Source organism: Amblyomma mixtum, chromosome 3, assembly GCF_055824585.1.
Source record: "Amblyomma mixtum isolate Tamu chromosome 3, ASM5582458v1, whole genome shotgun sequence".
Classification (NCBI taxonomy): Eukaryota; Metazoa; Arthropoda; class Arachnida; order Ixodida; family Ixodidae; genus Amblyomma; species Amblyomma mixtum.
In genome coordinates, this window is record NC_143014.1 from 258,241,076 (window position 1) to 258,529,433 (window position 288,358).

Genomic DNA, 288,358 nt, shown 5'->3' on the forward strand with positions numbered 1-288,358 from the left:
GCGCTCGCGATCATCCATGAACTGCCACCTGCCAGGGTGGCAGGTTTGGTGTTGTTGTTGCGACTGAAAGAAGGATGAAAAAGAAATTTCACGGGCCTGCCGACTGGCTCCTGCTGAGCCACCACCGCTGCCACGTGCAGATAGAGGAGAGTTGAAAGATATTAGAGGAAAGAGTGAAAGAACAGACGCGCGTCGCCCTTTCGTGGGTGGGGACTTTAGTGTAGATATAAAGACAAACAGGAATTTCTTACCACTTATGCGGCAGAACAACCAATTCGTCTCGCTCGTAACGCCTCCCACGGCTGTGACAACCTCGCGAAATACTTGCATACGCCTCGTCTTTCAGAACCATGACATTGGTGCAGCAAGTCGAGCATATATCCATCTATTTCTGCAACCCCAAAGCTTCCTTCATGAAAATCAAGAGCTGTTAGTGGAGTGTTTCTTGAAGAAGGAATATGTGTGAAAAATAAGATGTCTGTAACTGCATATGCATGTGTTGCTCGAATTCTTTGCCTCAATCTATCGAAAAGCTGAAACAGCTGATGAACTGCGCTTAAATTTCGCTTTAGGAAGTAACGTAATCGTCGGCAATTTTTTCCTCGTACAATTGAGCATTGCAACTTAATTCCTGGCATAGCGCGGTCTCTTACATTAAACTCATCTTTAACAGCTATCAGTGCCACATGATGTTTTCATTGTGTTGTGTTCATTGTGCACTGTTTCAATTTATTAGTTACTGCCTACCACATTGTTCGCGCTACGTATTCAACCATGTTAGATGTAATGTCTTCGTGTGTGTGTGTGTGTGTGTGTGTGTGTGTGTGTGTGTGTGTGTGCGTGCGTGTGCGTGTGCGTGTGCGTGTGCGTGTGTGTGTGTGTGTGTGTGTGTGTGTGTGTGTGTGTGTGTGTGTGTGTGTGTGTGTGTGTGTGTGTGTGTGTGTGTGTGTGTGTGAAGCGTATGCAAGTGTTGTTTGCCTTGTTTTTCCTTTGTTTTCTTACGTTGTTCTGGCTGGAACTGAAGTATAGCTAGTTTTTTTTGTGTATTGATTTCTTTATTTTTGGCCGCGTGCTTTGCCGATGGGTAGGAGGGCATTTAAGGAGAGGGGGATGTGGGAATCCTGGCTTTCCGCCGTCGCCTTTGCGCGGCTGTGCCGGCCGCCCGCGTTGTTTCTCCTCTTTCCCTTGCTCCCGCCTCAGGCGGTGGAGAGGCGGCTGGGTGACTAATCACTGTCATTTAGCCACAGCTCCGCCCCGGCTCCCCAAGGGCCTTTGCCATTGGCGCCTTTTGGCGGGAATCCGGGACCCGTTTTGGCGGCCGCGCATCCCGCGACCGTCCGAGCGGGGCCCAGAGAGAGAGATCCCTCCGAGACAGCGTAAGGTGCGTACGTTACTGTTTGTCCATGCCGGCCTTTGCCGTTCGGACCAGTGCTTACTCGAGCTCGCCCGCACGTGTCCTCTGACCTGCAGCGGCTCGAGCCTGTCCAGCGGGGTCCAGCGACCTCTGACAGGCGTACCTTGCGTTGAATGCCCACTCTCTCTCGCAACCGGCCCAACGGTCGACACGAGAGAGAGATCACAGCACTGCCGCGGGGACATTCTCCTGCAGCGGCGTGCTAGCGGTGCGCATTACTCGAGTCGCTTCGTGCGCGCAGCGGAGCCTTGCTCCTCGCGCGCCCCCGGGACGGGGTGACTATTGAGTGTGTGTGTATCAGCTGGAGGACGATGTGAATAAACGTCTCCTTTGTGAACTTGGAGGCTTATTTCTTTGCGGCGAATCGCTCTCCTCCCAGCGGAGGTTGAGTGCGCTGCATCGGTGTCCCAGTGTGTGTGTGGTGACGGCTGATCGGGGCCCTTGGCTCGCGCGAAGCTCGAACCCGCGGTGGGTGGTGGCCTGTGTCCACTTAGAAACCCACAGTGTGTGTGTGTGTGTGTGTGTGTGTGTGTGTGTGTGTGTGTGTGTGTGTGTGTGTGTGTGTGTGTGTGTGTGTGTGTGTGTGTGTGTGTGTGTGTGTGTGTGTGTGTGTGTGTGTGTGTGTGTGTGTGTGTGTGTGTGTGTGTGTGTGTGTGTGTTGTACATTGCCATTTTTACAAATTGTTACCCCACTCCTGCAATAGCCCCAATAGGGGCGGCAGTATGTAAAAATAAATAAATAAACACAAGCAAACCTATTGGGACGGGTGCCGGAAGCATCAAAAGACACGCGTGCTCAAGCACAGATTCCGAAGCCAGACAACAGTGGGCAACTATAGAAGTCGACACCATACTTTTCCTCATGAGCTCGCATGATTCATTTTACTGTCTCCTCGAACGTACGTGACTAAACTAATAAGGGTCACCCCTTTAGCTTATTAGCAATTACGCGACTAGGAACCTGTATAAAGCCAAAAAAAAGGCTGGGGTTTAGCTTTGGTTAAACCTAGTAGGTTGCGTAAGCATCCATAGCGTCCCATTCGGGATCATCACCGGTTGTAGGCGATTCGGTTTCGATAGAGGCGCGGTGCGCCCGTCTAGCAGCGTCTTGGGCGCGCCGCTTAGCAAGGCGCTGTTCGCGTTCTTCATCTGTCTCCGAAGCCCGTTGTCGTTTCCTGGCTTCGTCAAGCCGACGTAGCCTCCCTTTCTGTTTATCAGGCGGCATAACGACGGAGGCGGCTGTTGTTGTGTTGTGACTGAGAGAAGGATGAAAAGAAAATTGCACGGGCCTGCCTACTGGCTCGAGCCTCGAGCCAAGCCACCACCGCTGCCACGTGCAGATAGAGGAGGGTTAAAAGATCAGAGGAAAGAGAAAAGGGAAAGAAAAGACGCGCGTCGCAGCGAGCCAACGCATTTTATGGAACACCTTACCTCTGAATAAAAAACTCGCGTTCAGTATTTAATTTTAAACAGACCTTAAAACAATTCTTGATAGCGGACAGTTGACCACTAGTTTCTTTTTGTTTCTTTCTTTTTTCTTTTTATTCTCTTCTTTCTTTGTAGTTTGTGTTCCTTAGTTGTGTTCTTTGTCTACAAATGTGTGTATTGTGTCTTAATTCGGTATCATCTTTCATTATTAAAATGCTGCGCTTAGTTTACTTAACTCAAAGTTATTATGAACAGGCCCCCTTTCAGTCATTCGACTATGGGACCTCCTTCTGCATATCATTGTACATTGTTCAAATGATTGACTAATAAAAATTCTGATTCTGATTCTGAGTTTGCTTCGAGTCATCTGCTTTTGTTCCTCTGTCAGTGCTACTGCTAGCCAGATGCGCAAGCGGTGTTCTTGGCTTCCTACATCTTCGGCTGGCCGTTTCAGAGAGCGCTCCGGAGCGTTAGGAGATGCGATCGCACATTCGGCTGATAAAAATCGGGCGTTGTGACTTCGTTCGGCTTGCTTTTACCGGGCGTGCCTGGAGTTTGAGATGCTCCGACTTCCTGCTCAGACCGGTTGGGTTTTTGTGGGTCACGTGGACAGTTCCCACCAATCTCAGCGCGGCGCGGTTGCAAGGTTAACTAACTCTGATGCAGGCCAGGGACTGGGCAGGTGGTGGTGTGGTTTAAGGGTGTTTCGACGTCCTTGCACCCGATTTCTGCTCGTGCTTCATGCCGACGAACTTCATCAGTACGTTCCAGAGTCTATGGATAGCACAGAGACCATCACGGTAATGTCGAGAGAGAGAGAGAGAAACTTTATTAAGGCAAGTGTGTTTAGACCCCTTGGGTCCCTGGATCACCGCACGGTCCCACTCTACGCCGAAACATTCATTTGGCGTTTCATTCATGACGTCGGCACCAATGTCGACTGTACTGACGGCGATTGCAAGTATGGGAAGTGCTTAGAATGAGGCGCCTTCAGCGACTGTTTCTGCTTTGTCGTTGCGCCTGCATTCGTGACGATACATCTTTGCGGCTCTCTTTTTGTACCTGTGGAAATGGGTTGGAGGCGTTCAGTGGTTCGTGTAGAAAAAACCTGCGTGTGCCCGGCGAAAGTGCAATATTTTTGTGGCTCATAGCGACAGTGCCAGCTGGCGAACTTGTGGTTGATCGCTATGCTGACCAAGCTCGAAAGTCTGTTGCGGTTCGGATCAAGCAATTGCGTCAGTGAGTGCTCGGAGGAAGGAATATGAATGTGCTTTGACGGGAAGGTACGATGTGGAATAAAAATTCAGGGGGAGCACTTAAGTCACCTGACGTGCAGCAAGGCGGAAAGCCTTTGTGCCTTCCAGCTGAGCTCTCTGGAACGCTTCTGATCCTTCATTTTGTGCATTTGTTTGGTGTTATACTCGTTATAACCGATTTCGAGTTACTACGTACTACACCTTCGTTACATCCGGTGTATTCGTTACAACCGATTTCTAGTTACGACATGCTACACATTGGTTGGCAACGTATACAGCGCAAGAAGACAAACCGATTGACACCACTTCGAATGTCCTACGCCAATTAGTTTAGCCGTAATGCATTTTTGAAGTTTCAAGAAGTCACGGTTTGGCGAACGAAAGGTCGTCGGTGCGAATCCTTATGACACGCTACGCTTTGAGTAGACTAACAATCTTATGCTCCGTACCGCGCTAAATCGTTTTATACCACTCCGAACAATCTCTGTATCAGTGGTACCACCCAATGGTCCCACCTGAACTCCTCAAACACTGGAGTATACGGGGTGTCCAGGCGAACTTTAGTCAAGGGTAAAAAAATAGGAGATTTGAGGTAGGTCAGGGAAGCCTCTTACATACTGCTAACAACCGGCTTGCGCATCATAGGCAATTTTTGTTTCGCAATTAATATATTAGCAATTAAGATAATCTTTCTAAATCCGTAAATATTGACTTTAGACGGTAGATACGAAAAGCCAAGTTGGAGAGCACCTTCGGAAACCCCGATTCCATTTATTTGCGATAAGGAAAGCCCCACGTTATCTTTTTTGAAAGCTCCAAAGAAACCCCACGAAATATAAAAAAATCACGTGACTAGCGCATTTGCGCGCCACGATTGTGCTGCTTTCAACCGTGGCTAGAGTGAACGAAATCAGCTGATGATATGGATATTTCGACGGTGGTTGCGACGTCCGCGCGAGCCAGGCTGCAAGCATCACGGTGTAAGTTGCAGCGAACGCACCGGCCATTGTGAGCGCGATGAAAAGCCCAAAGGTGACAAAACACAAATGGGACGAGTTTTATTCCACTGTGAGGACTGCCATATTATAACTTCTACAGCGCCCCTGCCAGTGCACGTGTGCGCGCCAGCCCCGCGCGCACCTCGGACGGCATGTACCGTCGACGGCATGTACCGCGCCAGCGCCTCACATCTGGCGCAGTCGAGAGCAGTACTCGCATATTCCGAGAGAGGCCGCTGGCTTGCTAGCTGTCGGTTGAGTGCCACCGGGCTCGCCGGACGCTCATGCCTATTCTCAAATAAACAGTTTTACTTTTGCACCTGTGCCTTCGTCTGCCCGGACACCCATCGGCCTCACATTTGGCGCAGTCGATCTCGGACCATGCTGGGAACATCGACAGCTGCCCGCCTGGTGAAGTAATCCGCCGAACCGTTTGTCCAGCTCGCTTCTCCGATGGTGCTGTACTTGTTCCCGCCATTTTGTCGCTCTCCCGCCAAATGATGCCATTCGCCCGCTTCACCTGAATCAGCGCGACTTTTCGCCTGTTTGCCTTGCTACGCCGACCTGTGTGATGCCTACCTGCTTGATGACGCACCTCGCCCGCCCTGCTTGATCTTCTTGTCCTGCTCGCCTTGCGTTTCTACGCCTGCCTGTGTGTTCGTGTTTCTTCACGTGCGCTACCCCGTCGACCGCCATGCCCCTCATAAACTGGAGCGAAGCTACTCCGGAGGACCTCGCCGGCTTTACAGCGGATTATCTCCGCGAAGAGCTCACTCGCCGAAACCTTGATGCTACCGGGTCGAAGGAAGAAATAATAAACCGCCTGCTCGCACATATTGCCAAAAACCGCCCAACGACGCCACCTGCCCATTCCCCAGACTCCGTAGCATTCACCCAGCGCCCTGACCATGCACTGCCTTCGCCGAGTCTCGATACCACAGAGCTTCTTGCGGGCTTAGTGCAACAGCTCCTCCATGTGTCTCAACGCCCCGTAGCCCCAGTCCAGGTTACAACTCTGCCAGACCTATCCGCATCGCTTCCGGCTTTCAGCGCTGACGGCAGCATCTCAGCGGGCCACTGGATCGAAGAGCTCGAGCGAACTCGAGATCTGGCTTCGTGGGAGCCTTCGACCCTTCTCGCTGTCGCCCTTGGGAAACTGCGCGGAGCCGCGGCTGACTGGAAAGCCGTCATCGGCCGTCAGTGCCCAACATGGATAAGCTTCAGGCAAGCCTTTCTCGATCAGTTCAGCGACAAGCTCACCTTGTTGCCGTGGCAACAATCAGTTACCTGTCGCGTGCAAGCCCGTGGAGAGAGTCTCGTGAACTACTCGCTGGCTAAATTTAAGCTCATTTCAGGGTGCCCAGTCGACATCAGCAACCCTAAACGCATAGAGTACGCCCTTCAGGGAATTGCAGACGCGAATCTGGCCACCACCATTGCAGCCCAACGCCCAACAACAGTCGCCGCGTACATAGCTATTGTCACACAACTGGACCGAACAATAAGTCATTCATCAATTCGACTTAAGCGAGCACAGAGTTCGAGTGCCAAGTTCTCAGTGCCCAGAGTGCAAGCCCCACTACGGAACCCAGATCGTACAAATCCCCAGATAACTGCAACCAGAACAGATCGACCACAACGCATTTCAGCCCTTCCACGAGACCCAACTGTGCAGGTAGCACAGCAATGGAAGAGATCAGCCTCATCATACATGAAGCACACATAGGCAAACACCTAAACAAAGAACAATCAGCCGTCGTCCGAGATGTTCTTCAGCAACATATAAAGCTTTTTGCCTCCGATGACAATGATTTGGGCCTCTACGAGGGAGCTGAACACGCCATCAATCTTGCCCCTGGAGCCGTGCCATATAGCCGACAACCATACCGTTATGCTGCTGATGATAGAGCATTCATTGAGAAGCAAACCGACGAGCTTTTAAAAAGAGGCATTATTGTGCCATCCACAAGCCATTGGGCCTTTCCTGCAGTTGTTGTTTCAAGCGGTACCAAAAAGCGGTTCTCTGTAAACTACATCCCTCTCAATAAGCAAACTCTCAGTATTGCCCAGACCCTGCCCCGTGCCGAAGACATTATGGAGAAATATCGCTGGCTGCTCCCTCTTCGGAAGTGTAGACCTGAAATTCGCGTACTGGCAAAATCGAGTACGAGAGGAAGATGAGCCTAAGACGTCATTCATAACCCATCATGGCACCTTTCAGTGGACTAGGATGCCATTTGGTCTTAAGAAGGCCCCTGCAACTTTTCAGAAAGCCATGCAAAACATCTTTCGACAGCTGAGGCCGCGACATCCAAAGTGTGGTGTCCGAGTATACCTCGATGATGTCCTTCTCTTTGGCACCAACTTCGCCGAGTTCGTGCACATGCTACAGGAGGTCCTTATGCTACTGCAGAAAAGTGGCTTCAAAGTCACACTCGCCAAATGCCACTTTGCAGTACCATCGTTGACATTCTTGGGTTACGTTCTCTCCCAAGAAGGCAAACAGCCAAACCATGCGAAAGTGGAAGCGATTTTGAACATGCCCAGGCCAACGAATGCGAAGTCTGTCCTATCGTGGCTGCAGACGGCGAATTTTTACAGACGGTTCATACCTAACTTTGCCAAAATTTCATCACCCCTGCAGGCAATCGTCAGAAAAGGAATTTTCACTTGGACTGCAGCTTGCGATTCAGCATTCCAATCGCTTCGTCAAGCACTAACAACAGCCCCCATACTTGCTCACTTCGACCCCGCCACGCCAACTATACCGTGACAACGGATGCCTCCGCTTTGGCACTCGGAGCTGTGCTGTCTCAACGCCAAGGTGCTAACGAAGTTGTCATAGAATACGCCAGCAGAGCTTTGTCAGCGCCAGAAAAGAACTTACACAGTAATGTTTGGGAGTGTTTGGCTGTTCACTGGGCGATTTGTTTGAAGTTCCGCCCCTACCTTCTCAACAGGAAGTTTTGCCTTCTGACGGATAACTGGACCGTGGCCTGCCTTACTAACGACATTAGGCCGTCACGTCGATTTACTAATATGCTCATGGACCTTGTGGAGTTTGACTTTACTGTCCAACACAAGCCGGGAAAACAGAATGTGGTTGCGGACATGCTTTCACGCCTTGCCTGTGCCACCATAGAGCCCATGACAACATTGCGTCAACTCCAGCGGGAAGATCAAGAATGCTCTTCCATACGCCACAAGCTGGTAAATGACGGCGACGGGAGCGCAGACTTCCTCATCGTGGATGATATTCTGTATCGCAATACACATTCAAACTTGAACACAATTGTTGTGCCCGCCAAGCTGCGCCAGTCTGTTCTTGAACTGACTCATGATAATGGCGGCCACATGGATGCAAAGCGTACACATAGGAAAGTGCAAGACCGCTATTGGTGGCCACGAATGACCAGCACTGTGACTGAGTACGTTCAAGGCTGTCAGATTTGCCAGGCTCACAATCGTCCTGTCACAAGAAATGTAGGAAAATGGGTTTTATGCCCGCAGCAAAAGTGCCATTTGCTGCTATTGCATTGGACAACATCACAATGCCTCCTAACGACAGCAACCATGAGTACATCCTCAACATAACAGACTTTGCCACTCACTTCATTGTACCCGCTGCAGTGGTCATAACAAGCACCAAAGAAGTAATTCACCATCTGTACTCGGTGTTCTACCGTTATGGTGTCCCCAATGACTGTCAGATCACTGCCGCGCTCTCGACTCCCATGAATTTAAACGTTTTCTGAGACTACATGGCATTGAACAACACTTTTCTGTCCGTACCGTGCGTCCAGCAACGGTCTCGTAGAGCGAAGTAACGCAACTCTCGTCTCCGTGCTCAAGAAGACATGCAGTACTGAACCATTCAGTTGGGAAAGAAAGCTTAATGCGGCAGCCTTTGCCGTCAACACTGCCATAAACGTGAGTTTGGGATTTTCACCCTTTGAACTTCTACATGGGAATGTTCCCAAACTGCCAGCAGAAAAAATCCGCCGCCAAATGGCATCCTTTGAGACAAGGCTGCTAGACCTCATCGAACATCGCTCAGAGGCACATGCCAATTCAATTCAAGCTCAACAAGAACGGAAAAACCGTTACGACCAAATACATCGCGATGCCAACTTCCAAGTCGGTCAGTGCGTGTGGCTTCAGCGCCAAGAGCCCATTACAGATGGCGCATCCAAGCTTGCCTCCAAGTTCAAGGGTCTTTACAGAATAGTCGACCAAAACACGCCTGTCACCTTCGTAGTTCGTCGCGCCACTGCCCATTCTGCCAGTACTTCGTCAAGGGACGAAAGAATTATTCATCTGAGCAAGATCAAACGATTCCGGCCATCGTATATCGACCAAGTCCTGCTAGACCCACAGCCAACGCCACTTCCATCATCAGCGGAAAGTGCTGTGCACAGTGAAAATGGTGACATATCTGAACTCCCTCCCGAAGCATCTGAAGTTATCGCGGACTGTGTTTATGAGAACACCGCTCAGGCAGAGCAGCTATAGAGGCTAGAAGGTTCTATAGAGCAGCTTGCCCGTGTTGCCAGTCGCTCCCGGCGTCATATTCGGCCGCCGAGGTGGCTGGAAGAATATGAGAAGTAATATAAGAAAGTGGAAAGTTTTTAAAGGGGGGTGGGATGTGAGGACTGCCATATTATAACTTCTCTAACGCCCCTGCCAGTGCACGTGTGCGCGCCAGCCCCGCGCGCACCTCGGACTCTCTACGCTACGCGTCGACGGCGAGTACCGCGCCAGCGCCTCACATCTGGCGCAGTCGAGAGCAGTACTCGCATATTCCGAGAGAGGCCGCTGGCTTGCTAGCAGTCGGTTGAGTGCCACCGGGCTCGCCGGACGCTCATGCCTATTCTCAAATAAACAGTTTTACTTTTGCACCTGTGCCTTCGTCTGCCCGGACACCCATCCGCCTCACACAACCCTGAGAGCGTAAAACAAGATAAGAAAAATACTTGCATCGGTCGGCGGGGATACTACCATATGCGGGGTGCCGTGCTGTTGTTGGATTGGCAGTTCGCGTGACTTCGCATGACGTCGACTTGTGACATCACATCTTTGACAAGTTCGCGCGGACGGACACGCTGACGAGTAATGAGCCTACAAAAAAAATTATGGCTGAGGCTTAGCTAAGGTTAAGCCTAGTCAGATGCCAAGCATATTGGTGGCTAGGCTTGGTAATACATGGCTTTCCTTGGTTGCATACTTGGTCATTTTAATACAACCACTAGAAGCCTTCGTCGTGGGGGACGACAACGGCATGGCTACAGCGGAACGCCGACTAACCCCGAGACGCGCGTTGGGTGAGCGCCTGGATTGCCACGGAAGCCGCGTCTGCCTGCCCGGTGGAGCGAGCGTCTCACCTACACCGAGTGTGAACGCGCGTTCGAAATGCGCGGGAATGCCGCTCGAGGACATTCCGGCGTCTGTGCGATGGCATCGTCACGACGACGTCACGGTGTCACGTGGCGTGACGGCTAGGGGTCCCACGGCGACGGCGCGAGGTGGAGGCCGCCTCTCTCATCCGATGTCACGTGGTGTGACGTCACGGTGTCACGTGATGTGACGTCACGTGGTGTGACGTCTAGGGGTCCCACGCCGTCGGCGTGAGTGGTAGCTCTAGCAATATGCTTCGCATAAAAAAAAGCTCTAGCCTTAAAATGCGTCGAACGTGGCTTGCGGTTGGCGGCAACATCTTGAATAAACAGCGCGAACGAAGACGAGCACAAAAGACAAGGAAACGGACGACACAACGCTTTCCTTGTCTTTTGTGCTCGTCTTCGTTCGCGCTGTTTATTCAAGATGCTTAACCTACTAGCCCGCCAGAACGTGTTGGTGGCAACAGAAAAGCTCCATCTGGTTCTCGTCACGTGACATCTTGCGTAGAGCCCACATATTCGGCCTGACGTCGTCTCCTCCGACTCGCATTCAGGGCTCGCGCCACCTGCGCGCTCCGAATCGGAGGATCAGAGCGACGTGTCGAGAACAAATTACATTAAAGATTTCTGGGTATGACTGGATGCCCTCAAACAATATAATTACGTGTCAGACTTGCCTGCTTCTAGAGGTGGGTGGAGAACGTAACGAACGCATCTCATATCCCGGAGCAGAATTGATGTCACGTGCACTTACCAGTTTTGAAACTTCCAATAGGGTCCGGTCCATGGGTAGGTCATGTATCGAAAAACGGTGGTCTGAGGTGGCCAAAATTCGATGTTTACAGGGTGCCGCGACGCCCGAGGTCAATAACTTAATAAACCATGATCAAGCTCTGAACTTCGAGTTTGTTGATAAATGTTCAACCGCCTGGCAGCAGAATCACAGACACAGATGCATTAACAAAATTTCATGAATGTACCTGTCTGAAAGATAAATTGTGTAAAATCTGGAAAAATAAGAAACGCCTTTCAGAAGGTAATCATCACAAGATAAAAGCCTTTATTGGCCGCTTCCTGATAACGTCACCATCACTAAGCGCCCGAAAACTGGCTTCTGGGAAGAGTCACTTTTAACGCGATAGCGTTAAAGGCGCCATGTCGCAGAAAAGCCGTTGTCATCGTCGGCGTCGGCGGCGTTGGCCGTGAGCGAAAAATCCCAGAAGCATTAATAAATTGAACCGAGCAGTCGAGTTGGGGAATCGAACTAGGGCCTCCGGAGTGCACGACGAGCACGCTAACTACTAAACCACGCCAGCTTGATGGATTTGGAATGAACAAAGGCGCGTCTAGTGAATACGGTGTTGTCTTAGAAGGAAGCTTTATAAACATGTAATGCGATGTATACTAGTAATTATGAGCCTGGAAATGAAGCAGTCGCAGTTAAGCGAGTAGCAAAGTTCGTTTCCGCTACCTTTCCTCTTCGATTGGCGCGCACGCAGCGCCATCAGGCGGCACCCACTAAAACCACTCCCACCTCCTCCTCCTCGCAATGTACACCACTGCCCCAACAGATAGCCCACGACGGAGCGCCTACAATGGAGTAATCTCCCCAAGTGAGGCGGCAACAAAGGACAGCAAAATAGAGAATAGCTTAGAACTGCCTAGTCTTAACTGGAAAAAGGCGGAAGCACATATTCCTAAAACCACATCCGCAGGGATAGACAAAATTCCAATTAAGCTGATTAATGAACTTGGCCCAAGAAGCAAGGAAGCCCTGATAAAAGCATTAGAGACAGTCATAACAAATAAGCAAATTCCGCACAGCTGGAGACAGAGTAAAATGAATTTGATTTACAAAGGGAAAGGAGATAAGATGAACATAAAATCCTTCCGTCCTATTACGATAGCATGTGTTATGCACAGGCTGGCAATGCAGGAGGGTGAAATTAAAAATTCAGTCATGGGTAGAAGGTAATCGGATACTCGGGGAACTTCAGAATGGGTTCAGAAGGGGTAGGCGCTTAGAAGATAGCCTGTTCGTGCTTACCCAATGCATAGAAATAACTAAGGCGGAAAACAGACCTCTGTATTTAGCCTTTCTGGACACAAGCGGTGCATACGATAACGTGAACAGGGAACTCCTGTGGAGCATATTCAAAGATTTAGGTATCGGTCATGAGGTAATTGATTTTGTACAGGAAATCTACCGAGAAAGTTGAAATTATATGGGAAGGGAAGAAAGTACCACAAATGTGGGGGTGCACAAAGGATTAAGGCAAGGTTTTGTACTCCATCACCGCTGCTGTTCATGCTTTATGTGATAAATATGGAAAGAAGGCTAGAAGAAAGTAATCTGCGTTATAATCTGTCGTACAGATTAGGTGGAAATGTAGCTGAGCAGCGACTCCCGGGTTTAATGTACGCGGACGATATTGTACTGTTAGCTAGTGGTTTGGTTTGGTTTATGGGGTTTAACGTCCCAAAGCGACTGAGGCTATGAGAGACGCCGTAGTGAAGGGCTCCGGAAATTTCGACCACCTGGGGTTCTTTAACGTGCACTGACATCGCACAGTACACGGGCCTCTAGAATTTCTCCTCCAAAGAAATTCTAGCCGCCGCGGCCGGGATCGAACCCGCGTCTTTCGGGTCAGCAGCCGAGCACCATAGCCACTGAGCCACCGCGGCGGCCTCTGTTAGCTAGTAGCCAGGAAGAATTACAAACTTTGGTTAATTGTTGTGGAGACGAAGGAGACTCTCTAGGATTCAGTTTTAGCGCAACTAAGTCAGGTGTGATGATTTTCAACGATACAACTGATCAGGTGCTTACAATACAAGGCCACGAAATACCCAAAGTGGCCGAATACAAATACCTCGGCATATGGCTAAACGAAGGGCAGATATACCGGGTGATTTTTTAAAAGGTCCAAAATTAAAAAAAAAGGTCAATTGCTTTAGATTTATTTTAGCACTGGGGCTATGCTGGTGGCTACGGCGGGCGCCAGGCAAGAGGAAAACTGCTTTAGCTGATTAACTGATTAACTGAATATGTTACTAAACTTTTTCCAATTTTTATTTTAAGGCTTATGTTGGATTCGCAGAATTGGAGATCGTGCTCCAAACAGTCCAACCGAGAAAAAACAATTGTAATTAAAAATATTTCATGCACGTTACGAGGCGCGAAAAAGTCATCCTGGTAGGTATCTTCACACCGTAACTCAGCGGCGGTGAGCGCCTCTGCCGTAGTTCGCTCCGCCCTGCGCTTTGCGTCACACGGCTGATATCACTTGAAGCCCGGACGGGCGGCCTGCGCTATCGCTGCTTGTTCTGCTTCGCTCCGCGGCCTCACGGACTGCCGCGTCGGAACAAAAACGCATTGACACAAAGCGCAGGGCGGAGCGAACTACGTCACAGGTGCTCACAGACGCTGTGCTGCAGTGTGAAGCTGCCTACCAGGGTGACTCTTTCTCGCTTCGTAACGCGCAAAAAATTTTTTCATGAAATTTTTTTTCTTGGCTGGACTGTTTGGACGACGATCTCCAATTCTGCTAATACAACATATCCTCTAAAATAAAAATTATAAAAGTAGGTAACGTATTCAGTTAATCAGCGAACTAATTAAATTAGTTTGCCTCTTACCTGGCGTCTGCCGTAGCCCTCAGTATAGCCCCAGGGTTAAAATAAATCTAAAGGAATTTATCGTTCTTCAAAAATTTTGGCCCTTTTAAAAAAAACACCCGGTACACGGAAAAGCATGAACAGTCTCTTAGGGCAAATGGACGAAGAGATGCCGGGATAATGAAACATAGGGCATTATGGGGGTACAACAAATAGGAAGTACTAAAAGGTATTTGGAAAGGAATAATAGTACCGGTGCTTACTTTCGGCAATGCGATTCTGTGCTTAAGGGCAGAAGTTCAGTAGAGATTAGACGTAAATCAGAGAGCTGTGGAAGATTAGCACTAGGTGCTAACGGCAAAACCACAAACGAGGCAGTACAAGGAGATATGGGCTGGGCATCGTTCGAAGCACGGGAAGCTAAGAGTAAAATACTATATGAAGAACGCCTGAGGAAATTGGACGATAACAGGTGGGGAGCTAAGGTATTTAAATAATTATACAGAAATAGCGTTGACTCACAGTAGCCGAAAAGAACTAGGAAACTAACCAGTAAGTATGCCGGACACGAGGACGGAGAAAGAAAGAACATTAAGCAACAGGTTAAAAACGCGGAAGTTAAAAATTGGATTAATTCAATGGAAAAGAAACATAGCGTAGAACTATATCGATACTGGAAAAGGCAGATCAGGAAAGAATTTTTCTATGATAACTCAAGAGGCAGTGCCCTACTTTTTGAAGCTGTGTCAGGGTGTCGTAGAACGCGCAGGTACAAAAAGAAATTTAACGAAGAAGATGACACATGTGCAGTGTGTGGTCGATCTGTGGAAACAATTGAACACCTCATACTCAAATGTGATGGTATCCATCCCGATGTCGATGCAGGCACAGTCACTCTTCCTGAGGCCCTAGGGTTTAAAGATAACAATGGCCATGTAAATAAATCTGCAGTGGAAGTTAGCAAAAAGCGATTGGACGATTGGTGGCTGAAAAGGAGAGATGTGGCATAAGGTTAGAATTGTAGGAAACCGTAGGTAAAGATGATGGCGAATCTTAATGAGAATTGCCAACACTGTAAACAAAAAATAGGAAAGAAAGAAAAGTTGAGCATGGTGGCAATTGCCACCAACCCGTTTCAAAGGGGGCGCTCCTATCCATCCATCCATCCATCCATCCGTCCGTCCGTCCGTCCGTCCGTCCATCCATCCATCCATCTTCTTTTATCTGTTTGTTTTTGTAGAGGCAGACGCCCGTTCCAGATGCACTGGCCACACTTGTTCTTTTTTTTTTTGTCGCCACCTGTTTGTATCAGTTCCTCTGTTGTCACGTCACAGTTATTTTCAATGTTCTTGTCATGTGTAAATGAATTTATTTATTCCAGCATGGTCACTACACTATTAAGCTCATGCGACCGGAACCACCTTCCCGCAGAAGTTGCCGGCACTGAATATTATGAACAGTTCCGCGTAGCACTAGGTAACATTGTATATTCAGGCGCTGTTTAACAATCATGTAATCAACTGTATTTTTCTCTCAATTTTTGTATATTTACCATTCCCCCTTTGTAATACCACGGGTCTTGAGGGTTGTAATACCACGGGTCTTGAGGGGTAACGTAAATAAATAAACAAATACAGAGTAATATGCAAGCCTCGCACACAACATTCACTAATATTTCTTTCTGTAATAACGTTTTGTAGGCAGCCTAAAGACTCATATTGCACTGGCGTGAAGGTCCATTTTTCACATTCACAAAGTTCCATACTGTAGAGCGCAGGATAGCGCTTGTCCTCCATCGTTCTTCTGCTGTGTTTGTCATTGTAGGCGCTATTGTTTGTTTTCTGAAGTACAATGCACAATCTATCCCAAACTGAAGTTCTTCTAAATCTTCTTTGATATTAGCAGTTCCAAATTCAAACCTTCTGCAGGATTTGAAGGACCTATGCTTACATAAGCGCACAGCCGATTTTAGGCCCAAGGACTCATTTTATGCATCTGTAAATGTAATCAGCTAATCTATCTTTACTATTGTAACTTGCATTCTCTATTTTACCTTATGTGCTGTTCTTATACTTCGTGCCATAGTGCTCATTGTCGTAATTTTTGTATGTATTATAGTGTAAACTGATACTGTATGTCTGCTGTCAAAGTGTTTTCTTTACTGTGATGCGCGATTGTAATGTGTATCTCTTATGTTGTTTGGTGTACTTTCCCTGTTCTTTTAAAGTTGCAACTTGTTTTCTTACGTTCAAAACTGTCATCTAATGGTCCCCTAGGCCTTGTCAAGCTTTGTGCACAGCTTTTAGCCCAGGGTGACTAGCCAGATTTTTCTGGTAAATAAAGTGCATTGAATGATTTATTAATTCGTTGATATGCAACTTACAAATTATTGTAAATGAGGGGAACATGTGAACGGGGCGGAAAGCGCGTGGTCTGCCAGGAAACACTGAGGTGTCCTCGAGAAGGGCCTTCAGTAAGGACGACATCCGTTTTGTGCCTCTTCACTAAGCAGCGACGACACGGCGTGCGCAGTCCTCGTGGTTCTGCCCGAGCTGTCGAAGCAATCCTTGGACGCTACCACGACATTCGATGTTTTTATTTAAAAAACACGAGGGAACAAAGTCGTGCTGTTGCAGATGCGATAGCCTCGTGGTTCCATTCACGGCGAACCCGGCTCTTCCGTCAAGCCCGGCTCTTTGGACGTATTCAGGAAACGGCTGAAAAGAACAAAAGTAAGGAGCGAACAAAGGTGCACTGTATACAGGTTAGAACACAAAGAAACAAAGCTAGGCGCTGCACTCGGTTCACCCATTCAACGAGGCGTAGCGTGAGCTTTAAAGCCGATTTCGACAAAGCGTGAGAAGTCGCTAAAGAAGCAAAGGTACACTGCACTGGGTGAATGATGTAGCTAGACCAAGCGCAAGTCATAACTTCTCTAAAGCCGCACTGCACTCGTTTAACCCTGCAACGAGGCCTAGCGCGGGTTCTGATGTCTGGCGCCGATTTCGACAAAAGAGAGGGAACACGGCCGCGAGATTGGATGCCCGCAATCTGCCAGGAAGCAAAGTGGCCCTGAAAAGGGCCGTTTGGAGGAGCTCTTCAACGTCAACCTACAGCGGCGTGGCGGCGCGCTGAGCACTACGCCCGAAATTCCAATTAAGCTGATTAATCAACTTGGCCCAAGAAGCAAGAAAGCGCTGATAAAAGCATTGGAGACAGCCATAACAAATCAGCAAATTCCGCACAGCTCGAGACAGAGTAAAATGAATTTGATTTATAAAGGGAAAGGAGATAAGCTGAACATAAAATCCTTCCGTCCGATTACGATAACATCTGTTATGTACAGGCTAGCAATGCAGGTGGTGAAATTAAAAATGCAGTCATGGGTAGAAGGTAATCGGATACTCGGAGAACTTCAGAATGGGTTCAGAAGGGGTAGGCGCTTAGATGATAGCCTGTTCGTGCTTACCCAATGCATAGAAATAGCTAAGGCGGAAAACCGACCTCTGTTTTTAGCCTTTCTGGACATGAGCGGTGCATACGATAACGTGAACAGGGAACTCCTGTGGAGCATATTGAAAGATTTAGGTATCGGTCATGAGGTAATTGATTTTCTACAGGAAATCTACCGAGATAATGAAGTTGAAATTACATGGGAAGGGAAAAAAGTACCACAACTGTGGGGGTGCACAAATGAATAAGGCAAGGTTGCCCTCTATCACCGCTGCTGTTCATGCTCTGCGTGATAAATATGGAAAGAAGGCTAGAAGAAAGTAATCTAGGCTATAATCTGTCGTACAGATTAGGCAGAAATGTAGTTAAGCAGCGACTCCCGGGTTTAATGTATGCGGACGATATTTTACTGTTAGCAGATAGCCAGGAAGATTTACAAACTTTGGTTAATTGCTGTGGAGACGAAGGAGACGCTCTAGGATTCAGTTTTAGTGCAACTAAATCAGGTGTGATGATTTTTAACGATACAACTGATCAGGTGCTCACAATACAATGCAACGAAATACCCAAAATGGCCGAATATAAATACCTCAGGATATGGCTAAACGAAGGGCAGATTACACGGAAAAGCATGAACAGGCTCTTAGGGCAAAAGGACGAAGAGACGCCGGGATAATGAAACATAGGGCATTATGGGGGTACAACAAATATGAAGTACTAAGAGGTATTTGGAAAGGAATAATGGTGCCGGGACTTACTTTCGGCAATGCGGTTATGTGCTTAAGGGCAGAAGCTCAGTCGAGATTAGACATAAATCAGAGAGCTGTTGGAAGATTAGCACTAGGTGCCCACGGAAAACCACCAACGAGGCAGTACAAGGGGATATGGGCTCGGCATCGTTCGAAGCACGGGAAGCTAAGAGCAAAATACTATATGAAGAATGCCTGAGGAAATTGGACGATAACAGGTGGGGAGCTAAGGTATTTAAATAATTATACAGAAAGAGCATTGACTCACAGTAGCCGAAAAGAACTAGGAAACTAACCAGTAAGTATGTCGGACACGAGGACGGAGAAAGAAACATTAAACAACAGATTAAAAACGCGGAAGTTAAAAATTGGATTAATTCAATGGAAAAGAAACATAGCGTAGAACTATATCGATACTGGAAAAGGCAGATCAGGAAAGAATTTTTCTATGATAGCTCAAGAGGCAGTGCCCTACTTTTTGAAGCTAGGTCACGGTGTCTTAGAACGTGCAGCTACAAAAAGAAATTTAACGAAGATGACACATGTGCAGCGTGTGGTAGATGTGTGGAAACAATTGAACACCTCATAATCAAATGTGATGGTATCCATCCGGATGTCGATGCAGGCACAGTCACTCTTCCTGAGGCCCTAGGGTTTAAAGATGACAATGGTCATGTAAATAAATCTGCAGTGGAAGTTAACAACAAGCGATTGGAGGATTGGTGAATGAGAAGAAGAGATGTGGCAAAGTGTAGGAAACCGTAGGTAAAGAAGATGGCGAATCTTAATGAGAATTGACAACACAGTTGAACAAAAATTAAGAAAAGCTGAGCATGGTGGCAATTGCCACCACCCCGTTTCAAAGGGGGCGCTCCTATTCATCCATCCATCCATCCATCCATACAGCACTTCCCGCTCGTCTCGTTCGGGCGCAGTGGGCCGTGCGCGGACGAAGGAATCACGCGGTGAGCGGCGAACAATGCAGCACACATCCAAGGCGCGTACACCACGATGCTTGCGGCTTGCTGCCCGTTCGTTCGGCGGGGAAGCTACGCTGGCGTTCGTGGCATCTGGTTTGTCGAGAACGATGCGCCGACGAACTACGACTGCAACTTGAGTCCCGCGCGCTTCGGCAAGGCACCTGGCAGAGCTTCTACGTGGTTTCACCGTGCACAGCGCGAGAGCAACAGACGAGAAGGACGAATGCTGCAGCACGTGCCTTTTTCGGTGTGCTCAGCGCGAGAGAAATTGTGGACAAGAGCAACGAAGGGCTGGCGCTATTAGAAGTCAACTGGACAAACCATTACGAATAAAAGCCCATTCAAGCATAATTTAGTACAATACGAGACAGTACTTGATGCACTCCATTCTAAAAACACTACCTTACCTATTGTAAGCGCTGATGTGAACAAGGGGTGCGATTACGATTCGCTCTCAATTTTCGTCTCATCATCATCAAAACGTTTATTTCCACCGAAATGAGACTCCTTTTTGGACCCCCCGGCACGCAGGCCTAAGGGAGCCCTACTTAGGAGCCTCGCAAACTAAGGTCTGGTGAAGACACATTGTCTCTTCACGGCCTCAGCCGCCAGGCGGATGGCTTGTTGCTGCTTAGCGGGGTCCTCGCTCCGCAGCAAGGTCTCCCAGGCTTCTCTATCTTCTATATTTTGCTCGGCGCCCGGGCTTCCAGCACATTCCCATATGACATGGTCGAGAGTGCCCCTCTCCCCGCACGTTATACAATATTGGTCTTTCTCCTCTTTGGAGATTGTTATGTATACCCAGAAGGGGCTTATATGATTCCCCCCTTGCAATCTTCTCCACGCAATTGCCTCCTCTTTTGCGAGGGAACAGTCGGGCGGCGGATAGACCCTCCTGCTCAGCTTATAATGTTCCGTGATCTCGTGGTATGAAATTAGGCTATCTTTCATGTCTATGCGGGAGGGCTGCTCTGCGGCCGCCCGGTGATAGAGAGCTCGGGCAAGCTCGTGTGCAGCCTCATTTCCTGCAATAGACTCATGCGCTGGGATCCATATTATCTCTATGTTACGTTCTATCAGCCTCGCCTCGAGGACGTGTTTGGCCTCTTCCGAGATCCTTCCTTTCGCGAAGTTTCTTACTGCAGTTTTGCTGTCACTTAAAGTCGTCGTGGCCTTGGTACCGACGCAAGCGAGCGCTATCGCCAACTCTTCCGCCGTATTGGCATCTCTCGTGCGGCTCGAAGCCGCTACCGTTGGTACTCCTGCCCCGTCGACCACAGCGGATACAGCCGCCCCGTGCTGTCCGCACGCCGCGTCTACGTACGCCACCTGGTCTGCCGGTCGCTCCTTCATCTTCCTCTCGTAGGCCTTAGCCCTATGTTCTCGCCTTTCCTTGTTATACACGGGGTGCATGTTCCGCGGCATAGGTGGGACGCATATCTTGGCCCTGATCCCTGCCGGGATGTTTACCAATTCAATGGAAAAGAAACATAGCGTAGAACTATATCGATACTGGAAAAGGCAGATCAGGAAAGAATTTTTCTATGATAACTCAAGAGGCAGTGCCCTACTTTTTGAAGCTAGGGCACGGTGTCTTAGAACGTGCAGCTACAAAAAGAAATTTAACGAAGATGACACATGTGCAGCGTGTGGTAGATGTGTGGAAACAATTGAACACCTCATAATCAAATGTGATGGTATCCATCCGGATGTCGATGCAGGCACAGTCACTCTTCCTGAGGCCCTAGGGTTTACAGATGACAATGGTCATGTAAATAAATCTGCAGTGGAAGTTAACAACAAGCGATTGGAGGATTGGTGAATGAGAAGAAGAGATGTGGCAAAGTGTAGGAAACCGTATAGGTAAAGAAGATGGCGAATCTTAATGAGAATTGACAATACAGTTGAACAAAAATTAAGAAAAGCTGAGCATGGTGGCAAATGCCACCACCCCGTTTCAAAGGGGGCGCTCCTATTCATCCATCCATCCATCCATCCATACAGCACTTCCCGCTCGTCTCGTTCAGGCGCAGTGGGCCGTGCGCGGACGAATATCTTGTGCGTGCTACTTTCTGGCCGGATTCCTACCCATTCGAGTATTGTCCTGCCCGTTTCAGACTGGCCGAGCCGTTCTAATTGGGATATTCTCACCCCCTCTGTCAGCTCAACCCATCTGTTGTGTAACCCCATTTTTTCAAGCCGCTCCGTCGACGTAGATATCGGAAGTCCCAGAGCTCGCTTGGCGCATTTCCTCAATATTCTGTCTACCTTCTCTATTTCTGCCTTGTTCATGTTTAGGTACGGCGTCGCGTAGCAGATCCGACTTATTACGTACGCCTGCGACATTCTCAGGAGATTCCTTTCTTTTAGTCCTCGCCCTTTTATCGCTACCCTTTTGAATATGCCTACCACTTGGTCTGCATATGTGGCTAATTTCTTTATGGTATTGGTGTTGTTGCCTTTCTTGTTGATAAACATGCCTAGGATCCTCATTTCCTCGACCCTGGGCACCTCCAGGCCTCCCACCACCACTTTAATTTCTACGTCTCTCTTGTTCCTGCTGTCGCTATTGTACGCGAAGAGCTCCGACTTCTGCGGTGAGCACGCCAGGCCTCTTTCGGCCGCGTACTTCACCACTACGTCTGCTGCCCTTTGAAGACTCCACTCAATTTCCGCGTCGCTTCCGTTATTCATCCACATGTTTATGTCGTCCGCGTACATGCTGAATTTTAGATCAGGGATCTTGTTCAGCATGGCCGGGAGACCTCTCATCGCTATGTTGAATAAGAAGGGGGACAGTACGGCGCCTTGCGGGGTACCTTTGCTGCCCAGCCTTATGGCGGGGGACTCTGCGTCGTGGAATTTAATCACCGCCTTCCTCCCTTGGAGAAAGTCCTTGATGTACTCGTATGTTCTCTTACCCACGTTTACCTCCTCCAGACCTCTGAGCACCGCCTCGTGTCGGACGTTGTCGAAGGCCTTCGTGAGGTCAAGACCTAGGATCACCTTGGCATCTAATCCTTTCTTGTCTACAATGTCATGTTTGAGTCTGAGCATTACATCCTGCGTGCTGAGCTTAGGTCTAAAGCCCACCATCTCGTGCGGCCATAGGTTTCCATCTTCCATGTATCTCGTTAACCTCGTTTGCACTACGTGCTCCATGAGTTTCCCCACGGAAGACGTTAGCGAGATCGGTCTTAGGTTTTCCAATTTTGGTTCTTTTCCCGGCTTGGGGATGAGAACAACATCTGCCTGCTTCCATTCCTCTGGCAATTTACCTTCCGTCCATACTTTGTTCATGTACCGCGCAATTGCATCTATCGAGTCGTTGTCTAGATTCCTGAGCATGACATTGGATATTTTATCCGGGCCAGGGGCAGAGCGATTTTTTAGCTCAGCGATAGCTGCTCTGATCTCCGCTACGGTAATGTCCGCGTCTAGATCTTCATTTTCCGCTCCTCCATATTCTGCCTGTCGTACTTCTGTCGCGTCCCCTATGTAAATGTCCCTGAGCCTGTCCATCAGCTGTTTGTCCGTCCCCTGGAAAGCGTGTCTCGCTTTCACTTGGTTAGCGCTCGCTGCCTGTTTAGATTTTCTCAATCTTTGAGACTGTGACGTCAAAATGACGACACCGCGAGACGCTGACCGCGGAATCAGCTAATGAGCAGCGCGATTGCGGTGGCTAGTAGCAGGGCTCCGCCCCAGCAGCATTTATTTGCACGATAAGGGACCGTATGCTGACGTTTTGTTGTAAACACGCCGTTAATAAAATGAACAATGTTTTATTTTGCTAACAAACTGTTTCAAGCTCAACAACATGAAGCAAAACAAGAAGCGTCCTCAGTTTTGCAATTAAGTTTGCTCTTCAGTCACTTTTGCTGCCGCGAGGGTACGCTGACGCTGGAAAAGCATCGGCTAGGTGACGCGAACTGCCGCCCGATTCAAAGAATTCAGCCTTATCCATCCACCCAGATATTCCGCCATCGTAAAGCTGATTCGATGCCTGTCTTTTTTTTTTACACATTCTGTAGAATCAAGATACTGTGCGGACGTCTTAAGTGCGCGGAAAAATCTGTTCGAAGGCAATGATTGTTACGGGTCTGCCGAGATCAATTTGCAAGGAGCGCTCGGCTCGAAAACCGACGAAGGCAAGTTCGCACTGGCGAGTCGCAAACGTCGCGCGACCGATTTCGTTCAATTAGTTACGGTTTCCGAAGCACTTGTAAAGCGGGGGAGCGTAACAAATCCATTTAAACCTGTCGCGCGACCTCCGCGACTAGCTAACGTGAACCCGCCTAGCCTGTGCTCTCGGTCGGCACCTGCTATCGATGGCAAATGTGCTCTAAGGGCGATGCGTGGTTCTATTTATTTTTGTTCAGAAAATACAAGGCGACCATGATTAATCACCCTGCAGCAACTGCCGACATACGGGGACAGACCGGTGCAGCTGCTGGGAGCAGCGCGTTCACACTTGCCCAAAAATCCGGCGAGCGAAGCGGATTCGGCCGCTTTTGACGCCGAGCGAGGCGGAAAGCGGCGCGACAAGGCCGATCGGTCCAGACCGATTTCCGCCGCGCGGCGACAAACATCGCCCCACCCTTCGAAGCCGGACCCATCGCTTCGGACTGAATTCATGTTGTTGCTGCCTTTTTCGGCACGTTCACTGGCCATAAATGGGGCACCGGTCTTTCGCTTCGTCACGCCTCGCCTCTGAGAAAACGCATAAGTGATAAATATGCTTTATTTTTTTATTCAGAGTGACTATTTTGCCGCTTTTAGGCTTAAGAGAGTCGGTTTGTTGACAGTAATGGTTCCCGTCCTGACAACCAGGTGGTTCCACGTACATAGGCTAAGTTTATTTTTTTTTTTGCGTCTGTGCTAGCATACGCTGAACTAAAATTGGCAATGCGCGTGCGTTTAACGTACGTAAGCATGTATACGCTTATGGCACGTAGACAGCGCAAATTTATGCTCATTTCCCACTGTATATGGGTATGCCGCCAGCAGCGACGTGGGCCCGTATTCTGCACCGCTCTTAATATCGCTCTCAAGTTTGAGAGTGTAACGTCAAAATGACGACACCGCGAGATGCGCACCATGGAATCAACCAATCAGCGGTGGCCAGTGAAGTCCCTAGGTAAGATTATCTAGGGGCTTTAGCGGCTAGCCCAGTCAAAAAACCATTGGAAACAATTGGATTTCCAACTGGTTCCAACTGGACTAGCCGAGTTTCCAACTGGTTCCAGTTGGAATGGTGTTCCAATTGGATGGTCCAATTGGACTATCCAATTGGACCATGGTCCAATTGGGCTATCCAATTGGACCATTTGGGTTTCCAATTGGTGGGCCCAATTAGTCTTACCCATTACATCCAATTGGACCGCCCAAATGCACCCAATTTTTCCAATTAATGTTTGCATTTTTGACAAACAAGGTAGAACCAATATGGCTCCTATAATAAGAGCTATCAGCAGTTTAACCTACTTAATTGTACTCATCATCTGCACCACCACTGCAACTGAAATTAAATTAAATAACTGCGCTCAGTGGGCAAGCGCCACTGGCCCCAGCATGAGAGCCTCACAAATGGGGGTATATAAGTTGGAGCAGAAGTATGTTGTCTGAATGAACATATTGAGCTAATATATGCTACTAGTGCCTGAATGTTGCTTGCGTGCGATGTATTTGTGCCTGTTGACTTTGATTTCCATAAAAACATGTTAATCTCAATTCCGTAGAACAATGTTGATTGGCACTAGGTACGACATCTCCCTGCAGTCCTCATAAATGAGTTTTCCTTTTGCATATTGTAATATGTTCAGTTGTAGAAATATTTGTCCAAGATTCTAGAGCATATTACTCACAAACATTTAGCTACCTCTCTCAATGAACATAACATATTTTGTGAATATTTTCTGGATGAAATAACTGCCTGGCCTAATGGGTCCAATTGGCTAGTCCAGTTGGGTCAAATTGGTCGGGTGTCCAAAAACACCACTGGAACCAATTGGTTCCAATTGAGAAATCCAATTGGAACCAATGGGAATGTCCACTTGGTTCCATTTGGAATGTCCAATTGGTTCCAATTTTTTTTTTACTGGGAGTAGCAGAGATCCGCCCCGGAGGCATTTATTTGCAGGGCAAGGGACCGTAGGCTAACGTCATGCTGTAAAGACGCAGTGAATAAAATGAACAAAGTTTTATTTTGCTAACAAGCTGTGTTTCTAACTCAACAACACTAAGCAAAACAAGGATCGTTCTTAGATTTGCAATTAAGTTTGCTCATCAGTCAATTTTCCTGCCGCAAGGGTGCGCTAATGACGGAAAAACGTAGGCTAGGTGGCGCAAACTGCCGCCCGAATTAAAGGATTTAGCCTTATTCATCCACCCATCCTCCATGCATCCGCCCACATATGCATCCGTCGTGAACATGGCAGCCAGAAAGAAAAACAACTGATTCTACGTTTCTGCAGCTTTTTTTACATGTCTCCTACAATCAAGGTACTGACCGGATGTCTTAAGTGCGCGGAAAAATCTGTTTCAAGGCGGTGATTACCGCGAGTTTGCCAAAATCGACTTGCAAGGAGCGCTCGTCTGGAAAATCGATGAAGACAACTTTAGCCCCTGTTGTCAGTCGGCACCTACTATCGATGACAAATATGCTCTAAGGGTGACCTGTGGTTCTGTTTATTTTTGTTTAGAAAATACCGGACGACCATGAATCATAACACTGTAACAACTGCCGATAGGCGGGAGCAGGCAGGTGCAGCTGCTGGGAGCGTGCAATCTCAGTGCGGGAAATGAGAGCAGTCAAGCCCGGTTACTGTGGCAACAATCACTCATCTGCGTCGTAACAAAGTGATGCTGCTCACATTAGGCTCAGCACTTGATGTTCCGTTCGGTTGATGTTCAGTTGCTGTGGTATTTTTTTTTTTGTGCCTGTGCAAGATGCAGAAACTGTGATGTTTATGCTCCATTTAATTTGTTTAGAGAGAGAGGCAGCCTTGATTCTGTAAATTTGTTATTGTCACCGAGGGTGAAACGAGCTTGTTCCACCAAGGTCATTTGCTGATCTGCTAATTGGTCAGGGGTCAACCAGGGAATGAGTAGAGTGGCTGTATGGCTTGTGTAAAGGCTAATTGTAACAGGGTGGAAAGTTGAGCCATTTGAGCGTTGGCTGGTAAACAGCAACCTGAATTTTCCACAATGACTGTGTAGAGGCAACGTTCAAGTTCGCATATGATCCAGGGCAGTGATGTAGTGCGGAGGTGATACAGGTAGGACAGTGCAGTAGTGTGCAATATGTTATTGCATTTTCCAGAGCAGGTGGAGTGATCGCGTTGGCATCGCTGGGTTTCGTGAGGGCAGTGTATGAAGGGCTTTACATACTTCTCATAGCTTCTAACATGCACTTTCAGCTCAGAAGAACACTTTGTGTTTTTTTAAATCTTGGTCCCTCGTAGCTGAAGCACGTTGTATATAGGCCCCTCCAATAGAGAAAGGAACAACCAGTTTGTACAAAAGATGAAGCATTAAAGTCGAAAAAGGATATTAAATACCAAGAGGAAAAGTAGCCTGAAAGCAGTTCAAGGTGCACTTGTTGCACACATCCGACAGCATAAGGAGCTTGTCGGGCCATTTGGCAGTGTCACAGTCATCAAGGGCAAGGCTTCATAGCATTGTCCTATCGCAAACCAAGCTAGGTGTCAGTTATGGGGGCAATCATTGAGTGCTGAAACTTTCCTATAATGGAGTTGCTTGTATATTCTTCGAGCTGTAGAGCATTGCATTCCCAGTAATGGTATTGCATGTTTTGTTATCGTAAAACAACCTCTACTCACACACCATCTCCTCAGTGATGTATCTGTGGTGTTGACACACCTTTGTCTATCAGTAAGGATTTTCTAGTCATTCCGCGTTCACTGTGGCCACTGCACCTTACAATATTTATTATGAATTTTTTACAGCATTCTCCTTGCTTAGCTTTTACCAAAGAGCAATACCACTAGTCACCTACCATCAAGCTAAAAGCTTATCTTTGGTACGCATTTTATACATGCCAAAATGTTTTCAAGTCCTGGAAATTCATTATGTACCGTCTTTGTCAAAAGTAACCAGGCTGCGTGGTTTGCTTCTAGCTTTTACAGTGGAGCCCTTGTGGCTTTCCTAAATATCAAAACGTGTTGGAAGGTAAGAACACCCCGAGACCTTAACTTTAACGACCATTTCAGCTTCAGGGAAGCTGTAAAGGCTCCACTGTACGAGCTAGATGCAAATCATGCAGCCTGGTTACTTTCGTCAAAGGCTGTACACTGTACCATGCAGTACTTATTGAACAGGCAGTCTCTGTATGAATGAAAACAGGCACTTTGAACTCACAATTTTTTTCTTAATTGCACTTGAAAATGCTTTATGATCATTGTACATCAACATAAAGCATGCTTGTATATACACTGCTTCTTCTGCAATAAGAACGGTCATGTGAAATGCTGTGGCTAAAACAATAAACGCACTTAATGTATGTTGCACTAAAAAAACATTGGTGGTGCTTTCTGATTCCAACAACCATCACAAACATTTAGTGCCTTAACTCAGCACTACACTCTTGGTTTTATGCATGTTCGTCACACGGGTAATGGCCATAGGCACTGTACCAAGGCGGAAAGTGATAGCAGGGAAGGGGCAGGTGGGTCGATGCAAGCATTGGCAAAAGAGAGTGCACACTGATGCGTTTAACACACAGGGCGAGCTGTTTCAAAACCTATTCCACTTTCAGAGAGAGACTGCAATACACTGCTGAGGGACTGGGAAGTATACTGCCACACACTGTCAATAAAGTGGCAGCTGGTGAGGCACTTGTTTAAACACAGTTATAAAGGCTTGTATTTGGCAATCCATTCAGACCACGAGGCTGGCTGTGGGCAAGGGCACAACCACATCCCACAGTTGCTCACACACTTGCAGATGTGTGTTGTGCACCGACACGAGGCAATGACAGTGCCAGTAGAAAGAGTGGATGTGATATGACTCTCCATGCCAGCGTGGTGAGTCATTGCCTGATGCTAGAGTTGGTTGTGCACCGACACGAGGCAATGACAGTGCCAATAGAAAGAGTGGATGTGATATGACTCTCCATGCCAGCGTGGTGAGTCATTGCCTAACGCTAGAGTTGCCACTGCAACTGTCCCTGCAACATCTCAAGGTATGCCTGCCTCTGAAGACGGGTCGTCCAAGAGGCCGAAAATACAGTAGTGCATTGATCTCTCCCTGGAGGTAGGCGAGGAGAGATCCTGTCTCTACTAGGTAGCCAGCATGTGGAGGTAGCCCGTTGTTTCTAAGTCAGTGGCAGTCTTGCCTGCACCCTCTGCTGACATCGATGCATCCAAAGACAGGTTGTGAAGTGTGGCACGTGCAGTGATGATGCACACTGTCCACTCCCACTGGCGGTGGTGCGTCCGGTGCCTTTGAAAGCACTGGGAGTAGCTATTCGGCCCATCGATGCAGTGCTCAACCACAAATAGCACGAAAAAATGGGGTATGTTGTACAGGTCTTCAGCTGGGTCGGGTCTGTGATGCCACACCACTGGTGCAAGCAGCCATGGCTGGCTCCAATGAGTAGACACTGTCTCCTGCATAACAAAAAATTATGCAGTTAAGCATGTCCTTTCTCAGTGATCTCAACAGCCTTACAGGACGCTCTACTATACAATGGAAGACTCATGCCAAGTAGCCCAGAGCCAGGCTCTGCAGAACATGATATTCATGAGCATACAGACAACACAGGATGGCGATATATGAGTGAGCACTGCTATAAGGTGAGTATTCTACCATTCTACTGATATAAATGATGCATTATGACTGCCTACACAACACAAATGCTGTCAGGTGCATTTTGCCTTAGTTTCTTACACAGAAAATAAAATGTATTTCAACAACGTTATATGAGTGCTGTGTTTCTGCTGCAATTGGATGAAAATACACTGTACCATACTGTAAAGTGTCTGCATTGGTGTAACTAGCCAGGCTCATTCCTGTAGCTTTAGCAGATCAGGGCAAATGCAGTGTGCTAAAGCTCAGTATATGTGAGTGAGGTAGCCCGATGGTCGACAGGGCCTTTTTACTGCTTACCCAGAAAAAACTTCACCATCGTACAGCAGGTCTTCGTCTGCCTCGGGGTGGCGCCAGACGACCGCGTCGTGGAAGGATCCGGATCAACGCGTGTCCGCGGCCAGAATACGCATGTTCGCGCCACAGATCTGAGAAAAAACACGCACAGCACGAACTTACTCTTGTTGCCGAGGCCCGCACTTGTAGCCGAACTCATGCGGTCATGAACATTGGCCGAGGTCTACTCAGTAATATGCGCAGCGTAGAACCCCTTGAGACTTGCTCGCAGCGCTGGCCCGCGGCTTCTTGGTGGCGATGAGTGTGTCATCGACACACCCGACGAAGCCGGGAATACTGCCGCTACAAAATTTTAAGCGAAGGAAGCCCTCCTTCGCCACCGCCTTCTCTTCGGGTCTTGCCGGAAAGCGAACACACCCCCTTCTGCAACCCAACGTTGACAATGGTCTCCGCCACCCACCGCAAACACCTGCTCACAGTCGGCTGAGCTACGCCGACGTTTGCTTCATTTCCTACAGTGCCTTGAAACCCACTGGTGGCGAAGAAGCGCAGCGCGCACAGCACCTGCCGATGCACCGACAGCCCACTCACCCGCACACACCCAGTTCAAAGGCGAGGTCGTCGCACAGCCATTGTGCACATTGTGCAGTCTCCTTGAAGCGTCGAAACAACTCGTCTCGCACGTCAAAACCGCTTTCAGGCACCCTCCTACACCGTTGCTCGTGCGGAACAGCCGCCATTTTCGATCATAAAGATTGAGAGCGGTTTATGAGCTGCCTTTTTCGCTCTCAAGTTTCAGCCCGCATAATTAGGTGCGCAACGTCACCACTTCAGCCGTGTTCATTACGTCACCATTGTCGCAAAAACCGCCTGCCAAGGCCGACCAATGGGAGCGTTGCATATGGCGGCATTGTGAGCGTTTTAGTAACTTTTTAGTATTGAGAGCGGTGCAGAATATGGCCCGTGGTGTGGAAAAGCGAGAAACAGCAGCGGCGCGGCGGTTCCGCCTCGCCCGGGCGTCAACAGATGAGAACAGATCCTAGTTTTTGTGGCGAGCGAATATGCTTCCCTCGCCGGATTTTCGGACAAGTGTGAACCCACCTTCAGTGCGGGAAATGAGCGCCGGCACGCCCGGTCACTGTGGCAACAATCGCTCTCTGCCTCGTAACCAGTGATGCCGCCCGCTTCGGGCTAAGCACCTGATGTTCGTGTTGTTGCCGTTCCGTTTGGATGATGCTCGGATGACGCCGCCGGGGATACTGTGGTGGTGAAAGTTTAAGCAAAGGAAGCCCTCCTCCACCGCCGCCTTGTCTTGGGGGTCTCGCTGGAAAGCGCGCACCTTCTGTGACGTAACTTTGACAGTGGTCTCCGCAACCCGCCGCCAACACTTGCTCACAGTCGGTTGGGCTACCGACATTTACTTCATTTCCTACCGGCAGCGAAGCGCAGCGCACACAGCATTTGCCGCTACACTGACCGTGCACACTTCCAAGTTCAACGCCGAGTTCGTCGCACAGCCATTGTGCAGTCTCTTTCCTATGTGAAAATGTCGAAACAACTCGTCCCGCATGTCAAAACCGTCTTCATGCATCCTCCTCCACCGTTGCTCGCGCGGCCACCGGTGATGTAAACAGCAGCCATTTTGTGTCTCAAACGGTTTGAGACCACTCGTTCTGGTCGTAAAAAATCGTTTCAATCGGTTCACATAATTAGGTAAGCAACGTCAGCACTTCTGACACATTTATGACGTCAGGCGGTGACGCAAAAAATCAATAAGGCCGCTGGTCATGGCCGAACATTAGGAATGGGGCAAATGAAACACCTTTTGAGACACTTTCCAATTGAGACAATTTTGAGCGACTCGTAATCGCGCCCCTGAACGCCATCGGCACTTCAGCAGATATTAGCCGTGTCCTCGCTGCGGTCTGATAGAAAATAATTCATTCGGTAAAGAGGTCACTGCAAAGTCAAACGCCTGGCGTAAGTTTCCACCTATTATTCCTTAAATTTACACCCCAAAATGATGCAACTTGGGCTTAAAGTGCGGGAACATGCAACAGAATAAAGCGCACCGTTGGCGACACCAGCGCAGTGGGGGCCCACTTCTCGATATTCACATTCGCTTATCAGTGCCATATTGCCTCTCTGATTTGCTGTCAGAAGTGTCAATCACCGTCAATGGGTGTGTCGATCAGGGTCAGTTACAGGAGCACTTTTCGCGTTGACGTCGATTTGACGTGGCACTGAAAATGTATTTTTCGCAGCACTATTCTTGGTGCCCGGCTGGTACATATATGTGATTGTGAAGGGAAAAGAAGCTACAAGTGGTCTGTTCGAGAGCACTTGTGCTCGACTTGCAAATTTGGAGAAAATAGCTGCACACCGGAAATGGCAACTTCCTAAAGTCTGATTAGTTGGAACAATGTCACGTAAAGCACATGATACGCACATATTTTGGAGTGATGTCAGATTGATGTTTCATCACGTTTACATTGTGCTCCATTGCAAAAAAATGGCTGAAATTCGCCGCCATCATTTCACCCCGCGAAAGGTACCCGATTCATGCAAATGAGTTAGTGAAATGCTGATTTAAACGCTGTTAGATAGCCGCATTTTAACGGGTATTTATTTCAAGACAAAACTAAGCTTACAAAAGTCTTGGTTTGATTGCATAATGCAATGATATGGTGTTATAAGGGCACATCTGAAATAAGCAACCCTTGAGAGCGTTAATAGTGAAGGCTTAAGTGTACAGCCGCATTGGGGCGCTAACTGCTCTCGCAGTGAGAAATCATCGGTCTGTGCGGTTAGTGTAGCGCGAAAATGGCTCGAATGGCGGTGCTGGTGCTGCGATTTGCTGCTCGTTGCATTTATTCGTTGTTTGTTAAACCCTAGAAGTGGGAAAGGTGAGCGACTTTCGAGGTCACCGTGATGCTTTCGAGTTGTCTCTGATTAGACAGCTCGTCTGTGCATTCACCTGACGAGGCACATGGTGGGGTGGCTATGCAAGGATGCATTGCAGTGAGAAGCAGTGCCGAACTGTCGAGCTTTGAGGGGCGATCGCCAGCTGTGAAACCTAGCTGAATGAATGAGCTTTGCGCGCGTGATGAGTGGATGACACAACAGGTGTTCGCGCTGCCTGGCAACAAACTCCAGGAATGTGTAAAGCTTCTCGACGAGACCTCCTTGTGTGTGTAGCGTCATTCTCATTCCTTCTGCATGCATGCTGGAAATGACTTTAAAACAAGCGCAAGAGTATACATAGTTTTCACGTGACGTCACATCCTATGTCGCACGTCACACATCCGAGAGACCGCCGCCGCCGCCGCCATCTTAGGGTGTACGCTTAACCATCGCGGCCTTTCGCAGCGATTGAACCTGCGTACGCGCTACACGGTGCGTTTTGCTGGTGAAATGGCAAAAATCAGTGCCCAGGAGTTTTGCCCATCGTTCTTTGAGCAGCTCGTGGGCCCCACACGGGCTCGCTACGAGTCAAAGATAGCTATGTGCGATGGCATTGATCCGTACCAGCTGCACGTCGGAACAGATGCAACCGCTGATGCCGAGCTGCTGCCACCGACAACGAACTACCTTTTGTCGACAAGCTACGTGTCGATGCAGCAGATGAAAGCCTACAAATCGCTTGACGCACACAACTACTTTACGAGTGGTTGGGTGAAGAGTCTGTTGGCCAAACAACTGCCTTCAAAACGTATCGTCTTGTTGAGCGAGGTGAGTGCGCAACAAAACTTCCATTTCTTCGTACGCGTTTTTATAACCTAAAGCACGGTCGTCTCCTCTGTCCTGCATGCGGTAGAGCACGCGCTAAAGCTACAATCTTTGGTTGTGCGGTTGCAAAACGTGTAGATGAATCTGCAGGGTGCAGGCGCTGTCCGCTTTTCAAGACACCGGCGTTTATCAACCTGTGCACGCTGCATTTTTCAATCTGGTCGATTCAGTAGTGCCCTGTGGTTCTTCATAGTGTACCGAAACCGATCCGCCTTCCGCAGGCTTACGCGAAAGTTTGAACGCGTAACTTCGACAGACATTATCGCCGCTGAGCGCTGGCCGGTGGGTACACGACCGTGCTGCTCGGCGTGTTTACATCGTTTGACGTTAGCTAATGACCTGCAGCCACAAAAAAGAAAGAAAAAATGTTCTAAGACCCAACGGCCGTCAGCCAGCAACGTTAATGTCAAACCACGCTCTCGAGCGTTCGTGTTAAGTCTGCGGGCGGCGGCACAGAAGCAGTTTTACATTTCGACTAGATCAAAACGAGGTCGCTGCATCTGAGATCGCGTGGCCGCGGTCCTTGGGCGTTTGATGGTGTCTCGTGTCCTGCATTTACGCTGCATTGAGCTGTGTGCTCGCAAAAGCAGTGTTTAGGCAGAGCCTGCTTTGGCTGGTGTCAACTTGGGATAGAAGCATAAATTGTAAATTTGAGCAGAAGTGAAAGCTTCCACATCCAACACAGTACAGCACAACTTTGTTTTCTAACTGGCATTTTTTATTTTCAGCTCAATCATTCCCAGCGGCTGCGAGATGCACCTCTCAAGGCATGGATTCTGGCCAACAGTGACGGAAGCATCATCACGGCACACTGCACCTGCATGGCAGGAGCAGGTGAAGCCTGCTCACACGTTGGTGCCGCGTTGTTTGCGGTGGAGACAGCAGTACGCCTCAGAGATTCCCAAACGTGCACAGAAAAAAACAATCTGTGGCTTCCTGCACACAAGCCAGGAGCGGCATTTAAGAGGCTGCGGGACATAGATTTTACGTCATCCCAAGCAAGAAAAAAAAGGATGGATCACGCAGAAAATGTTGACCCTAATGTCCAGGGTGCAACGACATGCTCTGGTCAGTCATCACTGCCCGTGCCACCTGCTCCAACCGTGCAAGAGTGCAATGCCTTGTATGCCAAAATGGCTGCTTCAGGGATAAAGTCGGTGATTTTTGCACTGCATCCGCAGTACAATGGAATGTTCCGGCCTCCCCAGACTAGAGAGCCAAAGCCTCTTCGTGGCCTCTTCTGTGAAGAAGCGCGAGCAGAAGACCTACATCACCTCACTCAGCGCGCAAATAAATTCATGACAGCTTTTGTCATAACGCAGGAAATGGTAAACTTTGTTGAAGAGAGCACGAGAGACCAAGCAAACTGTGCAAAATGGTACACGCATCGTGCGGGCCGCATCACAGCATCTGTGATGAAAAGTGTGTGCGCTACCAGCATCAATAACCCTGCAATGTCGGTGCTGAAGCAGGTGTGTTATCCTGAGCAGCAAAAATTCTCCAACGCAGCCACAGAATGGGGGAAGCAACATGAAAAGGATGCTGTAGGCAGTTATGCAGAAGAAATGGTAAAGAAGCATACCAACTTCACACATGCAAAAGCAGGACTATTTCTGAGTGCGAAGTACCCACACATTGCCGCAAGTCCAGACGCTATAGCCAACTGCAGTTGCTGTGGCAAGGGCACCGTTGAAGTCAAGTGCCCCTACACTTTAGCCCAAAAAGGATTATTTGGAGCAGAGCAGCACCCGCAGTTCTGCCCAGAAAGCATTGATGGGCGTGTAACATTGAAGAGGACCCATGCTTATTTTTTCCAAGTGCAAACACAAATGGCAGTGTGCAACGTGGATTACTGTGACTTTGTCGTGTGGACGCCAACATCAATGCATATCGAGAGGGTTCAGAGAGATGAATCTTTTATTGAGAAGTTCGTGGCAACTGCGGCAGACTTTTTTGTGCGTGTTGTTTTGCCTGAGCTATTTGCTGGATACTTCACGAAAAAACCCACCACAAGGCACAGCAACAAAGATTTGTTCTGCTACTGCCGAGGCCCCGACACTGGCAAAATGCTTGCTTGCGACGGCAACGACTGCAAGTATGGATGGTTTCACTTCTCTTGCCTTGGGATTAATAGAGCCCCTAAGCAGAAGAAGTGGTTCTGTGAAGACTGCAGCCAGTCATCTATCGGTGCGACGCAGTGACTGGGGCAGACTTACTGAGCTCCAAGAGGACAGCCATGCAAAATATATACATTATTGAAGTGCATAGTCAAGGTTTGGTTTAGTGGGGCTTATCGTTCCAAAAGAACTCAGGCAATGAGGGATGCCATAATGGAGGGCTCCAGAAATTTCAACCACATCTGGTTCTTAAACGTGCACTGACATCGCAGAAAACTCAATCTCTGGCATTTCACCTCAATCAGAAGGCGACCATTGGGCCAAGGTTGAACCTGTGTCCTTCGATTCAGCAGTTGAGCGCCCTAACCACTGAGCCATCGCGGCAACTAAATACCAATAGTTGAGTAGCTCAAGTACTCAACAGCCCCCTTTATGGATCACTGCCTTGTCGTGGCGAAGGGGCTTGCGCAACTCAATGAAGCCATGAGCTATGCTGCGCAGGGCCACCCAAGACAGACAGGTCATGGCAGAGAGTTCTGACAAAATGTGGTCCACTAGAGAATGTAGTGACCCACTCCAGTATTTTTTGCCAAGGAAACAGTACTGACTTTCACAGAAGGCTAAAGGAGTGTACCTGCGGAAATAAACCTTAACTGCTAACTGGAAGGTCTAATCCTGAAGTTAAAGCTCAGTTACTGTGGCCACTTAATGAGAAGACAAGAGCTGCTGGAAAGACCCTGTTGCAGGGAGAGATCGAAGGCAGAAGAAGGGGCCAGTAAAGGATGGGATGGTTAGATGACATCACCAAGGCAAGAAAATGAAATTGTGTGAACTACAGCAGTGAGTGGAAGACCACTAACTCCTAAAAGGCCTGACGTGATGTCGTGCATAAGGCCACGAAGAGCTTAATGCAACCTGACTGTACAGGTCAACAGTGGCAACAGATAGAATAAAATACAATCATGCCCCAACTCTGGTGTGCGTGTGGGGAGCTTTCTCAGCTCTGAAAATTTTCTGACCGACAGCCACAGCAGCATTTTTGCCCTTGAAAAAGATTACCTTCACTACATATTTTCTATTGCGAGAACAGAACCAAGTCGCACACATACAGAATTAGCATGTACATCCTTGGTAATTTCAAAAACTTGCGGTTACATGATACACACTGGCACGAAAAAAAGTTGAGAATCCTCAGTTACATATTGTTGGAAGTGGGGCCACAAGCCCACGGCTGGAACCAGTGTTAAAGATGGGGCTTCTATCCCACCGCTGGAACCAGAGTTGAAGACGGAGGGGTCCTGGAGATGACTAACTCGTTTAGCCCCGCAGGTACCGGCTCCGAATGACGATGTCGGACTGCGTTATCGAGGAAACTGTACAGAAGGGTTTATTCTACATATTTACAGAAGAGAATCGAATGCAATGCAATGCAATGCAATGCTAATCACACAACAACATCCGTTAAATACGGTTCGCTTTCCCCAAATCCCTGACTAGGGAACTTAGGTCGAATAACGCTGTCCAATCGGATGGGCCATTGATGACGCTGGCGGTACCACCCCCGGCACGGGGCGGTGCTGAAGCTCTCTCGCTCTCTCACAGCTTGGGGGATGAGAAGGGGAAGACAGTCATCAAACACAGATGCGTCACCTTGACCACTGCCGCAAGTGTTCTGTGCGTTGCCTCCGTGGGAAAGCAGAATCCCGCAGTCTCCTCGCAGGTGGTTTAACCTTCTCGAACTCCCCCACCGGATGGCCGAAGCACGAGACCCCTTCGACATAGCGTCTTTCAATTAGCAGCCTCGCTCAGCGTGACCTTGCGTAGCATCATCCCGTTCGGTGAGCCGGAGGCCGACTCGGCCAACGTATACCGCTGCTCCCGCCGTGCTGCTGTGCATCTCTGCTTTCACCGTTGCCGCTGCTGTCGCAAGCTGTCGCCGCATCTTTGCCTAACGACGACACTCGTCTGACAGTAATTCCTCCCAGGCCCGTGGGAGACAGCCTCCTTCGATCGGTTCGGAGGTTCGGTGATTTGGAGTGCAACAGCCCCGGCCGTCGTCGTCTATGCTTCTGCCGCCGGCGCCAGGCCTTGTCATATCCCTTGCTTTGCGATGAGTCACACCCGGCTTCCAGGACCACGTTGTCCACTCTTAACAATATGAGGAAATGCAACATGGGGCAGTGACATAGAAATGATCGCATACAGTGTATTTCAGACACCAAAAAAATAGATGACGCATCCTGGCATCTGAAGAAAATGTACATTAAAACAAAATTACAGTAAAAATTCTTCAGTGTTCGAAAACTTGGCACTATCAACCCCAGAAGCAAACAGTCAATTCAACCATTGTTACAGAAGCAAGCTCAGCAGATTCAGAAAAGCAGGCAACAAACCAATAAACTGCATTAAAAGCAAAAGTTCACTGATTAAATGAAATTGCAGCCCACAGCTGCAAAAAGCTAAAGTCACTGAAATAAATTTGCACAAAGTAAAAATAGCTGCTATTAAGTACTAGAAACGCTCTGCCAATGCACGACAGTGCCATATGTTCTGTGTGTACAGGAACATAACTGAAGGGCTTCATAGACTTGCACAAATGTTTGTGTAAGGTCACGAGGAGAGTGCAGCTGCTCTTATCCATAACTCTCACTCGCCACTTCTGCACAAGGGAGATATGCCCTCTTAAATAGTTCACAGAGGCCTCAAGAAAGAACTATCCTTGTAATGCAAAAAAAGCGGCTGATAGTCTGCCACAGCACATACTACATTCTGTTCCTGTTCAAAGCATGATTGACACACACATCAGGATTTGCAAAAAAAAAAACATTGCAGGTGACAACCCTTGCTTTCATGATTCTATTGAAACCAGTGATAAAAAGTTGTTGTAAATTATGCCAGCTGATGAAAAGAAACCCATCTCCAACATTAAGAGCAGTGTTTAGTTTGAAACAAGGAAATGACCAAGTGCAGTACACAGAGTCTAATTTTTGTTAAGTGCGTAATTGTGTACACTGCATCTGAAAGGGATAACAGCTTGGTCACAGTACAAGGGCCCATAAAAATTCAGGGGGACACTTGTTGACCTAACGTGCGGTGAGGCGAAAGCCTTAAGCGCGGTCTTGCTGCTTGTGTCACTGATGTGTGGTTAAGATGTTAAGCTTCGCCTCTAAGAGTGGAACGCGACAGCGCCTTGCAACGCTGCCAGGGTGTCCACAGAACGCCATCGCCCGTTCGGCTCTACGCCTTGCTCCTCGGTAACTTGGTTTAATGTATCTGTCTCGCATATCTCGGTGGACACCTGAACCTCGCCGTGAGGGAAGGGAGGAAGATTGGAGTGACCGAAGACACCGTATTCACTAGACGCGCCTTTGTTCATTCCCAACCATCGAGGTAGCATGGCAGAGTGGTTAGCGTGCTCGTCTCGCACTCCGGAGAGCTTGGTTCGATTCCCCAACTCGCCCCATTTCCTACTCGTTTTTATTTATTTCTCTGCTCTGACTAGAAAAGTAAATTAGGTGAATTAATTAACTAAACTCAGCCCCACCTACTTGGAGCATCACTATACCATCCCTTTAATTGGTTGCATGGTTGCAGTCAAAGTACCACTGGCCCCGTTTGAAATTTGTGCACTGTGACGTCACGACCATTTCGACCAATTGAAAAGCGCGACATTCCTCTCGACAACTGCTGCTTACAACGATGAGGCATTAAAGGCTTCCGCCTTAAAATAAGAGTTTATGATTAACGTAGCAATGCACAGATAATGATTGCGTCATAATAAATAAGAGGCTTCCACGAAGAGCGGGTGATGCCCCAATTATCATCCCTTTTGAAGAATCACCGCGCAGCTTAGGTTATGACATCGGCCGCCATGGTAGCTCAGTGGTTGCGGCACTCCGCTGCTGACCCAAAATATGCATGGTCAGTTCCAGCCTTGGCGGTCGCATTTCAGTGGAGTCAGAATTCTAGAGGCCCGCATACACTGCGATGTCAGTGCATGTTAAAGAACCTGTTACTTGAAGATGAATCACCAACAAGCCCAAGCTGCTGTTCTGGAGAAATATGGGAGGGCTTAGTGCTGCAGTAAGCATAGTCTGGCTGATGACCATGGCCCCAACTCCACTCACTGAAACCTATCCAAAAAGCAGCCATTTTTGCCTTCATGAGACAAAAAAAACCTCTTTACATTGTACATTTCTGTACACAGGATAAAGCAGCATGTTCCAAAGTTTTGCTACTGCACTGACCTGTTATGCCCGATCAAAACCTGGACTTTTCAATTAGAGGGGACCACAGACGGACACAAGTTTGTGAGAGCACAGCAGACTGCTACTATCTTGTCTAGTGGTGTGAACTTATCTGCATGCCTGGCTGTCACGAAGTTAATTGGCTGAATATCCTTCAAGATTACAAATTTGTTGCGAACTAATCATATCACACGCTCGACATGAATGCGGACATTCGCCAGCCTTCGAGTGTTTTCGACTTCCATGGCTGAGAGCTGCTTCTTGCCCTTTGTGAAAGCAGGTATGTGCAGTTTTGCACAGTACAAACCTAATATGTCTGCAATGTCAAATCCTCTGTCTCCAAGAACAACATCTCCTTGAGTTAAATTGTCGAGAATGCCGCAGTTTTCGGTTATGTGTTTGTCAGAGACCCTTCCACCCCAGCCTTCAGAAATGAAAGTAATTGCACCTTGTGGAGCAATCCCTACCAGGTATTTCGCAGTGTTGCTGCCCTTGTACTGTGACCAAGTCTCACTCCTAGGCTCAAGTGCAGATGGCCGTTCAATCTTCACTTCAAAGCAGTCAATAATGATGGCTACTTTGCTCCCAAAAGAATCATAAAATGTCTGTGGCATCGTACTCTGCAGCAGCTGCCGTGACGGCCATGCAATTTGCAACCTCAACCGCCAGAATTCCCCATGCAGCCATTTTTCAAATATGCGGCTCACAGTCGAGCATGAAACTCCAAATCTGTATGCAAGATCCTGCAAGGGAAAGCTGCATTTCAACTTCATCATAAAAATAACAAATTCAATAAATTTTTCAAAGCCATTCTGTTGAGTGTGCTTAACAGAAACTTCAACCAATTCAAAAACTGCCCAAAGAGTAACAAAATTTGGCAATCCTGTATAAAATGCAACTTTTCGTGCATCTTGACGCAGTGATGCCTCGGAGATGGCTGCGCTCTTGTTCTTCAAGATTTGAAGCTCTGATGTCAGACGCTGGTTGTCGGCCTCCAGAGCCTCTAGCTGGTGTTTCGTCAGCTCTGTTTGAACAGCAGTTTCTGGAATGATATGAAAATAAAGAGAAATGTGATCGCCTAAGTTAAGCAAATTTCGGCCCAAGTAAAAAATCAGTCATATCTGCAGGGAGAGAGTAACAAGCCTACCTCTGGTTAGCTTCAAGTCTAATGCACAGCCTGGAACGACAGCTTGGTCGTGTGCGCGGTCGGCCGCTACGGCGTGATGTGGCGCAGGTTGGGCTGCACCATCGTGCTGCATGGCGTCGTCCGGCACGGCTCGTCGTCCAACGGGAGGGCGGCGGCGACTGCTGCGGGTGCGACCACTCTCATCGCTGCGCGTTGGTCGTGTTCGCAGTCGGCCGCTACGACGCGATGCGGCTCAGGATGCGTTGCACCATCGTGCTGCATAGTGTCGTCAGCTTGAAGCTTGTCGTCCAGCTGGAGGACGGCGGCGGCCACTGCTGCGGGTGCGACCACACTCATCGCTGCGCGTTGCTTGGCGCGCTCGTACCGGGCGCTCGCCTCCGCTACGCGCAGCTTGCTGCTGTAACCAAGCTCTAAGCTCGGCGCCCAGTCGGGATTAGTCTCGTCCATGAGACTTGATGGTTTGCCTGAAAGCAACCATACATTCATGATTTGATCGCAATCAATGTCGCGGCATTCCAAAATGAGCTAATGCGGCACCGCCGGCGCAATCAAGTGCGGCAGCACTAAACTAGAGGGAAAAGTTCGCTTGGAAGCAATGATTTCAAAGAGTTACTAGTTCTACTTAATTTCCGCACACGCTCTCGTATTTTCTTACCTGTAATAAAGTGACGACCGCATACACGAACGTTGGCGAGGTTTATCAAATCCTTGCGGTTCAAACGCGCCAGCCAGGCGTTCCGGCGCTTTTCGGACAGCGTCTGTGTGCGCTGGCACTGCCATGAAATAATTTTCGGCAACAGGAACATCCCTGGGGGTGGCTCTGCACTACCTGGCCTTCGTAAGGTCTTGCTTCTGCTGCCGCAGCCAACTACAGCACAATTCGGCATGCTGACGGTCTACAAATTCGCAGCGACGAGGGAATCACACGGCTGCCTGCGTCGGCGTACACCCCAATATGGCGTCCACGTATCCCAGAAGGCCCTGTGAATGGCATCCGGTGACGTCCGTGCAAACTATGTATATGCAGGATGCATGCTGCGAATCTGAAATTTGTATTCGGCATTTCGCATTGCTTTTTTCATACTGTGTTTCAGTTTTTGCACACAGCGCCAAGTTGAGAAAACAAAACCTATCGTGCTGGTACGTTCGTCGATTTCTTTGTTTTTGGTGTTGATGAATGTGAAAGGCAGTATCGGTGAAATCAGCTGGAAGGCGTCGTTTCCGTAAGTGTGAAAAAAAATTGCGTGAAACCCTAAAAGAATACTATAACCTGGATTAAGCATTATTAATGAAGCACACAAAAGTGATTTCGCTATTCAAGCTGAAATTCTCATAAGAGTGTTACATCACCAGTTACACAGCAGTCACGTTGAAATGACCGTAGGAGGGTGAAAAAAATTATTTCTCTAAGGGCACACGGAAAACAAATATATATATGAGTCTTGTAGATTTTATTTACAGGTGCGTTGTTCCTGCCAATGAAGGTTCCAGCTCACAAAAAGTCTGTGCGGGATCCATCCATTACTAATTTATGTGCAATCTCTCTCCATGTGCTGCCTGCATGGAAATCGTCAAACTGGTGAGCACATGCTACTGTGTTGTGGCGGGCATGAAGGGATAGCATGTTTGCCTGCAGTAAGATTGCATGCAGCTAATGATATCCGACTGCATTTACATATATAATTTATAGAGCAAGGAAGAACAGTGTAAATAGAATCACATATTAAAATATAATGTAAATTAATCATGTCTGTACTTTTCAGGTGACAGCGGAGGTAGGTGTGGGTGACAGGCAGTGTTGTTCTGTGGCTTTGGATTTCTCTTAGTGACCACAATGTCAAGGTAGCCTCATTTCGATTGGTGCAAAATGCAAAAGCATGCATATACTAAAAACCTTAAGGTAGTCATTAACAGTTAAACTTGTGCCCTTCCTTGTAGTGCATTCTATAGTGGTTTTCCTGAGTATAAAAAGACTAATAATTATTTGTGCCCATCAGTTTGGGAAATCTGCCATCAAGTACCTATAGCTATATGGCAACAGTTCGTTTTGATACTATTGATTTTGCAGTGAGCATATTGTAAGGGAAGACTTCACGGAGACGTTTATTCTAGCCCTTTCGCCAGAGACGTCTTCCAAGCGAACAGCCTCAAGCGATGACGATGGGAATCTTCAGGTGAAAGAGAATGAAGTCGCAGCCAGAGAGGCGACGACGAAGAATGCGAAGAAATTGCTTACACTAACTTCCCCCGCGGGACGAAGCGGCCAGCCTGGCCGCGATTATTCGGGTGCAGAGCGCCGAAGGAAAGGCTTGAGACGGGAAACGTGTACAATTTCAGTCCCGCGGTAACGGCGGTCCGGAGGAGGATCAACAGGAGTGACGCGGTAGTTGACTGGAGAAGTTTGGTCGAGCACGAAGTAGGGACCAATGAAACGAGGCTGGAACTTGTCGCAAAGACCAGGCGTCCGCAGAGGGGTAGAAAGCAGGACCTCGTCTCCAGGGTTGAACGAGACAACGCGGTGCGTGGTATCGTAGTTACTCTTGCGATCTTCCTGGCAGGCTTCCGTGTTCAGGCGAGCAAGGTGGCGGCACCGGGCCAAGCGGGCGAGGAACTGGTCAGGGACAGACGGTGAAGAGTTCGCAGGCGTCGAGAAGAAAGAGGCGTCGAGAATGGTAGTGGGAGAACGGCCGTAAACGAGGAAAAACGGGGAGTAACCAGTGGTTCGTTGTAAGGCGGAATTGTAGGCAAAAGTGACAAAGGGAAGGACTGCGTCCCAATTCCGGTGGTCAGGTTCGACGTACATAGCAATCATGTCGGACAGGGTGCGATGGAACCGCTCAGTAAGACCATTGGTTTGGGGGTGGTAGCTGGACGTCATCTTGTGAACTGTAGAAGAAGATTGCAGAACTTCGGCAAGAAGGGTCGAAAGGAACGTCCGGCCGCGGTCACTGAGAAGCACCCGAGGGGCGCCGTGGCGCAGTACGATGGATTGTAGAAAGAATGTAGCAACTTCGGGCGCCGATCCATCAGGCAAGGCAGCGGTTTCGGCGTAGCGTGTCAGATGGTCGACGGCAGTGACTATCCAGCGATTACCTCGTGTAGATAGAGGAAGCGGGCCGTACAAATCAATGCCGACGACGGCGAACGGCGTGGCGGGGTATGGTAGAGGCTGCAGATGTCCAGCAGGAGGTGAAGTTGGCTGTTTTCGGCGCTGGCACAGCGGGCAAGATGCGACGTATTTAGCGACACTTGACGAAAGGCCAGGCCAAAAGAAACGGCTCTTGACGCGGTCGTAAGTTTTGTGAAAACCTAAATGACCGGCCGTCGCGTCATCGTGGAGGGCCTCCAAAACACGGGAGCGAAGGGTACGTGGTACCACTGGAACCCAGCGGGTGCCATCAGGGCAGTAAACGTAGCGGCAGAGCACATCGTTGTCGAGTTTGAACTGCCGAAGCTGCCGACGAAGCCGAGCGGTAGAAGGGTAGGAAGTTCCCGACAGACGGTCGATTATGGAGCGGCAATAAGCATCGTTGCGTTGATCCGACACAAGGGCGGTTAAGTCGTCAGATGCGAAGCAGGGGAGGGCGGCGACGTGCAGAAGAGCCGGCGACGATGAGGAGTCGCTGTGACAGTTGGAAGGTGGGGCAGAAGAGCGACACGAAGACTTCGGGACTTCTTCGGATGTCAACAAGCCCCTAGTGCTGGCCTGTGACGCATCCCCGTACGGACTGGGTGCTGTGTTGTCATGTGTGCAAAGATGGCAGCGAGAGACCGGTTGCATATGCGTCGAGAACTATGAGTGCGGCAGAACGGAATTATGCCCAGACAGACCGAGAAGCGCTCGTAATCAGCTTTGGCATAAAGAAGTATCATCAGTTTCTATATGGGAGACATTTCAAAATTGTGACGGACCACAAACCTCTCTTAGGACTGTTGCACCATGCCAAGCCCATTCCCCAGGTGCTATCACCACGGATGCTGCGTTGGACTCTCATGTCATCGGCTTATGGCTATGAAATTGAGTATCGACCAGCGGAGAAGCTTTCCAATGCTGATGCATTCATTCGTTTACCACTGAGAGCCAGTAGGGCAGAGGAAGAGGAGCAGCGTGTTTGGGAAGTAGGAATGCTGGAAATGGCGCCGGAAGTAGCATGGAACTCTAGGAAGGTGGCAAGATTCACGTCAAGGGATGAGCTGTTGGCTAGAGTCTGCAATTGGGTGCAGCATGGGTGGCCAGAGGGCAAGCTGCCAGAAGAGTTTGCAGCGTTTGTGAGCCGCAAGCATGAACTGTCGGTGTACCAAGGTTGTTTGCTGTGGGGCAGTCGTGTGGTCATTCCAGAGTCAGCTCGACCGTATGTCATGGACATTCTTCACACAGCTCATCCAGGAATTGTCAAGATGATGGGCTTGCCAGAGGAGCCGTGTGGTGGCCAGGAATTGACAGAGATGTTGAGCAGAAGGTGAAAGACTGTGCACGTTGTCAGGAATCCAGGTCTGCACCAGCAGCTGCAAAGATTCACCCTTGGGAATTCACCAAGCGTCCTTGGACAAGACTACACATCGATTTTGCTGGGCCCTTCCAAGGCAAAGTCTTCCTCATTGTGGTGGACTCTCACTCAAAGTGATTGGAAGTGTGCCGGATGAATTCCATGTCTCAGCTGCAGTTTGTGCCAAGCTTCGTTTCCTTTTTGCTACCCATGGCATTCCAGAAACTGTTGTTTCTGATAGTGGAACTGCCTTTTGTTCGGAGGAGTTCAGAGACTTCATGTGCCGAAATGAAATCCGACATGCGACCGTTGCCCCATATCACCCTTCTTCGAATGGTCAAGCAGAACGCATGGTGCGCGAAACCAAGGAAGTACTCAAGCGGATGGTTGGAGGCGATATCGACACACGTCTGGCTAGGTTTTTAATAACCCAGCATATCCTGCCTCATGCTACAACAGGCAAGAGCCCGGCCGAATTGCTAATGGGCAGGAAACTTTCAACTGTGTTAGAGCGTCTGCATCCTGCCCTGCAGTCCGGTGTGCAGCAGAAATAAGAGCAGGTGATGCAGCGCCGTAGCCAGGCAGTGCGACTGTTTGATATGGGGGATCGAGTGCTTGTGCGCAACTATCTCTATGGGCCCAAGTGGTTGCCGGGCATTGTGGATGCTGTCACAGGACCAGTGTCGTACTTGGTCGTCACCAAGGACAGTCGTCGATGGAGACGTCATGTTGACCAACTCAGAAGTCGTTCTGCCAGCTACGCATTGGACAGTTCCGCTTCTGGTATGTGTGAAGAGGGGGAACCGCTGGTTGCTTCCCCGGCAGGGTGTTCCGGGCTTGGCATTCCTTCAAGCCCAGAGGACCCTGGAAGACGGGACGAAGGAGAAAGACTGGAGGAGGCTGCAGCGCCCAGTACCGAATCTGCTTCCTGTGGTGAGGACCGTGAAGCAAGTGCTTCCCTTCAAGTCCAGCGACCACAGCGCCAACGCAGCCGCCTTGCGTATCTGAAGGACTTCGTGACGTAGGGGGGAGGAGTGTTATAGCGGGACAATCTTTAGGGCCAAGCAACCCTGAGTAACCATGTGTCACGTGTTGGTGGCTTTCCCGCCAGTCTGTACCCTGCCACCAGCAATAAAGGATGTAACAGGGGGCTTAAATTTTATGCACAACATTTGCAATGAGTCAAATTTATTAACATTTTGCAACCTGTTCTATCATTATATTGGTGATGAATAATTTCTGTTCATTAATTTAACACTTTCCTCTTGGAAACTCTGAGTCAGACTTGCTTACCAATTTTTCAAGCTGCCTTAATCATGCTCAAAACACCAATTTACCCTCCATGTGCACACACCACTAGGCATTTTAAGTGTTCTATTTTTTTCATGCAGTGAAGGAGTGTAAAACATACATAGAGCGGAGAAATCTCCAACCTGTCACTTATGATGAAGCACCAGAGTGAATTTTAAATGCACATATCAAACTTGCCCAAACAAACCGGAACCTCGTTTCAAAGGGATGGAATCACAGGAGCGATGGGAGGCTGCTCTGTGCAGCTCACAGGCAGAGCTACAGCTTCGCATCATGGCCTGGGCCTTGAAGGTCACCGCAGCCAAACAGTGCCTGGTCATCTATAGTGGCCCGAGGGCCTTTCGCCGTCCCGTTCAACACCCTTTCACCCACCCTCACCTGATCCACTCAAGTGGGACTAATAAAGCCAAGGGCTGTAATAAGGAGTAACCAAGGGCTGTAATAGCCTTCTTGCCAATGCAATTCACCACGGTAATCTTGAATTGCTTCTTTGAACAAATAATCTCCGAGCTGTACACGAGCTTTGTTCTCCATACAGGTAGTTGTTATTGGAATGTGGTAATCTAGTGTTGCAGAGCAACTTCGATTGGTCCTCAATGTCCTTTCAGACATTTGCCTATATTTCAGCACATACCATCTGGTATGGTGCCCTTCACTGAACTGTAGATGCCATGTTTTGAGTGTACATAGAGGGTTGTCTATTTTAGTACACGCATTTCATTGAGGATTACTCTCAGGCAGTGCACAATAGTGGCATCACAGAGTCTTTATTGCATCAGTGTATAGAGTAAATGTTGCCTAACGGTGTTGTGATCCACCGCTCAAAGAGAACCAACAGTGGCCCTGATATGTATGTGGTCAGGAGTGTGCACAGAGGGAAGGTCGTGCACCTGCACATCAGGCTAGAAACATGACTGAGGCCTCTCGTTGATTGCTCATGGAGTGCACAGGGCTTGCCAAAACCAATCCACATCATCCAGTGTTATGCTGCGTTAATGAACCTTTTCCCAGAATACCACTGCTTGTCTGTGATGCTGCCTCCCTCAAATACTGTGGGCCATGTTAGCCTTGCATTTCTTGCCCCCTTTGTGTGTTATCTTGCTGCTGTACATGCTTGTGTTTTTCTTGTTGTGTTGCTGTTCTCCCTTTTTAACTTCCCCGCTGTTTTTATTCTCCTTCAGCTCTTTTACCTCACCCTGGACATGTTCAGGGTTAAGGGGGGATGAGGGGATCGAAGGCAACTTTTCTATTTTTCGACTTAGACTAATGAAATTTGGCAGACAGGCTTGAAACAGCATCAAACAATCAGATATAAAGTTTCACAAGGACATCTTCAGTAGCAGGGACTCTGGAACCGGGGGGGGGGGGGGAAGAGGGGGCGCCCCCCCCCCAACTTTTTTCCAGGGGGGCCAGCGCCCCCTTTCCAGACAGCTGATGGGTTCACCTGATCGGCGGTCCTCACCGCTTCGGTCTAAGCACATAGACGTACCAAATGTAGACTTATGCCGGTTGTTACATGGCATGGGGCTCGCCTGCGACATCCCACCGCTGTCGCACGCTAGCCCCAAGAGTAGCGTTGACCTGGTGGCCCGGTTTCCTGCGGAGAGCATCGGCAGGTTCCGGCAAAGGACGGTGGTATTGTCTAACAAGAACAAGGTTTAATACTGCATTTCGTACGAACGGCAGGAGAAGCTGGCCCCAGAGAAAAACCTGACATGCCCACACAGCAGGCGTCTCAACGGCGACCTAGCGGCGGAAGCATCCTTCAGAGGGAAAGGAGGAAGGTTCCGAAGACGCACACATGTCGAACCAGCGGTCATATTCATGGCAAGCGTCGCTGACTCAGACCCGGCGGCGCCATGATCCGGATCATCCGGCCCGGGGCAAACACTCTCTCCCCGAGCGCCGTGCTCTCACAAGCATTTCCACACACGCACGCGCACGATGACACGTAACAAGTGGATCTGTCTGGACACAATTCCCGAGACGGCTTTGGGTGGCAGTCGGCCAAGCGAATAGTCCGTTGCTCGCAATGATACTCCTGCGTCCACTGCAGCCATGTTGATCTCGCACGCCGGTGGCGAAACGTAACGTGGTCTACTAGCACGTCTCTCATCGCTTGAGTGTATTTTTTAACTGCAAATTTACAATGTCGTTGCCTCAGAAGATATCTGGGTCTCAAAAGATGATCAACAACTTCTTCGTGGCTAGGACAAAACATTTAGGCCATGGAAGCGAGGTTGCACAAGATATATTGCGTCGCATTTTTTGTCACCACTTTGATTATTGATGTGTTTCTAACGCCCCTTCGTATTTGTATTTTGGCACCTCTCATTAAAGTCAACCAGATGAGCGTGTGATAGGAGCAGCAAATATTGACGGTACGTTTTTGCAATGTTTTATTTCCATCGTGCTCTTCATGTGCCTTTCATGAACTTTTTTGCGTGTCATGCATGTGTTGCACATCTTGCTACATTCCTTTTTTTGAAAGAATACCGTATATAATTGTGTAAGGGCTGCCCCCGTGTAAGGGCTGCACCCTCAACTTGGCCACCGGCAATTCGAAAAAAAAAGTGAGCCAAAAACTGTTTCATGCACACATAATTTTGGCCGCGTAAAAATTGCTACGACCTCGAACACGTCATCCCGCAAGCCGTGCTCAGCCTGGAACCCCGCACATGTGGTCCGTCATCAACGCTGGCTCGCTTGGCATTCGCACCAGACAGGATTGACAAAACGTTATGCTGTGCAAAAGCCAGGATGGGGTGCAGGCGTGTTAGGTTTGCCTCACCGTGCAAGAAAACGCGAGTGGCGCGTTTTTGGGCGTTGAAGCGCCACTCCAAGCCATCACAAGCGCCGCACCTTAGGTGGATCTTAACTTAGGATCACGTGACATTTGCCAGTAAAGTAATACAGTGATCAAGCAACCGCTAGCAACCTGTCTTACTGCGGGCGGTAATCGCGCAGGCACAATCCACACTATTAATGCATTCAGTATTCGAAGGATTCATTGCTCTTGCGCTAATTCGTCATAAAATCAGCATCGCCGCATAAAAAAATGACGCGTAATCGGGGCTGCGCTGTACCAGGAATTTTTAGCAGAAAAACGCCGGTTCCATGTAAGGGCTGCACCCCATGAGAACCGTGGAAAAAAAGTGTGGCCCTTACACGAGTATAAACGGTAATCAAAAAAGCATTCATACAGTGTTATCGGCTAATAATCTCTTTCATCTCACTTATTAGAGATCCCAGCAACCGTCGCACAAGGTGGAGAGCCCCTCTTGGCAACAGACTGTGCTCCGATAGAAATCGCAAGCCATGACGACACGCCCCTGGTTGTTCGATCACTGCCACCAAAGAGCTACACATTTCCAATGAACCCGACCGGAAGGCCCTGTAAATATACATGGTTTAAGAAATTCATGTGGCTGTCGTACGACTACAAACGCGACGTCGTGTTTTGCAATTGTGTCAGATTGCTTTCAAGGAAAGAGGAGAAAACGTTACAGCAGTGAAAATGTGTTTCATTCACGAGTTCAGTAACTGGAAAAAGGCTATTGAAAAATTTCAGTGCGATGAGAAGAGCCAGTTTCACTGTTTCCACAAGCCGCCAATTGTCGAAAGAAAACCCAGTCAAAAAAAACCATTGGAACCAATTGGATTTCCAATGGGTTTCAATTGGTTCCAATTGGACGAGTTCAGTTTCCAATTGGAATGGTGTTCCAATTGGATGGTCTAAATGGACTATCCAATTGGACCATTTGGGTTTCCAATTGGTGAGCCCAATTGATCTTACCGATTGCATCCAATTGGTCCGCTGAACTGCACCCAATTTATCCAATTAATGTTTGCATGTTTGACGAAAAAGGTAGAACTAATATGGTACTTGCAATAAGAGCTATCAGCAGCTTAGCCTAATAAATTGTACTCATCACCTACACCACCACTGGAGCTGAAATTAAATTAAATAACTGCGCTCAGTGGGCAAGCACCACCGGCCCCAGCATGAGAGCCTAATAAATTGAGTATATAAGTTGGAGCAGAAGTGTGTTCTCTGGATGTACATATTGAGCTAATGTATGCTACTAGTGCCTGAATGTGCAGTGTTGCTTGTGTGTGATGTATGTGTGTCTGTTGGCTTTGATTCCCATAAAAGCATGTTAATTTCAATTCCGTAGAAAAATGTTGATTGGCACTACCCAGTCAAAAAAAACCATTGGGACCAATTGGTTTTCAGACACCATTGGAACCAATTGGCTCAAAAGCCAACTGGAACCAATTGGTCTTTCCAATTGGTTCCAATGGTGCCCAAAAATCAACTGGTTCCAATTGGACCGGAGCGGAGCGGAGCGGAATTCCAGCCATGACTAACAATGAGGGACACCACCCCTTTTGAGCACCCGCGAGCAGATTGGCACGTGCACATAGAGGAAGTGCCAGCGGTGCGAGCAGCAAGCCCACCATAGCAGACTTCCATATTTATGCAACTCACCTACTCCTATCTAGACACTACACGCGCATTCGTGCAGCGCCATGCGCAGCAAATGTCGCTGTACTATTGCGGAGCAGCTCTTCCGGAAACCGCGCCATTTACAAGAGCTAGTTTTGAATCATAATACCCTGTAGCCGAGACTGACAACTGATTGCATTTCTAGCGATTTCGGTATCCGTGGTTTGCACACCGCTGAGGAAAAGTACTGGTATTTTATGCAGTGCAAACAATGGCAAGAGATGCTGGCATTGTTTTTGCTGCATTGTGCGCATGCATATCACCAGCTACGCTCCCATATACCTTTCAAGAATGTTATCCGTGCATTCTTTTTTTCTTGCAGTGTGTGATTTACATATAATTTTGGGGGCATGCTTTGCATTCACTACAATGCTAGTGAAATCGCACTGTCCACACATGCACTTCGCCAGTGGTAGAGGCAGAAGCAGAAGGCTTCATTCACTTCCATTGATGTGCATTTTCAAAAGACAAACGCATGTTCCTTATAAAAACAGGACCATTTTATTGCAACATCTGCTAAGCACGTTCAGATGCCTTGCACAACTCCCCCACACATCATGGTGGCTGCCTGCAAGCAAACAAGTCCATACCAATGTCATATGTGAGTCTATTTCCAGGAAGTGACAGGAAATGTCAGTGCTCAAAAGTGGGTATTAGCTTGTTCTTTACTGCTCAATCATTGCAGTTACTTTCCATTGACCTAGTGTTTCAGTAACACACAAAGACATATGCTTACCTCCCGTCATACAAAAATGTGACGGCAGTAATGGAAAAGGAAAGAAAATATGTGCCTAAACATAGCAAGTGGACTGAAAAGTCCTTACATCTAAGTAATTTGCTGCCACTGTAACAATGAGAGCAGATATGTTAGGATAAAAGCCTGCTGAGCACGACAGAAACATATTCTGCTTATGCCATACAGGGTGATACAAAGCTGCTGGAACAATGATACACTGCTTGTTTTGATGTCACCAGCAGTTCACGAAGAAAAAGCTTACCAGCAGAAGGCTGTATCCATTACACACAAGCAGAAAAATGTGAGCTGTGAGGTTGAATATCCCTTGAAAGTGTATATTGATACTGTGCTTCCAAGGAAAGTGAACGCCACAAGCGGGCTAGTAGCAAAAGAAAAGACGCAGCTATAGAACAGAAGAAAGGAAAGTAATGGGCAGGCATAAGAATCAACAGGAAAATGGCGCAAAAGACGTGGACAAAAGAGACAAACACGACAGGACCAGCGCCAACTTACAACTGAATTTTATTTCGCACCAAACCCGCCTTTATGTAGGCCAACACGCCCTAACATCCGTGTAATCACGCACAGGCAGTAGAAAAGATAACTGTAAGATATCTAGCACATGAAGCGCAAAAGCAACCACGTAACATACTATCATGGCTAAAAAAAACCCAACAAAAGTATAGCAAACAACACTAAAACGGTCATGACCAAGCAACTCTTCAACACCAAAAACGATACACACTCATGAGTGATACCAGATCACCAACAAGAAACGTGGAAAAAAGGTGAAGAATGAAGCGTTAAGACCAAAGCAGTGTCAAAGGTAAAAAAAAGGTTGAAATGGATGAAGAGTGCAAACCTTAAAAATTGGAAAACAAAAACCAGCAGCCACATGAATGATAACCGATGACCAACCAGAAAAAAAGATGGACGCGAAGCTGAGACCAAAGTCGGCGTCAAAGGTATAAAAACGAGAAAAAAAATTGGAAACGAACAACCAGCAGCCATATGAATGATAACCGATGACCAACAAGAAACATGAAAAAGGATGAATGCGGAGCTCAGACCCAGGTCAGCGTCAAAGGTGTAAAAAATTACGCTTAGCAACGTAAATTACGTAAATTACGCTTAGCAACGAGGAGTACACTTTTCTAGAAAGTTTTCTGTAGGCTCTTCGTTTTGTTTTGTTGTGCACGCTCTTTCTTTTGGCATTGGTTGCAATTTTTGACGATTTTTTGACGATGTGCGGTTTTACGCGGTTTTTGTTCTCGTTTTTTACACCTTTGACGCTGACCTGGGTCTGAGCTCCGCATTCATCCTTTTTCATGTTTCTTGTTGGTCATCGGTTATCATTCATATGGCTGCTGGTTGTTCGTTTCCAATTTTTTTTCTCGTTTTTATACCTTTGACGCCGACTTTGGTCTCAGCTTCGCGTCCATCTTTTTTTCTGGTTGGTCATCGGTTATCATTCATGTGGCTGCTGGTTTTTGTTTTCCAATTTTTAAGGTTTGCACTCTTCATCCATTTCAACCTTTTTTTTACCTTTGACACTGCTTTGGTCTTAACGCTTCATTCTTCACCTTTTTTCCACGTTTCTTGTTGGTGATCTGGTATCACTCATGAGTGTGTATCGTTTTTGGTGTTGAAGAGTTGCTTGGTCATGACCGTTTTAGTGTTGTTTGCTATACTTTTGTTGGGTTTTTTTTTTTAGCCATGATAGTATGTTACGTGGTTGCTTATGCGCTTCATGTGCTAGATATCTTACAGTTATCTTTTCTACTGCCTGTGCGTGATTACACGGATGTTAGGGCGTGTTGGCCTACATAAAGGCGGGTTTGGTGCGAAATAAAATTCAGTTGTAAGTTGGCGCTGGTCCTGTCGTGTTTGTCTCTTTTGTCCACGTCTTTTGCGCCATTTTCCTGTTGAATCATGAACCAACTAGCCCAAACTAGAGTTCTTCTTGAGGCATAAGAAGTACAACTTGTCCAACTAAGCTATACTTGGGAAAAAGAAACAACTCAACAGTGCCGTTGCAACGCAAATATAAAAGCCCCACATTTTTGAAAATATAAAGCGGAAAAAAATGAAAACACACTGTTTCTTGTTTCATATAGCAGCGATCTCAACGGTTATATTTGAAAATCAATTAGAAACATATTTAGAGTGCATTCATCCACAAATGTGCTTCAGCGCCTTTTCAGCTAAGGAAAACACCCAACTCAAGGAGGGCTGTGTAGCTTTCAAGCATTTGTATGAAACAAGTGATAAGTTTATAGCAAAAATACCCTCTATAATGATTTTACCTAACATATACTCACCTACGAGGCCATAACAGGAGGGCGTAAAGAAAAACTATATTGTTGCAAAAGAGCAAACGACTAGGCGAGGTCTGATGGTCTGCAGCGGCAAGTCTTCAGGGAGTGCAGACATGTTGCATGCCATTTTGAAAATACAGTACCAGCATTTTTTTTCCAGCGCTAGATGTGGTGCGTATAAAAATTAGGCTCCCCGTGAAATTAGGCTCCCCGTGCTGCCAAATGCCACTCGCATAGAAAGGTGTCCATCCCCCCACAACGTAAACTGCCGCTTCCACGCACTGCGAGCTCCTAACGAGCTCAGGAGGAATGCAAAACGCAAACGCGAAATGTTTTGCGCAATACAGAATCAGCAGGTGATTTTATCGCCCTGTATAAGCTGTAGTATATTTTTTAGAAATGCCAACAGTTTATAGACTTACTTCAGAGCGGAGTGAAGAAAAAAATTCCACCTGCCACATCTGGGATCCAACCCGCGACGTGCGCATGCTCAGGACGAGAGTCGTCATATAGGTACATAAAATATCCCTCAATGCCCTCTGTGGCTTTTAAAACTCATCGCCTATTTCTAAACACAAGCCCCTCAACTCTCCAATTTAGAGCCACTTCTACAGGACCCCAGCTAAGGAACAAAGAATTATGCAGCAGATTTCTGCTCTCGCCTTACGAAATGTCACAGTGCCGTGACACTCGTAATCTTGCACACGCGTTCATGAAAAACCGCACTCGATAACACACACTACGAGGTAGCTCACGCACGCGACACAGGTACAGTTGGGACTCCAATGCACATACTAATAACAAAATTGCGGTCCGAATGACTCACCTGCGTTTGGCCCTGACATCAGCCATGCGCGTACGAAGCTTTGTCATCGTCGACCTTTTGCGCTGAAGGTATCGCCGCCGATTCCCCATTTGACACTTTTACACACAAAAAAACTGGCAAGATAACGTGATAAAAAACGGCGCTGCACATAAATACAAAAGCACAGTAAAAAAAAACACCAACAAGCAAAACAGCACGATACGCCGATGACAGCCTGCTGAGCAGCCGAAGAAACGACCGCCTTGCTTCAAAATGTTTGACAGCGCCACTGTCGTTGACCGGCGGAACTCCATTGTTGAGTCAAAACGCCCGCGAGATTGAAATGCAGCAGCCCCGTCGACCAACAAAGCGGGCGAGTGCGAGCTAACATGAGTCGTTTATCATACCCAAATTTACATCACTGGTAGTATTAAGACCAGCGACTTCAGTTCCTGTCAAAAAAGCATGGAATATAGCAGCGATCTTTCGCGCTGGATGTATTTTGCGGAGGTTACGGAGCACAAAAAATGGCGCAATTGAATGGCGCAGTACTACCGTTCTGTTTGTCATAGCGAAATGCCGACTTGAGAGGATTTGGAATATTTCATAAATATTTCGTGTGCCGAATTTGTTCCCTATACGACGTTTACTTGCTTCTACAACTCAGATAAAAAAAGCGCAGTTTCTAGGTTACGACCAACTTCGAACAATGAAAACTAAAAAATTATGACATGTAGCTCAATGAAATTTTCAAGAATTAACAACATGGGTACTATCTATAATCCTGCTAAATATGTTTGTGATTTATGAATTGGACTAGGAGTTATTAATGCGTCATTCTTTTAAATTTCACACTTATTTTTGGCACCAGTTCTAAATAACTACCCAATATAACTCAATAACTTGCCTGTGAGGTTCTCGAGTCACACTTCATCTAAAAGCTGCAGAAGCAGTTTTCTTTTCGGAGCAGTAGTTTTCGTAAACAGCAAAGCAAACGCAGGCAAATCGAGCAAAAATATCGTTTTATGCCCCTCGCTCTTTTGCTCACTGCTATTATACTAACGTGAATAGCTTTTAGCGACACATACCATCGCAAAGATACAATTATCTTTACAATGCGCTCAATATCATTTTTCTAGCGCAAACGGATGAGCCACACCGCTCACACAAACATGACGAAAAATGGCTGCTGACCGCCGCTAGCGTGGTACCGCCGCCTTAAAGGACAACTGCAGCACTTTTTTGAGAATTTCGCAATATTCTAGGATTCAAATCTATATAGGCTGTAGGTAAAGCTTGGCAGGTGGTTTTGCACTAACACTTAAAATAGTGACGTAATCGACGATTGAATTTTTTGCTTCTCCTCAATGCACCGGAGGAGTGCAGAGAAATTTAATGTGACGTCACGGAAGGTATGATTTCAAATTACCGCTGTCGTCAGCCACACCCTGCCCCGATTCGTTAGACGCTGCCAAACAACTCTCGGCAGGGTTCGCCTTCGGTGGCGTTGGTTTTTTTCCTTCAAAGCAGGCGTCTGTGCGTTGGAAATGCACAGGTACCTTCGATGACGTCATCATGCGCCCCCCACTTGGCGTTGTGCGCTGCGGAGAAGCTTGAAGGGCGTCCGGATTTTAATCGGCGATTACTCCACTATTTCAAGTGCTAGCCAAAAAAGAGTTCGCATGCTTTACTTGCAAGTTTCACACAATCGACCCTCTTCAGCTCGTTGATTTCTAAAACCTATGCAGTTTCCCTTTAATTGGAGGAATATGGGAGCGGCCTTTGCCTTGCAGTGGGTCTAGTCCGGCTGATAATAATGAAGCTAAAATGATGAAAAAAACATTCCGGAGTCCCTGGGTCCAGCCAGGCAACGTGGGCTTGAATAATTTCCATCCAAGCCTTTTTGGACGGTAGTTTCTTAACATCCTGGCTTACCATGGGCACAGCAGATCATGATTTATTCCTTATAGATGTCATTTTGTAGATGGGGAACGGCGGCAAAGATGTCACCATGTTAAACAACGTAGCGGATATAATCGAGTGTCGGGTTGTGCCCCGTTTTATGGGGACCAGTGGTAAGGGTTTATTATCTGGGTCAATGAGTCTTATTAACCAATTGGAAAGGAAGTTTTGTGTTAGTTGAATAGTCAGATTCCAGGATCAGTTTCTCGAATGTTGGCTAGGATTCTGCTGTGGGAGACATTGCCGAAAGCCAGTTTATGGACACACCCACAATAATGAGTAGTTGCACAGTGCTGGGGTTTGCGTATACGTTTTTGTACAATCGTGCCGCAACGTCTTGGTAGCACACGTGCTTGCTGAAGCTATCAAGTTTAGGGAGTAGATGACAGAAGTGTTATAGGTGTCACTCCAGGCGAGTGAGCACTGTAGCACCATTCTCTCCGTGTGGGCCGGAGGTTTGCCGGTGAATTCATCGGTCTGCCTTGTTTTAGTACAAGAATGACATTGGCTTTTTTTGCAAATACGGGGTAGATGCCCAGTCTTTCAAACATGATTTACGTAGTCCAGTGTAGCTTGAGCAACTCTGAGTCAAGAAAGTAAGTAAGCATGCTTTAGGTGATAGGAGTGTGCGTTTTGTGATGCTGTATTCTAGCACAGACCACTATATATGAACAGCCATTTTGATTAACATATCAATTCTTTCTTTCTCAAAATTAGCAAAAGGACAAAATGACAGCCAATAACAATTGCACTAACAAACTGCTTACGGGATAAACGGCGCACTCGCTGGCATAGCGCGTCCTAATCGAACGCTGCCGCACTAACGTGTCGAGCGACTGAACTATCTCCATGGGTCACCCTTTGAAAGTCGTTTTGGTTTGTAGAGGATGGTGTCGAGAGCATACCGCCAGCTGATTACATGGACTAGTGGTACACATTGCAGAGAAACTGTCAGCGATAACTCTACGTCACCAATAACAGAGCCATGTGTGCTATGCACTAAGCCTTCCTTGTGACCTCTCGCAGTACACATAAGGCCATTCTACAGCCACCTTTAACTGCTTTTCGTGAGTGAACAATCCCTCTGAGAACAACGGCACATAAGTGCTTGCAGAGTGCTGCTACCCAGCAAAAGGAATGAAGAGACCACTTATATGTTGCTTTGATTTAATAAAGTACAACACTCCTGATAATCATATGTAATCCACTAATACTGAAAAAAAAAACATCAATATATAAAATCGAAACTGCCACCCGCTTTCTTCGGGGCGCATGAGGACACATCGAATTGTTCAGGATGGCCACAAACTTCAGGACCAGCAGACTGCAAAAGAGAAAAAAAAGAGTGAATGATCGTGGTGAATCAACCGGAGGGACCCTGACTACAGTCACTAAGGAACAGTGTTCAACACAGCATATTTCTGCCATTGATCTCCAAGGTTCATTTCAGTCCATACAAAGTGAGACACTGAGGTATAGTTCCGGTCAGACTGAGGCATCCTCGGAATTGACGGCTGCTCCTTGTATGCACTCCATCGTAATACCACAACGCAAGAGGTTTGGCCACTCACAGCTTTGGATACTGCATATTCTATCCTCATGGAACGAAAGTATACTTCAGTATGAGAGCACGTTAACTCCTTTGAGTTTTGCCGTTACTTTCTACAGTACACAGTACTCCATGTGGCCATTAAACAATGAGTGTGATAAGCAAGCGATGCTTTCAGCCATATTGAGAGTATTAAAAAACAGTCAAATATCCAAAAGGAGAGGCGACGAAGATAAATGCTCCGCTCCTTTTATAAATTCCATGAGCGTGGCCTCGTCGCTTTCGACACAATGCATAAACAAAGGCTCTAGCGTGAGCTCTATGCACTTGAGAAGGGCACTGAGGAACAATCCATCCAACCTTTGGCCTCAGTAAAAACCAACCTGTTGGCTTTTTATGGTTGTGTTCATATTGTTCCGGCAGTTAAATACATATTTAGTGGACAGAAAATCCGATTTAAAAATTTGCTTGCCACCAGACCCAAATTTGTGACGTCAAGACCGAAAAGGACTCCGAGGTCACTATGTTCAGAGTGAATACAAGTGTTGACGCAGGGATAAGCGCGAAAATAATAGGCTTCGTGTGACCGATTTTGCTTGCGAAATCTGCCGAGAACAAATATATACCAGTGTTCGATATTTGCAACTTCTCTAATTAATAAATGCTCCTTGTTTCAGCTAATGTAGCCTCTTTTCATAAGTGCAGGTTAATTTATCTATGCACTTAAACATCGCTTTGTCATCAGTGTCTCTTTAGCGCTATTCGAGTACATCCCAAGACTGATTGACATATACAACAGGCGCTGATTTCAACACAGAAATTATCTCTTTTGCAAAGCATGAGGTTTTCACCGTTCAATTGAATGCGCCATTGCTCCAGGGGTGACATTCCAGATAAATCGTTTGTCGCTTATTACAAGAGCGTTGTACGTATAAGTTCCTAATAGGTCATGAGGGACATGCTACAATGAACGACACAATTATTCTTGGTATGATGTGGTAGCCATCAAATAGTGAAGGATGCTAGGGACAAAGCAGGACTGGAAACAACGAGAAGCCGGCTTGGCCACCAGTTTTCGACTTGAGCCACGTGGTGAGGCCTACTCTCGGGCTCCCCGCAAAAACTCAGAAATAAAACTGCATTGTTTTTGACAGTCGCATGACCTTTGAACTTCTTTCTATGCAATATTCACTTTGTTATAGATTTCAATTTGAATATAATCAAACATCAAACTGCGTGATAGAGAGCACACAGGACAGAAGAGACAGGATGAACACAGACTTTCAACTAGATATTGAAGCAATGCCTGATACTTTCCTTCACAAAACTACACCTGCGCGTCAAGCACTCACCCGTGCACTCCAACACAATCACCTTATCAAGCAAAGGAAACTAAGTTCCTTTTTGTACAGGTGAATGGAAGTCTCACCAACACATTTATTGGGGCTATGTTTGTGCATGTGTAAAGCTTTGTGGACTTCATGCACCTTGTTGCATTTGACGCCGTTGATTACCTTAGTTTTCTTGAAAAGCGGCGTACAATTTTTGTAAAATGATAGGCATTCCTCAACAAAATATGCTGACAGCAGTGCGAGCCCAGGGAGCTACTGTTCTCCTGTAAACACTCGTTGATGCAGCATCCCGTCTGTTCCCCATAAACCAAACCGCAGCTTAGCAGGATTTCATAAACAGCTGATACCTTGCAGGGCACATAGCTTGCTTTGTGGTTCATGCCACAGGAAGTATCCTTTCGAATATCTTTGTTGGGTACTTGGCACAGACGGGACAGCTTGCTGGGCAGGGAAAAGGAAACGCCCACACTGAATTTTCCTTCACTCTCCTCAGATAATGCGCGACCTTGTGCACATAAGGAAGAACTTCAAACTTTGGCCGTTAGCTGTTATCTGTGGTGTGAACGTGTGTGCTTGGGTGTAGGCTGTTTGGCAGACACTCTCCAAGAGCGTTGAGGAGGGCAGGGTGAAACCAGTGGAACGTAGGAGAGACACTTGAGTGGGAAAAATAGGGTGCACCATATGGGAACACTACTTAATGAGAGCTGACCTCAGGCAGTGTGGAGCGTGCTGCGAGATTAGGAGTTATTTATTGTTTGAAAATGAAAACAAAAGTTGCACAGTGCGCACCACTGTCCTTGTCCAGGTCGCCTTTGCTGCGACACAATGAGGAATGTTTGGAAGTGGGGGAAGATCAAAAGCAATTAGACAAGGAAGAAGAATGGGAAGAAAGAGAAAGAGGGGAAGAGATATACGCAAAGGGCAATAGTGCGTAATCATAAACACAGAGCTGGGTGAGACGTGGGAACCCATGAGCGGTGAGCGTTAGAAGTGGGCAGCGGTGTTTGCGTCATTGAGAAAATGCACCAGAGCTTCTAGTACACCGCAAGAGGTGTGCCGATAGAATTAAGTTTTCCCCTTCCCACCTCCATCCCCTTCTCCTGGTCCCGAAGAGCGATGCCACTAACTGTCCAACATACGGCGGGACCAGTATCCTCTCCCCAGAATATTTCATAGTAACCACCACCACCTAAGGAAAAGTAGGTCCACCGCAGTTGCGGGAGTCCGAGCTCTGCGTAGAAACGACAGTGAGAAACATGCGCAGTAGAGCGGGAGGGGTACGAACACTGCAAGTGTAGGAGGTAAGACAGAAGAGCGAAGAGGGCCATGAATTCTGTGTCTACTCCTTGAAGCAGCTCTAGCAGCAACGCAGCTGTTTTACAGGTGAGCGAGGGGCTACTTTGGCTGCACTTTTTCGCTGACGACGTCAACTATTGCCACCTAGATGCAAGGCCTGGACGATAATATGGTGATGTTATCACTGTGCACGGAAGTAGTCCAGCCGCTTCTACACTCGACGACAGCTTTCTGTGGCTACGCACTTGAAGCTACGAAGGGCGAGGCTTCCACAAGTGGCATTTATCACACGCTCACGACAGAGAGAGAGAGAGAGGCGCTTAAGCTGGCAATGCGTGCTCGTAGCTTCACCTGAGTAGGCACAGAAAGCTGTCCCCAAGTGTAGGAATCGACTGCTTGACAGGCTAGTGGCATAGTGGTAACCTGTGCAATGCACTGTTGTTTCGTGCACGTAAAGTACGCTGTTTTATTTAGCTTTTTTACGCCACCAAATGTCGTCAGCTGACACTATGCTTGTTTTCGTCGACGAAGGAGTGTGTGTCCATCTTTAGGGGTCACCTGTTTGACGATTTCGGTGCGCACAGCAAGCGACGAAGCAATCGGACATTAGGCCTATTTGCCATCTGGTGAGGCCCGTGATATGTTGTGTGCAAAGTAATGGTTTTGAAAGCAAAGATACTGACTGGCGCTCCCTAGACGCTGGCGGCGATCGCTCCTCGACAAGTTTGCACCTTCTGGCGCGCGCTCTGTAGTCGTTGGCACCGTACACTCCTTGGCATGTCCGAACACATGTTACACGCCCCGAACTAGTTGACAGGGTGTGTTTTAAATCCCGAAAAGCCTATTTTCGAAAAATTATTAAAGTGTTCGCTGAAACACGGGGTTTGTTCTCTGGTGCGTGACCTGCCCCTCTGGTGAGGACACAGGCACTCGACCTTCTAAGAAAGTAATATCCTTGCGATAGAAGAACTTGAAGAACAAAATTAATGGCGGTTTAGCATTGCAAAGCAGGAAATATTGCACGAAAGCAGGTTTTTACAGGTGGACACCATGCCATGTGTTGCTGCTGCGAATGCCCAGGCGCTGCCCATCTCGGAGCAGACTGAGTCGCCCCGGGCTTGTCACGCTCGTTTTAAAATCCCAACCACGTTACGCATCTCCTCTAAATAAATTGAGCACCTTTTTCATTGTCATTGCCAATTTGCCCAGAAAACGCCACCAGGCTATTGCTCAAAAGCCACATTTCTGCAACAATGTTCTCAATGCCAATGCATTTCGCTCCAGTGCCACGCTTCAGGCAACACATGCAGCGCACATCTCTCTGCCACTATTCGCCGCGAGATCGACCTATAGTTGGCAGCACTGTTGCTGCACCAGTGTGGATCGGCAACCGGCGGCGCCCGCTGAAATGTACCCGAGGCGGTTCACTTTCAAGTTTATGGAAGGGTTTTCTGCCGAAGAAAATGTACCCTCTGCAATGGATTAATGACATACCTCTTAAAATGTTTCAGTTGCACACAAAAAAGCGTAAAGACCTCAAACGGTACGTAAAAGAAGTGCAGACTGCAGGAAAAAAAAGTGGACTGCCATGCAACCAGTATCTCCGGTTTTGTGATTTTCTCACATTATGGCGTGCGTTTTTCTTGCACCCCATTCACAGGCCTGATATATTTACTGTGTCACACTTCCCTAAGTTTTGTTTTTTCTTCACCTTTTCACCAATGTGCGCGCCACAGCCTGTGCCACAGAAGTGATATAGTTGTAGAGGTGTTAGGCCGGTAAATTTAGTGTGACTGACTGCGAGCAGGTGTATTCTGTGAGACCAGTGCTGCATGTACTTAGAAAAGTGCCATTCGAAACGTACTTTTTCCAGCAAAGTGCTATGCATGTGCTTTCCCTCCACTATTTTTCTAAGGTGACGCCACTGAGCCTATTTTCCACGAGAGGCACTTCACTGGGCAGAGACATGACAAACTTGGGGACGATACATTAGTTGCTGTGCTAGCATTTTCTGAGCTACCGATGGGCATTAGCTACTCCGAGCATATGACAAGCCTCGGGCTTTTGTTGGGAAAAGCGCAATGCTTCGTTAAAGGAAACATATTTGACTGGATGTTTAGACTGGAGGACAGATCTTTTTCAATCCTGTGTATGTGCATGTATAGATATATAAATATATATATACAGGATTGGGAAACCATTTACATACACCTACCAACCGGCCTGTACATGTTAGGTAATTTTTTGTTTTGCAATGAATTAATTAGCAATTAAGATCATTTTCCCAAACACGTAAATATTGACTTTAGACAGCAAATGGGAATAGCAAAGTTGGAGAGCGCCTTCAGAAACCCCCATTTCATTTATTTGCAATAAAGAAAGCCCCACGTGTATCTTTTTTCCTAGCTCCAAAGAAAGCCCGCGAAATACAAAAAAATCACGTGACTAGTGCATTCGCGCGCCACGACTGTGCTGCTCTCAACCGTGGCTTGAGTGAACGATATCAGCTGCTGGCAAGGCGCGACGACCTCATTGCTCCAGCAGGCAGTTATGTCAACGGTGGTTACGGCGCCTGAGCAGCCAGTCTGCAAGTGTGACGGCGCAAGTTGCAGAGAACGCGGCAGACATTGTGAGCTATGAAATGGCCAAAGGTGACAAACACAGATGCGACTAGCTTTATTCGCCACTGAGAGGCAAAAGAAGATACGCAAGTTCGCTGCAACTTGCATTGAGGTAGCATTGAGGTCGTCGCGCCTTGCCAGCAGCTGATTTCGTTCACTCAAACCACGTTTGAGAGCAGCACAATCGTGGCGCGTGAATGCGCTAGTCACATGATTTTTTTTGTATTTCGCGAGCTTTCTTCAGAGCTCGAAAAAAAGATACACGTGAGGCTTTCTTTATTGCAAATCAATGGAATGGGGATTTCTGAAGGTGCTCTCCAAATTTGCTTTTCACATTTGCTGTCTAAAGTCAATATTTATGCGTGTAAAAAAATTATATTAATTGCTAATTGATTAATTGCAAAACAAAAAATTGCCTACGAGGCGCAAGTCGGTTGGTAGATGTATGTAAGTGGTTTCCCTGGCCTACCTCAAATACTTCATTTTTTAACCCTTGGCTAAATTTAGCGTGCACACCCTGTGTGTGTGTGTGTGTGCGTGTGTGTGTGTGTGTGTGTGTGTGTGTGTGTGTGATGTGTTACCGGGTCAGTTAATGAATAAGTTTGTATTACAATGTCTTAATAATGTGGTAGGACAAACAGGGCGAAGACGAAGGTTGCGGGCTTTTGTAACTCATTCATAGCAGAAAATCTCAGCCTGTGTTTAGTAATTTGTTGTCCTCTCTGCGCATTATTTGAACATCGCCGGACTCTGACCGTTAGTCAATCCCCCATAGTAGATGCAAGCCATTAACCTCTTTAGGCAAGCGACAAACTTCAACGCCTGCTCTAATCAGTTTCTGATTCAGCAGAGATCTGGTTTGGGCTTGTCGGTGCTTCTGTAACCGATACTTGCGTAATTTCAAAGACCAACGGGCGGCATAAGGAAATTTTTTTCATTCACTGAAACTGCTGCAGCTATTTTCACGCTGGCCATCGGTGTTGCCACCATAGCGTTGGCTTGCCTGAGCAAACCATGTGGTAACCCACACTTTTTGATGGCTACCCTAAAAAACAACCACTTCACCATTCACGCTTCTGCCAGAGTGAAGACCGAGTTCATCTCCAGGTGCAAAACCACCTTTGTTGACAACCAAGTCTACACTGTGTTCCCATACTATGTCGCCGTGTGTCCTGACTTAATCACATTACCGTATTTACTCGCATAATAGGCGCACTTTTTTGCCAGAAAATCCGGCTCAAAGTTCGGGGTGCGCCTATTACGCGGGGTAAAATTTCCGGAAATTTTTCGACTCGCAAAATTGAACACACAGCGTAAACGCACTCACGTACGGGCCGCACCCCGTTTTCGCGAAGAAAATGTTAAAAAAAAAAGATCCGTGTAAGGGCCGCACCGAAACTTTCCGCGACACACGTGGGAATAGCCTTCTGAATGCACGCGCCGAGGCCTCCGCGATCGGCTCCGGCTGCGCGCAACGGGCGCTTGATCGCGGAGGCCACACACGTGCACAGGAGCTTTCAGACCCCGCCCACGGAGGGCGCCCAAGGCCAAGCTCATCATCATCATCATTGTTTTCCTCCGCCGCGAGCTTTCGCTATCTATATCGCCATCAGCATCTCCAGCTCGTTTTTTTTTTTTGTTGTTGTTGCTGTCAAGTGCCGGGATTTGCGGTAGTGCCGGAATTTGCGGTAGTGCGATAGTTATCGTGGTTTATGGCTTTGCCGCGGAGCGTTGCTGTTTTAGCTCAACGGGCAAGCACCTTAACAGCTACATGGCTGGGAGTTTGCTCTCGAACACGGCAAGCATGCGGCAGGTCGGAAAATACGACGTGGCCGAGAAGTGCGGCAGTTGCGACTGCGGCGTCCCTAAATTTTCGTACGCGACTCCAAGCGCCGAGGTTTTCGTGGGCCTAAGTCGGGAACGTTTCCGGTGGAGATGAAGCTTTCCAAACAGACGTTTAAAGTGAGCATCCCTGAAAACTGCGTGCGGCTGTTCTACGCGATGTCGTTGTACGTGCTGTGGGTCCGCAGCAGCTGCGACGGCAGCAGCACTAGTAGGGACTAGTAGTCAGTTCAGCAAAAACTTTGTTAAAATAAAGATTGGGAAGCGGGGGGTGGCGAGGCGTCGGCTTGCAATCGTGTAAATACAGTATTGATCACAGTGCAGAGTTCGGGGTGCGCCTATTATGCGCGGAAATAAAAAAATCTGATTTTTCGCGCCCTAACTAGGGGTGCGCGTATTATGCGAGTGCGCCTATTACGCGAGTAAATACGGTATGTCCATCCATGCCCATGTCCACTCAGCTGAGAACACCTGGCTGGCCCTTACAGCGGAGGGCTTTTAGCATCGGTGACGAGATATGGTTGAGTCCGAGAGAATGCTACATCCATGTGGCCATCCTCATGGTTGGTGACATTGTCACAACTTCCCTAAAAAGCATCGGTTCAGGTTGCAGCACACGACTGCTATCCAACATTACACTGCTTGTTTGTGCCTGATTTCAGGTGGACAGGATTTCACATGCAGATGGCTTCTCCTTCCATTCAGGCAACACTTGACAGAAAAGAAACTAAACAAAAGGAGTCACAGAGATTGAAATTGATTGCCTTAACTACAATTCAAAACATTTGAAAAAGTACAATCACCAGCTCCTGCACTGGAAGCAGCTAGTATCCCTACCTTCAACATCGAACAGACGAATATTAAAAACAAAAACATGATTTACGCTGAAAACCTTATTACGGTTAAGAAGATAAATTAAAAATGCAGGTCAACAAATATGGCCAGATATGAAACCAGCTATAATGTGAAGTAAATGAATAATGTACAGCGTTCACAATACAATGGCTTGTTACCCTTGAAACAAGCCAAGGATGACTGAATGACTAGTCCCCGGTGACACATCAGTGATATGAATACAAGCGCCACTAGAACTGTACATCAAAACCTCCAAGCCTAGGCCAGAACAATGATCCAGGCACATCAGGCTGCTGGCTAACCTGCTCTAAGTTTATAGGGAGCTTAAGCTCCGGCCTATCTTCGTTTTTTCTTATCCAAATAAAAGAAGGGGGAGGAAAAATGTTTTTACAGAATAACGGCATATATATTATTAAGTATGCTGCATTTCAAAAAGCAACTAGCAACCACTGCAAGCAGAACCATGATATAAACCTTCATATCTTAATAAATACTGTCAGAAAAACAAGGTGTAAATATGCTACGATTTCAATTTCCCAATACAGCACAGTAGCAACAAAAGATATCACAATTATCTAAGAAGTCAGTGACAGCTTCTTTGCAAGAAACACTGATGCCTTAGATCACTGCACAAAGGTGTTACATCATTATTCTGCATACGTGTTATTTAAATACTGGCACTACACAGAACTAAATTTAGGGTTCAAATATTATGCACCTTCAGTGCGTCAGCAGGCGTAGCTTAAAGAATTTTGATGTGCTTCATTACGGAGCTACAATGTTATAAAAGAGCTTTTGCAACTTTGGGCAGTTTCATTAACATATGGAGGCCTGAATCAAAACTTCACTTCCACCTGTCAGCCCAGTTGCACAAATTGACTTACGCTCAGTGGTTGACCCGACGCTTGCTCTTGAAGAAGGAGCGCAGTGGCCGCAGAATATGGCACACGACAGGCACACTCCACGCCTTGCCCAACAGCTGCTTTCTTTTTCCCAAGGGGATGTTCCCCACATCTGTATAATGCCTTGGGAAGCCAAACACCCTGCACCACAATGAGCAGGAAATGAACTTAGACAACAATACAGATTAAAGGAACACTGAAGACAAACAGAAGTTGGCCTATATCGATAAGACACCGCATTCTAATCACAAAAGACCACTCTCACCAAAAACAGAGCTTTTATCAGCCAGAAAAGACAAAAATTAAGTACAAATGTCTCCCTCCCCGGACAATTTCACAACCAAAACGAGTGCATCGACATCAATTTTTTTGGGCGCCGATCTCGGAGGCTATACTACACCGCCATTCTCTTCAAAACAGTGGCAAACATGTCCTTTTCGGTAAGGACATCATGAGCTTGAATCGACTGGCAGGAAAATTTTTAAATACAACTTTATCGGCGATAAACGTCTTTTCCTCCCAGACCAACTTCGACATAGCCAAAAAAGAGCCAGAGAGTCAAATTTTACTGTGAACAATAACTGTATGCAGTTTTCCTCATTGCCTTTTGAATGCTGCACCAGTTCCAGCTGCCTTTTGTCCGTTTCACATTCACGATGCTTGCCTACCAGCCCCGTGTGAATGCACAAGCGCATGAATCATTCTAGCTCACACTGATAGCTGTCTAAGAAAGTCATTCAATGGAACTCTTGCAGCACACACGCGATGACCACCCATCCCTTAGTGCAGTTCGATAAAAGTGAAAAGCACTAACGCTCGTGTGCTGAGAATTTGGTGCGCATTAAAGAACCCCACGGTCGAAATTAATCTGTAGCCCTCTACTAGGCTGTGCCCCAATGCCTAAAGTGAAGCTCTGCCATGTAAAAATTTATTACTTCAATTACTCCACTCTTAGCAAGGGCAAGGGATTCCTGCACGCTATCGGAAACAACAAAAAACAATGTCTGCGTTCTTTCAGACAGTCACTACAGCAATTCGATGCATGCAAAGGCCAATCCACACGATGGATGAAATCACTAATTCTGACTGCGGACAGGGCACGTCCCCCGACCCCACTGGCTCCCCCTCGTCCGTGGGCAGAAACGGCTCGCATGCTCATGGCAGATGGCGAAAGCAGAGGACAGCGCGGACGGACTGGAAAACCAGTTCTGGTAAGCCTCTTCCTCCCATGCCATCACCCTCTCGTTGCCTACCACTGTTCTCACACTTCCCTCCCAAAAGCAAGGTAAGTGTTATACCCCACAACTCCACCAGCAAAAAGGAAATGGGCAAGCGATGGAACCATGCCAGCCACACTGATTTAATCACACAAAAGCACCTCCATCCTAGTAAAAGAGAAAAAAATTGGAGGGCAAACTTAAGCCCAGCCTTAAGGGCATGACGCGATAGCGTAATGAATTAACTCCTCTATATGCCTCTATATGGGCCTGAAGGCACGGGGGAATTGCACCGCGTTTCATTACGGCGTTGGTAAATGCCCAATCACACGATGAACGAAATCGGTTTTTTCCGACCGCGGACACAGCACTGCGTGTCCCGACGTCACTGTCTCCGCCTCGTCCATGGACGGCGCAGGCTTCTCAAGCCAAATACAGGCGCGCGGGTTGCACACTGCCGCTTCAGCTGCAGTCTGCTGCGCTTTCAGAAGCACAACTCATGAGTGTGTGCCCTCATCCCCGAGTGAGCTCCACCTCAATACTGGTATTTTCGCTTATTTTCTCTTTTACTAGGTTGGGAATGCTTTTGTGCGATTAAATGGGTGTGGCAAGCACGGTTCTGTTGCCTACCCATTTCCGATTTGTTGGTGCGGTTGCAGGGTGCGCTATAGCCAGCTTCGCAATGGTAACCGCCGGTACGCCTCATTTTATTTAGTTGCTGCCCTGTGGCGCTACCCAGATGGCAGGACTGCTTGCATCATGCTTGCATGGGCGCGTGGCGCTAGCATTTTGGTGATAGCTCTGTCGTACTCCTACACCACGCGTCTGTCAGATTCTTGCTTCATCGCTTCATCCATGGTGCGGCGCTTCTTCCAACGACGACCGGCTGGAGTGGCAGCTTCGCTCCACCAATCACTTGAGGATGGAGGCTGGCATACCTGAGGTGCTACTTGAGGTGTTTGCGCTGCTTACTGCTCTTCCTTGCCGGATGAATAGAACGTTGTAAGTTGTTACATTTGTTCCTTTCGTGGCACCATGGTTAGCGAAAATTGTTTTGTGCGGGCAAATGCTCTGGTCAGCGACACTGACGAGGTGTCCTTGCAGCAACAGTAAAACGGCACCAGGTAGTTACGTCCAGTGCGGCTGCTGCTTTCATTTTTGTGTGAAGTCTGGAAGATTTTAAGCTCCTTTATGTGCAGCTGAGGAATATTGCTGCAGACTGCAGAAAAGAAGGGAACGTTTCCATGCATTTATTTACATATATTTGCACCTATTTACAGGAATAGCATATACAATACTTTGCATGTATCTGCTACAATATACATTAGAACTTTTTGTATTTATAACCATGTACATTTATAAAATTTGTGACTATTTTCTTGTATTTACACGAATTTACAGCCATAAGAAATTTTCACTGTAGCACAACCACCTTTGATACGCGCGAGGAGGAGGAGGAACCACCTTGTGCGTGAGCGGAACACAACAGCGAACGAAAAAAACACACCTAACACCCGCCTAGAGATGCCACTTTGTACACCCTCATGTGTTTGATAGCCCTCTCCTGCAGCACCGGGTGATAATGCCGGTGGACTGATGGTGCTCTGCTGCTGACCCAAAAGACACGGGTTCGATCCCGGCCGTGGCGGATGAATTTCGATGGAGACGAAATTCTAGAGGCCCGTGTGCTGTGCAATGTGAGTGCATGTTAAAGAGTCAAGAGCCCTTCACTACAGCATCTCTCATAGCCTGAGTCGCTTTGGGGCATTAAACCCCATAAACCAAACCAACCAAACCAAATAAGACGATGCCGTGGTGTTGAACAAACACTGCCTTGTGGTTTGGCCTTTACAGTGACTGCACCTGAACACGTGCTGAAGCGAACTTTATTTCAGTTTTATCTGCCCCCTTCTCTAACTTATAACTTATTAATGCATAAGTTATTAATGCACAAGCATTTCTAGGCTATGTCGGCGGCACTGTGTCACCAAACTTGTTTGCAGCAGTTGTGATTTTCTCAGAAGAGGTAGCATCAAATGAATGGTCGTTATTGACAAAGGATGGTGATAGGATGATGCACAAAACAAATTGTCACTAAGATGATTAGGTAATTAATTACAGCCAGTAATCAGTCAAAATCAGTCGAAATAGCACGAACGGCAAGCAACCGCAGGAAATTGTACAAAATGAGCTAAAAAATAAAATTTTGATAGATTGAAACGTGTTCGGTGAATGCAATCCAAAGTAATCAATTAAAACTTCATTGATTTGGAGTAATTAATTAATTAGAAGCAAAAGCAATGGAGGGTTGAATGGTTTGGATGGGTATGTAGTAAGTGGATGGAAAATAAACTAAGGCGTCGAATTTGAGCAACAAAATTGGCAATCATTGACCTATAAGGCTGAAAAAACTTGATAACTAATTAATTAATTAATAACCAATTGACTGACAATTAATCGTTTGATCAATAATAATTGATCTATAACTAATCAATTCATCTATAGTTAATCAATAAAGAGAGGCAAATAGAGGTGAAGAGTACCGAGAAGATGTCAATGCTTTCGCATTCTCCCAATGCAGGTCACCGCAGTGATCTCTAATTTTTTCAACTACCTTTACCCTCTGGTTTCATGTTTCCGCCAAGCAGTTTCAGTGCGTCTCCCGGAATGTTTCAGCGTTGCAGCTGAAGCAACATGATTCGAACAAGCCGCCACAGCCTTTCATTGCAGTGCCGACGCCACTGCACCGCACTCTCTATGGCTCCTTTTAAAACCAGCGCCTGCAGTGGTTGCACACAAAGCCAAGAACGGCGCACACTATGACGTGTCCATACCCGACAGGCAGCCTGATGGTCATGAGAGGTGCAGAGCGCCACCTCATGGAGATAATGTTTCAAAAATTATTTTGTACACTTTTCGTCGTCAGGCGCCCCCCCTCAGATGGCACTTTCCCCCACCAGAGTAGAGCAGGCACGAAGGCTAGCCGATGGGGGAGGGTAGGAAAGGAGGATGGGAGAGGGCCTTGGACGGTCAGATCGGCCATACTCGGCAGGCATAGTATAAATAGAGGAGGTGCTGGCCTGGCCCTCTGCCCTGCAACCTTTTAAGCGGCAGCACACTTGGCTAAATAAGCAGTTCGTTTGTAAGCAGAACGTTTGAGAGCACTGAAATCGCGGTGCGCAAGAGGACATGTACAACCTTTTTCCATAAAGTTTCGAGACTGATTTATTTTCTTCTCTGGAAATGATTCCCCAAAACAAATGTTGATGCATATGTGTAGCGCCATCTTTTCGGACTAACCTGAGATATTTTTGTTAATTGCTGTGGCAGCCGTTAGATGGCACTACATGCAGAAAAATATGTTGTCGCTAGTCGTCTGTGGATTCTACTGTGAGTGAATGTGGAGAGATGGATGTCCACCTCACCTCAAACAGTGTGTAAACATAAAATTCTGTGTGAAGCTTGGCAAGGCAGCCACATAGACGTACGAGCTCCTTCCGTGATGCTTACGGCAAGGAGACATTACTGCAGGCACGAGTTTTCGAGTGGCACAACAGGTTCGTGTGGGGAGAACGTCGATAGAAGACGACGTAAGGCAGGGGTCCTTCAACCTTACGGAATTAAAACGTGGCTTGGATCAGGCAAATCATACAGCAAGACCGCACCATTACAGTCCGCATGCTATCGATGCTCTTGACATTAGTAAGACAACATGCCACCAAATTTTGCATGAGAACTTTGGGAAACGAAAGCTGAATTCCAGACTTGTGCTGTACTCCCACACACAGGACCAGACGGACACGCGGGCACCAATGAGCGCTGATTTCCTCTCAGAGGCAGAGAAGGATGCTGCATTCATCGACAACATCATTACTGAAGATGAAACATGGTGTTTTCAATATGATCTTCAAACAAGAGGCAGAGCACCGAATGGCGGTCCACAAGCTCTCCAGCGTCGAGAAAGGTGCGGCGACAGAAGACCAATACAAAGACAATGCTGATAGTTTTATTGATGCCAGAGGTGCCATACACCACGAGTTCATCCCACAAGGGCAGACGGTGAATCAGGAGTTTTATATCCGTGTGCTCCAACACATGTGTGATGCACTGCGACGCCATCACCCTGACTTATGGGCATCTGGACAATGGAGCCTTCACCTCGATAACGCAAGGCTGCACGCTGCTCTCAGCATGACAAAATTTCTCGCCGAGCACAGCATTACTGTATTTCATCTGCCATACTCACCTGACCTCTCCCCATGTGATTTTTTTCCTGTTTCCTCGCATGAAGAGAGCCCTAAAAGGTCGCTGGATGGAGAGCGTGGAGGCCATTCAAGATGTCATGACAAAGGAGCTGAAAGCCCTGCCAAAAGGAGCATTTTCCAACTGTTTCCAAGACCTCAAGAAGCGTTGGAAGCTGCGTATAGACTGCAAAGGAGACTGTTTTGAAGGGGTGCTGCACAAATGACTTCAATGCTGAACAGACTTTTTTTAGTAGACTCAGTCTCGGAACTTTATGGACTGTAGCGAACCATGACAACCGCACCTGATACCGCCTGGGCAGATCAATAACGATGCGCCGACGAAGACGAAGCACCGATGAAAGACGAAGAGCCACTGCGCTGAATGAGATTGGTTCGGGTGAACTGGCCATCATCTGCGCTGCCCGCCGTTTTGCTCGCCCATTTTGTGTCGCTCGCCGTGAACTCCGTCCCCGTGCAACTTGTGCAGAAACCCCCTTTCAGGACAAAGGTTGTAACATGGCATATTTTTGCATTTAGCGTCCATTTGCAGGGAGCGAAAAAGGCTAATACGTAACAGATGGAAAGTTAGAAACTGTTGAATCAGACATTTTGCAACTTTCTCATTAGAATTTTACATCTCTTTGTTGCTTGCAAAGTGGGTAATTAATTTCGACTAATTATAGTTAAGCACATTACAAAAATAGTCTTGACTTGCTCCACACAATAGCGAGCAATATGCATTGGTCGCACTGTCTTAGAATGCCGCAGAATATTTCTAAACCCTGGCTAAAGTTAGCTGGGACACCCTATATATGTTTGCTGACCTGCGCAGATGCCACCTTACAAGGGATTTTGGAAATGAGCACACAGGAAGTTAGCAGATGAAGTGTGAAAGAAAATTTATCTCTCTATCGTAGACAGCAAGGGAAGTATCACTGACACAATCTTCGCCCGTTTTTCTGGTGAAATAAGCCGCCAATGTTTCGGGAAGTATCACTGACACAATCTTCGCCCGTTTTTCTGGTGAAATAAGCCGCCAATGTTTCGCAAGCAGTTTTCTGCTGACTTCTGCATTGGACTCTTATGCAACGAAAGCACGGTGGTTTACATGGTGCGTGCGTTCATTATTAGCAAGATACACTGCGTGCTCTCCAAGTCGGTCATTCACACATTGTTCCGTCAGGCAGATGTACAGAATCGTCCACAATATATGTGAACACGGCTCAGCATGGCCGCGCATCGAATTGAAGCGGCGCAGGCACACAGAAGCCTGGGGACGGTGCTTTGTGCCGTCTGCTTGAGTGCAGGAGCTCACTGTGCTTGCTTTGCTGTGAACCGCACCTAACTGACTGCATGGTTACGGCATCCAAGCGCACCGCAACGGCACTGCGGGAAGGGCACTTCACTATTTGTAGCGTGTACAAGTGAGCGGCCGCTCATCTCAGCACTACAATCTGAGCTAACTAAACATTAGTTTCAGGGCTGGATTGGCTTGGTTTACCATAACATCCGAAATCGACTCAGGTTATGAGGGACACCGCAGTAGGGGGGCTCCGCGCAACTTTAACCACCCAGGGTTCTTTCAGTGCACTGTCATCGCACAATAGACGGGCCTCAGGTATTTCACCTCCACTGAAATATGACCGCCGCAACCAGATCGAATCCGTGTCTTTCGGGTCAGCAGCTGAGCGTCATAACCACTCAGCCACCGCAGTTGCTAGACGTGTTGTATGGGGTTGCACCTTTGCCTTCGCTTCTTGTTTCCGATAAAAGGTTGTTTTGCTTCGCCATGATGGTGTGTTTAACGCAATAGTGTTAACAGCCGCGTATTGCAAGAAATCCGTAGTCAGTGTTGTCAACGAAAAATTGGCAGTGGTTTGACCAATGGCCATCCAGAGTAGAATTGTGGCGGTGGCACCTCTGAGTCACCCGCGTAGCGGGAGCAGATTCCTACTAAATACCTAGTCCTCCATCTTGTTTAATGATAAAAGAAAGGTTTATGGGAGTTTAACGTCCCAAAGCGACTCAGGCTATGAGCAGCGTCGTAGTACAGGGCTCTGGAAATTTCGACCACCTGGGGTTCTTTAACATGCACTAACATCACACAGTACATGGGCCTCTGGAATTTCACCTCCATTGAAATTTGACCGCCGCGGCCGAGATCGAACCCGTATCTTTGGCGTCAGCATCCGAGTGCCATAACCACTGAGTCACTGCGGCAGCCTGATAAAAGAATGAGCCACATGCATAAGAAAAACTACACGACTGAATAAATGCATTCCGATTTCTTTTCAAAATGATTACAAATTTTCTTTGATTTCCATAACTTCTGTAATGAAACTGGAAATTGCACCAAGTGATCTGCCAGCTCCTTCGCGATGAACTGATCATGTGACGACTGCGACAAAGAAAAGTGTGCTCGACGCCATCTCTGTGCACATGACATCAGCAGCTGCGTTAATAAAGCAGCTGCTTTAATAAATAAAATAAATATTTGCTCTGATAGCCCCGTCACTAGCAGAATGTGGCCAAATCACTAGAATGGCCAGCCGCAGTGGGAGACCAGAGTCCGACCACGGCTATGCAACCTCGTTTCAATGGAAGGGAAAAGCAAGGCTCCCCTTCCCCGTGCTGAGCAATGTCAGTGCATGTTAAAGAACCCAAGGTGGTCTAAATTACTTGCAGCCCTCTACTGCTCTACTATACTCAGAGCCTGCATCACCTTATGACATTAAAACCTATAAACCAAGCCAAACCAACCCTGAGACAATACATGCTTATTTAACTTCGTACGCGCAACTAACGACGTGCTGCAGTGAGTGAAGTGCACTTTCCCGCAGTGCCGTTGCGGTGCACACAGGCGCTGTAAGCATGCAGTGAGTTAGGTGTGCTTCCCAGCAAAGCAAGCACGGTGCACTCCTGCACTGAAGCAGACGACACGAAGCACCGTCTCCAGGCCTCTGTGTTCCTGCAGCTCCGCTTCGATATGCGGCCAGGACGAATGTACTGGCGCTCCGCCATGGCTCCGCAGAGCGCGGCCACACTGTGCCGTGTTCGCATGTATTGTGGAAGACCCTGTATGAGTTACCACAAGACGTGTTACAAAGGGCTTTATAAAGAAAGAAAAATAAAAGTGCCCAGCCCGCACCGCTAGGTTACCGCCAGGACAGGAGGATCTCGTACAGGCTTACCACAACTGGTACTCCCGTCCGTCCATGCCATCGTGCGCTCTAGCCATGTGCATGCAAGCCGCTGCTGCCCGCATACGAGGTGAAACCAGTGACTATGAGTGACATGGTGCTCTGTCAGCGATTTCGTCGCACATGAATTGACCTTAACTAAGTTGGCACCGAGTGTCAACAGGTGTCCACCTTTCACTTCTCCGCAGCGATTTTTTCCTCATTGTTTAGGTTACTGCGATGCATAACAAAACGTGCCTTCACAACTTAGCGGGAGCACATAGGGTGTTGTAATACTCTTTTCAAGTTTGTCGGCTAGAAAAGTGGGGACAGCGACGTCTAGTTCCCGAACAACCTGGTATCGAAAGGTCAGCTTGCACATGCGTGTCCTCTCTTGCATGCAGCCTGCCTAATCACTCGCTTCCGCTCGATGCACTCTTTGATCGTAGTGAGTTGCGCGAGATGGCACCACTGTACAGACGCCACAGTGTTTTGCGCTGCCCCAGACACTTCCCGCACGGGCTATCTTGCTCCATGCTCTGCTCCCGTGGTAGCTGAGGGCTGCTGCGTCATTATCGCTGGTGGTATGAAGTTTTTGGACTCATGAACGATGTGACGGCTTGCCTGTTGCGTTAGGAATAACCGCCGCATGACGGTTTATGTAGGATGTTGACACAGTTTATTGGCTACACTTACAACTTTAGTTATACATGCAACATGCTTTCCAGCACTGCTTCTTTGTAAGCAGTAGATAAGTAGCTGTCATCTACTTTCGCAGAATTTCTTAGTCAACTCACCGCTTTTCTTCTCCGTAGGGGGGCGGGGGGCAAGTAGTGCTCAACGCCATGCTGTCCATTCGTGACCCCCTTGTCCTCCACCCAAGGCCGAGATTTAGCAAACTTTTTCAATGAGCTCACCCACGATGTGTCACTAATAGCATGCTAGAAGGTTATGGACACTTATTCCAGCATGTATCAGACATCTTTAGTAGGGAAAATGACCCCAGTAATGGCGGCCAATTTTTTTACACTCCCTTTCTGTCTGCGTGATGGATATCCAAAAATTTCATACCACTGGCGATAATGATGCAACAGTCCTCAGTTACCGCGGCAGCAGAGCACGGAGCAAGATCATCTGCACGGGAAGCATCTGGAGCAGCGCAAACGCCGTGGCCTCTGTACAGTGGCACCATCTCACACCACTCGCTACGATCAAAAAGTGTATTAGTGGAAGCGAGTGATTAGGCAAGCTGCGCAAAAGAAGACATGCATGCGCAAGCTGACCTCTCGACACCAGGTTGCCCGGCAATATATGGCCCTGATGCGCATTTTCAAACCGGAGCTGTGGTCCATTTTATTCTGTCCTCGACTGTAATAGTGAACAAATAGGTTGTGCCTTACATGCAAGACACGTGTACTCGAGAGGGACAAAAGTGGTTTTCCCAGACCACACTCGTCCTAGCATTTCATTGCAACAAGACATGTACTAGAAAATATGGAAAGAATTTTTACAAGGATAACCTTTCGGTTTTACACACCGGAAGAGCAGGGAAAAAATGCACCACTTCCCTTGAAGACCACAAGTGAAAAATCGCAGCTTTTTGCGATTTTAAAATGGATCATTTGCTCCACTCCATGTAGCAACACTTGGTACGGTGCAAGGATTTAGTGAAGAGATACTGAGATCTCAATGTCATTAGGGTACCTCCACTGAAACGTCAGCAAGAGTACAAAGTACTTTGTCAAAGCTGTACCCTTTCTGCAGCATTCTGCTATTCAAAAGTCCGGTCGCAAAACCAGCTTAGAGACAGCCAGTAGTGGTTTGATATTGTTACGAAGAAGAAGAGGGCAGTGGCGCGAAACGGAGCGCTCGCGCTAGGCCCACAGCCATTAAATCATATTATCATCTGTCATCATGTCGTGCTTTTCCTAGGCTTGCCATCTCGTAACATTTGGTGTGAGGTGCGGGGTACATCGTCATCCTGGTCCCTGGAGCATCGCCACCTTCTGCTCGCCTTCATTGTTGGCCAAGGGAACCTGGACTCCGCCGCCGGCTCAACCCGAGCCCGACCAGACCAGAACCGACCAGCCGCTTTCCCCCGCCCCGTCCCCAGCCCCGACCACAAGACACGACGACCAGGACCAGACGCAGCATGACCCAACGACGACCCGAATCAAGACGGCACCCCCGCCCAAGCTGTCCGGCGAGTCCTTAATCCCTGACCTTCGGCTGTGGCGACCGACCGCTGGACCTGATGCTCAAGGGACAACCATTCATCAGATCATCTCGCTCGTCTTGGTGGCAAGCCTTTCATCTTCTTCTATCCTTTGTGATCATGGCCATCACCACCTCACCATTGAAAATTTAAGCAATCGATCGGGACGATCGCTCGGAGGACCCGAGTCATGTTACGAAGAAGAAGAGGGCAGTGGCGCGGGACGGAGCGCTCGCGCTAGGCCCACAGCCATTAAATCATATTATCATCTGTCATCATGTCATGCTTTTCCTAGGCTTGCCACCTCGTAACAATATCATAAGCCATTTTTACTGCCCAAACCACAGCCACTTAGGGTGGCGATGTGAATGCTTTTTTACTGCAACAAGCTGCCTTATGGCATAAATAACGGCATTAACCGTACACAAAATTCCCAGAGTAATTCAAGTAGTGTCCTATATAATGAGGTCCACAGGTCCAACCTTCCAGATACAAGCGTCAGCCAAGGGACCATCCGTAATAATTAGAGCAGATACTTCTGCCAGAAGGCACGGAAGAAGGAGGGTGAGGAAGAACGAACTGGAATCATTGAAAGTGGCATGGACACATGCCGGCCACGTCCAGGTTACCACATGGCTGAGTGCGACATTCAGACTTAAAGGTGCACTGAAGAGGAATCTGAACTTGTCTTTTTGCCGCGGGAACTCGATCTACACGTTCCGAGCTTTCTTAGAAACTTCCAATTTATTGCCCTGTGTGGCCGATTTCCCCAATTAAATCGAATTAACGTCCGGCTCCCGCCTTTTTTTTTAATTCTCCCTCGTACGGTGGGCGGAGTCGACCAACGCGTGGAGCGCCTTTCACCCAGTCCCGTGGCGGCTTGCCGCTCTGCCATCGGCGGAGTAATACGTAGTAGTCCGTAGTAGCAAATATACCGCGCGTATGTTTATTTCTTCAGGCTTATTTTGCGGCTATATTATCTGCGAATGAAACTATTTATTCATGGAAACCTAAAAACAAAATAAAGCGAAAGCATAGCCTCCACGGGACTGGGTGAAAGGCGCTCCACGCGCTGGTCGACTCCGCCCACCGTACGAGGGAGAATTAAAAAAAAAGGCGGGAGCCGGATGGTAATTCGATTTAATTGGGGAAATCGGCCACACAGGGCAATAAGTCACTGTTTCTAAGAATGCTCGGAACGTGTAGATCGAGTTCCCGCGGCAAAAAGACAAGTTCAGAATCCTCTTCAGTGCATCTTTAATCTTCGGTGCAAGAGAGAAGCTTCCAGAAAGGCGGGGACGCTTCGGAAAGGGGAGGTCTCATTCTATTCTCTTCAGATCTATCCCTCAAGAACATCAGCAATGCGAACACAAAAAGAATGTTGAATCCCTTCATGCATGTTGACGGGCACATCGACTTATCTATCGAGGTTCAACTGAAAACGAAGGTGAGACTCCTGCGCAACAGTGGACACGTGTGAGCTGCTTCACCCTTTTGCTGCCTTTTTTTTGCGTCAACGGGGATTATTACAAAAAAAAAAAAAAAAACTTGCAGGCTCCTTTTTGAGGAGTTGATACTGTAATACTTTTTTTTTCCAGATGCTTAAGACCCATCAGCCACACGAAAAAATAGGCACTTCGACTTTCCACTAAGAATTCTCAGAGGTGAGCGAAACCTGACCTCTAAAACAACTTACTCCGCCCTGGGGTCGCACTGCAGCACTCTGCCTTTCTTCGAATACCAAATAGAGATGTAGGCAGTGGTTTCAAGCTGTGCTCTGCCATGCGTCAGTCTTGAGGGACCTGTGCAGTGAGCACAGTGTGTTTATTGTGAACAGCTGCTGTTCAGAGGAGAGACATACTTCTACCCAGGGCGTCGAACCGGAATTTTTTTGGATTCGGTTCAGGTTCGGGTTCACACCTTTCGGGTTCAGTTCCGGGTTCAGCAGCAGAGCGGTATTCCATTCCAGTTCAAACCGGTTCGGACAGTGCTGAACCAGTTCAAACGGGTTCAGGACAAATAAAAATTTAGAACGTAGATGGGTTTTAATCAACCTTGCTATGCTGGTTACTTTTTTCTGCCCATCGATATACAGAATAAAATTGCAAATTTTTTTAAAATGTGAGATGTTCCCACTTTACCAACTTTATTTATTGTCTGCGGCAAAAAGATGAATTTAAGGCAAGAGCCGCAAAACGAAATGAACTCGAAATTAATGTATGTCGGCTGTGTACACTATAATCTGTCTGATTGGGTATAAGGCGAAAAGCCGCTGGATTTTGTATCTACAAAACCCTCCAGCTTGAGCAGTTTCGGAGAACCCGTTGCGCGAGTGATTGATAATCCTGAAGCTCGAGTTAGACGGGAATTACTCGTACGCAGTGCACTTACATGGGCGCCGACATGACCGTCGCACACAGCCTCTACGTTCCCGCGCACTACTGAGGAACGAAGCTGTCATCTATCGGCACCTGTATATAGACAGGCAGACACCTCTCCGTCACCCCGAAACCGACTTGCCAGTCGCCCCCCTCGTCCTTTCCTGCATGGTAAGAGAATATGCGAGAACCCTTCAATCGCCTATCCCCCACCGAACGAGAGCCTCTTGGGAGCACTGGTTCTGCTTATCCAGAGCTTACCAAGCATTTTTATTTAAATCACCTCTTCGATATCACCTTTGTGACTGTCGTTATATATCGCGAGCCCCTACAGCTCAGTACCTTCAAAAACACAGCTAATCGTGCCTTCTCGCTAGTACAGTGAAAAACTTACGACTTTAGACTATTATGATGACGTCGACGGGTGCTAGCGCGCGCGTCGGAAGTGGGGTCCAGTTTTCAACAATCAGAGGACCGCGGGGCTCTGGGGGACTCTTTTCTTTACGACTGAAAGCTCTTTCAGGCTCCCCCAAATTTTCTCGGAATCCTTGCAGCTCCCCAACCATCTTTTGTTCACGGCTTGACATATTTTTAGTCGGCTCGCGAGGGGAAGTGAGCAAGCACCAGGAGCATGGAGATGCATGCCCCTTTTCGATGCTCGTTGTGACGTGTGCTGATCATGCAGGCGCTCTGCGCACACACCGAAAAGCGCCGACGAAGTTGGGCCTTTACTGCGCTTGCGCCGCGCTCTTACCACGGCGGTGCGTGCAGCTGCACTCGCTTGTCAGGGTGATCATGAGCTTTCGCTCGCTTGTCAGATGCTTAATAGATGAAGAGGTGGATTGCAAGTGTATGCACTCAGTACGGCACCAGCAAAGGTTACGAGTAGCTATGTCGACGGATCCTGAAGTCGTGGCATAATACAACGCCAACCAATAATGTGAGAAAGAAGAAAGGAGGGCCTAGCATGCGGATGAGACACCCGAAGAACGGCTGGCTAAAAGACGTCAAGAAGTGGAGAAGCAACGACGAGTCACGAACGAAGCCTGCTCAAGAACAGCCGATAGAAACCAAGTCAGAGAGACAGAATAACCACGTCATTCGTCTCAGGTCTCAGCAAATTTGTAACTGCAATGAAGCAGTTTCACAGAAATTCACGAACAACCCGTTCGGCAGCGTGTGAGAACGTTTTGGGTACACACTCAGTTTAACCAGGCTAAAGCATCAGCAATTTTTTTTAATGTGCGACAGCGCACGAGCGTTCTTGCATTTTGCCTCCATCGAAATGCGGCCCTCAAGGCCAGGATCGAATCCGCAGCCTTGGATCCGAAGCCGAGCTCAACAGCCACTGAGGCATTTTTTTTTCTTTATTGCGCCACTCACGCATCGTGAGGGGTTTTATTTAGCACTTGCTGTCGGAGACAACGAATGGTTAAAAAGTAAATGTTGCACTATCCACTGCGGTGGCTAAGTGTTTAGGGCGCTCTGCTACTTATTCGGTGTACCCGGGTTCGAACCTGACAGCGTTTCGATGGAGGCAAAACGCAAAAGGCACGTGTGTGCTGTGCAATGTCAGTGCATGTTAAAGACCTCTAGTAGGTCCAAATTATTCCGGAGCCCTCTCCTATGAAAACCCATTCTTTCTTTCTTCTTTGACTCCCACCTTCATCCCTTCCCTTACGGCACGGTTGAGGAGTCCATCAAGAAGTGAGACTGTTACTGCGTCATTTCCTTTCCTCAAAAACCACCACAACGTTGTTGAGTACTTGTGCTAATGTTTCCTATATTTATGGTAAATGGCACAAAGAAACAGAAGGTATTCTTAATTGGTGTTTACAGTACTATCCACAACTAATTTCATTGCACGTTTCCTTCTTTCAAATGACACCCTAGGTAATAGAATACCTGAATCACCATGTGGTAATCGCCTACGGCCGCTGAATAATTTAGAAAAGAATTTATTCTCTGATCCTGTTTCGGTTTCATCAACCGAACGATGCTGTAACGTGCAATTGAACTTTAGGTCCCATGAGGAGCATTAAAACTGTGATAAAAACACTGATACGTTGTTTTCACAAACTACTGTACATAAACCAGCCAGCTTCATAGGCTAGAATTACAACTAATAACATATTAGCCATCATATTGCCGTTTGTTTTCGTGCCTCGTGTAATCTGATTTCAACTACACGTCACAGCCACCGCTCTGTTGATAAAACCAAAAGAGTGTCAAGAAGAAATTCAAATAAAATTTATTTCTTGGTCGTAGGGAAATACCACAGGATGCTCCATATACACCAACGCTGAAAGCATCACTTGAAAGAAGAAAACACGCAAGCAAAAATTTGGTGTCTAAAGTTCTTCATCGCTTTAGATCAGTGCCAACAATCTCATTAAAACCATACGCAAACACGTAAAGGGGGAAGAGTAATAACTCAAGATTTCACATATACCTGAGGTGCAATGCTTTAGAATTGGTGCTAGTACATTACAGAAGCGTCAGTTAGGCTTCTTCCCAGACACCAAACTTCATTCAATTTTCTTATTGCATATACTGGGCGCCATTTTCACACTTTCTAGCGCAGACAACTTGGGATGGGCAAACATACGCGCTAGACTATCTCATTTTGTCTGAAAAAAAAAAGTGTGCTGGGTGTGCAAAAAAAAATGGGGCTGCACTGAGTCCTGAACCAGTTCGAAACGGTTTCTTCGAATCGTTCCGGTTCGGTTTGGTTCCGAGCGAAAATTCGGGTTCGGTTCTGGGTTCAGGTTTGGTTCCAGTTCAACACCCTGCTTCTACCTTTTTGAATGAAGGCATCCATACGCCTCTTCGACGTGGCACATGGCGCCAGGACATGAACTGGTAAAAATCCAGACCCATTAACATGGCAGAAAGTAGAACGGATACGGCCTGTTTGAATGGCATTTTAAACAACTGAGGATCTTCCGTGTAGGGCGACACTTTTGGTATTTAATAAGAAAAGCCGCTATCGTGCAGCGCCATCAGCCACGGTACTACGAGGCAAAAACATCTTTCAGGTGATTGGTAAAAAAAATTCTGCATGTGTGTCCTGCTTCAACCCTTTTCATCACGGTATACTGTATAATGCAGAATATAGGTCGAGGCGGAATATAGGTCGACCCCTAACCTTGAAGCAAAAAAGTCAACATAAAAATTATGAGGCACAAAACTTCTGTTTTAATTACTGGTGCCACCAGACTCGTTGCCTCCTCATTCGTCCGAGCTGTCTGAGCTCTCGTCCGAAGACGACTGCTTTGCGGTGGCTACGTCCCACAGCATGTCGTCCTCGGTACCGTCCAAAGAGTTGCTAATGCAACATTTCTTGAATGCCCGCATACCTTGTCTTTGAGCTCAGGGTGCACCGCGCGGCGCCCGCGAAAGGTCGCCTTCCGCGCGTTTCAGGCAAACAGCTTGATTTTCTGCGCCCGCCAGTACCGGACGCTCTTCTCCGAGACGCCAAAGTGTCGCTGGGTGGACATGTTCCCATACTCTTCGGCGAATTCGATAACTTTTTTTTAAATGCTGTGGTGAACTGATGTCGAGTACCGGTACTCATTTTGCGGGCTGTCACGAAATTAATACGTTACAACACCAAGAACGATTACCGCCGTCAACGTTTGGCCGCGTCGGTCGACAAAGAGGAAGGAAAGAATCGTCAACATGGAAGCGATAACGGTGCGGATGCCAAAATGTCCGCGGCTCACACATGTTGCCAGATGACTATTCAGTTTGTGCCAAAGACCGGTATAGAAGTTGAGGGGTGACCTTTTGGTAATATTTTTCAAAAAAACCTCGACCTATATTCCGCACTATAAGGTACTAATAGCCCACCTTAGCATGTCTTAACTCTCTCTGGTGAAGTTTATAGTAAGTCATACATCGTGAAAATGTCACAGTAACTTTTTTCTTAATTACAAGCTGTCGTTCAAATAGTAATGTATTGCAGCTCTGATGTTCACATGGCAGCATCAAGGCAAGAGCAAGTGACACATTTAGGACACTGAGTGCTCACTCTTCCAGCTCCGTGGTCCATAGCACGTCCGCTTGGCCGTTCATCATGACGGGCAAGATGCCATTTCTAGTTGGCCGCAAGGAGTTTGGATTTGTCGTCACTGTACGTATTTTCTTGACCTTGAAAAAAAAAATAATAAACATGCGCATTAGAGCATTTCCTAACACATCAATTTTTGTTTTCTCTCAGTACGAGCCAAGAGGTTAGCCCAACGTGCCGGTTAAAATTTCTTGGTAAACTAATGCGGCGCAACTGTCATGCACCCTTTAGGTGGTCATACAGGCAGGGAAAAAAGTATCTAGGACGTGCGAGCCACAAAAGAAGCCGGTAATTTTATTTTTAGCTGCCGGATCGAGCCCACCTTGTGGAAGTTGAAGTCAAAGCCACACTCTTCAATCTGTGGTAGCGAAATTGTTTTACCACTGACGAACATGGCGCCTATGGGTCTAAATCTCTTCCCAAACGTCCCAGAAACTTTTGTCCCCGATGGTACAAACAGTAGCAAGCAGCTGCGTGAGAGCTGCACCCATGCCAGAAAGCAGAGCCCATAGCTCTTCAGTCAATTAAGCAGCAGCCAGATTATCTGTAAAAAGACAGTCTTGCAGAACTTTTCTTTCAACGCAATTTTGTAACACAAAACTTGTGTGCATCAGTGCAATTGAGTAACTTTTTTTTCTGTGTGCCAACTATCACAAGACAATACCAATGTCTTTCATTGACAGGTGCATCCTGCAAAAAATACTTGGTACACATTTGATAAATCATCACATCATTTGTGACCGCTTCTCACATAATCCTGATACCAAAGGGACCCAGTGTGATTTTAGTTGGCACGCAATGCCCCAAGACAAATGCCACACACTCGGGTACATAGCAATAGAGAAACGATTTTTCTCAGCAGTCTGAATACTTCCGACTGATGGGGGCATTTTTATTTCATTATATTAGACGATTCCAGTCTATATTTCCAAAGTCATTTTTACAACTCTGTAACGCAAGCATACAGACAATTATGTGAGCTACACTAGTTATATATATATATATATATAACATCTGAAGATAAAAAAGTCACCTTGGCAGCATGTTCTGCCAATATGCCAACGGTATTCATTAAGTTTCGCCTTCTGGGTAGTAACCTTTTATTAAAAGAAGAAATTGAAAGATGTTGTTATAGAAAAAAAGTCTGGGATGTTCTCGCGCAGAAGCATGCACTTTTCCAGATGCTCATCCAGCTGCAACATGGTTCCACAACTCTGCATGGCGGCAATTTCACACAAAAAGCTACTAGGAGGCTTTCCAGGAAAGATAACTCCATTCTGCTTACACTGTGGTTTATTTTTGAGATTAATGCAAACAGTCCACCTACCCACGCAGCATTTAGCAGCACTTATTTATCATTAGTAGCTTATCAACATTCTGCAGAGGTAAGCGCTTTTTTTCCACTGCGTGTTGCCGAGATAAGCAATATACCGACAACCAGGTGTGGTGCTATTTTGTATCAAGTTGGGTTTCTGCTGGACTACAATTCAGTTAATCATTTTGGGACCCATTTCTTATTTGAGTTGTGCTAGTGCTGCAAACCTATATCCCCCTTAATTTTTGAACTGCCACCACAGAGTGTCCCCTGGGATAGCACACTGCTGGAAGCTTTTATTACATCTTTGCTTTAACCCAGCGATCATTTACCACCTCCGGTGCCTGCCATCACATTTTGTTCGCAGCGCGGGGGCACAGTTCTCTTCCCTAAAGCCCTTCAAACTTTGTAAAGTAGCGACATTTCCCCTCCTTCCTCTCTCCCGCATCAAAAATGGCGTCCAACGCATGCCTGGGGAGGTGCGGATGGCTTTCGGGTGCAGAAGTAAAGTCGGCGTCGCTTTGCATCGAAAATGGTGTCCATAAGAATCATGCGAACGCATGCACCCGAAGTGGTGCAGTACGCAATCAGAGGTGCTAAGACTGCAAACGCCCGCTCGTCGCTTACTGAGCTGCCTCAGTAAGCGATGGGCGAGCCAATAAGTTGAAAAGGCCTTGTTGCGGCCATCCTAGACAACAATGATGGGATATAGAGTAGTTGCGCTAAGCTGAATGTCGATTCTTCCGTCCTGATCTCCACTGGTGGAAACCACTCATTTCATGTCACCGGTCTGCGTCTATGCAGTGGCCTTTTGAAGACTCCCAGCTAAAGGAAGCAAACTCGGCTTCACGGGAAAACAACACCCACCATCGTCGACACATGTCCATGCAGCATCTACACATGATTGTACGCAACGTCACGAGGGCCATGGTAGAGCCCAAGGCATAGTTTTCACAATGCAGGTCGAAGCAGGTGGAGATAAGTGGAATTGAGAAAAATTATGGTTGTTTTACGTAATCAGGCCAAATGCGAATTTGGTGCTCTAGCAGGTCGGTTTTCCCTTCGGTTCCGGTGTTCAGATCCAGTGTTCATGCATGGCAGTTCAGTAAGCGATGACGGGTTAATGTCCACATGTATGGAATTGGTCATTTTCTCCATTCATAGATCCCTGGGAGTCTTCCTGCCACTCCTGGTGCAGTGGTACAGCAGTCAAGTGACGCGCCACTGCGTTTCTATGGCAGGTGCTGCCAACGGTGGGATTTGAGTTGGGTTGTGACCCTAGTTTTCCTTTCCCGAGCAGCTTGATTAAATGAGCTGTAGCCCGACACAGTGGGCAGGTTACTAGGTGTGTATGCATGGGCGTCCGGAAGGGGGGGCAAGGGGGGGCGGTTGCCCCCCCTTGGAATTACGGATATTATTTATGCCCTAGTAGAAAACAACTACAAACCTACCGCCTCCCCCATCCCCAGACATCGGCTGCACCCCCCTGGAAAAAGTTCTGTGGACGCCCTTGTGTGTATGTACACATATATGTACGCACGTATGCATTGCGAGAACATGGCACGCTTGACTGCTTAAAGTATACAGCGAAGTATTCACTCCATTAACGGAAACATTTGTGACTCGAACTTTCGATCGCAGGACCGATCTTTTTCAAGAGTGATTTGCCTTTGCTGGTGTTTCCCCTTTTATAGGGTTGGACACAGAACAGATGAGTGAGAAAGGAATAGAGAGTAAAGAAATAAGTAGAAGTAAAAATACAAGTAAAAATAAAGCAACAAAAATAGATATGAAAAGCGGGAGCCGCACGAAAAAAATGGAGTGTCGAACACGTAAGCAGTAAGGAAATACGTCCAGACGCGACCGCTGCTTTGTCGAGTACTGCATGATTGCTTAAATACAGGCATGTTGGGCAGAGATGGGTGACAGCATGCGTGGCCGTGTAGCTACCTTCGTGGAAGAATGTGGGGCCTTGTCGCTTCTGCTGGCTGGGAGGGCAGGGGGAAAGATTCTTGACACAACAGGAAGCAAGGGGCAAAAAAATGACTACAAAAGAATAAAGCAATATTGCACCCGCCATTGGTTTAGCTGCCGAACCTGGATTATGAACAAAAGAAAAGTGTATAGACGAGTTACCCCAAAGAAGATTGGCAATGTACCCCAAAAAAGGTTGGCAATGTAAAAGGAAATTTTTTTTGTTCATAATCCAGCTTTGGTGGCTAAATCAGTGGCGGGTGCAATATTGCCGAATTGAAAGAAAAAAACACTACTGTACGCTTTTTTTTTGCTCTTGCTACGTGTGACGTTAATGCTATGGGCCAACGAATTTTGGCTATTTCAACGATTACGTGCAATGGAGAAATTGCTTTGCCTGCAAACTTTGCGAAAACGCATGTGCTCTGGAGCTATATAGGCAACATTTGTTGGGCCACAGCACCGAAGGCAACTGCATTTTCGAAAAAAAATTGATATAGATATTGCTTACGGTGGGCTACACGACTCCAAATAAAGAGACTAACAGTAACAGTTAAAAAGGCAACTACTCAATATTAGTTATCCATCCAGCGTACTAGTTAGCACGTCTTAGTTGTATTCTGATGCGCTATACTGCTGACAATGCTACGTCGAAAAAAAGCACTCTTTGCAAAAAGCTTACTTTAAAAATTTGCAGAACATCTTAGGTGAAACATCCCATATAGTTATTCAAAACCAAGAGCGTCGTTAGCATCTGGCTCCAGATTCTCTCGCTCGCCGTAGTTTTATTCTTCTGACTGCATTACTAGCAAACAGTCTACTCGGCCTTACTGAGAGTGCGAAAACTCCTTAAAGAAAAGAAGGGAGTCATATATGGTGCAAGCGCTTGCTCCTTCAAAAGGAATTGCTGGAACTACTTCATGCTTCAGTGCAGTGAAGTACCAATAAGGTACTTCCGTACAACATGAACCTATGACTGACACCAACGATCAATGAAGTGCCGTCATGTAACTATACGTGTCACCGGAATACTAGTGTGCAGTGATTCGAGGAATGCTTTCGCATTGGCTCACACTTGTTCCAAATGTAAAGCACAGGCACCGAGTAACAAGACAACCTACCCGCACTGCTGAACATTGCGCCAAAACGGGTTTGTCACCTTGTAGTGCAACCACAGGCGGTACAGCAAAGCCTAGTACGAGGTCATTCATGAAAATGCGATGTTCAGACCACGCAATGGCACTGACTTTGAACTGTTTATTTCTCTGCATAGTATGTATACAAAGCACCAGCAAAAAAAAAGGGAGGAGGAGGGGAATAGAAAAAAGAAACACAATGATGAAACATTTATTTCTTGGTTGACTGCTTTTCGCAACAAAGTGGGGCGGTCGACTTACAGTCGAAACCAAAGCACGCCACCATCAATAAGGGCAAGACAAACGAGATATCAGGGATGCTACAGTGTGGTTGCATTTTTGCTGTGGGGCTCTGTCGCATCCCTCTTGGTGCTTGCCTTGAGCAGCTGCTCTGTTAATGCGCAGAACCGATACCCTGTCCCTGCGCGTGGCAGCCGATGGCAATTGTCGATCAGTGGCGAACAGGCACACCCTGCCCTCCTTGCGCGTGACGCGATAACGCTATCATGTTGTACTCTTAGACGACGCTTAACTGTTCCCCATGCTTTTTGTTTTACTTTTAACTGCGCACTCGGCGCTCGAGGGAGTGTCAACAGTTGGTGAAAGGGGCGGCTGTTATAATCGCGGCGGCACCACCACTTGGAACAGCAATGGTGTCGGGGAATGTCGGTAGCTGATGCGAAGTGCGGGATTTCACTGGACGACGATGTTAGAATGATAAGCTGTGGGACCGCAGCAGTGATCATGGTGACGGCACTATTGAGGATGATGGCGCGAGTATGTACGAGTAGACCAGTGACTAATACATTTTAGTTTTGAAATGTGCCTACGGGCACGCCCGAGTGGCAACCGATAGCATCTGAGGATGAGGATAAGCAGCAGAGGCCGGATAATGCTTTCGCATTCTGCTATTAAAGGGGGATATTAAAGGACGTCAAAGTTTTTTTTTTGCTGATATGAGATATGGGGGGGGGGGAGACTTACAATCGTGTAAATACGGTATATGCGCTTTAACCAAACATTTAGATATCCACCTGTGTGGCCATTATTGTATGTACGAGATTGGGACAATTTGTTTTTAACTGTTCTAAATGTCCCAGTATAGTCTTGTCCTGGAAAAGTACTGGCTTCCGCTCGAGAACGGTAGGTGGTAAACGATAGCCGTAACATGAAACAAACTGTTTCTTCTGGCCAGTTCTACCTTCTTTTAGGAATTGCGCAACAATTTGTTCATATAAAATCCGAGTTTTTGCAGGTGCGCACTGCAACACTTTTCGCCAGTTCAGTGTTGTGACAAAATTGCAACTTACTTAGCCGGAGTACCTGGACCCGGGCTCAATCCCAGCTGCTGCGGCCGTATTTTGATGGAGGCGAAATGCAAAAGACACCCATGTGCAGTACGATGTTGGTGCACATTAAAGGGGCCGCGAAACACATTTTCAGTGCATTGTTTTGCCTATGGGTTGCACAGAATGAGTTATAGTGATGCTATCAGCATTGGTCATACCACATATATTCCGGTCTTTAATATTTTTATTAGCTCGCAAAAACAAATTCATGGCCCTGATGGTGTCACCACACAGTGCTGGTTTTCAGCAGTGGATGTGACATCGGGAGGGCGCTTGATGATTGGACAAACAGTAAATATACTGCAAACTGTGTTAACAAATTAATATACGTTTTGCCATATTTTTGGGTTTCCTATTAGATCAACAATACCAACGCGTTTGCCTTACGTAAAAGCACTTCGAAGGAAGCAAAACAAAAAAACACCACCAAAGGCTCTGGCTATTGTGCTGCATCAAAGGACTTTGAACCTCTCTGCACACACCTATGAAATAGGAAACAACACTTAAAGGGGCTGCGAAACACTGTTTGGGGGGATACTGGCTATACTTCAGGTGGATTCTTTATGTCACACAGATGCTGACTTAAGAAGAATTACAGGAATCGATGCACAGGAACGGGAGTTATTCATTGAAGAAATTTCAAAATACAAGCAAACAAAACGCTGCCCTCAACTCGATTTTGGCGGGGCTTCCCACTCCTATTTCGCTCTCCCAATGACGGCACCTGGCGCAACCAATCAAAACAGCCAGCCAGAGCACGTCGAGGAAGTTTGCACTCCATGGTTGCCTGCTCTCTGTAACTCGTTCTTGCCGAGACTGGCAGCGCCGTTTCCATGCCAGAGCCCCTGGCAGTGTATTTTGATTTTACTTGCTTTGCAGGGCTTTTATCTAAGACGAACAAGTTCTCTTTGTTGATCTAATATAAAACACCGACAGGTGACAAAATGTGTCTATTTATTCACTCAATTTACAGTATATTTACTGTTTGTCCAATCATCAAGCTCGCGCCAGGTGATGTCATATCCGCTGCTGAAGCCCGCCACTGTGTGGGGACACCATCAGAGCCATGAATTTGTTTTTGGGAGGACATTTAAATGTTAAAAAACGGAATATACGCGGTATTATCGACGCTAATAGAACCATTATAACACACTGTATGCGATCAACAGGCAAAACAGTCAACTAAGATTGTGTTTCTGGGCCCCTTTAAGGCTACTCTCTATATATCTGAGAACGGCTTGGCGGAATTGACCTGATCGAATCAATGCATTTTACAAGCGTTCGTTACGGTCCCAAGGAAGAAAAAAATGCATTCGTTTCACATTTACCAGTGCTCATCGGCAGCTTGAGGATGATCACCGGGTGCAGCCGCCAGATGGCGCCACCTTCCCGTCATCAGAGTGCAGTGGCAGGGCATGGTAGCGGCAGTGGCTATGCTAAAATGCATCTCACGCTCGAGTTTGGTTAAGTCAGGGAAGGCCATTGATCAATGTTCCCTTCTGCACCATCAACGTGACGATGACACTCGCTGGGCCAGCTGGGAGTCCACAAGGTTGTTGTAACCATAGAAACGACTCTTGCCAGAATGAGTTACAGCGAACAGGTAACCATGATGTGCAAAATCTCGTGACGCGCTCAGATAGGCTGTTTTGATTGGTCCCCTCCCAATGTTGTCATTGGGAGAGTGAAATGGGAAGCCCTACCAAAATTGAGTTGAGGGCAGAATTTTGTTTGCTGGTATTTTGAAATTTCTTCATTGAATAACTCTCGTTCATATGCATAGATTCCTGTAATTCTTTCTGAATCAGCATCTGTGTGAAATAAAGAATCCACCTAAAGTATAGCCGGCCTCTCTTCAAGCAATGTTTCGCAGCCCCTTTAAAGAACCCGAAGCGGTCAACATTAATCCGGAGCCCTCCACTACGGCGCACCTCATATGCCACTTTGGGCCACTGAATCCCATAATTTACAGTTTATCTAATATATGACATATTTAAGTCCATGTGAAATGTTGTGAGGATAACGAACGAGAGTTACCTTCCTGTGGTAATTTTGCTGCCTTGATGCTATGCTACACTTGAGAAGTTTTCACGCAATGACGCAGCTTGCAAGAATGCCTTGGTAGCTCTATAAAGAAAACACTACCCTAGCTATAAAAAAATAATGAAGCTTCTTTCAAGCAGCCTGTGTGTCCTAATAAAGGGTCCAAGTGTCTTTCACGAATACTCTTTTTACCAACCTTAACACTAATAAAAGCGTCAATGCTGATTACACTCGTGGCAATGTGAACGTTCAGCACCAGCTGTTTCTCCTTTGTGTTGTTGCGTTTAATGTTTTAGAAGACTTTGTGAGTGTTCTGGGCAGTTGGGATATGAAGGTGTGTCCCGCTGGTGCTACACACACATGGCCTAGCCAGTGCATAAAAGATGTTAAGCTGATTTTTACGTAGGAGACGAATGGATGAGATGGAAAGTTGGGGGTGGGGTGATGGAATGGTCTGTTTGTTTTCTCGAAGGTTATCGAAGTGTATGTTGATGTCCCATTTGCTCATGTCTAGAAGATAAGCTGGCCCTCGTGTTCCAAGCCTGCTACAAAGGTTAGCAGCGAACACACAAGATGTGCAGTAAAGTGCATCCCTAAGCGATGGTTATAATGGGTGCACCACTACTATAGGCAGAGGAAGAATGAATGAGCTATTTATTTAGAAAGGGAGGCTCGAGGCTCTTTGTTAGAAAATTGGGTTGTTAAGAGAAGGAAAACCAGGGACGTACTGATACATGGGGGGACGACTTGGGTGGCCAAGCCATGCTCTACATTGCTTTGCAGAGACCAATTCTTTAACGTCCCAAAGTCACGAGGAACGCCGTAGTGAGGGGCCCCAAAAATTTCGACTCCCTGGGGTTCTTTAACATGCACTGACATCGCACAGTGCACAGGCCTCTAGAATTATGCCTCCATCAAAATTCATCCCTCACGGCCGGGATCAAACCCGTGTCTTTCGGGTCAGCAGCCGAGCACCATTAACCACTGAGCCACCGCGGTCACTTAGCATATTTCCCAATATCTTCCCAGATGGCATTCGATCCAGCTCTGGTCAATGCACGGAAGTCCTCGCCATCGGTACGAAAACGATGCTTGGTGATGAGGTTGATGCATTTCTTGCGGAACCCTGAGCAATGCCAAACTAGGTGGTACAGATCAGCATGGCACATACAGCTGCAGTTAGGGCACTTCATGACGCCTACATTGCCCCATGATGCTTAGTGGCCCTCGTTAAGATGTTAAGTGGCCAAGGGCACAGGCTGCTTTGGATGCGGTGTTTATTAATGGGTAGGCGCAATGATCCTTGCTCTGCTTGCACCTCTTCCAGTCTGCGTGCCCTGGCTGCTCGCTTATGAACTGGGTCCCTCCCCAAGTAGCACAGAATGGGGGGCCCTCATGGATCCCACATAGGCAAGTGAGGCAGGGGCAACTCTTATAGTATCCACGTCGGCCCCCAATGGGGATTAACTGGGCCAGCCCAAACTGGGCTTGCACCTCCTGATTCTACATGGGCCCTATTTCGGTGTAGCTAGGGTTGCCTCAGGCCACATTCCTACATCCAGCTCACATCGGTGGTCCCTTGTAGGGTATGTGAGGACAGATGCAACGTCACTATGGCTTTATGCAGAAAAACCACTGTCATCCCAAATGGGGCTTCCCACAGGCCGTGGCTGGGATGGAAAATGGACGTCCAAATGCTGCCCACATCGGCCCCTTGTAGGGTGCTTGAGGGCAGATGCAACGTCAATGTTGGCCCTATGCTGAAGAAACCTCTGCTAGCCCAAATGGGGCTGCCAACATGAATTTCTGTAGATCCCACATAGGCCATGATGGGGCTGTAAAAACGGTGCACCCACATGCTCCCCACACAGGTCCTTTGTAGGGTACTTGAGGGCAGGAGTAAATGTGGGCTCTGTGCAGGAAAAACCTCATTAAGCCTAATTGGGGCTTCACACTAAACCGTCAAGGGTTCACATCAGCCTCCATCAGACTTTGTCAGGGTCTTCTGGGCAGATGCAATACAAATGCGGTGTCTATACGAGAAAAACACGGCAAGCCCAAACGGGGCTGCTGATGTATTGCCGCAGGCAGTCCTACATCGCCTAAAGCGGCTGAACCAACCTGCATAACTCTATTGTATTATGGAAGCGTTTTTGAATTCACTAATTTGTATTACATGCACTCATAACTTACTCTTATAGATAGCATGTAATTAAGTGTATCTTAACTCCATTACTAAAAATTACATTTTCGGCTCTCACACTCAACTAAATTGAGCAAAATAATGAAACCATGAGCAGGAATAACTGTGCCCACATATCAGGATGCACTGGACTGCCCGAGACTCTCCAAACGTCATAATTTGGAACATACATAGGCTATCCGCACAACCCACACAATAAGCTGGGCTGCCTGCACAAAGTTCAACATATGGGTTCCGTGTGGGCAACGCACATTGCCCTATACCTCCGTGCTTACAAATAAAGATATGGTGGGTTGCTTTGGTCAGACGGACATCAAAAAAAAAATGCTGCACGATATTATGATCTGGGGGCACAATGGGGGCATTTGGGGCGGGGTATAACCCAAAATATACCAAAAGTGTCCATATCGGGCCCCTGTGGGGACCATGTGCGTACTCATATAGCGCTTGCCCCTTTAAACCCACATCGATCCCACTTCGATTTTGGCGAGGCTGAGATAAAAACCTACGTTCGTTCTAAGTGGCTGCCCACATCTCAACAAAGTAAGACCGACAGGGAGAGAGAAAGAGAGAAACAATTTTGCCACTTGAGGGCTGGGGGTCAGGGCAGGTGGGCCAAGTGTGGCTCCCCGGTGCGTGCGACGTCTTGGGGCCACGAGACTAGTGCAGTTGAGTCTTCTTGTCTGATCTTGCGAAAAGTCAGTTCCAACCCTCCATGGAGGGAGCTGGCAGTAATTTTTGTGGGGGTGGATTACCCTCGCATCCCCAGAGAATGTGTGCCTGAGTGGCGAACACTCCGTGGTCACAATTAGGACAGACTGGGTTGTATACTCTGCAACTGATGAGATGTCTCACAATACCGAACGCAATTGCCGTAGTCCTTTTTGACATACCATGAGTAAGTTTCACGTCGATAGGCTACCAACAGAGCGCCAAACACAGATCCTGCTTCGTGTGGCATTTGCTTTACGCGTGGACAGGTCCAAAATCAGGCCCGCTACGGGGTGTCGGCAGATGTATTGTTGTCGGCCTGCTCTGTGCGCAGTAGCGCGCACCAATTTACCTGGGTTTTCGTGCACCATTTCTTTGCTACCATGCTTTTTAACCATGTTAAATTTGGTTGCGCTGCTGGTCAACAGTGGTAACCGCAGCACTATTATCCATGATTTTATTGACAATATATCCTTTCCGTTACTTTCAGTCTAAAAGAGATATTTCTCAAAACACACTATACACTATATATATATATATATATATACGTTACAGTATTTCGCACATTACAGATTATGTGGTCGACGCACCAGAGGTCGAGTTTTTCTCAAACGCACAGCTGACATGTTCAGTACATCATTTAATGCATCATTCACACAATATATGTGCGATCGTTCCGTGAATACTGTTCACGCAAAGCAGAAGGATCATTCTGTGCACTGTGAGTGCACGTAATTTAATGCATGTATGATGTACCTTACAATCATAGGTAATTGCCAAAAATATAGTGTTTATGTAAACGCGCGAAATTAAACCACTATCACGCAATGACCTTGTCCATGCTAATATATACGACACCAATAGAATCCAGTTAACACAAAGTTGCACAATCGGTTCCCACGATGTGCCGACCAAATGATGACTGCTACATAAACAGCACCCAGGCAACACCAAACGTCCTGAGAACGTCCTCAATGGTCACAACGTCCTCATCCTGAACAGGACATTTTTAGTACTTTTTGAGTGCATCATGGCCAAAAGTCCTCATGAGGATGTTTGTATTTTGCTCGATGACTCAAGGACGAAAACTCCTCAAATGTCCTACAAACATCCTATTGTGGCATTGAACTGTGATAAGACAAGCTTTATCCCTCGCACCCGGCTTTTATTAATTAAAAACTGCAAGTTTATTAGAAGATACTTGTGTACAATACAATATAATCAAAGAAACCATTGTGATATCTCGTCAAGGCGCAATGTGCCTTGACGAGATATCTTAAGATATTTTGGCTTTTAAACCTGCTCTTATGTACTGCATGCTTCTGATGGCGTTGGACTGTTTAGATTTTGGAGGCATTCGTCCAGGTGGCTTTTGCACTGAGCTGGCAGAGTTCAACTCCTGAAAGAGTTGTAGTGGTTGCTGTATGAAAATATCGCACGAAGAACAGCTTGCATGTATCAACAAATACCTTAAAGGGCGCCTGCTCAGGGTCAGCACATTTTTTAAAAACAAGCCCACTGCATAGATGCGGCATCGAAGATAACCTCTGCAAAATACTAGAGCCATGCGCGCCCCGAAAAGCTGTAAAAATTCAAATCAAAGCCCACTCGTTCTTCCCTTCCACAAGCAAACATCCTCGCCATCTACTCTGGCTCGTTTGACGTCGTACGGGACACTTTCGCTAAACGCATTCCATTGGTGCGTCGTTCTGACTGACCAACTAAGGCTGGGCGACCAAGGCTGGGCGTAGCTGGGCCGTCGCGTCGTCTGCCTAAAGCTTTGCTCAGCGCCTTCCGTTTTGGCACATGCCTAAAAACCATCACGAAAGAAAAAAAAACAGAGGAGAGAGCGTCCGGCGACAGCCTTGAATCCTAATCATAAAAAGTAAAAAATAGTTGGCGAAAAAGGCACAAAAGAGACATTGCCGCGCCACTCTGGTCTCAAAAGCAGGCACCCATTACCCAGTCTTTCACCAAATAAATTCACCATGATGCAAGCAGTTCTTGAGCTTTTTTGGGGTCATTCGATAATTCAAACATTTTTTCTGGTCCCTTGAAGTTCGAATTATTGAGCTTTCCCTGTACTACTACGATGATGCAAAACCGAGAAAACAGGCCTTCAACAGCTGTCGCTGTAAAAAAAAAAGAGGCTGTGGTAACACTCGTAGCGGCCTTCCTTTAAGAGCACAGAGCCATTCAAAGTTCAACCTCACCTCTTACTGCGGCAGCTCAAAAAAAAAAAAGCAGTTCATTTGATGACTTTATGTCATTTACTAGATACTTTTACGAAAACTGTTCCCATATTTTGTTCTACTTAAGCCATAGATACCAAATGGGTCTTGATTATGAACCAGAGTGCAGCCTATACGGCTTTATTACTCGATATTGTTTTGCATAGTTTCCACTTGCCGAGCCATTACCACAGTCTACTTATCTTTACTAAGCAATGCATAAAGTCCCCTGAATGGTAATGCATACTATGCATCATTGTGGTGAAATTCTGCCATAGCCGAAAGTGCCAGAGATGTGCACAAATCTGCATACACTGGACAGCGCTGTCTGAATAACAATCCGGTGTGAGTACACAGCTGACATGATTGCCATGCACCAGAGCTGCAATTGGAAAAGTCTGAACAAGAGAATCAGTGGAAGCAAATCAGCATGTGACAGCTGCAGTTGCTGAGAGGTTATCTCCTGCAACTAATTACCCTCTTAGCCGGCTACTCAGTTAATACAAGAGAGAGGGATGCCAGATGATGCAAAGAGGGGAGCCTTGACCATCTATGGGCATGTTTTTGTATACCATGAACAAGTGGAGCCACCCTGGTGATGGAACTAATGCCTTGTTCAATTGGCTGCCCTGGAACCTCCACCACAAGTAAAATCAAGCTTGGGCTATACCACTCGGCAAGTCCCCATTTCAAATGTGTTTGGGCAATGATGAACATATAAGACCATATCCCCTTGAATAATGTTTTCAACATCTTGCAGTAATTTGCAAGAACACACAGTAAGCTTACTTGTCATATGCTTAGCTGAAACTCTCATATCACTTTTTTTCATTGAACACAACGGCACAAACTATACGTGCAATGATTCCCCTTCCCAATGAGTAATGCCCGATGGGCCCAAGGCATAAACAAATGATGAGTGAAATGCTCACAATAAATTTGCTTCTTTTAAAGGTAATGTTTTGATATAATTTCTGTATTTTAGAACCGTCAATGTTAATACTGGGTGTCCTATTTAACTTAAGCCAAAGATTAAAAATATGCCAAGGCTCAATAGGTGGAGTACACTTCAACTGTGTCGTTGATCCCCAGACATGGTAAGTCAGAGTAGCTTTATAGTTTGTTCAATCGATTACCATGTTTTCCGGTTACAAGTCGGACCTATGCATAACTCGCATCCCTCTGCAAACCACAGTTTTTTCAAAAGTCAAGCGTAAGCCACAACAGTGTATAAGATGCACCTGTTCATTCAGTAAATGCTACGAAAATGTGCTCAGGAACATTTCATCAGAGAGCGGAACAAAAATAGATGCTCACAGCAGCATGCACAGACAAATCTCAAGCTCTGGCCAGCATGCCTTCTTCCCACGAGTTGCCTTCTTCGCTGGATTCAGTGACCTGAGTGTTCTTGCAGGTTTCAACAGTCACAAACCATTTATTCACTTTCATCAAACTGTCTCCCTGCTACCCAGTTCCCATTCTCCAGCACATATTTAAAGGCAGCAACTTTAATTTTGCATTGCAGCTCCTTCACCTCATAGGTAGCGTCATATTGAGCAAGAACAACACGTGTGAGAAGCCAAACGGATATGGCACCAAAATCGAAACTTTCAAGAATGTGGCTGGACAAGCTGGACTGGATGAGGCAAAGACATGCATTCCAAGCACCTCTGAATTCACTCTGGTCGTGACAAGATCATGCAATTCTACCCATAAGATATCATTTTAAAATAACTCGATTTTGAAGCGAAAGCTTCACTACGGGACCTCGGGCTTCAATCGTGGACCGTGTAAATTTGACCTTCAGCTGAGTTAGAGGTCAAACCATGAAAAAAAGAAAAAGAAATTGAATCAATATTCATGACTGGGAGTCGAACCTGCAGCTGCGCGAACAGATCTCTTTTAAGGGCTGTTCAGCGAGACCACTAGGTTACCGCTGCAGCCAACACGCCCCGTGTTAAAGGGCCACTGCCCAGGGTCCGGACATTTTTGAAAAACAAGCCCACTGCATAGATGAGGCATCGAAGATAACCTCTGCAAAATACTAGAGCCATGCGCGCCCCGAAAAGCTGCGAAAATTCAAATCAAAGCCCGCTCGTTCTTTACTTCAACAAAAACGGCCCGCCCCACTACTCTGAACCCCGTTGACGTCATGGGGGGTTACTTTCGCTAAAGGCACTCCATTGGTGCATCGTTCTGACTGACGGGAGAAGGTTGGGCGTAGCCTTGGCGTCGCGTCGTCTGCACAACGCTTTCCGCAGCGCCTTCTGTTCTGGCTCATGCCTACAAACCCGCATGAAGGAACAAAAAAAAAAAAAACTGCGGAGGGAGCGTGCGGCGACAGCCTTGAACCCTAGCCATAAAAAGTAAAAAAATAGTAAAACGGAGGGAGTTGGTTCGCCCCCCCCCCCCCCCCCCCCCCCCCGCCGTGATCACGTCACGAGACGCTCTGCGTGCGCGCTCCCTTCTCAGTTTCTTTTCTTCTATGCAAGCCCCCAAAACAAGGTTTTAATTAGTAGTGCAGCAGAGCCTTTCCCTCGCTCGCCCACTTGACCGCTCCGCACAGACACCGCTTATCCTTCATACATCTTGCGTACGCCTTGACTCCAATGAACGACATGGGCTTTGGAGCGGAGAAAAGACACAAACACACAGAACACAAACACACATGAAGAAAAGCAAACGGGCGGTTGCCGGGCCCGCACTTCCCCGTGTGTTTCGAACAGAACCGACTTCCACCCCTCCGCTCATGAAGCGGTGGGGAGGCCTAAAAAAAATGAAAAGGTGGCTCGCTAACTGGGAATGACAAACAGATGTATGAAAGGATGAGCTCGCTAACAAGTCTAGGTGGTCGAGCCGATCGCGCCTCTCGATCGTTCAGTGTGCACGCCCGCAGCGCCCCCCCCCCCTCCCCCCCCCCTCCCCTCGAACAGACCCAGCAGCAAAAACCAAGAAAAGAATTCTATTGAAGGCGGGGCCATGACGTACCCTGTGACACACTCCACAGACACCACGCCTCCGGCTTACGTCGGAGAAGGAAGGGGTGATTTTGCCTTGCCGAGCCTACTCGACGAGGAGCGGGAGAGAAGAATTTCGAGGAGGGAATGGAAGGAGAGGAGGCTCGCTCAAAGAGAGGTAGAGAGTGTCTGCTGCCCGGGGGTGGGCAGGGGCCCTTTAAACTGCACCAAACCCTCGCGCTGTGCATTGTAGATCGTCGTATTCATCAACTTCCGTCTGCTCCGTCCCACGGCACTGCCTGCTCACCGTTGTCTTCTACATAGCACAAATCCATGCTTTCCCTCGGATTCGAATGCAGTAAACATTTTCTGTAGTTTTTTCCCCTTCTACACATCGATTTTCATAGTTATTGGACATGGCAAAAGACAGTGCACAGTGGTGCATCATTTTTGCCGTATACGAGGCACACCTTTGTATAAGACAAACCGATGAAAAATTAAGAAATAAGCCATAGTTATACACCGGAAAATACAGCAATTTAATGAAATGAAAAAATTTACTTCTTAGCTATTGCGCTCCAAGCAGAAGTTCCAGTGCCAAACTCCAGAGCATCCCAGAAATGTATAATTCATCAGTTTAAATTTTTGCATGTGCTGTAGGTTAGTTTTTCAGTGTTGAAAAGGAAGCCTGCGAAATATCGAAAAAAAATGGTGAAAATCCACTCATGTGCCACTCCTGCAGTGCTCTAAAATGTAAAATTTTGAAAACAGCTGATGGTACTGTGAATGTAACAGGGCAAAAACAATGAAGTCGCCTGCAGATAGTGGCATAAGTGGAAGCAAGACTTGCGACCTGGCCACGTTCAATGCAGAAGGAGCGGGCGCGATTCGCAGACGCAACATAAAGGTTGAAACAGTAAGTTGTGCATTTCGTCTGTCGGGCTGAAGGGAAATCACCACCATGAGGAACAAAGGAGTGCGTTGGGATGCAAAGATACCAAATAAGAGATACAGACACAGATATGCCAGCCAAGCACTACGGATGCTGCTTAGTGCTTTGGACTGCATATAGCTACAGAGGACCACCGTACCCACCGACCATAGCTCCGAAAAACACTGATAATAGGTTGTAACCTGCACCTGTATCTTCCAACCTGCTTGGTCTTCCGAAACTGCAGTATGCTCTATATCAAATTAAATAAAATCTAAAGAAAACAATCCACAGCATGCATAATAACAAGAAAAGATGAGTCAGATGTTTTTTGAGGCACTCTACAGTTTGGCATCAGAATATCTGCACAAAACGCAAAAGCTAAAAAGTTTTTGTTCATTTTATTTAGTTCAATTGAACAAGTACAAAAAAAAATAAAACTATGTACAATGATGAACCATACGGTTTAAGCTGTCTCCACCTATTGTGCCTCAGGTTATTTTTAATTTCTGGCTAAAGTTACGCAGGACACCGAGAACATGAAGTACAGTATAGCCTGGATACATAGAACATGAAGTACAGTATAGCCTGGATACATAGAACCCAGATATTTTGAATTATTGACTATACTGAAGACACAGATTATCCCTTTGAAAATCTTGAGTAAAAGAACAAGAAATGCATGCAAATCAGACTCCAATCTCGCCAATCGTTCGATATTTTGCGTCTGCAAGTGGCGCTTGTCATAACAGTGCTCTTCAATAACTTTTCAAAGTGTGGAGACAGGTTGACTGTGCGGCCATGTGCAACTGCATTTCGGAGTGTGCTTGAGGGTAGCCTTCAGCCTCTTGTACTTTTCCCATTGCCAATCATCGTCATGCACTGAAGCTTATCTAACTAAAATCTAGTGGCAACCCCTCACCTAGCATGCTTTGATGCTGAAGGCGTTGCTGAAACCCACACTAGCTGGAATTTTATTGAGCAATTATTGCATTTATAGTGTGCTGGTAACAGGATTACATATCTTATGACAGGCAGTGGCTGTTCCAAAGCACTGTCCCTTGCGACTTAACTCTTTCCGTACCAAGGGGAAAATGACCATTTTCTGAAGGTTTCAGTACATTTTTTTTCTGTAAACACTACTGCATTCAATATCTATTGCAATACCCAAAAACAGAGCTGAATAAAGGTGCTTTGTATTCAATGAGTTTAAACAACAAATTGCATGTTTCAACAAAAAAAATTTGCTAAAAATGAGATTTTAGGAAAAAATTGAACACAACTTGCAAAGACACGCTTGTATTTAAAAAGAAAAAATTGTTAAAAATTTTCTGAAATATGAAAAATGTTTGTCACTCTATTGGTCACTATCTTAAAAAAATGATTTCTATCTTGAATAGCATTCTTGCTACAAAACAATAACTGGAAACCCTACAGTTGTGCGTCGGAGCATGGCCGCCTATGTTTCAGGCTGGTTTCCATCATCACCGATGTAAAAGTGAATCATCTTCAGCACCTTGCAACATTTTCAGGCTCATTGTTGCACAGGTCGTCGATTAAATCACTCGCAAACGAAACGGAGTCCTGAGATTTGCTATGTTTTAGAGCACGTGGCGCGCATGTGGAGGCTGCCAAGCGACTTTGATGGTACCACACCTTCTGAGCGCATTAAAAAAATGTCATTTTGTAGGGGCAAAAAAAAACTATATTGGAAACAAAACTTCAGTTCTCCGGCTACAAGCCAGATGCGCATCGTGCCTGTAAGCAACGCGGAAGGCTCCGAAGTCGAGCGGTGAAGGCGTCATCTGCGGGCAACATGACGGGCAATGAGTGCAGGTCCGTGTCTGCATTTTTTCGCAGCGCATTAGAAAGTGCCCCCTCGCGGGACAAAAGAAAACTACATCGGGAACAAAACTTTGGTTCCTTGCTTACAAGCTATATCTGCAGCATGGTCATTAGCAACGCAGAAGGTTTTGAAATTCGGGGCAAGAAATGATCGTTAGCGGGCTATCAGTGCTCAACGGTAGGGAAAGAGTTAAATGCGAAGCAGGTTAGGCTAGCAATGCCTAGAGCGCAGTGCATTGCCAGTATGCCAGCGGGTGGCACATCGCTGCATGAAGTGCACCACTAGCATGCGAGTAATGTATTCCTGCTTCTAGGCTACAGATAACCTTATCTGCTGCAATTTTTTATATATAGAATTAAAGATATATTGAACTATTTCATGCTCCCCTTTGAGTTCGATACATGCAGGTTCAAATGAATTAGCAAAAATTTAATTCAATTTACAAGCAATTGTCATTACTAGCATTCATTTCACAACCAAAAAATTTGACATTCACATATCCCTAGTTCGAAGTCAGACCTTGTAATGTCCCGTGTCTCTCCTAATCCCATTTTTTTTTCTTTCCTGACCATTCCACTGCTAACTTACACTGGGGTGTTGTAACTCTAAAGGGATATGCCCATTTCCATCCCGATCAAGAGTGCAGACCACTCTCAGCTGACACTCTCCCTCTTTTAGTCCCACAGCAGTAAAATCCTCACGACTGCTTGCTTTCCCTGGCTCACTGTGCCGGTACCCACCATGGCCTTCCTGTTCAGCAGTGGATCCAGGATGCTGTCCAAGCTGGCACTCTGCTGCAGCTGATCCGGGTAAAGGGTCCTGCAAGCACAGCCTTTCACTAATGCCTTCCTGGCATCAGCAGAAACTACTGTAGCCAAGAATGCTAGTAACACAGAGGCATACCCTACTTGGCTCCCTAGGTACTATGTTTACAGCGTCTCGCCCTAAGCTTGAAACACTACACGTTGCCTTCAGACACCAAAGTCAGAGGAATAAAGGAACATACAGGAAAAGTTCATCTGGTAGAGTTTGCGTACCAAAATGCACCTACCTGGTACTAAATGTGTATTTAGTATTCACAAATTAACTATTTATGTGTTAAAGGAGTAGACACCAAATTTTAGAGATGGTTACTCTCTTTAGAATGATGCACATTATGGTTTATGGGGGTTTAACGTCCCAAAGCATCTCGGGCTGTGAGAGACACCGTAGTGAACGGCTCCGGAAATTTCGACCACCTCGGGTTCTCTAACGTGCACTGACATCGCACAGTACACGGGCCTCTAGAATTTCGCTTCCATCAAAATTCGGTCACCGTGGCCGGGATCGAACCTGCATCTCTCGGGTCAGCAGCAAAGCACCATAACCACTAAGCCAACACGGCGGCTAGCGTAGCACATTAGAAAACATAAGACAGCCATATGGACTGTGCCAATAAGCGGTCAATAATTTATAATTTAATTTTTTTCCTCATCAAACTACGGATGCAATGTAAAAGACTCATTCAGCTCATGTCAGACACACAAACTGCAGTACGGTAGCTGCTTTCTTTGTTTCAATTCACACAAACTCTTACGCAAGCCTGTGCAAAGTTTGGAATTACAAAAATAAACAATCAGTGATTCTATCACAGTTTTCGCATCTAACACGTGACCTCAAATCTTCCGACTTCGTATGTCACTCAGCTGTTGAAACCTGAACGGCATGAGAAAAAGAATTCAATTATAAATTATTCAGCTGATGTAGGTGAATTCCATGTCATGACTTATCACTGCAAAATTGTCCAGCATACCACTGCAAAGAAAAAAACATGCACCCAAGAATTTGGTATGTCTACTTTTTGAATGGATCAACTACTCCCCTTAAAGCCTTGAGTAAACTGGCAGTGCAACTGCACGAAGCTGCTTTAAACACAGCCAGCCTGGTCACTTGTGCGTGCTGTATGCTCTTTTCTCATTTCTTGTTACCAATCATCTCCATGCTTTAGTCCTTGAGCTGAAGCCTTATTCCCAATGCATAGCAAGTGTAATCACTCGCTCTTTTCAAGTGGTGGCATAAGCTCTGTGCTAAGGCGAGTGAGAGGATGCAATCTCAGGGGTTCAGAACTAGTTCAGCCATCTATAAGTGCAATGAACCATATTTTTAATGGTGTAATTAAGGTGGCAAGAAGACTGCCTTACGAAACTGCACTGAAAAGTGTACTAAAGAGTGCTAACTATTTTCTTGCACTGCGCGAGTCCTAATAACGCTAACAGATGTTCATTACTAGACATTTTATTCAGGCTGGGAAAAACAAATGCCTGTAGCATCTTGCTTATGTTTCTTCCGGACTACAGCATGATGCTTCTTCCAGTACACTGGAAGTGCCTTCCCACCACTGCATTTCTCCCATTCCAGCATTCTTCTGCCAAAGCTACGTTCTGACATATTTGCAGCCTATGGGTGTGTTGCATGTGGAGGTGCAGGCTAGAGAGTACAGACAGACAATCTCCTCTTCCACAAACACTTCTTTAGGGCAGGATGCCTCAAGACTCAACCTTGCAACACCTCTAGAACAACTTATTTCATTGTTAGCAATGCCACCATCAGCTCAGTTAAGCCCACTGTGCACAAAGGCTACACCCAGTGGCCTCCAGCTATCCCACTCTAGCACTGGCCATAACTTCCACCTTTGTGAATATCTTGACCGCATCAATCTTGGCTCTCTGCCACCCTCAATGATTACAATCACTTTCTATCACGATCACTCAATAAAATCAAAGGGAGTCGAGACCGGAGGTTTTAATGAAAAATGCACAGCAAATAAATAAACAAATCACAAAAAGAAACTACAAGCCTCTAACTTTCTTTTTTTTTCTGGAGTCAAAAGATTATTAGTTACCTGCTTGCTGCTTTCAAAAGAATTCCTCGTTGAGATTACCTTCACGGTGTTTCCACCTTTTAGTCTTGCAGCTTCTTGAGCTAGCACTTGGCTACGTGTGGCTTGAAATCTTTGCTCTGCTTGAGGGTGTACTCGTGGAAGTCCTCACATTTACGAATGAAGTTAAGCTTAACTTGAAGGTTTGCTATGACATGCTCACAGATTCAACTGCACATGCAGCACCTACTAAGAACAACTTTACAAATCACAGCACACAACCACCTGGTCCGCCCGGCGACTCGCCAGCTCTGGCACCATGGCCACTGCCTGCGTGTTCAGCGATTCGCTAACTCTGACACCAAATGGATTATAAACTCTTCACTTCCATCATATCTGGGCAGTCTTAAAGGTTCACTGCAGCTACATGGCACTGTAAGCTATCCACTCCAAAGTGAATGACTGCTGACTGGTGATGCGTATCCCAGCTATACAAGCAATAAGCCACGCAGAACATAAACTCCACAGTCTTTTTGGCACTATCAGTGGCCTTGCCTTGTGTGGTCTGCAGTTGCTTTTGGGAACAGCATGCACCTTTCCCTGTGCCTGGAAGAAGTGAGCAAAGGAAGGACGCTCGAGGTACTCACCCATACATGCCAGGAATGTTGCCCCAGAAGAACCGAGCCCTGGCCTGAGGCGAGAAGAAGCGGCCATCCAGCAGGGCTGGCTCACACTGCGCCACACAGTGCAAGCAATAGAGACTTCTTGAGTGCAACAACACTAAGCATGAGAGCACTCGCAATTTCTTGCTTTAATATGCCTTTAATGCAGCCAGCATTTCATGAAATATGGCTGCACCTTCCATGCTTTTATAAAACCAACTAGCCCAAAGCTCCTCACTGGTCATGACCAATGTTCCTCGCAGAGCTGTCAACACATGTGATGCCGGCTTGGTAGCACTCAGTGAGACATGGTTAAATTCTCATGTACATATGTGCAAAATTTTTGCTCACACAAAGCCTTTCAGTATGCATCGTTGCAACAGGGATGGAAGACAACGGAGTGAAACATTGCTTGCCTTTTCTACCAGTTTAACATCGTTCCACATTTATATCATATGTAACATTGAGTCTTTCCGGTGCAGTGTCATGTTTAACAATAAAACACAAATCTTTGGCGTATGTTCTCATCCTCCTAATGCAGACATCACATTTGTTAATCAATTGCATGACATTATTAACACCATTATATTCTGGCTCCCATCATCCCTAGTAACTCTTCTAGGTGACTTTAATTATCCGACAATAAATTCGCCATCAGCACCACCATGTTGCGCACAGTATTCTTCGCATTGCCAAGCATTCATTAATGCATGCATTCTTTCCAATTTTACCCAAGTCATTAATGGTCCCACGTACTGTTGGCAGCTCTGTATATCTTCTTGACCTAATTTTGACTACTAACCCCGATATGACAGGCACAATAAATTTCTTGCAATGACTCAGCGATCATTCGTTACTTCATTTTGATCTTAGCTTTATTACATTGTCAGCGACAAAAAAATGACAGGGTATACTTGATTATAAGGAAAACTTCAAAAAGATCAATAGCAAACTTTGCCTTTTTCTCTATGACTACCTTCAAGGCTTTGAACATCACAAACCTAATTTCAAATCTTATACACGCCTACATTTCCAAGAAAATAATACCAATAAATCCACAAGCACCATGGTGTAGCACATATTTAAATCGCCTTTCTAACAAGAAAAAGCGTTTAAAATTGTGGCAAACCGAGTAATGCTGGTATGCGTACATTATCGTGTCCAACAATTATACTCAAGCGGCCTCTAATGCAAAATCAAATTTTCTGAAAAATGCCCTGCCGTCTATGCTCACAAGTAACCCTCGAAAATTTTGGAACATTGTAACTAACAACCACAGCAACTCCAAGATCTCTTTGTTCAATCAGAATGGCTTACTTCTGCTTAGTCATATGTGTGCATCTATATTTTAAACGATGTGCTCACTCTCAATTTTTCTTCCAAAACTAATATTCCATTGCGATTGTATCCATCCTTCAACTTCAATATGCGGCTGGGATTGTAAAGGTTATTGACACACCGAAACCCTCATGTTTTTCTGGTATTGACAGTATATATGCAAGATTCTTGCAAAAAACCAAGATTTATTCTTCTATATTTTGTCATAAATATTTCAACGATCATTAGATATTGGTGTTCTGCCCGAGCAATGGAAACAGACAAAGGTGATTCCGCTTCAGAAAACTGGTAATAAGCAGCGGAGTGTGAATATTCGAAATGTCGAATATGAATCGAATATGTTTGCTATTCAATTCGTAACCTTATCTGAGAATTTCCGAATACAGAAAATTCCCAAATATTCACCAGCGATCGTACACTTCCGTCGATTTTCATAAATTCGGCAATAGCAAAACTACAATATGTGGGCAAATTACCCGTCGATCAAGTTTAAAATTCCAGGAAAATAATACAAAGGTCCTGTTCCCTTTCTTCACCATCGTTTATCTCGCGTCGACCGATCGCAATATGACGGCGTCAGGATTGACATCGTGCGAAATTCCGCAAGTGGGCTTTCCCACATATCACACATGCTGCGGACAAGATGGCCGATGACCCTCTTCAAACTATGCTTCAAACAATCGGAACGCGAAAACGTGCAATATTTTTATCCTCACCCTTCCGTTATATGTTACATGCTTAAAGGGACACTGAGGAGAGCACTATTAATATTTTTTTTATAGCAAAATCCGATAGTTCGGCATTTCATGGCTTTGTTGCCACTTGGCCGGCAGCGAAAGATGCATTTATTTCTAAGAAATTTGGATTCAAAGTTGAAATAGTTTTTCGCGCCGCTCTGATTCAAACTTGGGGTTCTGCTATGACGACACAGAACTAAGTGACGTGAAACATGACATTCACATGACGTAACGCAGACTCTGTGATTTCTGGTGGCCAGCAGTGCGGCCCAGCAGCAGCCGAAAAGAAAGCTACCGCCGGCCGCACGTTGAAGGCATCTATCGGCTATTGCGGCCGTCGCTTCGTTTACATTTGCACCGGCGTTTTGCCAGCGTTACAATGGATCCCGTTCTCGAAGTCGTCAACGAAGTTCTCGCAAATAGACGCCTTTAGCATACCGTACGTGTACCTTGTTACCGTTAGCGGAATACCGGGAGCCCCCATACCGCTGAGAGCAAGCGCTGATTGGTCCCGGCGCTGCAGGAGCGCGCGTAGCTATCGGGTACGTGGCGCCATCTGGCGACGTCAAGGAGATTTGCGCATGCATTTGCTGCGCCTCAGTGATTCGTAGCTTCTCGTGTCCTAGTGTTGCTAGAACTATTGGTTCTAGCAACACTGTTTTGTGCTATGACGCCATGAAGCTTGTACTTGCGAGTTTGGCCTGTGGCGGCGATACCTGTATTTTGGTTCTTGCTCTTTTCTATGTTACAGGAGCTTTGTTGTCAGTATGAATGGCGTTTTTGTAATCAGGAGCTGGTATTCTGTCGATGCAAGTCAACTTCAATTTCTCCTCAGTGTCCCTTTAAAGGCTATACCCATGGCATTCGTCCTGTCGCGTTCAATGAAACTCTCCGAGCATGACCTCCCACGTCTCATTTTGGTGAACTATGGTTAGCGGGAAAGCCTACTTGCAGAATTTCGCGTAAGGCTCCTGAAGAGGTGAATCAAGGTGTCACAACAAGGCAAGCAATCGTGTGAAAATCCCGCCTATTGCACGGTCAATCGTAACCCGTGCGCTTTTTAAGTGGGCGCAATGGCAGGCGTGAGAACATTCGCAGGGCCTTTGTTGCTAAGTCCAAAAATAGCCTGGCCACGTAGTTTCGGTTTCCGAACTTCGCCACTCACCGCGGCAACTGCAGCTGTCGGAAAGCGCATGCGCTGGTCGTCCGCCTGCGAAAGCAGCTCCGCGTCCCTTTCAGTCGCCGACCGGTGCATCGCTGGTTACTTCTTTTTCCTTTTCAGAAGCAGCCTAGCCGTAGTCTTGTAGTACCGAGTTCTCGTTTTCAGTTCCTCGTGTTCTATGTGTATGCTTGTTCCGCTCGTGGGTGTTCTATCTACTGTGCAACAGTTTATTATCGCCGTTTATTCTCAATTTCAGTTTTTGGTGTTCTGCATTGGCTTTTGTTTTGGCTTAGGTTTTATTGCACTTCGTTTATTATACATATGTATGTGCCACTCCCCTCTGTAATGCTTATTTATTTATTTATTTATTTATTTATTTATTTAGAACATACTGCAGGCCTACAGTAGGCCCAAGCAGGAGGGGCGAATACATAATATATGCAAAAAAGAACAGGATTAGCAAAATTGAAAAATGTTAAATACAAGTTGTAACACAAAATACAGCAATAAATACAAGGCTCAGATGCAAAATACAAAAAGTAAACGTAGAAATAAATGGCTCTCAAATTAAATGCTGTGAAGAAAACATAGAGTCAAAAGAATCAGCTCTGGTTAAGAGATCTGGCGGACACCTGTTCCACTCCTCAATGGTGCGTGGAAAAAATGAGTATTTAAAGGCGTTAATCCTAGCACTGTAAGGGGTTAATGATTGTGTATGATGATTTCGTGTTTGGCGCGTAGTGTTAGGTTTGAGGAAGGGGTCTGCATTCATAGACAGTTTATGGTTTTTTAGTAAGAAAAGTAGTTTCAGTCTTTGAATTTTCCGCCGCAGCTGTAATGTTTCAATACCGTGAGTTCGCATGAGGGTCGTTGGTGAGTCAGTTACACGATACTTTGAAAAAATAAAACGGACGGCTTTGCGTTGAATCATTTCAAGGGCCTCGATGTTACGTTTAGTGTAGGGATCCCAGACGGTGCACGCATATTCTAGTGATGGTCTTATTATCGAAAAGTAGGTTAATTTTTTAAGTTCAGGTGGGGCAAGTTTTAGTTTATGTCTAAGAAAGCAGAGTTTACGAAATGCTGAGGAGCATACGTTTGATACATGTTTATTCCAGCTAAGGTTTTTTGTTATTGTAACTCCTAGATACTTGTACTCGCTCACTTCGGTCAGAAGGTGAGATGAAATATTGTAAGGAAATGAGAAGGAAGCCTTTTTGTTAGTTATCGTCATGTATACTGTTTTCTCTAAATTTAGCTTCATGTCCCATTTATTACACCATGTATGTATGTTCTGAAGATTGGAGTTTAGTAAAACTTGATCATCTTGGCAAGTAATTTGGTGAAATAAAACGCAGTCATCTGCAAATAATCTAATTTCAACAGGGGTAGTTATAACGTTAATAATGTCATTGATATATATTAAAAAGAGGAGAGGTCCGAGGACGCTTCCCTGTGGGACGCCTGAAGTGACCGGCAGGTGGTTTGAATAGCAATCATCAATACAAACAAATTGTGTGCGGTGAGAAAGGTATGAGGAAATCCAACGAATTATGAAATTAGGGAGACCAATAAGTTCAAGTTTGTAAATTAGTTTGGCATGAGAAATAACATCAAAGGCTTTGCTGAAGTCTAAAAATATAACATCCATTTGACCAGCGCTATTTAGTACACTTGCAAAAGCATGAATGACAGAAGTTAGCTGAGTGACAGTGGAAAAGCCTTTTCGAAACCCGTGCTGATGGGAGGTAAGTACCTTGTTATCGTTTAGAAATGTAGTAATGTAGTTAGCTATGATATGCTCAGCAAGTTTGCAACATGTGGAAGTTATTGATATGGGACGATAATTAGCAATCAAGGCAGGATCACCCTTTTTCAGCACGGGCACAATCCGCGCTTTCCTCCAGTCGGAAGGAATGTTTCCTGTTTCAAATGATTTGCGGAAAATAACAATCAGGAACTCTGTGATGGCTTCTGCATAACGGCGCAAAAAAATATTTGGTATCCCGTCAGGTCCAGCGGACGCTTTAGGTTTGAGGTTAAGTAGCATGGAGAATACGCCAGATGAAGAGACAATGTCGGGGGTCGAGTTGGGAGACATGGTACTGGGTTGAACAAATAAACTATGATGGGAAAACACACTCTGAAAATACTTATTGAATGCCTCAGAGATTTGCGATTTATCAGCAAGCTGCACACCTTGACATGAAATGCGCGTAATTGCTTTTTTCTTTTTCGAAGGAGCTTCTGTGCTTGAGGGCAATAAAATGAAATCAAATGAAATGAAAAGTGCACAATGAGAAGCTGCATTTTTCTCAGACAACAGTTTGCATTTAACATAAAAATCAAGGACCTTCAGTGAGAATAAAATGCAAAGACAAAGAAAGAGTGGAATCATAAACACAGGTGATACAACATCATCAGGCTATGCCTTCAATGCAATTAGATGGCCCTAAAGGCTCTTTCCACAAGCTACAAACAAACTCAGCCACTGATCTCAGCACTTAAATTAACCCATCTTCAAACTTAGCTGGCACTGCGGTGGGTTCTCAAAGGGCCCAAACAAAGGGTAGGCCCCACAACGTACCTGGAGAAAGCGTGAAATGGTACGACGATACTCCCGCGGCATTGCAGCAACATTTTCAAACATCCAGAAGAGGTGCCTGCTGCCATTTGCCAGCTGCAATGTACACAGCACTCGGTAGAATTCAAAGAACAGGATTCCAGTGCCCGTATGATCTGCGCAGAGGCCACATAACACACTGTGTTCGAAAAGGTCTCTTTTGCTTGAAGTATTCCCAGAAATAAAAAAAAAGTGTGGAATAAAGGGGCTGAGAGAGAAAGAGAGAGGGGGGGGGGCAAAGAATGCTTGCACTTTCTGACAAAGAAAACATGATTAAACGTCATTTGCTCTTGGCACTGGCAACAAAAGAGTCAGGAACACAGAGCATAGCACATTTCCTGTTTTAGTGTCCATGGTTTTCATTCCAAAGACCATTTGCGCATGGTCATGTTGTTAACATCTTTTATGCCACATACTTCACTGCTCCTTCAGAAAAGAACTCAGCTAAAATCCTTGCACCCCGATTCTTAGCATGACCCTTGTTCTTTAGTACAACGAAAAACTGGGCGAGTTGGTGGAGGTTTAGCATAATGAACAGCGCTGTGTGCGGCTGTTCCTTTCTTCGTCATGGTCCTTTTGGGCTGTTCATTATGCCTATTCCTATTCCTTACATGGTGATGAACATGTGGCAACAATACTACCAGCCCTTTCATGGTGCAGGACATTCACCTTGTGAGCAGAATTGCAAGCTAGCGCACATACAAGCCAAAAATTATGCCAACGAGCAGAAAAGAAAAAGTCAGAGTTTGCCAAGAGAAAGGGCATTGTGGTGAAGAATAATGCCAACAGTTAAGGTCCTAACGTTCTACCTACTGTTTTTAATGCCTTCAGGACACATGTATGCACAGTGCATTCTGAGACAAGTTCTGAGAGAAGATAATGGTGTCCAACAATGCAACGTCAGGGGAAAATTGTGGGGTTTAATGTCCCAAAGTGATGCATGGATCATGAGGGATGCCATAGTGAAGGGCTCGAAAATATTTAGACCGTCTGGGGTACTTCAACGTGCGTTGGCATCGCACAGCACATGGGCGCCTTTTGCAATTCACCTCCGCTGAAACAAGGCCACAGCAGCAGGGACTGAACTCAAGTCCTCCGGCTCAGTGGCCGAGCGCCCTAAAGACCAAGTCACCTCGGAGTGAGCAACATCAGGTGAGGAGCTACGCTATGTCTTGCAACATTTGCAAGAGAGTCAACCACAGTGCCACACTAGCAGTGGAATGTGTGTAACCTAGAGAAATGATTCAGTAGAGTGGATAGGGGTGTGTGAATATTCGATAATTTCGAATATTCGACCGAATAGCACGGTATTCGATATTCGCTTCGAACCGAATTCTCGGTATTCGAAATTTCGAAGTATTCGTCTTGCGCGAATAGTGTTACTGGGACGATTGCCCGCTTGCTTTATGTGGTTTCGGTTCCGAGTATTGCCGCATAGATGGCTTTTTTTTTATCGCGCTTTCAACGCTCGGGGGTCAGTCAATACGCAAATCACTATCAGGCCGGGGTGCGAACCAAGCGACAAACGAAAGAAAGGTGACGGCGACGTGCTCTTGCAAAATATCCTGCGTTCTGGCCGTCTTCGAGCCCCCGCACTAAGGCTGCCATAAGCTGCGTCGCTGCCACCGTGTCGAGGCAGACGCAATGAAGAACACAGCCAGCAGTCGTCTAAGCTTCTAAACAAGAAACCTCAGTTTATTATCAGCGAACTCTTTATATACTCTGGCTGGCGGTGACGTTATCGATGAGCTCGGACGCCGCAAGTATTCGAACGCGGGCATCGCTTGGCCGCGTTCATCCCCCCCCCTCTTTTTTTTTCCCAATAGAGCTGCGGAAAAGATTATCTGATAGGACAGATGCGAAGATAAACACGCAGCCCTATCGCGCTATCGCTTCACCCAATCAGGCGACGAATCATGCGTACCGAACATGGGCGACCGTTCTCGGCAGCATTGAAGCAAGCCATCATATTACCGGCGGAGGCGAGAAAAATTCAGCGGCAGCGCGGGGACTCGATGTCACCGAAGTGTATACTTACTTCAATGGGAAGGGCGCATTTAGCGTGTGATAACGCCGAACTTTAGTAGAACGAAATGATCGCATCCATCTATGACTGGCGTCTTTTCTTGCTATTCTGACTGCTTGCGCATTGGTGGGAACGGAACGCCGTCATAATCAGGGCATTGAGCCGCCTTCGGTGGTGTGCCGCACTCCGTCCCCGCAACTCGGGCACTCCGGTACGTTGGAGGCTCAGAGCATTCTTGGAAGCGCGATGCTAATTGCTGCTCGGAGGTACTACCGGGGACAATTTTGCCAGGAGGCGCGAGCGGTGCGAATGACGTTTCGCTTGCGGCGCTAGAGTTTTGTACAGCCGCTTCCATTCTTCCTAGTCGGGGAATGTAACCGGGACGATGTTCCGATCCTTCCGCTTGATAAGCGAAGCAACACTCCGGCAAACAGCAGCCGCGAGCTGCTAGTGAAATGCAAAAACAAAAAATGCATCGTGCGACACGCCTCGTCAGAGTGACGGCATAGGCCAAGAAGAGCGCCAGTTAGCCGCACTAAACCCAAGAGAGACAGAGCAGAGCCGACGTTTCCATACGAGCACCCCTCGGATAGCGAAATAGACGCGCCAATCTCCGGCCGCAAGGTGATGGCGACGCATTTGAGCCATGGGCGGCGCGTCCTGAACGCTCCGTCCCCGACAGTACGGCCAACCTATCGGTGCTGTGGGAGCTGTGGATACACGATGGTGCGATGCCGCCAGTGCTGCTAGGAGGTCCGGTCAGCCTATATTCCATATTAACATCTTCGGACGCAGCAGTCCCATCGGCGCAACCGAAAAGAAGGCGCAATCTAAGCCAATAAGTGAGGATCCTAAACTATAGAAACGCAAGTGGCAAGTCGGTGCACCGAACGTGATTGCCTAGCTCAGTGTTGGACATTCGACTACTGGTCACCGGTAGTGCAGAATGTCCTTTTTTTTTTTCATTATTGTTCTCAGTGCTCTTGCTGCAGTGTAGTGCAGTTACTCCTATGGTTTCAGTTATTGGTTGTACTACTGGCACCGTTCTGTTATACTGTCATTTTTTGTATTTTATGTCTAATTTCTTATTAGAAAGCAGGCGGTATTTTTATGTGTTATAACTTTTTATTACCAAACCGGTAAAAATTGTTCTTAACTCACTTTAGGTGCTCTCTTAAAATTTTGAAGCATGGTTTTAAATAAAGCCTCAGTGCAGTATGTAATGGCATCGTGTGTTAGGAAAATAAATTTTTTTGGAAATGCCTACTGTCATTTAGCTTTTTTTTTGCTGCCAGAAGTACTATTCGAACTATTCGCTTCGAAATTATTTGCAAAAAATTGCTATTCGTTTCGAATTCGCTTCGAATCAAAAAACCACTATTCGCACACCCCTAAGAGTGGAGAGCTGTGTGAGTTGGTACATATTTCGAATAAATAAAACCAGCGGAAGGATGCAGACACAGAGAGGCACACAGGATGGTGCTGGACTATCAACTGAATTTATTTTAATGAAGATCACACATACATGCCCTTCGCCAATGAAACCAGACATGTGCACATGATAACATGAATAATGAGAAAACATGACTGAGGAAAATATGCCCGTCACACCACGCTTTCCAGACTTATCTACGGGTGCTCTAAAGAGTTCAAGAACCTAATTTCCTTGACAAACAAGCTCACTGACGTATGACTGACACATGTATCTTTTTTTCTGGTGATGTGATATGTCTCCAAAATTTCACATCGACTCCTTGTTTTATTCCGCCCTTAAGAACTTAAAAACACCACCATTCTTGGCCGGGGTAAAACAAGGAGCCAACATGAAGCTTTGGAGGCATATCACATCATCAGAAAAGAAGATACACGTGTCACTGATGATATCCAAGTGGGCTTGTTCCATAAGAAAATTAGGTTCTTACGTTCTTTAGAGCCCCCATTGTAACTATAGAAAGTGGGCTGTGACTGGCATCTTTTCTTCTCTTGCAGTGCAGCTGATGGAAGAGATAGTCTCAGCCATGAGACTATCTCCGTCAGAGAATCAAGAGAATCCACAGTGAATGCACAGTTTGGAAAAGAAGATGAGGGCAAGACAAGGACTAAGAAATCCAGCTTCATCGCAAACAACACCGCAAACTCTGAGCCATATCCCACTAAAATATAACAGCTCAATTATGAGCCAGACTGTGAGCAAGTTAGAAGATGCTGCATACTGAATGATACAAGCCAACAAAAGGGCCAATTCAACCAGGGTCATGATACACAGCAAGGAGCAGCTCACGAAGCCATGCACAACACGGAAAATCCTGATCCAAGACAACCAGGAAGAAAGGCGCAAGTACAAGTCACACCAATGAGCAACAAATGCTTGAAAGTGAAAGACATAAGGCAGAACCGAGCGAAACAAACCAATGATGACAAAAAAGAGATGCAAGGTAGCGGATATCAGTGCTAGAATACAAGGAAAGATGAACAGAGCAGTGATCATGTTTGACATCATGAGCTCCCCAGAATCATCCGCTACCAGTACTTCCTTTTCTCAGTGGCCCTATGCAAACTCAAAGATCTGATCTGCTTTAAGTGCCACGAGGAAGGGGATGAGTAGAAACTGCCCCAACCAGAAAATCAGCGCCATTATGTGGCACGAAGCATGATAAAGAGTAATGACACATGTAACCTCATGCCATACTGTGTGCAATGTAACAAGACTCACCATGCTGCAACACCAAAAGAATTATCTAGGAACCAGAAAAGTCATTTCAAGAGAACAGCTGGAAGGAGCATAACAAGGGAAGATGGTGCAATTTCTGCCACAAATAACTTATGGGCGATTGGCCCAACTGATGCAGCAGGGTCTCCGCTAGCAGTCAGCAGCAACCTTCACAAAACCCATGCAGCTGGCAGCAGAGACACTTGCCCCCTCTCCACTTTTCTCCTTTTCACACTGGCCATGACGGCCGCGTTTGAATGGAGGCAAAACGTAAAAGGCGCCTGCAAGCTGTGCGATGTGATGCATGTTAAAAGATCCCCAGGTGGTTGAAATTATTCTGCAGCCTCTTTCTCTCTTTCATCTTTCACTCCTATCTTCCTCCCTTTCCTCACTGAGCGGTTGAGGTCCACCCAGAAGTGAAACAGATCTCCGCCTTTCATTTCTACAATAAACAATTTTTTTTCCCACTTCCTCGGACGCTCCAAAGCACTCACAAGCATGCACACATTGAGGTGCACAAAAAAGATAAAGAAAACAGCATTTGCAAAAAGTACAATGGAATGCAAGCTGGTACATAATACTGCTGTTCCCTTTAGTACAAAGGTTGCCAGCAGCTACAATCTGGGAAAATGAAGCATGTAGAAACCCCACTCGTGTAGTGTCACTACAATATGACATGCAAGGTTGGCCACCAAACACTAAAGGGCAAGAACACTTCCCATGCACTCACCGTAGAGGCCCTTCCTGTCCGGGTTGACAAGCGAGATGTCATTGCAGGGAGATCCTCCAATCAGCAGGTCTATCGGGCACAGCCTCTCAAGCTGCATAGCACAGATTTGCATCTAAGCAGCAGATCGACCACCACTGCATACACATAATGTGTAAAAGAATGGCTCAGCCAAATTAAAACAGCATACCAGGAGAATTTGTATTCACATAAAAAAAATTAAAATTCATAATGCAACTGACAAGCACAGCCAGCAGACTTCAGATACTAGGGCAATGTCCATGTCTGAAATGTAAATACACAACACTACTCTGAGCTTGCAGAGGTGCTTATTTCATTACAGAATAAGAGAAATTAAGTGTTTCAATGATACTTCAGTGATCCAAAATGGAAGTGAAATGCATTTACTTAATTTGCTCGTGTAGCCTGCAAAGAATTAACACCTTTCCATTCAGTTTTATTTACAAGACCCTGTTTCAGCGCAGGCAGAGAGGTGCCATATGTTTGCTGCTCACTGAATAAAGCCTGGCTAGCGCACATTCCATCCCTTTTCCATTATTTTTGTCTGCACTACCATTCTTTACCCCTGGGTGGGCTACAGAAAAGCGAGAATCAGAGCTTTGCTTGCTTTCAGATTGTACTACTACCACAACATAAACAGCATCAAAAATGTTGCACAGTTGGTGTTTCGCATAAATATCTAAGCCACTTGCCATCTGAAGCAGGCACAACTTGTACTCAACAAAAAATCATATGATGAAGAAAACTACAGCAGACTCCTTTTAAGACAAACCTAAAGAGACCAGAAAATTTGTTCGTCTTAAAAGAAATGCCTAAAAAGATATCTGAGCATATTAGGTGTGTTCATACATACAGTCGCCGACAGATTTTTCGGACGCGGCGGGACCCGCAAATGGTCCGAATAATCGCACAGTCCGAAAAATCCGTGAACTTCGGAAAATTAACTTTTCTGCAAAAAACCGGCTTTCAAAATCATGAAAATCACCACTCCCCATGTTCTGCCTACAAGCGATATTATTAGCCTCTATCTGAGTCATAGTCATGGTTCCGTCACGTCCGCGCCCCATCACATCATGATACGAGACAGTGCGACGCGGCCGCACTCATGCCGCGAATGAATGCACTCGCTGCGCGAAGTAAGTACAATCAGTTTGCATGGGGCAATGACGCTCGCAAAGACAGAGAGGTAACCCATGGGTAACCTACGGGAAGACGCAAGCAGTCCCCCCTCCCCAAATCTACCGCGTTTGCTGCCCCGCACCGCGGGGGCGTCGCCCAAGCCGCGGCGGATGCTGCAGCTGTCCCACTGTCCCGTTGTACCATTTTCAATGCAATCGTGGTCTCTTTGTCAACCATCTCGATGGCAACGGAGAGCATCCCATTATCTCTAATGGCAACAATAGAGAACAAATTGCCAAGCCTATCCAAGCCAGTCCGATTGCGCCCGCTGATTCTGTTTAAAACAAGATGCCGCCTTTCATAGTGGCGGGGAACAGGTTGGTTGCGACAGCAATGCCCGCTCATGTCTATATCAGGTCAAAATAACAAACTAACAAAATAACAAAACTAATCGGGCCAGTGCAGGCCACCACTTCGAATTATCCGGTCAAATTTGCATTAAAAATTACAGGACTGCAGAACTCTTTCAAATTATCCGAGATTTTGAATTCACAGTTCAAATTATCGAGGCTTCACTGTATATTTCTCTTGAATTATCCAGCTTAAAGAGGAATTCTGCAGAACTGATTGGGAGTTCAAATTTATAAAAAACACTGCTGAAGTGCTGAGGTAGTAAAAAATGATACAGGTCTGGTTCAAAACAAAGCATCATAACCATGATGCCTACAAAACCTGTGACCCAATTCCTTGTGCAGTGCACTCGAGGGTGCTTATTTAATAAGCCAGACATAACATAGGCCTTTGACAAGGTAGAGGTGTGAAATGGGTTCAAATCCCACACTAATGATACCATAGTATTACTGCTGTCCAGCAGAAAGTCATTTTTGCATAACAACATCATTAAACCTTGTAAAACTTGGTCATATTTGAAGTCAAAACTCGGGCTCCATTACCCTTGTGGTATCAATGGTATGATATGGCATGGTATGTGGCGTTGAACATCCTGAAGCAACACAGGGGCTATGAGGGATGCCGTAGTGGAGGGCTCTGGATTTATTTAGACCACCTAGGTTTTTTCTTAATGAGTGCCGACATCTCACAATAAAGAGGCATTTTTTAATTTTGCCTTCAATGAAATATGACTGCCAACACTTTATGATCAGCTAAGCCAAAGCCACTGAGCCACCACAGCAGGTCCCAGTTTCCAAATTATTTGAACAGCACTCCAGTTAGTGCAGTGGTAATGATCTAATGCACTTGGATATGGACAAGCATTTGGATATGAGAGCCTCTCCTGCCTCATGTCGAACTAAGAGGCAGACAGTTCCGGCGAATCACTAACCTGAGCAGTGTCCAGTGCCTGTACATTACCCAGGTAAGTGACACTGGTGCCGTGCTGGGTGATGCCCACATGGATGGCATCCTTGTCCACCTCACTGGCGAAGTAAGCCTCCACCGAGATCCCCAGCTGGTCAAGCACATACTTTCCTGCATAGTGACCACCAACCACCTCTTTTAACCTTGGTCTCGAGCATTTCAGCTAATGCAGGTGCGACTGAACTGGCAAACTGGCAAAACTGCTTTTATGAGGCCATAAATAGTGAGAATCAATCGTTTTGTTAACCCAGGCATTGCATGTGCTAAACATCGCTGTGGACTGCAATCTTTCTCCTCCTGTAGCATGATATTTGTTTTAAAAATTGGCACCTTGAGGAAGAGAAAATGAATTTATTCACATTTTTGGCCTTGTCTCTATTGTGCTGGCACAAATTGCACAGCAGGTGAAAATTTAGGCCACAGGTCTTGATAAGCCAACAGCCAATCACTAAGCATGCTAAGGGAAGAGTTAACACGTTCATAGCTTGCATGGACACACACCCTGAATTTGAGAGGAGCACTGCAAAGGCTACCCACACAAGTGCAGAGTACACTTCCCACCTACCAGCTTTTCTTGCCTTCCACATTCCACAAGCTTTTGTGAGCAGCTGTGCTACCTGTTCACTTAGTGTCTAAAATCAGTCAATTCACACAGCACCTGGAGGCAAAAAACATATAGTGGAACCTCAGTGGTACAGCCATGGCCGATATCAATTTCAGTACGATACAAATTCATGGAATTGCCTAGCCAAAGTGCAGTGTGTACAGTTTACAAAATTTCGGGTGTTCTGAACACTCACAGAAACCACCACAGACGATGAGAATTCAGAAGTCACAACTGCTGGTAGCAATGTGATGAGGAGGCATCAACACGTTTTGGGGTTTAGCAGTTTGAGCGAGTGAAGCTCTCGTGTTGATTTTCGTGCCCAACCTACTTCCTCTTCCCTACTGCCATAGTCCTTCAATGCTTTTATGGTCATGAAACTTCTCCATAACGCTATGGGAGAGCTTCATATGTTGACCGCGCCTTCCACGAGGCGGCGCTGAGAGTCCTGTGGGGGTAAAGCCCCTTGTGGGACAACGTTGCGAGGAAGCGAACGTCTCTACGGCCGCGAGTCTACGGGCGGAATAGGACGCCAGTGGTGTTGCGGCAGCAACTATTTTCTCTTTTCACTTTGCCTTCGTTTGCCAAATAAGTACAGTGCACGTGACATGCAAGCCTGCGATGCCGAATACTTGCTGCGTGACGGGTTGCCGCTCCGGCTACGGAGGTACGCAGCAAAAGGCCTCGCTGTTCTGTCTGCCGAGCGACGCCAAGCAGCGTAAAATATTTAAGCGGGCGATACCCCAACAGGAAAGCGGTGGCTTCAGCTTCAACTCGAAGCATGTGCGTGTCTGAGAGAGGCATTTTGCCCCGCGGATTTAATTCAGCCTCACGAGTTTGTGATCAACGGAGAAGCAGCATCGCCGCAATGCGAGAAGCTGAAACTCAGGCCCGGCGCCGTCCCAAGGATATTCGAAGGCCAACCAGCGTACTTGAGCACGAATCTGTGATGATTTTGCATTTCAAACAGGTGCACTCTTGAATGCGCTGATGGCTTTTGGTGCGAAAGCACTACTTCATGGGGTCAAACCCAACCAAGAATCTTGTGGCGTCCCTGAATTTAAGGGTGCAGAAATAAAATAAATATTGCCGCGACTAGAAATTTCGAACCCCCGGCGGCGCAAATGGATCAGCTTCGCTGGCCACTGAACGAGAGCTCTATGTTACTGATCGCTAAAGATCTAGCGTAGCGATCAGTAACTGATCGCTACGCTAGATTTTTCAGATTGACGTTGTAGGCAAGTTGCGGTAAAAATGAATGCGAAGGCTAGACCAATGCACAAAAATCGCTTTTTTTTTTCTAAAAAGCAGCGAGAGAAAGTAAGCGCGTTGATTGTTTGCCAGAAAACAGCCGCTAACTTACTAGCGGCCATCGTCGATCGCACAGGGTTTTTAGTGCCTCGATGTTGCATCCAAGTTTTCAGGTGACAACCAGTAAAGTAGCGTCTATCCTGAGCCCAAATACCGATCCCCTGAAAGCACAACTATCAAGCGAATATGAGTCTGTTGGCCGGAAAAGAGCCGCTGCGAGCAGTGCTCGCGCAGCGACTCGTGCCCCCTCGCCGACAGCCGCGCCACAAGTGGCGCGCGCTGTCCCTATATGAAACTTTGACCGGAGTTTCGTGACCAGAAAAAAACATTGAGGGACTATGCTACCGCCAAAGGGTTCAACGTCACTTTAATGCACCACTACTCTCCTCAACCTGCAGTCCAGCCAACCAGACAGATAGGCGGTTTCATGTCCTGTATCTCCTTTCCACTTTTTCCACATCCCTGTGGCCATGCCACGGCAGTTTAAATCCTCATCCCTGATGACCTAGACAGAGACTAACAATATTTTCTCATTCAGCTGTGCCCCTTACTGCGACAGCAGGCATTACATCTTTCATGCTATCGCAACAAAAAAGTCAAAGACATGGGAAATATTTGGTTGGTATATCGGTCACGACAGTGATCCCCCCACATCTCCAACTTCGTAATCACTAGTCAGGTAGTCACACCCACAAGTGCTCAGTATAGGAAGCACACCCACTGTCACTGTTGCACCAGCCCAAAACGGTTACACACACACTTGGCTTCACCTTTGCATGTCCATGACCACACATTGCAATACGCACTGCACTGTGGCGATCTGCCCTGCTCCATCTCCTTTGTTTCTCTGAGCCCTCTCAAGTTACCTTAACCATTGAGGGAGGGCGCTTGTACCATAGATGTCGTCACTGCTCTGGGCACTGGGAAGAGAGCCCCAGTGCCCACAAAATGCCTAGTGAGCAATTCCTTTTTCCCGCATAGAGAAGAATAACTCTAGGTCACAATGTGCACTTGTTCCAAAGATTTGAGATTACAAGTAATAAAAGTAAAGCATTTTTTTTACAAAGCTGAAAATAGTTGGACATTTAATGACTGAATATTGAGTGGTATTTCTCAAACATCGTACGTAGAGTTTATTCGTGGGTGCCAAATCATCAACAGCCAAACATTCACAACCGCCAGCACCAAGAAGCCCTTTCGAATAAACATGGAGGGTAAAAAAATTGGCCAAAAATAGTTGGCATCCCAGGTGAAGTTTGGCTCATCGAGAAGGAACACAGCTCTGTGAAAGTCTTAAAAAGGCGCAGACGCCGTTGGTGTTCCGAGAAAGGAGAAGTGAACAAGTTCAACAACACTGGACTACATGCAGCAGCATGTAGGGCTACACGAGAAGCTTGCGCAGTTCGAGAGAACACCCAGCGGATAAGAGCACCTTTCCAGGGTATGATCGGCTTTACAACACATATTCATTGCGGCATTTTAAAGCGATAGCTTAAAAATGACAAAGCATGCTTTGTTGTACTTGTTTTAAAAGCGCTTTCCAACTGATAATGGCTGCCTCCACGAGTTCTCCACAAGATGAGAAAGATATTTCGGACAGTTTTGCTTACATTTCCATCTATGGGTTGCACTCCTGCCTCACACCACCAGCCGAGGGCGACTCCCACGTGCGCATAGCACAGTGTTTTAAAAATACACTGCCTCTGAAATAACATTTAATGCTTTCACAATCTGTTCCTAGAATGTACTTGGATATTCTTCATGAAAGGATGACATCACAGGTTCCCTATGAAACCAGACATGTGCTTAGAAAGCTTCTGTTACATTTATTTCTATGGGCGCTAACCCTACTTTACACACCCAGCTGACTCGGCCGGCGACAGCAACGTCACCACACCTTGCCTAAGTCACAGATTGGTGTTGGTCTATATGTGAGCCAATGGCAGCTAGGAATATGAAATTGCACAGCCATGACACAGGTATGTGAGTACATGAGAAGCGTTGGAAGGACAAACAGCGTACGAAACCAACAGTGGCTAGTCGGCTGGTTTGCATGGCAAACATATGCATCAAGTGCAGTGGGCACGTTCACGAGTGGATACACCAGTTTTCAAAGCACTCAAAATTTTGAACATTGTTCACAGTGCAATTCAGCCAGCCAATTTCAGAATTTCATATCATACTGAAATTCATATCACCCATGATCGTGTCAAAATTTTATACTAAGAAAATTTTTTCACACCAAGCTCATGTTCTCACATAGCTCATTAAAATTCAGCTTAACTGTGTTTACCTTCAAGAGAGTATACTTCATGTACTATAAAAAGCTAGGCTACCAGAACTGAAAATTGTATACTTAGTTCTTTTTCAGAAACGCCGTCATGGTCTGGACCACTATCTCGATATTCTAGCACTGATCTGCTGCCATGTGCAAATATGTCAGTAATGCAGTTCAGTTAACCTCTAGTGTGCCAGCTGCCAATGATGAGCCACTTACCGAAGCACAGTTTTTTTGCGCAAGGACGACAGGCAAATAAAGTAAAACCTCGTTAATACACACCCGCTTACCAAGCAGTTGCGACTAAAATGTAGTTTTGAGAATTCCCCGGCTTAGCCACCACTGAGACCCATCTATTGGCTGACTGACCACTTAAGGCGTAGTGGCTCATGAAATGCCTACCACTTAATGTGTACCTGCCATCGCAGTTTGGCAGGTGATGTGCTAATGCAAAATGTTTTCCACCTTTCCGAAAAGCATTCTCAACATGTGGAATGCCACCGATACAATATTACGGCCATTTCGGCCATGCTCTGCGAGCGCGGCAATGTCAATGTCAATGAGGAGCCAAGGAAGCGTCGGCCACTTCTGTGTTCTTGCCTAGGAGGATATAAGTTCTTGCGCGCGAACGTATCGCTGAGTAATATCAATGCCAGCCCTATCACAGTAGCCATCACCGTCCACCCTGCCCATGTGACCACCTTGCGACCTCGCCACCTCGCGCCAACCTCACACTGTACGCATTATGTTGCATGTGCAGTTGCACTGAGGATGTGTTGTGAGCAGTCAACACGCGTTTTGTGGTGGCATCCTTTGTTCCAAGCTGATGCTGTGCGACGTGTAAAGCAGTAGTTGCATCAGTGTGTGTGCGAACAGTCAGCACTATGCCGAAACCTACTTGACCAAAGTATCACGTACTGACAGTGAAGGAGAACTTGGACATTTACTCATTCCATTGAAAATGGAACAACGAAGACTGCACTAGCACGTGCACAGGACTTGCCCTTCACAACAGTGAGTGGCGTCTGGAATGCTCAGGAGAAGCTGAAAAGCGGGACTGCATCGAACATGAACAGGTGCTGCTTAAGGGGATCTGCTTATCTCGACATAGAAAAAGCTTTGGTGCTATGGCTTAGACCCTTTTCGCCAAAAAAGCAGAAGCGTTTGAGGCCCAGCTGAACTGCAAAAGTTTTTCTTGCAGTAACAATTGGTTGTCTAGGTTCAAAGCATGCTACAATATTTCGAGGGTGGTGTGCGGAGAGGCAGCACACGCGGACAAAGAGGGTACCAAAGAATGGCAGAATGGGCTACTACGACAACAGTTAACCAACTAAGCCACAGAAGAGGTCTTCAATTTCCATGAGTCAGCACTTCTTTACCGACTTCTGCCCAACAGAGTGCTGGCAATCAAGGGGGAAGACTGTACCAATGGCAAGCTTGCAAAAGAAAGAATATTGGTTGCTTTTGCAGTCAACATGACAAAAAGCCAGAAGTTGCCATTCCTTGTGATTGAAAGGTACGCCAGAACCAGGGTTCTTTAAAAGCGGTCGGTTGCCCTCAGGCGTTATTTACAGGAGCAAAAAGTGTGGATGGCTGCCAAGCTTTCTGAAGAATTCATCCGGCTGTTGGATCAGCATTTCATGGCAGAAAAAAGAAAACTCCTGCTAGTGTTTGACAACGCATCCTCCCATTTTGATTTAGAAAACTTGAGCGCAATCCAGCTCCTCTTGTTGCCACCAAGACAGCACGGCATTTGTGCAGCCTCTCGACGAAGGCAATCATTGATTCCGCCAAGCATCACTACAGGAAGAACCTCCTACACAGAATGCTTCTGGCAATGGCAAGCAGGAAGGTGTACCTTATCGATCTGCTGGGTGCGGTGCACATCCTAGCGTTCTCATGGCAGCAGGTTGACCCCGTTTTGGTACAGAATTGCTTGACGTGGGCAACATAGTGCGCACAAGCGATCCAGAAGTCAGTGATCCCACCGATGACTGTGACACCCTACTAACAGAAGTGTTGGAGCGACAAGGCGGTGTGGAGACTGTTGACTTTGAAATATTCTGCAAGGTCGACAGCGAGGTTGCAACGTCTCAGGGCTGGACAGACAGCGAGATTGTTGCCGCTGTTGCCCCAACCCAAAGGAATAAGGGCATTGAGAACGAGGACAGTGGCGAAAACTTGGAAACAGAAGATTTCAGCCCTACTGTGGCGGGAGCTGCTCAAGCACTGGCATTCATGCGGACGTTCGCAGAGAAGATGGGCCTCTTGGAAAAGCTTGCCCCTCGTCTCGCCAATTTTTAGACTGCTGTTGTCGCCGCATGGCTGCCATGACAGCAACTGAAAATGACAGACTTCTGGTCGCCAGCAAACAAATAAAGTACATGTACATACGCATACTCGAGGAAAATTTACTGTGCCTGAATTTTTCTTCTTTCGGATCATGAATAATGGCAAATTTGTACTAGTCGGTTATACTAGCGGATAGCGCGCACTTTTCCCGCGTCCCAGCCAACTACGTGCTCATGAGGTTTTACTGTAGAGTCCCTTTTACAGCGTTACAGGGGCTCAGAGGTGAGACAGACAGTGCCCCTGTGATACCCTAAGTGGAATCCTGAGCACAGTCAACTGCCCCACTATTGACAGACTTTTTTTGCACAATCATCCAGGCACACCTGACAGCAACCTCAACTGAAACCATTGAAACCATTGAAGTAGCGCAGGCGTGAAAGAGACCGCTTCTTTCTATGGTCCTAAAGCTCACTTGAATAGTGATTTTCTGCTTGAGATGAAATTGCAATAATGCATACCATATTTATTCAATTCTAATGCTACCTCAATTGCGATGTGCAGCCGTTTTTCAAGGTCAGAAAAAAAAAAGTACAATGACTTTGATTGTACAGCACAACGGATTTTCATGCTTCGATAGGGAAATACACAAGTGAGGCTGTCTGATTGCCATTTCCCTAAGCACACAAGATCACCTTATTTCAGAGCATCACCTTAGATCAAGAACCCCTTAGCTGATTGCTTTGCACCCTCATCGGCGTCCACATTGCAGACTATCATCATCATCATCAGCCTGACTACGCCCACTGCAGGGCAAAGGCCTCTCCCATGTCTCTCCAATTAACCCTGTCCTTTGCCAGATGCGGCCACCGTATTCCCGCATATTTCTTCATCTCATCCGCCCATCTAACTTTCTGCCGCCCCTTGCTACGCTTGCCTTCTCTTGGAATCCACTCCGTTACCCTTAAGGACCAGCGGTTATCTTGCCTTCACATTACATGCCCTGCCCAAGCCCACTTCTTCCTCTTGATTTCAACTAAGATATCATTAACCCACGTTTGTTCCCTCACCCACTCCGCCCGCTTCCGATCTCTTAACAATACACCTATCATTTTTCTTTCCATCGCTCGCTGCATTGTTCTTAAATAAAGCTGAACCCTCTTTGTTAGCCTCCATGTTTCTGCCCCATAGGTGAGTACCGGTAAGATACAGCTGTTGTATACTTTTCTCTTGAGGGATATTGGTAAACTGCAATTCGTGATCTGAGAGAACCTGCCAAATGCACTCCATCCCATTCTTATTCTTCCAGTTATTACCCTCTCATGATCCGGATCAGCTGTCACTACCTGCCCTAAGTAGGCATATTCTCTTACTACTTCCAGCACTGTGCCATCAATTGCGAACTGCTGTTCTCTTGCTAGACAGTTGGATATTACTTTGGTTTTTTGCATGATAATTTTTAGCCCCACCGTTCTGCTCTGCCTGCCTAATTCATTGATCACGCTTTTCAGCTCATGTCCTGAGTGACTTAGCAAGGCAATGTCATCAGCAAATTGCAGATTACTTAGGTATTCTTCAATCCAGCTCTTATCCCAAACTGTTCCCATTTCAGGCCCTGGAATACCTCCTGTAAACAGGCAGTGAATAGCATAGGCGAGATGGTGTTTCCCTGCAGGACACCTTTCCTTATTGGAATTTTATTGCTGTGCAATCGTTATAAATATCTTCAATATTTTCACATAACATTCTTCTACACCCTGATTCCGCAATGCTTGCATGACTGCTGAGGTTTCTACTGAGTCGAATGCTTTCTCGTAATCAATGAACGCTATATATAGGTACTGGTTATATTATGCTCATTTCTCTATCACCTGATTGATAGCATGAATATGGTCTATTGTAGAGTATCCTTTACGACCTTGGCAGCACACCAAGATGCTGCACTCCAAATACATTATCGCGCGTATATCTTTTGATGGGAGCTCTAGCAGCGGGGGCATGCTTGGCTAACTTGGCAGAGTGCCGAGATGCTTGTGCACCCTCAAGGCGGGCACGAGGGCTCCCACTTGCTAGTAGACTGCCATCTCAGCACGATTGCACATGATCAGTAGACAATGAAGCAGATAACGCCGCTGCACCCAACATTACTTTTAAAATGCTGTGCTACTGGTCAGACTCCCAGTAGTCCTTGTGAGAGCACTTGACATCCAGCACATTTCTTGTCATTCAGCTCGAACAGCAGAGGCCTTTCCTCAGCTTTCCTTCCCGATGTGTGCTCTTGATGGGAGCAGTGGCGGCAGTTGTGCACTCGGTGCAGGGCTGCCCGTCTGCACCAGTAAGTTCATAGAGAGCCTCCACACACAAGGTCCCTCTATGTTTTTTTAAACTCAGCATCGTAGTGGACTCGGTGTGCCTTCGCAACTGACATTTTCGTGTTGGCTCGAGTCCAGGTAGGTGCATTTCTGAACAAACACTTCAGATGCTCTCATGGCCTCTCAGTATCCAAGACTGCAGCAGGCAGTATAGATAATATTGATGCACAAGTAGTACCAAGTCACCATTTTTCTGATGTCAACAAAAATAGGCTGTTGCTGGCGCAGTTTCCTTATCGTACTCAATTCTAACATGCATTCATTTGAAGGTAATTTTTTTCTCGAAAAAAGGTGCAAGCTTGAATCGAGTAAACAAGATACGTTAGCATTGGTGGCCAAGCTAAGCCAAGCTGCAACCAACCTGTAGCAATACCGTCAAATAGTGAGAGCACACGCAGCCCCCGGCGCCGGTCAGGGGGTATTGGGCGCGGAACTGGCCCTGCGCGTTGGTGCTGAGGAGGACGAAAAAAGTCCAGCAGCCGTGCCTCCCAGTCGGACCGAGGCCGCAGTTGACCAGCTGTGCGCCCAGAACAGAAGTAGCACCTCCACGGAGAGCATCGGGACACCTGCATCGAGGTAGTTAACAGGCAGTGGCAGCTCCCGTCCACATGGCAGTGGGGAGTCCCACCCACGGTGTAAGAAATATTTCAGGTGATACAGCTCACCGCGCCGGCCACACGGCGGCCGGAGAGGAAAATCGGTACCCATTTCCCTCCCACGCCACCAGATGGCATTAGGGCCGAGGGGACTTGGTACCTTACGCTGTGTTCGTAGCGTGCTGCTTTTGCGCTTGCTTTTCACATTTGTGTCTGGCTTTGTTCGTGATGATTTCACTTGTGGGGTGGTGTTTTGGTTGCCAAGGATTATTTTCTTCATGCGTGTAGTCAAGTCGTCTCTTTGAAGGCAATACAAATGGGAAAAAAGTGCTTTGTGTTAACAGTACCCGTGTTTTCTGGTCACACTATGACAAGCTATACGTTGCAGACACTAAGCATAAAGGCAAATTGAGGGTTTGTCCTAAACTCTCATACTCACATCTAAACCCAACAAATACTGAAAAGATGCGGGTGAAACTAGCAACACAGCTGTTCAGCCTCAGCGTTGCCAATGGGCTAGAGTTCTATTCCAAAAGAGGTACGCCAGGTCTAGAGAATGTCAAAGGCACTGTTGATTTTATTGTGAAAATGAACAATTTGTTTGATGCATTGAATCGGAAACATCCAAAGGAAGGGTTAAAACTGCACAGTCAAGATTTTGTTCTTCTGGAATCTTTTCTTAATTGGCTCAATGAATGGAGAAAAAAAAACGTGAAGGCAGGACGTATTGACCACAGAGATTTTCTGTAAAACTCAACTGCCGAGGGCTTAAGAGTTACTATTCTCTCAAGCATGCAACTTTCCAAGTACCTGTTGGAGAAATGCAATTTCAAGTATGTTTTAACTGTGAAGTTTAACGAAGATGTGCTCAAAAAATTATTCGGTATTATCCGCCAAGCAGGTGGGCAAAATGAGCACCCGTGTCTTATCAACTTTCTTGCAGCGGTACAGTATGCTTTCTATGTACAGCTTGTTGAAATCTCCAAGATACGGTAACTACCAGGTACCGTCTTTGTCAAAATTAACCAAGCTGCATGGTTTGCTTCTAGCTCGTACAGTGGAACCCTTACAGCTTCCCTGAAGCTCAAATGACAGTTAAAGGGAAGGACTGGGGGTCTTCTTACCTTCCAACAACTTTTGGTCTTTAGGAAAGCCACAAGGGCTCAACTATACAAGCTAGAAGCAAACCATGAAGCCTGGTTACTTTTCACAAAGACAGTACATGACAATGAAGACTCGCGTCTGATAAGCCTGTCCGACACGATTCTAGCCTTCAAAGAACATTACGAGCCACGTATCAATGAGCTGAAGGCCAACTTGATGGTCTTGTAGAAAGAGAATGAATGTGAGGACTTTTTTCATAACGAACCCGACTCAGGTAGTGTAACCGATTGTATAATTTATTATGTGACCGGGTTTCAATGCAGGAAACTGCTGAAATCCACCGATTGCTCAGCGTGCACAACTGAGCTAACGGCTTCTGCAAACGTGACCAGGCCTGAAGCAGCCTTAGCTTTGCAGAAAACACGAGGCGGGCTGCTACATGCAAATGTTGCCATATTTTCTCTCTTAAACGAAATAGAGAAACAGTTTCAGAAGCATGCTTCAGATAAGAATGTCTACGACATAACTGTCGACTACATTCTAGACAATCATAAGATGTCATTTCCATGCAGTGAGCATAAAGTCGACATAATGGCACAAGTCGTGCATTATTACGTAGCACTATGCATGCGTCAGTATTACAAGCAACTGAAAAAGAATGCTGAAAACAAAACACAAAAGCTGCGCAAGCTATCGACCCTAGTTTAAAACTGTTTCATTCTCGTTGAAATTTTGAAGTACTCTCTTTTCGTTGCATTGTCACAGAGTGAAGTATCGCCCGCGGGGCCTGTTTGTTGTCATAACTGCGTAATGAATTGGTGCATTTCATTGCTTCTGTTTTCAGAGAATAAATTTAAGTGCGTTCTATATGCCTTTGAAATTCTTGCAGCTGCTTCCCTCTTTTTAACCCGAGCTCTACAAACACCTACCTGTAGTGAAAAGCCGTTTGTGTGCTACGAGAAAAAATATACCCACATGCTACTTGTCAGTACTTTTGTAGGCGGCAGTATTACATCCAATACCTCTGGTTCTAAATTCCGTAAGAATGATGACCTGTTACCGAGCTATGTACATCAGTGTCTAGCTGTTCTACACACACAAGGAAAGCAAAAGTGGCGATCGAAATAGCGGACGTTGGTAGACATGGCTAGCTGTGATATAATTGTTGCAGCTTGATTGTGCTTTTTTATGTACACAATAACAGGCCATGTTAGGCGTTCGTTGCCTGAGGAAAAGCAGACCACACACCAAAAATTATCGCGGTTTCAGATGCCATCGCATCTTTAAAGTAACATCAGGTCATAACCTGGAAGTCTAGCTGACTAATTTCGCTGAAAAGTACCATTAAAATCAAGTAAGTTCATTTCGCACAGGTGACGCATCACCGACAACGCTAGAATTGTTGACAGCACGCGTCACTAATTCTTACACCGTGGCACGCATCACGGCGCACATTTGAGAGCCTCCTGTACAGTAGCACCATCTCACAGTGAAGCGTCGAAGTTGGTACGAGATTTCCTCGGCCGCGGAGGCGCTGTTACTACACCTGAAATATTTCTTACACCGTGGTCCCACCAATCACCACTAATCAAGATCACTAATTACAGTAGGCTGGTGAGCTGAACAGGATAATGAAAAAACTGTCTTATACAGAGTACACCCAAAAAGCATATGCAAGCATACCAAGCACATCCAAACATCTCTTCTGCAAAAATACTAAATGAAATGGTCTTCCAGTAAGAAAATAACTGCAAAAAAAAAGAGCCTTGTTGCACTACAAATGATGATACAAGCTCAAATAATTTTACTCAGAGAAATAGCATCATTCCTTTGTCTACTCTCTCGCACAGTGACTGCAACTTGTTTCCTTTTTCAGCTTTTTGCTTCCTTTATTGCTCCGATGGTGCCAGCTGGCCAAGTGCATGAGTGTGGTGGTGCCATTCCAACTTCTGTGCTCACAGTTCTATACAACTATGACAATGCAGCACAGGTGATCGTATCACACTACTACAAGGTATTAAATACAGGCGGAGGCAATAAGCACGGGGATGCTTTTTCCTTACCACACTTGACTTGCGCATCTCTTTTTACCTCTCATTTGGGCCATGCCTCAGCCGCGATATAGCTGCAGAAGTGTACACAGCTCCTGTGTTCCTAGGGAGTTAGTCATGAAGCTTGAGCAGCATCAGCTCACACATTGAACACTGCGTCAGCATCCATTCCTTTCACCATCGCATCATCAATCCCTCAACCAAGAGAACTTAGCTTCAACCAAATGCTGGAATAGCCTGAATAGGTTGAGGACTTCAATGATTGCCAGTGTGCAACAAGGCTCTATACAAGGTCAAAAAAGCTCCAGCTCTGGATGTTCCTGTAAACTGTGGGCAGGCAAGACCAGAAAATCTACCAAACTTCCAGTCTCTCAAAAGAACACCCATAAACCTATGCGACAATTACAAAAAAGTTCAATGCTAACCTAGTGGAAACACTGAATTAGGTGTACTGAACTGACTAACTTAACTGTAGACAAGAGCATGGCAAAATGAGCGAACAATTCATAATTGCCCTACACAAGCCGTCAAAGCAATGCAACTGCTGCACTGGGGACATATCTGATCCGTAACAGATTTATCATAAGGCTTCCAGATAGATATTGTGCTATCTTGTGCTTAATAAAATCTCTTTAACACAGATTTGAGCCTCATTCTAAGAGGGCTTTTCAGTAAAGACTGAGACTAGGTCTAGTGCTCTTTGCTGTGAGCTTGATGCACCATTTCTCAGTGTTTTTGGCAAGCATTGTGACTCCACTAATTTGCACCAGAAGCAACATCACTATGGCTCTAATCTGGCGGTAAGAATATTCAATCAAACAGAAGATAGTATTTAATCACCTCAAGTGCGCTGGCTGTGTGACCCACGTCGACCTTGCATGAATGCTACGCTACCAAGTTTTATGAGCAGATTAACAAAACAGCCACAGAAAACAATGCCGATTTGACGTCTGCATTTGGCGAGGACGTCGCATCTCATTCAACTTGTTTTTGATGGTTCAACGCCATCAAAGAGGGCAGGGAAAGCCCTGAATTTCAAGGAGATGATGGTGCACCTATTGCAGCCTTTTCTGAGGAAACCATCAACACAGCGACACAGGGTACCGTCAACACAGGGTACCGCGTTTTGCCACTAGGAGCGCATAGAACGAACATTCCAGAGTCAGTAAGCCGAGTGCCGTCGTTGAAGGAGGTCAGACTAGTTTAGGCAGAGTTTTAGAGTGACGACTGTTTTGTGTGAATGTCGTTTTTGCAATGGCTGATTTTCGTGAACAGTGTGCGCCGGTGAAATTCTGATTTTTGCTCGGAAAAAGTTGAATGGAAACTCTTGAAATATTAAGAAAGTCATACAAGGACGATGCTATGGGGACAACTGAAGTGTTCCCGAATCGAATCCTGAATCAAAGCAACAATCATGCCAATGGAAAACTTCAAATTCGCCTCGCCTCAAGAAAGCTCGTCAGGTGAAACCAAACCTCAAAACAATGCTGATTTGTTTTGTCGACGTGAGAGGAGTCGTCCATTGAGAATTTGTTCCGCAGGGTCAGACGGTTAGCCAGGCTTTCTACTTGGATGTTTTGAAATGATTGGGCAACAGTGTGCGGTGGAAGCGGCCAGATTTGTGGCGGTCGGGTGACTGGTTTTTCCATCATGGCAATGCCCCTGCTCACACAGTCCTGTCTCTATGACAATTTTGGACCAAAAATGGCATGACCCCTATTCCTCAACCCTCATACTCTCCCGACCTTGCCCCATGCTACTTTCTTTGTTTCCTAGAATGAAAAAAATAGGTGAATGAAAAGCGTTTCGCTGATGTTGCTGAGGTGAAGAAAAAAACGACGGTGGCACTGTCAAGCATCACAAAAGATGGATTTAAACAATGTTTTGAAAAATGGAATGAAAGATTAGACAAGCGTATCATTGCAAGTGGGGAATACTTTGAAGGAGATTGTAAGTCTGTGCTTAAAATGTGAACAAATAAGTTCAAACAAAAATAAGTCCGGTTTCTTTTCGGTACCCCCTCGTACTCGTCAAGTACCTTCGCGCAGTGGATCCCCCCCCCAAAGTCCAGAAACAACACCGTGTAGACGTTTGTTTTCAGTGGAAGCTGCGCGGAGACTGGTGCAAGACCATTGCTGCTGCAGACGAGAATACTGCTACGACCCAGAGATGAAGTGTCAAAGCACTCAGTGGATTGAAAAGGGGCGGCCTTGACCAATGAAGGCAGAAAGGAGGGCAAACAAGGCAATGGTGATCACATTTTTCGACCACAAGGGAATGGTCTGCACCAATGCAGTTCCCACAGGCCAGACAGTAAATGCCCAGTACTACAGATGTGTTCTGGAGACACTGATGACAAAACACATCCCAGAAAAAAGGCCAAAGATTGCGGAAAATTAGAAACTGCACCACAACATCGCAAGGGCTCATGTTGCGAACACTGTGGGTCAATTTCTTGCTCAGAAAAACATTGCAACAATCCCTCACTCACACTACAGTCCTGACCTGGCCTCCTGCGACTTCTTGTAGTTCACAACAAAAAAGGAATAAAAGGAATGTCATTTTGATACGGCGCAGAATGCAGTCAAGACTTTGGAGGCGGTTTTCAAGCAGATGGCGAAAAATGGCTTTTCCCATGTTTTCCAGGCATGGCAAAAACAGTGAGGCAAGTACATTTCGCTGAACGGAGAGTACTTTGAAGGTGATAACTGTCCTGATGAGTAATTTTCAGAACAGTCTGTCTTTACTGAACAACCCTTATAAATAGGGAGCTAGCAAAGGCCTGCCTTAAGGAGACAGTTCAACAACAACAGAAACTGCATTCCCCAACAGTGGTGTCCGAGAAAGTTGGTTTTTTAGCTCAACGGACAATGTTCGGGGCCTTGCCCTAGAGCAGCAGCAACGTTTGCTGACCTTCAAGGCACCAGGTGCAGGGAAGGCAAAACTAACAATCCAAGCTTTGCCGACACTTATGCCATCATAGGTTAAAATCCCCTGCACACGAAGTGCAGTTAACCAGTTACAACATTACTATCACAGGATTTAAAAACCTATGCTAGACTGTCAACCCATTTTCAAAAGCAATGACCGGTACTTCTTTTTTTTTCCAAATATCTGTAACCCCACCCGTTATGTAATACCTCCAGAAGGAGTCCTACAAGGAAAATAAAGTGAAGTGAAGATTACTTTCCACAACACTGCCAGTGTTCTTTAACACGCTCACTGCGTCGTGGGTCACCAGTGGGTCACGTCATTTTTTTATGCTGTGCAGCCACGAATACTGGGTCATACGATAGAGCCGCAGGTGAGATTTTATTGTGCGGTCTCAGAAGAAGGACCTGACAATAAAGTCTGCCCCACGGTCTCATTGTGTTACCCAGTATTCCTGGCCACACACCACGAAAAAATGACATGACCAACCAGTGACATACGACGTAGTGAACGAGTTGAACACAAAAAGTTAGCTGCATAGCTGAGGAGACCACAAAACTAAATTCCAAATTTTTCCCCAATTACCCCCTCCCCAAACTACTGTACTCCAAGTGAGAGTGTATTCACCAAGCCTTCAGAAAAATCTTTTAAAAATTGCAAATAGAGCCACTTCTCCATCCAGATGGGCCTTTTATTCAGATGTTTATCAGAAGATGGCACTACCACACTGTCTGCCACTCGTCCTCTCCAGATAATGCAGCCTCACTGTCAAGAAGTGCTGTAAACTAACTTGGCCTTGGCTTGCTTGCACTTTTGATGTTGCTGCACAAGACAGCTTCATGTAGGACAAACGGGCGCCACACAAAAAGAGCAACACTTCATGTTCTTTCAATTCAGCAGCACCCACTACAATGCCCCATCCTATCAGAACAGTGTCCTGCATGAAAGTAATAAACCAATTGCGGGCGGTGAAAAATTTGATATGGGGGGGGGGGGGGGGGGGGGGCAGATAACTACTGGAATTTGTGAGGGGAGTTACACATTTATTTTCAATAAAAATGACATTTTCTTACTTTCACGACACTAATCTCTGAATTTCGCCAAACTCAGTATTCCCCTTCAGTGCCCCCTTCCACCCCTTCCAGTTTTTCTACGAAGCACACACGAGGAGCATGTGTGCAAATATGCCTGTGCACACTAAAAACGACTGAAGTGCCAGAAACCAGCACCTCACCAGCTTGTGCACTATGCCGACAATTTGCCTTCAATTTTTTTTTCCCTTGTCAGCCTGTCTGGCTTCAAAAAGCTTATGCTGCTTATTCCCATGTTCTCCAACATTCATTATCAATATCACCACGCCACCAGCACTTTACATCCACTAGTAAGAACAAGCAAAAAGATCACTGCAAGAAGCTGCACAAGCGATTTGGTATCCCTCTATGCCAAGCATAAAGCACAATGTCTATGACAAGCATAAGGCACAATGTTGCTGTGACTCCCTTCCTAATTCAAATGCGCCTGACAAAAACAGGCATTTCTGTTGTCAATCAATCACTGTGTGCACCCACCTTTTCAGGTTCGTCTTCTCCTACGAGCCGTCTCAGGCAGCTTGAGCACATGCATCTGCAAGGCAACCACACAATCACCACCACCCCTAGCCCGGTCACATCCAATGAGAGACAAGAGCTCATTCGATTATCTCCAATCAGCCTTGTCCTGTGCCAGATATGGCCACATTATCCCAACAGATTTCTTTATCTCACCTTCCCACTCGACTCTTTGCTGTCCCCTGCTACTCACAGAATCCACTCTTAGAATTCACTCTAGTACTCTTGCCAAATCTTTCTAGTCTCCAAATGAACTTTTAGCATTTCTTCTATGTGCACTGAAGGATCATCAAGACAAAAGAAAATAAAGAAGCCAAAGGCTCCGGAAAATGAAGCGCACAGCTGCTCCCCATCATTTATGAAACAGGTGCAAACTTTGAAGCAGGCAATGCATGCACCACAGTCTTCATGGATTTCACATGGACTGCCAAGAAGCTTGCCAGACATACCAGTAAAGCACCTTCGATGCAACACATTTCACAAGCACCACAATAATTCAGAACACATTATCTTTTGGTTAAAAGTAGAGGGGTGCGAATATCAAATTTTTAGTTGCAAAGAGAATATGAGTAACAAAAACTGGTTTCGAATTGAATAACATATTTCCAAATAGTTTTGAATATCAATGCAAGTCATTTTAAAATAATTTTGAATGTCAGTATAGGTAGTCTATGCCAAAACACATTTCTGCAAAGTGCACTAACGAAAAGAAGCAGATGAACTGCAAATTTTGTTTTCATCCATCATGAGCATAATTTAGCACACCTGTAAAGACTTTCAGGTTTTAAATAAGAAAGGGGGAATCGTAGTAGTAGCGGTAACCTTATTGTAGATGAGCTAGTACCTTGTTAACACTTCTATCAACAACATGATTTTGTTGAGTGAACAGTTTGACTTAGTGCTTACATGACAAAGGAGCTTACTGAATGAAGGCTTTCATGAAGCATTGTAAGGTGGCAAGATACTTCGTCACTGGAGGAGTGATTATTGAAGGAGTGACTATTGGAGGGGCAAGGCACAGGGCAATTCTGGCGAAAACAACAAGACCGCTAGCCAAGTGGATACAAAAGTGGCAAGCTACTACGCAAGCTGAAGCACCCCTTTCACACTTCCTATGCCCCATCTCACAAGTAGTTTGCAGCAGTGTATAAGCTACAGCTTTCTCGTAGAATCAGGGCTGCAAGAACACAACAAATAGTCCCTCAAATATCTGAACAGTTCAGAACTATTTTTGAACAATTAATACAGTAGAGTAAAGGCTCATTAATTTGGACTCTTGTTAATTTAAACTGACACCCGGGTAATGACACAGCCCTCTGCATTTCAATGGGGGAATACTCCCGATAATTTTAACATGTTGGTATATACACAGCAGTTAACTCAGACTAAGAGCTCCTGGTTCACAACGCTCCTCACAGACAGAAGCCAGCACATAGAGAGTACCAACACGCTGCAAGTTTACTGGAGATGCAAAACAAAGAAATGAGAAAAACAAGCCACCCGCGTAAGCTAGATTCGATGCGCACTTGACTGGCAGAGCCAGCACTCAGGTGCATGCCGAAGCAGATTTTGGCTGCCAGAGCACCTTCAGCTGTGTTGTCTGCCACTGAAACTATTTATTCATTGAAACCTAAAAAACAGAATAAAAGCAAAAGCAAAGCCACCATGCGACTGGCTGAAAGGCACCCCATGCATTGGCCAACGCCTTCTCCTCTCAATGGTCAGTTAAAAAAAAAAAGGCAGGATCTGGGTTGTTTAATCCAATTTAACAGAGAAATCAGCCACACAGGACGATAATTTGAAGTTTCTAAGAATGCTCAGAGCATGTACACTGAGTTTCCGTGGTAAAAAGACGAGCTCAGAATCCTCTTTAGTGCACCTTTTTAATTCCAATGTCGTGCCACAGTTTCGGTTTCACTTTTCTGAGCTTCGAAACAGCCCACAGTGATGGCGACAGCTATCAGCCATGCATCAGCCAGCAAACTAAACACAGCTGCACGCTTTTGCAGATGCTGATTGATGCTGCTGCACATTTCTCTTGCTTCCATCCACGTGGTTCTTCCATTCCAGTGAGGGTGTCAAAACTCTGTGTTCGTCCCGTGCCATCTGCCATTTGTGTGGCGAAGCCTTCCCACAGGCAACACAGCCACCTGTGAGAGGCTTCGGCACAACCTCGTCATAACGCGAAAGATGCCGGGCAGCCCCTATCATTTTGGAGCTGCTCTGCTTCGACGCTCCCAGCAGTGTGTACAGTAAAGCATTGATGGAAACGTGAAAAATAGTCACTGTTGCTCTGTGCCCACATAAAAAGTGGACGGCCATTGTGAGTCTTTCATCAATAAAATTTACCGTGATGAAAACTCGTCAGTTTTTTCAGGGTTGTTCAATAATTCCAACATTTTTTTCCAGTACACCGAAGTTTTAATTAACAAGCTTGTACTGCAATTGGATAGGCAGTTTGGACAGGTGTTTTTAAAATGCAGCAAGCGTTTCAATCACTGGTTAAATTATCAGAGAAAGCCCACATGAGCACAGCTCTGCGGAGGCATGCTACAAAGTGGTGCACCGCCATCTGCAAACATGCTGTCTGCCGAGTCGGTCATGTCTACTGCACGTCGTCTGTCAAAAGTGCAGTTTCCCCAAACAAGCAGAGCAGTTAGCCTTGAAAGCCCTCAAAGTGCTTTTAATGGGAAAAAAAAAAGAAAGTTTAAGAGACACTAAGCGTCACTTGCTGCAAAGGCGGAGCAGCTGACTACTGGTACTCCTTCCTCCCCAGAGATGGAGCCACCAGTCATCAGTAAATATACGGTCACAGGGGAATACATTTATGGAGTGTGCGCCATCCTGAATGGCAAACCACTTGTGAGGTGAAGTATAGTGCACCTCAATGCAAAGCGCTGGCTGTGAAATGCCAATCTGTGCAGCGTTCATGGAGGCACATGGGCCACTTAGCTCAAGTGTTGGCTTTGGCCGACTGCCAGCACCATGAAGGGTCCAACACTGTCTCAAACCGAAGGCGCAAAAACGCAACCACGCAACGTGGCTGGCATGTTGTGAAAATTGTGAAGGATGAAAGCGGTCCCTGGGAAACAACCGCAGCAACACATGCCGGACACAGCTTTGCCCATTTTACTATCCTCTGCAAGCCCTGCTTCTGTGCAAGTCTCTTATCGTCATCAAAAACGAGGATGGTTGCTACCCATTCGCTTTCGCAGCCGCCATGTTCACAGCCAGTTGTTGACTGCATCGTGGCACGTCGCAATGACGTGCTACGCAGTGCTACACTTCGTTTCCTGACCCACTTGCGTGCAGTGGCAGCTCTTGGTGGCCATCAGTGCACTCGCTTTATGAAAGACAACATTACCGCACATGTGCTTTTTCCGGGCACTGCCTGTTGATTCTATAAGGAAACAGCAAGTTAACTGATGTGGCAAGTGCAAGTTAGTTTAAATAGCAAGCGCTGTTTGCATGCTTGGTGAAGAGTTCAGATAAATAGGAATTTTATGATTTCTGAGTGTTCAGAAGGTTCTAATACTTCAAAAAGTGAAAATTCATTGCGAATTAAATTGAATGGTTAATACTATTCACAAACTATTCTTAATTTCAAATATTCATACACCCATATTTAAAAGTTATCAACCTCTGCACTGTTTTCTGTAACAAGCACACAGGCAAACATAGCAAAAGGCTATACAATATCAAACAGAATGCAATTACACCCCCATTACCAGCAACTATCCTCAAAAGAATGCAGGCTACTTTATTCACCAAGTTCAAACACACACAATTCGCTTACTGTATACTACGTCAGCCCCGCACCTCAAGATGTCCACACTGCCGTGGCTACCCTACCAACGAAAATCAATCAAGCTGTCCATTCATCCTGCCACAGACTACACAAACACTAGCTCACATCCCACCCCACCTCAAGCTCCACAGTTAAAGCAGGTGAAGTGCTTGCTGTGGTCACTCTAGGTTCAGCAAATCCCCAGGGAGGAGACAAAGCTACAGAGGCACCAGAGTGGCATTCAGATAAAAAGCTTCTCCTTTTCTGGATACTTTGTGCATGACTGTCACAGAGAATAAACTGAAAACGCTCTGCCGTAAAAAGGTAAGTTCCGTGTCATTGCACATAGCAGTAGCAAGAGCAGCTTTGTGACACTCTTATCCAGCTGCAGGCACTCGGCCAAGCAATTAAATTCCAACAGAAACAGTAGTCCCGCTGGTGCTGTGCACATTACAGTGAGAGGGTGACATTTCATTAAACCTGTGATCCTCTCCACCAGTGGAGAGTGGCAAGCAATAAGCGCAGCACAATTGCAACAAGTACCACCTTCTAATGCAGCCCTTGCCTTTAATGCACTACTTTGTCCTGCATGTGTACTGTCGGTTGATGCACACTCAACATGCTCAACGACTGTTTTATAGATATCAAGAGCCCTTAAACTGGGTTCCGTGGCACTTTAGTTAGATATCAAGAGCCCTTAAACTGGGTTCCGTGGCACTTTAAGTTCCCTGGAGTGCTTCTTGGGTCTCTCTGATCTCCCATTCTTCAGCCCCGCCTTTCCGTCCCCCACTTCACTTTAAAATTCTTTTTATGTGGGTTCAACGTTCCAAGCGACTCAGGCTATAAGGGACGCCGTAGTGAAGAAATATAGAAATTTCGACTACCTGGGGTCCTTTAACGTGCACTGACATCGCACAGTACACAGGCCTCTATCGCCTCCATCGTCATGCATGACAGCGAAGTTCCGTCCATCACCTATTTCACCACATATAATGTGAATACATCTGTGCACATTGCCTCATACCTGTACATAATGTGGCAGCCTCTTCTAATTGGCATTTACAATGACTCCTAGAGGTCGTTAGAGTGATACTTCGGTGCATCATTGGGGCAATTTTCTCACATACAAGCCATTTTAGCAGCATAAAGCAGGTTTAACAAAATGGTACAATTTGGCACAACTGATACACATTCCCACCAATCTCCTCATAGGCACATGCGAAACCGGAGGACCCCTCCACCATCAAGACAACCTCCTCACTCTCTGAACACAACTGCACTTGCACACAGCGGGTCAAGGGATCATCCAAATGGTCAAGCAGATGCACAGAATCGGTTGCACAGGATTTCACAGGCAATATAAAATTATTAGCCATATTTCATATTCCACTGAGCTACTCAGGTACTCAGCAGGTGAACAAGACTTGTGTGCAAATGTTTCTGAAATGATTAGTTCAGTTCACACTCACCTAACTCCATTCAAATCAAACCTGCTCGCCAAAAACTGTGAATGACTACTCGAAAACGTTTGCCAGAGGGTACTGTTAAAGGGACACTGAGGAGAGCTCTATTAATATTTTTTTATAGCAAAATCCGATAGTTCGGCATTTCATGGCTTTGTTGCCACTTGGCCGGCAGCGAAAGATGCATTTATTTCTAAGAAATTTGGATTCGAAGTTGAAATAGTTTTTCCCGCCGCTCTGATTCAAACTTGGGATTCTGCTATGACGACACAGAACTAAGTGACGTGAAACATGACATTCACATGACGTAACGCAGACTCCGTGATTTCTTGCGGCCAGCAGTGCGGCCCAGCAGCAGCCGAAAAGAAAGCTACCGCCGGCCGCACGTTGAAGGCATCTATCGGCTATTGTGGCCGTCGCTTCGTTTACATTTGCACCGGTGTTTTGCCAGCGTTACAATGGATCCCGTTCTCGAAGTCGTCAACGAAGTTCTCGCAAATAGACGCCTTTAGCATACCGTGTACCTTGTTACCGTTAGCGGAATACCGGGAGCCCCCATACCGCTGAGAGCAAGCGCTGATTGGTCCCGGCGCTGCAGGAGCGCGCGTAGCTATCGGGTACGTGGCGCCATCTGGCGACGCCAAGGAGATTTGCGCATGCATTTGCTGCGCCTCAGTGATTCGTAGCTTCTCGTGTCCTAGTGTTGCTATAACTATTGGTTCTAGCAACACTGTTTTGTTCTATGACGCCATGAAGCTTGTACTTGCGAGTTTGGCCTGTGGCGGCGATACCTGTATTTTGGTTCTTGCTCTTTTCTACGTTACAAGAGCTTTGTTGTCAGTATGAATAGCGTTTTTGTAATCAGGAGCTGGTATTCTGTCGATGCAAGTCAACTTCAATTTCTCCTCAGTGTCCCTTTAAACACGTCATCATTTTTGCATGCTTTGAGACATAGACAGCAAAGCAGAGACATCCTCAGCGTGTTCCAACAGTAGGTGTCACCTCTGTCTCTGATGAAGCATTGGTGATGAAGAATTGGTGATGAAGAAAGGTGGAGAGAGCTTTGGACATTGGCACCAGATTGAAGATCCTTTGAAGCTGCACTGATAGCTGCATGGATAGCTTAGTGGCAAACAAAAGCAATGAATTTTTGTGGCTTAACAAAAATAAATGCTTGCATGTGAGCCTTCTTTCATGAAATACTTGTTATCCTTCGTTATCAAGTAAGCTTGCAATATACAGGGGTGGAAGCAGGCTTGAGCATTTTGGAGCAGCTCATGGAGCAGTAATAATGCCATTCCGGAGCAGCTTTGGAGCACGAAAGTTATGTTTTGGAGCACAAAAATTGTGTTTTGGAGCATGTTTCTAGAGTAAAATACCTGTAATAATTGCAACTTCACACTGACATACAAAAAAACACAAAGAAAATCATTTTATTCAGCATTCAATTTGCTTGTTAGAATTACTTGTTAGATTCCAGCGTGGAATCTATCATTCTAATGCGCTCAAGCACCGCCGGCAATTTGGAATTCACATCAACGAGCAAAACGTTCCCAGTTTCCACTTTGTCCATGTCTTTCGATTTTACTCCTGTGCTGATGAGTTCCTCGGCACTGGTAAGTAATGCCTTCAGGGTGGATAGACGGCACTGCAGGGTGGCCTTTTTCCTCTTTCAGCTTTTTTTCTTCGCTGCTTTCTGTCAGTGGCTCGTCACATTTTCGTTTGCGTGATTTTGATTCTTCTTCCATTTCAACGCGTTTTCGATAACCACTGTACGACTTTCCAACACACTTCAGGAGATCTCTAGTGATTGGCACCTTTGTGACGTCACCCCCATAACGCTTCAAGTATGCTTTCGTTTGACGAAGGCTTGACACACTTGTTATTGACAAAGAGGCTCGATGGTGAAGCGCCTGCTTGTTTTCGCTGAATCCTCTCTCGCAGTCTGCGTTGCCATGCGGCAAGGAAAGAACAGCCCTTACGAGCCTTCCCAGTCTTGGGTATTTGGGTTCGCCAGTGGGCATTTTTAGTGCAAACACATGAACCCAGTGTTCAACAACATTTGCTGAAATATGCCAGTCAGAAATTTCGCAGCAAAGGCGCAACCACTCATCAGTTAGAGATGATACTGCGCTGGGTGGCATGACTTGTGGCAGGGCATTCGCGATGTAGCGCAGTGACGTTGTGTAGTGGTCTCCTACTACACCAGGCTTCAAGAATCTACTGTGGAACAGCACTTTGTTGTCCAAAGGTAACCTTGAGACGAGGTACTTTGTGCATGATATATAAAAAGCTCTGGTCTTGACATAGAAAGCCTTTTTCTGAGTTGGTGTCCAAAGCTCCATTTCTTTCTCAGTATCTAAGCCAAGCTCAGGTTTCACTTTCCAGTTAGCTTGCGATTCAACTTGAACATTCTTCAAATGGAAACCAGTTACATCTACAAACGACTCCTGCCGCAAAAATCTGCCCATCAGCTGTTTGACCACAGCAACTATTTCGTCATAAAATAAATGAAGAAGAGGCTCTTTGCTCTGAAACAAGGTTTGAAACTTGTCAAAGAGCTGGGCGGCATTCTGAACAAAAAGGAGTCGTGCTCGGAGCGTGTTGTCAGAAAATGCAGATGCGAGGCGATTGTGCCTTATAGATGAGGATTTTCTTGGTTCTGCAGCCTTGGAAAAGAAAGACTTCAAAGCATCATACAGCTTAAGCACACGCTGTATACTTGGTAGTAGTGTCAGCCACCTGCTGCTTACGTGCCGCAGGAACTCCAGCTGTGGCAATCCAAGTTTCTGTTGGAGATCCTTGATGTCCGCATGTCTTGTGGCATATCTGAAGTACTGATGGATATCAGTGACAATACATTCAATCTCGGAGCAGAAAGAGTTGAGACCAGTGGCAAATGCGTTATGCATTTTATGAAGACTGCACTCTCCAATGTCAATCATGTTGGGGCTAAGTTCTGCTTTTATTTTACCCTTCAAGCTCTTCATAACATTTGGCCCATCAGAGAAGCAGAGCAAGTTATTTTTTGGAAGTTCGTTAAGTGCATCTTCAACACAGGAGAAGAGCTCATCTGCAGTGGCATGCCCCATGTGAAATGACTGAAGGTGCTCTACAACGACATCTTGTGCATTAACAGAGAAATACCGGATGAGCACATCCAGCTGCTGCACCTTCATCTCGGGCACTGGGGTCTCGTCGATCATTACGGTATAGAATACCTCAGGCTTTGCAAGTTCTTCAAGCACTTTGGCTTTAAAGTATGGTCCTAAGCCATCAGATATGATGTAAGATACTTTCTTGCGGCCACATTGGAAGGCTTTTGCTATCTGTGAATCAGGGAACATATTGGGGTATGTTGCTGTTGCCACATCTCCCAAAGTGTATGGGAGTGAGTTGGATACCACAGAAAGAGCAAAAACTGTTTCAGCTCTTGTAACATTTTCTTGCAGGGACAGCGACACTGCATTCTTCGTGAAATCTAGGGTGCTTTGGATGGTAGTGCTCTTGGTTAGGACCCCGTCTTTGTTCCGATGTTTTTTTGCATTTTCGATGTGCTTAAGAGACGTTGCATGGCGCATTATTGCTGTGCTTCCATGTTGCGCGCAGTGCACTGTAACATTACAAAGCACACAAAAGCCATCACTGTCTTTTGCACTTGGCCGACACCAGAGGGATATGAGGTCCCCATTGCCATCCTTTTTGGTCAGGACGTCTGCGTTGAATTTGGTGCATCGTTCTGAAAAAGAGTAAAAAAAAGTTGCTCCTGGAACTGTGGTCTACGAAAGAATTTTCAGGCACTTGAGTTCCACAACTATACTAGGATCATGAATAAATATTTATGTCTAAAATGTGTTTGTAGAATACTTTGCAGCGGTTATTTTTCTCGAAAGTTTAGACTGCACACGAGACAGCTAAATACTGCCCAGGGGTGTATTCTCAACATTCCATTTTCTATGTCGGATCCATTTGGTCCTCTGGCACAGGTTGGGTGACGAAGCCGCAGCTTACAAGCATTTGTGGATAGCAACTGGACCGCTGGCTCCAGTGGAGCGAGTGGTCAAATGCCACAAGATCAAATGGATCCAAAATGACCAGTGGAATGTTAAGAGAATACAGCTCCAGCTCACGTGCGACCTTACACAACCCGCCATGTAAAAGTACAGTAAAATCTAGCCAATTCAGCCTTCAAAGAAATAGCAACCATGTTAAAATTATCTGAAAGTCCAAATTATCGAATGGCCCTAAAAAAACTGATGAAAACAGTTTGCATCACAGCAGTTTTATAAAATGAACGAACACCTGGAATATTGTTGCAGTAAATTTGAGATGGAAACAAAGTGTCCGCGACAATTTTTTGCAGTTTGGTCAAGTTTTTTTGCTTTTCGCACACTGTCGGGAACGTCGTACAGCTGCTCCAGAATCATAAGCGCCTCCGCGGCTCTTTTCGCAGTGTGACGCAGTAGCCGTGGTGCCTATTCACAAATGGCCCCATCACGATTTGAGGATGCTTCACCGCATGAACTCTGACGGCAGGTTCACATGGAAGCGACTGAGCGATTAAGCGGCGCGTCGCAGCGAAAATTTCGAACTTGTTGGAACCTCGTCGCTCATCGCAGCGGCTCAAAACAGGCTTTTCCGCCGCGGCGGCAGGATTCACTAGCATTTTCGCTGGCATGTGAAACAGGCTTGAGGTGAAGCGTCCTCAAAACCCGGCGGTTTAACATACTCGAGGAGCGGAGAAAGCACGTGGACGCAAGAGAGATATGCGTAGACGCGTTAGAACGCCGTGACCTGGCCATCCCAAAGTAAACATACAAAATAAAACTACAAGACCCGTGACGCGCAATGTCCGAAACGGAGCGACTGGCCGATGCGCACGCCCGGTGGCAGCGGAGGGATGGCTTGAATTTAAGAGATGCAAAACTGAAAATATGCAGCTGATTTATACTTCGGCAGTGGTGGACTACCGACAGACGTCGCGCCTGCCATAGCACACGCGCCTGAGGTGTGCGGGCATCACTGTTCCCTACACAGGTTCGGTGAGGTCTATTAGGTCAATCACTGACGTCGCGGGTGGTACCTCGAAGCGGCCCCGCCATAATTAACCAGTGCGAACCTTCTCATGTGCGAACTAGCGAGCGTCCGACACCATAGCCTTTGGGACCGCGCTGCTATTTCGAATTATATGAGAAAACGGGGGTCAAATAATCGAGAATTTAGTATGCTCGACAACCTGACCTGATGACAAGCGAGGACCAACAAATACAAGTGGCACTAGCTTGTTTCCTACTGCATACCATATATCACGAAAAATCAAACAATGGCGCCACATTTTCGTCCACTGCAGCTACAAGGCATGACCACCCAGCTTCGCTTTTAGACAATCCTGTCTGCGCTGCCCTCAAGGCTGAGTTTTTAGATTACATAACTGCTATAATGTAGCATTTTCTAGATTCGGTAGCTTCAATACACTTACTTTTGCTCATGTCCAGGCTTGCAGGCGACCAGCATCCAACGGCAGCAGCTTACAAACACGCCAAACAGCTTCGCACGAAGTATCGGATCGGATCGGATTGGATCAGATCGGATTGGCTAGCCCACAGTGAGAGGAAAAAAAACCCCATAGGCTTCGCTAAATTTGACGGTAAAACATCGAAGTGGCCGGCGCGGCGCAGTTATGGCGCAAAATTGTGTTTTAGAGCAGGATGGCGCAGGGAAAGCAGTTTGGAGCAGGATGGCGCAAATGGCGCACCACTTCCACCCCTGAATATATATATTCAGGCTGTTTTCAATAAGGAGTACTGCCAATTAGTTTACAGGCTTTTTTTCACTGTACCACCAAGCATGCCTTAACAGGGTTTTACTGTGGCTACAAGGCAAAGCAAATGAACCAGGGGCTGTATTCTTTTAACAATTCTTTTCCCGATCCTCTCTTTTGCTCTTCTGGCAATGACGGTTGTAACTTGCAGCACCATTAACGACAGCTAAACAACCATTACCAGTCACTGGCTCTGGTATCGAGAGCGCAGCTGACCAATGGCAAGGAAGTGAAAGAACGAATCAAGAAAAAAATAGTTATAAAATACAGTCCCAAATTACGATGATAAAGGAGTGGAATGCACCCACCTGCTGCAATTGGTGCTGTCACAAATGAAAAGCAGATCGCCACTTCCACAGAGCACACAATATGCCTGAAAGGAAAAGCCAGCCATTTATGAACACAGCAAAGGACACTGTACGGAGGGGCAGGCTGGTATAACATTTTATATATGACACACATGTATACAGTCGAAACCGCTTAGAATGGCCACAGTTACAATGAACGCAAGCTTGTTATGAACAAGGGCAGTGCTAGCATCAAAGCATGGATTAGGGCAATGGCACTGCATCTCAGATACAACAAAAAAAACTCTGACTGCACCACTCTGTTACAGCAAACAAGGAGGCACCAAAACACATTCTTCCAGTCAAAAACCCATGACACCCGCAAGCGCAGAGACCGAAGAGCATTTCCCAGCCTCTACAACACCCTAGATATAAGTTGGTCACTTAAAAAAAAAGCAATAAAAACACAGCATTGGAACAGTAGAAAACAGCCGGCCCAGTGCGTGCTGATGAGCTACATGGTACACAAGGTTCACCACTGTGTGCATGTGTGTGCAGACTGTGAAAAGCGTCCAAAGAGGAGGAAATGTGGAAGGCCATTCACTTCTATAGAGTTATCACAGAGTTCTTGTTGGCCTCGATGTCACAAGTTTGAATCGTGGCTGGCAGGTCAAAAATGTTCCATTCTTAAGTTCCATTTTCTCTGTAACAAATGAGTCTGCTACTATCAAATAAACATCAAGATTGTGTAGTATCAGAGGGGCTAAGGCTGCTTTGCCTGATAGCATGAGGCAGAGGACTGCAATTCCACCTAGTATTAGGGTGGACTGTATACAAAGTTCAATAACAGCAAAAGGAAACCTGTCAACTTCCCAATGCCAGAAAGCAATCCACAATTCACTTTCCGAAAATGATAAAAATTGGAACTCAGTGAAGGAACACAGCCTGTCAAACTACCATTTTGACAATCACCAAAGACAAGGTCAAGATTCCAAGTACAAGTGCAAATTGCAACTCAACGACAAGAGAACACATTCAGAAAGTGACATACTAGGATGTTAAACGTGTTCTGTTTAAGTGGTTCTTCGAAGCAAACTCTTGCAGCATCCCCATCACTGGACTGATGATTCTTTCCAATGCAAGAGGTTTTGCTTTCTTCTTGGACTTTCTGAATTTCAGCCCAAAAAAGAGTGGCTCCCTTGTTATACTTCTTTTTACGGAATGTGTGGAGACGCGCTTTACTCGTCCTCTGTGGTTCGCTTCCCCGCAATGCATGCTCTATAGCCGTGTTGTTACTTTAACTAACAAGGAAGGGGGCCGGCATCGCAGCGACACGAGTGCCATGAATGGCGTGTTTGCTGCACGCGCACTAGGGGAGGAAACTGCCCTCTTCGACTGGGGATTTGGCCGCATGCGAACGTGTCGCCGCGAGCTCCGCTCTTCGCCATCGGGCGCGAGGCCTCGTGGTAGGAACATGCTCCCGCCAGCTCGTCCCGTCCGGCCTTGGAGTTTCCCCTTGCCCTAGTGTCAGCGAATGTTCGCTCGCAACCGTGCTGGTGAGTCGGATGTCCTCGGTTCCTCAGCGTATTTTGTTGATAGGTGGCGTTGTTATTGTTTTAGCAATAAATGCCTGTTTGTGTCAGCCAATGTGCCGTTCCTTTGTTCCCTCGGAGCAAGGCCCGCCATGGTCAGCGTGTGCTCGGCAGGGTATACGATCACGTGGTGGGGTCCGGCAGTTTTGAGCTGTGTAAGCCACGATTAAACGGGGGAAATGTATTTGTTCCCCCTATTAAAACCCCACAAATGGTATCTAAACTGTCACCGGTGAGGCTGCATCAGTGAATAGCGAGAACATTGGTGCGCAAGGGCGTCCGCAGAATTTTTTGCAGGGGGGGGCCCCGTTGGTGCCCGGGGGGGGGGGGGGGGGGGGGGGGGGGTATGTTTGTAGCAGAAAGGCGCTATTTGCGGAGTAAATTTATTTATTTATATATAAATAAAAATTAAACAAAATGCACACATGAAAGAAAAATTACAAACAGCAAATTAAAGCGCGGCTAGGAGAGGTCCATTGGAGTTTATCAACGAAGAAACAACTAAAATTAATAAAAATGCAAAAAGATGCTATATCACTTCGTGGAGAAGAGTGCTCAGTCTTGCTGCATACGGGTTCTCGACTCACCCGGATTGATGACCAGCACACAGCACAATATGTTCACAAACACGCAACTACAGTCACTCAGTCAGTCTTCCTTGAACAGCAACTATAGGCGCCTCGGATTTTTCTGGGCGAATTGCGTAATTACACGTGTGATAAATTCACTTCTGTGCTTCATTACACGCTCTCGGTGCACACTCATCATACACATTGATTGGAAAAACTGTTGAACGCGTACGTTGAAAACAAAAGATGACTATATATACAACGAAAACTTATTTACAAGATAAATGCACGCTCGCAGCTTCATACACCTCGCTCCATCTTGCTTGCGCATCCGCACAGTCGAGCAACCGCACACACACTGCTCTCCGCTCGTCGTTTTCTCGTCCGCTGTCTTGGTTGTTCTCAGCTTCGCTGACAACCGGCCACTAAAAACACCCAAGCACAAACACAGAGGCGCGCACACGTGCAAGGGCTTACTTGCCGCAGTATCCCCGAATGCGCACTTTGGGGGTGAAAGGAACGCCGCGCAACTTCCGAGGGGAAGGGACACTCGCCACTCCAGTCGGAAAATTTGTTTTTGTGTTTTTATGGGGTTCAGAGCCCCAAAACGACTCAGGCTATGAGGGATGGAGTAGTACAGAGTTCCGGGTAATGTCGACCACCTGGGTCTCTTTACCATGCACTGACACGCACAGTACATGGGCGCTGTTGTGATTTGAGGCCCAGCCAGAGGTGACAGGCGAGCCAGGCAGGCGCCATCGGGCTGCGTTGACCAAAGGCGCTGGTTTTCGCAGAAGACGCAAAGAACGCTGGTGTGGGGGCGCCTCGGGAGACTGCGTCGCCGTGAACAAAAGCAGCTAATCCCCTTTGCCAGAGATTCTGAAAGCGGCGCTTCTACCGAACTGCGCTACCCGTGGATCGGAGGAGACAGCGAGCGGCGGCGGCGCCAACTCATCGCCCGCTTGCCCCTGAGCAGCCCGACAAAGCGGGGGTGGACACGGCTGATTTTACCTTCCCTCCTTAAGAATTCATCGGTGACCGGCGTAACGATAGGCGAAAACAAGATGCCCCGTGCACTGTCTGCCTCCGTGTCGCTATCTCTCTAGAGATCAAAGAAACAGACACCCATCTCAAGGCGGCTCGAAACACATGCTCGCCGGTGCCGCTGTATGTCTGGAACAGGTCGCCCTTCAGTAGAGCTAACGATGGTGTGGTTTGAAAACGGCGGAACGACGCACGCCCGGACGCGGCATTTCGCAGATGTGACCATGCGGGGCTGCTTTTACCCTTTTGACTGAGCGCACCACCGCCCCTGGCGTGCGGCCATCACTCACGGTTCGAGTGAGTGATTTTCCAGGGGGGTGCAGCCGCCCCCCCTTGCCCCCCCCTCCGGACGCCCATGTTGGTGCGTGGCTTTCCAACACCACTTTAACAATTGTAAGCTATGCTCAACACAGCATCTACAATACTGACATTATTGCACTGATTTAACAGATGATACCATCAAAAATGCATGCCTTGAAAGACAAGACCCTGTGCAGGCAAAAAGCACAGCAAGCTGCATGTTACATGTTACAGGGCTTCTGTGCACTAACATAGATGGCAGCAACTAGCAGCCCTTTGTTACTGGTAAGTATTCACAAAGGCAACTGCACTGCACGTGGTCTCCTTTGAAAGTATCCAGAAATCAAGATTTAATCAAGAATTCAGCTTAGTGGAGGCACTGCTCCCAGCCAGTCATTGTGAATTTCAAGTGGAAGTAATTGCCACTTAACAATAGTTGTTTCTAGGTGAATTTGATCAGATCTGGAGAAAATATGCTAGTGCAAATACTTCAGATCAACACAAACCTGTCTAGTCACTTTCCTTTCTCCTTTATGCCTGTCTAAAACGTTCATATTAACAATTTGGTTGAGTGGCTGGCAAAACATGCTTCAAGGGGTTTCACTGACAGTGCACCCAGCAGAGGGTGCCCTGAAGGTGGAGGCTTCACAAAGACAGACAACAGTTTTTGTTTGCCACAAGCACAAGAGGACTATACTACTGATGCGGTAAAAACATGCATGTCACAGAAAACAACCACCTACACTTGTACCATCTGGAGAGCAGGCAAACAGGGTATCAAGTAGCTTTTCCCGGCATTCAGCACAGACGCCTCCTTCCACCAGAGGGTGCTGCTGGCTCTCTTCCCCACTGGGCAGCACCACGTCACATGACACGCACACGTCTGCACATGCACAAGCACATCACATGATGCTTCTTTCCCCAGAGCTGGCTGTACGGCAGTGGGGAGAAAATGCCCAGCAGAGGAAGCAGCACATGCAGCCAGTATGCTTGGCTCACCTTCAAGTCGACGCTGCCGCTTCCTCACAGATTCCAGGGCACCTGCCAGTGCAAGATACTATCACCAAGAGCACACCCACATCTCTTGAACACTCTTTACGTGAACAGAAAACATTAACCCTTCTGATTCTTGACATCTTTACCGGCAGGCTCAGCAGCAAATGCGCTGTTGTACTGTCATTAGTTGCAAAACATACATAAATATTTGCTGCATATTATAAATGAACGCGGATGCCCTTGAAGTGCAACACAAACTGACTGCAACTCCAACCAGGAGACCACCACCCCAAATGCTATGCACAACCTGCTGCAAGATCTCACTGAGGAGCTTCTCAGAAGAGCGCTCCCTGCTACTACTTAATGTACCACCCCAGAATTAGCTAGGCCAACTCTAGGACTTGCACTGTCAAAACTGCACTCTCACAGTGCTTCGCAAAATAGTGGAGTGGACACTGATGGAAAATGCACACCACAGACAAAATACTAGGAGTATGTAGCTACTAAATACTACCAGCTTTAAAAGCAAATATCAAATCAAGAAAGAATTGGCAAATATTGAACTGCACAACAAATAGCAAAAACTGTGAAACAAACTTCAATGTTTACGAATTACTCATAAAAGCAAGGAGCTGCTGCACACATGCAGCAGTAAGCTTTACTGGTTGGGATGTAAAGATACTTCATCTCACACTTGGTACTTGCACTTCTGCAATAGCCAGGTGAGTGGGTTTCATTTTAGACAGCTCAGTGCCATGCCCCTCTGAGCAACGGGCATACCTTGCTCCCAACCTGCGAGCAGCAAGACATGTTTTTGCACCACCAACCTGATGGGTACAAACACTGCTGCCAGCATCAGTGCAGCATCTGATGCAGCATTTTAAAATCAATGCTCAGACCATCTACAGGACGGGGATAACAAGCACCGGAGTAGCCTCCTCCAATGTACTGTGTGATGCAGTTCTATTGCCACTCACACACTTCAACCACTTTCAGTGACTAAAACACTTATGCTGGGGCCACTTGTACTGAACACTAATTACACACCTCCTGACACCACACCCGAGTATTAAGTGAAGTCAGAAAAGAACCGTTCGAGAAAAACAAATTTCTACTGATAGGTGACTTATCCTTACCGAGCAATTATTGGGAATGCTGTCAATCATTTCCACAACACAGTAAATTTTTGAGCACTATACTCAACATAATGCTAACGTGCGACCTAGTATAAAACCAACACGTGTAATGACCTTGTAAATCTGCACTGGATTTGCTTTTTTGCCTAGAGGCCTGAATGGACATACCACTGCAGTTGTAGAAGGGATTTCTGACCACCTCGTCAGTGCTTGCCTCCAAACAGACAAGCCTCAGAGTGCTCTTTCAAAGACTACTCCCATGCAAAGGATAGATTCATTATTGAACATTTGGCAAAATGCCTTAATAACAGGCATGTCCGAGTAGTGAATTTTCAGTTCAAAGCAATGCGAATATTTTCGAACAGAAGTAAATAGGTTGAGACTCAAAACGCAATAGCAAAAAAAAAAAAAGAAGAAGCAATTCATTAGAGCTCAATAGCTTATGTCGAAGGAGGTGCTTTTCAGAATTCACTAAAGCAAATAAGATGAAAAAAATAATATTAAACACTTCAAACTTGCGCTAGGCACTGTTCAAGCAGCAGCAAGCCAAAATGTACTAAGCATCACAGCCTCAAGACCGTACCATGTGATCCTTTACGTATAATGAAAACTGCTCTTTATTAAAAAATTACCGTCCAATATCCCTAACATCATGTAGTAAACTAAATGAATGAAATATTGGACGCCGAGGTGGCTCAGTGACTGTGGTGCTCATCTGTTGACCCGAGAGACATAGGTTCTGTCCCAGCCATGGTGGTCGCTTTTTGACCACCGTGCTATATGCAAAATGCTACATGCCTGTATACTACGCAATGTAAGTGCATGTTAAAAGAACCCCAGGTGGCCAAAATTTCCACAGCGCTCCACAACAGCGTAATCTCATAGCCTGAACTGCTTTGGCACGTTAAACCCCATAAACCAAACCAAACATAATATTCATAATCAGATTAAAAGATTTCTGGGAGAATAGTAGGTCCTCTCTATTTTCCAACATAGTTTAAGAAAATCTGATCAACAGTTACAACATTATTTACAAAAAAAATTCATTCACTTCATGCCTTAATAAGAACTAGGCTAGAGCGAATAGTGGTTTGCTCGTTTGAAGCAAATACAGTACAACTCCACTGAGACTTTTTCACCGGACTATGGGGGAAAAAAAGGTAACAGCCGGGAAACTTAGTAGCCGAATACAGAGCGCAAAAAATGTACACTGCCGTCTGCCATTCTACTTTTTCTTGTAAGCGGAACATGCTTGTAAAGAATTTGCAAGGCTTCGCAGCTCCTGTGATCATTCTGCACACACAGAACATCCAGGATGCCCTGTGGTGCCTCTCTGTCTGCCTAAGCAGCTGCCAGTGGCAGAGGCAGTGGTGAGGAGGTGGGATGGGCGAAGCTGTTGCACTTCTGAGCACTGCTTCTACAGCAGCCACTTTAATCCTACGCAATCCTCTTCTACTGAAGTCTAGAAATTGCGCCTTTCAAACTGCGGGCAACAAGAAAAAGTGCATGACAGACACAAAAAATCCTCGGAACAAAAGCCTCCCACCAACACTGTTGAGCAGTACGAACTTCGAGTAATGAGGCTCGACACTGACGAGACCATATTCTTTCTTTCTTCTCATCAAAAAACTGCACTTTTAAGCATCAAATGCTATTAGCTTCCATTGTCGGCCACCGGTGACCTTGGTGCCAGAATGTAGCACAACATGGTGCCAAACCTAAACACTGGCGAAACTTTCAGTTCACCCACTCCTGGTGCCTACGTCCCACGCTGCCGCCACAGCAGCGCATGCATCAACAACAGCATCTTTATGGCCCTGCAGTGAAAAGAAATTCCAGCGCGTGGCGTGAAGGAGCTGAAGTTCTGCCCTGCAGCCCAAGAGGAGCACACATGCAATCCTGGTGGCACCTGACAAGCGAGGCGACAGCGTCGTGTGACTTGACGTCATTATGTAATGTGTGGGCCGGCAACAAAGGTCCCATAGCGCCATCCATCAGCACGGCTGGTAACCAGCTCTGGTCACTTGGTTCACCTTACAGAAAAAGCGGTAAGGAAAGTCGAGCGCACTGTTGTTCACAAAGGAAAGCTTAGGAAAGAAAAGCGATTGAAGTTGGATGCTCCCCAGGAATCCAGTGCGGCTATCAGTGTCTATGAGTCCTAGAAAACACTGCACCTTCCCTGCAACACATTTCATGCTTACAGCAACTTTTGAAACTGACACAGTCTGTGAGTTTTTTTACCCATAGGATAGGTTCACCACCTACGAAAAAGACTAGATATAGTGCTTAGGTGCAATGCTCAGCAATACTTCCATCATGAAATTCGCACACGCAGACATTTGCTCTTCCACATCCTATAAACTGTGCAGAGTAGAAGTCATTGCTTACTATTCATAATTCAACCATGACCTCAATACACATGTGCTGTTTGCGACCTGTTGGAAAATTATTGCCCTGTGCGGCCTATTTCCATAACTTAAATCGGATTGAAAGTCCCAGCTCCTACCTTTTTTTTTTTTAACTCACTACAGATGGTCGGAGGAGTCAACCAACCTTTCAGTCAGTTCTGTGGTGGCTTGCCGCTCTGCCATCAGTGGAGTGATATGTAGCGATCGGCTAAAGCAAAGAGTCCATGAGCATTTTTATTTCTGCGGGCCTAATTTGCGGCTATGTAGCCTCTGACTGGATCTATTTATTTATGGAAACCTAAAAAACAAAATAAAACCGAAAGCGAAGCCGCCATGCAACTGTCTGAAAGGCACTCCATGCATTACAGTTGAACCTCGATATAACGAAGTCCTACTTGCAGCCGAAAATTTCGTTACATCGCAAATTTCGTTACGTCGAGGTTCCCATGTTTCAGCTGTCAAAATAAAGTATAACTGGTTCAGGAACACTGCTTGTTGATGGGAACTTGTAAATCACTTATTGAGGAAATATGCAAGAAAATCGAGTAATAGTATCGCTAACAAGGGCACCGGATGTTTTTTTCTACATCAGGAGCATAATGAGTGATAGCAAACACCGCGAAGGCATCATTTTTCTCCGTGTGCGCATAGCAAAAGAACGAGCGCAGCGCCTAGTACTGAAAGCCGCCACAAGATGTCGCTACTGGTATCATCATCATCAGCATTGAACATTTGCAGCCGGGGACGCATCAGAGAAAAATAAAGAAAAATGTTCGCATCGCTCACGCCGGCGCGGTGGGATTGTGCACGCGGCGCGGTTATACTCCGACGTAGCGCGTGCGCGCGCGGCACGGCGACGTCACGTCCGCGAAACAGCGGCGCCCGATCGCCAGCGTGTTCGGCGGCTACCGGCGCGCTCTGACGGCGCCCGGCGCGGAATGCAGCCGGCTGCATTCCGCGCGGCACGTCGCCGTGCCGCCGTGCCGCGCGCGCACGCGCGCTCGCGCTACGTCGGAGTATAACCGCGCCGCGTGCACAATCCCACCGCGCCGGCGTGAGCGATGCGAACATTTTTCTTTATTTTTCTCTGATGCGTGCTGCATTTCGCGCGGGCCGCGCCGAAGCCGCCCACCCAGAATGCACCGCGCGCGCCTCCCACGCCACGCCTCCCCTCTACCCCCTTCACCACTCGCCTCCTCTGCCAGGGCACGTCTTTTTTTTCTTTTTCGCCGCTCCCCCGTTTTAAAGGTACGACCACACTAGCTCCACGAGTTTGTCAACACTGAAGACTTTTTTTTGTTGTTGTCTACGAGGACATCGCACGCAAAAACAAAAAAAAACGAACGGACGCTGCAAGAAAATTCCGGTTTGCGCTTTCACGTTCAGAGTCTACAGCTCGCCAGTGGCGTCATGGCGCGGCGCGTCTTGAAACTTCCATGCCGCGGGCTTTGTATGCGCACGACAGATGGCGCGGCAGTACGTTCTCGCAGATTCCCACACTGCCGGCAAAATTGGCGCATAAAAGGGCAAATACAAACTGCGTTTCGTCTCGGCTAAACTTTTAGCTCTCATTCGATTGTCAAGGTAGCTCCTGGCACATGCATGCGATGCGCAAGGACTTCGTTACATCGAAAGTGCGGAGCAAAATTACTTCGTTAAATCGCGAAAAAAAATACATGGTTTTCAATGGGGAAGTGATTGGGAAATGAAAAAAATGCGTTACATCGCGAATTTCGTTACATTGAGGTTCGTTACATCGAGGTTCGACTGTAGTTGATTCCTTCTATCATCTCTTCTATCATCTGCGGTGAGTTCAAAAAGGAGGTAGCCGGGAAGTTTAATCCATTTAAATTATGAAAATCAGCTGCATAGGACAATAGCTAGAAGTTTCTAACAATGCTCGGAATGGGTAGAACGAGTCCTCATGGTAGAAACACGAATTCAGATTCGTCTTCAGTGCACCTTTAAAGTAATCACAATTGAAGGGGTACACAGGAAAGCTGCAAGGTTTGCTCATCCAAAACTCTCGATCTGAGATTTTATGCCCAGCTCACCTGTCTCATGCATTGCCTCTTCTTGTGGTGCAACCAGAGGCACAGCAGGTGCCTGCATGCGCCCAAGGTTGGCTCGGACAGCCTCAGGTACTGCAAGAGACACCATGGGTCGAGTGAGCCTCTGCAACGACCTACAATCTAGAATGCGCCCCTGAATTGAAGTTTTGTTTATTTACAGAATTAAGTGCATGCTTTCCCTGCTAAAAGTTCCTTGTGCAGCTTCAGTTTGAACAGTGGCACATAAGCGGTGCATGAAAATGTATCACCGACCAGTTACCAACAAACTCAAGAATCAAAGGGAAAATATGTACAGGTGTGGACGTAAGCAAACATAGCATGCTGTTCTGTTCTACATGCAGTCACAACTGTCCTAGCAGAAACCGAGTCACACTGTTTCCATGAGCAACTGTACCAGCAACCACTACCATACCTCCCATTCAATGTTTAATTTCCATTAGACAAGTAATAAATAAAGTTTGAAGGCCATAGCGTACTCTATTTACTTCTATCTGCACCTGTACATGGACCTCTAGTAACAGGCATCACCAATACCAATAAGCAGAATCACACTCAAACAAAACTGAACCACAATTAAGAGAAGAGCCAAACTGCAAGCGAACAACCGTGCTTTGTTACAGCACACTGTTTTAGACATGTTCAGAAGATGAGGCTGGTTCCCCTCTGGTGGGGTGCCTGCAGTACACCCTCCACTGTGGCTCTGCTATGTGCCAGGCAAATAGCGGCTCAGGTGTACCAAATATACCAGCCCCTCACCACATACTAAAAGAACCCCGAGAGTTCATTTCTCTGAGCAAGCTGCTTTTAAAATAAGCACATAAGCACACAAAAGGATTGTACATGCTCCACTTAAAAAAAAAAGAATCAGAGAAATTCAAGGGCTTTCAAGGCCCTTTTACGGGATTTACAAGGAACCACTGCATCTTCAACATCCACTAAATTCCGTTGGCATCAGTAACCAATACGTTCACGCAGCACGTGCTGTTAATGTCAGATGCCTGTGATGAAGTATTGACTAGTCGATCATTCGTACTGGCAGTTAAACAAGTGTTCGCATACCAAACCCGCCACTGCTCATTTCATACAAGAGCTGTGTTTTGCACTTTTCATGCGGCTTTTCAGTGCAGACTGACCTGTGACAGCCAGGTTGAAGCATTTACCCCATAGCATGCATTTCCCTCTATACAGGTTCATAGCATCCAGAACCCCCTAGTGCATGTATTCACCATTACTGAGCCATGAGCTTTGAAATTTACGCTTTCTGGGAATTCTTATGCACTGCAGGATTGCTGGATCCACATCCGGAAAACTACCTAAATGCTCCACAGTGCAGTCTTTGGGTTTTGCGCATATGCAACGCAAAACCACAACAAGCCAGCAACTGAAATAAAGGTTGCCGGAATTACAGAACGGCCGGAAACAGCAATGGCCTCAACGTGGCCAGCAATCTCAAGTGCATCTGCCAAGCTCGCGAAGCTTTCATGGTGAAATTTTAGACATGAAGTACAAACATATACTCAAAAGAAAACATTCGACAGAAGTCTGTCTGGTTGGGAAATTTAATGTTAGGAGAAGGTAAGTGACGCCAACCAAGTAAAATACAGGAAAAACACGACGTTTCGGGACCGGCTCGGCCCCTTCTTCACGGTGTGACTACGGGCGAGCGCAGCTTGGGCGAGCGCAGCCAAGCTGCGCTCGCCCGTAGTCACACCGTGAAGAAGGGGCCGAGCCGGTCCCGAAACGTCGTGTTTTTCCTGTATTTTACTTGGTTGGCGTCACTTACCTTCTCCTAACAGTACAAACATATGCATTGAGAAAAAAAATTGGCAGTGACTTAGCTCTGGTTAAGCCTGGATATACAAGCGAAAAGCTGCAGTTATGCTTTGTTTGACGTCATAGCTGTCGCAGTTCGCACACAATGCACTGGGAGCACCATGATAGAGGTGTAGATTTTGAGCCAACTCCCTCGCTACCACTTCTGGGTCTTCTTCCTTCCATGGTGAATGTCTGCGCCTCTTCTACGGCCGCCGCCGCACACGCGTGCGTTCTCGCAACGCCTTGCGAAAGAACCTTCTCTTGGGACGGCGGCGGAGACCGTGCAGCTGCGGCAAGGGGTAAACCGGTGGCGAGGAGAAGGGAGGGGCTGGCGAGGAGGAGGAAGGGCGCGCTGCGGCGGCGCCCAGGGGTGGCCCACGCAAAGCGCGGTGTTGACGAGCCTAGTGAAGCTATTCGCTTCAAAAAACAATTTTCTTTTTATTCACGCATCTGAAGAGTTTCTCACTGCAAATCACGATTTTCATATATTTATGATTTTTCAAGGACTTTCAAGGGTCTTGAAAATCAGATATTTCAATTTGAAGATTTTCAAGAATTTCAAAGCCTTGTGCACACTTTGGATGCGGTAAGAAAGACAAAAAGCCATATGCCCGACCATTGGAAAAGACTAAAAGATGCTACTAAAATCACACCGGAAAGTCCATAACAGCGACATGGTGTTTCGATCGTGGGGAAGGTAGCAGACTGTCAAAACCATTCCTGAGCAAGCTCATTGGTCAGTGCGCTGTGGTGGCTTCAACTGTGCACAACACTAGGGCTGGATCGAGATCACACAGGCCCAAGAAATCTTGGAAGCTTGTCTCATCAAGAACAGAGGCAATATACCCGAGACAGCGTGAGGTGTATATGTCAACAATAAAAATACAGTGAAATATTGGTATTAAAAACTTCACACTAACCAACTAACAAACTTTTTCTAGATCTCATTACAAGTTACTATATTTATGACAGGGAAGATAATCTTGGACTAAATTATCACTGAAGTCACAATTAGAAAAGCTTCATAGAATCTGCATTTCTGCATTTCAATCACAAAGGTGACCAGTTCTCATTGCCTTTGGCCTCTTATACAATATATTACGCAAGATTCTTGTGATAAACTTTTTGAGGGATGTACAGACTTCTTTAAATGGATGCCACTGGTTTCTCCTGATAAGAACAAGTAATAGAAGGGTAAACTTATCATCCTGTCTTCCATAAAACTTTGGTTACAGGGCATCGAAGGTTAACCAGTCGCCTATGAAAAGTGAAAAAAAAACAAGAAGAGAGGAGGAGACAGGACAGTTATAAGAAAGAGATAGGAAAGTGAAAGATAGAGGGGAGGATAGAAAAAGGCGACTGCTGATTTCCCGCGGTCGGGTCAAGGCGGAGGTGCCATCTACGGGAAGCTGGGACCACAGTGGTGTCAAAAGAGCTACTACTGGGGCTAGTCGGAAATACATTCTTGAAGATATTGGTGAGCGCTGTCAAAATACGGAAAATGGGACGAACACACAGGACGAAGTGCTTTGTGTTGCCTCGGCCAGGTGTGTTGCCTCGGCCGAGGGGCCTTAAAGGTTCAAACGCTCGGCATCGGCTCAACCATCAGTATCCTCTTTTCCCCGGACACGGCGATGCCACACACGGCTAAGCATGGGTGCTTGGGACCGTGGTGGCCCTGCGCACCATCATCCCCCTGCTGGGATGGCCCTGTGGATGCTCAGCAACCCGTGGTGACGCCACTCACCAACATCTTCATGTAGCAGATGCCCCTGTGGGGAACTGGTGTCATAATCGTATGAATACAGTAACACTACTTTGACAGGCGTCAATATTGTGACTCTTTCCATACAAGCGTGTGAGCACGCTGCTACCAGAGCCACAGCACTTGAAGCACTAGCTGGCTTGAGCAGGTGGTGTAACAAGCATGTCAAGACATCAGCAGAACTTCATTTGATGCCAGGTTCTGCCTTTAAAGAGAACTCCGACTAATAAATTCAAATTCCTATCATTCTATTATTCCTGCTGATGTCCACAAGCACAATACGATCAAAAGAAGAAAATGTTACTGATAACAAACAATTTTGCGAAAAATGCTAAAAGCCATGAATTTTAGTAGAAACACGGAAATATAGAGGCCGTAAGTATCCCACAGAAATCGCTAGAAGCACATTTCATCGAAAAGGAAGGCAGCATAGGGGCAAGTGATGTGCTTACCGTTTCCTACACAGCAAATAAGCTTCCTTCATGCAATGTTGTGACCTCGTACCTGGTCTATCTCTATAAATAAACTGCCTTGTATGTTGAACGCTTTGTGGCTCACAGGCTGAAGAATGTGATGCATGTGTGTGCATGGACAGCGCTGTGTAGATGAAATCAATTTAGCTAAACTGTACAACCTCCAATCTGTTTTTCCACATCGTACTGTTTCCTGCATTCCAACACGTTTTGTGGCACCCCACCAATAATCACAAGCCCCAGAGGCACTGTTTTTGGTGAGCGAAGCACTACAAGTAAAACTGCCTGCTCGGTTCTGTGTCTCTGAGGCAATCTCAACCACATGACGAGACATTTGCAAAGTAAACACACAGTGCGAGCACATGCAATTGAGCATCACCTGGTCCTGCTGTATGTTCCGCCAGAGCCGTGTTGGGGAATGTGGCCAGGGCCCAGACCAATGGATCGGCGCCTGTAGAAGTACCTGACCTTGCCGCCATCTCCTGCAGAAAAGGCAGCGTGGGAGCCACACACTGTTACCACTTGAAGCGCTACAAAGGAACAGGCCAACTAAACGACGAGCCAGCTAATCCAGTTTTCAAAGTGACCTGTTATCCAAGCAGCTATCACACATATCCATCATTAGTGTCTCTGCTAGGATGCTGAAACATGTCATGCACCTTTCACCATATACACTGAAAGCACGTCAATTCAAACTTCATTTATTTGAACTTCTAGATGATTTGAACAGTGCAACATGGTCCGCTCACACTCCATAAGAGTCTATGTAAAACATAGCTCGTTCGCTGTAATGCCTGCCACTAAAGCACCTACGAGACTGCACCACCTCTTTGGAGGAAATGTGGAGAGGGTAAAATGGCCGGATGATGGAGGGGTCTCTTTCTCCATGTTAGCAGCATCATGGCAGTGGCAACTAGCTGCATGACCTCCGAGATATGTACCTGACTGCTCACTGTAGCTACCGATTTTGAAGACCTCAGTAGCTTGCTATGTTAGCTTTTGCTGATGAGCAATGGATGACATGACCAGTGCCAAGATACAGTGAATCAGGTACATCGCACTGTCTCCGGCACTCTGAAACCACAGTCATGCACAAAACCACGTGTGCTAAACCAGTGAATTGAAGTGTTCCCTGATGTTTGCCGAGTGTCTTTGTCTCAGTTTTCCAGTGCCCTCTACGTCACATTCTGCAAAATTGGTAGCAGGAGTCACTCCAAGTTACACTTCCGCAGAGTGCAACGGTGCAGTCATTTAAAAATGCTGTCCATCTGCTGTATTTACCTTGCCGAAACGCGTCAAAATTCTGCTGCGGTGGCTCAGTGGTTATGGCGCTCAGCTGCTGACCCAAAGGATGCGGGTTCGATCCCAGCCGTGGCGATCGAATTTCAATAGAAGCGAAATTCTAGAAGCCCGTGCACTGTGCGATGTAAGTGCATGTTAAAGATCCCCACGTGGGCGAAATTTCCGGAGCCCTTCACTATGACCTCCCCCTAGCCTGAGTTGCTTTGAGGCATTACACCCCCATAAACCATAAAACGCTTCAAAACAAGACTGCAACCATGTATGAAGTCAATACTGGTCTGTTATCGAAACATGATATCGCCAAAAAGCCCACTCATTTAGTGGCTTGCTACTCGGGATCAGAAGGCCAGAAAATTGGGCAAAATGCAATTGTCGTGGAGACTTATGCTTCTCAACATAAACAGTTGAGTAGCCCTGCGACTCACAAGTGCGAACATGCGAGTTGCAGAGGTTAGGTAACCATTTTCATCAAAAAGCGGCATTCACGGAATGGCCACATGCTGCTATATTTTCCAGCCTTCCGACCATGCTTAAAGGCGATAGCACGTCCTTCGCAACTCCAGCGCAGCCCTCCACTGCAAACTGGGACGTGCTGAAAGCCGCCCATCTCTTCTTCACTTTTGAAGGTGAAAAGGAGGCCTTCCACTAAGGTCCAGCTTTAGAACATCTACTTACTACTTACCACTCAACACTGCAGCACTTCCGCAATTATGTAACCCCCTCCCCCTTTCTACCTGGGAGTCGAGCCGGAATTTTTTCAGGTTCGGTTCGGGTTTACACCTTTTGGGCTCCAGAGCAACATTCTGTTCTGGTTCGAACCAGTTCGTACCTCATCGAACTGGTTCAAACAGGTGAAGAACAAAAAAAAGAACTCTGAAAATAGATGGGCTTTGATCAATCTTGTTATGCTGTTTACTTTTCTGTGTGATGGTGCAGTAATCCCTCGTTATAACGAAATTGCTTCATTCGAAATTTCTTCCAGTCCCAACCAAAACACATGCTTTTTAAGTCGCATTACTCGAACCGCATGAAGAGCTTGACCCGCTTAGAGCGAAGTGGCGAGCGGAGGCATCGCCGCCGTGGTTGCACATGCAGTGATGCAGGCATAGAATAGGCCACAAAAGTACCAAACCCACGATCCGTGGCCTGCCTAGTAACGGGTGCTAAGCGAGTGCCAAACCGCGGTGTCTTGGATGCAGAAAAGTGGAAAGTCATGCTCGATTCGCGCCATCCGACCAGATTAATGGTCTAAATGCGTGGTATGGTCAATGAATTTTGTTGTTAAGATGGGGATACATGTGCGAAAAGCGAGTGTGGTTCACTGTGGCGCGTCGTTGAGAAAGGCGTCCAACCTGCGTCCAACCTGCTGCCGCTCGCGGCAAACGCAATGACTGGAAGCGGCAGAAAACACGAGCACGGAGAGCGGCAGCGTCGTGACGATATAGGGTGCGCTCCTCTGAGCCAGGCTGGCTTGTCAGCCTTGATGCCGGCCACCGGCGTCTCAAAAAGGCAATAGTATTGTTTGTTCACGTTCATAGTAAGCCTTGGGATAGATTAATGTCAAAAATGCATCATTTCTGATGATCGTTGGCCAATATCGAGTTGCTGGTAGGGTGATGACTGCGGTACAAGCAAATTTACAAGCAAGCTGCAGCCTAGCAACTGCCGCAGCTGGCGGATGTCATGTGCTCGCCACGCGGCGTCCGCCAGCTTTCTCGCAGTTGTGGTCGCTTATCGCTAATAACGAATTTTTCCGCCGTCCCGCTGACTTCATTATAACAAGGCATTACTGTATATGAAAAAAATGCTAAATTTTAGGGGTGTGCGAATAGTGGTTTTTTGATTCGAAGCGAATTCGAAGCGAATAGCAATTTTCTTCGAATAATTCCAAAGCGAATAGTTCGAACAGTACTTCTGGCACTAAAAAAAGGCTGAATGACAGTAGGCATTTCAAAAAACCATTTACTTTCCTAACACATGATGCCATTACATACTGCACTGAGGCTTTATTTAAAACCATGCTTCAAAATTTTAAGAGAGCACCTAAAGTGAGTTAAGAACAATTTTTACCGGTTTGGTAATAAAAAGTTATAACACATAAAAATACCACCTGTTTTCTGATAAGAAATTAGACATAAAATACAAAAAATGACAGTATAACAGAACGGTGCCAGTAGTACAACCAATAACTGAAACCATAGGAGTAACTGCACTACACTGCAGCAAGAGCACTGAGAACAATAATGAAAAAAAAAGGACATTCTGCACTACCGGTGACCAGTAGTCGAATGTCCAACACTGAGCTAGGCAATCACGTTCGGTGCACCGACTTGCCACTTGCATTTCTATAGTTTAGGATCCTAACTTATTGGCTTAGATTGCGCCTTCTTTTCGGTTACGCCGATGGGACTGCTGCGTCCGAAGATGTTAATATGGAATATAGGCTGACCGGACCTCCTAGCAGCACTGCCAGCATCGCACCATCGCGTATCCACAGCTTCCACAGCACCGATAGGTTGGCCGTACTGTCGGGGACGGAGCGTTCAGGACGCACCGCCCATGGCTCAAATGCGTCGCCATCACCTTGCGGCCGGAGATTGGCGCGTCTATTTCGCTATCTGAGGGGTGCTCGTATGGAAACGTCGGCTCTGCTCTGTCTCTCTTGGGTTTAGTGCAGCTAACTGGCGCTCTTCTTGGCCTATGCCGTCACTCTGACGAGGCGTGTCGCACAATGCATTTTTTGTTTTTGCATTTCACTAGCAGCTCGCGGCTGCTGTTTGCCGGAGTGTTGCTTCGCTTATCAAGCGGAAGGATCGGAACATCGTCCCGGTTACATTCCCCGACTAGGAAGAATGGAAGCGGCTGTACAAAACTCTAGCGCCGCAAGCGAAACGTCATTCGCACCGCTCGCGCCTCCTGGCAAAATTGTCCCCGGTAGTACCTCCGAGCAACAATTAGCATCGCGCTTCCAAGAATGCTCTGAGCCTCCAACGTACCGGAGTGCCCGAGTTGCGGGGACGGAGTGCGGCACGCCACCGAAGGCGGCTCAATGCCCTGATTACGACGGCGTTCCGTTCCCACCAATGCGCAGGCAGTCAGAATAGCAAGAAAAGATGCCAGTCATAGATGGATGCGATCATTTCGTTCTACTAAAGTTCGGCGTTATCACACGCTAAATGCGCCGTTCCCATTGAAGTAAGTATACACTTCGGCGACATCGAGTCCCCGCGCTGCCGCTGAATTTTTCTCGCCTCCGCCGGTAATATGATGGCTTGCTTCAATGCGGCCGAGAACGGTTGCCCATGTTCGGTACGCATGATTTGTCGCCTGATTGGGTGAAGCGATAGGGCTGTGTGTTTATCTTCGCATCTGTCGTATCAGATAATCTTTTCCGCAGCTCTATTGAGAAAAAAAAAGAGGGAGGGGATGAACGCGGCCAAGCGATGCCTGCGTTCGAATACTTGCGGCGTCCGAGCTCATCGATAACGTCACCGCCAGCCAGAGTATATAAAGAGTTCGCTGACAATAAACTGAGGTTTCTTGTTTAGAAGCTTAGACGACTGTTGGCTGTGTTCTTCATTGCGTCTGCGTCGACACGGTGGCAGCGACGCGGCTTATGGCAGCCTTAGTGCGGGGGCTCGAAGACGGCCAGAACGCAGGATATTTTGCAAGAGCGCGTCGCCATCACCTTTCTTTCGTTTGTCGCTTGGTTCGCACCCCGGCCTGATCGTGATTTGCATACTAACTGACCCCCGAGCGTTGAAAGCGCGATAAAAAAAAAGCCATCTATGCGGCAATACTCGGAACCGAAACCACATAAAGCAAGCGGGCAATCGTCCCAGTAACACTATTCGCGCGAGACGAATACTTCGAAATTTCGAATACCGAGAATTCGGTTCGAAGCGAATATCGAATACCGTGCTATTCGGTCGAATATTCGAAATTATCGAATATTCGCACACCCCTACTAAATTTGTTTAATGCAAGATTTTTTTCTTAATCCACTTTAATCTACTGTCCGCGCCAAAAAAAGAAGAAAATTTAAGGTAGAAGCTACAAAATCAAATGCATTCAAAATTAATGTAAACCAGGTATGCATACACTGGAATCCATAAGGCGGAAAGCTGATAGATTTTGCATCTACAAATCCCTCCAGCTTCAGCAGGTTTGGGGACACTCTCACGCAAGTAATAGGTGTCCACTGAGGCTTGTATCAGTTGAGAATTTCCCCTACGAAGGGTACTTACGCGGGTACTCACAGACACCATTCCAGCGCCATAAAATCAACTTGCCCCCCGGCCAGCTTCCAACATGAATCTTTTGAGCAGCACCCTTACCACCCTCTCCCAGACACGGTATGCAGGGTTCATGCAACACGGTATGCAGGGTTCATGCTGGTTTTCAGCCATGAAACTCAAAGATTTTCAAGGACTTCCAAGGACCCCTGACTATTTATTTCAAGGAAAAGATTGGCACCTGAGCCAGCATGCTCAGTCTTTGCTCGAAAGCATTCTAATAAGAAAGCTATTTCGACTTTTCTGGTGCGAACTTTACGTATGTATAGCGAGCCAAGCGGTGCGCGATGACTGTTGCCTGCATGAAGGAAAATTTCCTGCATGGCAGCACGGCTGTGGGTGATGCTGAAGCCCTTATAACAGCTTTTTTTATGGTGGACAGAAAATTTTACAGAATGGCTTTAGGTGAATTCTACGTTGCGTTATCGGAGTGACGCAAGCGTGCTTCATGTGTGCTTGCATTGAACTGCTTGCATTGCAACTGTGTAGGCTCCTTATGATTACAGCGCACCAGGTCCCATGCCCGAACCCCGTTTGCACTGTCACTTTTCGCTTCGCGCCCAAACCTTGCTTTTGGGGCAGCTTACGGGGTGATGGAAGCCATGTGCAGTGTCGGGCGGAGACAGTGGGGCTTCGTCTGCATTTACGCAGAGCTCTTGTTGAAGGGACAGCGATCAAAGCCGCAGAGGTGGGGTTCCGGTAAAGTTACCTCCAACAAGATAATTTGTAAAAAAAAAATTAAAGGATCCTAGCATTTTTCCACGGCCATCTTTCTCACCAAACCAAAATTCAAGGGTTTTCAAGGACCCCACGAAAATTCCCAGACCCTCAAGGCCCTTGAAAATACTTCTTTCAAATTCAAGGGTTTTCAAGGTTTTCATGAACCCACATGGACCCGAGGTATGAAAATATGCAAGACCCCGTAAGCTGCCCACCCCCAACCCACCAAAAGCCTCGTGGGAAAACTGCCTTCCCCTAACAACCAAGACCTTGCCAAACATGTGGTTGTTGTTAGTGGCTATTTATAAATAAAAATAAACAACAATGAAAGGAAAAGACATTGCTAGCCGCGGCATCTGCCATCGAAACCTGAAGCACCTTAGCTGCGGCTAGCGGGAATAAAAGGACAGGAAGAGGACAGGAAAAGGGAAGGGAAAGAAAGGGGAGAGCAAAAGTAAGAAAGGATTTAACTCACCTTTTCGACATTGCCTTTGTACCTCACATTACATATCTTAAGGTCCTATAGAACAGTACCTTCAAAAACACATCTCATCGTGGCTTCTCGCTAACATGATGTAAAATTAAGATTTTGGTCTATGCTGACGACATTGCCCTCTTTTGTTCTGATAAAAAGAGTGATAAAAAAATGCAGGCTCGAATGGGTTGGGAGCACTTCATGCAGTACAAATTTGCAACATTTTCGTTTGCGATGCTACACTGTGACACTGTTGCAAATGTTGCATCTTGCGAGGAAGAAGGTACATGCGCTACACAGATGTGTATTGTGGTTTAATGTCTTAAAGCGACTCAGGCTATAAGGGACGCCGTAGTGAAGCACTCCGGAAATTTCGACCACCTGGGGTTCTTTAATATGCACTCACATCGCACAGTACGCGCACCTCTAGCATTTCGCCTCCACTGAAATGCGACCGCCGTGGCTGGGATCAAACCTGTGTCTCTCGTGTAGGCAGCCGAATGCAGTCACCAATGAGCCACTGCGGATGGCTGTGTCACAAAAATTGTTCTCGCACAAGTGAGATATTGGTTTTTGTTCAGAAAAACGCCAGAATTTCATGCCATGAAAAAAAATTGCTTTTTTTTTCATTTTAGCCTACGTTGTTCCCTTAACACACTTTAAGAGGGCACTGCACTAGCAGTGGGTTCTGGATCCATTGCACACGGGTGGAAGTTGATGAAGATGACAGCATGCAATACAAGGCACGAGAGATTGGCAGTTAAACTAGAAGGATGATAAGTTGCGGTGACAGCGTAGTGCTCTCGTGCAGTGGCCAGCAAAGATGATCTGTTCGTACCTCCGCGGGTTCAAAACGCACTCGCAGTATTTATTTCATTTCTGCAGGTCTAGCTGGCTTAAGACACTTAAGCAGACGAGTTTTTTTTTCAAGATTGGAAGCCTTAGTGCTAGCACACTAATAAGAGTGCACTGAAGCTTTGTCATACTCACTGCAACTGTATTGACCTTCTGCAAAAATGGCCACCAGAAATTAGGAGAGTTGATCTACACGCAGAGCCGACGTACTTGTGGGTGGCTGCACGGAGACCTGCTAGGCACACACACACACCGTGCACTTGCGCGCCGAGCACCACCCCATGTCAGGCATCAGAAAGGGGCACCCATCTCCATGTGCCTCGTGCTACTCCTCCTTGTGCTCGTGCCATAGTGCTTGATTAGCAAATTTCATGTGGAGAAGAGCAACTCATCGTATGGAAGTCAAGGAAGCTGTGCATCTTTCAGCTGATACCAGTTGCCTTGTCGGTTCAAGCATGTGCGCGCCACAGGCAGCGCGGGCACATACACCTGGCAGGTACAGATCAGGGCACTGCGCACACGCCTGCTCGTGTAAGCTTCTGAACACATGCACATGCTGGCTCCGGCATATGCATGCACATGCAGGCACGTGGCACATACGCCTAGGAAGCAGTTATGAAGCCGGGCTTTGGCTATGCGTGCGCCGCGCTGCCATTCCAGAGGATGTGAACTGAACTGAAACAACGCAAAGCAAGTGTTCCAAAAGCATTGCTTGCATGAGACGAATATTCCGAGGTTTTGAATACCAAGCCAAATGCTCAATTGAATCGATTATCGAATACTTTACTATTCAACCAAATATTCAAAATTATCAAATATTCGCACAGGTCTAATGGTGAGCCCTACGAAATTCCCACAAAACTAAGTCAGTACAATTAAACCAGGATATAACGAAGTTGAAAAAAAAACAGGAATTTTCATTCCATGCAGTTTTTGCGAGAAGATCCGAAAGTACAATGCAGTCGTGAAACTTTCGTTTCTTGAAACAGTTTATCGTCACGAAACTCATGTGGTTCTGCCAATTTTTGAGTGACTCAGCACTAGCTAACAGATAGTCTGTGTAGCAAGTTCATTACATCAAGGTCAACCGCTGCAACACCATTACATGGAGGTCCAAAATGCACGGGCTTCAGTGGAGGCGTTGTTGGGAAATTTAGAAACTTCGTAATATCGAGGAATTCACTATATGGAGGTTTGTTACATCCAGCTTTAACTGTAGTTTTGGATAGTTATCGGAAGACAAATTGGAGGAAAGATGTTAAAATTGAGTGACCTCAGTCTGCCTCAACCACGAAGCATCCACTGAAAGAAAGCTTCCCTCCAAACTGAGAGAGTAGCTCCGGATTTGTCTTTTGAAGTGACAGGTGCCAGCTTAGCAGGCTCACTGGGTACCAGAAATAAAGGTGGAAACAAGAAGTCATAAATTCTCCTCCTCACAAGTGGTATCACACAAGTGACATATCTTAATGTCACAGTCAAGTCAACCAGAAGCTTCCTAATGGAATGCAGGAGGAATGGTGATATAAGGAGTGCTTCGAGTTGTGCAAAAGCACTTCAACGAGCATCACAAGATGTAAGAAAGATGTGGAATGGCTGCAAAGCTACTTTGGTGACCATAGGATACAGTGGAACATCCCCGAAATCGCTGCAAAGTGGAGCAGTTTTCGGGAGAGAATGATAGTATATGACTTATGCATTCCTCACCCAAAAAAGGCAATGAGCAAAAAGTTTTGCAATTTTCAGGAGCCTGCAACAATCATCAGAGACGGATGTTGCCATGAATATTGGGCCTCTGACCTGAATATCCAGAAGCTACTTAACATGAAACCCATACTTAGCCTCATTTTCTAGTGAGAAAGCGCATCACCTCAAAACCCACCAGCTACAGGTCTGTTCCTGACTGCAAATGCTAATAAAAAAAAAACTTCAATATCAATAGTTGAAGATATCAACAAAGTAAGGCCAATCAATTCTAGTACAGACGAAAGAACGAGTACCTTAAGAATCTGCAAACTGCACCATTTCAGCCCACCGACAATTAACGTCAAGAGAGAGACAGCAACCTTGGCCTTAGCTTACAAACATCTTCTGCCACAGCAACTCAGAAAAATGAGAGAATTGGTTGAAGGATTGATTGGACACGACAGACAGACTGGGGCCTGCACTGTTCACCTATCTACTGGAACTGCTGTACCACATGAATGAGTGGGGAAGTACAGTAAAAGCTCGCTAATTCGAACTTCACGGGACTGGGAAAAAAGTTCGAATTATCCAATGTTCGAATTATCAAATGGCCGCGAAAAAACTGACAAGAACCATTTGCATTTTGGTATCATCATCATCATCAGCCTGACTACACCCACTGCAGGGCAAAGGCCTCTCCCATGTCTCTCCAATTAACCCTGTCCTTTGTCAGTTGCCGCCACTGTATCCCCGCAAACTTCTTAATCTCATCCGCAAACCTAACTTTCTGCCGTCCCCTGCTACGTTAGCTTTCTCTTGGAATCCACTCCGTTACCCTTAAGGACCAGCGGTTATCTTGCCTTCGCATTACATGCCCTGCCCAAGCCCATTTCTTCCTCTTGATTTCAACTAAGATGTCATTAACCCGCATTTGTTCCCTCACCCACTCCGCCCTCTTCCGATCTCTTAACGTTACACCTATCATTTTCCTTTCCATAGCTCGCTGCGTTGTTCTTAACTTAAGCTGAACCCTCTTTGTTAGCCTCCACGTTTCTGCCCCATAGGTGAGTACCAGTAGGATACAGCTGTTGTATACTTTTCTCTTTTTCATTTTGGTATACGTACATATTTACTCACGTAACGAACCCACTCATGTAACGAACCCACCCACCCCCGACTTTTGCCTAAGAATTTGAGAAAAAAAAAAGGGTCAGTCGTTAATGCTTCCCTCCGTTTCGCACCATTTCTTGGTAGTGCACAAGGACGCTGCTCAGCGATAACACCACGGTGTGTTTACCTTTTGACGTTGGCTCTAGCAAGAGGGGAAGGGAACTTGGCAGAGTGCCAGCGCTTGTCTGGTTGTGCAAGGCTCGTTTTCAGTATGTTCGCTTCATCGTGCCATGGGCGATTGGGCCGTCTACTGGCTGGGACTCTTATCGCTGGAACGCGCCATAGCAGCAAACGGCTTTTGCAGAACGATACTAAAAGCCTAAAAGCCGGCGCCATGATCGTGGCTGACCGCGTGCTTCCATTGGCGACTAATGGATGGGAGGATGAACGACACCCACAAAGAAAAAAAAGTTTTTGCACGTGATTGGCAGCGCCTGTCTGAAGCCATAGCCTTTCATGGGCGTTGGCTGGGACTGATGCCGACAGTACTTATCCATATTTCCGAATTAACAGGGCTCGAATTAACGCGTGTTTAGTTGTGAGTTTCGGAGGTTGCGTGGAAAAGAGGGTAGGTAGGAAGCCGCCACTGCGGCCCCCAACCTCCGGCGCCGCCAGCCGTCGCACCGGTGATGGCGCCATTTATGCTTTACCCACTCTTCCACGGTTTTATCTGGTTCCATCTTCTATCCCTGTTTAGGACGTGCGCAGCCTCTAACTATGCGTAGGTGCTTTTTTTTTCTGGTCATGTGCTGTTTGCCAAGTCACCCAGATGTGGTGGCGCGTAGTTCGAATTATCCGTAGCGGAACCGACTCGCTTTCGAATTAACGGGCTTTTTTATACATAGATCTCCATGAAGCTTGGCCGGACCAAGTAGTGTCGCTCGAATTATCCTAAAATTCGAATTATTAAGGTTCAAATTAACGAGCTTTCACTGTAAGTATAGACATTAACTACAGCGTGCTTCATTCTGCCTACTGAAAACTATGCATTCACCGAGCTTTTATTGGAAGATATCACTGCAATACACATCAGTTCCTTGTTACAGCTCAGCACTGATGTGCAGCCCCAGCCATATAAGCTCCAGCAAACTCTTGTATCCCCTCACCTATCAAAATCAGGAAGTGCATTATACGTATGTTAGCACATGCTGCTGGTGCACTCGTGTGCAAACCCAAGAAACCATCACATCTGCTCTACACAATGCTTGAGAAAATTTCAAATGCCGCAGCATGCTCCGTTATGTTTTGGCCACAGTTGTACATGTGACATACATCTGCCCAGGTTTGTTGACCTTGTGTGTGCCTAGCCCACTCACGCATATGAGCAGAAAACACTGGCCCCACATGTGGAACAAGGGGCTGCGTACCTTGATGCCTTCGTGCACTGCAGCCAGGTACCGCTTGCCACCCAGCTTGCAATGGCTGGACCGGAAGGCCAGCACAAAGTTCCACACCTTCTCCAGGTGAACCTGCAACAGGAGCCATGAGTCAAAAGGCACACAATTCCCAACAGCCAAGCTGTGCTGTTAGACAAGTCAACCTATCACCACCACCAGCCGAGTCACAAATGGCCTCTTCCAATGATACACAGTCACCCATCTTTTGCCACCTGTGACAATCCCATACAGCACACTTCTTACTTTTCCCACTCAGGGGTGGAAGCAGGCTCCAGCTTTTTGGAGCAGGCACGGGAGCAGCAAGTCTTATCTTGGAGCACTTTTGGAGCAAACTGGTGACCTTTAAATGTGACTGAGAGCAATTCTGTTTGCAAATATTCTATAAACTGCATAAATTTTAATCACCGATCCCATAGGCCAGAATTCATTAAAAGGACTGCAATTGTTCTCAAGACATTTGCTAGGGTTCATGAAAAAAAAAAGGCATGTGGCAGCTACTACAAACAGTAGTTGCAGAAAATTAGCTGTTATTAATTTCAGTTCAGAAAAAAAAAGAAAGCAACAAAATAATGGGGAGAGTTCTATTTGTATTAAACAAACCCAGAACACCTCACTGGAAAAGCACCACATATATGACAATGACACTAGTGGTAAAGCATTAGCTGAGACAATTAATGTAAACTGTTTCAAACTGATTTACTACCGGATGTATAAGAGAAAACAAGTGAAAAATGGATCACAGGTGGTAATTGGCTTGCAGCAAATATTATGACTTGTAGCAAAGTGGACTAGAACTAGCTACTGCCATATAAAATACAAAGACCTTGCTGTTAAACATTAAAAATAAAACCAGCAACAAGTGTCAGTTCACTCATCACAGAAACAAGTATGCAAATAGGTTTGATACCAAAATTTCTCCCACTCAATCCACTTAATTGCATCATTCTAATGAGAACTATAAAGAACTATAGAACTATAAAGCGACTATAAAAGGACCTGCACTGTTCACCCGATTCTGTCACATAACAATGCGCCAAGAATTTAAGCGACAGGACTTGCTTGGTAAACTTTAAAGCCCTTCAGTTCTGCATAACTTTTTAATAGCCACAACCAAACCGTCAAAAACAGTGCAGCAGAATCTCAAATATACCATGTCAGGACCAAAAAAAACAATCAATACCTGCAAACCGGTGAATTTTAAAATTTGGAAAATTTCCGCAGCCAAACCAACAAGCAGGGGGCTAACTTAACCTATTTACTCACATAACTTCCGTCCTCACGTAAATGCACACCCAGAATTTGTTACCCAGACATATATGAAAAACAAAAATGCACCAGCATGCACGCAAGGCAGGCTGTGGAAGATCGGCGTGAACATGTTGCCGTGTATAGCTGTGAAAGGTGCGAGCAGCGAGGGGACGCCGGCCGCGCCGCTGTGAAGATGTAACCACATAAATGGCCAGGCCAAGCCAAAGCAATGTCATAACTGCTGTGTGCGAGGTGCGAGCACAACGGGTAGTGCCCATTCCCTGGCAGCTTCACGTGTAAGAAGTCCGTAGTTAGTTTGTTAAATTAGCTCTGGTAAAGAAAATTATATTCGCTTGCCGTTTACCCGGCCCACACGCGCTGGCGGTTGCTTTCCAGGACAAGGTGTCCGGAATCCTAAACGACTGAACAGCCGAACCGTTGGCGGTCCGGTTTGCTGCTAGTCAGCCGGGTCCATCGCGAGAACACAATTTTAGCACAATTTATCTCCACTGGCTCCTTACTGCTGGCTCTGCAATTGTATCTTGCGCATTTATTGCTTAGAGCTGTGCATGCGCCATCATACTATTCCGCGGGCACAGGGGTTGTGTCGGCCTGCACATGGCGATTTTTTTTTTTTTTACCAGTGAGGGGTGCGAGTGCGGGTTCGATGTATGCGTGGCAATGTAGGGCATACATGCGCGTTATGACCTTTATGGAGTTTTTTTAGGACATGTTCGCGAAATCTCAGCATCTCTTTTTGGAGCCCTAAATTATTGAAAAGAGTGCACAAATTATGCGAGTGAACCTAGTATCTCGTTGTCTACACAATAAATACCGTTTTCTATGTCAGGTAAGTTCACAATACTGGCCGCGCTCAAGTTATATTACCAGATAATAGTTAAAAGTACTTATTTTTACTCATGCTTGTACAAGCCTTTCGTGGCAGCCGCACCGACCACCCCGAGCAGGGACCACCCCACGAGCGAACCCAACTGTCTATGCGAATGCGGTTGCATCCGTTTCGTAGCGAGCGCCCAGTGTTGCCCAGCCGACAATAACACTCGGCTAAATTTGGCTCTGTATACTTGCAATGGGCGTAAATTACCGTTTACGCGCAGCTTGGCGCAGGACATCAAATTGGCACAGCATGACGCAATTGGCACAGCACTTCCACTGCTGCCCACTCCACGCCTTGCATTTCTGTCTTTTCAGGCCTTTGGCCTCACAAAACATGATGAACCCATTCATTAGTCAATCCAACAATTCAGCACACCCCATGGCCACAACTGACTAGCTGGTGCCATGTACTGAAAGGCAAAATCATGCTCCAAACTGCAAATTGTAATGCGAGAAACGAGAATGAAGCATGAAAGCACGATGTAAAAATCAATCACAGGGACTCGCAAAAGCCAACGGCATTTGGGCACCATGAAAATCATACAGTTAGAATTTGAAATTTGTATAGCAGATAAGTGTGAGAAATAAGGCTACATTTCTGCTACATAGGCTATGTGTGCAGTAGTCATCAACCAATGTAAGCATTCATATACAACTGCCGGCTAAGTTTCCCTAAAGGATTTTTGTTCAGCACTTGGGAACTTGTGGTTTTTGGGAAGGGAGATAAGGTATATACAGTATAGCCTCAATAATACATTCTTAAATCATTATTTCCAGACCAATAAGGTGAAAGCTATAATGAATAAAAATGTTCCATCAAGTTACACTTATATTCTTCTGGTTAAGAAGTTCTGAGGCATGATTTCCCAGTAACTGCGTTCATAATTTCATCAAATTCTCATCACGATTCGTTTAGTGACCAGCAAAAGGTGCACTAACATACGAGTCGGCTGATCCTACGAGCATGCTGTATGAACAGCAAAAACACAACAGCACTCGGCTACTAGAGCGGCCTCTTCACAGTGCGTAAGAGTGATGTGACAATGCGTTAAAAAACGCCAGCTACGTTGAAGAGGACAAGTTTCGTCCTTGTTATCACTGAAATGGATACGTTGCAACGCTCATTTTGTCAAGCAAATACATAGTCAGTGGCAAGCTAATGTTATATTTTCCACTACTAAAAAAAAATAGTTAGGCTTGTCCCCTTGTTCCTTACGCTCCTCGGTACTCATGCCACATCAATTATCAAAACCGGTTGGTCCCAAGTACCCAAGCAAGTCGTTTATTCTTTGCCCCTCCCGTGGGGTGCCTTTTATGTTGGGCAGATGGACAGAAGTGTTAATATGCACCCGCAAGTGCACAAAAGAAAGTGGAAAATATAATCGTATCTGCCATCTGGCTGCCCATAGTAGCATCTGCAGCGAACAGAAATGCCAGTCGATATACAGAGGGTGGCAGATTTTGGCCAAGGACAAATCCTAGCTAGAGATGGAGACAATAGCGGTCTGCCGTATTGCAAAGCACCATAATTCAAGGAAAGAAACTGAATACTAATCTGACAGATTGTAAATCTCTCACTCTCATGTCACATGGTGACCTTCTATGCTTTGCTATCATGATTTGGTTTTGTCACGCTGTAACCTTTGTATAAATTTATGACTTCTTGATTGTCCAGTTCTTTTGTGCGTGCGCTGTCCTTTTTGCGCTGTAACAAACCTTAATGCAATTTTTGATACACTTTAGCCAACAAAAACTTAAAAGAGGAGAAACAAATAACAAGCAGCAAAGGAACAAAAAAAATGAAGTTCACTGCTCCTGCTAACACAATGCCATTTTGATGTGTTTGCCTCAAGGCACCAAGATGTTCAGTTTGACAGAAGGGCAGAAAAAAGAGAGATGGTAAAAACGGTTGCTGCTGGTGGAACAGGGCAAAATGAGGATGAAATGAATCACACTTATTCGATCATTTTCTGTAGACCATAGGTAAGTGTAACCGTGGAATACTGTAGGCTGTGTTCAATTTGAATGCAGGTGCGCAGAAAAAAAAAAGGTGTCACAATGTTCGCTTCACAGTTCGTAACAATGTCTAAGTGGTTAAATGAGCTCAGAATTGTGCAATGAATTAAAACAGTGCTTAACATGGACATACAACAGATACGCTGTAATAAACCACAGACTCCATGAGTACATGAATGAGACATGGCACGGTTGAAGTCTTAACTGGGATGAATACTGGCACACAAACTACAAAACAGCGTCCCAGCACCACCCAGTTGAATACAGTACGTGACCAATTTTCTGGGCTCCAATAATTCAGACTCGCATGGAATTTCAGATTTTGTTGCCGAACAATCAAGAACAATCATGGACGTTATAAAAATGTGTACATATTTGAAAACAATATTTCGGATTCTGTTGAGCTCAAAAGTTCGTATTTCTCACACTCATGGACCACAAGCACACATTGCTGCTGCAGCAAAGCAGACTCTTCACCACCAAGAAATGCACCATTTTGAATTGATTGGCTTGGTTAGGCATGGTTCTATGCCTTACCGTTGCCACTCCAGACAACAGTACACACTACTCTTCCTTTTAAAGCCCCCCCCCCCCCGTGTAGCAATGGTGGTACAACAAATGCAGCTTAGGAAGATAAACACAGGGCTCACACTGATAACATGATAGCAGAAGCGTTGGTCATGGGGCTCAGATGCCACCGTGATCCTGGGAATGGGGAGCAGGAAAGGGGGTTGTGGAGTCTTCCACTTCTCACATATTCCCCCTCTCAGTCTGCCCAGCTATCGCTGCCTTGGAAACGCACTTTCTCCTCGCCTCATGTGGGGCGCGAGAGGCGGCGAGAAATTCACACTACAGCGTGGTTGGGCTGAGTTGCTTGCCCTGGTAGGGTTCAGTTGCTTGCCCACCAATGGTATGATTCAGGGCATTAACCTGCTAATTGTGCAAACATTACTGGTAACGTGCAGTGTGCCGAGGATACATGCTGTCCAGATATGTCAGAAGCACGATTTTGACTCAGATACAAGTTATAATATTATCGTTTGTGAGCGCAGCACAGCAGAGGGCAAAAATTAGCGATTCTTTTAATTATTCAGACCATTTCCAGAAAAATTAGGTTGGTTGTTATAGTAGGCACAGGCAAGTGGTGCACCCAAGTGACAGTATCCTTCGGGTGGGCATGAATGTGAAAGAAAGGCCAGCACAGCACCAGTGTGCTGTTGCTTGTGTTGCAGCTGACACCCTGATGGCATGATCAAGTCCTTCCGTTGAAGGTACCAACCACCTCTGGCAGGGTAACATGCCTGGTAAATGAAGGTCTGGCAAGTTGATGTATGTTCATTCTCAGAAAACTCAGCATAACTGAAGACAAGGAACAAGGAACAAGCATTTCAAAAGATGTGCAATCATCCCGTCAAATCGTCAGTCTTTGTCCCCCATCATTAGTCCCACCTTGTCCTCTGAAAATGCCTTGCAGTAGCACAGTGGTTTGGACCAGCTGGTTCCTGCTCTTGTGTGTACGTTTCATTTGTGCTGCGAATCTTTTCTACACCATGAAATGCTTATTGAAAATCGAACACACCACAGGTCCACTCGTAACAGCCGAAATAAGAAAAAAATATCCTGCATTTAAAATTCTGTAAATCTCAACTAACAGTGCAAGTTTACTTCTCAACATCACAGAGCTGATACAGTAGAACCCCGTTCATACATTTTTCACCGGACTGGGAAAAAAAAACGTAACAGCCGGGAAAACTCAACAGTGAGGAAAGCTCCAAAAATGAATGAGAACAGTGCAGCTTTGACTTGAAACAATTTATTTCTGCAAAGTGACCTTAGAAGTTTAAACAATCGAAAATGGTGGATTGCAGTTTCTTTCGCTCGCTGGAAAGCACCACGCGTTTCTCAATAGCCTGAAAGGCCGCATTGCTGTCAACATAGCTTTGCGGTGCGACGCACATACCTGCGGAGGGGGTCTAGAGCCGCGACGGCTTCTCCAAAAATCGGATCTGCCAACTCCCAGGAATCATGCGGCTCGTGCTCCTCGTCGTCATCGCAGTCAGCGGTTTCACTCACAACTGAGTTCGCAATGATCTCTGCAATGCTTTAGCGCTCCGACATCACGACGGCAGCATCCACGGCGACGTAGTCGCCGCATGTGATTCCCGTGGCACCCAGCACAATTCATAGCCTCAGTGAGCTCTTGATCACAAGAGGCTGCTTTGTTACTCTTCATCTTCCATGGCAGTTTCCACTTCCATGCGAAAGCCACACCGCGCACTGCAGTGCTGTGCATTTGACGCGCTCACTGTAGTCCACGCTGAAGCGACGTAGTGCACAGTGTCAAGCACTGAAATGGTCGTAGGCCGCGCTGGCTGCCTGTCGACTGTGTTTAGTACGTCCAGCTTTTCCTCAAGGGGAAGTGCCTTCCGCTTGTGTGGCGCCACGACACCATCAAAGCACGACAAAGATCGCGACATCGCGGTTTACAAGTTCGACGTTCACGAGGCGGATGGCCATCTAGTGGCGGCCTCTCCAACTCGCGTGCGGCTTCTTGCAGCCAGTTCCGTAGCCAAGCCTGGCCAAGACTCGTCAAAAGTCAAAATGGTGGTTGGCGTGCATTGCCCGGGCGGATTCGGGGTGCCCGGTTGCGACGTATCATGCGAGAACGTTTCCTCAGCTACAACGTAACAGCGGGGTTCCCAATACATTTGATCCTATGGAAGCTATACCGGGACCCGAAGAAAGCAACGTAACAGCTGGGAAAACGCAGCAGTGAGGAATGTAACAGCGGGGTTCTACTGTATCCCAGTATTACCTGTTACAGTGCCAAGGCAATCCTTTTTTGTGAACTGAAAAGATGTTTATGTTTATCGGGTTTAACGTCCTAAAGCGACTCGGGCCACGAGGATGCCGTAGTGAAGGGGCTCCGGGTAATTTCGACCACCTATGGTACTTTTCACGCACACTGACTTTAACGACACCTCCATCGAAACGCGACCGCCACGGCTGAGATCAAACCCGCATCTTTCGGGTCAGCAGCCGAACACCATAACCAATGAACCACCCTAGCAGCTTGTGAACCGAACAAAGGACAGTGGAACCGGCAAATTAACAAACTGATATAAAGCAAAGCAGTACACATGAAATTAGCAAAGCTACACTACTCTGTATTAGTGTAATATTAATTGTTTCGTGTTGCGTTTAGTGGCGCATAAGCATCTAAGGCTATTATGTGCCAAGCTCAAGATGTAAGAAAATTGTTTCGGCAGTGTGTTACAAAAAACAGGTGAAAAAAAAAATCAGTAGTATAAAGTGCCTAAAAAGTTGGTGGCTGCTACCTCATAATGCTGGGAAAGAAATTTTAGGAATGGCTGGTATTAAAACCTTTAAGAAAGGTCGAGTAACCTCAGCGGCCATCTTGGCTCCCAACAAATCAATCAAAGACCTTTGCATTCTTCTCAGGAATGAGAAGGTGGCTGAGGTGTACGAAAAAGTGAAGCAAAGCAGTGGATCAGAATTTATAGTCTCTCGTGAAAGCCTGCTTCGCTCAAAAAGCTAAAAACATAAGATATCATAACAAGTGCATTGTTGCTTAAAACCAGTGTTGGGTGAAAAGGAAAGCATTCATTGTAAAATTGGGAGAATTACTTTTTATTTCATTCTTTCAAGTTTCATGCATAAGAATAAAATGTGATTAATTGTAAGCTCATATCCTCATTTTTCACAGACTGGCTTCTCCTTTGTCAGTGGGAAGTTGTGTATAAGGTGTGTTTGTGTCCAATGCAGAGACGACATAAAATCACTTCTATAAAACGTTCCTGATGCACACAGGTCTTCCATTCACCCAGAACGGGCTTTACAAAATGCAGCTCATTGTTAGCTTTGTGGTCTCATGAAGCTTGCCATTTGCCTCAGTTTATTTTTTTAGAGCTTTCATGAAGTCTTTATGTGGCATATCTATGTTTTAACTGCACATTACGGGCACATGCGGCACATGCATCTGCGCACTGATTCCCACATGACTAGGGACCCAGCAGAACTTTATTGTATGTCTTTGTGTTCAAGTTTTCATTATGTTATGTATTACATCTCCTATTATGGGTTTCTGCATACAGGAACTGCATAGGGAAATGCATTTCTGGAGTTTAGCATTGTAATTACGATCAGGGAGTCGGTGTAGACAACACATTTTTCTATGTTTTTCTGAATTATTTCGTAAACTGCAACAGCAATGGCGTAGCCATCTGCCACGAAACTGATGCGCACTCAGGTAGCCTGACATTTTTTCTTCTTTCCCTTGCATTACCGGACTCCCAATGCAGGGTGCAGTTTTAGAGCTGTCTGTGTAAAAATCTGCCTAATTCTTGTACTTTTCCTACACTGTCAAAAGTTCCTGCAGTATATATTCTTGTGGAGATTGCTTTTTGTGGATGTCTGTCAACATACGATCGCATACAGAAGGGAAAGTGTACCTGGGTAGCAGTGGGTGGGGTCTCAGGGCAATATTGGGCAGCGTGTTCAGTATAGCTAACTCTTTCTAATAAGGGAGTAATTGCTCAATGGCATCCACCCAAGCGCAGCCATACGGCTACAGAGGAAAGCTATACAGCTTCCTCAGAAACTTCGTAGTTAAAGAAAAATTCGTCCTGGTCCGGGGTTCGAACCCGGGACCACCGCTTCACCGGAGCAGTCACTCTACCAACTGAACTTATGGTAGGGCGAGAGTGAATTGATCAATAACTCGAAGTGGGAACAGTATTAGTCAAACATTTGACCAATACCTAACTTTTTGCATTTTTCTTCAAAGCGGAGGAGGAGTGGTCTGACTGCATATGACTTGTTGTTAAACAGTTGTTGGATAGGCACTTTGTAACTATGGGGTAGGAGAGATGTTTTGGTAGTGAATGGGATTTTAGGACATTAGTGCATGTAAGCATGGTTCTTCTGTCTACGAGCGGTGGTTCATTGCTGGTCGGTTGGTTCGCTTTACAAGGTTTAACGTCCCAAAGCGACTCGGGCTGTGAGAGACAGGCTATGAGAGAGGCTATGAGAACATTTCAATGAGTTGGTCAACACTGAGATGGTCCGCAAATATTTTTTCTAAGGGTGTCTTTTCTCGAGAAAGCTCCCCGTCAGCTATTTATTTATGGCCCTCATGGCAAATTCATAGGGCAAAAAAGAGGGGAGTAAGCGGTTGCAAAGTCATACATAAAAACAATGCTGAACACGCTTTTCCAGTAATAATGAACGCATGCAGATTAAAATATAGCAACATCATTACACAGTATTATGGGGCAAAGGAAATACCCGTAACATATTGCTGTAAAAAAATATGCGTTGCAGAATAAAAGTATTAGGGTGAGAAAATGATACAAGCCACAGTATCACAAGGCTCATGTTGTTTAGAAACAGTCGCAAGAGTAGCAACCAACGACAATGCAATTGGCAAGAACAATATATAAATAGTACAAGAACAATAAAGTAACGCTTAAACATGAAAAATCGGCTCCATTGCCATGCAGGATTACAGTGTGAAAAAAACAAAAATATTCTAATCAACAGCAAAGTGTTCCCTTTAACAGCCTTATGAATTCTTCAATGTTGTTAGTAGTAAGTAAAGTTGCTGGCAGGTGGTTCCACTCCAATAGCGCTCTGGGGATGAAAGATGCCGCGCAAGCAGTAGTACGGCAAAGTGGGATGCCGACCTTGTGAGCATGATCAATGCGTGATGAAATGTAGGTAAACCGGATGAACAGCACTTTTTTTGGACAGTCATTAAAGTGATAAATTTTAAAGAAAAGGGTGAGTCGTGACATCTTTCTGCGCACCTCAAAGGGCGGTAATGATAACGAAACTTCCAACGACGTGGTTTGTTTGAGGTGATTGATAGTGACGGTGACAAGCTGATTACTACTGGCAGGTGATCACTTACATAGGGGTTGTCAACGACATCCCATTTAAAGTCCATAAAAACAGGTGGTGAACCAAAAGAAAAGTCTATACAGCTCATTTTTCCCGAGCTTGGAGAACAGTATGTGTTTTTGCCTGTATTCAGCAGGCAGGCAATATTTGACAGAATAAAGTCTTCTAAAATACGATCCCTAATATCTGTTTGTGCACTTTCCCAAAAACCGGAGTGAGCATCCAACTTCTAGATATGGCTCTGGTAGCCATATCTGGTAGCCATGGTATGTGGTATTCACCTAAAACCACTTAATAATTTATAATCAAATTTTTCTCTCATTCTGTTTCGGTTTCAACATTGCTGTGATGTCAAAGTTTCACACAGGTTGCAAGAGTTATAAATAAACCGCAATATAACCATTGCTTCTTCATTTGTTGTCATTCCCACTCTTGAGGAAGGCTGCCTTTAGCATTTTAGTAAATGCCTCGTGTTGCCTACACGTACCTTTGATGCCACAGCCATCGTTCAGCTGTGCACACTAAAACCGAAACAGCATGAGAGAAAAATTCGATTATAAATTATTAGTGGTTGTAGGCGAATACCACATGGTGATCCATGTATATTAATGTATTATGCATGGTTTGGTTAACGGGGGTTTAGCATCCCAAACTGACTCAGGCTATGAGGGATGCCATAGTTAAGGGCTCTGGAAATTCCACATGGGGTGCACTGACATCACACAGTACACGCACCTCTAGCATTCCACCTCCATCGATATTCAAATTCAGCAGCCGGAATCGTCAATGCGTCTTTCGGGTCAACAGCTGAGTGCCATAACCACTGAGCCACCACGGCAGCACATCGTTACAAAGAAGAAAGTAGGGACCCAAAAATTAGGTGTCTGTACTCATGTAATCTCGGCGCTCTACATGTTCTCACCAAGTAATACTTGTACGCCAACCCAAGAAATGCTCACCAACTGCGCTGTTAGACCTGGTCTGGCTCAGCTTGTTTGACCACGCTTGGAAAATTTTGTGTACCAGAAAAAGTTTTAAGAACTACACTTTGGCTATAAATGTTGGGTCCCGACTTGATCTGTCACGTTTTTCCGAGTCACAAAAATATTCTGTACTTAATTTTTCCTGTGAATACCAGCTGTCCCTAGTGTTTGACCTGCCACCATTTTTCTTCCATTATGCACGATCACACTCAATGCAACTTGCAACGCATCTGCAGCGAACCAGCTGGTTTCCTCTTGATAGTAAATCAATGCACATTCACACGGAGCACAAAACTTGCAGAAACATTCACTGTACTTGTTTCTTCACATCGACAGCTAAATGCATCAATTTCCAGCAATGCTAAGCTCAAACTACTTCAGAAACTGAGCTCCTACCACATCTTGTGTGTTGCAGCTTATACTGAGCATGAAGGTACAAGCAGCGAGCCAGCCAGCTCATGCAAAGCAAATTGCACACCAGTGTGAATGAAGGCAATCTGAAGGTAGAGAAGGGGAAGGTGCAAAACAAACCACTCACAGGCTTGCAATGCTACACTCACTCTCGTACAAAGCTGTTTTTAACTAAACATGCTACAGAACCTCAGGCCATACTGAAACAGCCACACCAAATCCCTTTTCATTCACTGTATACAATAATATAGCTCACACAGTGCATGTGAACAGAAGTGCTAGTGACCTAGACAGGGTTGCAAGCTCTACAAAGTCTTCCTACAATGCATAAGGCCCCCAGCTTACAGTGATTCCACGAAAAATGGCAGATTTAAGCATTTTTCGTGAAATTTAGCGTTGGCAGCCAAACTCTCACATTTTGATGGTAGGAATAACAGAATGATGGGGAAGTGACTACCTTACGTTATTTGCAGAAATACAACATGAGGGAAAGTTTGAGACCTCAGCAAAATTTTAAAAGTATTACTATGACTCTAAAAAAATCCCAAACCATTCAGGCCAAGCATAGCCAAAGGAGGATCCACCGCAGGTCAGGGTTGTATCAGAAAAAAAGGTTGGAGTTCGCAAGAGCGTGCCTGGACTTAGTCAAGAACTGTCAGACCTGGCTGCTGGGTGGCAAATGTACCAAAAACTGCTCAAGAACTGAAATCCAGTGACTGAGACCTCGCACCCTTTCTTTCTAAGCAAGATGAGCAAGGTGAAGGTTTCGATGTCCCGTCTTTTTGGGCTGCAATGGAAGAAGCAACCTCAACACGCTTTTCCATTGCAGTCATTACACAGATCCTGTTTCAAACAACCGCCGATCTTTGAGTGCAGATAACACATAACTTGATGCTGAGTTACAATAGCCACCTTCAATTTTAGATGTACCTCTGCAGCATGAAGGCATGCAAAAAAATAAACTTGCATGTTTCTTTCATGTGTCCTATGCTTGCCGCAGAATTTTGGAGATTCTTAAATCTGCATTAGCAGAATTCCATGGATTCTTTCGTTGGCATCTGCGGAATTAGAAATTTTCCTCTGCACAAACTTAGGGACCTTAAAAATGCATCACAGCCAACTGCTACAGCTAAATAATCATGTATTGGTATTTGTCGTGTTCAGTGGTTGTTCTGGCAACCAGCACCCCCAAAGAGATGTATCCGGCAAACGCTGAATAAACAACCTCCATTGCTCCTGCACTCTTGATGTGACTGGTCTGCACAAACGATACATGGTGTCAGAAGTGAAGTGACGAAGACATGTGAAGATGGAGGGTCTGAAGGCCCCAGAGTCAGTCCAGTTCGCCAGAAATGCTGCCGAGAACTGGCGCCGGTTCAAGCAGCGCTTGGAAATTTTCATGACGGCGACGGCACCAACAGCAGGTCGAAGCAATACACAGAAGACAGCATTGCTGCTGCATGTGGTGGGTGAGCAAGCCATCAATGTTTATAACACGGTGACTAAAAGGCCAGCCTACCTTCGCCACAGCAGTACAAAAGTTCCAGGACTACTGTTCGCCCAAGAAAAATTAAACTTACGAGTGGTTTGCGTTTCGCATGTGAGAGCAGACTGAGGGAGAGCCATTTAAGCAGTTCTAGCACGATCTGTTGCTTAAAGCGCAGACCTGTGAATTCGGCAGTCTGACAGACTCCATGATCCGCAATCAAATCGTATATGGCAAAGCAAACAAGAAGCTGCGCCAAAGATGGCTACGCACAAACAGGATTTAACTCTGCAGAAGGCGTTTGACATGTGCAAGACTGATGAGATACTGACCAAGCAGGGTAAACTGTGGGGTGAACAAGAGAACGTAATTCACAACATCAACCAAGGCTTTCAGAAACGGGGGACGGAGTCGGCCCTAGTGCCAACCAAACAACGTAGTGACATGCACCTACGCTCACAAGGGACCGGCTTTCCCGGCAGCGAGTGAAGAGTGCCGCAAGTAAAGAGGCCATTTTGAGGCATGCTGCACGCCGTCAGCCGTCCACAAAGTTCATGAGGATCAAATCAATGAGGATGAATTTGATATCCTAGTGGTGGGTAGCCTCACCGCTGGAGCCAAACCTGAGTAGATAGCACAGCTAGCAACAGCGAAGGTGAGAGGTATCGATGTCAAGCTGAAAACTGATACTGGGGCGCAGACAAACTTTTTACCATTGTCCTGCAGGAAGTGGGTAAGAAAGACAGTGCCGCTTCTGACCTCCCCGACAACTTTGAGCAGTGACAATGGCGGCGTCACTGCGCACAATGGAAAGGCACGGTTGTCACTGGCCTGTGACGGCATGGAACACGTGGTTGAGTTTTTCATTGTAAAGAAATCCTACACAGCCATCCTAGGACTTCGTGCCAGTGAACTGTTCGGCTTTTTCAGCCACGTTTCCACTGTCACCAGTCAAGGCATCGTGTCGCAGTATCCGGAGGTACTCCACGGTCTGGGGTGTGTAAAAATAGACACCATATGGGCTTAAGGATGGAACCACCCCTGCAGTAAAAACAGCTCGTTGAGTCCCACAGGCACTGCTGCGGCTGCCAGAGCAGGAGCTGAAGCGTTTGTCCAAGGCAAACATAATCAAGAAGGTGCATGAGCCTACGGACCAGGTAAGCCCCTTGGTCACTACTGGCTTTGAAGAAGGATGGTCAACTGGACTTTTGCCTAGACCCCAGAGCCATAAACCAGAGAGTAAAGCAAGAAAATTACCAGCTGCCTAAATGGGAGGATTTTGAGGTAGAGTTGGCAGATGCCGAATGGTTCTCAGCTCTGGATGCCAACTCGGGCTTCCAGATCCCACTGGACTCTGAAACAGCAAGGAAATGTGTGCTTGCCACTCCCTTTGGGAGATACCAGTGTCTTCAGCTGCCATTTGGAACAGCCTCAGCTCCAGAGGTGTTTCAGAAGTGTGTGTCAGATCCTACCTACAGGGACTCCCTGGGGCTAGGGTCTATGTTGATGATGTCCTTGTGTGCAGCAAGACACAAGAATAACATGACAAGAGGTTGCTGGCAGTGCCGGAGAGGGCCAAGGAGCAGGGGGTTCACCTTCAACCTGAACAAATGTAAACTGGGACTGAAGCAAATAGAGTTCCTTAGTGATGTTATCAGCACAACAGGCCTTTCTCCCAGCCCAGCACTGGTTCAAAGCATTCATGGCTTTCCATTGCAGACAACTAAGACTGATGTGCAGAGGTGATTCGGATTCATAAACTATCTAGGAAAATATCTGCCTAACCTGTCTGCTACTACTACCTTGATGCGGGATGTCATCAGGGATGACGCAATCTCCGAGAGGACCAACGCGCATCAGGCAAAGTGGGAGATACTAAAAGCTTGCTTGTGCACAAGTCCTGTCTTTGCACTGTATGACCCAGGGAAGCCCGTAAAGGTGTCAAGTGATGCCTCTCAGTACGGACTTGGGGTAGCACTTTTACAAAAGCATCCTGAAGGGTGGCCGCCAATTGCTTATGCCTCTACAGTTCTGACCAGCGCTGAAACGCGCTACTCACAAATTGAAAAACAGGCTTCGGAAGTAAGGTTTGGTCTTGAAAAATTCCATCTTTTTGTGTGTGGTTGACATGTTCTAGCAGAGACTGACCATAAGCCTCTCATTGCAATTTCCCCGAAAAATGTGGGGGATATATGCCCCTGTTTGCATCTTTTTTATAAGGCTCATGAAGTATGAACGAGTTTCAACTGCTCCTGGGAAGCAGTTGGTGGCACCAGATACTCTCTCGAGAGCCCTGATCACCAGCAAGCCTGACAGCACCAAACTGATGGACATGGAAGTGCATGCAGTTGAGATGCAGCACAGCCTGGTCAGTGACGTCACAAGGTCCCAGCTGGTTCGTGAAACTGAGCAGGACCCTGAACTGGCTGAGGCAGTACGTTGCCTTCATGAAGACCGGCCACTACAAGCCATTAGCTGGTGAGCTACGTGAGGTCGCTGTAGTACTGTTCAAAGGCACAAAAGTGGGCATTTCCTGTACTATACGTAAAAGAACACTTGAAAGAATCCATGATGGCCATCTCGGTATTAACAAATGCAAAGCTAGGGCAAGAAGGTTGGTCTTAGGGCCAGGCTTGGGCACCGACATTGCAACTTTGATTCTCAGTTGTGATATCTGCCAACAATTTGTCTACCAGGAGCCGAAACAGCCACTGCTCATGCGAGAATTGCCAAGCCTGCCTTGGGCAAGGCTAGGGGTTGATCGCTTCGAGTATGATGGCAATTTCTATGTGATAGCACACGACGCATTCTCCAGTTTTCCTGAAGTGGAACGGCTCAGAGAAACCACAACAGAAACTGTCATAGCAGCATTGGGCAGTATGTTTGCAAAGCACGGTATATCTTTAGAAGTAAGGAGTGACAATAGCTCACAATTCAGATCAAAGGCATTCCACAGTTTGCTGAGAAGTAAGGCTTCAAACATACCACATCGAGCCCCACCTTTACCCGCTATATTGGTCTAGCAGAGAAGGGGGTGCAGGTTGTGAAACGCATTCTCAAGAAGACATCCAACTCTAACCAAGACTTTTGGCTTCACTTGTTGAGTTGCAGGTCAGCACCCTTGGAAGATGGCCAGTGTCCTAGCGAGTTGCTCATGGAACGACGCACTAGGTCTAGACTTCCATACTTTGCACCCGTTGTCCCTGCTCAACCTGTCAAACGCAAGCAGGATTGCTTCTGCAGCCACTGCAGACAGTTGACCTGGTGTGGCTAAGAGAAAATGGACGATGAGGCAGAAAGGTCGGGTGCGGGAGAATGCAGCTCTACGGTCATCACTGGTCATAACTGAAGATGGACACGAGCCACGACGCAACAAGATGCACCGGCTCCCTATCAAAAGTTTCTTTGTGGAAAAAGATGACCCAAATGATGCTGGCCTGGGTGCATCTGAAGCCCATCCTGTGGCGGAGGCCCAAGTTCCTGATACCAGTGAGCCCGCGCCAACCCCGCCTCATACCCAACCTCTACCTGCAACAACACAAAGGAACTCATTGAGTGCCAATGAGTGTGCAACTAGGCGATCAGCAAGAAATATTCTACATCAGAGGCGCCTTACCTATGATGAACATTTTCAGCAGTTGAATGAGTAGTTGTTTGTGTACTTTGTTTAGCCTTGAAGGAAGGATGGTGTAATGATATTTGTTGTGTTCAGTGCTTGTTATGGCACCTGGGTGCAACACCAGCACCCCCAAAGAGATGTACACCCCCCGTCAAAAGTATACAGTCCACGGGATTTGCTTGTTAGGCGTACTGTATGCCTCGTTATGCATCCTCAACAACCGTAACCTCTCGAAAGAGGAAAGGCTTCGCGTCTTCAATCCTCCCAAGCTTTGGACTACTACATGTGCATGAAAGCCCCACTAGACAGCTTAGAAGCAAACCCCTTGGGCTGTATACTTTTGATGGGGGCTGTACATGGTGAACGCTGAATAAACAACCCCCATTACTCCTGCACTCTCGATGTGTGTTAACACTAATGAGAAAAAAAAAAAACACTCTGTCACATACACAACCTCCCATGCTGAGGCACACCATGGTGCTTTGGATTCTTGCAGCACTGCACCCCCTGCACCGGACTGCATGCACTACGCACTATTATGCAAAAGCAGACAACAAGATGGACAGCTGTGAATGTGAAACCGAGGCCAATTTCATACCCTGCCCTACCTGAAGTCTTTTTGCGGCACACACTAAGTTGGCATTGAGGGCCTCTGCCAACAACTATCCTACGGCTTGCAAGGCTTATATTCAGGCAGAGGGAAGTCCCACGAAAACAGTCGTCCAGAGAAACCCACCTGGGAGACTTTGTACTCGGCCAGCCAGCAGACCCACAGGCGGCCAGGTGCAGCTGGTCTCTGGCCACACATGGATGCCTCCACCACCACGGCTGGCCAGCGGCGTGCAGAGCCCAGCTGGGCCCACACCAGGGCACCGACCTGCACGCAAAGGTTGCTCACTAGGGGCCTCTGCAGGCATGCTCTATCACTTCCACTCTACTGAAGATAAACCTTTCCCCTGGGCTGACTGATTCATGACTTTTTGCCATCTTGGCAGCACAAAACGGTCGGGATCAGGCAAAGAGACAGACACAAGGCTGGTACTGCACTTTCAATTGCACTTTGTTTCATGCATTTATGTATGCTCTCTGACCTATCTTTATCCAGGTCTACTGAGTCATAACAAAATGTTATAACTGTAATGAACATCAAAAGGAAACAGCGCCAGGGAACAGATAGTAAAAAAATACTATGGGAAGATCATACATTTGAAATGACAATTTTGCGAAGCAGTTGAATTTACCCTCAATAATTACTTCGATGCTTTTACCCTAACTCTCTGTGACTCGGCATTTATGATTGTGCATGCAACTTTTTTAACTTTTCCTTGAAGCGTCTAGAGCTGTTTTCACAAAGTCAGTGATGCTGCAACATTTGGAATACCTGCTCGACAGAATGGTAGGACCATTTTGTGCCTAAAAAAAAGAACCACTTCTGCGCGCCTAGCAAGTTGTCTGGTGCTGCAGCTTTTTTCTTCTCTCACGCGGCAGAATTTTTTACTTTCTTAAAACCATTGTAGCTGATTTTTTGGTGCAGTGCTGCTCCTTAACAACTGGGCATAAATAGGCATAAATGTGTTTTTTTTTTTTAAAGAACAGGCATTAAATTCCGTGAGCATGAAAGTGCGTGCTGAGCGTGAATTAAAAAAAATTTTTGAAGTCGTTCATGTTATTTTGTTAAATAGGGGATTGGAAATACTGTCAAACCTCATTATAACATACAAAAAAACTGTAAGGGTTTGATATAGCCGAAATTCATAATACAAAATTTCGTCAAAAACGCGCATAAGAGCACAGCAGTTTAGTTCGTGAAGGGATCACAACAAAGACGATGTTACTAAAGAAACAGGGATACATTTTCACAAATTTTAGGGCCGTTTCTGAAGGCTCTCGTGGCAATTCCGTAGGCCATGGGCTTTCCGTGGATTGCCCAAAGAACGTGTGCTGCGTGTCCAAGGTGAAACATAGGGCCAGTGTGGGCAACCAGTATTGCTTGTCTTCCCCACATAACAATGCCATTTGGTCAAGAACCAGCTAGAGTGGCTTCCTCGCTTCACAACTGCATTGCAAGAACAATGTTATGTCAAAGCGAAAGCTATCGCCATTTTCACCACTCTTGCAATAGCCAATATGAGTGCAGGATGGTTACTGTAAGGGCACCACAACTGCCCACTCTGCTGCTTCCAGGGTACTGCCGACAGATGCAAGAGGAGCAACACGTGCTGACTGCCTAGCTACCAACCCTCCACATCGCTCTATCTTCTCCGGTGGTGTTGGCGAGTGCGTGATCCGAACACCAGCATGAGATTAAAGCATGAACACTTGCACGAATGCTTGCCGCACCACTGCCAGTCACTTGTGTAGAGTGGCGAAGCCTGCCACCTGCCATCCGAGTGGGTGCCACTTATTGCTGGGGAGTTCAATAGACAGTGGACTGACTCTCTTTAAATGGAACCTCAAGGAACCGGGAAAAGATGTTCCATTTAACAGGTGTTCCATTTAGAGAAAGAATAGAGACAAGCACAGACAGCGTTTAGCATCATTTTTAGCATTAGCATCGTTTAGCATAATTTGGCATAACTTCATAGCACAAAAGTAAGCAGTGAATTATTTTTTTTTCCAAAGCACTACTGGAATTAAAAAAGAAGAAATGGTCAATAGTTCAATCCCTCATTCTGCCTGTAATATACAGTGAGAATGGCCACATATTCAGCAGTGAAGAATGTTCACCAGGGGCCTCTGGATACTGCAGGCATGCTGTGTCAGTTCCACTGTACCGAAGTTTTGAACCTTCCCCTCATCCAAAACTTCTGCATCATCTGGACTGCTGATTCTGCCTGCGCAAGCGTTACAGCAGGGTCAGAGTCAGTGGCCTCGTTTTTGAGCCCATCTTTCTCCTCTCCGTCTTCACTTTCCTCTCGGCAAACATCTGCTACAATGCTTTGCACAGTATTCTCTGGGCATGTTGCCCCATCACTGTCAATCCTTACATAGTCATCAATTGCACTCCCAGTGCATTACAATTCTCCAGAAGCAGATCTCCCCCGGCCGCATCGTGGACATCGGGCTCATCCTGCTGGCACGGTTTTTCAGCAATTATGGTGAACCACACATGCCTGAAGCAGTTTGCAATAGTTGCTGCACTGATGTCTCCAAGCATCATCGAGCAGTTAGACAGCGCATTTTTGCAAAAGCGCGCCTTTAACGCTTGGATCATGCCCTGATCGATGGGCTGCAGCAGTGCTGTAGTGTTCGCTGGAAGAAATTCAACTTCAGACCCATCACTGTTCCGTGTACAGGAAAGTTGTCTACAAGGAACAAAACTTTCCTACTCTTTCGTGAGAAGTCCACATCCTCACATTGAATCCATTCACTGAAGATGGCTTGTGTCATCCATGCCTTGCCAATGGCTTGATAAGAAACGGGCAAGGTCCTGAAGTTTTTGAAATGAGGATGCTTCGATTTTCCTATCACTAGCGGCTTCAATTTGTTGCTTCCCGTCATGCTTGCGCGAACAAGAACCGTCAGCTTCCGCCTGGTGCACTGCTCTTATTTGAATGAGAGAGATTTTGAGGGAAGCATCTTGAAGAACAGGGCCGTTTCATATACAATGTAGATGTTCTCTGGTGTACTCCTGCAGAATTTCTGGGAGCTTTCTTGCTCGCCAGTCTCCAAATGCCATCGAGTCGGCAGTGGCAGCTTCCCCTGAAACGGCACGTTGATTGGAATGTTTTCACTCCAGGCTCTCCATAGGCAAAGCACCAGGCACTTTTCCAAATCTTCATCGTTAGCCACTTGCAGTCTTTTTCTCTCTGGACCAAAATGTGATCCCGCAGCTTCTTGTATACTCAAGTATTCTCATCAGGCTGCTCCTGGGGACAGCATACTTCGTCGCAAAAGCTCTTTCATAAAGTGACCACTCTTGAAGTCTTTGATGATTTCCATCTTCCTTTCCAACGCAAGCGCATTGTGCAGTCACTTCTATGCTGCCACTGGAAATGCTTACCGACTTTGCAAATGTCACACACAGCACATCTCAACAAAGGATTAAGCCTCATACGATTGCAAGCAAGTGATGCGATGCCGGTGCGGTGTGCGAGAAAAGTCAGAAAACCAGAAACCGGCAACGGAAACTAAGGGACAGTGATGCATACCGCTACGCCACTGCGCTCACCCAATTAGTTGCGGTTTCCAGTCTGCTTTCAGTTCCGTTAATGCGGTGATCAGAAAATGTGAGTCCCGATTTACAAGATTTCATTTACATTTCCCAAACACAAAACCAACCAACTGCGCGAGTTTGTTGTTCTTAAGCGGATGTTTCGTTTAAACAATTTCCATTTATCGAGATTCTACTGTATCCATTTTAGGGTCAACTGTGTTCGATATATCAAGTGTAAATACACGTGTTTATAGAGAATATTCATGAAAAATTTGATATAGCTAACAAATCATAATATTCGTGTTCGTTATATCGAGGTCTGACTGCATACAGAGAAATTTTGATTTTGCTCAATAGCAATACATAATGCGTCTGAAAGGGCTAATGAATGCTTAGCTAAAACCTGAGGGTTCACACATGCAACAAAATTTTTCTGAAGGGCGAGGTGGACAGAGGGGTGGTTGGTGGATGGCACTACTGGAGGGTGGAGGGAGCTGAGGTGGAGTGAGGGTGGCGGTTCACTTCAGCCCCAAGGCCAATAACGGCAACTTTTTTTAAGCTCACAATGTACACAATAAGCTTCCATGAGTTCTGTGACAGTAAACAGAATGTTTTGAGGTGGAGAAATACGTTCATGTACTGATAAGAGATGGTGCTTCAGTGCAAGACGTATAGCAAACACTCTTCTTTCCAGCACTTCGAGTACTTCAACACAAATTATCACCAAACAGCGAACAGACATTCCTGTAAAAGCAGTCGAGAGCTTTTCTTATGAAGCACATCACGTGCACACATGCAAAAATCATTGTGACACTATGAACTATATTGAGGACAAGTGCTATCAAGACCCTCCAACACGAGTTGCTGAAGCAGAAAGCTGTTGCTGTGTGAAGGACAGTATGAGCCAGGTAGTCACCCATGTCAGAATCGTATTCTATGCAGTCACTGGATGCAAGATTCAGTGTGCATATCTGTGAGGGCACTAATGTTCAAGGCACAAGAATACTATATACAATATTTTCACATTTATTGCCATGTTACACTGCTTCACTAGATGCCTCAACACATCGCATTTCAGATGGGTTATCCACTGGCACCATTAACGGAGCCGTACTTGGACTTGGACTTCTAATGGCATGCTGCCAGCTAAATTGCAATGACTACAATGAGATGATTGCTTAAAGGTGCCATAAAACACTGCTTGAAGGGATGCCAGCTGTACTTCAGATGAATTCTTTAAGTCACACAGATGCTGACTCAAAAAGAATTACAGGGATTGTCGCAAAGGAACGGCAGTTATTCAATGAACACATTTCTAAATACAAGCAAACAAAATGCTGCCCTCAACTCAATTTTTGCAGTGCTTCTCATTCCCATTTCACTTTCCCAATGACACCACTGGGTATGAGACCAATCAAAACAGCCTCTCTGAGCTCATTGCGAAAGTTTGCACACCATGGTTACTTGTTTGCTGTAACTCGTTCTTGCCAAGGCTGGCAGCATCGTTTCTATGGTTACAACCATGTGGACACCCAGCTGGCCCAGCGATGCTTCATAACATTGATCAATGACCTTCCCTGACTTATCTGAACTCGAGCACGAGATAATACGATGGAGCGCAGACCTGCGCGAGATACACGGTACATTTAGCATAGCATGTAGCGCTACTGCTTACCACGTACTGTGGCCCGCCGCTATTAACGCGCTGATTGGTCACAGCGAGCAAGGTGGACACACTATTGACGGGGACGTGGCACCACCTGGTGCCCCCTGGGGGATCTGCATATGCGTGGTAGTGGCTCACGGCACATGGTAGCGGCAATGGGACGTGCTATGCTAAAAGTATCTACTTCTAGCACAGGGCGTACCGCTACCGCCACTGCGTACCGTGCCTTGCCACTGCACACGCACTGACTGGCCCGACGCGGCAGGCGGGCGCACTGTTGGTGTTGTGCACTGCTAAATGTGAAATAAATGACTTTACCTCTTGTGTACTTCTTTGGGACTGAAATGAATGCTTGTAGAATTCAATGGCTCGACAAAATCAAATCCGCTAAGCCGTTCTCAGATACATAGACAGTAGCCATTATAGCTGTTTGCTAGGTCATAGATGTGTACAGACAGGTGCAAAGTCCTTCGATGCAAAATAATAGTCAGAGCCTCTAGTGTTTTTTTTTTTTTTGCATTTTACTTGCTCTGCAGCGCTTTTATGTAAGGCAAACATGTTGGCTTTCTTGATCTAATATAAAAAGGCAAAAACGTGACAAAATGTATCTTCACTTATTAACAAATATTTGCTGTTCGTCCAGTCATCAAGCTCCCATCCAATGATGTCATATCCATTGCTAAAAACCGCCACTGTGGGGTGACACCATCAGCGCCGTGATTGTTTTTGCAAACGAATTAAAATACTAACAACCAGAACATGCGCGGTACTACCGATGCTAATAGCATCACTATAACTCACTCTATGCAACCAAAAAGCAAAACAATGTACTGAAATTGAGTTTCATTGCACCTTTATTCACACAATTTTCGCACAAAGGACGAGAGGATCGAAGTAACCATGGTTGTGCGAGTATCAAGATTGAAGGAACACAATCTACTGTCAAAACATGAATCATGAATGCCAAGATGGCACTCGGCCATGCATTCATAGCACAGTAGAAATAAGTTGCGCTGGTGCTCTCGATCTAACAATACAGGCAAGTTTTCAGTAAAACAGCACCTGTCTCCAACTGAGTATTGCAAGCAGTAAGCACAGCAAAAGTAGCCTAAGTACAACTGCTTACCAACTTCTAAAGGAGTACTTTATTGCTGCATGCATACTGCAGGATAATGAGCATGATGCAAACTCAACCACTGTCTCACATACCACCCAAAATAGCGATAGGTCTCCCCAGGCAGCAGCCAGGTGCCATACCTTGGCAAAATCTGCTCACTCACGCTCACTCACAAAAGTTTGGTCACCATACGGGCTCACTTAAACTCATACTCACACAGGACTGGGCTCACTCGTACTCATGAACTCAAACTCAGGATTACAACTCACTTGAGCTCACTCAAACTCACTAGTCACCGGGGTCAACCACTCATAACTTATTCAGACTCAAGACTCATGTCAGCTTACTCATTTCAACTCACGACTCATTTGGTCTCACTCACTCATTTCGAGTTACGACTCACCTCGGCTTACTCATTTCGACTCTCGACTCTTGTGGACTCACTCATTTCAACTCGCGACTCATCTAGGCCCCCTTACTTCGCCTCCCGACTCATCTGGGCTCATTCGTTTCGTCTCACGACTCATCTGCGCTCACTCATTCGAGCTCACTTGTCCATTTCAACTCTTGACTCAGCCAGTCTCACCTTCACTCACGACGCTTATAAACTCACACATCGGACAGCTGAATATGTTTTACACCCAATGGACATTGTTACACGCCTGAAGGAACATTTAATCGTTGCAACTAAAGCACCTGTACTTGTGCTTTTTTATGGTTTTGTGCTCTACAATTCACTAACGATTTCGGGCAACCTTTTAGATCATAGATTAGCACTGCTTTTGCTGTTTCAGTATTTTTGCCTTTATCGGTGTTTTTTTTTTATGCTGTGCTGCCCTTGGTTCAGAATAAATCCTATTATTAAGCCTTTAAAACGGACTGTTTCAGCTTTTAAACCATATATTAACCCCCTCGAGAGCGACAAGCACTTCCCGTAAGGACTTTGTTTAGAACTGCTATGTTAGTACTATTTACGTTACTGCTATATACAGTTGTAATAAACTAATTTTCCTATTCTTCTCTGCAACCCATTCTCCCTTATTATACCCTAACAGATTCCATCTGGAGTACACTGTTTAGCCGCACTGTCAGGGTAGCATTCTCTACCATTTTCTTAATCAGCACTATATGGACGTGAGCAAAAATTGTGTCATCTAGGGTGTTATCAGCCCACCAAACACCTTGGGTACAAGCTTCACCAATCCACCATGGACACAAACACTTGTGCAGCGGTGCGGTGGGAGATCTGCAGATAGGAGAGAGGCTCGCCTCCAAAAACATGACCCCAAGTTCACAAAATTTATGCGGGCACCTAAGCAACTCTTTGATGCGTAAATGCGAGAGCACTGCTTGTTGCTGAGTTGTTGTCAGGGGCTTGGGAGGTGAACGTTGTTTCGCTGCATTCCGATGGTCGCGTACCTCATCGGCAGCGAACTGCCACTTCCGGCCACGCTTTGCTGTCCCGCCTGATGATGCAGACACGAGCAATTCAACTGAAGGCCAACTCACCGCGGCGGCGGGTACCTTCCTGTTTGTGTAATCTCTAGCTGCATTTACATGAATACGACAGCGGCACATACTATTTCCTAGCGTATCTCGCGCAGGTGACAGGCCACTGTTTACATGTACATCAAATCAGGTAGGACAGTGGCATCTCGCCCAGTGCATGGGGCAGAGGGGGCCAGCCGCTCCCATCTTGAGACTGGTCTGCTTTGTTATCTCAGTGAGGGGGTATTGTACAGCGACCCCAGGCAAGAGAAGGGGCATCCCCAAACCTGTTTCCATTCATTGCGGAAGTCATCTTGCCCTTCTCAGAAGGGGAAAGTCCACTAATGGTGATGACGTCACTCATGTACGGCGTCTCTGCCGTGCATTTGTGCCACGTGTGCCTGCCACAGCTTACTGGCTATGGCGCGGTTTTTGCACAGCAAGCCAAGTGGTGCTCTTGCTTCAGAAGATACACTTATTGCAGTCTTCCTCTAGTGAAACAGTCAATCACCCTTCTCTGACGACGCGTAGCAAGGAAGGCGCCACGGTGCACTCAGGGTGACATGGGCAGTGATGGCGCCAGCACGCCGTTGCAGCAGGAGGGCTCCCCACAATAATGCTATAATCTCTCTCACAGTGTCCACGGGGCCGGGTCATAGAGAGCCGGCAATGAAGGTGGGGTACATGTGTCGAATATCACTGGACCCCTACAGGCAAACACAAGTATACACAGGTCCAAAGTAATACGCACCTTCCACTGTCACAGTGGAGTCTACCTAGGTATCCCTCATGCGCACACCCAATGACCAGGTGGTTCATTGGGCAGTTGGGACGAAGCCTGCATCCAAGTGATGTCTTTAACCACTTGGCCACCCCTTCGTACAACGCGCTCTCAATATTTTAGAATAGAAAGGGTGTTGCCTCCGTACCCCCCAAGCGGTGGAAAGCAAAAGAGAAGAGCGCCACGGAAGCCTGGCCAGTAGTCGCGAAGGCCAACGGTGGCATACATCACTAATTTACTTTCGGAAAGCATTGAAATTAAAAGCCTCCTTCCTCTCCTAGTATTCATGCACATGCAGTTAAATTACATTACTAATTCCTGCTCGCATAAAGTTACAGTATTATGATATGGTTTGGCATGGTAATGGCAGATTAATGTTCCTAAGCGACACATACGTACAAGTAGGGATCAGAGTTTACGATTTAAACCGAACGAAAAAAAAGGATAAAAATATGCGGATTGATTTTTTTTCAAAAACATCATACACATTGACGTGCATTATACATTGCAGTTAGACGACTATTGAGTGGGGTATTGAAAAATTAGCCACTGGAGAAAAAAAAAGCACAACCCAGCAGCTCAGTGAGGCAGTAGAACCATAAGGCTAAGTAGTGCAATTGTGCATTTCAAGAGGTATTGAGGCATTGCTGTAGCAATTTGAGCACAGTCAGCTGTTATTGCCCGCTTGAGACATTGCTTGACTGTTTTCCCAATGCATGTAATGACACTTGACAGCATTTTTAACTGGAACTGCCACGGCAATTGCTATCTAATATTGCCACGTATCATTGTAGCGTCCGTTCGCTCGCTCAAGGCCGCAGAAAACGGGTGTTATCATTTTGTTCCTGACGCGAGAAGCGACCGGACTTATCTCGATTGTTCACAGCCATGAACAGCTGCATCTACGTGTTTCTGGATTACTCTAGATGATCTCGACCAGTTATCTCGAAGTTTCCTTGCCGGCTTTAAATTGAACGATGCCGCGAGCAGTGGGCATTCGTAGTTCGACGACTGACGAGCACATTTGTTGCTTACGCCGCCGAGTGATTCAGTTCTTTTTGCAGGCGCAAGTCAGCCCAGATAAAGAGCTTCATTTGCAAGTTTTGTTGCTGTCTTCCTGACTGTTGGATTGCCGTCACTACAACGTGACATCTGGTGGAGGTGCTGGGTAGCCTTCCAGGTATCAGACAACCCCTGCAAGTCGTGACGCCAGCCCTTTAAGTTATTCACCAGAAGACCTGACTTCAGTCTACCTTGCAGCCTCTGGAGCCTCCAGCCATGACTTACGCCGCAGCAGTGCGCCGTCCTGTACCTCGACGACGGAACACAAGCCCCTATCACCCTTAGCCAGCTGCGCTGGAGCCCCGCCCTCTCGCCCCAACTCGCCCGTCCTACGAGCGTCGCACACGGCCGAGGAAATGCGACGAGTGGAGAACACCCGACCAGCGCCGCCCACTATGCTTACATTGTGGAGAAGCCGGTCACATTCTCCGGTACTGCCCATAAAGGAGAATGGGCCTCCGAGGGTTCTCTTACGATGCCCCACGACCCCGACTCGGCCAGCGACCAGCCGAAGTCGAGGATTTTTTTGTGTCGGGAAGGATACTCATCGCCGAGCCGCCTATCGCGTTCTCCGTCGCCATCGTCACCGCTCTATGTACCTCCTAGCCGAGGCTACACAGTGCGTGGACGCTTCCCCAGCCCCCGAAGGTTAAAGTGAATAAAGCAGCCTCTGGAGGTGAGGTTGCTTCTGAGCGCAAGAACTAAGATCCTCCATTGACGAAAACAGAAGACCATGCCTCAACTACGACGAGACCATGCCTCAACTACCCTTTCATACAGCTAAAGAGGCATCTCCCTGATTTCTTTTCCTAAAAACTGTGAACATTTCGTCTGTGAATGAGAGTTTTCATTTGGAGAGAGCTCAATATTCTGCAACTTGTCCGTGTGGCAGCACAAAAACGAAGTCCGCAACTTCGCAAGTGAGAACAATCGTATAGCCAAACATTCCAAGGACTCAGACCATAGAATCAACTTTGATGAAAGCACCATCCTAAGAACCAAAGCAAATAACCAACAAAGGCTCTTACTCGAATCTTGGCACATTCAAACTACCCTCAACAAGAAGAAAAAAACGTGCCATTGACCGTCCCCACACAGCCCGGCAGCGTGACTCACAGCCTGAACCCTCTGTGCCAACATCCTCTTCCCCTCCCGCATCCTTTGCATCATCGCTTTCCTTCTTTTGGCACCTCTGCGCCTTAAGTCATAAGGAACAAGGTAAGTGAGCGAATAAATGATTGACAAGAAATCTTCGTTCGTGCTTGTCGCCTTTCTCTATTTGGTTCAGGGTTTGGTCGATTTCATGCCCTGCTGTAAATGTACGGCTAATTTCGTGTTTCCATTACTACAGTATGCCGCGACATAATTGAACAAAAAAAAGAAATCCGCATTTAGTTTCAACCCTCGCATGTCTGAATTCCTTTCTGCCAGATAACGTCTGGCCATCTGACTACGAGTCCAGACGGAGTATTTTTTGGGACATTGTATGCATAAAAAGCAAAGAATTAAAATAAAAAATACAGCACTACGGGAAGCAAAAATGGAGAAAGTGTCATTAGGTCTCATTCACACCTAATGGCTTAGTTAAGTTAAAATGCAAAAAAAAATGTTAACACTGATGCAATGAGCTCTGAACTAGATAGCCTGTGGCAGGCCTGGCTGAGGCCTGTATCTGCCACTAGTGGGACGCAAAGGTCTAAGGCCACTGCATGTGTTCTGCAACTAATTAAGAAACAGCAAAGGAAGAGCTACAGCAACCACGTCACAGCCAGCCACAGGTGATATCCAACGAGACCAAGTATGGCAGCCAATAAACTTTTCTCGTGTTTTCATAATCTGGAGTGCAACAGCCACAGAAATTAAATATCAGGAAACAATGAAATTGCTTGCACCATCATCTCGATCAGAATCGTAATAAGTATTACGAGTGCACAGGAAACTCAACCAGCAGACCAAGCACGACTCATCATAATCTCAACATGAGCCCGGACCCACCATGCCTCAGATAATGATCTTAATGTGAGCCCGAACTCATGACTCAATCAGATCATAATCGGAATGTGAGGGTGGACTCACCTCACCGCGGCTCAGATCATGATTTGAATGTGAGCCTGGACTCATGACTCAGATCATGATCTGAATAAGAACCCGGACTCACTCACAACTCAGATCATGATATGACTGTGAGTTCAGACTCACTCATGACTCAGATCATCATCTGAAATGAACGTGAGTGAGCCTGGGTGAGTCCACTCATGAGTGAGTTCACCGACCTATTCCAGGTGCACGTATATAAGGAGCCAACCATGCTACCACTTATTTTCGACTTATGCATGCAGAAAAGCTACTAAAACAGAACGAAGAAAACTGTGACTGCCATTTCCACCTGGCCGCATGGTAATAGAAAATAACAGCCTGTGTATGCAAAAACTTTCTGTAATACAACCTGTTCTGAATGCCACCTGCGCGGACTGCCAACTGCAACCTTTCAATTGGCAGTGGGGCCTATATCACCCACTTTCACATGAAAACTAAATTTCACCAAGAGTTTCAAGGCCAGCAGGTGTATCAAAGGGCTGTAACGCTGCTGTTGAGTACTTTAGCCTGCGCAACCTCCTCTGCACGGGTAAGACCCGTGCAGAGGAGGTTGCGCTTCGGAGGATCCGGGTCGGGGTTGCCCTAACTCCAGCCGTTACACGAAAGTGGCCGCAATTTGAAGGTGTATTTCCCCGCCCCGGGTGTCCAGTCTGCAAGAACAGAAATCTTGAGGCCGACATTCACCACCTGCTGTGGGTTTGCCCGGCGCTGAAGCCTACAAGAATTCGGCACCTGGCGGCAGCGGGTCTTTCGCCCGAGAACAGTGCGTCATACACCGCTTGGACACAAGGACCTCATCATCGTTCACTGCTCGATTTCATTAGATCAGCGAACCTTTACTCATTTATTTAGGCATCCTCATTTATCATTACATGCCGTTTTATGCCCTGAGGCAATTAAAAAAAATCGCATTAAAAATCGCATTGAAAAAAAAAAAAAAAAAGGTGTGAGAATGAAGGAAGGGGAAGTGAAAACAGGATTAAGTAAGGTAAAAAAGTTAGTATGAATGAAAGCTAAAAAAATAACAGAAAATTCACCTGCTTAAAAACAACAGCTTGTCTAGGCATTCATTCCTCAAAAAATGACTTTTATCATCACCTATTTTCTTTCACAAAACATGGTCGCTATTAGCATTCATTTTGCTAGCCATTACTATCAGCATTTTTCTGTTTTATAAATTATTGCAAAGAAAAAAAACAACGATTAAAATAGGCTATTACTACATTATGAACAGCTGCGATGACTATGGAAGGCAGAAGGATACGGGTACTTCACACTTCCAACATGTCTTAATTCCCAAGCAAAAAGCAAGTATTGGCAGATGAGTACAGAAAATTGGATGCTTATTTTCAGAGTATTTTGCATGGTTGTGAAAGGCCTCCCAGGATGACCAGTAGCCAACCACTGCTTTCAGTTCCTCCCGCTACACTGAAGCAAAAAATAAAAACAAAACTATCAATATTTATTACCAATCTTAACAAGCCAGCAAGTGCATGCATTTTCGTTCTGATATGTAATTTATATTATTAATGCAGATAGCCCAGATGTGTCTTGACAGGCATTTACTTCCTAGCTTTACACACTCCAGAAGGGCAATCTGCAATCTGGGCAGCCTTCACATCTCCAAAAAAGGAATGGAAAGAAGGTGTAGTCAAACTTCCCAGAGGGCCAGGCAGAAACTAATCGATGAAATCAAATTTCAACATGCTCGAACAACGAGGGCTAAGAGGTAAGCTGTAGCAGATAAAATAAATTCCGGATCTCTACAATATCGCTTACAAGTTTAATAATTAATCGTCCTCTTCTTGGTACGCGCCTGCTTGTGTTAAACATCACGACTTTTAGTGAAAACCAGCTACGGTCGGATACTACGGTCGGATACAACTCTGCATGACGGTCCGACCACCGAACATATTTCCTCCATGATTCTTTGTACCTGCCTTGGTAACTACTATAGGCCCCAACCGCAGGGTGATCCCATACACCCGGTTTTTTTTTTTTTTTTCAAAATCTCAATGTGCACCGTTTCTGCCCTACAATGTGATCGAAATGCAGCAGAAGCAGCAGGGATTGAACCCAAGAGCTCGGGCGCACTGAACGCGCGTCGAGTCAGCAATCTCGCAAGTAAACCCGCTGGGTTCAACTGAGTTTTGTTTTGTCACAGGGCTGCTCTAGCAAAACTTGCTTAATTCGCTGTCAAATAATAAACCAGTGACGAACATACTGCTTACCTGTGCAAAACCACGTGGTCCAGAACAATGACACCAAAGTCGCCCAGTGAAGAATGGAGGAAGCACCTCGCAGAAATGCAGCGAGCTCTACCATGAAAAGCAGCCAACGCCACCGAAACAGGCCCATGTCGAAGTGATCGTCGAACGCATCACACGCGTTCTCCACTCGACAGCACTTTTGCGCGCGCTTAAAGCAAATAAGGCTGTGCGGAACCACTTAATTTCTGGGAATACACATAGAAACACGGGAAAACGAAACCATCCCTCCGGATGTAGTGAACGCTCGATTTTGCGCGGCCCAACTGATCGACGGCGCACGACTCCTCCGGCATGTCCCTCAGCGACAAAAGACACTCACCGAGCAATCGCAGGGTTTGCCCGAGGTGCCAGACATTCCTTCGGGCGGGAAAGCTTCCGGGTCACTGCCTGCACACGAGGCGTTCGCAGTGGCAGCTGGCCTAGGCGTTGCACGCCGCGACTGCGCGCGAGTGCCCGGGCGCCGCTCGAAGCGATGACTGCGCGCCCCACGTTCCATGGTGGCAGCCTGTAAAAACTTTGTTCTTCAATTTTACGACGTGAACACCAAAGACGAAAACACTAACCTCGTACTCAACACCAACACGCAAAATCGCGCCACACGGCCCGATACCGAACAATGGTTAGCAGGCAGTCCTCCGATTGGTTGAAAGTCGGATCGTCGGGGCACAGCCTCCTCTATGAGGCTATGGTCGGGGGCATTGCCTTCTCTAGAGAGATGCCGGCCGTGTGCTACAAAAACCTGCTGCCCTTACCATTCTCTTTTTCCTCCTTTTCACTTGGTGTGATAGCTAGCGATCCTTGTGGCGGCCGCTTGCAACTCAAGCGCGCATGCGCACACTGCCGCGCGGCCGTGGCATGCGCGTGCTGTAGCTGTAGCAAAGTGATCTAGTAACGTTGGCTGTAGCAGACGTCTCTGCGGCAGACGACCCCCTCCGTGCGTTTTAGCATTGCCTCCTCTAGAAAGATGCCTGCGCAGTCGCGCGCCATGGAGGAGCGTCCGGCGACAATCTTCAAGCCTAGTCTTTACAAGTAAAGATATAGCAAAAAAAAAAGAGAGTGCGTGTCCCCCCACCCCCCCGTGATCGCACCACATGATAGCGTGCGGTAAAGTCTAGCCTTGCTGCGCGCGCGCATGCGCCAATTAGCGCGGCAGACTATCTAAAGATCAACTTCCTTGCTGTAGACGCCCGCGCCGCGGGTCGCGCATACGCGCGCACTAAAACATACCAAAACCAAAACGTAAAGGACTGACTCGGAGAGCGAAAAATTGAGGGAGAAAACGACTCGAAACACTCGGCTTGCGAATTCTGGCCGCGTGACGTCACGCTCCCTCCTTAGTTTTTTTTCCTCCATGTCGCGCGCTCACACATTGCAGCCGCTTCAGGGCTTACGAGGTAATGAGGCCGCTGACGCGGCTGCCCGAGCGCTTATTCACCGGGCTCCTCATCCCAGCTCTTCTGGCTCGGAGACTAACCAGCCGCTGCTGCGATTCAGAGAAATAATAACGCATTATACCGACAACCACCGCCTTTTCCCGGCCCCTGCAAAGGGGCTTACTATAAGCCTGTTTCACATGCCAGCGAAAATGCTAGCGAATCCTGTCGCCGCGGCGGAAAAACCTGTTTTGAGTCGTCGCTGCGACGAGCGGCAAGGTTTCAACAAGTTGGAAATTTTCGCTGCGACGCGCCGCTCAATCGCTCAGTCGCTTGCATGTGAACCGGCCTTAAGACGGAGGAGCGAACTTTAAGGCGCCTGCAGACAGGTACTCTACTCTGTCCTGCAATCTTAGAGCATTACGATCCTAACACGGATGGGCGATGCCCGCACTGTGGGGAGACCTGTGATATCTACCACATGGTGTGGGCATGTACTCAAAATCCCCACCTCCCCCCTTCCCCTACCCCTTCCAGAGAGGCATGGGAGACTGCCCTCCTCAATTGCTCCTCGCTCGAGTCCCAAAGGGCTCTGGTGAAACGGGCGAGAGGCATTGTCATGCGGTGTCCCGGACTAGGGACGCCGACCATGTAGCGGGGCCACTCTGTGGCTCCCAAACTCTATTTCAGAAATTAAAAGTTTTCACCACCACCACCTTGAGTTGCGAGCAGTTAAGAGAAGGCGCTAGCTACTTCCCTATCTGCGCCAATGCGGGTGGGTGGTCAGAGGTGGTGAGGTGTCGCGGTCCCGCGTAGCGCTGTCGTATGGTAGCTCATGTAATGAGACTCCGGGTTCCTTTCTTCGTTCGCTTGAGGTGCAGCGAAGGCGCAACAATAGCGCATCGCACTTTACAAAACCGAACTCTTTTCAGTACGCACAACGAACAAGTAAAACTGCTGCTGAAGTGTCGAAAGACCGAAACATTTGCAAGCAGCGAGCGGTATCAGTCAGCAGACGTGTTATACCGTTCGTCTGCTGATAGGTTGCCACCTTGGTTTTCACAAAAGATTTAAACTTCATTTAAAGAGGGGTTAAGTAACCTATAAGTAACTTTTAAGTAACTTTTTCCCCTCAGCTCTGCGTGCTTACGTTTTCGTGCGAATAAACAGTCTAAAACCATTGCCTTCTCTAGAAAGATGCCTGAGAGAGACAGAAAACTTTATTGTCGGAAAAGAAGGGTTCCTGGATGCTTAGCAGAAGGGCCAGGTGGCCGTTAGCTGATAGCTGGCGGCGACCTCTTCGGCGCGCTCGATGGCTCCTGCCTGGACGGCGGGGTCCGAGCTGCGCAGCACTTCTTCCCAGGCGTCTGGTGAGGGAGCTTCTATAAGAGCTTCCGGAGATAAAACCTGCTGCCCTTACCTTTCCCTTTTTCCTCCTTTCCACCTGGGGTGATAGCTAGCGATCCTTGTGGCGGTCGCTTGCAACTCAAGCGCGCATGCGCACACTGCCGCGCGGCCGTGGCATGCGCGTGCCGTAGCTGTAGCCGATAGAGGAAGGATGCTGTAGCCACATAGTTTCTTACTGTTACCTAGAGGGAAAGCTGGCAACCCGTCTATGGGAGTTTGCATGGAAGCCCCTCGAGGCTTCGAGACCCCTTCAGCCACCATGGGTGCTCAAAGCATCATGGGGCGGTGAGCTACCGACTGCAGAACTACACCTTTTGGCCAAAAAATAATGCAAAAAGGGACGCTGTTCGATAATCAAAAATGTCCTCACATTCAATATTCTGCCTAATGATTGCATCAAATGAGAAGAAAAGCAGGTAAATGCAAAGTTTGCCCAAAATAAGAGCTGGCTAGTTTTCCTATTGTCCAAGTAATGAACACTACAAAAGCTAATATTTCGTAATTAACAGGCGCATTTTTAAAAGTAAATATGATTTCAAAAAAAAATTTGTTGCTTGGATACTTTAAAAGGTTTTTTAATGGCGTTTCGGAAAAGAAAAAAATGGCTGAGGCTTAGCTAAGGTTAAGCCTAGTCAGATGCGAAGCATATTGATGGCTAGGCTTGGTAAAGTTCCTCGCTTTGTTCTTCAGTTGTTGTAGAACGTTGTCGCCGAGCCGCATATTGAGCACGCCGCTTAGCCAGACGTTCATCCCGCTCTTCATCGGTCTCTGTGGCACGCTGAAGCTTTCGCTTCTCCTTCAAATCAGCCCTGCTTCTAGGCGGCCTCCCAACACCTGGCCGCCTCGTAAGTGCCCGGAGAGTTGTTGTTGTTGTGACTGAGAGAAGGATGAAGAGGAAATTGCACGGGCCTGCTACTGGCTCGAGCCAAGCCACCACCGCTGCCACGTGCAGATAGAGAAGAGTTAAAAGATAAGAGGAAAGAGAAAAAGGAAAGAAAAGACGCGCGTCGCAGCAACAACTGCGTCCGCCGGAGCGGACGCTGCTCAAAAAGAAGCGGCCGAAGCCGCGCTCGCCGAAGCGAGAACAGATACTCCTCTCCTCGCTAACAGATACTCCGCGTGGCAAGCTCAGCTTTATACCGCTGCTGTAGCGTCACGTGGTCAGCTGCAGCGCCTCTGATGTGGAGCCTCCACCGCCGCGGCCGACCGCGCGAGCCGGCAGCCCATCTCCCCTCTGCTGTGACGTCATGTTGTCAAGTGGTGTCGCGTGGTCACGCTAAAGGTCAATGGTAGCTCCACCGCCGCGCTCGACGGGCTGTAGTGTAGCTCTAGTAATATGCTTCGTATAAAACCTTTTATTGGCTTCGTGTGCTGTTGCGGTTTCGATACTATGGCTTTTGTACACTGCGTTCGCGCCAAAGTAGTCTGTGCAAACGCAAACAGCGTGTTCCGAATGAAAAATCTTATTAGTGCCACTCCGTGTTCCCGAACAAATGCGACCATAGAGTTTCTGAATACGACTGTTCCGCAACAAGTAGCTCACCGCCCCATTATGCTTTGAGCGGCCATGGTGGCTGAAGTGCAGCGCCGCCAGCTTTCCCTCTAGGTATAGTGAACTAGACCTCTAGGTAATAGTAAGAAACTCTATGGCATTAGCAGACGTCTCTGCGGCAGACGACCCCTTCTAGAGGAGGCAATGGTCGGGGTATCGGTATCGGCTTCAGCACAACCAGCAAACTTGTGCTTTCAACACTTCATATCACGATTGTAAAATTGAACGTTGAAAATTAATAGCTAGGAGACAATTATCAATGCTCTAATATCAAAGAATACTGCCCCTTGCCTCTAGAGCGCCAATTTTGAATTCGCGGAAATGCGCTGGTCACTCCCCAGGCCATCGGTTTCGGACGAAAAGTTGAAACCAAGTCAGATTTTGAGGAGGGCGTGTTCCATCGATATTTTTGTTCAAGTTCCCCACGCATCGCTACGAACTCTGTCCGCGCGCCTTTAAAACAGGAAATCGCGATGCTGTTGGCGTACATAAGCTACAGTGGATACGCCCAGTTTCACCATGGCGCTCCTCTCTTCCTCACTTCTTACCAACGTTGCGTCTTACATGTGGAGTTTAGAACCTGCAAGTCGCGCACACAACTTTTAGCAACAGTGACGTCGCTGCTCTGCTCACGCCGATGTGAAACATGAACTGCATTCGGTACAGAGCTGGTTTACGGCACCAATCCTGAAAAAGTGCCGCCGGTGCCAGCGCAGTGCGGAACTAGTTCCGTTGCAGTGTACTAGTAGTTCCGTGCTGCAGGCGGGTGGGTGGATGGATGGAAGGAAGGAAGATAGGAGCGTCGCCTTTGAAACGGGGGCATTTGCAACTATGCTCGGCTTTTTAGAGCGCAGCTCTTTGGCGTCCGTTCCTGGGTTTCGCGTCGTCGTCGGCCTCGTAACCAGCTCCGCCCCCCTTTCATCCCCCCAGCGCTAGCAGCGACCGACTGATACCGCTGGATGCCGCTGACGCCGCTAGAGTCAAGATAACGTGACTGCATAGAACACCGTCGCCGCCATGCAGAAAGAGGAGGAAAGGGTCCCCCCCCCCCTGTTCTTGTGTGGCGGATAGGGTGCTCTTCAGTTGCCGACGCGCCGGTTATTTCACGTAGGCCCCGGCACGTCGACGAATACGTGACCACCTTCCCACGGCTAGACCTGGTTCTTAGCGCTGCGGAAGCGAGGGTATCATATTGTTTGTGTCGGCATCGGCGGCGTTGTCCCTGAAACCAACTCCGCAGCTGGGGTTGACTCACTATCGGCGTCAGCGGCATCAGTCAGTCGCTGCTATCTCTTCCCTCCTCCCTTTATCGTGTTGTCCGCTTGCTGCGCGCGCTTCTGCCCCCATCGTTTGCCGCTGGGTGTACACGCCGCCCCCCTCCCCCCTCTTCCTGCGAGTCTCCGGTTGTCAAAGCGCCGGCTCGAACTTAATTCCGTGATAGCGCATACATGTGTTGCTCGATTTCTTTGCCTCAATCTATCGAAAAGGTGAAACAGCTTATTTGCTGCGCTCAAATTTCGCATTAGGAAGTAACGTAATCGTCGGTAATTTTTTTATTTTTGTTTAACTGTGTTGTAAGTTGTTATAAAAATTCGCCATTTCCTTTCGGTTTCCGACACTTCAAACCTCACCTCTCTGCCTCTGAACCACCAATCTTCCAATAGCTTTTCGTTCCCTTCGACCGCAGATACATTTACATAACCATTGTTATCTCTAAACCCTAGGGCCTCAAGAAGAGTGACGGCGCATGCCTGCATCGACATCCGGATGGATAACATCACATATGAGTATGAGGCGTTCAATTGTTTCTACAGATATACCACACACAGGGCCGGATTATCAAGGGTTCAAAGGGTTCAAATGAACCGGGCCCTCCGTGCTTAGGGGGCCCCACGAGGGCTGGATAAAATGGCGGATTTCATTGTTTGGCCCGAAAAGTCGAATCAGTTTCCTGCTGGTTTCCCATGATTGAAACAGAGATTATCTATTGAAATAATGAATGTGTAGATGGCACGAAGAGGAATCCATGCGGCCGCAACGACGCTGTGGTGGCTTCGGTATGTTCGGTCACTCGAGAAGCCTCGCACATCGCATCGCTCATCGGTTACGTGAAACGACAGGCACAATTCCGAGCTGCGGCATCTCTCTCTCTCTCTCTCTTCCTCACTCTCTACACCTCCGCGCAAAAAAGCTTTTCATCGCATCATATGCTTAATGCCGATGTCAGCTCATAGTTCCCCAGTCGAAAGAAAAAAATTGCACCGGGCCAAAAACCCATGCATCGCGCAGAGCGATGGAGCGGACGGGGCTCATCCAGCTGATCAGCGCACAGACTAGCTCCTAGGCGTTCTGGGCAGAAACGGTTCAACAGTTTCGGAACACGCAAAGCGAAGGCGCATAAAGAGCGGTTTCGGTTTGAAACCTCGTTTCATGCACTGACAACAAAAACAAAATGATCGGAATTAAGTTAACGTAGAGGTTTCTAAATTATATTGTCTTTTCGTGATAATGCAAACTCCTAATGAAATTTATGTGACAGCATTACGCTGGATTTAGAACTCAACGATGGTTCTACGAGGATCTGCAGGGCGGGAAGTACGTTGGTGTTGTGTCTTCACTCGGCCGCGTCTCCCGTTTGCCTCTCCCTCCCAGCCCGCCTCGCACGGACCCTCGTGTTTGGGATGTGTTTAGGTGACCTTCGATCGGCAGCTCTTGTTCTCGCACCTTTGGTTCTTCCTGCCGCTCACCTCGCGATCCGTGGAGAGCCGTATATGCGGGGTGAACAGTCCAATGCTGAGCGACTGGGCTGGGCGAAAGATTGTTGCTAGCCCCGGCATCTGCCATCGCTGCTGGAAGCACCTGAGCTGGGGCAGCGGAAATAAAGGATAGCAGACAGTGCGTAGAAGTGAAAGGAAAGAGGTGAGGAGATAGTAGAAAGGACAGGGGGAGAGGTACACTGGTAATAAAACTATTTACATATTAACGAATTAAAATATATACAGGTCGCGCGCGCGTGAAGGTCCCCGCCAGAGCTTTAAGTGTTTTAGGCCCTTTACAGGTCCGTGTGACGTAAAGCAGGAGCGTCAGGTATCCCGGACCGCAGTGCGCCCACAGCTGACATATGGTATAGAACTCTCCCATTATAGAAGCAGTGATGGTTTGGTTATTCGCTGCCGTCGTCGTCTCTTAATTCCTACTAGTGGGCTTTACAGAGACATGAGAAAGGAATATGGAAAAAGATTTATGCACAGGAAATGCATAAAGTTTTGCGGGGTATGGCCAGGCAGTTGCCTGGCCATACCTCGGACCCTTTCCACGGCTCCTTGAGCGTGGGGACTGCCCACGTAGCTCGAGAACGAGTGCGATGGCGGTGAAATACCGTGCCAGTCGCAATCCTCTTCCCTCGTGAAAGAAAAATACATAAACTCATCTTCAACGATCATCACTTTCCAGCTGCTCTCTCCCTGATATACACACTCCCTTAGTGCATGCAACCATGGACCACCGAGTTGCACATGACACTTCGAGCCGGCTGGATGCGTGCACTCCGAAGGTACCTAACACCCACCTCTGCCGCATTCAGCGATCCTCCCGGCAGTCCGGCACTTATGATGCACGATTAAAGAAAACGGACTAAAAGAAACGGCGCACATCTATAGACAGCAAAAACGGCTCCGGAGCGACGTTCCGTTCCGGTTCGAACTGGTTCGGACTTGGTCGAACCGGTTCAAACGGGTTCAAATGGGTTCAGTACAAAAAAAATCCGAAACTAGTGAGTTTTAATCAACCTTGTTGTGTACTCCCCGGTGAAAATGGTAGACAAATTTTAAAAATTCCAGATTTTTAAATTGCGAGATGTCTTAATTTTATACATTTTAGTGTACTTTCCGCTGCAAAAAGATAGAAATCCGGCATGAGCCGTAAAATCAGATGAAGTAAATTTTTTTAATAGGCTTTGTATGCGCTAGAATCCATGTCATGAGGTAAAGCTAAAAGTTGGTGGATTTAGCGCCTTTTCGGCAGTTCCGGAGACCCCATCGCGTGAGTAATAGGACTCTCCTGAAGCTCGTGCCCTTTGGAAATTTTTGCTTCGCAGAGTACTTACGCGGGCACTGTTAGGGCCACCGCTTGCGGCCCCTACGTTAGCGCACACTGCTGAGACAAGAAGCTGCCCTGCATCAGCAGCTATCAGAGAGAGACATGTTTCCGTCTCCCCGTAACCTACTTTCCAGTGAAATCCCCCCCCCCCCGGCACACCTCCAACATGTATCTTTTGAGCAGTCTAGCCCCCTCTCCCCCTCTGACCATCTACCACATGGTATGAGAATATGCGAGACCCCCTCAACCAGTGTTGTAGGCGTTACCGAAAAAAAGTAACTAAATACGTTACTCGTTACACTAAAAAAAAGGAACGCGTTACCGCCCTACGTTACCTACAAAAAGTATCGCACGTTACTTTGCCGTTACTTTATGACCATAAATTTTAATCAGTGTGTCTTCGCTGCAAGAACTCAAAATAACAATTTTATAAAGCTCATACTTCATATAATTCCAACTTCACTAAGAAAACAGCTGAACTCAACAAATTTACAGGAATTCTGGTGTGTTTTTGCTTAAGAAATTACGCGGAAATCGTGTAGCAATAAAGAAATGCTTAAATGTCATAGTTCCGGAAAAAATAAATTTGCGCACCAAAACAATTTTTTTATTCGAACCTGCATAATTATCGCAAAAATGCGAGTGTTTACGTCAAGGTGTAGCCACAGTTGCAGATAGAAACAGCCGGTTGACTGCAATCCCCTTTTCTGTGCTGTACCATCGTACTCTTTCGAGGACTCTCTTGGGGCCATCTTGAAGTGAACTGGCGAGATTCCTGAGTTTGCTCAGAAGAGGGAACTGCTTTCACAAAGAATGCGAGAGTGTAGCCTGTGAAAGAGACCTTTTGGTTGGAAAACAAGCTTACGCAGAAACTGACTTACAGATTTCTGCAAATGGTCCATTGGTGGCTCGGCATGCGTCCACTCTTTAGAGAGTTGTGTGCGTGAGTGGTTTGGGGATGGAGACAAGTGTGTGACTGCGTGTTCGCGTTTTCTTTTTTTAGTTTAGTGCGTCGTCAAGGGCAGGTGTTTTTTGGCATGCATGCGAGCCGCAACACGGGTCGTCGAGAACACCTGTAGATTTTGTTTATTTGCAAAATCATTTTCGGCGTTTTTTTTTCTGAAAAAGCGGCGGAGGCGGACAATTGGAATAAAAAGTAACTAGTAACGTGACACCTCACGTTACCGAAAAATGTTAACGCAAGTACGTTACCCGTTACAGTTCCGAAATGGTAACGAGTACGTTACTAAGTTACCGAAAAAAGTAACGCGTTATCGACAACACTGCCCTCAACCACCCATCCCCCAACCAACAAGAGCCTCGTGCGAACATTGGCTCTCCGTAGGAGCTAGGAGATTACCAAACATATTTTATTTGAATCACTTGTACGACGCCACCTTTGCAAATCGCGTTATATGTCTCGAGCCCCTATATGGCTTAGCTTAAAAAACACAGCGAATCATTGCTTCTCGCAAGTAGAACGTATAATTTAGTTTCGCGTGTGCTAATGACGTCGCACTATTTTGTTGCGTTAAAAAGTGATAAAAATTCACCACATAGATAGGTCGGAAGCACTACGTTTCTGCACGGACAGAAATTTTCAACATCTTAGTTGCGACTTCTGCTGCGACCATAGGTCGGCGGATTTACTCATGAATGGACTCACTCAATCTCATATTCAGATCATGATCTGAGTGATGAGTGAGTTTGGTCTCGCATGCAAATCAAGATCTGAATTGTTAGTCCATCCTGACTCACATTCAGATCACGATCTGAGTCGTGAGTGAGACTGAGCTTACATTAATATCATGATCGGAGTAGTCAGTGAGTCCGGGCTCAGGCTCAGATCATGGCCTGTACTTTCGCTACGATGTGCGCTTAGTTTTTTTATTTCCTTCTAGTTTGCTGATAGCAGAGGGGAGGAGTGATTTACTGCCGCGACCAAGTAGGCTTGAAAGCGAAGCCGCTAGGGGATGTCTGTGGGCGACTGAAGAGAATTCCGCGGAAGCGAGGAATAGGAATAGTGTTTTGGTTTGTTTGCGCGGGTGCCTGTGCGGTAATGCGCCGCGTGGGGATGTGGCGGAAGTTTTGTCCGAGTCCCACCATACCACTTCGCTGGGGGCGGGGGTCCTTTGTCGTGCTGCTTGGTCGGCTCGGGGGCGAGTCACTTCGGCGCTTCAGTGCAGTGAGCCGTGTGCCGAGTCAAAACGAGTGAATGATCCCTAATGAAATGTGCGTTGTGAGATGTGTGAGTCCAGATCAGCCGTGAGCCTAAACGAGCGAGGGAGCCCAGATGAGTCGTGAGTCGCAGCGATTGCAAATTAGCTGTGAGCCTAGCTGAACTTGATTTCGTGAGTTCGAGTGAGCGCGGGCCTAAGTGAGTGTGAGTTTGAGTGAGCTCATAGGTTTACCCGCGCCGCGACCGGCGTAGAAAAGTGGTATGCACCTCGATGCTCCTGGTGCTGGCTCGCTCCCCCTCGCGAGCCGACTGAAAGAATGTCAAGCCGTGAACAAAAGATGGGTGGGGAGCTGCAAGGATTGCAAGAAAACTCGGGGGACACTGAAAGAGCTAACAGCCATGAAGCAAAGAGTCCCGAGAGCCCCGCAGTCCTCCGATTGTTGTAAACCGGACCCCGCTGCCGACGCGCGCGCTAGCGCCCGTGCGCAGGCGCCGATATCTTGAGAGCTTTCGTGAGAGATAAGTGTCCCCTCTAATTTTTGTCCACCAACTTGCTTCACGGTTCTTATTTTTCGAAACCACGAACAACCCCTTAGTAACAGCTGTGCTTAGTAAGCGGAAGTGGGCATCCGTCTTTTCTGGATTTAGTGCAAATACACTCCGTTTCCCCACTATTCGCTTTCTTTAGAATACCTGTACAACCTCTCCAGAAGACAAATGACAAAGGTTCTGATCGGTCACTACTTCCCCTACTCATATGTCTGTCTGCAGCCTTACCTATAGCCTTTCTTGACACCAGTGTTTAATGCGAGTTCAGGGGGTGTAGGTTCAGCTAGCCACAAAAGCCTTTTTGAGACTTCAAACACCTCCCTTGCGCGTTAGGACGTGCCTTCGCATCAAGGGGCGTTTGTGCCGTGGTCAGTGAATTGCTGCCTGTGCGAGCAACGACAAACTATTGAGCAATGAAATTATTTTTGGGCCGTGATGCTGTGTTAATTTGGAACTTTTCATGTTAGTACGACTTTTTAGCGTGTGAAAAAGCCTTGTGATGGATAAACACGCAGAACCGCCGCTCTGAACGAGGTCTGTTCAGAGAACAGTGCATTTTAGCACAGCAGCTTTGTGCTGAGCAAGTTCAACCCCCTGACTAGCTATTCTTGAGGTGCGTGCCTTCCGGAATCTTGTAATTATTCCGTGATGGTGGCGTGATGGTGATGCGAGACCTCATGTTGAGATTCCTGAATTCGACGCGGTCAGGTAAGGCTAGAGGAGGGTCAGGGAGGTTCTTGATATTCAATGCGAAAACAATAAAAAGAAGCTTTGGAGATGGCCGAGTACCCCAAGACAAAGGTAAACGAAGCTTTTGCGCTGCTTCTGGTATGAATCCCACCAGAGGTTAAAGTATGGTATTTTTTGCTGCATTAGCACTATATACTAATCCCCAAAAATAACCGCGGTGTGAGTGCGTGCATGCGTGCGCTTGTGCGTGTGCAGCTCCCATCCTTGATGCACACTCCGGTGTGTGCACATCCGGGCACCCACTGGCAAAAATGAATCTTCATTAACCTGAACACCTCAACCCCCCCCCGCCCCCCACCAACCTGAAAGCCGATGTAGCCGACGCGGATTGCTGTAAATGCTATACATATGCTGTTGCTCCAGCGTTCTACGAAGGAACCCCAACAAGCATAAGCCTCCTGCCCCAGACATCAAGAACCTAAAGTGCGCTACAGCGAGAGGCAGATATAAGCCCTCCGACAGAGGGTTCAAAATCCAGCAGTCCGAGAACAGCCTGACGAAGCCACCAGCTGGCTATTGGCATCTATATTTTTTCATAAGAACAATTTCAGCGCATCTGGATTACACAAAACCATTTCATAGCAATTGCATTTAATTAAAGTGGCATCTTTCTGGGCGTAATCATTACCATCGCTATTTAATTTTTTTTTCTCTTGAGTATCTTATCGCTTTAACAAGCCCGCCTTTCCTTCCTTATCTGCGTCAAGTGCAACAAGGAATGTTCGAAATCAGGAAAAAAGGAACCAAATTACACATCCTTTATTTCGTAATAGTCCTAGTAACATCCACTTACCCATCCACACATCCACTTACCCACCCATCCATCCATACATCCACCCATCCACACATCCACACATCCACACATCCACCCACCCACCCATCCACCCACCCATCCGTCCGTCCGTCCGTCCGTCCGTCCGTCCGTCCGTCCGTCCGTCCGTCCGTCCGTCCGTCCGTCCGTCCGTCCATCCATCCATCCATCCATCCATCCATCCATCCATCCATCCATCCATCCATCCATCCATCCATCCATCCATCCATCCATCCATCCATCCATCCATCCATCCATCCATCCATCCATCCATCCATCCATCCATCCATCCATCCATCCATCCATCCATCCATCCATCCATCCATCCATCCATCCATCCATCCATCCATCCATCCATCCATCCATCCATCCATCCATCCATCCATCCATCCATCCATCCATCCATCCATCCATCCATCCATCCATCCATCCATCCATCCATCCATCCATCCATCCATCCATCCATCCATCCATCCATCCATCCATCCATCCATCCATCCATCCATCCATCCATCCATCCATCCATCCATCCATCCATCCATCCATCCATCCATCCATCCATCCATCCATCCATCCATCCATCCATCCATCCATCCATCCATCCATCCATCCATCCATCCATCCATCCATCCATCCATCCATCCATCCATCCATCCATCCATCCATCCATCCATCCATCCATCCATCCATCCATCCATCCATCCATCCATCCATCCATCCATCCATCCATCCATCCATCCATCCATCCATCCATCCATCCATCCATCCATCCATCCATCCATCCATCCATCCATCCATCCATCCATCCATCCATCCATCCATCCATCCATCCATCCATCCATCCATCCATCCATCCATCCATCCATCCATCCATCCATCCATCCATCCATCCATCCATCCATCCATCCATCCATCCATCCATCCATCCATCCATCCATCCATCCATCCATCCATCCATCCATCCATCCATCCATCCATCCATCCATCCATCCATCCATCCATCCATCCATCCATCCATCCATCCATCCATCCATCCATCCATCCATCCATCCATCCATCCATCCATCCATCCATCCATCCATCCATCCATCCATCCATCCATCCATCCATCCATCCATCCATCCATCCATCCATCCATCCATCCATCCATCCATCCATCCATCCATCCATCCATCCATCCATCCATCCATCCATCCATCCATCCATCCATCCATCCATCCATCCATCCATCCATCCATCCATCCATCCATCCATCCATCCATCCATCCATCCATCCATCCATCCATCCATCCATCCATCCATCCATCCATCCATCCATCCATCCATCCATCCATCCATCCATCCATCCATCCATCCATCCATCCATCCATCCATCCATCCATCCATCCATCCATCCATCCATCCATCCATCCATCCATCCATCCATCCATCCATCCATCCATCCATCCATCCATCCATCCATCCATCCATCCATCCATCCATCCATCCATCCATCCATCCATCCATCCATCCATCCATCCATCCATCCATCCATCCATCCATCCATCCATCCATCCATCCATCCATCCATCCATCCATCCATCCATCCATCCATCCATCCATCCATCCATCCATCCATCCATCCATCCATCCATCCATCCATCCATCCATCCATCCATCCATCCATCCATCCATCCATCCATCCATCCATCCATCCATCCATCCATCCATCCATCCATCCATCCATCCATCCATCCATCCATCCATCCATCCATCCATCCATCCATCCATCCATCCATCCATCCATCCATCCATCCATCCATCCATCCATCCATCCATCCATCCATCCATCCATCCATCCATCCATCCATCCATCCATCCATCCATCCATCCATCCATCCATCCATCCATCCATCCATCCATCCATCCATCCATCCATCCATCCATCCATCCATCCATCCATCCATCCATCCATCCATCCATCCATCCATCCATCCATCCATCCATCCATCCATCCATCCATCCATCCATCCATCCATCCATCCATCCATCCATCCATCCATCCATCCATCCATCCATCCATCCATCCATCCATCCATCCATCCATCCATCCATCCATCCATCCATCCATCCATCCATCCATCCATCCATCCATCCATCCATCCATCCATCCATCCATCCATCCATCCATCCATCCATCCATCCATCCATCCATCCATCCATCCATCCATCCATCCATCCATCCATCCATCCATCCATCCATCCATCCATCCATCCATCCATCCATCCATCCATCCATCCATCCATCCATCCATCCATCCATCCATCCATCCATCCATCCATCCATCCATCCATCCATCCATCCATCCATCCATCCATCCATCCATCCATCCATCCATCCATCCATCCATCCATCCATCCATCCATCCATCCATCCATCCATCCATCCATCCATCCATCCATCCATCCATCCATCCATCCATCCATCCATCCATCCATCCATCCATCCATCCATCCATCCATCCATCCATCCATCCATCCATCCATCCATCCATCCATCCATCCATCCATCCATCCATCCATCCATCCATCCATCCATCCATCCATCCATCCATCCATCCATCCATCCATCCATCCATCCATCCATCCATCCATCCATCCATCCATCCATCCATCCATCCATCCATCCATCCATCCATCCATCCATCCATCCATCCATCCATCCATCCATCCATCCATCCATCCATCCATCCATCCATCCATCCATCCATCCATCCATCCATCCATCCATCCATCCATCCATCCATCCATCTATCTATCTAATCTATTCAGTCATGGGGTTTTACTATCCAGAGATTTTACTATCAAGGGGTTTTACTGGGTGCTGCGTGTGTATGCTTTGTGCGCGTTGTTGTGGACCTGTAGCGGGAACGGGAGAAATTAGTGAGGCGTAAGCCCATTCCCGACTTAGGGGAAAGAGGGAAAGTAGAGGAATGCAGGATACCGCTGCAGAGCAGATATTCGGCTATAACTGAGGAGGACGGTCTTAATGCTCAAACAATGAACGATAATCACAGCTATCATTACGGAGTGCGCAGTAGAAGCAGGCGGTAGGATGGCTCGACAGAATGCCAGCAAGCTATCTCAAAAGCTGAAAAATCTGATTAAGAAACGAAAAAGTATGAAGACGCCTAACCCTACCGACAGAATATAACAATAGAACTGGCAGTGCTATCAAAGTTATTAAATAAGCGCAAGGTAGCCGACACAAGGAAGTTTAATATGGAGAAAATCGAGCATGCTCTAAAGAACGGAGGTAGCCAAAAACCAGTGAAGAGGAAGTGGGTAAAAAATTGGCTGGGGCTTAGCTCGGTTAAGCCCGGATATCAGAAGCGGAAAGCTTCGGCGATGCCATGGCTTAGCTTATGGTTTCCTAGGCGTAGCTTGTTGAGCCCTACGTCTCGGATTTATTCGCGGCTTCTCGGCGAATTTCCACGCACCACTTCAGCATCGTCTTCCATGGCCGCCTGCGCTCCTCTCAGAGCGCTCATACATATATACCGACAGAGTCACAGCAGCTCCGACCACAGCCGCGCATGCGCAGAAGCGCGCGGCAGCAGCTAAAGGTCAACCGGCAGAGCCGCAGTGGCATGCGCCTCTCCTGTGACGTCACGCGGTTGTTGCAGAGTCGCGGCAGCGGCGGCTCCGACCGCCTGCGCCTCTCCTGTGACGCCACGGTTGTCGCAGAGTCGCGGCAGTGGCAGCGACGGCTCCGACCACCTCCGCCTCTCCTGTGACGTCACGCCGTTCGCGCATGCGCACCTGTGGCTTTTTCTGACGGCGGGGCCCACGCTAGGCTCGCTGTTGACTAGCCTAGCGAAGCTTTTCGCTTCAAAACTAGATGTATGCGCTACAGGACGAAGAGGGCAATGCCATTAGCAGTATGGATAGGGCAATTAAAGTAGTCTAAGAGTTCTTCACAAATTTATACCATAGCTAACGTAACCAGATCATTAATGAGAGAGACAGTCGAGCGCAGCAATGGGACATCCCGCCAGTAACGAAGGAGGAAGTAAAGAAAGCCTTAGGAGCAATGAAAAGGGAGAAAGCAGCTGGTGAGGACCAGACAACAGCAGATTTGTTGAAGGTTGGAGGAGAGATTGTGCTCGAAAAACTAGCCACCCTCTATACGCAATGCCTTGCGACCTTCAGCGCACGAAAAGCTTGGAAGAACAGCAATATACATTTTAATTCATGAGAAAGAAGACATAAAGGACTTGAAAAATTACCGACCAAAACAGCTGACTGTCCGCTGCCTACAAGGCATTTACTAATGTAATCGCAAATTGAATCAGGACGACTTCAGACTTCAATCAACGAAATGACTAGGCAGGCTTTCGTAAAGGATACTCGACAATAGGCCATATGCACACTATCAGTAAGGTAATAGAGAAATGTGCAGAATATAACCAACCTCTATAATAGCCCTCATTGATTACGAGAAAGCATCTGACTCAGTGGAAACCTCAGCTCTCATGCAGACATTGCGGAATCGGGATGTAGAACAGCGTTATGTGTAAATATTGGAAGATAACTGTAACGACTGCACAGCTCCTATAGTTCTCCATAAAGTCAGAAACAAAATTCTAATAAGGAAGGGGGTCAGGCAGGGAGCCAAGATCTCGCCAGTGCTATTCACGGCCTTTAGTTAATTTAGAATACCTAAGCAATCTGCAATTCACTGATGACATTGCCTTGCTAAGTCACTTAGGATATGAACAGCAAAGCATGATCAATGAGTTAGACAACAGAGCAGAACGGTGGGTCTAAATTTACCATGCAGAAAACCAAAGTAATGTTCAACATCCTAGCAAGGGAACAGCCGTTCGCAATCGGTAGCGAGGTGCTGGAAGTAGTAAGAGAATATGTCTACTTAGGGCAGGTAGTGACCACTGATCCGGATCATGAGAGGGAAATAACTAGAAGAATAAGAATGGGGTGGAGCGCATATGGCAGGTTCTCTAAGATCATGAATGGCAGTTTACCAGTAACTCTCAAGAGAAAAGTATACAACAGCTGTATCTTACCGGCACTCACCTATGGGGCAGAAACGTGGAGGCTAAAGAGGGTTCAGCTTAAATTAAGGACAGCGCCGCGAGCTATGGAAAGAGAAATGATAGGTGTAACGTTAAGATACCGGAAGCGGCCAGAGTGGGTAAGAGAACAGACGTGGGTTAATGACATTCAAGCTGAGATCAAGAGCAAGAAGTGGGCTTCTGCAGGGCATGTAATGGAAGGCAAGATAACAGCTGGTTTCCAAGAGAAGGCAAGCGTAGCAGGGGACGGCAGAAAGTTTTAGCGGGGATGCGGTGGCCGCAGCTGGCAAAGGACAGGGTTAATGGAGAGACATGGGAGAGGCCATTGCCCTGCAGTGGGCGTGATTCCTTCAAATATGCCATCACAAGCCCTTCTTTTTTTTAAGCAGGTAGCAAGATATAAAGTCAAAGTCATTAGCAATTCAGAAAAAAAAGTTCAAACTAACACAACAACTCTATACGGAGGCATGTTTTGCAGCCTTGTAGTAACGCAGTACACTAACGCTGCTGTGATGCTAATTAGGCTGCTATGATTGACTTTTTTTACATATAAGCGCACACGAAAATGTAAGCCGGGAATTAGTATGCGAGTTTCTAGTGGAAGCAAGGCTTCAAGCCGACGTGCTAATAATGCGGATACGCCCTCGACTACGCCATGTATCACCGCCTCTGCACCGTCTCTGCACTGTGAAAACCCTATAACGGCACAACTCGCCACGAAAACTGAAAATGGCCAATGTTTCAAAGGTGCCTTCACCAATCCATGTCACAGCATGATCGTGATCCGCACACGTGCACTCAGAACGTGTGGACAGTGACAGCTAGGACACGGCTTGATTTTTGATTGGCGCCGAAGTTATAATTAGTCGGGCCAACCTGCCCACCACTGCACTCTCGGTAAGTTAGGAGGGGGTGGAGCGACAAACTTCTCCACCCCGCGTGCGGAAGATGAGGTTAGACTGCTGACCGGCGATAGGGGCCACGCCTGATTAGCCGTTGACCGGAGGGATGAGGCGTATAGGCAAGTTTCTTAGCAACCCTTTTACTCGGGTAAGAACAAGAACAACGGTTACGAAACAAGCCAAGCAAAATAGCGGTAATGCACAGGCGCGATGCGAACAGCAAGCACAAAATCAGAACACAATCACAAACTATTAACAAGAAGAAGGAAAACAACAGGGCGAGAACTATACAACAAGGTTACACGATTAAAGCAATATACAAAATAATAGGACGAGAACAGCGACAGAACAAAGAAAAGAGTGGAGCGAGTGGTGAGAAACGGTGGCTTAGCTGCGTAGTGGCAAGGTCCGGTCGCAGGGAGCGTCGGGCTGCGGAATCGCGCGGTGCTGATGGGGGGTTGCGGATACGGGCGAACTTGGGCCACGGGTCACGCGTCTTCCACGCGTCTTTCGGGGCCGCCGTCGCCGCGCTCTACGCGTCAGACACCGCCTAGGCTCGCTTGCCGACCACTGCCCCTACTGACCCCACACACGTCCGCACGCACCGAAATCTCTAAGCCAACTAACTCGGTCGTGATTTTCCCGCCACCGCGTTCCCGTGACAAACCAAAAAAAAACAAATAAAAGCAAACGAATCCTCTCGGCCCCGTGCACCAACGATTTACAGATGTTGAGAAGGGGGGAGAAGAAACATGAAGAAACTGAAGGGGACGCGAAGGAAAGGTATGGTCCTAACGAGGAGCGATGTTCACTTCCCAAGGTTGGGACGGGTGCTAAGGCATACACCGGCCGCTTCCCGTCCCCCCCTCGTGCAATCGCTCGCTTCCCGACCATAATCCCGGGAGGGGGCGGCGTAGCCTTGACCTCCCAGCGTCGCGAGAGGTCAACCGCCCACGCGGGGGGAAGCAAAATCATCGCCGCTGCGTCGCGACATGCCCGCATACAACCGGCGCCGTGGCCACTTTGGTCGGAGAAGAAAAAAGAAAGAAAAGGCATGCACGCACTTTGTGACACTCGCGAATGTTTTTTTTTTTTCGTTTTACGAGTGTTTACCTCTGGTAAAGGGGCTGCGAAACACTGCTTGGGGGGATACCGGCTATACTTAAGGTGGATTCTTTATGTCACACAGATGCTGACTTAAAAAGAATTACAGGAATCGATGCACAGGAACGGGAGTTATTCAATGAAGAAATTTCAAAATACAAGCAAACAAAACGCTGCCCTCAACTCAATTTTGGCGGGGCTTCCCACTCCTATTTCGCTCTCCCAATGATGGAACCTGGCGCAACCAATCAAAACAGCCTGCCAGAGCACGTCGCGGAAGTTTGCACTCCATGGCTGCCTGCTCTCTGTAACTCGTTCTTGCTGAGACTGGCAGCGTCGTTTCCACGCCAGAGCCCCTGGTGGTGTATTTTTATTTTACTTGCTTTGCAGGGCTTTCATCTAAGACGAACAAGTTGTTTTTGTTGATCGAATATAAAACGCAGACAGGTGTCAAAATGTGTCTCTATTTATTCACACAATTTGCAGTATATTTACTGTTTGTTCAATCATCAAGCTCGCGCCAGGTGACGTCATATCCGCTGCTAAAACCCGTTACTGTGTGGGGACACCATCAGAGCCATAAATTTGTTTTTAGAAGGGCATTAAAATATTAAAAAACGGAATATACGAGGTATTACCGACGCTAATAGCACCATTGTAACTCGCTGTATGCGATCAACAGGCAAAACAGTCAACTAAGATTGTGTTTCTGGGCCCCTGTAATGCGTACTTGAGCTGCTATTCTTTCTCACGTCATTCTTTGACTTTCTTCAATCGTATTCCCCTACCCTGTCCCTTCTGTCCCGCTTCCAGCAGATGAGTTATCGGAGGAACACAAGGCAGTTTCCGCGCCTGATCTCTCTCCTGCTCACCTTCATCATCGCAAACATTTGGCAACGTGAACACAAACCCAACCGAGACGAAGCTGGCAGGTGCAATCAGCGACTCCCAAATTCTCAAACCGAGCAGCGCGCATCTTGGCCTTCTGCCACTGAGCCATCGCGGCCAGTCCTGAGAAAAAATTGGCAGTGGCTTAGCTCTGGTTAAGCCTGGATATACGAGCGAAAAGCTGCAGTTATGCTTGGTTTGACGTCATGGCTGTCGCAGTTTGCGCACAATGCACTGGGAGCACCACGACAGCGGTGTAGATTTTGAGCCAAACTCCCTCGCTACCACTTCTGGGTCTTCTTTTCTTTCCATGGCGAATGTCTGCGTCTCTTCTACGGCCGACGCCGCCGCTCACACGTGCGTTCTAGCAACGCCTTGCGAAAGAACCTTCTCTTGCGACGGCGGCGGAGACCGCTCAGCAGCGGCAAGGACTAAACCGGTGGCGAGGAGAAGTGGCAATGGAGCGTGCGCCGCGGCGCGCGGCCTCTTTTATTTCCGCCGCCGCTCGGGCGGTATCGCAACGCCTTGCCATAACGCGATAAGAACGCGATAAGAACCGCTAGCAGCGGCGAAGGGTAAACAGGTAGCGAGGAGGAGGAAGGGCGCGCCGCGGCAGCGCCCAGGGGTGACCCACGCGAAGCGCGGTGTTGACGAGCCTAGTGAAGCTTTTCGCTTCAAAAAACTGGCGAATAACACCGCACCTTGAGCGCGTGCTTTGTGTGCTGCGCATAGAAATTTAGAGTGCTAGCCCACTCAGCCTGGAAAGTATTATTTCAACGCCTTCCAACAGCTGAGAGATAAACTAAAATCCTGAGACACGCCGTATACACACAAACACGAATGTTTTCCACGGCATTTATAAGGTAGCACTTGCAGCCGATATGCATTTGCAGTCGCGGGCACGTACGGTGCTATCGCAGATTAGCGAACAATCGAGAAGTAGGTGTAAGATTCAACAATCAGGATTTAGCTGGGAACATACAGGAATTCTACAGTATTAACGAGAGGGTGGCAGGTATCGTTATTAGGCTTAATAAGAGGTACAAGCTGAAGGTTGTGCAGGCCTACGCACCTGCATCTAGACATGATTACCAAAATGTTGAAAGTTTCTATGAACACATTCAATTGGCAATGAACAAAGTCAGATCACAGTACAGTGTACTAATGGGCGACTCTGACGCGAATGTAGGCAAGAAGCAGGCCGGAGACCAGGCGGTAGGCAACTATATGGAGTGCATACTGCAACCGCGCAAAACGACGAGGGACGAAGAGAGGAAAGCACAGGGCAATACGCGTCTTGTCCTGTGCTTTCCTCTCTTCGTCCCTCGTCGTATTGCGCGGTTGCAGTATGCACTCCATTGTCAACCACCAACTAGCCCGCCTTCACTTGTTACAGGCAACTATATGACATAGGCTCCAGGAATAGCAGGGGAGAGTTATTGGTATCGCAAAGGGAAATAATTTACGGATCATGAATACCTTCTTCCGGAAACGAAAGAACAGGAAGAGGACGCCAACGGAGGAAGAGGAAGAAGAGCGCCAACAGTGAGACAAAAAATAAATAGACTTCTTAGTATGCTCTCTCCCTGGTATCGTGCAGCATGTGGAGATCCGCGGAAAGGTGCGTTCTAGCAACCACAGAATGGTAAGCTATCGTATTAGCTTAGATTTGAAAAGCGAACTGAAGAAGTTAGTGAAGCAGAAGCCCATTAACGAGTTATCGGTAAGAGGCAAAGTAGAGAAATTGAGGTTATCGCTGCAGAACGGATATTCGGCTCTAACTGACGAAGACGATCTTAACGTTCAAACAATTAACGATAATCTCACAGCTACCAGTACGGAGTGCGCAGTTGAAATAAGTGGCAGGATAGTTCCGACTGGATACCGGCAAACCATATCAGGAGGCGAAAGATTTGATTAAGAAACGAAAAAGCATGAAAACGTCTAACCCTACAAACAGAATAGAACTGGCAGAGCTATAAAAGTTAATAAATAAGCACAAGGTAGCCGACATAAAGAAGTTTAATATGGAGAAAATCGAGCATGCTCAAAAAAAAAACGGAGGTAGCCTAACAGCAGTAAAGAGGAAACTATGTACAGGTAAAAACCAGATGCATGCGCTACGAGACAAAGAGGGCAATGTCATTAGCAATATGGAAAATATAGTTAAAGCAGACGAAGAGTTCTACACAAATCTATACAGCAGCCAATGTAATCAGAAGGTTAATGAGAGAGGCAGTAGAGCAAAGCAATAGGACATCCCGCCAGTATGGAAAGAGCAAGTAAAGAAGGCTGTAGGAGCAATGCAAAGGGGGAAACCGGCTGGTGGGGATCAGCTAACAGCAGATCTCTCGAAGGATGGAGCGGAGATTGTGGTGGAACAGCTATAGGCACCATGTATAAATAAATGCCTTATGACCTTGAGCGTACCAGAAGCTTGGAAGAGCGCTAACATTATCTTAATTCATAGAGGTGAGACGTCAAGGACTTGAAAAATTACAGACCGATGACCTTACTGTCTGTTGAGTACAAGGTATTTACTAAGGTAATCGCAGAGAGAATCAGGACAACCTTAGACTTCAATAAGCCAAATGATCAGGCACGCTTTCGTAAAGGACACTCGGCAATAGACCATATTCACTATCAATCAGGTTGTAGAGAAATGCGCAGAATATAACCAACCCCTGCATATGGCGTTCATTCATTACAAGAAAGCATTTGACGCAGTTGAAACCTCAGCTGTCATGCAGACATTGCGGAAACAGGTTGTAGAAGAGTCTTATATGAAAGTACTGGAAGATATCTATAACGACAGCTCAACTGTCATGGTACTTCATAAAGTCAGCAATAAAATTCCAATTATCGAGGGGTGTCAGACGGAGAGACGCGATCTCGCCAATGCTGTTAATCGCTTGTTTACAAGAGGTGCTCCGAAACCTGTATTGGGAACAGTTGGAGATAACAGTTAATGAAGAATACTTAAATAATTTGCGATTAGCTGATGACATTGCATTGCTAAGTAACTCAGATGTGATGATCAATGAGTTAGACAGCCAGATCAGAACGCTAGGCATTAAATTAACATGCAGAGTACCAAAGTAACGCTCAACAGTGCATAAGGCAGCAGCAGTTTGCAACTGTAGCGAGTTGCTGCAAGTGGCGAGGGAATACGTCTACTTGGTTAATCCGGATCATGAGAAGGAAATAACTAGAAGAATGAGGTGTAGCGCATATGGCAGGTTCTCTGCGATTATAAATGGAACTTAATCAATATACCTCAAGAGAAAAGTGTACAACAGCTGTACTTTACCGGCACTCACCTACGGGGCACAAAAGTAGAGGTTAACGAAAAGGGTTCAGCTTAAAGGGGCACTGCGATGATTTCCTCAGTACCAGTTAATATCATTAGATTCATCATGCTTTCCAGACACCAGAGCAAAAAGAATTATTGAAATCGGAGCGTGCAAACGAAAGTTATTCCACTCTGAAAATTCGAAATGAAAAGCTCAGACGAAGACGCATTTCACTCGCCCATTTCGCTCACCCAGTACCGAGATTGGGCGCTACCAATCAGAACCGCGCCAAGCGCACACGCGCGGAAGCGTGCATGCAGTCGTTGCTTTGTCGGGGCTGTAGACAGCCGCGCATTTTGACGGCATCTTCCCCCCGTGTACGCGGCGCCGTAGTCGGGGCAGGGGTGACTAACAACAAAGGAAGCTCCCCGAAGTTTCTTTTTTAGTCGGACTGGAAGGCTGTCAGCAGTAGCCCCCCAAACTCGACTCCCGTCTCCTGTCCCGCCTTTCTCTTCACAAATTTGGGCAAGGTGTGCCGACCGGCTTTTTTTTTCGCTGCCGTCTTGGTATGGTCACGGCCGGTCTCGACGCGCGCGCTTTCTGGTTTGAGGCAGCGTTTTCTCAACAGCGCTGGCCGCCACGAAGGTTTGAAGCGGAATGGAAAGTGTCGCCCCTAGCTGTATTGTTAGTTTTCGTTCGCTTTCCCTGCTTCTTTCCAGTTTTTGAGGCATGCGAAAAGCTTTCAGAACTCAGAGACATAATATTTTGGATCCATTTCGCAAACTGCAAAGTGGACGCCCAACGAATGAGAAAAGCAGCGCCCTATCTGGATGCCACCTCATTTCCGCTGCCGCAAATGGCCGCCGCGTTGCGACACCATCGGCTCGGAACAAGCATTTCTAGCGAAAATTAAAATATCAAATATTATGATTTCGGTGATCTCATTGCGCGTTCAGGACTCACAATGTCCCTTACTCTGCATACAAAGAATAAAGATTTCATGCTTTATCTACGTCGCAGGGCACCTTTAAGTTAAGGACAACGCAGTGAGCTCTGGAAAGAAAAAATGATAAGTTTAACGTTAAGAAACAGGAAGCGCGGGCAGCGTGGGTGACAGAACAAACGCGGGTCAATGACATCCTAGTCTAAATCAGGAGGAAGAAATGGGCTTGGGCAGGGCATAAAAGGCAACGGCAAGATAACCGCTTGTCCTTAAGGGTTACGGAGTGGATTCCAAAAGAATGCAAGTGTAGCAGGGGGCGGCAGAGAGTCAGGTGGGCGGATGAGATAATGAAGTTTGCGGGGATACGGGGGCCGCAGGTGGCAAAGGATATAGGAGAGGCATTTGCCCTGCAGTGGGCGTAGTCAGACTGATAATGATGATGATGATGCAGCCGCAGCAAAAATGCTTCAGGCATCTGGAGCGCTAACGGGAGGCGGCTACGCCTGTGCTTCCAACCACAATCGACTGTTGTGCATCGGCGCAGACACGTCTTACATTTGCCGTGCACCTTGAGTTTCACTTTTATGAAACGGTAGGGAATAATCGGGCTTTTTGTTCGCTGTAATGGTAAGTTGACAATTTTTTTGCGCTCTAAACTGGTGGGGCCTTCACAACTTGGCCGAATGTACGGCGTATAGACATGATATGCTCCTCGAGCGGAATTCTTTGTTGAAGGAAGAAGTGTAATGTCAATTTATCGATAAGCATGTATAGAGAGTATAAATTACCCTGACTACAAAGGCCAATATGCATGAAGCATGTCGCAGGAAAAAGCGTCACTGGTATCTCGGAAAACACGGCATCGGTGTCTGCACGACAGAGACAAGTTTATAAAGTTTTCTCGCTCTCTTTTCCCGGGAATCCTCGAGAACGAAAACTAAAAGGACGACAGTGACGAAGACCACGAAAATGTAACCAGCCTATGCTGTCCCGCGCACCGGTCAGCTGAGCTGCACAAAAGTTTCGGGGACATACAGAGCGTAACGAGCGACTGAATGCTGAAGGCCAGGCTTTGTCGGGCAACCCTCGCACGAACAAAGGAGCACAGACACCAAATTTTTTTTTTTCTCTTTTGTACCGGTGCGTAAGTCACTACCGTACATGAATTACCGCGTGGTATCCGCCCGCGACCGCTAAAAACAAGAAAGCACTGCTTATATCACAGTTTTCTTCATGCCAGAAGCGACCTATACTCACCTTTGACATCGCAGCCACCGCTTCGCTGTTGAACCGATACAGGTGAGTGAAATTTGTATATCAACTATTTTGCGGTCGTAGGCGATCACCACGAGGTGATCCCTATATACTAAAGACCTACATATCATTACGACGAAGTAAACACGCAACCAAAGTTTTTTGATGACTTTACCCCTTTTGAGCCTAGAAGCGGAGCGTGATTGCCTACGGCAAAAACCGAAGCCGCACATGGAAAGAGGGACATCAGCAGGAAACATTTCTCTTCCTCGAGGAAATGGGTGTGCCCACCGAAACTACTGCTACCAGCAAGCAGACACTTGATACACAACGCCGCTGTGGACCCAGCACTGATGTGGCATTCGAGAGCAGGTTGCTGTTGCTTTTGTTGCTGACCTCCGTAGACATAGCACATACACATGCGTGGGGACTGGCAGGATTTTTTGGTGAAGGCTAATGAAAATCATGTAGGTCATTGCGAGGAAATTTTAGAGGCATGAGGCAGCAATGTAGGGTAGTGAAATTATAAAACTAGAAAAAATAATGAAGACAAATTAAAAATAATGAAAACAATTTTGAAGAACGAGGAAAAAACTACACAATTTCTAGGCGTGTGGAATTTCGACTGGGCTAAACAAGGAAACCGCCCAGTTGCAATGGTGTAGTCGTGAAGGCATCCGCAAGCACTTTCTAACGCGAATCCCTTGGCGCTTGCACCGGACAAGAGAAGAACTGGGTGTGACACAGGGAGCCCTAACTTCGAGAGAGGAGGCTCCAGTGATATGAGAGGAAGACAATAACCTTTCTCTTGTGCATCATCATCATGAATTCAACGTTGTGTTCAGCAGGATGACAGTGTAAGTCATTTCCACTCTATGAAAACATCTGATTATTTGGGAGAGGTCTTGCCCTGCAGTGGGTGAAGTCAAGCTGAAGATGATGATGAGCATTTCATAGTCATTACGGTGTTTCCAGCCCCTGAAAATATTGATTATTTATCGCAAGGAACCATAGCTTCACCTATAGGTTGCTAACTACAATACTTTAAATGTCATTATAAAGATGCGGTGTTACAGCTTAAAAAGATAATTTATTTAGTGCCTTTAAGCACGTTACGCTGTCTCTAGATCATTTTCCTGTTTCCTCTTTTTCACGGGAAGTTTCTACCTTAATACGTTATACTTTACGGAATAAATAATAATAATAATAATAATTATTATTATTATTATTAAATTATTAATTCTCTTATATAATGTTTATTCTCTTTCTCTCTTAGTTCTCTTCCTTCCAGTTTAGGCCCCACAGGCGACAACTCGCAGGATACAACTTCTAAGTACTTTGCTTTCAAGGTTATTAGTAATCAGTTTTATTTTCTTTTATGGTTATCAGCAGCCAGCTGTTAACACGATCGCCACTGCTTGTTGAAAGTGAAAGTTGTGCTCATTTTACCTCGAGGCTCATGTGTCCTGTTTTGTCGGGCAAAAATTTTTAAAACTTGTAAAATTGTAAGAGACTCTTATATAAATATTGGAGATAATGGTCCATTATTCTAATATGTAGCACAATCTTTCTTTTACAGTGTTTCTATCGATCGCATTGTACTGTTCATATTGCCAATGGAAACCAATGGGGATCACTTTTGACGATTCCAAGTACGTCAATATAAGAAAAAATACAAGACTGCCGTCGCGTGATCTGCGGGCATATTGTTATAGGGAAATCTTACATTATATGAAAAAAAAAGTGCGTCCATAAATGGTTTCCCGCTCCTAAAATGCTTTCGTCCAGAATTCCTGGGTTTGTGTGAACTGGATGAAAGCTTCTCACAGCTGTGTTTGAGCTTCTGTGCTTTTCGCAGACGGCAGTTTGACAGCGCGGATGCACGCTCAGTATGAAGTCGTATGTGGCAAAAGTTGCACGATTAATGCATGCAGTGAACTTAAAGATAAACAAAGAGCATCTTGAACTTGTCCACTAAGAAATACTGCAGTAGATGTGCAGGCGGAAACCTATTTGAAAGGGTAAAATGATACCAAATATCCGCGTGCATCGTACGCATTGACAAAATGCTCGGTTTTGCCGCCACGGCGGCTCAGTGGCAATGGCGCTCGGCGGCTGACCCGAAACACGCGGGTTCGATACCGGCTGCGGGGGTCGAATTTAGGCGAAATTCTAGAGACCGTGTCAGTGCACGTTGAAGAATCCCCTCATAGCCTGAGCCGGTTTCGAACGTTAAACCATCATAAATAAAATAAAAAGGCGCATTCTCACATGAAGTTAGGAAGTCAGTGCGACAATACCTGGGTTCTTTTATCGTGACCTGTTTTCTTTCTAATTTTTCCTTACGTCTCTTTTATTTCTAGGTATGGCTGATGCAAAGGTATTTCCCGTTGTTCCTTGCACACGCGCCACTGAGAACAGGGAGCAGAAGGCAAAGAAGATTTACTCGTGGTGTGCGTTGCACGCGCTCTCCTATTCCAGTTGTTCGAATCAGGCGCAAAGCCGTTTCGTCGATGGGACGTGGCCACGTTGTACGCGTCTGCCTACCGCTGTTTGTTCACCCCATGGCTCGCAGACAGGGCGCCGCTGTACAGGTTCCTGGCCGCCGCATGTATGCCTGGCCATTGCTAAACAAGGAACGAGCTTCATCAACTGCAGGGGAGTCCACAACACGGTCAGCGCACCGTCTTCATCTTAACGGTCGCCGGTCTAAGAGCTCGCCCAGCGCTTTTCCTCTGCCCGGTTCAGCCACCGGACTCACGGGGCACTCGGCGCTGGCGATGGGCGGCAACACCCGGCTCCACGACAAGGACCGCGGATGTCGCGAGAAGCACCCGCATGGGAGTGCACCCATTCCGGCATGGGAGTGCACCCATCCCGGAAAACCCGTCAGCCGATCTCCTAGCGACCACCACGGTAATGTATTTTCAATTGTTTATTTCCTAGTTCCTGCGTTTAGATGCTCTGGCAGCAGTTGTAGACTGTTTTTGCGTCGCACTGCCCCGCGGTACTCAACAAAACCGGCTAAATAACCAATTTGCACGTCGTCCCTTCACCTTCCCATTGCCAACTCGCCCACCAGTTCATGTTGCGCAACGACGTAGCTTCGCCGTGGGTGTAATCCATTTTAAGAGGAACACGGTGGAGTACAGATACATGAAATCGTCTCTCATGTTTCGATGAGACACTGGATCCCCAGTGCCGCCCCGCCGGTTTTCTGCTCGATATAAGATTTTTCCCAGTCTGCGGTGCTTTTCTTTCCTGGGGTGCAATTCTCTGGAAAAAGGTCTTTCAACAAACAGCTGCGTTTACCGGTGAGTGATTCGTCCCGCCGTCAAACAACTCAAATCCCCTTAGTGTGGGCCCACTTAAGGCCACTTGAGGTTATAGTGAATTGGGCCGATTACATCGAGTAGTTTCGCCTACAGGCTGTCCTCTTATATGCATCAAAAGAGGACGGCGTCGTTATGTAGGCTCCACTGAAATGCGGATGGCACGCCCGGTAATCAAACCCGCGACATCGCCCACGTGAACAGCGCATATACTATATGCACTAAGCCATCCGACCCCAACGCAAAACCACCTCTAGCTTGGTTTAAACGATAATTTACCTTTTAGTTCTCTCAGGCCTTGCATTCCTTTTTTTATACTCTTTTTGGACCCTCCACAAAGTTTGCATAAATTGCACTGAACGCTAAGGGCCCCACACATGTCGCAGGTTTTTTTTTACTGTTTTGAGCAAATTCACCCACGTAACAATGTCACGATGATCTCATGGGGTCTTGATGGTTGGTCGGCGCCGAAATTGTAATTAATCGGGCCAACCTGCCCACTACTGCACTATCCGCAAGTTTGGAGGGGGAGGAGCGACAAACTTCACCCCGCGAGCCAATTAAAGATGAGATTCGACTGCTGACTGGCGATAGGGGCCACGCCTGATTAGTCGTTTGCCGGTGGCATGAGGCGTAGATAAGTTCCGTAAAAAAGCCCTTTACTTGCGCAAAGAACAATGACGAAATATTACAAGGCAAGGTATTTTAGTTATTCCCTTCCACAGTTCCTAAAAAGTAACCCTAATAAATTTTGGCGCTACCTTAGTGACTCAAGTGATGATGTAGATAAAATATCAATAAACGGGTCCGTTGTAGACGACGTATCTGACGTGGCCGAGCACTTCAACCGTTACTTTCAATCTGTCTTCTCTCTCCCGATTGCTGATTTAATGCATGTAAACTCGTCCTCTGACATTGAAGCCAATTTCATAACTTATGAAGGTGTTTTCAACATGATACTCAAACTCAAAACTAAATCCTCAGTCGGCCCGGACGACATACCTAATGTATTCTTGCACCGCTACGCTGAACCACTCGCGCACATTTTAACCCACCTTTTCCGTTTGTCATTCACCGAAGGCATTCTTCCAAATGACTGGCGTGTGGCTCGAGTGGTTCCGGTCTTTAAAAAAGGTGACCGTTTAAATATTGGTAACTACAGACCTATCTCACTTACTTCCAGTACATGTAAACTTATTGAACATATCATATCAAACTACGTCGTCTCGTACCTTGAGGAAAACAAAATTATTTCACCCTTTCAACACGGTTTCAGAAGAGGCTTATCAACTACCACGCAGCTCGTGACCACTCTTCATGAATTTGCTTCATCACTAGATAAGGGCGAACAGATTGACGCAATTTTCATGGATTTTAGTAAAGCGTTCGACCGCGTTTGTCACAGTAAACTGATATTTAAGCTTCGAAACATTGGCCTCCCCGATAACCTTGTTAATTGGATTCGTTCTTATCTTTCCAACCGACAGCAGTTTGTTCAGGTAAAGGGCTGCTTCTCTCACATTCTACCGGTGTCCTCTGGAGTGCCCCAGGGTAGCGTCCTTGGCCCGGTTCTCTTTCTCATCTACACCAATGACATCGTTTCGGCCATTGACACTGCAGCTATAAGTATTAGGTTATTCGCAGATGACTGCATTCTCTTTAAGTCTATTAATAGTAACCAGGATCAAGCACGCTTACAGATAAACCTTAATGCAGTTGCAGATTGGTGCGCGGAATGGTTAATGGAAGTAAATACTGATAAAACTGTTCTCCTACGGGTCACGAAAAAGAAGAATCCCTTCCAGTTTACATACACACTGAACCACGAAAACCTACTGCAAGTTGACAACTACAAGTACCTCGGCGTAACATTAAATAAGCACCTTAGTTGGACTAGTCACGTCGACAAAATTTGCGCTGCTGCTGCAAGGAAACTTGGCTTTCTCCGCCACAAATTAAAGTCTTCCCCACAATCCGTGAAGCTATTAGCATACAACACGTACATTCGACCTAAACTTGAATATGCTAGTGTGTCATGGGATCCATTTCTCAAAAAAGATATACATTCACTAGAGATGATACAAAGAAAAGCAATCCGGTTCATTTTCAACAGTTATCATCGGAATGCTTCACCGTCCGCCATCATGTCTGTAAATAATATTCCATCCTTGGAAAAAAGAAGAGCACTCGCTAGGTTAAAATTTTTTTTTCACTTTATCACCAACAGTTCAATTTCTCTGCCAAGGACTACCTGCGCCCACGCTTAACCCGGCATACTAGGAACGTTCATGACCACAGCCTTACGCCGTTCTTTGCCCGTACAAACCTCTTTAAAAACTCTTTTTTTGTTCGCACTATCGCTCAGTGGAACAGCTTGCCAGCTCTCGTCTTTTCCGCGCGTAATGTTCATGATTTTGAAGAACGCTTGTCCCCTATCATCTGAGTTCTGTTTGTAATCCTACGTCTGGTGTTTTATAATATTTCTTCCTGTTTTTTTTTCTTTTTGACAATGTTGTTCATACAGCAACCTTTTACTTTTGACTGCCTTTATGTTGATCATTCAGGTGTTTTGTAGTGTTTGTCTGTTTTCTTTCTTTCTTTTTTGAAGTTTGGTGTGATCTTTGGCTGTTGTTAAATTGCCCACTCTGCTTGGCCCTCGGGCTGCAGTATTTTGTAAATAAAATAAATAAATAAACACAAAATACAGTCAGTTGCTCAGGCGCGAGACAATAAGAACAAGCTACGATCCCCGACAAACGCTCTAATATGAGCAACACTAGGCTGATAACTACGCAACAATTCTTCTCGAGACCGAAATACTAAACAGAAGATTAAGACGAGAAACAGCGAGCGACAAGACAAACAAAAGAGTTCAAGAGAGTCGGGAGAAAAGGTGTCTTAGCTGCGTAGTGGCGAGGTCCGGTCGCAGGGAGCGTCGGGATGCGGATGGTCGTTGCGGGGCTATGGGGGTTGCGGATAGGGATGAACTTGGACTACGCGTCTTCGGGGCAGCCGCCACCGCGCTGTACGCGTCAGGCCCCTGCGTAGGCTCGCCTGCCTACCTCTCACGTCCGCACGCACTGATTTCTCCTGGCCAACTGCTCGGCTCGCGGTTTCCCCACCGTTGCGTTCTCGTGAGAAACGAAAAAAAAAAACCTCTTCAGTCGCCGCGTACACGCAGATACTGAAAGGAGGGGGAAAAAAACAAGAAATGGGGAAGTAACACGAGAGATAGCCCAGATGCTAACGATGACCGTTCGCGAAGGTCGCGAAGGGGCTGTGGCATTCAACCCACGGCTCCTAGAACGTACAAGCGCTGGAGTGTAGAGAGGGCGGAATGGCCTTGGATAACCCTCCAGCCTCGCGCGGAAGGTGAAAATCGTTGGAAATCCATAAAACCTTGTCCGAGGCGAATTTATATATGTATTATTGCGTCCTACAACACAGCAATGTATCCTGCTGTTGTTATGTGCCATTTTGTGCTCGGGAAGGAGGCGCACAACTGCTTCGCGACAGCGCGCGCAACACAGCGGGAGCTCTCGGACTGCCCCCGCCTTCCTGACAGGGACGCGCGCGCCGCCGTCAACGGCGCGCGCGTCGCGCGGGAGTTAGATGTGCAGGGTGCGGAGTGGGTAAAACAGACGCTTACTACAAGTGACACAGATGATTGCCATGTCGTCCGAGACTTAGAGAGGCGCCTGGGCTACCTCGGCCACAGAAGTGAACAGGCAGGCAGCAGTGGCGGTCCTAAGGGGGAGGGGGGGGGGAGCGTCGCCCTCCTCCAAAAAGCCTTTGAACATCTTCCCGAACGTCCATTTTCGGGCTGTCACAGGACGAGATGCAATTTTTTACATAGAAATGGAAAGCTTTTTCGTCTGTGATGCCTCAAGCACCCATGCCGCCGGCGCGGCGGCCACGGCGACAGCGGTGCCATTCACCTGCGGTTGCGGCGGCCAGCAGCCTCGTTGGGGCCGCAAGGAGACACCCATTCATGTCTTTATCCCACCATGGAGGACAGCGACGCCAGCGAGGGGATCAACTCTTCTGTTGGCTTGACAAGGCTTGACCAGCCGCCTTGAAGGAGGGGTCTGAGGGCGGAACAAAGCCCATTCCCCGAACTAAGTAATGAAGGCCGCCAATCTCACTGGTGAAATGTCCAGGCAGGTGTCTTGAGCTTCGTGGACATGCCGTGGCGGGGTATCTCAGCTGTCGGCTTGTTTCGAAATGAATATTGCTCGCGTAAATGTTAATATTGAAAGAATGAATAATGATGTAACATCTATATCGTCCGCAATTTATTTTTCAACAACAAAGCGCACAAAAATTATTGTGTAAATAAAATAAATAACAAATCGTTGCTTCTTTCTTTTCTTTTTTGGTATACAGAAGTCTGTGCCGCCCGGTCCCCCTAAAACTACTCTCTGGGACCGCCACTGGCAGGCAGGCAACGACTTCGCGACAAACTAATCTTGAAGACCTTTGATCATCATTATTCATGTCCTAGGCGCTCTTTGGACACAGCATTCTTGGCACCATAAAATTATCATCCTATTATCACCACCGTTAGTGCGTTAGTAGGGTGGTTGCTAGCCATTCTTCCAGGTTTGCAGCAAAGCGGGGCCTCATAGAACGGAGCAATCAGCATTTCAGTCAGCATTTCAGTTTTGGGGTGATTCGAAATATCGCTTTCTCTTCTTTCTCTGTGTATAACAATACAAGCACATGAAATATTTTTTAAATCCAATTCCCTTCTTTTAAACTGATGCTTGATTAATCCAGCATCGAGAACTTATGTTCTGTCTCTAACCTTGCTCATTACTTTTTCTTGTACGCAGCGTGCACCAGGTCCAGTTGGTGGCTTCCTGGTGCTCCCGAAGAGGCCGGAGCTCTAGCGGCAAAAGTTTTATCCTGTGAGACATTTTCAGCAGTAAATAATGTTTAAATGCGTCAAATTATGGTCCCGTTTATTTCAGCTAGATCGAGAGAAATTAACTGAATGTTGCTTTTTGGGATCCAATGGTGCAAACATTTTCTCTTTTAAACAAATTGCGTCCGACAGTCACCAAGCGCAGACCATCTCTTCGACCATCTCTTCAGCGTGTACAAAACGTTTGTGCAGGCGAGTTGGCGGAAGCTCGTGAAGCTAGTCGCATGAAGTCGGCTCTCCGATCTGCACGCTCGGATAGTCCAGCTGAGACGTGCCAATTGCATCCTCCCTTGGATTCCTGCGCAGAGAGGCAACAAAGGCTACGAGTGTGCTCCCAGCTGGGCTCGGCCACCATGCAGGCTCACATCTCCTCTGAACGCATTAAAACGCGTAGAGATTGAACCCTTGAACCCTCGACTTTCGGAAAAATGGCAGTGATGTGGTATTGCCCTTGAAATCCCCCAGAAGGAATAGGGGAAAGGACTGTGGAAAACTAGTGTGTGTCATTCTAACGACTTCCACTTTCAAGGGGAGGAAACAGCGGAAGTGTTAATAGACCCCACCTGTGTACAGTGGCGGTCCCGGAGATTAGGGCGGGGTGGGGGTGACGGACTTCGGTATTCCAAAAAAAAAGAAACAAATAGTAACGAAATAAAAGAAACAAAATCGAAAGTTCGGGGAAGGGGCTTTTTTCCTCCCTCCGTACCCTCTGACAAGGCGGCTGGGCGGCTCTCTTTGTGAAGCTAACAAAACGGGGGACCGCAGGAGAATGGCACCGCCGCCGCCATCGTCGCTTCGACGGCGCCAAGGCAAGACAACGAAGAATGTCTGGAGGGGGCGGGGGGAGGGGGGGGGGGCATGGCATGACCACGATACTTCGACAATCAGTAGGGGACTACTTGGCCCATTACAGACGAAAAGCTCACCAGTTCTATGTCAAAAATCCCATCTCGCCCTTTGAGAGCTCGAAGACGGTCGTTCGCGAAGATGTGCAAAAGCTTTTTTTTTTTTTTTTGGGGGGGGGGGCGACCGCCCCCCACCTTCCTCCCTTAGGACCTCGAATGCCTGCGTATCTTCCTGCAGAGAGAGAGAATAACCATTATTTTCCGATCTTAGCCCTGGTGGCCGTCTTTATTGGGACCCTCTTTGCCCATACCGCCCAACACGTGGGCGATACGGGCAATGAGCAATGGCCACAGTGTTGGGCGGAGTGCCACAGGAGGAGCGGCCCAGCTAACAATAATGTTCTGTTGGCGTTCAACATGCCCTCTTCGCGTTTCATTTGCCACTGGTAGTAAGTAGTGAGCCATAATTTAAAATGCGTCAGCAATTCGTACATTAATAAAAATAGCTGCAATAACAACCTTAGAAATATATGAAGTCCATGGCAGGGGGCAGACGGTCTTAGATGATCACATATCGAACAGTGGAGGGGATATCTTCACGGTGCTTGCCAACGTTTCGACAAGAGGACGAAGACAAGTCCTGCTGTCGAAACGTAGGGCAAGCCCCCCGAGGCTGTACCCTCCCTCGTTCGCTTTGTTTACAAGCATGGTACGTATGAAGGAGGCAACAGTCACCGGAACCAAGGCGCTGTGGGAAATTTTTCAAACATATTCCTTTTTTGTAATAATTGCGCTCATCCGAGGGAAATTGACAGTGTAATTATTTTATGGCTGAAAGATAATTTATTCGTCATTGTGATAAAGAAACAACCACGCGCCACTGGTGCGATCCGAACCCACAACCTCCGAATTTCGCTACCGGCAGTGGCCGCTCGCGCGCACTTATTTTCGGACAATGCTTGGACATTAGCGCGCGAGCGGCGCGAACTTGATTACTTTTGTATTTTGTAAATAGTGTACAAAGCTCCCCCTGTCCTTTCTTGCTATCGCTCCCCTCTATACTCTCCTCACTATCCTCTTCTTTTCCCTTTCATTTCCGCCGGCCGCAGCTCGGGTGCTTAAGATATTAGATAGCAATTGCCGCGGCCGGCAACTCTTTTCCTTCACCTTTTTATTTTTTTTTAAATAAACCACTACCACTACCCCCAACTGAGCTACGGCGGCATCTGTCCAATCTTTACTCTCTCGGCACTGAATTTAATTATTTTGTTCGCCGGCTTTTTTTCTTTGTGTTTTTATAATGTTTAAAACCCCCTAGCCAGGCAGTAAAAGGCGCAAGCATTAATGGGGTTAGTATTAACGGTTTAGGCGGTATCGAATCAAGATAGGGCATCAGTGCTCAATGGGTGTAAAATATGCGAAAGGGACCGCTTTGGTTACCGCAATTCACACAAAAGAAATGAAAGAAAAAGTGTCTTAGGGCTTGCCGCAAAACAATCCACTCACTTTTGTTCACCCTGCGTCTTGTATCATTTCTCCTCGTTTTTTGCCGCACACAGGGGGGTGTGAAGCTCATAGTACGTCCCGTCAACGAATATGTGCAAAGCTTGCATAGCCTGCCTGGAAGGCGACTGTGGAGAAGATGAAGACCTTCCCCCTATCTGTAACTCCCTCTCCTATCCAGCTTCACAAAGCGCTTCAGTAACACTTAGCACGGAGACCAGCACATGGAAGTGCTCAGCAGGCACGAGGCGCAATGCATCTGGCTCGCGCGTGTTTTCATAATGCACAATAGAAGAGTTAATAAAATGGAAGATAATCTGCAGTGTCTCCACCGTGACCAAATGGTATTCTGTACAGGCGTCAAGTAATCCAACCGCGTCTGTGGCTCTACGCGGCGCGGACATATCTCGCACAAGGAGAAAGAAGAATCTGTTCATGAGCGTACCGTATGCGCATTCTCATGAAAAAGCAGCCTGACGATGCATTGTTCCTAGAGTCGAGGGCGCGCCCTACGTGCTGCGTTCCAGTTTGCATGCCCCGACCGCTTCTTGCAGCTCGCTGCCGATCCTCACTGGAGGGAGATAGCGGTAAAAAAATTAATAAAAGTGCAAGGTCAGGGGTCCATTTATTCCTACTGTTTGACCTCTTACTAAGCTGAAGGTCAAATTTACATTGTCCGCGATTGCAGTCCAAGGTCCCGTAGTGAAGCTTTCGCTTCGAAATACGTCGCCCTGCCTTATGTCCGAGGTGCCAGCAAAATCACCGCCAAAATCCTGAAAAAAGGTCTCCAGGTTGCGCACAAGCCTCAAAACACTGCTGCGCTTTGCCTACCTGTTCCCAAAAGACCGGCCACGGAGAGAAAGAGCCCAAGGCCGTACCGACAAAATTCCATGCGCCGACTGCGACGCAAGCTGCATTGCCGAAAAAAACGTCTAAAAGAAAGAATTCGGCGACATAAAAATGATGTCCGCAACTTCGCAAATGAGCGCAATCCAGTAGCCGAACTCAGACCAAACAGTAAACTTCGACGAAACCAGCATCCTCGGAACGGAAGCAAATTACCAAAAAAGACTCTTCCTCGAATTCTGGCACATTCAAACTACCCCGAACAACATCAATCGCACGAAAGGAAACCTTCCCGCAGCATGTGCACAATGACTTCGCTGTGCAGCTCACAGAGGAGTCGCCATTCGCCCCCCTCTGCACAGTCCGACAACGTGACTCACAGCCTTAACCCCTTCAACCCCTCCCCCCTCTACCCGGCGCCAAATTCGCATCCGCGTTCCTTCTTTCGACCTCGACAGCAGCCCCCAGTCAACCCTGGAGAAGGAGCCGAGCCGGCTCCGAAACGTCGGGTTTTTAAGCTCTTCGTTGGAGGTGTGTTAGAGTTTATTATGAGAAACCGTTAATGAACGCATTTTTTTTTTCATTTAATGTAGATTTCACTATAACAATCAATATATCCGCAGATCACCCGACGGCAGTTTTGCATTTTTGTTTCTATTAACGTTTTTGCTATCACCAAAATTGTTCTCCATTGGTTTTCTATGGCAGTTTTAACTATTCGATGCTATCGATAGAGACATTTAAAAAAAAAAAGATTTTGCTACATATCAGAAGAAGGGACCATTACCTTCAATATTTTCATAACAGTATCCTACAATGTTTTTTTTTTCCGAGAATGTTGGACATCGGAATATAGTCGCGTGCGTATTTGACCAATCCCAGAAATTTATTTTAACGCTACAGCATCAAGGAGCTCGCGTCGCAGAAAATCCGGCGTCGTTGTGGTCTTGGATCGTGCGCGAAAAATCCACGGAAAATCCCCAGGCAAGCAACCTACAGGTCACGTGACCTTGTGGAGTCATCTCAACCTGCCCACCGGAAAGTCAGCAAACTGTTCTCCGGGGCAGGTGGCAGCTAATGATTGGTGGCGGAGCAACCTGGGCCGCATAAGCCCCACCGGTGACAGCACGTATACCATCGCGGGACAGCGGCGCATCGCGAACGCAGGGGACGCGATTTGTCCACGCTGTCTGCGATATAAATTATGTAGACCGCCGGTAGTACTCAGCAGGTGTGTTGCGTTTCTACATATCACCTTATGGACCATACTATGTAAGGAATGGCTTGAGTTTCGCAGTCTCTCGCGTATGCCGTTCAGCCCCTAATTAATGAGTATATATGTGGGAAGAGTGGAGAATGTTCATATTTTGAGATTTTTGCAAGGAACAACCCAAGGTGTCACAAAAAAAAATTGCACCTTCTCCGATTAGTTATGCAATTTCGTTCGGATCTTGATATGTACAACAAGCACTCACTGGAACCAAAATGATTTTTTTTTTGCGTTCCGTGTGCTTTGCTTGATATGGCTCTGTACAGTATTTGTCACTTTTGAGCAGATTTTATTGCGCCTATATTGGGGAAATTGCGTCGTGGACATTAATAACGTTCATGTCGCTTTGTTCTCGATTTCTTAGTGCTTGTCATGTGTGGAAGTTGGCGTTCGTCAGAAAAGGCAACATGCAGACGATCCGTGCTGGGTGGATGTCAGTCCACGGCTGACAGCGACCTGAGTAGCCCATTCAGTGGCCCGGGTTTGAACGCCCAGGTCTGATCTGGCCAACACGGCCTGCGATAGCTCGAGAGTCGTAACAATTGTCTTAGAGATTCCGGTGGCGGCTCCTCTTTACAGTTCCGGAATATGTGATCGCAAGTGGCTGTTTCGCCACACCGTGTACATTCCGGCTGGTGGAACTCTGAAAGTTCCACAGCTGTTTTCTCTTTGCCGCCGCGCCGCCCATTGGTCAGTTTCGATCACGTGATTAGGCGCCGCCATGGGTGGTCCACACGCTCTAGGAGCAGACGGGGCGCAGTGCTTCCGAGGTGATTGCAAGGCGTGTTTTACGAAGTGTGGGTGTGTGACAGCTATATGTTTTCGGAGATGTTGCTTTACGAGATTTTTTATTTATTTATCTGCTGGTCATTGATAATGGCTCATCTGGCTTAAATAAAGAAATTTAAATTGTGGAGTTTAACATCCCGAAGCGACACGTTAGCTATTAGGGATGCCGAAAGGGGGGGGGGGGTGCTTTCGGTGTATTTCGACCACCTGGAGTTATTTAATGCGTGCTTACAACGCACTGCACACGGGCGTTTTTGTATTTCGCCAGCGAAATACGGGACGCACGCTAAGACTGCGCTTTTATTACCCGGATGCTCTCCTCGACTTTGCGCGTCTTTTGCCGACAGGCTGCATCCCTCACCATCTCCTCCACCGCCTGCAAGAAGTCGCGAAAGGATCTTATCGGGGGCCATCTCGCCCCAAAGTCAGAGCGTTGGCCCGCGCGTCGAACTTTGGGTGGTGGTGGTGGTTTATTTTTTAAAATAAAAAATAAAAAAGGTGAAGCAAAAGAGTGTTGCCGGCAGCGGCAATTGCTATCTGTTATCTTAAGCACCCGAGCTGCAGTCGGCAGAAATGAAAGAGAAAGGGAGAGGATAGTGAGGAGAGGTATAGTGGGGAGCGATAGCAAGAAAGGACAGGGAAGAGCTTTGTACAGTAGTTACAAAATACAGAAGTAATCAAGTTCGCTCCGCTCGCGCGCAAATGTCCAAGAATTGTCCGAAAATAAGTGCGCGCGAGCGGCCACTGCGCACAATCACTTTCAACAAAGAAGTAAACTGTATGTACTATCAGCGTCAATTGAAACGCGAACAGGCCAATTGAAACGCGAACAGCACAACTCGCAGATATTATACTAGGGAGGCAAAATTCATGAGCAGTTGATTTTCCCATCGAAGCCGAAAAGACCGCTCTTCTGAAATGTTAACAGCCCACGCCTGTATTTCACCTCCAGCCTCTAATATGCTTGATTTTTTGTGCTCGCGTTTCAGGTGTTTTGTTCGCATTTCATTTGACGCTGATAGTACATAGCCGCGCGCACGTAGCGTTCTGTCTCGGACTAATAGCGCGCGCGGCACACTGTTATAGCGGCCGGCAGCGGCAATTGCTATCTGTTATCTTAAGCACCCGAGCTGCAGTCAGCAGAAATGAAAGAGAAAGGGAGAGGATAGTGAGGAGAGGTATAGTGGGGAGCGATAGCAAGAAAGGACACGGAAGAGCTTTGTACAGTAGTTACAAAATACAGAAGTAATCAAGTTCGCGCCGCTCGCGCGCAAATGTCCAAGAATTGTCCGAAAATAAGTGCGCGCGAGCGGTCACTGCGCACAATCACTTACAACAAAGAAGTAAACTGTATGTACATAGCCGCGCGCACATAGCGTCCTGTCTCGGACTTAATTAATAGCGCGCGCGGCACACTGTTATAGCGGCCGGGGTGGGGCGCCCGGCCGCGTATACCGTCCGAGGTAGCACCCACGGAGCGTTCATGTCACGCGTGCGCTACCTGGCGAAGAGCAAGCGCGAAGTCAAGCCCGCCTGCTCGATGAACGCACAGAGGCTCACCATTGTTCTGTCACGGGTGCGCGCACTGCCACGCGGCCACAGGAGCGTCTCGAGACTGTCAGGGATGATTCCCAGCGCCCTGGCCGCGAGCATCTCGCGACGAGGCACTGGTGTATAATGTAGAAAAGTCATTTTCAACTTTAGTTACGAAATAACGAAGATCAGCTATTTGTGCCAAGTGGTTGTTCCCGTTCATATTGGAGGGTCCCGTGCATGCCCTATACGCCATGTAATCAAGCCCGGGGCGGTCAAGCCCGCTTGCACGATGAAGCCGGTAGTAAGGAACGTCCCCTCGGTCCATGCGCGGAAATCAGTTCATCCTGGTAAATGGCGATTTTCACGACCTAGAGGGTGTGCCTAATTTTATGCCATTATGGCGGCCTTACGGAGGACTGCTTCAGTGGTCAGCCGACGTGGAATCGTGTTTGTTCTAAAATTTCGCGCTTGTTTGTCAATTGAAGCATCTCGTCAGTCGGACCCTTTTTCTCGAGGGTGCAAAAAAAAAAGATCGAAAAGAAAACGGATAAATCGCTATCTGGCGTATGACACAGAAGCATGCCAGGAATAGTTAGTTTTTTTATACATTTATTTACGACCTAGAGGGTGTGCCTAATTTTATGCCATTATGGCGGCCTTACGGAGGACTGCTTCAGTGGTCAGCCGACGTGGAATCGTGTTTGTTCTAAAATTTCGTGCTTGTTTGTCAATTGAAGCATCTCGTCAGTCGGACCCTTTTTCTCGAGGGTGCAAAAAAAAAAAGATCGAAAAGAAAACGGATAAATCGCTATCTGAAGCATGCCAGGAATAGTTAGTTTTTTTATACATTTATTTAAAGTGTCGCTACAGAGGTGCACTTTTCACCAATGCCCCGAAGGGCTGGTCCCGTCCGTAGCAAGCAACAGCCAGCACGAAATTCAACAAGGGAAAGAGAGAAAAGGAAACACGTGCGCCGACTAACGAATGAAAATTAATTGCAAAGGAACGCGAATATATACGGGAGGACATAATCTGTAAGGCCCGCAGCGGTGGCTCAGTGGTTGCGGCGCTAGGAAGAGAAGCGCCTTTGCCTCCCACACCTTCGCAATTCCTCAATAATTTGCATTAACAACAACCAAACTTCTAGAAAAATATTTGCAGCTTATGTCATCGCCGAAAGCAGGACCAATGCGTGACGAAACCTTCGGTCGCCCTGCCAGAAAATGAGTGGGAAAATGAGTCATCGTCGGAACATTGAGCCCATCAGAAAGCCGGACGAGCAGCCCTGCTCAACGCAGATGTTCTTGAAAAGGTGAGCCATTCAACGATAGCGCGTTTTTTCAATTCACCTCTGGAGCTTCTGTGACCAGGAAATATTCAGCATGAAAAGGTACTTTTGTTCGTCACGGATGGGGCATCCCACATGTGCAAAAGGCAGGAAAGAGACTGACGCTTTCACCCGACCTTCATTATCCATTCAATGCGTCGTGTCGCCGAATGTGTTGGGTTCTCATTTCCCCAAGTGGACGCGTTAATCAAGCACAAAACAGGTGTTTCTTAAATCTCTGTCACGAATTGCTGTTTTCCGCACCACAGCGCGTGACATTCCTCTGTTGCCAAAGCCTGTTTTGACTCGATGGGGAACATGGATAAACGCAGCAGTATATTAGGCACGCCACTTTGAAGCGGTCAAATATGCCTTTGATGAAATCAGGGATGTCGCTGCGCGTGTGATCAAAGCAAGAGCTATCTGCGAAGAGGCGAGCTTGGAAAGAGACCTGACATATATCAGTGCAAACTTTTCAACATTGACGGAAAGGATGACAAATTTGGAAGAGCCTGGACTCTCAACAGAGCATCATTGAAGGCAGTCGAATAAGTACAAGCAGCACTTCGGAGACTGGAAGGAAATGGCGCTATTGCTTCCACAAAGACGCAACAATTCGTAGAAAAAATACAGGCCTGGAAACAATTTCCCAAATCAGAGGCCTTCTACGCGAAGACCACATCACCTGACGGCCTGAGCTCCTATGAACTCTCATGTTTGAGGTTCGCCCCACTAACTTCATGTGACGTCGAAAGAAGCTTTTCAAAGTACACAGCTATGCTTAGCGAAAACCGAAGGAGCTTCAAGTTCGAAAACCTGAGAATGTGCTTTATTGTGGCGTGCTTCAGCTGAGGGCTGCGTACGCTCCGTGCTTGACTTTCAAATCTTGTACTAATAAAGAGTATTATTCAAAGCACCTGTTTTTGCCTTATAGCGCCTATTTCAATATTTTTTAGAGCCTAGATGCCTGCCTATTTCGGGGTTCTTTAGTGCCTAAATTTCCGGGTCCTAATAATGAGTTATCGTTTTTGGATGAGCGTCTCCGATAGCGTTGTTCAGTGATGTTTCCTTTTCGTTTTTTTTATATTATATCCTCCTTATATTAAATCCTATATATTATATCCTCCTTATATTAAATCCTATATATTATATCCTCCCGTGTATATTCGCGTTCCTTTCTAATAATTTTTCACTTGTTAGCGCACGTGTTGTCTTTTCTTTCTGTCCCTTGTCGAATTTCGCGCTGGTCGTCAGAATGAGCACCAACGAACTCGCCCAGTACAGCGCCCTTCCAAGCAGCGGCCTCGCGATTTCCTCGGCCAGGGACCCGTGTGTGTGTGTGTGTGTGTGTGTGTGTGTGTGTGTGTGTGTGTGTGTGTGTGTGTGTGTGTGTGTGTGTGTGTGTGTGTGTGTGTGTGTGTGTGTGTGCGTGTGTGTGCGCGTGTGCGTGTGTGTGCGCGTGTGTGCGTGTGCGTGTGCGTGCGTGTGCGTGTGTGTGTGTGTGTGTGCGTGTGCGTGTGCGTGTGCGTGTGCGTGTGTGTGTGTGTGGATCCCGCGACCGTCCCTGAACCGGGCGGCGGGCTCTGAGTTCGGGCAGCGGTGTTGCCGGAGGCGCAAGTGGGAGAAAGGAGAACTCGGCCCGGCATCGAGAGACAGTGGTTTTGAGGCGCTGAACGGAAAGGCCGCGCTTCCAATCTCTCTGTAAAGTTTTCTTCTTTTACCGTTCGGATTAAATTTTACCAGAGTTCCTTCTTTGTGAACGAAACTAACGAACCCGTACGTAGAGCACGTACTCTCTCACGTAGTCTTCTTGCGGCTGCCACTTGATTCAAAGTAGAAGTTAAGCAAAAGTTTTTTGCACTTACTTTTCTGCAATAGCACCAACGCTCGTAAGAGAGGATTTCGTTCTCTACAGTGTACGATTCAGTGAACTCGTTCTTCTCCTTTAAAAAAATGATATGAAGAACATATCACAGAATACCATTATCATATGAAGCAGCCAGAAACTAAGTAGTGCCCGAAATTGGTGACCTGTTCGCGTTAAGGCATAATAATATCGAAGTTTCATTTACTTTTCAATACTGTACTGTGCGATGTCAGTGCACGTTAAAGAACCCCAGGTGGTCGAAATTTCCGGAGCCCTCCACTACGGCGTCTCTCATAGCTTAGTCGCTTTGGGACGTTAAACCCCATAAACCAACCAACCAACCATTTACTTTTCAATAGTGAGGAACTAAGTTGGGCCTGAAATTCTCACCTGTTCACGATGACGCATAATAAATATGAAGTTCCATTTACTTTTCAATAGTGAGGAACTCAGAAATTCTGACCTGTTCGCGTTGATGCATAATAAATATCAAGTTTCATTTACTTTTCAATAGTGTCACGCCTACCAGGTGAGGTCGGTCTGCAAGGAATGGAGAAGCCAGCGTTGGCACAAGCATACATATTATGCACACGACAAGCCCGCCAGACAACAAAAACTATCGCGGACTGGATTCGCGGACACCGCCAGCATTTGCGAACGTGGACAAGAGCACGGGCGAGGGAGGCTACGGACGCGAGCTCGAACGCAACAGAGAACGCAGAAACAAAAAAAAAGAACCCCTGTGCGCTCAAAAAGGATTAAAAGGTGCAACGTTTTCAAGGAGTCTCTCTTTGTTCATGTCGCCAGGACACAGTTCGTTCATAACAAGATAAAAATTTCCCTCTCGTACGGTGTCTTTTGTATAAACCTTTGCTTTCCTCACTGTGCTTGACTACGTATACGAAATGAAATTAGAGATGTTTTTCATCAACGCTGTTCTTTTTAGTGTCGCGCCAATTGCAATCTCACTATTACATGAATAATCGCCGTTTGCATAAGCTTCTACAGCCTGCATGCCGAGTTAAAGGAGGGCATGTCTGTTGCCTAAGTAATCGGACGCGTGCTGCGACGCGAGCCTTTTCTGCCTCTTCTTTCGTGTCTGTTCCTTTTTCTGTCTGTGTACGCAGCAGTGAGAGCGGCCCAGTTAAACCAGTCGACAGGCTCGTGCACTTCACTGCTCTCTCTTCCTTTGGTCTCGGCAGCAGCAACACCGTCGGCTTGCGTCGGCGCAAACGTCTTCAGCATGCCGGGCTGTCACTACGCACACTGGCACCTAAAAGGAATGAGCTTGGATTCCACGAGTTTTACTTTGTCCAATTTTAATGCAGCAATTAATTCTTAATAAGGGAGGAAACTTCTCACTGGCAGCAAGGCAAGCGCAGACTCACGCTACAAAGGAAAGCTTTACAGCTCCAACAGAAACTTTGTAGTTCAAGAAAAATTCCTCATGGCCCGGGTTTCAGACTTGGGACCACCGCTTCACCGGAGTAGTCACTCTACCAACGGAGCTAACCGGGACGGCTAGCCTGTGGTAGGGCGAGAGCGAATTGATCAGTAGCTCGAAGTAGGAAGTGGTGCTCAAATGTTAGGGGAATATCCCAAAGTGGAGTCATCCCCCAAAACATTTGGGGATTCCCCTAAACATCTGACCAAAAATTAATTCTTGGGGTACGTTCCGCGCTTTCGGCGTACGCGTCCGGGCAGAGCCTCGGCTCGAGAAAGAAAGTGTGGCTCCCGAATTTCGGGGCTCTCCTTTGCTGGTTGTTTTTCTTTTTTTCCAACTGTCCGCGGTTACATAGTTGTGACAGAAGCGCATCGGAGCGAGCTGGCATATTTATAACATGGTGGAACATCAAAGCTTCCGCGACGGTGGTTAAGCCCTGCGTCGAAGCTTGGAAGTTTCTCGCCGGCTTTGCAGCTTATTTTTTGAAAAGGCATCCCCACCGATTCGCCCGCACACTGAAAATCCACTCGCTTCGATGCGATACGTCCCTTTCCGGAAGGCGTAATCGGGTCTCCATCTACTTGCCGATGGTGCAGCGACTCCGCTGCGACTGCGTAGATAAGCGAGCCACTCGTATGGCGCCGACGCGGGATAAACCCGTCAGGCGGTGACTCTGTCGGAACCGCGTAAACCCCGCTTCTTTTTCCTGCCGCCTCTTCCAATCTTCCCTGCCATAAGCAATACCGGCAACCTTCCCCCTTATCCACGGTTTTTCGCCCGGTTTGAGTGGGATCCGAACCCACGTCTTTTAGATGCCAGTGTGGCCGTGGAAACTCGACACACTGAAGACGTTTGCGCCGACGCGAGCGTTTCAGCGCACGCTTTCAAAAATTTTCAAAAATAGAATTTTTGAGTTAATAATATGGCTTTTGCCGCATAGTATTGCCAGTGTTGGCGGACAACAGAAAACGGGTGAATCATCTTAAGTAGTAAGCTGGTTAACTAAATTTAATAATTAGCTTTTTAACTAGCGGAGTTAGCCGCCTAGTTGCAGTTAGAGATTTGTAGCCTGCCGTTAGTAATAGCCATACCAGTTTTTAGAATTTCGAGAACGCTATTACCCTCACCGTTGTGGCTCGACAAAATTTGGCTGCATCGCGCGAAAATACATGCGCTTTCGAAAGCATGCAGGCAAAGCAACCCCTCCAGGGCTCGTAGCTAGTCGAAAACGCCAAATTTTGTTGAGCCACACCGCCAAGACTAATCGCCTTTTCCAAATTCTAAAACTGATATGGCTATTGCTAACGCCCGGCTACAAATCTCTAATTGCAACTAGGTGCCTAACTGTACTCCTCCCGTCCGTTCTGCATATAGGCGCGGTGACCTTTCGACTCTTCACGAGTCCTGCACATACTTCTCAAGTCGCGGACGATAGCAGTCACCATGAAGTTCTCGTTACCCGAGCCCGTGAGCCCTCCTCGCCTTTGGCTGTTCCTGCAGAATCTGAGCGCTGACTCCGCTGTCGGCCTTTCGCGGGAACAAAGAATGTTCTTTTTGAAGCGAAAGCTTATCTACGGGGCCTCGTGCTTCGATCGCCGGGAGCCCAGGGTTGACCTTCAGTTGAGTTAGAAGTCATACCATGAAAAAGAGAAAAATAAATCGGATAATTATCGGAGAAATAGAGATCGAAGAAATATCCATGACTAGGAGACCAGCACGCGGCTGCGCGAACAAATGTCGTTTAAGGGCCGCTCAATGTTTCTCTATGGGCTGCTCAGCGAGACCTAGGCTATCGCCGCAGCCAACACGCCTCGTGTTAAACTGCACCGCCCTCTCGCACTGTGCATTGGAGTGCCTCGTCTTCATCAACCTCCATCTGCTCCGTCCCGCGGCACTGCCTGCTCATCGTCGTCTTCTACGTAGCACAAATCCGTGCTTTCGCTCCGATTCGAATGGAGCAAACATTCTCTGTAGTTTTTTGTGCGTGGTTCTAACTGTTGAGTCTTGCGCAGCAATCACGAAAGCGGGATAATGCTCTACGCATTTAATGAATCATCTTGTTTCGCCCTTTTATCTCGCCATCACCCCGATAAGGCGTTAAATGCGCCAAACCTAGTGCGCTGTTGTCCAGTGTTGTCACAAGAAGCGAGAAATCGGCGATAGTCGTCGCTCCGTAACCATTTTCGTCATCGTCTTGACGCGCTAAAGCCCCCTTTTAAATAGTTTGTAGCCTGGAACACTGGGAGCTGCAAAGTCTGGCAACACTGGCATAGCAGACGACCTTGCCTTGGAAGAAGTATAGTACCTAGAATATACTGCGAACATGGACTGAGAAGGAGGAAAGAACTCCTCCATGCAGACGACGGTAACGACGGACTCACGAAGCCGCCTCCGTGGGCCGCCTCCGTCGCTGCACCAATCATAGAGTAGCAACTGAGCGACGCGGCTGACGTCACGGTCACAAGTTCCCGTGCCGTCTTGCCGGTTGCCGCAGAAGCGCCTTGCACTCGGCGCACCGCACGTGTGTTTTAGCAGCGGTGTGCCCGGCCGGGATAAACAAGAAGTTCGAAGCAAAAACTTACAGTTCAGGAGACCCATTCTGGTCCCTTCTGCGTACGAGGTGCAGCCTGTTCTGGACGAACATGGCGGCGTCATCGGCAGAGCCGGTGCTCATCCCGCTTCCTCCTGAGCTTTTAGTGAAGATTGCAGCATACCTCGACGTCGAGTCGCTCGTGGCGTTGAAAAAGAGCATGTTGTTCCCCTCGGATATTTTCGAAGAGGATGCACTAAATCAAACGGTAACGTTGAGCCCCCATTCCAATGCCGACACCCTTCTTCGCCACCTGATGAGTTCCGCTGCGCGCACTGCCAAAGTTCTCCGCCTCACCAACTGCTTGACGGCATGTCCTCAAAAGCTGATGCTGTCGCTCTCTGTCTGCGAACGCCTTGCTGAGCTCTACTGCGTGAACTGCGTGCTCAGTCCGCGACATCTTTCCAACCTCCTCTGCAAATCAATGCCTGTGCTGACCCGGCTGGAATGGTCTATATTCGACGAGCTCAGATATCCAGACTGTTTCGGAGACATCGCGACCCTCGCTGGCCAGGTCGTGCCCAAGCTGCGCCGCATGTACGTAGAAGTGGCTGGCGGCTGCGCAAGCTACTGCCTTCTCAACAGAATCAAGAACCGCTGTCTGAGCCTCAAGCACCTGCACGTCCACGCCCTCGACCAGAATCAGTCGGATGCGATTACCGTATGCAGGAACTTCGCTGATCCCGACTCGCTGCTGGAAACGTTTGCTTACACGAGCCAAGGGTTCATCGAGCGTAACCAGGGGTCTGTGTCCGTGGCCGCGAAGCGCTTTGAACCGTCGCTGCCAGACTTTTGCCACGCTGCTTCCGTTTGTGGCAGCGTCACTTATCGCATGTATCCGGCTGCTTCTTGCACGTACGTAACCTTGAACGACGCCATCGCTTCGACGGAGATTCAAACACGGGAAGGCCAGTTGATCCTCTCTATTGACAGCTGCCGCCACTTGCCGCTGCAGCTGGCGGAAGAAGTTGCCGAACGCCAGTGCTTGCAGCGATTGCGATCCCTTACGCTCGTTTTACTGCCTTCCTCAGTGTCGTCGCGCACACAATTTCGTTGCGTCGACTCGGCGTACTCTTCTGTTTTGACAACGTTAGTTGGCGCTAGCAGCAACCTAACCGAGCTCAACTTGAGTGCCGTCCATTTCGAGCGCGGAACAGACTGGTGCCAAACAGTCGCCTCGGCTTCCGTGCCAAAGCTGCGAGCCGTCGCACTGCTACAGTGCGCCCTACAGACGCCAGCGTCCATCGAGCACCTTGCCTCTTGCTGCCCCATGCTGGAAGAGCTTGACGTGCGTGGCACAAACAGCCCGAGCTCCGCGTGCTCCCAGTGCTCCGGATGTTCTCGCCGCTCTCAAGACATCGACAGGCACAGTTTCGCCGCACTACAGCGCTGCACGAGACTGCAGCGGCTCACATTATATAGCTTGCGCGGCCTCCTCTGTGTCTGTTTTCTGACCGAGTGCAGTGTGGTGCGTCTGCGACTCTCCTGGCCATTAAGGGAAGTGACCTGCTGCGGTGGGCAGCCCATCACTGCGTGGTTGTGTTCGAGCGCGCACTTGCGTTCGCTAACTCTGAGCTGTCGCAACTTTGCCCTCACCGCAGTCTGCGCACAACTTGCTTGCGCAGGCGCGCAGAACTTGCGAAACTTGTGCATTGTTTCTGGCGATTGTGACAGACGCGAATGCGCTCAGCGATCCGTCTCTGATCTTTCGAAGTGGTTGCCGCTATTGGACACTGTCCATGCGCACTACTCCGACGAGCAACGCGAGTGCCAGCGAGTAACATGGGTCAGAAGATGGCGCCACAGCTACCAGGGCGAACACCGGAATCTCACGGAAGGCGTTCTACTCACTAACGCCCCATGCACACCGGACTGCTCTATGACGACGTTCATCGGAATGAATAAGCCGCGAAGCTAAGTAACGGCAGGTGTGGTGCGTGCATTTTCAGCTTCTATTCTTCCGGCTTTAATTTCTCTCCGAACCTCGGACTCGGTCCATCTGTGTTTACGTAGCAAGTGTTATACTGTGTTCTCACCACCTGTCTTGTATTGTGCACCATTTTGCTCCGCCTTGGAAGTGCATTCTTATGGCCTAATCGCGGAAGATTTCATTTCATTCATTATTTTAATAAAGCCTCCAATGTTCGTCAGTGTGCTTCCTGGTTTATCCCAGCTGAGGCACGGCTCGCTTTTGAAAGGGCACGCTTCACTGCCAACAAGCGTTTCAGTTCCGGGTTAGAATAGCGGAAAAAGCGCCAGCGTAGGAATAAAAGGCGCAAAGACATCTACCTCTCTCGCTACTCGGATACGGATGCAATGAGAGTCCTACTGCGTACGGGGCGTATGGAGTGCAAGACACTCGACCACTGACTTTCATTCACTCGGGAATCAACACGTGAAGTTGAGAAGTAAAGAAGAGTAACGCTCCTCAGTGGGCAGCAACTACTTCTTTGGAAGCGCAACGTTTGATAAAATTCGCTCACCCGACGACCTGAACAAGCCTGCACTCGAACGTACTCTTTCAGGCTGGCTTTCCCAGATTAGGCTGGCGAGTTCCACTTAGTCAACTGCAAGTTGGACTCTGAGGCATTACCTGCGCTATGCCACAAAACTGCTACGTCGTAGTGGCGCCCCTGCTGCAGCACGATGATTGCAACAAAACGATCGTGCACGCGATTATTTCGGAGCCATCGCTGTCACCAAGGTGGAATGTTTATTATTGAAGCGAAAAGCTTCACTAGGCTAGTCAACATCGGGTCTACCGTGCACCGTGATTTTAGTCATATCTGCGCGTGCGCGAGTTCGCCGCGTTATGTCACTGGAGAGGCGCACGTGGTCGGCAGCCGCCGCCGAGCGCGGCTTCGCCGGTCGATCGTTCGCGCGCTCTGCATGCGCGTGTTTACCGAGTGTGCATCGGCGCGCGGTCGGCTTCCTCGTATGACGCTCACCGAAGCTTTTCGCTGATATCCAGGCTTAACCTAAGCTAAGCCATAGCCATTTTTTTTTTGTGGGAATACATTTAACGGCTGTAAAAGTTTATTACTGCGATTGACAACACGGACTGCTCTCCGTCAAAGGAGGCAATGCACCAAATACGGGACTCTTTTTGTCTCCTAAACGACACCAGCTGCACAAACACGCGGAGAGTGAGTCCGAGTTCGAGAGAGTTTGGCGGCGCGCTGTTGAGCACCCCAAGCACTCGTGTCACAGTGTCAACGCCGCATGCGGCACACACACAGGAAGCGCACTTACGGCGCACCACGATAAAGCGGGTGTACCAGCGTCGAAGAAAATGGTGCTCCTCCGCGGCGTCACCCGATCCACGCACGCTTGTTCGTATACATTCGCTCCCGCTCTCGTAGCAGCATGGGGAACGTGGCCTTGTGCGGCTTATACCGCGTCAATCCGCTGCACCTCTCTGGCGACACATATATGCACGGTGATCATAGTTTCCACGAAAGTGTCGCCACACCGAATGCAAGCGCCCAGGGTGTCGCCGAACATGCGTGACAAAAGTTGCAGCTACAACACAGTCGAACATCGCATGCCGCAAGGTCTCTGTTGCGACCTTGCGATTATTTTCATATCCTGTATTCGTGTACGTAGGGTATATTGCCGCCCTACTCCTATCCTTTCTTGCTGCCCTCCCCCCTTTCTTTCCCTCTCGCTCTCCTTTTATTCGCACTAGCCGTAGCTCAGGTGATTCAGGTTCCGATGGTGGTGGAAAACATTTATGTGCAGATACACTTAAGGAGGTTATGCATGAGCTGACCCAGAGGGGGCCAGCCCTTACTAGTACTATAGGGGGAGGTCCGTAGTTCGGGACCCCAGTGGCCTCGGCCGCCGCCCAGGCTCGCCCGACCAAGGCCTGTTGGGCCTGCAGGCCAGAACAGCAGATGCCGCGGCTAACATCATCTTTTCCTTCCATTATTTTTATTTATAAATCACCACTACAACCACAACCATGACCACAACTTTGCGACGCGGCTGGAAAGGACGGGCTCAACCGTATCGCCGGCGTGTGTGCGTGCGTGCGTGCGTGTGTGCGCGCGCGCGTGCAATTGGTCAGTCTTGCCTCCCAGTCGCTTACCGTCGCCTCAAATGACCTTCTGGCTGTGCCTCCCACGGAAACCGCCGGCGGGGGGGGGGGGGGGGGGGGGGGGGCGTTCGGAGTGCCGCGGTTGGAGTGCTTTTGGCCTAGGTGGGGAGAGGTATTTGTACTCCGGACGCCGACCCGGCCGAACGACGAGATCATTTTTACTTAATCTGTAAATAAATTCAGTGAGTTCAGTTTCATCGAATGGATCAAGTCTTATCATTTATGATTAGACCAACGAATAGCGGCAGCGACGCAGTTTCAACAAAATTTCTCGTGTCGAAACCCGCCGTAGCAGATTTCTAAGATCGACCGGACCTCAACGAAAACAACGGCCGCAAGATAGAGACGCTGGAGAAGGATAGAAAGGCTGTCAGAACATCAGCGACGCATCTAACTCTTTTATTAAAGAAGTCGACGGCATCTCGGCCGCCGAGGCTGCACCCGACATCGAAAAGGTGAGTGTGTTTCTCGAACGCTTGCAATCGTTGCAGCAGTAGCTCGACGGTGTGGATTCGGCGACTGAGCCACTTATCAAAGATGACACTGAGTTTGAACAGGTTCTTGAGTATATGAACAAGATTACCACTAGTGCCTGCGAATTAAAATTCAAAATAAATCCTGAAAGCCGGAAGAAATCAGCGACCACCGCTACAGCTTCCGGGCATCGCAGGATAAAAGTTTCCAAATTGGAACTGTAAAAAAATTCGGCGGAAGAAAACATTGTCAGCCGTTCTGGCAGCAATTTGAGGGAGCCGTCCATACCAATCCGGACCTCTCTCCCACTGACCGCTTTATCTATCTGAAGTCGCTGCTTTCCGGAGAAGCTGAAGCCGCTATCGCCGGTCTTCAAGCTACAGCTGAGTTCTATATACCGATGCCATTGAAATCCTCAAAGAGTGATTCGGCCTGTGACATCAGCGGAAATCACGGCGGCTCTACTACGACCTGAAGTACGCGTATGCGAGGCTTGAAGGCGTCAGGTGTTGGCGGCGACAATTACAACACCATGCTATATCCCGTCCTGCTTCGTGCGCTTCCAAGGGAGCTCCTCCTCGCCTGCCACTGCGCGCATGCAGAGGACCAACATGCACCGAGTACAGCGTCATCTACATCGACAGATGACTGTGCCCTGTCAGCGACACCCTGAGCAACAGCGACGGGCAACCGGACATCACTCAAGTCTCTACTTCGGTTCTTCAGACTGGAGTTGGAGAGCCGTGAGAAAGTCTTCAGCCTCGCCCAGTGGCGGTCCCAGAGATTTATTTTAGGTTGGGGGGGACGGACTTCCGTATACAGAAAACAAGAAAAAGAAATAGAAAACCTTTTTTTATTTACATTTTATTTGTACAACAATTTTTCTGCGTTCTTCGTTGAAAAATAAATGGCGAACGATATAGATGTTATACCATAACTCTTGCCTTGAATGTTAACGGTTACGCGAGCAATATTCATTTCGATGCCAGAGGAAAACAGGTTGTCGGATGAGATATCCCGCCATGGTGGGTCCAGCAATATCAAAGCACCTGTCCGGGCATTTCATGAGCCCGGTTGGCGGTCTTCATTACTCAGTTCGGGGAAGGGGCTTTGTTCCGCCCTTGATCCCCTCCGACAAGGCGGCTGGTCGGCGCGCCTTGTGAAGCCAACAGAAGGGATGATCCCATGGTGGGATAGGTGGTAGTGGTTTGTTTTAAATAAAAAATAAAAAATGGTGAAGGAAAAGAATTTTGCCGGCCGCGGCAATTCCTATCTAGTATCTTAAGCACGCGAGCTGCAGCCAGCGGAGGTGAAAGAGCTCTAGAGAGGATAGCGAGAAGTATAGAGGGGAGCGATAGAGAGAAAGTAAGAGAGAAAGCTTGGTACACTATTTACAAAGTACAAGAGTTATCAGATTCGCGCCACTCGCGCGAAAATGTCCAGGTTCTGTCTGAAAATAGGAATGCGCGAACGGCCGCTGTGCACAATCACTTAGAGAAAACGACAAATTGTACGTATGCCATCCTGTCTCGAACTAACCACGCGCGCGCGGCACACTGCACGAGCGGCCGAGGTGGGGCGCCCGGCCGCGTACCGTCCTAGGTAGCACCCACGGAGCGTTCATGTCACGCGTGCACTACCCCTCCCCCCCTCCCCCCTTAGGACAGCCACTGGCTTCGCCCCGACACTGCACCTGGTAAGCCAGCGTTTCATTCCCACGGGCCAAAGGAGAAATCAAAAGAGAGCATTCGACCCTCCTCGGTCGCAGCTTTGCATGGCTCAGCATCAAAAATCTTCTGCCAAATCTGCGGATCAAGCAATCACAGAGGGGAAGATTGTAATTCAAAGACAGGTGCTTTCGCTGCACCAAACAAGGACATCAAGCCAAATTGGACTAAAAAAAATTCAAGGGGCCACTTTGTTGACCTAAAGTGTGGTGAGGCGAAAGCCTTAAGCGCGGTGTTGCTGCTTGTGTCACTGATGTGTGGTTAAGATGTTAAGCTTCGCCTCTAAGAGTGGAACGCGACAGCGTCTTGCAACACTGCGAGGGAGTCCACAGAACGCCATCGCTCGTTCGGCTGTGCGCATTGCTCGTCGGTAAATTGGTTTTTGAGGAAAGGAAATGTATCTGTCTCACATATCTCGGTGGACACCTGAACCTCACCGTAACGGGAAGGGAGGAAGATGGGAGTGGACGAAGACACCGTATTCACTAGACCCGCCTTTGTTCCTTCCAAACCATTGAGCTGCCATGGCGGAGTGATTAGCGCGCTCCTCTCGCACTCCGGAAACCCTGGTTCGATTCCCACTCGACCAATTTCCTACTCAGTTTTAATTATTTATCTGGTCTGACTATAGAGGCTAATTAGGCTAATTGGTCAATTGAGCAATTAACTAAACGGAGTCAGACTTACTTGGAGCAACACTATACGATCCCTTTAATTGGTTGCATGGTTACTGACCAAAGTACAATTGGCCCCGTTTGAAATTCGCGCGAAGTGACGTCACTACCATTTCGACCAATTGAAACAAGGTAAGCGTAGCTACGGCGGCTACCCGAGGTCTCGCTTTGGCTGTCGGAGTGTTGTTTTCACAACTGAACTCAAACGAAGGCATGCGACCTCCTTGTGCCATCCCACCTTCATTAACTCATCGAAAGGAGAGGGAGCTAGCGAAAGAAGTGGAGAAGTACCCTGCATGCTTCAGAAGCTGACGAGAGTCGCCCCAAACAGAGTGTACTAATGCCGACAGTAACCGTTTTGAAAAAAGGCATCAATGCAAAAGGGATGTCTCGGATACGATATTATTTGACAGCGACAGCCAAAGGTGCTTGCTCGCGACGGCTCGGTTGCCGACTGCTAATAACCGAGATACTAACAGTTCGAGTTTTCGGAGGAGAACAGAAGCAACGCACATTCCGACGCTTCGAAGCGTGTCTTTTCGAAAAATATTGCCCAAAAACATAAAATTTGGGGTCTTGGAGACACCTACTAAATACAGTTAATCCTCGATCTAACGAAGTCAGTAAAATCCGTAGTATGCTTCCTAACATTGAAATTTCGCTACATCGACATTCGTCTCCTAGCAAGATAAGAATCCGCCACAACCGCGCTGCGGATCACTAACGGGAAAAACCTTGATTTGCGATAGAAGTGGTCCTTTACTTCTGCCCTTTCTTAGCCATCAGCAACGGTGTTATACGATCTCCTTGCTCATGTTGTGAACTCGCGAGCCGCCTGGGCACGTATTTCGCGCCGAGAACCTCACGGGAGGCCGGTGCGACGCACCCATCTTGAGTTTTGGTTTTGTTGTCATCGTCATCCTATTGTTAGTGTCCAGAGCATACTGGTAACGCGCCGACGCGTACCACTTGGGAAGGAGGCAGGGAAAATGAGGATGAATAGGCCGCTGTCGGCGGCGGTAACCATCCCTGCGGAGTTTTAAAAAAACGCAAATGAAGGCATGCGACCTCCATGAGTGATCCGGACATCATTAACTCATCTAAAGGAGAGGGAGCTAGTTTCTCCTTCTCGGCGAGAGCCAAGAAAGTGACCTCCAACCACCAACGAATGACATCAGGCCCACGCCGTTCCTCATTTTTTCTTGCGTATGCGCGAGTGCGTCTTTTTGCACACGAACTACGCGCATCGCGCAAGTGGGAAGCGAGGTTGTCAGGTATGAAGCACGCTACGGGCTTCACAGTTCATGGATGTGCCAAGGGCACTGATCGTTCCAGTCCTTTTGCCAAGCTTTGGGAATCTAGACGAGATAAACGCGGCGGGCTGTTCGTTTTCAAAGGCAGCGCGCTGCATTTGGTGCCGATTTCGGGCGAGATAGCCGAGCTGCGGGTTGGCCTGGCAGGCTGCCAAGGCTGCGCAGACGATTATGCCAGCCTCGCTCGTACTACCCCAGATGGCGCGGCCGGCGGCGCGCCTTTAAATCGAGGGTGGTGGTGGTGGTGGTAGTAGTTTGTTCAAGAAAAAAGAAAAAAGGTGAAGGAAAGAATGTTGCCGGCCGCGGCAATTGCGATCTAATATCTTAAGCACCCGAGCTCCAGCCGGCGGAAGTGAAAAGGAGAAGAAAGGACAGGGGAAAGCTTTGCGCACTATTTACAAAACACAAAAGTAATCAAGAAGGTGAAGTAAACTATGTACATGGCCGCGCACACGTATGCGTGCGCGACACACTGCACTTGCGGCCGGGGTGGGGCGACCAGGTAACACCCACGGGGCGTTCATGTCGCACGTGCACTACCTGGCAAAGAGCAAGCGGAAAGTCAAGCCCGCTGCTCTATGAACGCACAGAGGCTCTTTATGCGCTTCAAAATGCGCAATCCCTTGAGCGCCCATGATGGATGAAGTGACTTTCGGAGCGTGTCACTCGCACTTCGTCAAATCTCAACGTTGCAAGTGGAGTGTCACTCGCACTCCGGTTGTAGTTGGTCCACGTATGGTGTCTAGATGACCGCAGTTCACGATAACTGCAGTGTTCTAGAAGGCTTTGCAGTGGCAGAAGCGGCGCTCTCCCCGTGGGGCTCCAGAAGCGGTTTTGCGGGGGGGGGGGACGCTGGCGTGGACTCCCGGAGTAGAAACCTGCGCGCAGTCGCTGCACGCGGCGCGCCGCTACATGAGGCCGATCGGACAATCGCTCTGTTTGTGGTTGCGTTATCACATAACTACCTAATTTCTTTTTTTTAATGAATCGCCGCTTGGCTGCCAGTGATGACGCACAAAACGAAAGGGTAACTATTTTTTAGCCTTTCAAAGGGAAATCAATGGCTCTGTGTTTCAGTGACGGCCCAACGGGAGGCGAGGGATGGCGGCCGCTACTTCGAAAATTTTCCCGGCGCTACTTTCTGCCCCCGGAGGACTTGATTTTGTTCGCTCACTAGCATCTAAGCGTCTTAATCTTTGCGTTAGGTTATGCGAACGGAATGTATCGCTGTCTTAATGTCGCAATTTGTTCTTTTTATTTTGCCTTGAAAAGGAACAATGCCCAAAAATTGATTCACATTCCGACGTACGCCTCCCCTGCAGGATATCCTAGTAGCCCTTGGTATGGTAAAACAACAGTCTACAACTTTTGGCTGCATGTTTTTCCTATCTGAAAAAAATGGCAGCTGCGAATCTTGGTTTTTCTGGGGGTTTTCTTTCTTTTTTCAAGAAGGTCTAGGGCAGGGGTTCTCAAACTTTTTTTGCTTGGAGGAACCCCAAAAGCCTTCAATAAGTTGCAGGGAACCCCCCCCCCCCCCCCCCCCCCTGCTTTCACTTACCAGCAATGTTGTCGAGTGCATTTTTGCAAAGAGAGAGTTGCAAAAGTTAAATGTTTATTGCACAGATTAATACAAATACTAATGTGATGGGTGGTACTGCTTCCCTTTTAAGAGCAAGTCAAAGCGTGACTCAGTAGCACTCAGAGCCAGTCTCATATCAGCTGCCGGGTCAGGGCCGGTGAGGGTTCTCGCGGAACACAAGAAGACAGCCCGCGGAACCCCTGTGTTCCGCGGAACCCAGTTTGAGAACCCCTGGTCTAGGGGAATATCTTCCAGACGAAATGGGATAGCGCTTGAACTATGAGTCCGCAAGTGCCGTCTATTGTTTCGCTACATTTGTTGAGGTTCTGAAAAGAGGACACCGGATCCTTGATAATGCGCTCGAAGTGCTCTTAACGCTACTAGGAGGTTTTATAGCAACCCTTCCATAATTGGACATCTCATGGCTGGCGGAACGGCCGGGTGCAGCATCAGCTGCGTGGGAGTAAGACACCCACTGTTCTTCTCCACATGAAGGTCGTTCTTACATTCATGCAAATCGCCTCATAGTGCGCCATTTCCTATCCAGTGTCAATACTTATTTTTTGTTCTAATTCACTTAAATTGATTAGGCCATTCATTATAATGACCAACTCATACTGTAACTGGTTCTTCTAATACTCGCTTCTAATGGCTTTGGTTTTTGCTACTAATTAATTAATTTGGTTCTTATAATTTAGCAGTGTTGTAGGCGTTACTGAAAAAAAAGTAACTAAATACGTTACTCGTTACGCTAAAAAAAAGAACGCGTTGCCGCCCTACGTTACCTACAAAAAAAGGTAACGCATTACCGTTACCGTTACCGAAAGAAAGTATCGCACGTTACTTTGCCGTTACTCCATGGCCATAAATTTTAATCAGTGCGTCTTCGCTGTAACTGTAACCTGTAAGTCGTCTTCTCTGCAAGGCTTGTTTTCCAGCCAAAATATCTCAAACCCTGACGACACGCTCATATTCTTCAAGCGGATGGAAACTCTGGATGGTCGCACTCTGCTTGCAACAGTCTAGGCAGGAAAAGGAGGGAGGCCGTCCTTTGTCATAGTGCTGTGGGGAGTGCATTGTTCCTTGTTCTGGCTAGGGGAAAGAAGGAAGAAAGTTGGGTGTTGAGCAGAAAATTTTTAGAAAGTGTAATATGAGGTAGCTCACTACTGCGGGCACAGGAACAAACGCCCATTTCCTTTTTTCCTCTACTTCGGTGCTACAGCCGGTTGACTGCAATCCCCTTTTCTGTGCTGTACCATTGTACTCTTTCGACGGCTCTCTTGGGGCCATCTTGAATTAAACTGCGACGTTCCTGAGTTTACTCAGAAGAGGGAACTGCTTCCACAAAGAATGCGAGAGTGTCGCCTGTGAAAGAGCCCTGTTGGTTGGAAAACAAGCTTACGGAGAAACTGACAGATTTCTGCAAATGGTCCATTGGTGGCTCGGCATGCGTCCACTCTTTAGAGAGTTGTGTGTGTGTGTGAGTGGTTTGGGGGTGAAGACAAGTGTGTGAATGCGTGTTCGTGCTTTTTTTTTAGTTGAGTGCGTCGTCAAGGGCAGGTGTTTTCTGGCATGCATGCGAGCCGCAACAAGGGTCGTCGAAAGCACTTGCAGATTTTGGTTACTTGCAACATCATTTTCAGCGGGTTTTTTCTGAAAAAGAGGCGGAGGGGGACAATTGAAATAAAAAGTAACTAGTAACGTGACACCTCACGTTACCGGAAAATGTTAATACGTTACCCGTTACAGTTCCGAAATGGTAACGAGCATGTTACTAAGTTACAGAAGAAAGTAACGCGTTAGGGCCGTTTCACATACATGCGATTCTCGCCTGCGACGCTGCGAATTCTGTCGGTCTGCGACTGGGGAGGGCCGTCGGTCTAGCTGCAGACGGCCTGCGACCAAGTTCCGTCCGGTTAGAATCCAGTCGCAGCGTCGGTGTGTTCGCTTTGCGACTGACCAATGGGCAGCGCCGAGACGGCGCGTGACGTGACGTCACGTGGGAGCTGTTGCCACGAGTTAGCCCGAGCTCTCTACTTCCTGGTAAAGCGTAGCCCGCATGGAGCGTTTTTCCGGGCGATTCGTCGGCGTCGACGGCACCGGAGCGTTTTTTTGCCGCCGGAGAGGACGTTTTTGCCAAACGTCGGGTTCAGTCGAAACAGAAAAAAACGTCGACGCCGCGCCGACGCCGGGAGACGGCAGTGACAGAGGGCCAATGAGAGCCGGAGCGGGCGTCACGTGACTCTGGACGGAGCCACGCCGGCCGAGAGAGGCGCGCTCGCGAGCTCTCTCTGGCACTGTAGCTTGACTAGCAAAACTGCGTCGTGCTTCTCGGAAAGACGGGCGATTGACGCTCCGAGGGTACCGAGGCTTGGGCTTCGGGTTTCTCGGCCGAAACGGCCGAGCAGCATGCATGTTGTCTTTCAGAGGAGTCGCTTTTAGCTGGCTGCGCCGTCCCTCAGGGTATCAGGGGCACGCGTAAACGGTAGCGCCATCTAGTGACAAGACGCCAAAGCACATCAACGCTGTGTTGAAGAAATTTTTTATCCGTAATTACTGATATCTACGATGGGTGCATTGCGAGCCTTTTTTCGTTCCAAGAAGAAAAACTGCAAATAGATGAAAGCGAAACAAGTGACTTAAAGCTAGACAACTGCTTCGCCAGGTGTCGTTCTTGCGAGCTATGGGCTCGCAAGAACGATAACGTGAACAGGGAACTCCTGTGGAGCATATTGAAAGATTTAGGTATTGGTGATGAGGTAATTGATTTTCTACAGGAAATCTACCGAGATAATGAAGTTGAAATTACATGGGAAGGGAAAAAAAGTACCACAACTGTAGGGGTGCACAAAGGATTAACGCAAGGTTGCCCTCTATCACCGCTGCTGTTCATGCTTTACGTGATAAATATGGAAAGAAGGCTAGAAGAAAGTAATCTGGGTTATAATCTATCGTACAGATTAGGCGGAAATGTAGTTGAGCAGCGACTCCCGGGTTTAATGTATGCGGACGATATTGTACTGTTAGCAGATAGCCAGGAAGATTTACAAACTTTGGTTAATTGCTGTGGAGACGAAGGAGACGCTCTAGGATTCAGTTTTAGCGCAACTAAATCAGGTGTGATGATTTTTAACGATACAACTGATCAGGTGCTTACAATACAAGGCCACGAAATACCCAAAGTGGCCGAATACAAATACCTCGGGATATGGCTAAACGAAGGGCAGATATACACGGAAAAGCATGAACAGGCTCTTAGGGCAAAAGGACGAAGAGACGCCGGGATAATGAAACATAGGGCATTATGGGGGTACAACAAATATGAAGTACGAAGAGGTATTTGGAAAGGAATAATGGTGCCGGGACTTACTTTCGGCAATGCGGTTCTGTGCTTAAGGGCAGAAGTTCAGTCGAGATTAAACGTAAATCAGAGAGCTGTTGGAAGATTAGCACTAGGTGCCCACGGCAAAACCACAAACGAGGCAGTACAAGGGGATATGGGCTGGGCATCGTTCGAGGCACGGGAAGCTAAGAGTAAAATACTATATGAAGAACGCCTGAGGAAATTGGACGATAACAGATGGGCAGCTAAGGTATTTAAATATTTATACAGAAAGAACGTTGACTCACAGTGGCGGAAAAGAACTAGAAAACTAACCAGTAAGTATGCCGGTCATGAGGACGGAGAAAGAAAGAGCATTAAACGACAGGTTAAAAACGCGGAAGTTAAAAATTGGATGAATTCAATGGAAAAGAAACATAGTGTAGAACTATATCGATTCTGGAAAAGGCAGATCAGGAAAGAATTTTTCTATGATAACTCAAGAGGCAGTGCCCTACTTTTTGAAGCTAGATCAGGGTGTCTTAGAACGCGCAGCTACAAAAAGAAATTTAACGAAGAAGATGACACATGTGCAGTGTGTGGTAGATCTGTGGAAACAATTGAACACCTCATAATCAAATGTGATGGTATCCATCCGGATGTCGATGCAGGCACAGTCACTCTTTCTGAGGCCCTAGGGTTTAAAGATAACAATGGTCATGTAAATAAATCTGCAGTGGAAGTCAGCAAAAAGCGATTGGAGGATTGGTGGCTGAAAAGCAGAGATGTGGCATAAGGTTAGAATAGTAGGAAACCGTAGGCAAAGTTGATGGAGAATCTTAATGAGAATTGCCAACACAGTAAACAAAAAAAAATAATAAATAAAGAAAAGCTGAGCATGGTGGCAATTGCCACCACCCCGTTTCAAAGGGGGCGCTCCTATCCATCCATCCATCCATCCAGGCTGGGCATCGTTCGAAGCACGGGAAGCTAAGAGTAAAATACTATATGAAGAACGCCTGAGGAAATTGGACGATAACAGGTGGGCAGCTAAGGTATTTAAATATTTATACAGAAAGAGCGTTAACTTACAGTGGCGGAAAAGAACTAGAAAACTAACCAGTAAGTATGCAGGTCATGAGGACGGAGAAAGAAAGAGCATTAAACGACAGGTTAAAAACGCGGAAGTTAAAAATTGGATGAATTCAATGGAAAAGAAACATAGTGTAGAACTATATCGATATTGAAAAAAGCAGATCAGGAAAGAATTTTTCTATGATAACTCAAGAGGCAGTGCCCTCCTTTTTGAAGCTAGGTCAGAGTGTCTTAGAACGCGCAGCTACAAAAAGAAATTTAACGAGGAAGATGACACATGTGCCGTGTGTAGTAGATCTGTGGAAACAATTGAACACCTCATAATCAAATCTGATGGTATCCATCCGGATGTCGATGCAGGCGCAGTCACTCTTCCTGAGGCCCTAGAGTTTAAAGATAACAATGGTCATGTAAATAAATCTGCAGTGGAAGTTAGCAAAAAGCGATTGGAGGATTGGTGGCTAAAAAGCAGAGATGTGGCATAAGGTTAGAATTGTAGGAAACTGTAGGTAAAGATGATGGCGATTCCCTGCCCCAGGCAGGGAATGGAGGAAGGGAGGAAGTGGGAGTGAAAGAAGAAAGAGAAAGAGGGGCCGTAATGAAGGAAATGAATTAGAGGAAAGGAAATTACGCAGTAACTGTCTCGGATATCTCGGTGGACACCCGTCATCCGTTTGCGGAGGAAGGGAGCAAGTGGGAGTGAAAGACGAAAGAGAAAGAGGGGCCGTAATGAAGGAAATGAATTAGAGGGAAGGAAATTACGCAGTAACTGTCTCGGATATCTCGGTGGACACCCGTCATCCGTTTGCGGAGGAAGGGAGCAAGTGGGAGTGAAAGACGAAAGAGAAAGAGGGGCCGTAATGAAGGAAATTAATTAGAGGGAAGGAAATTACGCAGTAACTGTCTCGGATATCTCGGTGGACACCCGTCATCCGTTTGCGGAGGAAGGGAGCAAGTGGGAGTGAAAGACGAAAGAGAAAGAGGGGCCGTAATGAAGGAAATTAATTAGAGGGAAGGAAATTACGCAGTAACTGTCTCGGATATCTCGGTGGACACCCGTCATCCGTTTGCGGAGGAAGGGAGCAAGTGGGAGTGAAAGACGAAAGAGAAAGAGGGGCCGTAATGAAGGAAATTAATTAGAGGGAAGGAAATTACGCAGTAACTGTCTCGGATATCTCGGTGGACACCCGTCATCCGTTTGCGGAGGAAGGGAGCAAGTGGGAGTGAAAGACGAAAGAGAAAGAGGGGCCGTAATGAAGGAAATGAATTAGAGGGAAGGAAATTACGCAGTAACTGTCTCGGATATCTCGGTGGACACCCGTCATCCGTTTGCGGAGGAAGGGAGCAAGTGGGAGTGAAAGACGAAAGAGAAAGAGGGGCCGTAATGAAGGAAATTAATTAGAGGGAAGGAAATTACGCAGTAACTGTCTCGGATATCTCGGTGGACACCCGTCATCCGTTTGCGGAGGAAGGGAGCAAGTGGGAGTGAAAGACGAAAGAGAAAGAGGGGCCGTAATGAAGGAAATTAATTAGAGGGAAGGAAATTACGCAGTAACTGTCTCGGATATCTCGGTGGACACCCGTCATCCGTTTGCGGAGGAAGGGAGCAAGTGGGAGTGAAAGACGAAAGAGAAAGAGGGGCCGTAATGAAGGAAATGAATTAGAGGGAAGGAAATTACGCAGTAACTGTCTCGGATATCTCGGTGGACACCCGTCATCCGTTTGCGGAGGAAGGGAGCAAGTGGGAGTGAAAGACGAAAGAGAAAGAGGGGCCGTAATGAAGGAAATTAATTAGAGGGAAGGAAATTACGCAGTAACTGTCTCGGATATCTCGGTGGACACCCGTCATCCGTTTGCGGAGGAAGGGAGCAAGTGGGAGTGAAAGACGAAAGAGAAAGAGGGGCCGTAATGAAGGAAATTAATTAGAGGAAAGGAAATTACGCAGTAACTGTGAATCCACTTCCAAGGACAAAGATGCAGAATGAAGGTCCAGCGAAACGCAGCGGCGAAAGACTGACTTTTCAATTAGACTCAGCGACTTCCACTCAGCCAGCTGTAGCTATTGCGTCACTCCGGGTTTAAACCCAGCTGTACCACAGCCAATTTTTTTTACTTGCTATAACATTGTTTTTATATATATATATATATATATATTTCTTCGTTACAGCTACAAGCTAATCAACACAACAAAGGAACGCGATCAGATGCAACTCCGCTGCTCGCCGCCATCTTAACTGTGTACAAAAATTTTGCATACTCTTGGCTGGTCTCCGCTTTTCTTCTATTTTTCTTTCGTGGTTAGAAATGGTTTAAGCTCGTTTTGTTTGCGCTATCACGTAATACAGTCAATTTGTCAGTTCTTCGTCGACCTCTTCACAAATCCCGCTCATTTCGTGTCATCGTTTTTTTTCTTTTGCTGCGAGTGCTCTTTGCCGTCCCACTTAGCACCGCGTAGCCTAAAATGTCACTTGGGCTGCCGAACCGCACTCCCCGTAAGTGCACTGAACTCTATGCTTCGCATCGAACTCCGGAGGGACACGCACGCCACTAGCGGCAGCGCGCGCGTCCCGAGTGAGAAGGTGGCGCGAACTCGCCGGAGCGGCAGTAATGCGGACCGCCGGCGAGCTTACTTCAGGCACCAATGAAGTTTGAAAAGAGTACAAGAAGTCAATCACTACCAAGACTCTCACCGCAAGTACCCGACCCCCCTCAAGGGGCTGGGAAAAGCAGGTGAGCGTCTACTGATAAGACTTTTTACAAATACATTGCTGTGCGCGGCAGTCATGAAACACTTCGACCCCTCCTTTTCTGGCCTCTGCCCATACTGTACAGAGGGGGCTGACACCTACCATATGGTGTGGGCATTTCAGAAAAATCCTTCCCTCGCCCCCCACCCCACCCGAGAGGACTGGGAGGCGGCCCTGCTCGGCTGCCACGACCTTCCGGCCCAACAGACCATGGTCCGGCGTGCCCGAGCGGCGGTAGAGTCAAATGGGGTCCCGGAATAGGGACCCCACCTAGTATTGTGAGGGGGGGTGGCGCACTAGGGGCCACCTCCCAAACTACCTCTCTATGTGTAACTTGTAATAAATGCTTTTCGCCACCACCACCATCAAGAAAAGCTTCGATCAAACGCCCGACCCACGATTCACATACCCGACAAAGCCGTAACCCGACGCCGAGGACGACGTGCAACTCCAGAGCCAAGCCATCCGACTTAGAAGTGGTTATCGACGGCCGGAAAGTCACCGCTCTAGTCGACACAGGAGCCGATTATTCGGTGATGAGCGGACCACCGCTGTGTTCTCGCTGTGTTCCTGTTCGCCGGACTTCAGTCACCACTACGTGACAATATGAATATCGCTCACGTAACTGTTGAAATTCAAAGCATGAGTTGTGGTATAACATGTGTATCGCTCGCCATTTATTTCTCAACAACAAAGCACACAGAAATTGTTGTACATATAAAATTTTATAAGAAATCGTTCTCTCTATTTTCTCTTCTTTTTCTTGCATAAGGGTTGGGTAGAGACAGAATCAAACTTTATGTACAAAGATGTTATTCGTTAAATATGACAGAAGCCAACAGCCACAGAAACCAAGGGGCACAGGGGATTTTTTTTTAAGTTATTTATTTTGTGGTGTTGATCAATTTAGAATATTACTTAATATGTTATCGTTTAAAGATAACTGATTAGAAAAGCAGAAGAAAAAACAACCACCTGCCGCCGGTGGGATCCGAACCCACGACCTCCGAATCCCCGAAAGCAGAATTGACAGCCGTCGCCGTAGCTCAGAGGTAGAGCACCGGACGCGTAATTCGGAGGTCGTGGGTTCGGATCCCACCGGCGGCAGGTGGTTGTTTTTTCTTCTGCTTTTCTAATCAGTTATCTTTAAACGATAACATATTAAGTAATATTCTAAATTGATCAACACCACAAAATAAATAACTTAAAAAAAATCCCCTGTGCCCCTTGGTTTCTGTGGCTGTTGGCTTCTGTCATATTTATAACGAGCCCCTCATCTCCTTCCCTTATTTGCTTAATTGCTTAGCGAGGGCCTCGATTCTGGCAGCCTTGACGCCTTAGGAAGCATAAGAGGGTTCTCACGCGGCTTCCACCCTCTCCGTTCGATGACGTTCTACGTCACACCTGCGGTAACTCAGGACGTTCTACGTCCGCCGCTTATGAACGTGGGTGGCGCTGATGAACACTCTCAAGGTTAGGTTACATGTAAACGTAAATACCCCCGAAAGCAGAAGAATTGACAGCCGTCGCCGTAGCTCAGAGGTAGAGCACCGGACGCGTAATTCGGAGGTCGTGGGTTCGGATCCCACCGGCGGCAGGTGGTTGTTTTTTCTTCTGCTTTTCTAATCAGTTATCTTTAAACGATAACATATTAAGTAATATTCTAAATTGATCAACACCACAAAATAAATAACTTAAAAAAAATCCCCTGTGCCCCTTGGTTTCTGTGGCTGTTGGCTTCTGTCATATTTATAACGAGCCCCTCATCCCCTTCCCTTGTTTGCTTAATTCGTTAAATATGGCAGTTAGTACAATTCAAAAATGAGGATGGACAGGTGGTTGCAGCGACGTCGTGTGGAAGGCCGTTCCAGTTTTATACGGGCGTATACGGGCATCCGTCCGCCCACCCTAGAGCCAATCTCTGGGACCGCCACTGGCTCAGGCTCGCTATCTCTCCACGCTCCACACCTCCGGATTCCTTTCAGCCGAGATGGCCTTTTTTTCAGTTTTGCAGGTGAACCAGTTACATCATCTTTAGCAGCCATCGTGCCGGGAAAAGATTCACCCTCCCCATCCTAACACCACTCCCACTTCAAACCCTTCTCCCCCTGAACAGGACTTGCTCATCAGAGCGATGGCCCTATTTAAGCCTCGCCAATTATATATGAGCGCTTTGCCTAGATGAAGTCGAAGTGTTGGCTAGCACACCGGGATTTTTCCTCCCCGTGTTCACTTCGTGGTCATCAAGAACCATCTGACTAAGCTTTCTATCATGGACTCAAATTTGTGTCGATGTAGTTTAAATAAACGAGACTGCGATTTGACGCACAAATCAATTATGCATTACTGAGAATTTCTCAAAGGACAGCTATGTTATCCGAGAGGCTCCCAACACTGCTTGTCCCGGGACTTCTCGAGAGCACCGAGAAGACAGCCGCTGGTACTCACGCAGGCTGCGTGGAAGGAATCAGTAAATAAGGTTAGAGAGACGACGCTGATCATCGCTGCCTAAGATGTCTACACGACGAGTACAGTATATAGGCGCAACATCACATTCTAGAAACGATTTCGCAACGTGAGCACTTCATGCATTTGCCGGTAGAACCCCCGCAGTGATTTGCTGCGTTTCAAATAAAGGTTAAAGTTGAGGAGCTCTCCATGACAGTTACAAAAAAGCCCCATATACAGCTCTTCTGCAACATGCCACTGAAAGAGCGACTTATTTTAGTGTTCAAATTAGGTTTAAGGATTATTTTATACGTCGTCCGTTAACTCTCAGAGAACGGAGTTCGCGGTGTGTATACACATAATCACACAATTTTTTCGCACCCTTGGACTGGTTTTCTTCTCGATGAAATGATATTCAATGTAGCCATCTGTATATTTACCCTCCCTCCTGCGCTTATACAGACATCAACAGCCGCACTGTCAAGAAGCAAGTGCGAGCCATGTCGCTTATTGGATTCAAGAGAAACTTAGTTTTTTAGCGGCCCGTCAGTGGCCGTTCGGGTAATTACATTGTGCATTCTTAAGTCGTATGTCCTGAACGTCTTTTTGCCGCGGGAACTCGATCTACACGTTCCTAGCATTCTTAGAAACTGCGACTTATTGCCCTGCGTGGCCAATTTCCCTAATTAAATCGAATTAACGTCCGGCTCCCGCCTTTTTTTTTTAATTCTCCCTCGTACGGTGGGCGGAGTCGACCAACGCGTGGAGTGCCCTTCAGCCAGCTCCGTGGTGGTTTTGCTTTCGCTTCATTTTGTTTTTTAGGTTTCCGTGAATAAATAGTTTCACTTGCAGATAATATAACCGCAAAATAAGCCCGCAGAAATAAAAATACGCGCGGACTATTTGCTTCTACGGACTACTGCGTTTTACTCCGCCGATGGCAGAGCGGCAAGCCGTCACGGGACTGGGTGAAAGGCACTCCCCGCGTTGGTCGACTCCGCCCACCGTACGAGGGATAATTAAAAAAAAAAGGCGGGAGCCGGACGTTAATTCGATTTAATTAGGGAAATCGGCCACACAGGGTAATAAATCGAGGTTTCTAAGAATGCTCGGAACGAGTAGATTGAGTTTCCGCGGCAAAAAGACGAGTTCAGATTCCTCTTCAGTGCACCTTTAAGGGTATGACGGGATGGCGTTAATGGGTTCGTACCCATATGTGCGGAATTGGTGATTCTACGCATTGCATTCATAAATCGCCGGATGACCTCATACCACTCCTGGCGCTGTGGTGCATCGGTTAATCACTGCCCTTGTTGGATATGGGGGGTTTGGAGTAAACTTCAGCCCCTTCGTTTTGGTCTTGCGCTCGGACCGGGCAAACTCCGTAATTGAAGTCAGCTGTCACCTGGGTCCTCTCCGTGCGTGCGGTCCAGGGCGGCAGGCCCGAAAGTAATCACGCTCAAGTTGCTCGCAGCCATACACAGTAGAAACACGTGAGCCGGCTGCTTCGATCTCAACAGCTCATCCGCGGCCCGGAAAATCTCGAATGGCCAGCGTAACCGACCGGTGGGCAGGAAGAGATGGGCCCACGTCCACGTTGATATCCTGTCTTGAAACATCAACTCCCAAGGCAAACCCAAAGCACCAAACCACCAACAAAGGAAAGCACAGATCGGATGTTCCAAACAACAAAGCACCGCTCCACGCGCAAGCGCTTGGAATTCACTCAAGACCCACCAGGCTTCCTTTTAGTGCCAAACAAAACCCTGCTCCAGAATACTGACCCCTCAATTTTTCCCGAATTTAGGGTCAAAGAGAGCGTCCGCGTCACATCTGAGGTCGCCAAAGACAGACCGCCACGTTGTCCGACAAGCGGTGGTGTGTCAAAGCCTACAAATTTTGAATAGAAACTTCATTCCTTATCAATCAAGCTGTGATCCCCAATACCACCCGAGTATCGAAAGTCTGCTTAAAATTTGGCCCACGCTCAGTTAATTCGCTGGCTCTTCTCAAAGCACCTTTGGTCGCCATAACCTCAGAATCAGCTGTTCCAGTTACTCACAAAGATGCGACTGCGCATCGGAATCCGTACTCACTCCAGTACTGGCGAAATGCTTCCCTTAAACTCATTGCGTCAGTACTGCACCTCATCAGCCATACACAAAGCTCTCACAGCTGCTCTCTACAAAATTCTGCAGCCACTTCCCTTGGTTAATCTCCGAATACCACAATCGGCTGAGTAACCACACGCCAGTAAACAAGAGTACGCCGATATGCACAACTATGCGCACTTACTTTGCCTTCGCAAGGCATTAACTACACTGCCGTTAATGTAGCAACAACCCCCTGGTACCTCAACCAAGCTTGACACGTCTGAATCTACTATAGATACAAAAAGAAACGTGTGCCAAGATTCCAACGCAAAGACACCTGCCTGCTCTAAACGGTTCCACGCCAGCAAACAGCACATCGTCTACCCGGGATGTCTTCGTCCTGACAGTGTCCTCATCACTTCGTATAGCGTGGCAAGTTTACGCTCGTAATTCCTAACTCAGGAGCCCCAATAACCTTTGCCGAAGTTATAAGAAAACGCAGTAACATTCGTCCACTCCAAATCTTTAGCTCAAAACAAAGGAGCCTTTCCATTTTTGATTTTGCACACAAAAAAAGGAACAAAAAAACAAGCTACTTCGAATGGCTACGGGGGGGGGGGGGGCTGAAAGCTGATTCACCTCCGCCATATTGAAGGAATTATCCCTTCAGACGCGCCCGCTGGGGTCACGCTTTGACTGATGACACTGCTGTCATTTCGTTACAAAAGGCCACTGAAAAAAACCCTCTAGGACTCCCTCTCCCTAGTAGCACATATTGTTGCTGCAACGTTGCAGAAATATTGCGAACGTCGCGTAACGTTACCACAACGTTGACAACGTTGCTGAAATGTTTATAAAGTGATATTAGTTTTCTGGCATTCAGCAACGTTGCAGCAATATAGTCAAAATGTGAGCATCGTGAACATACGTATTTTTCCACATTCAGGAACGTTTTAACAGAAGCAAATTCAACATCGCTGTCGCGCATCAGTAATCGAATTAAAATTTTCTACATCAACTTTTACATGTTCTGAGCAGGTGTTTGAAAAAAGTAAATGCATGGCGGCCAGCGCAACCAATGTGCGCACTAAAAAAAAAAACTGCACCGTAACCTTTTAAGTTGCAACTGCTGAGACCTTTCCTGTACATAATATTTGTTTCTAGCATAAAATTCTTATAAATACAAGAAATCACTATTTTCGACGCAACAACAACATGCAACTAAAATCAAAACCGAAACCGAAGCTGCAAAACGGATGCAATCGTCGTGATCATCAGCCAACGTCACGTGCTGTTGAGCGAGTTTTTCAAGTGTGTGCTTCGGACTTAGGACTAGCTTAGGACATCTTTCTCTATGCTTAGGAGGAGACTCTCACAGCCTGTGTGATTTTGGCATTGATCCTACACTGATGGCGTCGAACTGCGCACAAGATTACGGTACGTACCTCCTCCACTCCTGGTATATTCGGTCCATTGTTTGACTGCATGCGATGCCCAACGTGTTTCCGGGAATAGCGTGTACAGTGGCAAGGGCCATGCTGCGTTCAAATGAGCGGCTCAGTCTATCCTTTTCCATCAGTGTGTTAGGTTGTTCATCCAGAGATGAAGAGGCTTAGGGTGAAAACTTCCCTTTGTAAAGTTACACCTCGCCACAGGCGAAGGCGAATTGCTGAATATGTTCAGAATGAGCTCGGCAATGTTGTGGCCGATGTGCAAGAAACGAACCCCCAGCCGGCGCTCACGGCGGTTACAGTACCCCCACACGATGCAGGACCTAACGTAAGCAACGCAGCAAGTCCGTCTGCAGGTTGTTCCAGTGCGCACCTGACTAATATCGCAACGGAAGAAGCTTGCCAACAACCTGAAGAAACAGAGGAATGCCTCTATCGCCTCGCAGGAGGCGACATTGATGGCTCGGCAGTGTCTAGCGAGAGCCCGTCTGAAGAGCCAGTTTGCGAGAAAGGCAACCTTCGAGAAAAGTTGCTTCAGTGGGCACTTCAAAGCAAGCTACCCTGCTCTCACTTGAGCTCTCTTCTTAAAGTGCTCAAGCCCTATCATCCCGACCTACCCGAAGATGCTAGGACACTACTTAAGACACCAAGGTCCACTGAGGTGGTATCAATGAATGATGGCGCTTATTATTACTTTGGATTACTCCCCTCATTGCTTGACATTGTTGGAAAAAACATTTCCAAGGATTGCTGCACGCTTTCCTTGATCATAAATGTAGATGGATTACCCATCTCACGAAGCTCAAGAAGGCAGTTCTGGCCCATTCTTGTGATGGTAAAAGAAAGTGTCAACTGTGCACCATTCATTGCCGCACTCTATGAAGGTAACAGCAAGCCGCAAGATTTGAGTGCATACATGAACGACTTCGTAGAAGAGATGAATGAACTCCTAAAGGAAGGCATCATTTATCGTCAACGTTTCTTTAATGTCAAGTTGCATGCGTTCATATGTGATGCACCAGCAAGAGCATATCTCAAGTCCATCAAGGGGCATACTGCTTACTATGGATGTGAAAAGTGCACCCAGAAGGGCACCTATTCTGTCTGTGACAACAAGGTCATCTTCCCAGATTGTGAAAGTCCCCTACGAACTGATGAAAGTTTCAGGCTAATGTTGCAGCCCAATCACCACCATAGTGAATCACCCTTGCTGTGCTTGGACATAGGACTTGTAAGCCAATTCCCGCTTGACTATATGCATCTGGTATGTTTAGGGGTGATGAAGAAACTTCTTACTAATTACTGGGTGTCGAGCAAGCCGTGTCCATCCAAGATGTGTCATGCAGCGAAAACTGCGCTCTCGCACTGTCTCGAACGTTACAATGCTCATGTTCCCAGTGATATGAAGCGAAGGCCAAGAGGCATTCTTTTTCTTGAACAATGGAAGGCTGTTGAGCACAGGAACTTTCTCTTGTATTATGGCCCTGTTGCTATGAAAGAAGCACTTGACCGTTGCTTTTACAAGCACTTCATGAAGTTCAGTGTTGCTATAACTATTATGATCAGCCCAAAGTTCTCTGCCACTCACATTAACGTCGCACAGCGCCTCCTTCATGAATTTGTTGCTGAAGCTGGTGAGCTCTATGGGAAAGGCATTTATGTTTATAATGTCCATTCCTTGTTGCACGTCCCCAGTGATGTGCGAATTTTTGGACCTCTTGATGCTTATTCAGCTTTTCCCTTCGAGAATTTCCTTCACGAGATCAAAACACTGTTGAAGTGCCATGCACGGACCCTACAGCAAGTTGTTCGACGACTGAAGGAGAAGCAAATGGCTCACAAAGGGAATATCTCTGCAGGACGAACTTATGAGCTTTCAGGGCAACACAACAATGGTCCAGTGCCGCCTGGCTTTGAGGGGAATCAGTACTCTTTGCTTAAAATGAAGGATACAACTTTTGGCATTTGTCAAAGAGACCGCTGTGCAATGTTGAAAGACGGGAACATCGTTTGGATTGCCAATATCCTCAGTACACTGGAAGGGGTCAGCATATGTGCGCATTTTTTTCGAAAAGTTGACTGCCTGTATACCCAACCTTTGCTTTCATCGGAACTGAACATCTTTGCTGCGAAAGAGCTGTCGTTGGAATGTGCTGTGTGGGGAATGGAGGACATCGAGCACAAATGTGTCTGCTTGCCAAACGGGTCAAACAGTTATGCTGTGTTTCCTCTCCTGCACACCTACAAGCAAGAACATGCGTAGCACTAATTTTTTTTTTTGCGGTGTGTACTTTTTTTAATTCCCTCAGTTGTATTTAGGTGCACAGTTACTATCCACATATTAAACCAGTGCGAAAGAAAGTGGACACTTCTGTGTTGTCATTGCTTTGCGCTGCGCTATTCTGTGGATAGCAATAGGCTAATCAGTTTAGACCAAAGTCCTGATTCATAGTATTGCAGCTTTGTGATCGTAACATATATATTCCACAGCTTGGCTCGTAGCCAGAGGACCTGCAATGTTTTGGAAATCGGTATCTACAGAAATGGTTTGTTCGCACCATGAGCTTATGCATCCAAGAAGCACAATGCTTTTGAAGTGAGGACTGTGATTTAGAGAGAAGGGTGTACTTTTAGGCCTTGAATCTAGAGTTGTGAACTCCATGCAATATGTTGAGTAGCACGCACTGTTGAAATGACTGAGGTGTAGTCATACCTGCCGAGCGCTGGAGAGGCTGCTCTGATGCAGCACAGTTGATTTATCCGGGGTTAATCAGCATTTCTTTTAGCTTACAATTACTTTTGGATTTTGCTTACAACTAACAGCATTTAATGCCTTATGTCTTTTCCAGTGAGGAAGAAATTCTTTATTGTTCATTTCGATGAAAGCGATGATGTATCTGTTGTGCCGTCATCATGGGTGACAGACAGATATAAAGCGCTGTGGCCACCATACAAAAGCTCCAAAAAGATAGCATCAGCTATAAAGAATGGAGAGAAGCCTGGAAAAAACTGGGAGGAACACAAATGCAGAGTTCTGCATGAGTGTGGTAAGCTCTGATTTTTCTGGTAGATTTGAATGTTGCATTGCTTGTTTTCATCTTTAACATGCTACAATTTTTTTTGTAGACTCCTATGAAATAGCCAGGAAAAAAGAGCAGCAGGCTGCCGTGACCTCTGATCTGGCAAGCGATGAAGAATCTGAGCAGCGTAAGAGAAAACGCCGGCGGACACAGCGCCTTTTATCGGATGAGGACAGCAGTGCATGCAGTCTGGATGACAGCCCTTTCATAGGTGTGCCACAGGCACCTGCTTCAAGGGAGCTTCAGCCAAGTTTTGTGCCCCGCCCTCAACATCCAAGTACACCTCGTGCCCGCTACCAGCCTCTGTCACCTGCAGTGCCAGCATTACCTAGTGTGGCTTCGCCAGCTGCTGTTGGCAGCAGTGAACCAAATGGTGGCCAGAGGCTTCAAACACCGAGTAAGTAGAAATTTCGTTCTCACTGTTTAGTCTCCTGTGCTTGGTTAAGAGCAGGGTTATTAGCTGCCCACGCGCCTCCTGCCATTTCAGTGGCGGCTCAGTGCTGCCTTTCACTACTAGTGCAATTTATCTCTTCGCCCACTGGTCAATAGCATGTTGTACGCTTTCGTGTCATGCATTTACTGGACTGAGCAAATTATCCATCGTATGGCAAGGTCTTTAAAAAAAACCAGTAGGTTGCTACTGAAGCAAGGCTTTGCAACATTTTATATAATGCCATGTGGGCAACTGTTTTTACTTTCCAGAAGTGCACGACGACACCATGCCAGTTCTAAAAGAAATCTTGACAGAACTGATGCAGCAGAGGGTGCTCCTAAAGAAAATTGAAAAAGCCATATTGTCAGGTGTTCCGAGGACTGCAGAACCTGTCGATGACAGTATCCTCGATCTGCTGCCACTGTCTTCGCATGGAGCATTGCAACAACTTGAAGATCATCTGCAAACTCCCAAAAGCAAAGCTGGCCTGGTAAGCGTCTTTTTAATCCTAACACTTTTGAGCACAAGTTCATCTTCATACATTCACACTGTGTTCACAGGTTATCTGTTTTATCTTTAGTATTCCATTTTGGAAAATGGGTGGGTTGAAGGGCAGAAATGTACTGGCAGCTCAATTTCAAAGTCCTTTGCATTTAGGCAATTGATAGTAATAGTTGCAGCATTAGAATGTGCAAAATTTGGTTTCTCTGGTTCCCGGAGAGAAAAATTGAGAGTTAATGTCTGGGACAAAATACCATGAGTGATCTCTCTGAAAACTTGCCTTTTTTTTTTCAGGTGTCCTACCTGTCCGCAATTGGCGGAGGATCAGTTAGTGACTGTGTGCGGCATATAATGAGGCGCTGCATGGTTGACGTGTATGCACAAGAGTTTTGCATGACAGGCAGAAAAGGCAAGCAACCATTCCGTGGTCTAAAGCTGCTGGAGGTTGTCTACGGTAAGTCTTGTAACTCTTTGTAAACTTGATGTAGCCAGAAGTGTAGACTCGGGTTTCTGTTTAGGTTAATAGTTGCATTAGGTGTATGCTCAGTACTGTTGCCTTTCATGCAAGCTTAGAAAGGGTGGCACTCTACTAGACATCTAATAGGTTTGGCCAGCTGAGCTGTTTATTGACAATTAATTCATGACACATCGTGTTGTGTGTCGCAGTAATTTTTAAGTATGTATAGACATTTCTGTCGGGCAAGGGAGGCGTCAAAATGCCCCCCCCCCCCCTTGAAGCTGTTGCTGTTTCCGCCACCACTTCCACCATCAGGTGCACAAACAGGTTAGCAAACAATACAGCGATGCCTAGAGCATCTATTGGAACAGACTATATTACTAGATGTATTGCTGAGGCCAAAAAGGCATAATTATTTGTGTAGCACTCATATGCAGCAGTGTCTTGCTAGGCAACAGGGCTGTTCTAGAAAATTGGCCTCCTGGCCAAGTCGACAGCACTTAGTTAAGCCAAATGTAAATACCATGTCAATAAGTACATCACTTAGTGTTCTGAAGGTTTGTAGGCAGGTATAGTTACCAAAATATCTGTTATCAATTTCATGTATAGAAATAACCGCGGCATGCAGCATGTCAGACAGCTAACTTGGGCATCATGTTGATGTTGAGCTCAACAAGCTTATATACAGGGGATTATGCTATAACGCAGCCTCTTACTGACTACATTTGTAAGTACAGAATGTGAATCTTGCAATTCTCTTTTCTTGATTATATTGCCTTGCAGGCGCGGTGCGGAAGACATTCCAGGATGCTACAGATGTGGCCATGCAAGCACTTGTTGCTGACTGGCTACGGTACGCTCCGTCCAGGGTTAAGAAGAGGTATGAATGGTTTTATTTTGCATATTCTCTTGCGGACCATTGGATAGCTGAATAGAAAAAGTGCATTACAGTCCCTAGGCAGGAACATTTACTGAAGTGTAGGCACTGAACACTTATTGCTTGCCTGTCAAGAGGGTGCTGCCTGTATTAGATGCTTTCTTTTAGTTTGCACCGGCATCAGGCATCAACATGGGTAGCAGTTGTGATATACGTTTTGCCATCTGACGGCCATTTTCCAACTTTGCTAGGAAGTCACAGGCCCATAACAGTTAACCAAGGTTGTAAGATTACTGGGAAACTGAAAAGTTTACCATATTTGATTGCAACAATATGAAGCAAATCAAATTAAATTTAAGTCAACACAGGAAATGAAATAAATTGAGGCAGCATTTCATATTAAGGCACTACTTGTCAGTGCTTTCATTAACTATGGCCATATACTGGTTTCTGTTTTGAAAAATGTGCATAACATTTTATTGGTGTTTACGCTTTCTCCAGTGCATTTCCTAAAACAAAGAAAGCTTGTTTTGAAAAGTAGCACTGCCGTAATTGCGATATACAGCAGAAAAATTGAACAGCGGCAGCCCTTATAGCCTACAGTGGTCGAGTTCAATTCTTTTGCAAGATGAACGCTGGCAGCTGGCTGGGCAGACAAGTGAGCAGTCAGCGGCCACTAATGCTCATCTTGTATCCAGCAGCAGTGTAAAGCTCTGTCGTGGGCAACACATAAGGTGCAAATCTGGCATTGGTTTGCCAAGTTTTGGATGAAAACGCTGTAATCTTAGTGCATTTGGATGCATGGGCCCAGGCCGCCGCGGTGGCTCAGTGGCTATGGTGCTCGGCTGCTGTCCCAAAAGACGCGGGTTCGATCCCGGCCGCGGCGGTTGAATTTCTTTGGAGGAGAAATTCGAGGCCCGTGTACTGTGCGATGTCAGTGCACGTTAAAGAACCCCAGGTGGTCGAAATTTCCGGAGCCCTCCACTACGGCGTCTCTCATAGCCTTAGTCGCTTTGGGACGTTAAACCCCATAAACCAAACCATGCATGTGTGACGGCCCTAATGAGGGGTCACAATGCGCAACCCGGTGGGTTGCCGTCTGGGATTCGTGCAGAGGGTGGGAGTGAACGAGTCAACATCACAACTGACTGATAAGGAAAATATTTAATCGTCAGCTGTGGCTGCCTGAAGGGGGTCGGCGATCTGCTCACCCGGTGACGAGACGGGGCTTCTTGTGGAGTGGAGGGGCGGCATCAGCTCCACCACGGGACCATGGAAGGGCTCAGCAGCTCAGGGTCGATCTCGGCCACCCGGACGGAACTCTCTTGGCTCTCACTCTGCTCCTCTCCTCTTCGCTCCTCTTGCTTGCGGTTTTTGTACCGTTCGTCTTCCCTAGGCACCTAGCCAGGGAACCCCCGATCGCTGGTCGAGTCCAAAGTCTTGAGCCTCTTCATAGGCTCCGCCCTCAGCACGTGACCGCGCACACACCATCCGAAACACGTGCAGGCAAGGGGGGATCATGGCGCCTTTCAGTCGCGAATTCTTTGGCCTGCCGCGGGCCTCTCAGGTGCATACGGGCGGTGGGCTGGCGCTGTCATCCTTCCGCCGTGCCGCCACTCGGTGTTTCTTCTGTCATTCCACAGAAATGCACAGTTCGGGAGAATGCGCCGCACTCCCCCGGCAAAGTCGTCACGCCTGTCCCATTCTCGTGAGGCGCATTCAGGCTCCCTACGTGGGGTGCACTGACCTGTGCGCTGGGGGGAAGTCTGCAGGCGCGTCAGGGGCAGCGACGGTGCTTGCCAGCCGGGTCGGAACGCTGCTGCCGGAGGCAAGGCCACAAAGCGCATGCCATAGCGCGCACATCACAATCCCCTCTTCTTGGAAGAAGAATTTTCCAGAGGCAAAATTCTTGATAAGGGCAGCATTCAGTCAGGCACATTCTGTTTACTTTTAAGCACTTGCTACTTATTAACGGGCGTTCGTCACCACCACTACACATCACACCTGGAAACTTCTTACAGGCCGTTCGGTCGTCGACATCACACATCAGTTTGTCGTGCAGACCGTCGCCTCCCTAGGGGCAAAACCACTCTAGCGGGAAATTAAATTAGCAGCCAGGAACACATCACAATGCAGTTACCTGCGCTGTGCCAGAGCATGTCCGGAGGCATGTAAGCGTCTCTCAGACTTGGAAACTGGAGCAAGAAGTACGTATTTACAAAACGGTACCCCGTAGCATAGCAAGGTGTCTTCCGGTCGGCCACGCTACCGATAAGCTTAATAAGGAGGGACGGGAAGTGGCCCTCGGCTTCGCAACGCGTAATCGTGGCCCTGCGCCCGTTCATCGACGGTAGCTGTCTGCTCTGGAATTTCCAAATCGAGAAAAGCCTCAGGCGGGATGCCGGCATCGAGGGTCTCGCATGCGGGTGTTGGCGGAGCGTCCGGCCCTGTTGGCGACGATGCCGGCAGGGAGTGTTGCTGCGCGTCAGTGATCTCGCTCTCCTCGGCCAGACGGAGTTTATTCACGTGCACAATTTTTTCTTTGCGCGTTCTCGTGTGCCGGAGACGAACCGTGACGTCAGACAATTTTTCGATTACCTCAAAAGGACCTGTCCATTTCGCATGCAGTTTCCTCGAAAGGCCGCGCGGGGTGACATTTACTTGCAGGTAAACTTGATCACCCACCTGGAGGTCAGTGTTTTTACTGACAACCCCCTGCCGTCTTTTGCGTGCTTCCGCCGCGCTGCGTAGCGCCTTCGACGCGACCTCGTGGGCGGAGCTTAGCCTCTGTACAAGTTCTTCGCGATAGTCCTGCAGCGTGCCATAATGGCCCCTGGGTCCCTCACAAGCAGCGCCTGGGACCACTGGATCCCTGCCATACAAAAGTGAAAACGGGCTCATTCGCGTTCCGTCGTGGACGGCCGAGTTGTAGGCAAAGGTCGCGTAAGGAAGCCAGAGGTCCCAGTCGCGCTGGTCATTGTCAACGTAGTGAGACAAAATCTGCATTAGGGTCTGGTTCAGCCTTTCCACCGCGCCATTGCACTCTGGGTGATAAGCGGTCGTCTGGAGCTTCTTGACACCGAGGAGATCGTACACGTCCTTCATAAGCCGCCCCGTGAAGTTAGCCCCTTGATCGGTTAGCAGTTGTTTAGGTGCTCCATGTCGCAATACTACACCCTCGGTGAACGCCCTCGCCACCGTCTCGGCTGCCTGATTCTCTAAAGCGAATGTTTCGGCGTATCGGGTCAGATGGTCCACGAACACTAGAATGTACCGCCTGCCAGAGGTTGTGCACGGTAGCGGCCCCACAATATCCATTGCGGTTCGCTCAAACGGCTGGTGAACGTCTGGAAAGATCTGCAACGGCGCTGCTAGCCTGCCTTTGGGAACTCTGCGAAGTGCGCATGATTTACACTGCTTGCAGTAGCATGCTATGTCTTTCTTCATCCCATGCCAGAAGTAGTTCTTTGCGACCCTTTCCTGCGTCTTTCGAACGCCAAGGTGCCCTGCCCAGGGCGAGTCGTGGTGCAACCTCAAAATCTCTCCTCTCATCGACGGCGGTATGACCACGCGACCTTCCTCTGAGCTTCCCTTGTTCCGAAACCTAAGGGTGCCGTACTGGTCAGTGTGGTAGCGACCGCTAATCCTGCCTGCGGAGTTGTTGCACTCCTCTATCTTCTTGAATAAGAAGTGGTCCTTCCTTTGTTCGTCCTGAAGTATAGCTGCCTCGATCGAGGGAAATAGATCAGACACGCCCGCTACTGTCGCACGGCTGAGGGCATCCGCATTTTGGTTTGTTTTTCCTGCGCGATGGATGACTTCGAAATCATACTCCTGCAGGAGCAGATTCCAACGGGCTAACCTCGAACTGGGGTCTCTTACATTCATGAGCCATTTCAATGGCTGGCAGTCTGTCACAATCTGGAAATGGCGGCCGTACAGGTAACAGCGGAAATGACGCACTGCCCACACCACTGCTAGGCACTCTTGCTCTGTTGCTCCGTAGTTTTTTTCAGCTGCATTCAGCTGCCTGCTCGCGTAAGCGACCGGGCATTCTACCCCGTCGTGGATCTGGGACAAGATGGCTCCGACTGCGTGCTTAGAAGCGTCGGTCGCGAGTGTGAAAGGCTGACCGAAGTCGGGGAACCGCAAAATGGGGGCTTCAGTTAGCTTTCTCTTCAACGCTTTGAAAGCGGCCTCTGCCTCTGGCGTCCATTCAAAGGGTACCTTGCTCGTTAGCCTTGTCAATGGTTTAGCTATCTCAGCGAAGTCTGAGATGTGGCGGCGGTAGTAAGTAACCAGCCCCAGAAATTGGCGGACTTCGGTTTTACTGGTAGGGGTTGGGAATTCCTCCACGCACTTTACCTTTCCGGGGTCGGGGTGCACGCCGTTAGCCGAGACAATGTGTCCCAAGTATCTGACTTCCGGCTTCAGAAATTGGCACTTCGATGGTTTTAACTTCAGGCAGGCTCCCCCTACTCTCTTGAACACTCGTTCTATGTCCCGCAAGTGCTCATCGAAAGACTCGCTGTATATAATAATGTCGTCGAGGTATACGTGACACAGCTTACCGAGCAACCCTGCCAATATTACGTCGGCTGTCCTCTGCCATACCGCCGCGCTGTTCACGAGCCCCATTGGCATCCTGTTCCACTCGTAGTGGCCCGTGGGCGTGTTAAATGCGGTTTTTTCTTTATCTTTAGCGTCCATCTCTATCTGCCAATATCCACTAGCCATGTCTACAACCGTAAAGTACCTGGCTCTCCCAAGCTGGGAGAGGGTTTCGTGGATATTTGGCAGGGGGTAAGGGTCTACTCGTGTCACCTTGTTCAGGTCTCTGTAGTCTACCACGAAACGGTAGCTGCCGTCGGGCTTCTCTACTAATAAGGCCGGCGCTCCCCAAGGCGAGGTTGAATGCTTAATGACACCCGCGGTCAGGAGGTCGCCGACCTGGGTTTCCATTTCTTCCCTCTTAGCAAAGGGGATCCGATATGCCCGGCGGTAGACAGGAGGGGCGTCGCCGGTGTATATCTTGTGTTTAATGGCCTGACAGTGTCCGAGATCGGTCCTGTGTGCAGAAAATACTGCGCTATTCCTCGCGATGAGGGCTTCGATTCTGGATCTGTG

General features: G+C 47.2%; 5 protein-coding genes, 1 long non-coding RNA gene and 2 pseudogenes across 6 annotated transcripts in view; 4 read left to right on the forward strand and 4 right to left on the reverse strand.

Annotated features, from left to right (window-relative positions):
* Nucleotides 1–32,828: 32,828 nt before the first annotated feature.
* LOC149354521 (uncharacterized) lies at nucleotides 32,829–36,270 on the forward strand. The gene is made up of 2 exons (XM_089575997.1): nucleotides 32,829–33,146; nucleotides 33,932–36,270. The coding sequence occupies exons 1-2, from the start codon at nucleotides 32,829–32,831 to the stop codon at nucleotides 35,402–35,404; spliced, it is 1,791 nt and encodes a 596-aa protein (XP_089432123.1). The 3' UTR covers nucleotides 35,405–36,270.
* Nucleotides 36,271–37,512: 1,242 nt separating this feature from the next.
* Nucleotides 37,513–38,369, reverse strand: LOC149354522 (uncharacterized). Its single transcript, XR_016289663.1, has 2 exons — nucleotides 37,887–38,369; nucleotides 37,513–37,779 (listed from the first exon to the last, which is right to left on the reverse strand). It is a non-coding gene; the product is annotated as an uncharacterized LOC149354522 (long non-coding RNA).
* A 942-nt stretch (nucleotides 38,370–39,311) lies between these two features.
* LOC149354523 (uncharacterized) lies at nucleotides 39,312–40,826 on the reverse strand (annotated as a pseudogene).
* Nucleotides 40,827–58,005: 17,179 nt separating this feature from the next.
* LOC149354524 (DNA (cytosine-5)-methyltransferase 3B-like) lies at nucleotides 58,006–206,903 on the reverse strand. Its single transcript, XM_089575998.1, has 18 exons — nucleotides 206,727–206,903; nucleotides 192,507–192,647; nucleotides 175,159–175,260; nucleotides 163,671–163,773; nucleotides 159,221–159,310; nucleotides 153,626–153,667; nucleotides 153,370–153,509; nucleotides 149,143–149,207; nucleotides 137,725–137,779; nucleotides 129,836–130,040; nucleotides 120,586–120,731; nucleotides 118,107–118,197; nucleotides 112,605–112,756; nucleotides 106,766–106,851; nucleotides 104,002–104,080; nucleotides 84,527–84,645; nucleotides 67,243–67,401; nucleotides 58,006–58,167 (listed from the first exon to the last, which is right to left on the reverse strand). Exons 1-17 carry the CDS (start codon nucleotides 206,901–206,903, stop codon nucleotides 67,245–67,247), a joined length of 1,950 nt encoding a protein of 649 aa, XP_089432124.1. The 3' UTR covers nucleotides 58,006–58,167; nucleotides 67,243–67,244.
* On the reverse strand, nucleotides 144,270–148,502 carry LOC149354525 (uncharacterized; annotated as a pseudogene).
* A 12,729-nt stretch (nucleotides 206,904–219,632) lies between the features above and the next one.
* LOC149354526 (uncharacterized) lies at nucleotides 219,633–241,245 on the forward strand (the record flags this gene model as incomplete). Its single annotated transcript, XM_089575999.1, has 3 exons — nucleotides 219,633–221,944; nucleotides 235,161–235,501; nucleotides 241,151–241,245. Coding segments are annotated over 3 exons (2,748 nt in total), but the record flags the coding sequence as incomplete, so codon positions are not given.
* A 36,144-nt stretch (nucleotides 241,246–277,389) lies between these two features.
* LOC149354527 (uncharacterized) overlaps nucleotides 277,390–288,358 on the forward strand; it is a 14,692-nt gene continuing 3,723 nt past the window's right edge. Inside the window, exons 1-6 of the mRNA XM_089577520.1 lie at nucleotides 277,390–277,869; nucleotides 280,733–280,930; nucleotides 281,010–281,360; nucleotides 281,666–281,886; nucleotides 282,192–282,351; nucleotides 283,138–283,234. Of these exons, the coding sequence (XP_089433646.1) occupies nucleotides 277,842–277,869; nucleotides 280,733–280,930; nucleotides 281,010–281,360; nucleotides 281,666–281,886; nucleotides 282,192–282,351; nucleotides 283,138–283,234 (1,055 nt within the window). The 5' untranslated portion in view covers nucleotides 277,390–277,841. The remainder of the gene's footprint in view (nucleotides 277,870–280,732; nucleotides 280,931–281,009; nucleotides 281,361–281,665; nucleotides 281,887–282,191; nucleotides 282,352–283,137; nucleotides 283,235–288,358) is intronic.
* Nucleotides 277,862–280,701, forward strand: LOC149354528 (uncharacterized). Its single transcript, XM_089577519.1, has one exon. The coding sequence runs from the start codon at nucleotides 278,035–278,037 to the stop codon at nucleotides 280,144–280,146; it is 2,112 nt and encodes a 703-aa protein (XP_089433645.1). The 5' UTR covers nucleotides 277,862–278,034; the 3' UTR covers nucleotides 280,147–280,701.

Bases quoted from the DNA above. Each gene is read 5' to 3' on its own strand.
- LOC149354521 (XM_089575997.1), top strand. From the start codon at position 32,829: ATGGCAAAAATCAGTGCCCAGGAGTTTTGCCCATCGTTCTTTGAGCAG. The intron at 33,147-33,931 runs GTGAGTGCGCAA...TTTTATTTTCAG, and splicing joins GTATCGTCTTGTTGAGCGAG to CTCAATCATTCCCAGCGGCT.
- LOC149354528 (XM_089577519.1), top strand. From the start codon at position 278,035: ATGAAGAGGCTTAGGGTGAAAACTTCCCTTTGTAAAGTTACACCTCGC.
- LOC149354524 (XM_089575998.1), bottom strand. From the start codon at position 206,903: ATGGAACGTGGGGCGCGCAGTCATCGCTTCGAGCGGCGCCCGGGCACT. The intron at 175,261-192,506 runs GTGGGTTTCTCT...CTCCTGTTGCAG, and splicing joins CCGAGTACAAAGTCTCCCAG to GTTCACCTGGAGAAGGTGTG. The intron at 104,081-106,765 runs GTGAGTACCTCG...CTGTGCTTGCAG, and splicing joins AACATTCCTGGCATGTATGG to GACCCTTTACCCGGATCAGC.